Source organism: Heptranchias perlo, chromosome 9, assembly GCF_035084215.1.
Source record: "Heptranchias perlo isolate sHepPer1 chromosome 9, sHepPer1.hap1, whole genome shotgun sequence".
Taxonomy (NCBI): domain Eukaryota; kingdom Metazoa; phylum Chordata; class Chondrichthyes; order Hexanchiformes; family Hexanchidae; genus Heptranchias; species Heptranchias perlo.
In genome coordinates this window covers 48,521,197-48,799,963 of record NC_090333.1, presented here as the reverse complement: position 1 = coordinate 48,799,963, position 278,767 = coordinate 48,521,197, and the positions used below count along the sequence as shown (strand labels likewise).

Genomic DNA, 278,767 nt, shown 5'->3' with positions numbered 1-278,767 from the left:
CAATATAAGCCACTTCTGAATATTTAAAGACAGTTTCATCCCAAAAATCAATCACCATAAAGTATTGCAATTAACATTAGCATCCCTTCTTTGCAGGACAAGGGCAATGCCAGTCCTAGATATGGTTTGGAGATCTTTTTTCAGGATGCAATACAGATCTGCTACTCCCTGATGAACAATAACCTCCTGAGACACAGCTCATTAGAGATTTCTAGGAAACTGTGTCTTAGTCTGTAAACAAGTATCCTGGGTTAGGGCTGTGTTCATTGCAACCCCCTGTGAAGCAGCCACAACTGCCTCTGGTCCTGCTGGAAGAATTCTTCCTCTTCTTCCATCTCTTGACGAGACAGTGGAATACCCCATGGATTCCCCATGATCTGGTCCGGTCTGGGCGAAACTAACTGTGCTAAGCAAGGTGGTTGGATTGTTTCCCATCTTGTAAAATGGAGAAAAGAGAAACAAGATCGATGCTCCACTTCAAATAAAGCAGAAGTAGATAAATTTAACAGACTATCACCAGGAAAAAAAAAGCTAAATGGAGAAAAATCAATCCCTGTGAATTTGGAACCAAGGTCAAGGTTTGTACCTTTAAATGTTTCTGGTGGCTGTGTGCTGGCAGGCTTTCCCTCTGCTCCAAGTTGTTATGGCACACTATTATCACGTGGTGCCAATGGTACAACACATCAGAATTCTGAAGTACAAAGGACCCACCTGCAACCCGACCCCAAATACATACATTTATGAGGCTTGTGCCAAGGAGCAGCAAAGTTTCTTCTATCCCCAACACAGGCCCAGTGGAAAACTCAGGGCCAGCACAAGGCTACTGCCCCTGGTTTTCCACCAACTCAGATGGTGCCTGTGTACAGGAGTGGAATTTCAGCCCCGAAATGAATAGGAATTTACTTTAAGAAAGAGGATTCATTTATAAAACATGAGCAATAGATAAAATGAAAAAGAAAACTTGCTTGCATAAATGGGAAAAAGAACATGGCTGCTGGAGTTAGTAGACAGTCACGAGAATTGTGCAGCAGTGCTGGAGTCTGTAACTACATTGTAACAGACTGGATACATGCAGATTGTCATTATGAATGTTAACATGGATTTCCATTAAAAACGTTGATAGAGGTAGTTTCAATGTTTGTAAACAGGATGTGCACAGGGATACAAGACTTTTAGTAATATACTAGTCAATCTCTCTTGGTGCTGTATAGAAATACATGGAAGTTACAACTTGGAAACAGGCCATTCAGCCCAACCAGTCTATATTGGCATTTACTCTCCTCGCAAGTAAATAGTCCTAATCACACCCTGTTCCCATATCCCTTCAACCCCTTTTCCTTCTTTGATCTACGCGATCTAATCTTGAATGTTGACATTGTTTCTGCCTCAACCACTATTCCTGGAAGTGAATTCCACAGCCTCTGTGTATAGAAGTTTCTCCTGCCAGCTGTTCTATTTCTTGACATTTGCTTGTATTCCATTGTGGGGCTTTTCTACTTAGACAATTTCAAAATGCTTCTGAACTCTTAAGGGGCTTCTGGCAAAGCACTTTTTTTCCAGCATGATAGAAAGGAGCAAACAGAACTAGTTGCAGTGATCCCTCACAGTGGGAAATGAGGGTCACCCTTCACGCCTCGAATAAAATCCCACTCTTTGGTCCAGCCAGGCTTAAAGTTTAATTTATTTTTGTGCTCACGTAACAGACTGAGTGATAATTATCCAACTTCTTTGGAGCAGAGTCATTGGGAACCATCATAATGCTGAATATTGGTTAGCCTTTTCTCTGCTTCTTGTTTTTATTCTCTCTCTTTCAACATCTACTGCAGGTTCATTTTTTCCTCTCTTTACCTTTTCTTGTTTCCTTACTTTATCACTTTACTATTTTCTTGTCTTTCCTCTGCAGCCCCAGTCTCATCCCTTCGACATTCAACTTCTTCAACCCCACACAGCCCATGTGACCATAGTTAGTCAATCAGAATTGACCTACAAGTCACGGCAGCCAAGCAAGCGCAACTTGAAAGAACGTGAGACTAGTAGCCCTAGTCACTGGAGTGAACCAGTCCAGTGCTCAGTTTAAGAGTATAATACTAGATTTCCTAGCAATGCAAATTATTTGTTACATCAACGCTTCATACCAAATATTTTTTTCAAATCAGTGCCTCGAAATCCTGGAGGAGCCAACAATTCCTGCTATATTCCGCCTACCAAGATAGAGTTGGGCTGTGTCCCAGAGTTTGAAAACCTTGCCATAGAAGGTACATTGGGTGTAGAGTTTCTGCTTTGGGCGCAATCAGGACATTGCACCCAAAATGCACTCGAAATTGTGCTGGTTAGGTTACAGTTCAAGTTTCTGATAAAAGTCATTTGCATAATCACAAACGTAAAATCTTCCATAATAGAATGTAATCGTTTATTTTTCTTTCCATTAAAACATATTCATTGATGTGTTTAAGAGTGGTAATCTGGTCCAGCTGAAAATGGGTGTGTAACAAAAAATAAGCATTTTTAATAAGGGTATCCAGTCCTCCACCTGCGAGTAACCTGATTTAAAATCGCTGAAAATGGCTTTAAAAAACAATACTGAACCATTTAATAGTTTCATTAGTGTACACTAGTCAGTCTCTTAGTAAATTAAAAACTTTGAAAACATGCCCTCTAGTGCCTGTGCACCTAAGAAAATGAGCACAATTCGAAGAGCCTTCCCTAACCAGTGCAATCGGCGTAAACTCGCAATGTCGACCTGGGGGCCTGATTTGGCTGAACTAATCTTGAACCAACATGAAAGATTGCGGAAACTCGAGTGTGAATGGTTTTAGGCGTAACTCCCTTACGTTTAAAATTTCCTGATCTTTTGCGCTGGTTCGACTGATTCCGCCCAGATTGCACTGATATTATTGGCGTAAAGGAGCAGAAACTCTACCCCATTAAGCTCAAGTCCTCTGCCTTCGTGCAGTTTTATCTGTGCAAATCTGGAACCTATTTACTTCCACGGATGTTCTCCCGATCAGTTCACCATGATTTTGGCGGAAGATCTGAGGAAACCCCAGAGAAATGATGTAAACATTACCGTGGACGATCAGGAGAACCCCGCAGAAATTCTGCTCCTTCATTTATTATTTATGATGCATTATTTATCAGTTGCATAACTCTTCTAATTACTTAGACTAATTTTTCACCATCTCAAATTTAAAAAAGATCTGATTCCACTGTCCCCACAACTAGAAGTTACAAACGTTTTGTATAAATTCTATGTAATGTAATTCTATGTAAATTCATCATTACTTCTTTACTCTTGTATTCTATGCCCCTATTTATAAAACCTAAAATTTTATTGGCCTTTTTATGGCTTTATCTGTGTGCATTTGTACTTGCAGAGAATAAGCCCTGATTTTAACTGAAGTCAATCGAGCATAAAATTGGGCGGGTGTAAAACGGGCGCCCCCACCTGAACCTGCCCAGTTCAACTCGCAGTTACAACAGGAGAACCGGGTTAAACCCCTCAGAACTTCAAGGCCTCTTTTTTTATTAACTGAAACTTCCTGGCTGTCACTGGCCTACCTGGCCCCAGTAAAAATACTGTACGGCTGCAGTGCAATTCTCTTGTTATAGCATAATGATACAACACTATGACATTAGCGTGCAGATGCACATAGCCAGCTGACATAATGACAGCAGCCCTTTACAATGCACACTGGACAAACAGTCACAGCCAGTCTGCGTTGTACTGCATGCTGGGATCAAATTTGCAATTGGTTTGCATGAAGCTGCATTATACAGCGTTAATGTGGGAGAGTAATGCATTTAGGTCACTCTCCTGATACCTGGTTAGCAAAACAAAAGTATTTAAAGAATGGGCAACTGTCTGAGATATCTCCAGATGGCTAGCAGCATGTATCTCATCTTCAGCACAAGTCAGTATGTACAGGATAGGAGGGAGAAAAAGGGAAAGCAAACCAGAAAATTGCTTAGTCGATTTAAACGTTGAGAAATACCAAATTAGATATCATCTTGCAAATAAAAGTATGTCATATATTATACCACGTTATATGTTATACCACATGAAGTCTTTATTGTCACAACAAAAGTAAAGCGCTATTAAGCATAGTACATGGAACAACAGTGGATGAAACAGCAACAATCAAAGTGTTTGGAGAGTGTGCTAAGTAGGTCATTTCCCAATGAGGAACAAGAGCAATCAGGGCACAGAGTCAGTGGCGACTGTACCTGTAACAGAGTGAAGGAGTGGCAGGTTAAACATTGGCGGAGATCCTATCACACGCCTAATACTATTTGCACTTTAACACTTTATATAATTTTTTTTTAGGAAAAGTTACCCCCAATTCTTCAAGTCTATCTGATTGCTGCTGGGACAGTGGGCACATGGACCGTTTGCAGGCCAGCACTAATACCTCCTGTGGCCAGTTGCCAAGAGGCACTAGTACTGCTGAGTAATGACTATTTCTCCAATTTTCTCTTCCCTTCTTTCAGGGAGAACCCACAACCCTCTTTGCCCCTGGCCCTGCCCTGGGCTGACTCAGCTCATTTCAGGAACTGATTGGACTTGGGACCAAACCAATAATGATCCTACTCTATGGCACTTTACATCCGTGCTCTAATACATGATGCCAGTGGACCGTCCTACCCGCCCGGTACTTAGTAAAATGCACCTGCAGTCTTGCTGGAGAAGATGGCTGAATAAGTTGTATTTTATGAGCACATTCCAAAATCATCTCTTTGATAACATCAGGAAAGGAATTAAAATGAGCATCGGGGATGATAAGGCTGACGGCTTATCTGAGCAGGGACTCTACATATTACTTGTAACCCTTCATTCACCTCAGAAGATATTCGGCAAGCTTCACAACTTCAATCTACATTCTGAAAACTGTCGCCTGCTACGTCCAGCCTCTCAGTGTCATAAGTAACTCTTGTCCCTTTTTGGTTTCCTTTAGGTCCTTCCCTGCACCGGGACCCTTCCGAAGAACACACCTTGGAGGACAATCCTCCTGGGAATGCAACATGAAGTGCTTTATTTCTCCCAAGCACCAGCACAGATATTGGCATTCCATGTGGGTTAGATGGTGAGCCAGAGGGATCTGCACAAGGTCAAACACCCAGCACTGTCGAGCAGCAGCAGGTTCTGGTGGCAGGGACAGTGAGGAGACAGCGCATCGGTAGGTGACGTACTCTCCCAGCTCTGCTGGTCTCACACATGTAGTTATACCAGGCATTGAAAGGCCTGCCAAGAAGTTTCATCACTATGGCTGAAAGTATGGAGGAGTCCTCTTCCAGCTTACCTGGTGTCATCTCACATGGCATCAGCACTCTGTAGTCTACCTTGTAGAGGGTGGCCACCTCCAGGGACACTGCAGCTGGGCCCTCACAAAAAGAATTGGTGTCACCAGCCATTGCTGCTTTGGTGGAAGCTCATATGTCCGCCATATAGACTCCGCACTCAAACCTGTGCTCCGCCTTGGAGAGGCAGTTGTCTGTCATGTCCGCCTTGGAGAGTTGGTGGAGCAAATGGATAGGGGCTTTCAAGGTGTTGCTTCTTCCCCGTGGGTGCATTTGCAACTTGAGTCAACTCGACAGTAAAAATGGTGGTCGTTAGGTTTCCGGCAGAACGGGGCAGTAAGTCAATTTTCGTGATTTTAACTGCTCACCCACCCCATTCCTGCCTGAGGGGTTCGATTTAAATTGGGGCCAATATGACAGTCTGAAGTGCAGCTCAGTACTTCCCCAAAGCAAAAAAAATCCCAAAATATTCAGGAAATTCTGAGATATGGGCAAATGTTGTCTAGGCAGTAAGCTTGAGTATCAGCAGGCTATTTGAATAGGGAGAGGAAATCACAACCAAGATTGTCCTCAACATTCACTTACACTGCTTTCATACAGGTGTCACTGGATGATGTTCATGAGTGGGAATCCTGGCTGATGATTCTCTGCCTTGGCCCAGGGTCTTCAAGCGAATTGTAGTGCTCTTACCACTGTCTAGATGAGATCAGCTAATTCTGCACTGAACCTGGGACCTTTCTGTTCTGTATGGCTCAGTACTACACCATGTGGTACATTTACCTACTGAACTAAAGTAAAATATTAAAAACGCTACTTAAGGTGTCAGCCGTGGCTCAGTGGTAGCACTCTCGCCTCTGAGTCAGGAGGTTGTGGGTTTGAGTCCCACACCAAGACTCGAGCACAAAATCTAGGCTGACTCTCCAGTGCAGTGCTGAGGGAGTGCTGCACTGTCTGAGGTGCCATCTTTCTGATAAGATATTAATTCGAGGTCACGTCTGCCCTCTCAGGTGGACATAAAAGATTCCATGGTACTATTTTGAAAAAGAGCAGGGGAGTTCTCCCTGGTGCCCTGGCCAATATTTATCCCTCAACCATCACACTGAAACAGATAATATGGTCATTATCACATTTTGAGAGACTTTGTGAGACCTTGCTGTGTGCAAATTGGCTGCCACTGCTGCTTTTCCTACATTACAACAGCAACTACACTCCAAAAGGTACTTCATTGGCTGTAAAGTGCTTTGAGACGTCGTAAGGTCATGAAAAATGCTACAAAAATGCAAGTTCTTTCTGTCTTTACTTTTGAGCTGCAACTCAAATAACAAAAAAAACATAAAAGTTTAGTAATATCCTCATAGAGGATATCTAGTTGGTTTATTTTTAAGTATACCCTAGCTGAAATAATATTTAATATCTCAGAAATACTTCTTGTTACCTGCATCAGCATTATCAGCCTTTGGTATGTTGGATGATTCGGATCCGATTCTTTCAAGAGGTGCTATTGCGTCTGGTGACAATTGTTCATCTAACTCTAGATTTTCTTCTCCAGAAGTACTGAGGTTATCATTCTGAACAGATGGTATATTAATAACATGGTACTGAGTGGTATCAGCTGATGTGATGACAGGCCCAGGCTCCACAGGTTCTTCCACCTGTTTGTCTTCTATTGGTTGACTAACATCTGCATTTTCCTCTGCGTTTTCAATGTTCAACAAAGGGGGAGGAGATGTTCTGAAGCTTGAAGAAGGCAAAGAGTTTTCGGGAACCTGTGCAGGTGAAGGTTCAGGTGCAGGTTCAGGTGTAGGCGATGGTGTAGGTGCAGGTTCAGGTGTAAGCGATGGTGTAGGTGCAGGTTCAGGTGTAAGCGATGGTGCAGGTTCAGGTGTAGGCGATGGTGTAGGTGCAGGTTCAGGTGTAGGCGATGGTGTAGGTGCAGGTTCAGGTGTCGGCGATGGTGTAGGTGCAGGTTCAGGTGTAGGCGATGGTGTAGGTGCAGGTTCAGGTGTAGGCGATGGTGTAGGTGCAGGTTCAGGTGTAGTCGATGGTGTAGGTGCAGGTTCAGGTGTAGGCGATGGTGTAGGTGCAAGTGTAGGTGTTGCTTGGGCATCAGGATCTTGGAGAGAGGGTTTCAGAAAATTGCCATCTGGTTGTTCCTCTGAGTCTATGATTGGGGAATGTTTAGATTCATGGTGCATGCAGACAACGGGACTTGTAGTAGGTCTGTTCCTGCCGGACAAGGATAAAGCTACCCCTGGAATTGTAATCGAAGATTCCAGATTTTGTCCATTTGCAGGACCTCTCTCATTTATAATATTATCTTTTTCTGAAGACTGCAATGCCTTAGCGGTTATACCTAACAACACCTTATTACTTATCTGATTTTTGGGTGGTTTTGTGATATATGCAGGTTTATGCTTCAGTTCTTGTTCTTGAGTCAGGTTCTTGCTGCTTAAAGGTTCTTTCATTTTTTTGTGGCAAAATGAAACTCTTAGGACAGTGGAAAAAGGCCTACTCGGGCATACTAACTCTGCATTTGGTTTAGGATTTAAACCATTTGTGACAACTCCGTCCTCCATGATGCTTAGAGGTATGAGAGAGGTGTCATTGTTTAGCATTTTACCGATTTGGGCTTTCATTCCATGGGTCTGCCCAGTTACATTCTTTGTTGGAAGATTTTTCTCGTGCTGTATAATCTCTAAGGGTCTGGTTGTCCCGTCAGCTGACAAAATGTATACTTGTTGATTCTGTGGTCTTGTAGTTTTTCTCCCTGTTTTTTCTGACAGTTTCAAAGGCAAAGGCTTTGATTTTGCGCTGCGTTTGAAGTTCATCCGGCCTGTGGCACCACTCTGAGTTTTTAAACAATGGATGGCACCGGCTTTACTTTCATCGCTTAGCTCCATCATTGCCCACTTGTCTAAATTGTCATATGAATGAAGACCCCCTGCCTTTTTGATTTCTTCGACTTCTCGATTCCAAGCGTTAAGATCAAAAGGGCACGGCTCACTTTCAACCTGTGAGAAAGAATATGCAAGGATTTCAGCTGTTATTAAAACATATCATTTTAAAATAAAAATACATTTATTTTTAGTTCACATACATTTTTTCATTTGCTCTTAAATCCTGTACTGACTTTCTTTATGTAAATGAGGCAGAGCTTACAAGCTAAACAGTTTAGAAATAATGGCCTAGAAATTTGATGGTGCCATGCCCATTTCTCGGGCACTTAACGAGCACCTACGCCTCCAATATGGCAGGCAGGAAGTGCGCGCTCATTAGGAACCTGAAGTGCGTTGCCCACCATATTGGTATAGGCAAAAAAAACATATGTCCAGGGCCCGCGTCTGAAACAGACATTAGGCCCTTTGCATATGCAAATAAGGGGTGTAATGCCTGTTTGAGGCCTGATATGTTTGGCATTAAATTAATCGCCTTTATTATATTTGGTACTTTGGTCTGCAGTGTGGTTTTTTAGCAGCTTCTGAGTCTGCATTGTTAGAATATCATTAATATAGAAGTTGCCTGAATAGTTTGAATGTTCTTCAATGCAGATTGAAAGGAGTGGTGAAGAATGTAACAAGGATTGTTATGCAGAGGAGCTCTGTCTAAGTTCTCATGGCAGGGGTGTGAGAAGCTCAGCGGAATTGCTGAACTATGAGCTGATCCCTGACATCTCTGGCTGCAAGGTGCAGATGGTGCCCTCCTTCCTCTGCTCCTTCTCCCAGGTCTTCCTCGTCTGATGCCAACTGTTGCTGCTTTGCCTCCTCCAACTGCAGGTTTCTCTGCAATGCAATGTTGTCCAATGTGCAGCAGATCACGATGATGCATGACACTCTATTTGGGGCATTTTTTGTCCTTGTAACCCACGAGGACTAAAAACTTGAATACTCCTGGACTAACCCTTGTTGCTCTCGTTGTCTTTCTATGAGTGTCTCCAAAGAGTCCACCACTGATGCCAAAGAACCCATTACCTCATAGCTGCCTGCATTCTCTGTAGCAAGCACCAGCACAGTTGTATCCACTTCAGGGTTAATCAGACTGAGGAGAGAGCAATGAGTGAGGAGGTACAAGTGGAAGTGACATCACAGGTACAGGAACCTGCTGGTTGGAGGTCCAGCTTAAGTTCTTCCTTAACTGTCAAGCTCAGGGATTGGTACCTGCATACAAAAGAATGCTGGCATCTGAGCACCAATGGTATCAGCAATAATGCAATCATCTGAGCATATGAAAAGCACCCTTCAACATAGGTGGCAAATGTGAATGAGTCCTCTAGCCGCACATGGTGCATTACATTTAAATAAACTGCAGTGCACAATGCAACACTTTGCAACTCTATGACTTTCCACGGCAAGGCCCCATGAGAGGTTCTAAATTCAATCACAATTTCACTGACTGGAGTTACTGAAACCTTGGGTTTCAGTGTATTGTCCAGATTCATCATAATGGGGATTGGATTGAGAGAGCCATTGTTCATAGCTTCCCAAATCTCAATGCTGTGAAGAGATATACTCCTATGCACATCACTGCACATTTTGAGAGAGTGCACAGCAGCAGGAGCATGGCAAAAGTAGGCATGGAGGAAGGGGCCATCTCTCAGGACTCTCTTTCTTACCTGACCCAACACTAACCCCACTTCACTGTCCCACTCTACCATGAACCAGCTTCCCTGCTGTATCAAATCTATGATGTGGAGATGCCGGTGATGGACTGGGGTTGACAATTGTAAACAATTTTACAACACCAAGTTATAGTCCAGCAATTTTATTTTAAATTCACAAGCTTTCGGAGGCTTCCTCCTTCCCCATCCCATTTCCACATCGTTCACCGCCCGATCTGGCTCTCCCCAATGCCAATTATCATTGAACAATATCATGGGAGATCTACTCGTTCTTTATGATTTTATGAAATGCACATCTTCTAAGCTTATACAACAAATCCAATGCTAACTATACTTTCAACCCTCTATTATTGTTAACAACTTCTATAAAGTGCCAAAGGCTTTGCTGTAATCCCCAATCCCTCCGCTATTTAGTACTGAGCACTGAACTCATGTTCTTACAGCACTTACTTGTGGTGGGATCTTTTCTTGTTGTGGACATAGGTTAATGATCTTTACATTACGTTTCTTCATTTGTTCCTCAATGCTGAGAGGTATTATAAGGTTTGAATCCAGGTCTATTTTTTCATCTTCCATCTTTTGCATACTTTCTGAATATTTTCTGCCTTCTTTTGTGTTGTCAATCGGTCCCTCTCTGTAAAATAGCAAACAATAGGTTAAGTAGGTGAAACTTTTTTTTTCATTTTTCTCTCCTTTTCCTGCCCTTTGCTTCTGATGGTGCTTGCTTGTGCTGGGTATACTTCCACAAGGGCTGGCCATTTTCTGTACCTTGCTCAAATAGTAATTCTTCATATGTGAGTCTAAACGGTGAGGCCTGGATTTAACGCATCAGAGGGCTTCTCGTGAGAAGTGGGCAGGATTGGGACTTCTACCCATCGGGCCAACTCTCCTCTGACCCCATCCCATTTTTCTGGGTTGGGGTCAATTAGATATTCATGGAGTCTGCCACTGCAGGGGAGGGAAGGAGGGCACCAACTTTGGAAGCAGCAACATTAAACTGACAGAGGCACAGCAAGCAAGTCTGAGGGGGCAACAGTAGGGCTTAGAGTCCCCAAGTTTAATGGTTCCTCCGTGGAAATTCTACTATGGGAAATAAGGGCAAGAAGGGACCAGTTTGGCAGCAAGGCAAGGAGGTCTAGCGAATCAATTGACAGGGCACAATGGAAGGAGGTGGACATGTCAGTCAGTACCACCTCCACAACCCCTTGCACGGTGACCCACTGCTGGAAGAAGTTCAATGACCTCATTATGACAGCTAAGATAAGAGGAGACAATCATACCATGTAAAATTCAATTTAAGCAGCATGTTTCACAGTGACAGCCACCTGGCCCTCATTGTCTTGACCACTGTATGCAACATAATACAAATGTGCATGAGGTATTACAAACGTCCTCACACCCCATTTTTCCCTTTCCAAGTGTGTGCTCACTCCTACCCTAAGCTAAAGGGTAGCAATAGAAGTCTTACATGTAAAGTAATCGCTCCTTTCTTGTACTTGTTATCAGCCCCATTAAAGAATGTCTAATAATATCTGGATGAGATTCCATATAAGAGGCCTTTCACACCATGCACTTTCTTTGTGAAAGAGAAAGTGATCATTGCCTGTAACAGAGAACAACTACTGGGGATAGGGGTGGGACCCCTGCCTTCTGGCCCCTAATACCGTATGTGGAGGAACTTCTAGGCAGGCATACAGAAGTAGCAGTTGGAGATGGAGAAGCAAAAGTGGAGATGCCAGTTGCAATTTTGATCACAACATCTACCTTCTCTGTCCCTTCAGCTCCGGCATCACACTAAAATCTGATTATTAGGGTGGGAATTTTTTAGATCATACCTTATAGAGAAGTTATATTAAACTAATAAGAGAAGATAGGCTATAAATTGGGCTGCATAGCGCCCGTAGTATAAGCGCTACGTGGCCTCCTAAGGACCCAAAATGGCATCTGGAATGCACGCGCACACTTCTAGCGTGATGTGCGCCAGACGCCATCTTGGTAAAGACATTTCCGCACGCACAGATAACGAAAACCAGCAGCATGTAAAGTAGGGAGAATATGCACCAGATCAGTGTGCAATGCTGATTTAAAGGGACAGACGTGATTTTGGAACTCAATGCTCCAGCCAACGCACTGTCTTAACCACGCTTAGCTCAACAGGTCGTAAATGGCCTGGAGGACCAGCGCTATTTAAAGGTATCATGCAGGTTAGTTGCTGGATTATTGCTTCTGGCTGCTGGTACAATTGTATGTGTTTGTTGAAACTTTCTATACTTGGAGAAAGTTGCAATATTATATAGAGTGTGGTCTGGCAGGTCCAGCATTACTGTTGATGGCATTTCAAACAGTGTACTGAACAAGGTTTCTGCCAACCATGGGTGGCCTGCTAGGGCTCCCACTGGGCACTGAACACGACTGGGAGCATGCAGAGGCTATGCAGAGCAGGTCAAGCTGCGAGGAGAGGGAGGAGGAGGAGGAGGAGGAGAAGCAGAAGGCCATATCCAATGAGGGCCTTCAGGGACCAATTCTCTTACGTCAACCTGAGCGAAGATCAGTGCATCCGACGGCTGCAGTTCATGAAAGAGGTCGCGATGGAGATATGTCAACTGCTGCAGCCTTAGAGCAGGTCAAGGACAGCATTGCCTGTGGCTATCAAGGTAACCGTGGTGCTGAACTTTTATGCCGCTGGATCCTTTCAGGTTGCTGCTGGCAACATCTCGCAGTTTGCAGTGCACCGCTGCATAAGGGAGGCACTGAGGCTCTGTACGAGCTGCACAACATATTCATAACATTCCTCTTGACAGGGAGAAGCAGAATGAGTGAGCACGAGGGTTTGCTTGAATTGCAGGCTTCCCCATGATGCAGGGTGCCATTGACTACTCGCATATTGCCATGTGTGCTCCACATCTCAACTCGGCCATCTTTATGAACAGAAAGGGGCTCCACTCCCTCAATGTGCAGCTGGTGTGCAGGTCAATGCCTGCTACCTTGGCAGCAGTCATGATTCCGTCATTCTGCGGCAGTCCAACGTCCCACCTATCTTTCAACCAGCACGGCAAGTCAAAGGCTGGCTACTGGGCGACAGGGGTTATCCCCTCATGAGGTGGCTCATGACTCTGGTCAGGAAGGCACGCACACGTGCACTGCAGGCCTACAACGAGAGCCATGCGACCACACAAAATCTGATTGAGCACACCATAGTCGTCCTAAAGCAATGCTTCTGCTGTCTGGAACGTTCTGGAGGAGCCCTGCAGTACTCAGCTGAGCGGCTGTCAAGATTCGTCGTTGTATGCTGCAGCTGCACAACCTGGCCCTTATGAGAGGACAGCCCTTGACACTACCTATCTGGCAAGACCCTCAGCCAGGGGAAGAGGAAGAGGAAGAGGCAGAGGAGGAGGAAGTGGAAGAAGAGGCAAGGAGGCAGCAAAGTGCACAGGCCCTGTCTGTCAGGGCTCTGCATGCTCACCTTGTTAATGAGCGATATCAGTAACCTCAATGACACCTCCCAAGTCACCAACAGTCCTACAACTCCTCACATTTCCTCTCCCCCATGACCATCCATCGTCCTCCTTATGATTATATATTGCTTCCTCCTGCAGCTCATCACACAAATAAAAACCACCACCAACTGCGACTTCAAATACAAATTTATAAACTAACACCTGAAATCGTGTATACATCATTACACTATTCACCCTTATGCATTCCCTTAGTGCCTGTCGTTCGTGTGCCTTTTCCTTTCCTAGTGCTCCTGTGAGGTGCATCCCCAGTGACTGGAGCATCTGTTATAGAAGGCGGCTGACCAATTGAGGAGTGTGCAGATGGCCTTGGAGGACGACCTTGAGCAACTCTGGGCCAGGAGGGCCCGGCTTCAGACTGCATCATCTCAGCCTGGGCTGCAGCAGTCTGGCCTGGCTGGCTGACAGGCAACAGCAAGGGCACTGGCGGAGTGGCAGGGGTGGGAGCAGGAATGCTGTCATCCTGAGAGGGGACAGCAGGTTTGACTGCCATGGTGCCACCGCCACTCACACAGAACAGCGCCTCAGCAATCCTGGTGGTCTGCTGGAGAACAGATTGCAGGACTGCTGTGACGACCTGGAAGTCCCATTCCACAGTGGAATCCAGAGCCATGATAGCAGCAGTCTGAGCTTCCAAGGCAGCAGTCTCAGCTCCAAAAGCAGCAGTCAGACCTTGGATGGCAGATGTTTGTGCTGCAATGGAAGCTGTGACATCAGTCATCAGATGCTGCCTCATGGTGGGTTCCATAGGTGTGCTGATGGAGGTGACCACCCATTCCATGTGGGAAAGGATGGGCTCCGAGATCTGCGCAAAGCCCTTTGCCAAGTTGGAGCTGGACTCCTTCATGCCCCTTCTCATTGTGTGCAGACTTTCTGGCAGGCTTTCCAGTGCTCCAAGCATTTGGTGTTGTACGCCTATTAGCCTTCTTCTGAATCAAAAGCAAAATACTGCGGATGCTGGAAATCTGAAATAAAAACAGAAAATGCTGGAGAAGCTCAGCAAGTCAGGCAGCATCTGTGGAGAAAGAAACAGAGTTAACGTTTCAGGTCGAAGACCTTTCGTCAGAACTTCTTCTGTAGCCTGGTCCATCAAAGTCATCATCTGACTTCTCTGCAGCAGAACCAGTGTTCGATCTCGCCCTCCGGTGAGCTGGCACCTGCGGTATCCGTTCCCCCTGCCCCAGCTCCTGCGCACTTGTACCCGGTACCTCGTCACGTGCAGATCCCTCCTCTAACCTAGCCTCTACACTACACGTACTGTCAATATCTGAGCTTTTGGCTGCGAGTGTCAGATCAAGTGACGGTGTGGCTTCATTATCACTGTCCTCCTCTTCCTCCACCTCGGTCGGTGCCGGCTCCATTTCTTGGGTATCTGCAATGACAAAGGGAGATGGGTTGAATTGTGGAGCAGGAGTGGAGAAAGTAAGACGTGCGTGCTCACACCATCTGCAGCATGTGAGTCAGAAAAGATGTGGGATGAGGGAGATGTGGGAAACGAGAAGGAGGATTAGGTATGCAGAGAGCCTCATTGTTGAGACCTCCAACGCCACCAGTGGCCACGGCCTCAGCGACGGCCCGTCCAATGATCCCCAGCACTGTCTCCTCCATGGGCATGAGGACGTGTAGGCATGCCTGTCCTACCCCAGGTCTTTGCTGCTGCCGGCTGTTATGCACTACCTTCTAATGCAAAACAGAGGGAAGAGTGTCAGTCAGTGTCCTGCAAAGTATTTGGGTGATGTGGCTGTCATGGTAGAATAGCTGCCAGTGTGTGTGACCTGTGGGTGTGCAAGAGCGGTACTATGTGAGGGTGAGATGTAGCATCCGAAGTGCAGCGGTGCATACGGATGGAAAGCGTTTGTTGGTGGGTGGGTGACGGGGGGGTGTCGGGCGTGGAGCAGTGGTCCAGTTGGTAGGATGTGCCACTTGACACTTGAATTCACTCCCTTGACCACTCATGTCAAATCACTGACTTTTTTCCTGCACTGCATCCACGTGCGTGGTGCAATGCTCCTGGCATTCATTTCCAGCGCCACTTCCTCCCACTGCCTCTGACTGCCTCCGCAGCTAGTGTTCGGAGGGCCTCCCACCACCATGTGGATACAGGATGGTCCACCTCGCCCACCAAGGCCTCTAGTGTGCCATCTGAGAACCTTGGTGCCTGCTCTTTCACAGGTCCAGCCATTAGATTTTTCTTTCACCACCGACTGAATTGGCAGTGCACCTCCCCTTTAAGAGGTGCAAGCTGCCTTTAAATAGTGCTGGCCACATCCCATGTCGGGCCCCCTGCTGGTGCATGCAGGTACCGCTGGCTGCTCGCAGCAATCATGCAAATTATCTGGCAGCACGAATCTCACATGCTGCCTGCATCTCAATTAATTACACACCGCAACCCCCACACCCAGTTTCGGGGGTTAACCAATTTAATCCCCATTATGTTAAAGTTATATAGAATCCTAGTTAGACCACACTTAGAATACTGTGAACAGTTCTCCATATTATAAAAAGGATATAGAGGCACTGGAGAAGGTGCAAAAAAAATGTACAAGAATGATACCAAAACTGAGAAGATATAACTATCAGGAAAGACCAAACAGGCTGGGGCACTTTTCTCAGGGGCCGTGTATTTAAAAAGGATACTTCTTGAGAATCAAATGCATGTACAAGTAGTAGAGATGGTGTCCTAAAATATGATGCAGATGGTAGCTTATTCGGAGGTATCTATTAACTGCATCTGCACCAGCATGAATCTTGACTGCATGGTAGCTCTGAATAGATTTGCAGCAGATGCACCCCCCCAACCAAACAGAGGACCTAAGGACATTTATAGTTTCTGGCACAGCAACTGTAACTGCTTCTATTTATGCCTTATGCACCAAGATGGAGACAGCAATCATCCAAGGCTTTAATTGGTACCATTCAATCTACTTTCCTGCTTAGCAGTGGCCAAACAGAGCCAATGCCCAGCATCAGCGGGCTGGCTGCAGTGTGCAAGCATGAAGATTCTGTCTCTCAGGACAGTGACACATGTGTACCCTCCCTACAGACTCCACTGATGCCAGCACATGAGGGATAAACTTGCCAGAGCTATGCTGACCTTGCACAGCACTCAAGATGTAGGTACTGGAAAGCTCCTGCTGGAAAGCACAAGCCATCCATTTCACAACCTTCGGTCACTGAGGGAGTATCAATGAGAAGTAGGAGGCTAGGCTCAAAAGGGAACACAACTGTAGGTACCAAGGGTAGCAGTGGAAAGCAATAATAGGAGCAGATAGATTTTTGGAAGGGTTAAAGAGAGCTTTTAGTGAAGTGATATGTGTAGTTTGAATTTTGTCAACACATGTGAATGTTTGGGAAACATAATAGTAGAATGCATGTGAGATGCCCTCTGTGATGGTTGTGTAGTATACAGAAAGGTCTCAATATAAATGGATGATTGGATGTTACTGGAGGATGCCATAAAGGCAGGATTGTTTTGGCATAGGGTATAGTAAGAGACAGCTTCTGATATGTCATTATGAGCTGTACTTTCAATTGCCTGATAACTGGCAATGGGATCTCCTCAGTAATCTCTTCCTCAGTCAAACATTTGGCTGCTGGCCAAACCTGATCACCTTGGTCACCTTCCTCGTTCTCTGACGCATTAATGACTAGTCCTTTTCAGATGGGAAAAGTATGCTACATACAGCAGACCACTACGATGTGGGAGATCCTGGCTGCAGTGTATTAGCGTGCGCCCCAGAGCTATCCAGAGACCTTAGGTGCGCCTTCATAATCCCAGTAATCTGCTTGATCAATACTCTTGAGGTCCTATAAGCCTTATTGTACCAGTGTTCCTTCGGTATTCTTAGATTCTGAAGCAGGGTCATCAACCATACCTGTAGAGGGTATCCTTGGTCCCCAACCAATCACCTGGATTCACACCTTTGCTCAGAGAACAGTGGTGGGATTATTGACTGTCTTAATATGAACAGTTTGTGGGAGCTCCCAGGACAGCATGTATTCTGCTGTGGTTGGCATCACAAACCAGCTTCACATTCAGGGAATTAAACCTTTTTCTGTTGATAAAATTAAATTGTGTGCACATAAGGAGCTTGTAGAATGACTTGGATCCTGTCGATGTCATCCTGAGTCTGAGGGAATCCAGCCAGTCTGTAAAAGTTCTTTTCAGGAGGCAGTCCTCAGGCAGTAGGAGAGAAGAACAGGGTTGTGGGTTTAACCTTGTCTTCCCGTTGCCATTTGCAGGTGGTGGGCCCGGGCAATGGCAGGTGGTGTGGTCTACCCCCAGTTGGCATTTTTCAGGGATGGGGTGGACAGTTGGCCACCCTGAGATTGCCCGATAATAGGCAGAAACCTGGAGGAAAATTCAGGCCTGAATGTCAGCAGGCTGTTCAAGCATAAGAATATTACAGCCAAGCCTGATTTGTTCTCACCAGACATCCACATAAGTACTTCTCAGCAGGCATCACTGGATAGCAATCAGGAGTGCGGACCCTGGCTGATTTTCTCTTCACTCTTTCCCAGGAGTGAAATAGCAAACAAAGGAAATCTTCCCCCTTTAACTTTCTGAGGTAACATGCGACAATTAGTTGGATTGTTAAATTTTAATCCCCCTCTGCCATCTCTCCCAGGGTGCACCTTTGGAGGTCCTCAGCAGGAAGTGTTTGATATCTATGGTACCTGCATATTGTTAACTGAACACTAGATGGTCCCCTGATGGGAGTCAGCACATTTTAGCAATTACACTCCAAGGTCTCTCTTGTATTGCTTTTGTTATTCTTTGACGGAATATTCTAGAGGGTCTGTAAATAGAAATAGCTGGTCATTACCACACCAATTTGATTGTTCAGACATAAAAATTCTGAAGAGAAGGGTTATTGTTTGTAGAGCAGAGGGGTATCTCCCTTGGAAGAGTAGCATGAGAGCAGCAAAAGAAAGAGTGACAGATCCTGGAAGCAGATAAAGAAAACATTTGCTGGTCTCCAAAAAGTTGTCAAGCTAAGTGTGCTGACACTTTGCTTAATTTTATAATGGTCCCATACAGTGTATCACTGTAAGCTTGGTGCAAAATCACTGAGGGAGAATGAACAGCACTCTGGTAACTGTTCACCAATTTCCAAATGCAGGGGCATGCCCATATTTTAACACTGCTGCCAAATCTATGATACAGTTAGGACCCGAGGCCGTTTTTACTTAAAATAGTGGCATTCCCCCTCAGTACTGGACCAGCCAATAAAACCTGGCCCGGTCGAATTCGGAACCAGAAGGGGCCCAGAAAAGTTAGTATTTTCTTTTTTTTTGTTTCCTTGTGGGCCAGGAGGAACAAGAGTGCTCCACCAGGTCTCACGAGGAAGCTTTGGGCCTCCCCTGCCACCCCAGCCCCTCTCCTAAGCACTTACCTGACTGCTGGGAACCATTCCTTCAGGTCCCCGGCGATGGCCTCCTGCCACCCAAAATGTTCTCCTAAAGACTATTTTAATAATGTCTTAATGAGTAAAAGCACTGCCCAATCTGATACTGATTTCTACAGGCAAAGAAGGCCTCAGATCTAATCCTCAGTTTGTGCTCAGATAGCTGATCTGAGTAGATGTGATGCTCAGTGTGCAACAATTGGCCACAGCATCCCTGGTTTGGGGATGGGAAAAAGATTAGTTAGAGATCCTCTTATCCAATCATTTTTGAGCACAGGTCAGAAGGGCAGAATGGCTTACTCATGTGCTACAAATTCTTTGGCCTCGATTTTAACTCCGGGCAGGTTGTGGGGTAAATTTGAAATTGCCTCAGCAAACAGGGTCCGGGGTATTTTAACTCCCGGCCTCATTAGAATCATACAGGTGGGTTTCCCTCCCAGTTTGCTGTCACAATAGAAAATCCGCCCAAATTGTCTGCGCAATTTCTGGCAGGTCAGCCAGAGGCTTAATGCTAAAGGAATCAAGGGATATGGGGAAAAAGCGGGAACAGGGTACTGAGTTAGACGATCAGCCATGATCATTTTGAATGGCGGAGCAGGCCCAAAGGGCCGAATGGCCTACTTTTGCTCCTATTTTCTATGATTCTATGAGGCCTATTTAAAGCGGGAATGCACTCTTAAAGCGAGGTTACATTCCCTGCTGCAAGATTTCGCTGCTGGAGTAGTGGAGCAAGAAACTGTGAGCAGGAGTCTCTGAGGCCTCCCTTGAGGTTCTGCTAGAAGAGGTCAGGGTGAAGCGGAAAGTTCTCTTCTCAGCCAGTGCCAGGAGGATCTCCAAAAACCAAGTCCACTAGGTATGGAGAGAGATTGACAGTTCCAGGAGCATTCCAAAAGATATTTAAAACCCTCTTATCTTTGGCTCGAGTGACCTCTTGCTCCCACTTGGTACTCCAAGTTTTTGCTGATAATATGGGGTGGTATCTCTGTGGTACAGTTGCAGGCAGGAACATCTACGAACATATGAACACACAAAATTAAAAGCAGGAGGAGTAGGCCATTTGGCCCCTCGAGCCTGCTCTGCCATTTGATAAGATCATGGTTGATCTGATTGTGACCTCAACCCTACTTTCCTGTCTACCTACTATAACCTTTGACTCCCTTGTTAATCATGGATCTATCTAACTCAGCCTTAAAAATATTCAATGACCCTGCCTCCACTGCTCTCTGGGGAAGGGAGTTCCACGTTCTCATGACCCTCTAAGAGAAAAAAATTCTCCTCATCTCCATCTTAAATGGGAGACACCTTATTTTTAAACTGTGGCCCCTAATTATAGTCTCTCCCACAAGGGGAAACATCCTCTCAGCATCTAACCCTTCTAGTCCCCTCAGGATCTTATATGTTTCAATAAGATCACCTCTCGTTCTTCTAAACTCCAGTGTATACAGGCCCAACTTGTCCAACGTTTCCTCATAAGATAACCCCCTCATCCCAGGAATCAGTCGAGTGAACCTTCTCTGAACCGTCTCTAAAGCAATTATGTCCTTTCTTAAATAAGGAGACCAAAACTGCACACAATATTCTAGATGTGGTATCACCAATGTCCTGTACAACTGTAGCAAAACATCTCTACTTTGATATTCCATTCCCCTGGCAATAAATGACAACATTCCATTTGCCTTCCTAATCACTTGCTGTACCTGTATACTAACTTTTTGTGATTCATGTACGAGGACACCCAGATCCCTCTGAACCTCAGAGTTCTGCAATCTCTCTCAATTTAAATAACATACTGCTTTTCTATTCCTCCTGCCAAAGTGGACAAGTTCACATGTTCCCACATTATACTCCATCTGCCAAATGTTTGCCTTATGTCCTCTTCACAATTTACTTTCCTACCTACCTTTGTGTCATCAGCAAATTTAGCAACCATACATTCAGTCCCTTCATCCAAGTCACCGATACAGATTGTAAAATAGTTGAGGCCCAAGCACTGATCCCTGTGGCACTCCACTTGTTAGATCTTGCCAACCTGAAAGTGACCCATTTATGCCTACTCTGTTTCCTGTTAGCTAACCAATCCTTTATCCATGCTAATATGATACCCCCGACACCATGAGCTCTTATTTTGTGTAGTAGCCTTTGATGTGGCACCTTGTCAAATGCCTTCTGGAAATCCAAGTACACCACATCCACAGGATCCCCTTTATCCATGTTGCTCGTTACTTCCTCAAAGAACTCTAATAAATTAGTCAAACACGATTTCTCTTTCACAAAGCCGTGTTGACGCTGTTTGATTGCATCGAGATTTTCTAAGTGCCCTGCTATAACCTCCTTAATTATAGATTCTAGCATCTTCCGTATGACAGATGTTAAGCTAACAGGCCTGTAGTTTCCTGCTTTCTGTCTCCCTCCTTTCTTGAATAGAGGAGTTACATTCGTTATTTTCCAATCTGATGGGACCCTTCCAGAATCTAGGGAATTTTGATGGTGGTGTCAACCATGGCTCAGTGATAGCAATCTTGCCTCTGAGTCAGAAGGTTGTGGGTTCAAGTCCCACTCCAGAGACTTGAGCACAAAATCTAGGCTGACGCTCCAGTGCAGTACTGAGGGAGTGCTGCATTGTCAGGGGTGCCGCCTCTTGGATGAGATGTTAAACCAAGGCCCCATCTGTCCTCTCAGGTTCATGTAAAAGATCCCAAGGCACTATTTTGAAGAAGAGCAGGGGAGTTCTCCCTGGTGTTCTGGCCAATATTTATCTCTCAACTAACATCATTTAAAACAGATTATCTGGTCATTATCACATTGCTGTTTGTGGGACCTTGCTGTGTGCAACTTGGCTGCCGCATTTCCTACATTACAACAGTGAGTACACTTCAAAAGTACATCATTGGCTGTAAAGCATTTTGGGATGTCCTGATATCATGAAAGGCACTATATAATTGCAAGTCTTTCTTTCTTATTATCTAAGTGACCCCCATCCCTGGAACTTTGGATGAGGTCACTGACAGGTGCAACAGTGTTGCGGGATTTCTGGGCTACATAATTATAGGTCTTGCGTTTTTTTCTTTTTTTTTTAAAGAGGTGGACAACACTGATAAGGCTACATTGATTCTCCTAGTTGCCCTGTAAAGGTGGTGCTGGGTCTTCTTCTTGGACCACTTTGTAGTAATTGTTTTTACAGCTGAATGGCTTGCAATGCCACTTCAGAGGGCATTACGAATCAACCATGTAGTGTGGGACTGGCCTCACACGTAGGCCAGACAGGTAGGGGTGACAGATTCCCCTCTGTGAAGGCCATTAATGAATCTGTTGGGTTTTTACAACAATCTAGCAACTTACAATGTCATTTTTTTCTGGTGCCAACCAACAGGTTACCAGATAAATTGAATTTGCCATGGTGGGACTTGATCTTTCAACCTCTGGTTGCTGGTTCAGTACCATAATCACTATACTACCATACCCATATAGTGCATCACCTATTAAATGTGTAGTTGGCATATTGAATCTGTTGAATAGAGAAAGAAATATTATTGTTTTCTCAATTTAAGCATACTGATTTGGTGAAACACAAGTCAAATAAATCCCACAGAAATCAATTGATAGGTTGCAATTTCAACAAATCACAATGAAGCATTTAATTTTTAATATCTATTTCAGGTGCCATTTTTAATTCTGACCAAGCTGAATATATAGCTCTATCAATACCACTTATAGGATAGCAAGTGCATAAAAATGTTTGTAACACTGAAAATCCCCCATTAAACTTACCATGTGCATTTATTATTTACACACTTAGCCTTACCCTGGTACCCGCATTTACTCAGCCCAGTCAGTCCTTCCAGGTCATGTCAAACGAGACCTGTCTTCAGTGCCTCTGCTTCACAAAGGGCAGCCATATAGCTATGCCATTTCTTTAAGCCTGCAGACAACTTGTACCACAGGGATCCCACTTCTCTTCGGCATGCATTAAACTTTAATGCCATTGGAACCTTCCCAGCCATCAGCTGCAGCCAGAGCCGGATTAAAAATTCTAGGGGCCTTGGGCACCAAGAACATTCAGAGCCCCTCTGCATCCCCACATAGCCATCCCATCCCAACCTGCAAAGTCCTCCTCACTAACATCTGGGGACTTGTGCCAAAATTGGGAGAGCTGTCCCACAGACTAGTTAAGCAACAGCCTGACATAGCCATACTCACAGAATCATACCTTTCAGCCAACGTCCGAGACTCTTCCATCACCATCCCTGGGTATATCCTGTCCCACCGGCAGGACAGACCCACCAGAGGTGGTGGTACAGTGATATACAGTCAGGAGGGAGTGGCCCTGGGATCCTCAACGTTGACTCCGGACCCCATGAAATCTCATGGCATCAGGTCAAATATGGGCAAGGAAACCTCCTGCTGATTACCACCTACCGTCCTCCCTCAGCTGATGCATCAATCCTCTTCCATGTTGAGCACCACTTGGAGGAAGCACTGAGGGTAGCAAGGGCACAGAATGTACTCTGGGTGGGGGACTTCAATGTCCATCACCAAGAGTGGCTCGGTAGCACCACTACCGAGCTGGCCAAGTCACCATCGCTGCCAGACTGGGTCTGCGGCAGATGGTGAGCGAACCAACATGAGGGAAAAACCTACTTGACCTTGTCCTCACCAATCTACCTGTCGCAGATGCATCTGTCCATGACGGTATTGGTAGGAGTGACCACCGCACAGTCCTTGTGGAGACGAAGTCCCGGCTTTGCACTGAGGACACTATCCAACGTGTTGTGTGGCACTAACACCGTGCTAAATGGGATAGATTCAGAACAGATCTAGCAGCTCAAAACTGGGCATCCAGGAGGCGCTGTGGGCCACCAGCAGCAGCAGAATTGTATTCCAGCACAATTTGTAACCTCATGGCCCGGCATATTCCTCATTCTACCATTACCAACAAGCCAGGGAATCAACCCTGGTTCAATGAAGAGTGTAGAAGAGCATGCCAGGAGAAGCACCTGGCGTACCTAAAAATGAGGTGCTAACCTGGTGAAGCTACAACTCAGGACTACATGCATGCTAAACAGTGGAAGCAACATGCTATAGACAGAGCTAAGCGATTCCACAACCAATGGATCAGATCAAAGCTCTGCAGTCCTGCCACATCCAGTCATGAACGGTGGTGGACAATTAAACAACTAACGGGAGGAGGAGGCTCTGTAAACATCCCCATCCTCAATGATGGCAGAGTCTAGCACGTGAGTGCAAAAGACAAGGCTGAAGCGTTTGCAACCATCTTCAGACAGAAGTGCCGAGTGGATGATCCATTTTGGCCTCCTCCAGATATCCCCACCATCACAGAAGCCAGTCTTCAGCCAATTCGATTCACTCCACGTGATATCAAGAAACAGCTGAGTGCACTGGACACAGCAAAGGCTATGGGCCCCAACAACATCCCAGCTGTAGTGCTGAAGACTTGTGCTCCAGAACTAGCCGTGCCTCTAGCCAAACTGTTCCAGTACGGCTACAACACTGGATCTACCCAACAATGTGGAAATTTGCCCAGGTATGTCCTGTCCACAAAAAGCAGGACAAATCCAATCCAGCCAATTATCGCCCCATCAGTTTATTCTCAATCATCAGCAAAGCGATGGAAGGTGTCGTCGACAGTGCTATCAAGCGGCACTTACTCACCAATAACCAGCTCACCAATGCTCAGTTTGGGTTCCGCCAGGACCACTCGGCTCCAGACCTCATTACAGCCTTGGTCCAAACATGAACAAAAGAGCTGAATTCCAGAGGTGAGGTGAGAGTGACTGCCCTTGACATCAAGGTAGCATTTGACCAAGTGTGGCACCAAGGAGCTCTAGTAAAATTGAAGTCAATGGGAATCAGGGGGAAATCTCTCCAGTGGCTGGAGTCATACCTAGCACAAAGGAAGATGGTAATGGTTGTTGGAGACCAATCATCTCAGCCCAGGTCACTGCTGCAGGAGTTCCTCAGGGCAGTGTCCTAGGCCCAACCATCTTCAGCTGCTTCATCAATGACCTTCCCTCCATCATAAGGTCAGAAATGGGGATGTTCGCTGATTATTGCACAGTGTTCAGTTCCATTCGCAACCCCTCAGATAATGAAGCAGTCCGTGCCCCCGTGCAGCAAGACCTGGACAACATCCAGGCTTGGGCTCATAAGTGGCAAGTAACATTCGCGCCAGATAAGTATCAGGCAATGACCATCTCCAACAAGAGAGAGTCTAACCACCTCCCCTTGACATTCAACAGCATTACCATCGCCGAATCCCCACCATCACGAATTTGATTGAGTTTTTTGAAGGGGTAACCAAGAAGATAGATGAGGGCTGTGCAGTAGACGTGGTCTACATGGACTTTAGCAAAGCCTTTGACAAGGTACCGCATGGTAGGTTGTTACATAAGGTTAAATCTCATGGGATCCAAGGTGAGGTAGCCAATTGGATACAAAATTGGCTTGACGACAGAAGACAGAGGGTGGTTGTAGAGGGTTGTTTTTCAAACTGGATGCCTGTGTCCAGCGGCGTGCCTCAGGGATCGGTGCTGGGTCCGCTGATATGTGTTATTTATATTAATGATTTGGATGAGAAGTTAGGAGGCATGGTTAGTAAGTTTGCAGATGACACCAAGATTGGTGGCATTGTGGACAGTGAAGAAGGTTATCTAGGATTGCAACGGGATCTTCATAAATTGGGCCAGTGGGCCGATGAATGGCAGATGGAGTTTAATTTAGATAAATGTGAGGTGATGCATTTTGGGAGATCGAATCGGGCCAGGACCTATTCCGTTAATGGTAGGGCGTTGGGGAGAGTTATAGAAGAAAGAGATCTAGGAGTACAGGTTCATAGCTCCTTGAAAGTGGAGTCACAGGTGGATAGGGTGGTGAAGAAGGCATTCGGCATGCTTGGTTTCATTGGTCAGAACATTGAATGCAGGAGTTGGGATGTCTTGTTGAAGTTGTACAGGGCATTGGTGAGGCCACACTTGGAATACTGTGTACAGTTCTGGTCACCCTATTATAGAAAGGATATTATTAAACTAGAAAAAGTGCAGAAAAGATTTACTAGGATGCTACCGGGACTTGATGGTTTGACTTACAGGGAGAGGTTAGACAGACTGGGACTTTTTTCCCTGGAGAGTAGGAGGTTAAGGGGTGATCTTATAGAAGTCTATAAAATAATGAGGGGCATAGATAAGGTAGATAGTCAAAATCTTTTCCCAAAGGTAGGGGAGTCTATAACGAGGGGGCATAGATTTAAGGTGAGAGGGGAGAGATACAAAAGGGTCCAGAGGGGCAATTTTTTCACTCAAAGGGTGGTGAGTGTCTGGAACGAGCTGCCAGAGGCAGTAGTAGAGGCGGGTACAATTTTGTCTTTTAAAAAGCATTTGGACAGTTACATGGGTAAGATGGGTATAGAGGGATATGGGCCAAGTGCAGGAAATTGGGACTAGCTTAGTGGCATAAACTGGGCGACATGGACATGTTGGGCCGAAGGGCCTGTTTCCATGTTGTAACTTCTATGATTCTATGATCAACATCCTGGGGGTCACCATTGACCAGAAACTTAACTGGACCAGCCATATAAATACTTTGGCTACAAGAGCAGGTCAGAGTCTGGGTATTCTGTGGCAAGTGACTCACCTCCTGACTCCCCAAAGCCTTTCCACCATCTGCAAGGCACAAGTCAGGAGTGTGATGGAATACTCTCCACTTGCCTGGATGAGTGCAGCTCCAACAACACTGAAGAAGCTCGACACCATCCAGGACAAAGCAACCCGCTTGATTGGCACCCCATCCACCACCCTAAACATTCACTCCCTTCACCACTGGCGCACTGTGGCTGCAGTGTGTACCATCCACAGGATGCACTGCAGCAACTTGCCAAGGCTTTTTTGACAGCACCTCCCAAACCCGTGACCTCTACCACCTAGAAGGACAAGGGCAGCAGGCACATGGGAACACCACCACCTGCACGTTTCCCTCCAAGTCACACACTATCCCGACTTGGAAATATATCGCCGTTCCTTCATCGTCGCTGGATCAAAATCCTGGAACTCCCTTCCTAACAGCACTGTGGGAGAACCTTCACCACACGGACTGCAGTGGTTCAAGAAGGCGGCTCACCACCACCTTCTTAAGGACAATTAGGGGTGGGCAATAAATGCTGGCCTTGGCAGCGACGCCCACATCCCATGAACGAAAAGAAACACAAACGTGTAGTAAAATGCATGATGAAATAGGCCCATAGAATGTTTACACATTGCATTAAAAATAAAGTAAATCATATCACAATATACTACACTTAAATGAAATCGATCCAGCAGTATGCCCATTGTTTCTGCATTATAGTGAGATTTACTAGAATCGCCCTGGCTGTGCCATTTATAAAATCAGTAAGTCCTTATCCACAGATGCATCAAACAAATGGCAGAGGCCCTGTTTGCAAGAAGCTACATCACATTGTGTTCATCACTTTCCCTGTGGAAAGAAAGCATGAGCCCTACAGGGCAAAGAACGTTTCCTATGTACCAGGGTACCCAAGAGTGCAGGGTGTAGTAGATGGCATCCATGCACTGTACAGACTATTCAGCCTGTCTACCACCTCCTGATAAGCAAAGTGTACTGCTATCTCCTGGGGAGAGTGTAAAAAATTACAAATGTTTAAAATTTATTTTTAAGCTTTATAAAGATTGAAACAATACTTATCACCATATAAAGTAATTTACTTATAAGTATGCATGACCCTTTAAATTTGAGCTGGTGGCATATATCATTTACATCCTCCATTAGGTTACATGCCAGTGCAAGACCAAAGCCATGCTGGGAGATAATGCTAATTATTCAAATGACTTGACACCGCAAGATTGGGCACATGCACCTTAGTGTGCTGTGGGATAGCTTAGGCAAACTATTCACAACACAGATTCTGGCGGTCTCATAAAATCAGAACTCATATCAAACCAGTGGTATATTCAACTGAGCTGGATGTGCTTCATTCTGACACAGATGCCTGAAATGGGATGTATTATAATTTCCAGTATCACCATCTCTCATTTTGATGAGTACAAAAATCACATAAAAAGGTTGTAAAAGGTAAAATAGAAATATTGAAATGGTGAAAATCACTCAAATGTTGAATTCAAGTCACAGTGAAAATACCTACCGTCCACTTTCTGATTGAAGAGGGTCAATGTGTTGATGACCATTTTTCCCAACCCGGATTTTATTTTGCTCTTGTAGCTGCTGTGCGACCAGTTTTCCAACTGCACCATGAATACAGTACATTGTGCCATCGAGATTATCTACAAAACAGAACAAAGCAACAAATTTATATTCGTTTATTTTTTTTTGTACGTGTTCAAATTAGTATTTTGTTTAGCTGCATAGAATAAAAGTAAGTTCACATTAACAATATGGGAGGGGTTAGCATTTCCTTAGTGCCCTCAAAATAAAAGAATGGAGTTTACTATATCCAACAGGAACTGGTTGGTACAATTGAGTACACATAGAAACATAGAAAATAGGAGCAGGAGTAGGCTATTTGACCCTTCGAGCCTGCTGCGCCATTCAATATGATCATGGCTGATCCTCTATCTCAATACCATATTCCCGCTCTCTCCCCATACCCCTTGATGCCTTTTGTGTCTAGAAATCAATCTAGGTCCTTCTTAAATATATTCAGTGACTTGGCCTCCACAGCCTTCTCTGCTAGAGAATTCTACAGGTTCACCACCCTCTGAGTGAAGAAATTTCTCCTCATCTCAGTCCTAAATGTCCTACCCTGTATCACGAGACTGTGACCCCTCGTTCTGGACCCCCCAGCCAGGGGAAACATCCTCCCTGCATCTAGTCTGTCTAGCCCTGTCAGAATTTTATATGTTTCAATGAGATCCCCTCTCATTCTTCTAAACTCAAGTGAACACAGGCCGAGTCGACCCAATCTCTCCTCATACGACAGTCCTACCATCCCAGGAATCAGTCTGGTGAACCTTCGCTGCAGTCTCTCTATGGCAAGTATATCCTTTCCTAGGTAAGGAGACCAAAACTGCACACAATACTCCAGGTGTGGTCTCACCAAGGCACTGTATAACTGCAGTAAGACATTCTTGCTCCTGTACTCAAATCCTCTTGCAATGAAGGCCAACATACCATTTGCCTTCCTAACTGCTTGCTGCACCTGCATGTTTGCTTTCAGTGACTGGTGTACAAGGACATCCAGGTCCCTTTATACATCAACATTTCCCAATCTATCACCATTTAAATAATACTCTGCCTTTCTGTTTTTCCTTCCGAAGTGAATTTATCCACATTATACTGCATCTGCCATGTATTTGCCCACCCACTCAACTTGTCTAAATCACCTTGAAGCATCTTTGCATCCTCCTCACAACTGACAATCCCACCTAGTTTTGTGTCATCAGCAAACTCGGAAATATTACATTTGGTTCCCTCATTGATATATATTGTGAATAGCTGGGGCCCACGCACTGATCCCTGCTGTACCCCATTAGTCACCGCCTGCCACCCCAAAAAAGACCCATTTATTCCTACTCTGTTTCCTGTCTGTCAACCAATTTTCAATCCATGCCAGTACATTACCCCCAATCCCATGTGCTTTAAATTTTGCACACTAACCTCTTATGTGGAACTTTATCAAAGGCCTTCTGAAAATCCAAATAAACCACATCCACTGGTTCTCCCTTATCTATTCTACCAGTTACATCCTCAAAAAACTCCAGTAGATTTGTCAAACATGATTTCCCTTACATAAATCCATGTTGACTTTGTCTAATCCCGTTGATATTTTCTAAGTGTCCTGTTATCACATCCTTTATAATAGGCTCTAGCATTTTCCCTATTACTGATGTTAGGCTGTAGTTCCCTGTTTTCTCTCTCCCTCCTTTTTTAAATAGTGGGGTTACATTTGCCACCCTCCAATCTGCAGGAACTGTTCCATAATCTATGGAATTTTGGAAGATGACAACCAATGCATCCATTATTTCCATGGCTACCTCTTTTTTTACTCTGGGATGCAGATTATCAGGCCCTGGGGACTTATCGGTTTTTAGTCCCATTAATTTCTCCAGCACTATTTTTTTTACTAATACTAATTTCCTTTAATTCCTCCTTCTCCCTAGTCCCTTGGTTCCCTAGCATTTCTGGGAAGTTATATGTGTCCTCTTCTGCAAAGACAGAACCAAAGTATATGTTTAATTGCTCTGCCATTTCCTTGTTCCTCATTATAAATTCTCCCATTTCTGACTGTAAGGGACCTACATTTGTCTTTACTAATCTTTTTCTTTTTACGTACTTGTAGAAGCTTTTACAGTCCACTTTTATGTTCCTTGCAAGTTTACTCTCATACTCTATTTTTCCCCTCTTAATCAATCTCTTGGTCCTTTTTTGCTGAATTCTAAACTGCTCCCAATCCTCAGGCTTGCCACTTTTTCTGGCAACTTTATATGACCCCTCTTTGGATCTAATACTATCCTAAATTTCTTTTGTTAGCCATGGTTGGGCTGCTTTTCCTTTTGTGTTTTTGAGCCAGAAAGGCATGTCTAATTGTTGCAATTCATGCATTCGTTCCTTAAATGTTAGCCATTGCCTATCCACCATCATGCCTTTTAATGAAGCTTCCCAAACTATCATAGCCAACCTCCTCCTTCGTAGTTTCCTTTGTTTAAATTTAGGACCCTAGTTTCGGATTGGATTACTTCACTTTCCATCTTAATGAAGAATTCTATCATGTTATGGTCACACGATAGAATGTGACCATAACTTTTGTCCTTTCGCCTCGGGGACCTGAGTTCAAATCCAGGATTATAAACAAAATGATTAGACAAAAGTCTCCTCTCTGCTGGCTCTACATGAAACGAATTTGGATAATTTAACTCAATCCTTAATGGGCATGAATTCAATAGCAAAAAGAAACCCTACAAGTTTTCTCTCACATAAGCCATATGGATGACTGGTGTGTGAAATGGAAAAATATTGGTGCTCTTCTGAGGTTAGGGTTAAGCTATATAGTTGGGGCACAGTAGGTGGAGCTGATTGTGCTTGATTGATTGTGGAGCCTCAATGATTGATGCTGCAATCTGATGTACTTCGTTAGCCGGCTTAGGCAGCTCCACAGCAGCAGATTTGATATCAGCAGTCACAGGGCCATTTTATAACCCAGTAGAAGGAATGCAAGAATCATCACCATCCCAGGAATCATACAGAGTCATACACCAGCCAGCCACTTCACTTCCTTCCCCCACAAGGGCAACACCTAGAAGGAGCATTAGATTAGGTAGTACAACACACTCTCCATAAACAGTCAGAAAGGAGAAGCACCAGAACAAGAGACGCTGAAAGCATGGTATTGCAATAATAAATATTTGGACTTGGATTTGGATTCTGCAGGAAGTTCATTTGTATGGGGCCACATTTATGCAGCAGGAATGAATGGATGTGCATGCATGGTGGGTGAGGTATGGTACAGTGTCATGGTACCACGTGGATTTGGTACATCAGTCCATCGGGGACATGATGTAGGAATACTTGTACTGGGGGACTTCAGAGTTTTAGTGAAATGGTTTGCCATTAAATGTTATCGGAATGGTCTTCTTTGCATGAGTTCCATTGGAGCTGGCAACACCTCAGCCTTGAGCTTATTCCCATTATCTTCTTCTGACTATTCCAATGCTCTCCTGGCTGGCCTCTCACCTTGCGCCCTCCGTAAACTTGAACTCATCCAAAACTCCTCTGCCCATATCCTAACTCGCACCAAGTCCTGTGCACCCATCACCCCTGTGCTTGCGGACCTACAGTGGCACCCAATCTGATAATGCCTCAACTTTAAAATTCTCATCCTTGTTTTCAAATCCCTCCATGGCCTCACCCCTCCCTGTCTCTGTAACCTCCTCCAGCCCTACAACCCTCCGAGATCTCTGCGCTCCTCCAATTCTGGCCTCTTGCGCCTCCCCGGTTTTCTTTGCTCCACCATTGGTGGCCGTGCCTTCAGCTGCCGAGGACCTAAGCTCTGGAATTCCCTCCTTAAACCTCTCTGCCTCTCTCTCCTCCTTTAAGGTGCTCCTTAAAACCTACCTCTTTGACACAGCTTTTGGTCACCTGTCCTAATATCTCTTTATGTGGCTTGGTGTCAAATTTTGTTTGATAATCGCTCCTGGGAAGCGCCTTGGGATGTTTTATTATGTTAAAGGTGCTATATAAATTCAAGTTGTTGGCCCTTGCTGGGTCGTCTCTTTCACCTGTTGCATGGTGACTTCTCACATGACAGCATAATTGTGCTGCACACAGCACAATACTATCATTTTGCACACCATCAGATCTATCCTAGCAATGAAATCTTTGTTTCAGCATGCCTATCATATGCTCTATTTATCTCCTTGTGGAGACAAGCCTCCTTATATTTTGGTTGTGGCTGGCTGGTGGGTGTCTCTGAATGATTCCTGAGATGGTGGGGGCTTTCTTTCCTTATAAGATGTCACATGTTTACAGAATATCGCACTCAAAAATTTTATGGTTGGAAATAACCCGTGAATTTCATGCAAAGCAATTAAAAAAATGTTTTTGATTTCAGATAGAGGTTCGGATATATTTGGGAAAGATTTCCTCTGTGCACAAATTTTTAAACCTGTTTATAAACAACAAATTTATGGTTTTGTTACACATTGTGCAGAGGAAATCTTCCCCAATTGTTGGGGCAGAGTGGAACAATCGTTACTCTCCATGTAGCTTCTGTATGATCGCATTAGATGCTGAGAGGTTGTTTCACCTGGCTGGAGAGTCTAGAACTAGAGGGCATAGTCACAGGATAAGGGGTCGGGCATTTAAGACTGAGATGAGGAGGGTTCGCTCAGAAGGTCGTGAATCTTTGGAATTCTCTACCCCAGAGGGTTGTGGATGCTGAGTTGTTGAGTATATTCAAGGCTGAGATAGATAGATTTTTGCACTCCAGGGGAATCAAGGGATATGGGGATCGGGCAGGAAATTGGAGTTGAGGTTGAAGATCAGCCATGATCTGATTGAATGGTGGAGCAGGCGCGAGGGGCCATATGGCCTACACCTGCTCCTATTTCTTATGTTTTTATGTTAAAGGAAAATAACAGTTAAATTGCCAAGCATGCATTGATTTTACCTCCTCCGGAAGTGGTCAACTAGCTGCTTAGCCATGAGTTTGGCTATATCAGTGTACTATAAAATGGTCTTATGTCTATATGCAATAAAGCACACAGCTGAAAACTGAGCTGCTGCCAGCCCCAGTTTTCACTTACCAGTAAAGGCACTGATAGGTGTTTGTTCTCTTGGGCTGTTGATTCCTGTAATAGGGTACCAATGTGATTTGTCATTATATGTACGGGTTGCAACAACATTGGCCTGGTTATCACGTAGCAGCATCTGCAGATGAGGAACTGTCTCAACCTGTGAATAGAATTGATATCACATAATTCACTCATGCTTGCTGCTTTTGAAAAATTACATTTAACTATAAGTTCAAATGGCAAAAATTAATAACATCAGGCAATTCATGATTCAAAATATACATAAAAGGCTTTGAATTGTCTGATGGCAGCTCTAGAGAATTCTAAGCTACCTGGGCAGATTTTTAAAAAATATTTCATGTCATATAACACAGTCATAATATAATAATAATAATACAAAAACTAACAATCATTACAAAAAACCTGGCTGTTTTTTCAGCTAATTGAGTCCTAGAAGTTTAAAGTTTGACAGCTCAACTTTTGACATAACTTTTAAGTGTCACAACAGGAAGTGCTGCAGCTCCATGACTTAATGTAAAATTCATTATATTCACATATGCTTTATTTTGCCATGCAAGGCTGCCAGGTATTAATTACACAAATATTTCTCTGGACATTTATGTCCCCCATACAGCACAGACAATCAAGTAGAGCACCTTGTGATTCATAATAAGAGTGTATTAGCACATTTTCAGTACCTACCAGTATAATAGCCAGCCAGGGCTACAATAAAAGTACCATTTTACTATATTGCAGTCAGACAGCACAAAATAATGTTGTGCTTTTTAATGGTAGCAGTAAATAATTACAGTGTTAAAAAATCTATATGCAGGACAAGCAACTCTGTGAAAATAGCTGAAATTATTTTACCATAAAAGTACTGCACTTCTACTATTTCAGCAGAAGGCCCAGCAGCCTAATTATGCCCTGCAATATTAGGTGGCCCAGAGCCTGGGACACTCAGTTTCTGGTTGCAGCCTGCCAGCTGACTATGTGAGGACTACTGAGCAGCCGGCCTACGTGTTCTGCTGGCCAGCCACCCAGATACAGCTCCGGGGGGAAATCCATCCCCATATGGATAGAGTTAAGAAATAAGGAGGAAAATGGTACAATTCTTGGTGACTATTATAGGCCACCGAACAATATAGATGAGTTAGAGGTGGAGATAGTTCAGAGAGATATGTAAGAACAACAGGGCAATAATATTGTGCAATTTTAACTATCCCAAGGTAGATTGGAATAAAGGTAATGCATGTTGTCAAGGTGGGGACACACATTTTAGAATTTTAGAATGTTAAATGTTTCTAGTCCAACAAGCAAAGAGGCATTGCTTGACTTAGTTCTGGAAAATGAAGTGGGGCAAATAACTGATGTGAAAGTTGGAGAACAATTGGCAAACAGTGACCACAATATAGTTAGGTTCAACGTAAGAACAGAAAAGGATAATGAAGAGTCAAAGATAAGGATGTTGAACTGGAAAAAGGGGATCTGGCCCAAATTAACTAGGCAGAAGAGTTAGCAAAGAGGTTAACAGATCAGCAGCGAGAAAAGTTCAAAATTGAGATGCATAGAGTACAAAATGAATACATTCCTTAAGGTGAAAAGAGTATGCATTGACTAATAGAGCTTTCTAGATAAATAGATTAAAACTAAACTGAAACTTAAAAGGGAAACATATCATAAAATTAGGGCTAACAATACTAAAGATAATAATGAGAATAAAAAACTGTAGGGGGGGGTGAAAGGAAAATTAGAAGAGCTAAAAAGGATTATGAAAAAAGACTAGCAGATAATATATGAAAAAATAATAAGGGTTATTATAAGCCTATAAAAAAAGAAAAAGTATAATTAAAGAGAGGATAAGCTTACTCGGGTGAAGGAGAGAGTCTAATATTGGAGGATAAAGTTATGGCAAAGATATTAAATAAATATTTGCATTATTTTTTACAAATGACTGTGGAAGTCAGGACATGGGAGTTTATGGAACTATTGATAAGGCTAATTGTAGAAAATGAATTGGTTCTAAAACAAATTAGCAGAATTCAAGGTGGATAAATCACCAGGACATGATGGTATGAATCCTAGGCTGTTGAAAGAAGTCAGAGGGGAAATAGCAAAGGTCTAGCCATACTTTTTCAATCGTCCTCAAATATGCAAATTATGTCACTGAATAGTAACTAATTCTACTGGTATGCTTTCTCCCCATAGCCTTGAATCTACCTCGTCTTCAACTATTTATCCAATTTTCCATTACGAGATGTCTTGGTCTCTGTCTCAACCGTTACCTGTGGCAACAGATTCCTCTATGTAAAGAAGTTTCTCCTAACCTCTTTCCTTAATCTTTTAGAGATAATTTTAAATTGATAACCTGTCATCACTGAATCCTCAACCAGAAGAAATAGTTTTACTTTTTACTCACTCCATGAAAGCTTTTACTAAGTTTAAAAACCTCAATTAAATCTCTCCTTAGTCTTCTCTGCTCCAATGAAAATAGCCCCAGTATTTCAAGTCTTTCAGCATGACTCTCGATTCCTAACCCTGGCATCATCCTGGCAATGCTAGGCTCTTTTGGCTCTTTTCACTGTACAAGCACTTTTTCATGAAGGCACAGTTCATCTTTAAAAAGTGGCAAAATTCATTAATTTACTCACAAAACAGAAAATTTGAGAAATTGGTTAGTCAACGTAGGAACAAAAAGATAGGCTATCATTATGGCTGGTACCCTTCATCTGCCTGACAGCATCTCCCTCAAAGTGTTAAACTAACTTTCTCTTTCAGACATTGATTTGACTTTGCTAGGGGAGAAATTGGACATTGTGTGCCTGTTCTTCAGGTTGCGATCTCTGGGGCCCGATCTCTCCCATAAGTCAAATCAATGTCTGAAAGAGAAAGTCAGTTTAACACTTTGAGGGAGATGCTGTCAGGCAGATGAAGGGTACCAGCCATAATGATAGCCTATCTTTTTGTTCCTACGTTGACTGCCTAACTGGCAAACTGAAACAGGCGTTAGGCGCATGCTCCACCCAGTTGCCCCGGGTCTTCAGCGGCCTAACCAGCTGTCTTTAAAGGGACCGCTGGAGGCCGCTGACATAAAGGTACATAAAAATGTTTACAGTTTCATTACTGTGGTGCCAGGAGGACCTGGAATGCTCCTCCTGGCTTGACAGAAATACTGCAGGCTGTTCACCTACTCTCCCAAGGAACTCCCTGCGGAGCCAGATGTAATTTCTAAGGCCCCGATTTCCGCAGCTCGCCGGTTTCATGCAGATGAGACCTGAGGCCCAATTTCAATCGAGCCTTGGGCCGACATCTTTGGACACGCATTCAAATTACGTCACCCATCTTGCACCAGAAGCCAGCATTATTCGAATATACTCCCCTGCTTTGTATTTCCAGTATCTTATGATTTTATTTCAGATTTCCAGAATTTTAATTTTTCTTTTTGTTTCTACTATTGTAGGCTTTTTCTTTTGCTCCCCATGGGAGGAGGATATTTTTCTTCTTGCTTATTTTGACTACCTTGCTGGTTCCAAATATCTTGGTACACAATGCTGGAATAAATATGTAACCTACTTTTTGTTTCAACTATGTTTTTGTTTTTGTATGATGTGGTGCCACAGGTATACAGCTCTCAGATGTAAATCTTACACTTAGGATAGAAACAATTTTGAGTAATAGTACTAGACATTCTACAAGCAATGTTACCCTTAAGTGTTTGCAATAGCTTTGAATGACTTTAAGGAAAAACTGTTTGTAAGCAAGAGTAAGCGAAAGCCATATGTTGGGTCACCTCTACGCTCCACTTAGATGGTTTACATGGTGCTGCTATTGGAGTTGAAGATTGTAGCCTTGCTTTATATCCATGGTTGATGAAGCCAGCAGCCATATTCTGGATCCTCTCTGTAGCAAGAATGAGATATCCCATAAACACCTAGTCAAACAAATTAAACATTCTACTTGACACAATATTTATGAACAAAAAAATCCATCCTGCAGATGAGACATTAAACCGAGGCCCCGTCTGCCCTCTCAGTTTGACGTCAAAGATCCCATGGTACTGGTCGAAGAAGAGCAGGGGAGTTCGGTCAGTGTCCTGGCCAATATTATTTCCACCATTATCTAAGAGATTATCTAATCATTTAACTCATTGCTGTGTGTGGGTCCTTGCTGTGTGCAAATTGGCTGCTGCATTTCCCTCCATTACAACAGTGATTACACTTCAAAAGTACTTCATTGGTTGTAAAGCGCTTTGAGACATCCTGAGGTCGTGAAAGGTGCTATATAAATGCAAGTAGTGTCTTTCTTTTTCAAAAGCCTGAGCAAGTTTTAAAAGCATCAGGTTCAAGAACTTTTTTGGGGGTGCTTTTGTACTTATAAAGGTAAGAATGTCAGCCTTGAGTAATAGAACACTTTCCCATTTCAGACAGCTAGTGTCAGCATCAAATACTCCCAGGTCAGGTAAAGTACAACTAATTACAGAATATCCTGGCCCTAACTATAAAAAAAAGAATTTGGGGACAGTTTTAAATTGTGGGCCAGTGACCAATAGGAAGTCAGTTAAGATTGTCCCAAATTGATTTTATGTCAGGATATGCCTAGTGAATGCTGGAATTCAGAACTAAAAACAGAAAATAGTGGAAATACAGTGCGGGTCATTTTAAATTAAGTCGCCCAGCGGGAAATTGATGGATTGGATCGGCCGCCCTTTTTGCACCCCGTCTGATTTTACTTTCCATTGACCTTCCCTGTGTCTGTCAGCAGCCGAAATAGAAAGATAGTTAACATTTTGGGTGTGACACTTCATCATCATTGTGAAACATTCATCTCTCTTTCTCTTTCTGATACTGACTGATCTGGTGTGCATTTCCAGCGTTTTCTGTTTTGAGTTAATTTTATGTCAGACCTTGACTGTATGGAAAATCTGGGCTGGATATGAACCCGACCCCTAGAGATGAAAGGGCAGTGTGCTAACCTACTACATCACCACAACTCCTGGATTGTTATCAGAATATCTTTCATAAACATAACTGCAGCAGAGTGCAAATTGCTTGTGTTACCTAAAATTGAGACTTTGCCTTTCGATCAAAAGTATTTGATTAATATTAGCATATCTTTAATGTTGCTCTATTGCATAGAGTTGTGCGATTGACTTTAAATTGTGAAGTGGTCTGCATCTATCACAATCTGCATAATTGTTCAGTGTCATCTGTTTCTTCATTGTCAGCTATAGAATTGCATGAAGTGAGATTTTCCAGACATATTCCGTAGACTGTGTCTGAAAAACCTCACTTCAAAGAAAGTTAGAGAAGATGACTGCAGGAGGATTAGAAGGATAGGCAGTCGTAGAAAAACACAAAGTAATACGTTACTTCACACAAGAGTAGGAAAAGGAAATGCACCTTTAAATGGTAAGATTTTAAATGGAGTAAAAGGGCAGACTGACCTTGGTGTGCAGATATATAGGTTATTAAATGTAAATAAAGTCATAACAAAGGCAAATGAAATCCTTGGTTTTATATCTAAAGGCATAGAACACAAAAGCAAGGAGGTATTGTTGAATTTGCACATTAGGCTGCAGTTGGAGTATTGTGTACAATTTCAGGCATCCATTATAGAAAGTATATAAAAGCAATGCAAGAGATGCAACATAGATTCACTAGGATGTTACCAGAGATGAATGGCTACAGTTATGAAGAGACACTTGGGAAGTTATGGCTTTTTCACTATAGCTGAGCTGGTTAGGAGGTAACCTGATAGAAGTCTTCAAGATGATAAAGTAAATAGTGATAGATTGTTTCCACTGGTTGGTGAGATGGTAACAGAGGGCACAAATTTAAGATAATCACAAAAACAAGAGAAGTTTAGAAAATAAGTCTTTACAGAGGGTTGTTAGAATGTATAATTCTCTGCTACTAACCATTGTTGTAGCAGAGTCCATAAATTCTTTTAAAAGGGAATTAGATAGTTGCTTCAAAAAAGGAAATATTAAAGAGAATGGGAAGCAAGCAGGAGAATGGGATCAGACTAGTTGACTCATGTGGAGAAAAATACCAGTGCAGACTTAATGGACATAATGACCTGTATCTGCGCTGTAACATTTTATAATTCAATGTGCGGGTTTGACATCACAGAGGTTATAATGCTGATGTTTGAAACAAGGCTGGAGTTCTTCCAAATTCTGGTTATTGAACAGGCAAAGAGCTCAGTTTGAACTCCCCGCTTGAGGAATATGGCACGACATGCTGTGTTTATACAGATATATGCTATTGTAGGAAGTTTTACAAGAGGAAACTGATTGAACTTATGATGTCAGAAACCAGGACTTTGTTTATCAAATTTACTGAGAGTTTTATAATCCATCTGAAGTACTTCTTATGAAGGTTAATAGACTTATTTGAGATTTTTTCATTGCATGTATGTTTCTATATAAGGGGTGATTTCCTGACTTTGCGTTCCTGGCAGGAAGCCTTACCCTCGGACTGCATATCAGAACTTCGTGAGATTGCTGTGTATGATTTTCCAACCATTAAAATTAATGGCTGGAAAAATCACTTGCAGCACATACCCAGATTTACAATATGCACTCCTGGCAGACAAGGCTACCTGACAGGAGCATGAGGTCAAGAGATTATCCCTATATATTGTATTTTTAGGATTTTCCAAGATTTATGCTTTTTATTATATTTATTCACAATTAAATAGTTGTTTTACTCTAATCCTCAAAAGCCTCTTCTGCAACCCCCCCCCACAAAGTTCCTCTCCCCCACCCCCACACCACTTCTCCTTGCCACCAAGCCAGACTTCCCCCCAGGCTCCCCTGTGCCCTAGCCATGAAACTGCATCTCTCTCTAGTTTCTCCCCCAGCTCCTTTCATTCTCTCTCTCGGATCATCTCATTCATGAAACCCACCTCCTGCTCCCTTGACCCCATTCCCACTAAATGCCTGACCACCCAACTTCCCTTTCTGGTCCCTATGTCACCTGATATTATAAATAGTTCCCTCTCCTCAGGTACTGTACCCCTCCCTTTCAAAAGCACTGTCATCACCCCCTTCAAAAAAAAATGCTTGACCCCTTTGTCCTTGTTAAGCTAGTGCCCCATCTCCAGTGTTCCTTTCCTCTCCAAACATGTTGTCATCTCCCAAATCTGTGCCCATCTTTCCTGCAATTCCCTGTTTTAATCTCAGGTTTCCGCCCCTGCCACAACACCGAAACAGCCTTAACCAAAATCATATGTGACATCCTCAGTAACTATGACCATGGTGCATTATCTTTCCTTGTTCTCCTCAACCTCTCTGCAGCTTTTGACATAGTCAACCACATCATCCTCCTCCATTGTCCAGCTCAGAGGGATTGCCCTTGCTTGGTTCCACTCTTTCCTAGCCATCATAGCCAGAGCATTTCCACCAATGGCTTCTCTACCTGCATCCAACCCGCCTCCAACCATTACCTCTGGAGCCTCCAAAGAAACTATCATTGGCCCCCTCCTCTTCCTCATCCACATGCTGCCCCTTGGAGACATGATCTGCATATGTGGGGTCCGCTTTCACATGTATGCCGACGATACCCATCTCCAACTCTCGACCCTCCACTGCTTCTGTGTTGTCAGATTGCTTATTCAATATTCATTAATTAAATAAAATCTGGAATTAAAATACTAGTTTCAGTAATGGTGGCCATGAAAGTACCGGATTGTAGTAAAAACCCATTTGGTTCACTAATGTCCTTTAGGGAAGGAAACCTGCTGTCCTTACCCGGTCTGGCCTATATGTGACTCCAGACCCACAGCAATGTGGTTGATTCTTAATTGCCCTCTGAAATGGCCTAGCAAGCCACTCAGTTATACAATCTCGCTAAAAAAAGTCGTAATAAGAACAAAACCAGATGGACCACCCGGCATCGGACCACTAGGCACCGGACACGACAATGGCAAACCAAGCCCAGTCGACCCTGCAAAGTCCTCCTCACTAACATCTGGGGACTTGTGCCAAAATTAGGAGAGCTGTCCCACAGACGAGTCAAGCAACAGCCTGACATAGCCATACTCACAGAATCATACCTTTCAGCCAACGTCCCAGACTCTTCCATCACCATCCCTGGGTATATTCTGTCCCACCGGCAGGACAGACCCACCAGAGGTGGTGGTACAGTGATATACAGTCAGGAGGGAGTGGCCCTGGGAGTCCTCAACATTGACTCTGGACCCCATGAAGTCTCATGGCATCAGGTCAAACATGGGCAAGGAAACCTCCTGCTGATTACCACCTACTGCCCTCCCTCAGCTGATGAATCAGTTCTCCTCCATGTTGAGCACCACTTGGAGGAAGCACTGAGGGTAGCAAGGGCACAGAATGTACTCTGGGTGGGGGACTTCAATGTCCATCACCAAGAGTGACTCGGTAGCACCACTACTGACCGAGCTGGCCGAGTCCTGACGGACATAGCTGCCAGACTGGGCCTGCGGCAGGTGGTGAGCGAACCAACACGAGGGAAAAACTTACTTGACCTCGTCCGCACCAATCTACCTGTCGCAAATGCATCTGTCCATGACAGTATTGGTAGGAGTGACCATCACACGGTCCTCGTGGAGACAAAGTCCCATCTTCAAACTGAGGACACCATCCAACGTGTTGTGTGGCACTATCACCGTTCTAAATGGGATAGATTCAGAACAGATCTAGCAGCTCAAAACTGGGCATCCAGGAGGCGCTGTGGGCCATCAGCAGCAGTAGCAGAATTGTATTCCAGCACAATCTGTAACATCATGGCCTGGCATATTCCTCACTCTACCATTATCAACAAGCCAGGGGATCAACCCTGGTTCAATGAGAAGTGTAGAAGAGCATGCTAGGAGCAGCACCAGGTGTACCTAAAAATGAGGTGCCAAACTGGTGAAGCTACAACTCAGGATTACTTGCATGCTAAACAGCGGAAGCAACATGGTATAGACAGAGCTAAATGATTCCACAACCAACGGATCAGATCAAAGCTCTGCAGTCCTGCCACATCCAGTCATGAACGGTGGTGGACAATTAAACAACTAACTGGAGGAGGAGGCTCTGTAAACATCCCCATCCTCAATGATGGCAGAGTCCAGCATGCAAGTGCAAAAGACAAGGCTGAAGCGTTTGCAAACATCTTCAGCCAGAAGTGCCGAGTGGATGATCCATCTCGGCCTCCTCCCGATATCCCCACCATCACAGAAGCCAGTCTTCAGCCAAATCGATTCACTCCACGTGATAGCAAGAAACAGCTGAGTGCACTGGATACTGCAAAGGCTATGGGCTCCGACAACATCCCGGCTGTAGTGCTGAAGGCTTGTGCTCCAGAACTAGCTGCGCCTCTAGCCAAACTGTTTCAGTACAGCTACAACACTGGCATCTACCCGACAATGTGGAAAATTGCCCAGGTATGTCCTGTGCACAAAAAGCAGGACAAATCCAATCCTGCCAACTACCACCCCATCAGTCTACTCTCAATCATCACCAAAGTGATGGAAGGTGTCGCTGACAGTGCTATCAAGTGGCACTTACTCACCAATAACCTGCTCACCGATGCTCAGTTTGGGTTCCGCCAGGACCACTCGGCTCCAGACGTCATTACAGCCTTGGCCCAAACATGGACAAAAGAGCTGAATTCCAGAGGTGAGGCGAGAGTGACTGCCCTTGACATCAAGGCAGCATTTGACCGAGTGTGGCACCAAGGAGCCCTAGTAAAATTGAAGTCAATGGGAATCGGGGGAAAACTCTCCAGTGGCTGGAGTCATACCTAGCACAAAGGAAGATGGTAGTGGTTGTTGAAGGCCAATCATCTCAGCCCCAGGACATTGCTGCAGGAGTTCCTCAGGGCATTGTCCTTGGCTCAACCATCTTCAGCTGCTTCATCAATGACCTTCCCTCCATCATAAGGTCAGAAATGGGGATGTTCGTTGATGATTGCACGGTGTTCAGTTCCATTCGCAGCCCCTCAGATAATGAAGCAGTCCGTGCCCGCATTCAGCAAGACTTGGACAACATCCAGGCTTGGGCTCATAAGTGGCAAGTAACATTCGCGCCGGAGAAATGCCAGGCAATGACCATCTCCCCTTGACATTCAACGGTATTACCATCACCAAATCCCCCACCATCAACATCCTGGGGGTCACCATTTACCAGAAACTTAACTGGACCAGCCATATAAATACTGTGGCTACAAGAGCAGGTCAGAGGCTGGGTATTCTGTGGCGAGTGACTCACCTCCTGACTCTCCAAAGCCTTTCCACCATCTACAAGGCACAAGTCAGGAGTGTGATGGAATACTCTCCACTTGCCTGGATGAGTGCAGCTCCAAGAGCACTCAAGAAGCTCGACACCATCCAGGACAAAGCAGCCTGCTTGATTGGCACCCCATCCACCACCCTAAACATTCACTCCCTTCACCACTGGCACACTGTACCATCCACAGGATGCACTGCAGCAACTCGCCAAGGCTTCTTCGACAGCACTTCCCAAACCCGCGACCTCTACCACCTAGAAGGACAAGAGCAGCAGGACATGGGAACACCACCTGCACATTCCCCTCCAAGTCACATACCATCCCGACTTGGAAATATATCGCCGTTCCTTCATTGTCACTGGTTCAAAATCATGGAACCCCCTTCCTAACAGCACTGTGGGAGAACCTTCACCACACAGACTGCAGCGGTTCAAGAAGGCGGCTCACCACCACCTTCTCAAGGGCAATAAATGCTGGCCTCACCAACGACGCCCACATCCCATGAATGAATTAAATAAATAAATAAATAAATTCAGCCTTGGATGAACCTACATTCACTCAGCACTTGTAAATTGTGCTATTTATTCCTGTTTGCTGACCTTTTTTAAAAGAAGTCCTTGAGGTGACTTCTGTCTTTGCTGTTCATATGAGTCTGTGATCGTCTGCTCTGCTCATCCTTGTATTACTCTGGAGGTTTTCCTCAAGAGCCCTATGCATAATTTATTTCCCTCAAATTTCTGCCCTTTTGAAGTTGGTAATTCATGTTGGGGTGCAGTTCAATGAGCTAAGACAGCCATTTTGTACTTCAACCAAACGCTCATTCCTCATGTTTGAGCCTCGGTAGTGAGTGTTGATTGCTAGGATATTTGTTAGGGGGCCGGGGGGGGCATCATAAACAAACCCAATCCTGTCCTCATCCAACAGCTACTTACATGCACTTTCCAGGAAACATTACGAGGCAATGATAGGATGCTTACAGGAGCTGGTGAAAAACATGTAAATGGCAATGCTAATAGATGTCTCACAAATGGATAATCTCCAGGTCCTGTCATTCTCCTTCATGAAACCCAGCATATAGTACTGTAGTCTGAACAATAACTTGTGTAGCTTTCACCTTACTGCTTTGTGGTATGAATCATTGCTGTAATTATGAGTCGGAAAGTGCACTGAGCGGCAAATACATGTCGGCCGCTGCTGGTAAGTAACTAACTCACCCACAAACTTTTCGCAGTCTTCTGTATGTTAACTTGCTTTAATTGAGACCTGCAAGAAGTGCAGAGTCCTTTCCTGGGCTTCTCTGAGCTGTGAGAGGAGGAAAGGAGCTCTGTCCCCTCCACCAATCAGCTTGAAGCAAGTTTGAGAACCAGGAAGTGAATCTCATTCACAAACCACGCAGAGTAAGAACTGGAAAGTGTCAGGTAAGATTAGTAAATGTACTACAAAATCAAATAGAGAAAGTGCAATAAAAAGGGGGTAAGATTAAAAGACTGAGCTAAAAGAGACAGAAAGAAAAAGTAAAAAAATAAAGATTTTAAATTTTAACTTTTAAAAAAATTTATAATTTAATTCTCAGTGTCAGAGAGGTTGTTTGGCAGTCATTAATACTTACCACGCTGTTGAAAGTTAGTTTAGACCTGATATAACTCAGCGTACCTTTTCTCTGGCACGATTAGTTCGTTTCCAACTGGCAGGATGGCAAGTTTGGGCTGGTCCATTGATTCCTGCCCGTGATATCTCTAACGCGAAGCTGTCAGATCAGCAGGGAATCAGGAAGAGCAAGTTCCACATTTCCGCATTTGATTGCGTATGTGCGGTCGCCGAAAATTGCTCTTCGATTTGTCCATTAGGCTCACTGTTATTTTATGAGCAATTTCCAGCCCTATATTGTGACTATCTCTATTTATAAAAGTCCCAACAAAATTAAAACAATCTTCAGACAAATCAATAAGCACTTCATGAGCATTACAATTGTGACTCAACTTTTTGATTGTGTGTGTGTAGTGTTTGGTTTTGTCAGAATAGGTAAATCTATTTTGCTGATACATTCACAAATTTAAAAGGTGAATCAGAGAAGTGGAATCATTGCTTGGACTGTGCATTGCTTCCTCACCAGTGATTTGTTTAAATGAGCTTGGGTCAAAATTTTTGCATGAATGCATAGTTTAAACAGCAGTAACTCCAGAGATGGTGCAGTGATGTTCTGGGATACATGTTTGCACCTAGGTATGAATTTAGTCAACCTGTGACTTCAAAGGACTCCAGTGCATAATTTCTGGATCCAATTTTCTCTCCTTCTGTTGGGAATGTGATACTTTACACTGGAGTAGGGGTCCATGCCCACAGGATCTCACTCAAATGACCATTCTTTGTCCGTGAATTCACACAGTGAGGGTCAATAGGCTATTCGATTGCAAAGGACATCACAGCCTAGCCTGATCCCATACTCGCTCAATGTCCATACATGGGTAATTTCCAGCAGGGGCCACTAGAAGTGGGAGCCCTAGGTGATTTTCTCCAATCCTAGCTAAAGACACTGAAGTCAATTGCAGGCTTCAATAGGCACTTACCCTACTATCCAGCTGAGATCAGTTGGCTTAGTACAGATTAGGGTTCAAACCTGGGATCTTTCTGGTCTGTATGAACCATATAGCTTGTCATGTATATATTGAGCTGCCTTCCAGCCCGGCACTTTTTTTTTTAAACAGGGAGGAAGGAAACAAAATTGAACAGGGAGTCATTTCAGCAGCCAGTTTCAAAGCAATGTTAATGACAGCTTGGGAGTAGATTGCCCAGTTACCACCTCAGCCATAAATGTTGTGGGGCAGCAGAGAATAGGAAACAATAGGAAGAAACTACTTTTAAAAAGCAGGCTCATGTCACTGGCGGGAGTGGTAAGGTGCTATCAATTGGTCTTGATGCTTCTGAACTTTGGAAGGGAAAAATCAGCCAGGGATACTGCTCTGAGTCACTTTCCAGCGACCCCTGCTGGAAAGCATGTTAAGTGAGAACAGGTTAGGGCTTGGCAGTGGTGCCACCACATCATTGAATAGCCTTCTGGACTAAACGTTGCCTCCTTATACCGATCTTCTCTTGATATCGGGGAAGATCCATGGCCAGAAATAAAGTTGTCAATGTGACTTGAATGCAGTTACATATGCACAAGGTTGAGTGTGCAAGTTTGCTTTAAAATTACAAGTGGGTCTTTTGAATATCATGTATGCTTTAGTGTTGCCTCTGGTGCCCTGAAATCCATCCCACAATATAAACGGAATGAATTCAGAGCACCAACTACTTTAATACAATGCAGAAGAGCTTCCAGTGGCTAAATGTCCAGACAACCCCTTAATAACATTTACAATTATGTGACTTCCTCTTTAGATGCCTATTTTTGATTTTCTATGCGGTGCTGTTAATCACAAACAAATTTCAGTCAACTCAAAGTTGTTATCCTCTTAGTCTTAGCAATACTCATCTGATGTGTAGAATTACTTTTTTTATCTTCAATGTCAGAGAAAAGTGTTAAAGCAAATTTACTGCAAGATCTACAAGGTGTTTCTAAAGATGATGTCGCCAGTTCTGGTCCTGCAGACCTGAAAATAGGGGAATAATTATGTTAAAAAAAAGCATTTTTCCCTCAAGCCATTAAACATTCTGAAAAAAATATTAACAGACTAAGCTAGTCTTCCGTTCCCCAAATGTGTGACCTTAAGACAGTGTGCATCAGCAGGCTAAACATTATAGCCAACCCCAATCTTATCTGTTCGCAACATACATACATCTACACATTTTCAGTTCAAATCACGGATAGCTGGCTGATTTTTATCCTTTCTAGCCTATGGGCAGTAATGACCTTTGTTTCCCCACTTCCGTCTAGGCTGATATTGACAAACTCAACACATGATGTGGAGATGCCGGTGATGGACTGGGGTTGACAATTGTAAACAATTTTACAACACCAAGTTATAGTCCAGCAATTTTATTTTAAATTCACAAGCTTTCGGAGATTTTCCGAAAGGAGAAAATCTCCGAAAGCTTGTGAATTTAAAATAAAATTGCTGGACTATAACTTGGTGTTGTAAAATTGTTTACAAAACTCAACACAGATTGTGGTCCGAGGATCAAGTTTGGAATCTATCTGGTCTGTTTGATTCAAAGTCACAGTGGATAGTGCATTTACCTAGTAAATCGCTGGGGAGCACATCGGCTGTTTTTAATTGCAAACAATCCCAGCTTTTGTAAAGACATATGTAAATCAATATATAATATATATTTAAAAATCGATTGATGTGCATTTGAGCGATCTCACTGGCCAATAGTGATCATATGACCCTTTGAATTCAAAGACACTTTGTAGCAACCTCATTGGCCAATAGTGATCATATGATTTCTCTATTGTTGCTTTTTGCAACCTTGCTGGTTGGCGTTAATTGAGCCCCTGAGCTAATTTTTGTGTTTGGTTAACAAGAGTCTGGTTCAATGCCTTAAAAGCAGACCAAGTAGGGAGATATTCAGCAGGTTAATTATACAATAATGTATTATTGGTCCTTGGTAACCAACACGTGAGGGTAACACAAAATGTTGTTACAATGACAAAGTGACATCGTAGATCAGTTTAAGCAGATTTTTCTTAAGAAAATAGAGAATTATAGTACAGGACAGTGTTCAGTGGAATGAAGTATCTAAATATATTGGTCCTGCAATTCCTCAGGGTCATTTACATGGGGGGAATTTCCGCCCACCAGTGACGTGCCACTGACCTACTCGGAATTTGTGCGGTTAGCTTATTTACATATTGAATGTCAGGCTGAGAGCAACTGCCACGTAAAATGAGAATGAAACACTTGGGGAAGGAAACATTGCTGCAGGATTTAAAAGGCTGCAGTAACTTAAAGTGGCAGCAGCTTCCTCGAAGGACAGCAGGAAAATAGTGGTTTCTCCTGCACCTTTTGTGAGAATATAAAATTGAAGAGATTTCTTACAAGAGATTTCTGTGCTTTTCAAGACAGGAAGGATGGCTTCAGTATCCAGCACTAAATGGTGTTGCCGAAATCCTTCACTGCAGCTTAGAAAGACCCAGTGGCGTAAAAGTTGAGGGCTGTACTGACCTACTGACAGGCAATGACCATCTCCAACAACGGCATTACCATCACCAAATCCCCCACCATCAACATCCTGGGGGTCACCATTGACCAGAAACTAAACTGGACTAGCCATATAAATACTGTGGCTACAAGAGCAGGTCAGAGGCTGGGTATTCTGCGGCGAGTGACTCACCTCCTGACTCCCCAAAGCCTTTCCACCATCTACAAGGCACAAGTCAGGATTGCGATGGAATACTCTCCACTGGCCTGGATGAGTGCAGCTCCAACAACACTCAAGAAGCTCGACGCCATCCAGGACAAAGCAGCCCGCTTGATTGGCACCCCATCCACCACCCTAAACATTCACTCCCTTCACCACCGGCGCACTGTGCTGCGGTGTGTACCATCCACAGGATGCACTGCAGCAACTCGCCATGGCTTCGACAGCACCTCCCAAACCCGCGACCTCGACCACCTAGAAGGACAAGAGCAGCAGGCACATGGGAACAACACCACCTACACGTTCCCCTCCAAGTCACACACCATCCCGACTTGGAAATATATCGCCGTTCCTTCATCATTGCTGGGTCAAAATCCTGGAACTCCCTTCCTAACTGCACTGTGGGAGAACCTTCACCACACGGACTGCAGCAGTTCAAGAAGGCGGCTCACCACCACCTTCTCAAGGGCAATTAAGGATGGGCAATAAATGCTGGCCTCGCCAGTGATGCCCACATCCCATGAACGAATAAAAAAAAATCCATTATCAGAGCTGTTTGGGCAGTTGAGTCAGTGTGCAGAAGCTGGCATAGGTTTTCCAAGGCTTCCTTAGTGAATCAAAAACTGTGACGCAAAGTTCCTCACTCCTCCACTCATAAGATCTTACTGATGCCTATAGGCTTGCAGGGAGTTATTAGTCTCATCCTTCAGTGATGCTGCCACACTCTACTTTGTTCCCTTCCGTTATCTTTCTCCTCAATCAAGATTGCATCTAGAATAATCCCCACAGGAAAACGCATGCTGCTCTGCACTTTCCTCCACTGTGGATGGGGGACATAAGTTTGTGCATGACCAGGTCCCTCACGTTGTCAGTTTAAAATTCCCCTCAGTAGCTCTCCAAAGCAGAAAAAATCTTGAAAGATGCAATCAAACCAGAGATACAGGCAAAGGTTCTCTTGAATGCAGGCAGCTTTAAATATAACACTTCTGCTAGGAACTGCTGATCCTGGCAAGTCACTACATCTGTTTTTCTAACCACAAATTATAATGAACATAATGGGGACAGAAATTATAGGAATTCTAACATGTTATGTCTTCCTGTCATTTCCATCTCGTTTGCATGTGGGTGATGATGAAGAGGCAGACGGAGGAATCATTCCTTCCCCACCAGCTAGACTGGAATTTTCAGCAGATGTAAAACAGGGTGGAAACCCGGCAGAAACAAGTTTTGCCCCAAAATCTGATGCTAAAAATTGAGATGTATCCCTATTGCACTCCTTTTTGCTAAAAATAGTGCAAATTTTTGGGGTCATGGTATGACATGTTAAAAAATACTGTTAAAAAATATTTTTTAATTGTCCATAGCAATGTTATATATAAGCTACTTTAAATGTAATGTTTTTATGATCTAAGTCAGGAAAAAAAACTGAAGGGCTGAAGTTAGTCTTGGGCGATGGAAAATCGAACCATGTGTAAAGCGGGCGGCCGATTCGCTGGTGCCTATTTTGCGTTACTGTCCAAGACCAATTTCACCCTAAATAGAGGAGGAATAGAAAATTCACACTGGGAAGCAATTCTGCATATCTGGTGAAATTAGTGAGATCATTTTTGTAAGAGCTGTCTTTTTCACTTGTACAAAACCGATGTGACTCCATCTGAGCATTCTGGTCACGACTACTTAAAAGAGGATGTTCTGAATTGACTGTGTGGTTCCAGACAGATAGAAAGCAGGGTGTATATATTTAAAGCAGTTCCTGTTTATCTCTGCTGTGGTTAAAAGTAAAAGCATTTTCTGATCCATCTGTTAACACGCCTAAGCAGATTCACACCATGGGAGTACTTCTATCCTGGTAATAGTGAAGTGCATCCAATAAATGCAGACCTATGGAGGAGAACATGAAGGAAACATTAAATTTGAAAGGAAGAGCTGAGGAGGGGGTGGAATTCCTGATAGCTCATTTTGATAAATGCACCATCCATTGTGGAACTGGAAGGTCTTAGATTTGATGTCTGATCTATTCTGAGATTGCTGGTCCCAGCCAGGATGGGATACTACAAATGGCCTCAACATCGACATGGGAGTGGAAAAATCACTCATAGTTCCCACTCCTGATCACCATCCAATGACTCCTGCTGGAAAATTGTGCATATGTGGACATTGTATAAGGACAGGATTAAGTTCAGCTTTGATGCCCCCCCTGAAAAATAGCCAGTTAGCTAGCACTCACTGTCTAAGGTCACACATGAAGAACAGTCACTTAAAGAAACAAAGATCTTGCATCTATATAGTGCCTTACACGACCCAAAGACATCCCAAAGTGCTTCACAGACAATGAAATACTCCGAAGTATAATCACTGTTGTAATGTACAGCATGATCTTACAATGAGATCAGTGAGATAAGTGACCTCTTCCCATGCCCCAGCCAGGGCAGCAAAGGAAAACTAAAGCAGAAGCTAAATAAATATATTAAAAGTTTAATCAGAAACTTCAATAATATTAACCCAGACTGGAGGACCTGTGGACCCAGGGGGAGGTCATTGCTACTGGTGGTCAGTGAGATGAGGTGAAGGTTCCTAGAAAGCAGAAGGGCTCTTTTCTAGCACTCAGCTATAAAAATGTGGAGACAGCTTGGGGTGGGAAATTAGACTCAGTAGAAAGAGGCGAGTGTCAGGACTGTCCAGAAATAAAATTGTGGGGATTGGTAAGTCTATGCTAATTTTGAAATGAAAAATTATGACGTGTTTTTGTTTTCCACAGGTCTGCTCACATTTCAATGTAAGCTTTTATTTTTATAAATGATTTCCATCCCTGGCAAATATGATGCCCTGTATCACAGACCTTTACTGCACAGAGCACAAATGATAGCAAAGGCAGATTTTAAGATAAGAAAAGACAAACTCTTGTGGGAGATACTTCTGGATCTAATTTATGCAAGGAAGAGATTCTTTTCCCTCTCCCTCCTGCTGTTTATAAGTTATGTACTGAGGGCAGCCAGTACTTGAAATTCTTTCGGGAGATGAAAACAGAATGTTAGAGTGAGAAGTGAAGACAGAGATGAGTGGCTTTAAAACAGGCTGGGATTTTAAGTCATAGGAGGTTAAATTGGTTAACCCCCGAAAACGGGCGATGGGATCGGGGCATGTGATTAACCCGCTCCCGGTCGTTGAGATGCAGGCTGCACATAACATGTTCAATGATTGCTGTGTGCAGCCAGCGCTATCTGCGCTGTGGAGTGGCTGCATGCACCAGCAGAGGGCTCAGATGTTAGTAGTGGCTACCACCATTTAAAGGCAGCCTGCACCTCTTAATGGGGAGGTGCACTGTGGCTGCAGGAAGTGGTGGAAGTCAATTGTAAAGTGAATCTGTGCTGCAATATAGTGAAGTATGGTGATGATGGGTACTCTGGAATTTTTAATGAGCAACAACTTGGCTGCTCAAAGTTTGCAGGACTCTTATATTTTCAAAATATGAGATATGGGTCTGAGCGGAGATCAGAAATCACACACGTAAAACACAGATTCAGGTCCCGCCCATGTGTTTAAAACTGTTGATTTATTTTAAAATATTGAATAAAGGTTGCTCACTACTAAATCCCACATCCTCCAATCTGTACGCCAGACCCCACCAATCTGCCGATCTGTGTTTGTACCAGCCCTGCGAGAGAGCGTGCAGCAAAGTTCTCTGATGATGCACTAGAGGTCTTGGTGCAAGAGGTGGACAGAAGGAGGGGCATCCTATATCCTCAGGGGGGCAGGAGGCCCTCCAGACATGTGCTCCCGAGGTAGTGGGAGGCAGTAAGGAATGTGGTCAATGCTGGGAGCATAGCACCACGAACATGGATGCAGTGCAGGACAAAGTTCAATGATTTGACACGAGTGGTCAAGGAGCGTAAGTTCAATTGTCAAGAGGCATATGATACCAACTGCATCACTAGCCTCATCTGCTGCTCCACGCACAACATCCCCCATCACCCAGCTACCAACCATCTCTTTCAATCAGTACTCAACCCTTCAAATCAAATGCTGCACCTCGCCCTCACACAATACCACTGTTGCAAGCCGCACACCCACAACTCACAGGTCACATACGCTGGCAGCTATTCAACCATCACTCAAACATCTTCCAGGACAGTCACTGACACACTTCCTGCTTTCTTGCAGGAGAAGGTGGCGCATAACAGGAGGCAGTAAGTGGCAGTGGCACCATGGAGCATGAACCTGCTGTCCTCTCTCAGGATGACAGCATTCCTGTCCCACCCCTGCCACTCCACCAGAGCCCTTGCTGTTGCCTGTCAGCTAGCCAGCCCACTCCCTGTAGAGTATTAAAACTTTCTTATAGGAACATAGGAAGATAGGACCAGGAGTAGGCCAATTTAGCCCCTTGAGCCTGTTCTGCCATTCAATAAGATCATGGCTGATCTGTGACCCAACTCCATATACTCGCCTTAACCCCATATCCCTCAATACCTTTGGTTAACAAAAATCTATCAATCTCAGATTTAAAAGTAACAATTGAGCTAGCATCAACTGCTGTTTGCGGAAGAGAGTTCCAAACTTCTACCACCCTTTGCGTGTAGAAGTATTTCCTGACTTCACTCCTGAAAGTCCTGGCTCTAATTTTTAGGCTACGTTCCCTGGTCCTAGTATCCAAGTATAGGAAACCTCCAAAAACACGTACAAATGCATCAGCAGCCAGAAGCAATAATCCAGCAACTAACCTGTAACTCCTGCATGATCCCTTTAAATAGCACTGTTGAGGGGTCCTCCATGCCAATTAAGACCTGTTCAGCTGTGTGAGGTTAAGACAGTGTGTTGGCTGGAGCGTGAAGTTCCAATATAGCAACAGTCCCTTTAAACCAGCGTTGCACACTTATCTACATCATAATCTCCCTACATTACATGCTGCCGGTGTTCGTTAGGTGCGCGTGCACAAACGCTTTTACCAAGATGACATCCTGCGCATGTCACGCCAGAAGCGTGTGCACGCATCTTGGAAGCCATTTTCGGGGCTTAGGAGTCCACGTAGCACCTACACAACGGGCGCTACATGGCCCAATTTAGCCCCCATACAGTCATATCTCTCAACCAATAGAACAGAGCTGACTTGGGCACTCCTGAAATCTGTAATGCACAAGGTCCCTCCAAAATCCTAAAGCTAGCTCTGGAATAGTAGAAAAACAGAGGATTTGAAGGGTTTTGAGCCTGACACATTGCAAAACATGGGGGTAATTTTCATTTGACTACCACCCCATTTACGCCTAAAAATGGGTAGCGGAACGAAAATTGCTTTGGGGATTGACCTGAGGATATAGCTGTGTTGTATATCACCATTTCCTCAACCTGCCCACAAATCATGAGTGATACAAGTTGGGAAGCGGTAATTAAAGGCATCCTCATCTGATCTCAGCTAAAATGCTGGAAAGTTTTGGAAGACATTTTGCTTCTATTACTGTGTGGTTTTTTGCTACTTACACTATTTTAAAGTGCTTGTAGTTGCTGTACATTGTTCTGAACACTTAAGGGACTTCTGGCAATGCACTTTTTATTCATGGGGGTCCTTCTAGCAATTCCACTCTGGCTAGAGGAGGAGCAGCAACAGGAGGAAGGAGCAAACAGAGCTGCAGCTCTAGGACGACTAAATAGGAGGTGAGTTAGCAGGAATCCTTACCCTCCCAACAGAGTGAATGGGGGTTATATTGGATAAACCCCAAAAACGGGCACTGGGATCATGGTGCGAACATTCATGCTGCCTGATGATTTAAATGATTGTTGCGTGCAGCCAGCGCTACCTGCGCTGTTGTTTGGCTGCACACATCAACAGGGGGCCCCGCTATCGGGAGTGGCTAGCACAGAAGCCAGGGCAGGAGGGAACAGATCGGAGGGCGAAGTTGCACATTAGTTCTGCTGCCGAGGAGTCAGATGATGACGTCGATGGGCCAGACTAAAGAAGGCTGATGGGCGTACACAACCAAATGCTTGGTGCACTGGAAAGCCTGCCAGAAAGCCTGCGCACAATGTCAAGGAGCATGGAGGAGTCCAGCTCCAACTTGGCACAGGGCTTGGAGCCCATCCTTTCCCACATGTAACGGGTGGTCACTGCATCAGCACACCTGTGGAACCCAGCATGATACAGCATCTGGTGACCGATGTCACAGCTTCCATTGCAGCACAAATATCTGCCATCAAAGGTCTGACTGGTGAATTTGGAGCTCAGACTGCTGCCTTGGAAGCTCAGATTGCTGCTATCGTGGCTCTGGGTACCACTGTTGAAAGGGGCTTCCAGGGTGTCACAGAAGTCCAGCAATCTGTTCTCCGATAGATCACCAGGATTGCTGAGGTGCCGTCCCGGGAGAGTGGCAGTGGCACCATGCAAGATGAACCTGCTTTCCTCTCTCAAGATGACAGCATTCCTGCTCCCATCCCCGCAACTCCGTCAGTGCCCTTGCTGTTGCCTATCAGTTAGTTTGGCCAGACTGCAGCAGCCCAGACTGAGATGGTACAGTCTGAAGCCGGGCCCTCTCGGCCCTCATAATGCCACGGTTGTGCAGCATGCAACAACAAATCTTGATACCCGCTCAGCTGAGTACTGGAGGGCTCCTCCAGAGCAGTCCAGGCAGTGGAAGCGTTGCTTGAGGATGCCTATAGTGTGCTCTGTGATGTCCGGTGTGGCAGCAGGGCTCTCATTGTAGGCCTGCTGTGCACATGTGCATGCGTTCCGGACCGGAGTCATGAGCCAGTTCATGAGGGGATAACCCTTGTCGCCCAGTAGCCAGCCTTTGATTTGCCGTGCTGGTTGAAATATAGGTGGCATGGAGGACTGCTAGAGGATGAAGGAATCATGACTGCTGCCAGGATAGCGAGCATTGACCTGCATGACGCGCTGCGTGTGGTCACACACCAGCTGCACATTGAGGGAGTGGAATCCCTTTCTGTTCATAAATATGGCCGAGTCCAGATGTGGAGCACACATGGCAATATGCGCGCAGTCAATGGCACCCTGCACCATGGGGAAGCCTGCAATGCAAGCAAACCCTCATGCTCACTCCTGCTGCTAGTCTCTGGCAAGATGGAATGAGATGAATCTGTTTGAGTGTGTAGAGAGCCTCAGTGACCTCCCTTATACTGCAGTGCACTCCAAACTGCGAGACGTTGCTTATATCTCTAGCACCAGTCTGAAAGGAGCCAGAGCAGTAAAAATTAAGCACCTCAGTTACCTTAACAATCACAGGCAATGCTGTCCTTGTCTGCTCTGAAGCTGCAGCTGTTGACAAATCTCAGTCACAACCTCTTTAGTGAACCGCAGCTGTCGGATGCACTGGTCATCACTGAAGTTGAGGTAAGAGAATTGGTCCCTGAGGACCCTCCTTGAATATGGCCTCCTGCTGAGTGCCCTGCTCCTCCTCCTCCCTCTTCTAGTAGCTTGTCCTGCTCTGCATGGCCTCTCTTCATTCTCCTAGTCATGTTCAATTCCCAGAGGAAGCCCTAGCAGGCTACCCATGTCTGGAAGCAACTTTTCTCAGCACAATATTTTAAATGCCACTAAAAGTACTGCAAGACAAACCAGACCACTCTCTATAGAATATTGCAACTTTAACCAAGTATAGGAAACTTCCAAAAATGCACACAATTGCACCAGCAGCCAGAATAAATAATCCAGCAACTAACCTGCAACTCCTGCATGATCCCTTTAAATACCGCTGGTGGTGGGGGGGGCCTTCATGCCGTTTAAGTCGTGTTCAGCTGTGCAAGGTTAAGACAGTGCGTTGGCTGGAGCGTGGAATTCCAATTTAGCAGCAATCCTTTTAAATCAGTATTGCACACTTATCTACGTCATAATCTCCCTACTTTACATGCTGCCGGTGTTCGTTAGATGTGTCCATTTGCAAACGCCATTAGCAAGATGGCGTCCTGCGCATTCGCATCGGAAGTGCGGTCGTGCATCTCGGACGCCATTTTTGGGGCTTAGGTGTCCGCGTAACGCCTACAAAACGGATGCTACACTGTCCAATTTCACCCCCTAAAGGTCCAGGGTAAAATACCTGCAATTCTCTGAGGAACAGTGCATAAAGAGGCTGCACATCCCTTTGGAGGCTGTCACAGAGTTGTGTCACCTCCTGCAATGAGATATGCAACCAACTGCCACGACTAGCACAGCATTGCCTATTCTGAGCATCTCCATGGCTGCATCAAATAATCTGGGGTCCCTAGATGAAGTCGTGCTCTCTGCTGCTTCAGAAACTCGTTTTCCACTAATTACAATTAAAAAGTCCACCAACCCTTTAAGGGGCTGTAGACTGCATTTAAGTAGCGGTCGTCTCGCCAAATTTCCGAGTGGTGAACTGTCTTTAAGGAGTGTGATTAGTGCTGGCCACAAAAATTCATCAGGCCTCCCGCTGGCTGCATTGGGTGAGTGGACTCTGTCCACCCCCCGTCCGAATTGAAAATCACCCCAAATAAATCCGGAATGGAACTGGTGGACGGGTAAACCTCCTGATAGAACTCACAATGCAGGACAGGAATGTGGGGAACAAACACCACAAGAATAGAATGTGTTAGGGAGAATTTTTAAAGGAGAAAATAATCAAAGTGTGAATTTGGTACAGATGAAGGGTTAACTGAAAAGGAATCAATACAATCCAATGTGATCAACACTGTTTCACCATCTATTTGGTTAGAGATCAATTACAGTAAAACCTGACTGCTGAATCTGTTTAGTCAAAGCGAACAAGTAATTATTTATTTCCTGTCAATGTTTGATTGATTATTAAAAGGCAGATTCCCCATTGCTGTGCTTGGGGAGCTGAGCCTTGCACCCAGCACAGGTTTACAGTAGAATTGTGCAGCTAAGCCCAAGGGCAGGTGGTGCGAAACTCCTAATTCAAAGAACTGAGAATTGTGCAGCAATTGAGACGCTGTGCTAAGAGTGCCAAAGAACCTCATTGAGCCTTTGTAAATTATATAAATCAATGATCAGGGCAAATTTCCTGTCTTAAGCTGCAGCTCTGCTCTTAATTTGTTTTGCACCTGTTGACAGATGCTGTCTGCACTGCATAAATAAATTTCTACTAACTTTCCTCCTCCCTCTTAATAAAAATTTTAAATTGATGACCCCTCGCCACTAACTCCTCAATCAGAGGAAATTGTTCATTCCCAACATTCCTGTCCAGCAGTACAGGAAAATCTAAAGCAGTGCCGCTCCACACTTGGACTGATTGTGTTTGCAGCTTTTTGGCAGGTAAGCATTATGCTGTTTGCCGGGGAGCTGCCTGGGGATGCCCAGCAGATGTCTGCAGCTCGCTGCCAAAGATCATAGCAACTTCGGGCTGCTGCGTGTCCATCAGCGAGCCTCGGGTAGGTTCTGGGAGAGCGGGGTGGTGATGCGATCGGGAAGGAGGGAGGTGCCCAGGAGAGGGGGGAGGGAGGGAGGGAGGGTCGACTGGGAGTGATCGGGAGAGAGAAAAGGGAGCGACCGGGGGTGGGGGTGGGACCAGGAGAAGGGGGGAGGGGCGGCCGGGAGTGGGAGGGAGAGGGGGGAGGTGGGGGAGGAGGGTGCCGCCGGGAGGGGGAAGGTGGGGGAGGAGGGTGCCACCGGGGTGGGGGTGGGGTGGGGGTGGGGTGGGGTGGGGGAGGAGGGTGCCACCGGGAGGAGGGGGGGGATGGAGGGTGCCACCGGGAGGAGGGGGGGGGTGGATGGAGGGTGCCACCGGGAGGAGGAGGGGGGGGAACAACCGGGAGCGGGGGGTGGGGGAGGAGGGTGCCGCCGGGAAGGGGGGGGGGCGGGGGGAGGTGCGGGCGGAGGGTGCCGCCGGGAGGGGGGGGGCGGGGGGAGGTGGGGGAGGAGGGTGCTGCCGGGGTGGGGGTGGGGTGGGGGAGGAGGGTGCCACCGGGAGGAGGGGGGGTGGGGATGGAGGGTGCCACCGGGAGGAGGGGGGCGGGGGGAGGTGGGGGAGGAGGGTGCTGCCGGGGTGGGGGTGGGGTGGGGGAGGAGGGTGCCACCGGGAGGAGGGGGGGTGGGGATGGAGGGTGCCACCGGGAGGAGGGGGGGTGGGGATGGAGGGTGCCACCGGGAGGAGGGGGGGTGGGGATGGAGGGTGCCACCGGGAGGAGGGGGGGGTGGGGATGGAGGGTGCCACCGGGAGGAGGGGGGGTGGGGATGGAGGGTGCCACCGGGAGGAGGGGGGGGTGGGGATGGAGGGTGCCACCGGGAGGAGGGGGGGGTGGGGATGGAGGGTGCCACCGGGAGGAGGGGGGGTGGGGATGGAGGGTGCCACCGGGAGGAGGGGGGGTGGGGATGGAGGGTGCCACCGGGAGGAGGGGGGGTGGGGATGGAGGGTGCCACCGGGAGGAGGGGGGGTGGGGATGGAGGGTGCCACCGGGAGGAGGGGGGGTGGGGATGGAGGGTGCCACCGGGAGGAGGGGGGGGGGAACGACCGGGAGCGGGGGGGGGGGGGGGGGGGGGAGGGGAACGACCGGGAGCGGGGGGGGGGGGGGGGGGGGGGGGAGGGGAACGACCGGGAGCGGGGGGGGGGGGGGGGGGGGAGGGGAACGACCGGGAGCGGGGGGGGGGGGGGGGGGGGGAGGGGAACGACCGGGAGCGGAGGGGGGGGGGGAGGGGAACGACCGGGAGCGGGGGGGGGGGGGGGGAGGGGGAGGGGAACGAGCGGGGGGGGGGGGAACGAGCGGGGGGGGGGGGGGGGGGGGAGGGGAACGACCGGGAGCCGGGGGGGGGGGAGGGGGGAACAACAGGGGGGCGGGGGAAGACGACCAGGAGAGGGGGAGCGACCGGGAGAGGAAGAGGTGGCCCGACTATTACCGGTAGAGGGGCAGCCACTGGGAGAGCGAAGGGGTGATCGGGAGAGCTTTAGCAATCGTGAGAGGGGCAAGACGGGGGGAGGGAGGGGGGAGATCAGGGGGTGGAGCCGGCAACAGTGTTCGGAGCTGCAGAGGTGCCGGGAGGTGTTCTGCATTCAGGTAAGCATATTTTACAAAACTTAGATTTTTGGTGGCAGCTGGCCGCTTTCAAGTTAGGCCTGTTGGGCTACCTGTCGACCACATTTTACTGAATACAGCTGGCCCGGTTCCAGCTACGTTCTGGGCAAGTCAATTTGGTAAAGGGGGTATTACACGGGACTTGGGCCCATTATTTGCATTTGCAAAGAGCCTAGCGCCTGTTTCAGGCTCGGGCCCTGAATGCCTATTTTTGATGCCTATTTCAATATCACACGTGGCCCACTTTCGGCTCAGAATGTGCATGCACACACTGCTTGCCACATTGGACATTTTTGCACCCATTTTACGCCTGTAAAACAGTGCAGAATCATTGAATTTATAGGCCAAGACCTACTTTAGGGGCAGCTCTCTATGTTGTGGTGAAAGTCATTGCCGCATTGAAATTTCACGCTACCGGTTCCTTTCCAGGCACCGGTGATGACAATTGTCACATCAGCCAGACATTGATCCATAAATGCATGAAGTAGCTCACAGAAGTATATTAGATGTGACTCATTGGTAGCACTATCACCTCTGAGTCAGAAGGCCGTGAAGTCTCACTCCACAGACTTGAGCACAATATCTAGGTTGACACTCCGGTGCAGAACTAAGGGAACTGCACGGTCAGAGGTGCCGTCTTTTGGATGAGACGTTAAAGGTGGATGTAAAAGATCTAATGGCACTATTTTGAAGAAGAGCATGGGAGTTCTCTCCCGTGTCCTGGCCAATATTTTTCCCACAACGCTAAAACAGATTATCTGGTCATTATCACATTGCTGTTTGTGGGACCTTGCTGAGCCAAAATTGGCTGCCGCATTTCCTACAGTACAACAGTGACTCCACCTCAAAAGTACTTCATTCGATGTAAAGCACTTTGGGACGTCCTGAGGTCATGAAAGCGCTATATAAATGCAAGTTCTTTCTTTTTCTTTTATTTCAATGTTCTACCGGAAACAGTGGCAGAAGCAAAATCCATAATAACTTTTAAAAGGGAAATGCATAAATAGTTGGAAAAAAAATTTAAATGATGTATGGGGAAATGACAGGAAAATGTGGCTATTTGAGATCCAGTGCAGACGTGATGGGCCAAGTTCTTCAGGTGATGTGGGGTGGGCGCCTGTCTTATACTACTACAGGCACCCATGATTTAAACGATCCCAACCCCAAGATTTGGGACAGGGTGATCGGTAGGTGAAAGCCATGACCAGAAGTTCCACTCCATTGGACTTCCAGTGGTGTAACGGTACCACAGGATTTGTAGGCTTACCTGCACAGATCACCCCACAATGCAAGATGCAATAATGCAATAAAGTCATACAGCATCCTGTCGCAAGTGAGATACTTTTAATCGGGAATAAAATTGGGAAACAGATCAGATCTTGTACTTGCACTGCAACCAGGTCCCTTTGCAAAATCAGAACAAAACCAACGTGTTCGGTTAGTTTTGCGTGTTCTGTTTTAAGTGAGTTTAGGAGCACACCAAGATAATTATACTTTGGAAACTGATTGATTGCGGCCAATTTCAGGGCCATTCTAGTTGCATTAGAAAAAACATAACCCAGGATTACAGCATTCTGCTATTTCTGAGATCGTGCTTAATTTTATCTGAAAGCACTCAGAACACTTGTGGTATTCATTTGTTTACTTATGAACACAACTTTTTATCTCTGCTTTTTGACTTTCTTTTTCATGAAGGTATATTTTGGGAAATCCCCATGTAATTTTTATCCTTTATATATGTAATTATTATTCCACCTGGCCTGACACCTCTGAGAGGACAGCACGGCTTAATTCTACAGCACTGCCAATGCTCCTTTAGCCAGACAGACGAAGCACCCAGGGTCACCCAGATGTGAATGTCCTTTTCTGATTTTGCTTTCCCTATGCTTGGCACCTCTCTACTATGGCATAGATTGGGAACTAGGCAGAGCAGTCCCCGATCTATGGCACTGAGAAGTAGCACCTTCCCAGTCTGCCAAAGTGATTTTGTATGTCTATTTTATTGGGTCTGTGATCCTGTGGCAATTAAATTCCAAATATTAAAATTGGTAGACAGCTTAATCCAAATGTTTCAAAAGTAGATAATTAAAAATCACCTGGATCGTGAGTCACAAAGATTTGTTTCTTTCTTGGAAGTCTGAGTCTGTAGTTTAGGTACAATGGTCTCTGTTCTTCTGGTGCTGGGCAAGTCTAAATCCAGTTCAAATGCAAATCTTTCTTGGATGCTTAAATCAGATGGTGAATCATCTGTTGAATGTACCCTTTGTAAATCCTCCAGTGGTTTCTATAAATTTAGAACATACACAGATACCATAAGTTATCCTCAAATTAAAGGGTTGCTTCATTTTTGTTATTTTCTTTCCTTTTCCTTTCCCATTGTTATGAGAGCAGCAGCAGCACAAAAAAATGCTTATGTGATGGTCACATCATCATAAACAAGTCAGTGCATATTTTTCCATATAAAATTTTACATTGTTTTCACTGTCCCAATGGTAGGGTGGGTAAATACAGAATATATATTGAGATATACAGACCAGGAATTTGCTAGATTCTATCTCGGGTCTGTGCTAAATTTGTTGATATTAGTCAAGGTGATGGTTGGAGCACTTCAATTGGTTTAATTTTCCCAAGCTGGGGAGAGCAAACAAATAATCAGCCAAGGTTCCACTCTTGATAACTGTCCAATAACTCTTGCTGAAAACTGTGCGTGTGTAGACATCACTTGAGGACAAAGTTAGACTCCAGTAACTCTCCCAACTGGCCGTTTAACACAAAAGTCTACGCAGTGTTGATAAACTATTCAAACTGTAATCAGTTACTCTTACTTTATTAATTTTAGCTGGTATCATTTGGTTGTCTTACCTGAGAATGTTTAGCTAATATCTTCCGGGAATAATCGTTCAAAATCTCTAATGCAGTTACCAGTCTCTCTGTCATTTCTGTTGAATTAGATTCTAGTGAAAAGACAACATAAATTGCATTGAACAACATAATTATTTTACATAAAAAAGACCCAGTAATAAGGATGCAGAGGGAAGGAAAACCACATAGAGCAGAATTAGGTAAGGATTATTATATTAGGTAAAGGTATCAAGGGAAATGGATCAAAGGCAGGTAAAGGACTTGAGGTACAGACTAGTCATTATTTAAAAGAATGGCGGAACAGGCTGGGGGGTGCTGAATGGTCCACTCCTGTTCCTCGGTTCCTAACGAATATGTAATGATTTCCCGTGGCTATGCTCAGAGAAGGTCAGAGATTACATTATTTTATAAAGACGGCAACATGTAATATACAATATACTATTTTGCTGTTAATTAGACCTGTGTGTAACCTGACCTCTCTCCTTAGGGCATTCAAGGTCTAATTGTTGTAAATAGACACATCATGAGGTCAATCAGAAGGTAATTCCTTCTCAGTAGTTTGGCAATTACTTCCCCAAAGTCGCAAAACCCAGCAAGAAATTACTTTGTCTTTTTTTAATATACTTTTGTCACTGAAGTGTGATATCTGAAGTGCTCGGCAAAATACAGCTAAATTAGCGATCACTGCTGGCCACAGCTGAACACGACTTGCAAAATTATAACTGCAAATTCCTCAGCTTCCAACAGAACTGCCAATTGGACTTGCAGAAAAGATTTTGTAGGAAGAAGATTCCATCCCCCCGCCCCCTCCAATACTACCCGGAGGTCAGATGGATCACAACCACACGGCCAGAGAGGCAAAAAATCGTACTCTCAGAGGAGCGGCTATTCCAGAGACCCCGTGAACCAGAAACATAATGGGGTAAATTTTAACCCCCAAGAATGGGTTGGTTGGGGGCGGGTGGGCAGCAGGGCACTCAGCTCTCAGACAAACCTTTGGCTGGGAGTTCTTTGTGTTTGGACTGAGATTTCTTTGTTCACACTCAGAATTCTTGTGTTCAGACATATTTACCTACATTTTGGACCCACTCAAACTGACATCATCAGGATGGGGGTGGACGTAATGGATCTATTCAACTGTACATTTGATTGCACACACGTAGCAATCCGAGGATCTCCACATGAGCCAGGAACCATTCGTCAACCAAAAGGGATATCACTACATCAATGCACAGCAGGAGGAGGCACATCACCATCAGGCATGGTGTGCAGTTCTTGGAGTTGTAGGCGCACAAGACGGAGCTGCACAACAAGGACCTGCAGAAGAGCAGAGAGCGAACCAATGGAGGGGCCAAGGTCGTAGGAGGCACTACCCACGTGGGAGGGTATACAGGCAGAGGCCGAGCTTCCTGGACCTCTCTGAGGAGCAGTGCCTACGCAGGCTCAGATTGAGTCGCTAGGCGGTCGCAGACATCTGCACGATCCTTCATGCAGAGCTGCTCCCGGCTGGGCCTGGTGGCTACGCATTGCTCGTCACAGTTAAAGTCAACACTGCTCTCAATTTCTTTGCTTGAGGAACCTTCCAGGGCGCTACTGGTGACATCTCCAGGGTCTCTCAGTTGTCTGCACTTAAGTGTATATAACAGTTCATGGATGGCTTGTTTGCCAGAGCATCCGACTAAGTCAACTTTCCCTGCAATGACATCAGCCAGATGCTGAGGGCAGTGGGTTTCAACTCTCTGGCTGACTTCCCAAGGGTGCAGGGCACAATTGATTGCACACACGTAGCAATCCGAGGATCTCCACATGAGCCAGGAACCATTCATCAACCAAAAGGGATATCACCACATCAATGCACAGCTGGTTTGCGACCACCGGAGGAGGTTTCTGCAGGTGTGTGCCAAATTCCCTGGCAGCTGCCATGATCCCTTCATTTTGCATGAGTCCAACATCCTGGCCCTCTTCCACGCTCAAGATAGACTTAAGAGATGGCTCCTTCAAGATAAGGGATACCACCTGCAGACATGGCTCATGACACCTGCGAGAAACCACAGCAACGAGGCACATCAGCAGTACAATGACAGTCACATCACCGCTGGGTCTGACATTGAACAAGCCATAGGAATGCTGAGGATGCGCTTCAGTTGCCTGGATTGATCTAGGGGAGGCCTTCAGTACTCATCAGCGAGGGTGTGCCAAATAATAGTGATGCGTTGCAGCCTGCACAATATCGTTCAGCAGAGAGAGTGGAGGCGCTCATGAAGCATCCTCATCTGCTGGCAATATTGAAGAAAATGAAGAGGAGGAGGAGGAGGAGGAGGATAAAGCTGGGGAACCCATCGCCAGAGCAGTGGCGACATGACTGCTTGTGATGCCAGGGATTCATTCATATCTAACAGGTTCTCACAAGGAGATCTGCAAAGTGAAGATAGTGAACTACTCAGACTGCCTGGAACAACCACCACCATCAGCCCCCCCCCACCCCGCCCTCACCGTTTGCACAAAACAGTCCTTCAACCACACATATACCCAATGTACAGGTGCCCAATGGGTGGCAACATGTCTTGGCATTCATGATGAAGCACATGAAAGGGCGCATTCACAAAAAAGACTCAAGAATGGGCAAGATATGGCAGTGGTGATGACAATTATAACATTAATGTGCATTTAACAAAAAACAAATATAAATGAAAAACATGACATTCCGTCAGACTCCCTTGGTAATTACAAAACCTTAGAGTTTCTCTTCCTAGAACTTCTACGTGATGCATTCCCTGTGGCTTCAGCAGAGGTAGTGGCAGGTTACTCAGATTCATGTCCTGACTGCTTAGATGCTTTCGGCCTATGACCTCTGGATTTTGGAGCCTGTGATGGTCCTGTCAAAGACTGCTCCACCTGCACCTGTGCAGGGGCAGACTCGGACATCAGAGAGGAGGCAGCATGTCAGGCACTGTTTTGGGCGGGGGTGGGGGGGGGGGGGGTGGGGGGGGCAACAGGTGAGAGGTGGGAGCGCTTGGAGAGGAGTCCCCACTTCCATGTCCCCTTTCATCGTCATACCTCTCCCGGGCCGGTGCAACATCGCTCCCACCACTCTGCTGGACAGCAGGCTGGTGAGGAGATGTGGCCCTTTCTAAGGCCATGGATGAAGTTTCTGTCTGCTTGTTTAAGGCGGCAGATATGTTGGCATCCATAGTCCGCACAGCCATTGTCATGGCCTGCATGGACTCATTAGTGAGCTGCAACTCTCTCCATCAAAGACATTCCCGCACTTAACTGTGCCACCAATCCACTGGTGATGGAGTTGGACTCCTCCATCCTATCCACTATTGTGTGCATGACACCTTTTCGATTGACTCGCAAAGGTGATGCTGGACCTCCAACATTCTCACTCTCAACGATGTCCCCTGGGATTCATCATCTGGGTCCAGCTGAGCAGAGCTTGGAGTCAAATGCGCCCCCCAACACGGACTCTCCACAGCTGCCCCTGCCACCAGTGTCTGCATATGCACACTTGTGAATCACCAGGTGACAACCCAACTATCTGCCTAACAGGACCCACCGAAGTGCCAGTATCTGTGCTGGTGCGTGGCTGGATGTGATGTGACGGTGCACCCTCAGAGGAATTGAGCTCCTCTGAGGAATCACCTTCTTCCATTGCTCCTACCTTGTCCTCAATCCTTGAAGACCCTGGAAGAGAACATAAAGCAATATTAAAAATCATTACAGAAGTTAGTTTGCAATGAGCATACTGAGGTGTCCAGCGGGTCAATCATTGATAACATCAATTCATGATTTGTGTGAAGGATGTTAAAGTTCTGTCACCAGCCATTTGCGGGATGCCAGTCTCGCCATCTCCGACGACCAGGCAATCAACCGTGTGGCTCAGATCCAAGGCCTCCTCCTCCGATTCTGTCAGGGGCACTATTTGTGGTGGCCCCAGTCCTACTCCTCTCCCATGCATTTTGTGCTCTCTTCTACAAGGAGAGAAAGAACAGACGTGTGAGTGAGTGAAGGTGACATGGTCACTCGATGAACGCATTGCTTTGGGTGAGACTGACAATGAAACAGATGCATCAGAGGATGACGATCAGACAGATTCATGACATTGCATCAGGATTTGGGTGAGTGGGAGTGGTGGGTTCACAAATGGGAAGGTGAGGAAGTGTACGGAAAGTGACGTTAAGTTGATAATGAGACTTAAGTCGGTGTGAGGAGTGATATGATGGAGTAGGCTTGGCAAGACAGTGAGAGGGGGGATAATGTACACCGCACGATGTAGATGAATCAGTAACAGTACTCACTTTTCCCGACCTGGTTAGGTTATTAAAGCGCTTCCTACACTGCACCCATGACCTTGCCACTGTGCTCCTGCTGCTCAGCTCCTTTGCCATCTCCAGCCTTCTTGGTGGCAGAAGCAGGGCACTTCATCCGGTCAGCCGGGTATAGTATGTCCCTCCTGCTCCTGACATCAGCCAATAGCAACTCGAGAGGAGTCGCTAAATCAGGGTGCTGCTTTAATCCTGTGATGCTGCGTCTCTGAAGATTCCTCTTTTCTCCTTCAAAATCCATCCTTGCAATGGTCCTTTAAATACTCCAGTTCACAGCACGTCGTTCGGGTGCACAGTACGCCCACTGCGCAGCTTGGAGACGCAAAACCCAGAAGTAACATTAAGGGCCTTCAAAATAGTCGTCATCACTCGAGCCAACACGCAGAAATTTTTCGCAAATTTCCTACGTGACTATTCACCCACCTGCTGACTTCCCACCACCATGTTAAAATTATGCCCAGTGAATCAGTCCCTGGTCATCAAATGACTCACGAAGACACGAAAACCACACGATTCCCTCCATCCTCACCAGAACAAACTTCTGTCCTCTATTTCTCTTCTCCTCCCATCGCTTCCTTCACTCCCCACCCTTCCTCGTCACCCTCTTTCACTCCCCCTCCGCTCCTCCCTCGCCTCCCCTCCTCTCCCTCTTCCCCTTCCCCTTCATTTTTCCTCCCCTCTTCCTTTCCCCATCCCCTCCTCCTCTCTCCTCTACACTTCCCTCCCCTACTCTCCCCCTTCCTCCTCTTCTCCCTTTCCTCCTCCATTCTACTCCCCTACCCTCCGCTCCTCCTTTTCTTTCCCCTCTCCTTCTCTTCACTCCATCCCCAGTCCCTTTCCCCTCATTTCACCCTCTCCTTTCCACCCTCCCCTTCACTTCACTTCTACATCTTCTCCCTTGCCCTCTCGTCTGCCTCCTCTCTATTCCCCTACTATGATTCAATTATCTCCCCACCCTCTAAACTTGTTTGAGCTGAAAAGTGCCTTTGGTCTTAACTGCCTTTGACAGATTGTCCTCTTTGGGATGGAGATCTGGCAGGACAGATCTTCTGCCTACCCCTCCACGTCCATGCCAACCCTAACACATTTTCCTTGAGAGGCCTGGAGGCTGACCCAGCTGGCAGCAAAATAGGTAGTGGGGGCGCCCAGGGGGCGGCAGCAGCGCACAATATTCTTGTAGCACAGCAGTGCTCCTCCTGGCCCCACAAAAATAATTTTAAACATGCTATTTTTAGTCCTCTTCAGCTGTCTCACCAGGTTAAACTGGGCAGAGTGTGCACAGGGCACGCTCCACATAGTGGTCTCCCAAAATGGCAATCAGGATCCTAAATACGTCAGAGGAGCTGCATATTAAAAAAGCCTACTGCCTGAAACAGGTGGGCACTCCGGCCACCTAGCAGTAGGTCCTTTCCAAGATGGCATCAGCCAGATCGGGAGCAAAAGGAATCCTGTATTGTAGAATTCATCAGGGAATATCAGAAAAACTATGGCAAAAGTAATAATGCATAAACAGCTGTGGGCAACTCCAAAAAAGTAGGAAAAAACAACTTTCCCAAAAACAGTCAGTCTGATCTTTAAAAATGGGTGCTGATGAATTATGGGAAATAATGTACTAAAATGTAGAATTAACATGGAATGTAGAATCAATGTACTGAAGAAATACAGAATTGGAAACAGACTGGTGGTCAACAGATTCACTTGGTTGGATAATAATTAACTGCAGGAAGAAAATGATGTGTGATAACAGGAATAAGAAATTGTACTGATTGTGTTAACTGAACTGTAGATAGATACAGGTTTGCTCGTAATTAGAAATTCAGCTTGTTAACTGAACTATAGATAAGTTATATGTTTGCTCATTAGTTTCTCCTTATATGGAATTGTTTTTAATTCTTTTGGTATAATCATGTAATGCGTAGATATGCCAGTGATCATGTACACTTGGGACTTTAGTGTTTAAAAGGAGAGATTTTGAGCAGTACACCCCCAGGAGCGTGCAAGATTAGAATCATAGAATCATGGAAGGTTACAGCATGGAAGGAGGCCATTCGGCCCATCGAGTCCGCACCAGCTCTATGCATGACCAATCCAGCTAGTCCCACTGCCCCGTCCCATCCCCGTAGCCCTGCACATTTTTTCGTTTCAAGTACTTATCCAGTTCCCTTTTGAAGGCCATGATTGAATCTGCCTCCACCACCCCCTTGGGCAATGTATCCAGATCCTAACCACTCGCTTTGTAAAAAAGTTTTTCCTCATGTCACCTTTGGTTCTGTTGCCAATCACCTTAAATCTATGCCCTCTGATTCTTGACCCTTCCACCAATGGGAACAGTTTCTCTCTATCCACTCTGTCTGGACCCTTCTTGATTTTGAATACCTCTATCAAATCTCCTCGCAATCTTCTCTTTTCCAAGGAAAACAATCCCAGCTTCTCCAATCTATCCACATAATTTAAATCCCTCATCCCTGGAATCCTTCTAGTAAATCTCTTCTGCACCCTCTCTAAGGCCTTCACATTCTTCCTAAAGTGCAGTGCCCAGAACTGGACACAATACTCCAGTTGTGGCCGAACCAGTGTTTTATAAAGGTTCATCATGACTTCCTTGCTTTTGTACACTATGTCTCCATTTATAAAGCCCAGGACCCCATATGCTTTCTTAACCACTTTCTCAACCTGCTGTGTCACCTTCAATGATTTGTGCACATATTCCCCAGATCCCTCTGTTCCTCCATCCCTTTTAGAATTGTGCCCTCTAGTTTATATTGCCTCTCCTCATTTTTCCTACCAAAATGCATCACTTTGCATTTTTCTGCATTAAACTTCATCTGGCACGTGTCCAACCATGCCACCAAAGTTTCCATATCCTCTTGAAGTCTATCACTATCCTCCTCACTGTTCACTACCCTTCCAAGATTTGTGTCATCTGCAAATTTTGAAATTGTGCCCTGTACTCCCAAGTCCAAGTCATTAATATATATCAAGTAAACATTCACTCCCTTCACCACCAGCGCACTGTGGCTGCAGTGTGTACCATCCACAGGCTTTCTTTCTCTGCCTTATCTTCCCCAGAATGCTTCTCGACATCCAGGGGGCTCTAGATTTGACAGCCCCTCCTTTTTTCTTTGTGGAAACATGTTTACCCTGAACCCCTTGAATCACCCCTTTGAATGTCTCCCACTGCTCTGACACTGATTTACCTTCAAGTAGCTGTTTCCAGTTTACTTCTGCTAAATCACTTCTCAGTTTAGTAAAATTGGCCTTTCCCCAATTGAAAACTAACTCCTGCTCTGTCTTTGTCCTTTTCCATAACTATGCTAAAACTAACTATTATGATCACTACCACCAAATGCTCTCCCACTGCCACTTCTTCCACCTGCCCATCTTCATTTCTTAGAATTAAATCCAGAACTGCACCCCCAAGTTGGGCTTGCTATATACTGGCTAAAAAAAATTCTCCTGTATGCAATTTAAGAATGCTGTGCCCTCTATACCATTCACACTGTTTGTATCCCAGTTAATATTAGGGTGTTTGAAATCCCCTACTTTTACTGCCCTATTGTTTTTGCACTTCTCAGAAATTTGCCGACATATTTGCTCCTCTATCTCCCTCTGACTGTTTGGGGGTTTATAGTACACTCCCAGTAGTGTGACTGCCCCTTTTTTGTTCTTTAGCTCAACCCGTAAGGCCTCATTTGATGCTCCTTCTAAAATATCATCCCTCCTCAAAACTGTAATTGTTTCCTTAACCAAAATTGCCACCCCCCCCCCTCCTTTTTTATCCCCCTCTCTATCGTGTCCGAAAACTCTAAACAGGGATGTTGAGCTGCCAGTCCTGCCCCTCTTTAAGCCATGTTTCTGTAATAGTTAAGATATCATACTGCCACGTGTCTATCTGTGCCCTCAGCTCATTCGCCTTATTTCCTATACTCCTTGCATTGAGGTAAATACATTTAAGGACTGCCAAACTCATCTGTTGTTTATTTTCTAACCTTCGCTCCCTTTGCCTTTCAGACTCACTCACTAATTTTCTGCCTTCCATTTCTAGTTCTGACTTTATCCCATCTGAATCCACACTCAGGTTCCCATCCCCCTGCCAAGCTAATTTAAACTCTCCCCTATCATCATATATGGTTGAAAAGCTGAGGTCCCAGCACAGATTCCTGTGGAACATCATTTGTCACATTCCACCAATATGAGTACATTCCCTTTATCCCTATTCTTTGTCTCCTACCTCCCAACAAATTATCAACCCATGTCCCAGGGTTACCTCCAATTCCATGCACTCTCATTTTTGCTAATAATCTCTTGTGCGGAACCTTATCAAATGCCTTCTGAAAGTCCGTATAGGCAGCATCCATAGACACTCCCCTGCCTCCCTTGTTAGTGACCTCCTCAAAGAATTTAATTAGGTTAGTCAGACATGACCTGCCCTTCACAAATCCATGCTGACTCTCTTTAACCAGCTTATGCTTGTTCAAATGCTTAGTCACTCTATCCCTGATAATAGATTCCAGTAACTTCCCCACAACTGACGTTAAACTAACAGGCCTGTAGTTTCCTGGTTTCTCACTACACCCTTTCTTAAAGAATGGAGTGACAGTTGTAATTTTTCAATCCAAAAGGCACAATTCCCAAATCTAGAGACAGTTGGAAAATTATGACAAATGCATCTGAAATTTCCCCACCTTTTTCTTTTAATACCCTGGGGAGAACAGTCATGTCCAGGAGATTTGTCTACCTTAAGTCCCTTTATTTTCTCCATTACCATTTTTTAAAACTTATATTAAATTCACTAAGTTTCTCCTCATGACTTATTTTTAGGCTCCTTTGTACCACTGGTATTTTGTCCAATTTCTCCACTGTGAAATGGATACAAAGTATTCATTTAAGAAGTCTGCCATATTGTTATTGTTCATTATAGTCTCACCTGCATCTGTCTTTAATTGCTTACATTCCCCTTACCACTCTTTCTCTGAATATATTTATAAAAACTTTTACTATTAGTTTTATTATCTCTTGGAAGTCTTTTTCATACTCCCTTTTTGCACTTCCTATTACTTTGTTTTTTTTTATAGCTATCCCGGATTGCTGCATTTCCACTTTTTCTTGTATTTGTGTAAGCCTTTTCTGTTAAATTAATACTCTCTCTCACCTTGTTTGTTGATCATAGAATCATAGAAAGGTTACAGCACAGAAGGAGGCCATTCGGCCCTTCAGGTCCTTGTTGGCTCTATGCAGGAGCAATCCAGCTAGACCCACTCCCCCGCCCTATCCCCTTGGCCTACAAATTTTTTCCTTTCAAGTATTTATCCAGTTCCCTTTTGAAAGCCACGATTGAAACAACCATGGTTGTTTAACTGCACAAGTGGAGCTTTTGCCTTTTAGGGGTATGTATCAAATGCTTTCCACTGTTTGTCCATAGTTTAAGAAAAACAACATTTTAATCACTTTCCTGGAGTAGGCGGCCATGGGGCTGCTGAGGAGTCCTCAGTTGGGCACGCCCAACGTCTACCCCGTTCATTGCCGACGAATTTCTCAATGGGGCCCAACAGGTGTTAGGCCCCTAATTCACATTTTTAGAGGGCCTAACATCTGTTTTAGGCGTCCAACCGAGACACCTAAAAAAAAGTCCCCACTAATTTAGCAGTGGAACCAGCGGCTGCGCAGTTTGGGCACAGGCCATTCCACTGCTATATTGGTATGCTTTACACTTGTTTTATGCCCGAAAAGGGAGCCAGCAGTCTGCATGGAGTATGCTGATGAAGCCTGAGGGCCTATTTCAATTGATCCTCAGACCTTTCGGTTCGGGCATGTGCTGTTCAAGCAGTGTCGAGTCAGGGCCCAATAACAGGCCCTGACTAATTTCTAGGCCATTGACTATCAGGAAGTTATCATGGTTCTGTTGGTTGAGATGACACTGTGTTACCAGTGTTACTATTGTTACTACTGCAATTTCAGTGAGTTACTATTAGCTATTGGTGGAATCAAAGTTTCTCCCATCTCTGTTTTCTCTCCTATGACTCCCTCCCCCACCTTCAGATTCCCCTCTTCCTCACCCTCAGTTTCCTTTCTTTGCCTGCTCATGGGTGGCCTCTCAGAACTTCTCAAGCAACAGATACTGGCACGAAACCACAAGCAAAGATTCTTAACTACAGGGGACCCAACCTTTATAAGGTAAATCCAATAACATTTGCAGACATCATGTGATTAGATGTCACGTGATCAGATGTCACATGGCCAGATGTCATGTGATCAACCCTCCCAGAATTCCTCCAACCAGAGTTGGCAACCCTATGTAGTCATCCCACTAAATTTCTTTTTGCAGTCTGCTGCCTCCTTTCATTCTACCTCCTCTACTTCATCACTTGTGACTCACACTGTGCTACCTCATGTAAATCACTAAATAATGGATGAGAGGCAGCTACATCTGGGCTCCTGCTTACTACCAATGCAGGTGATGATGCTTTTTTTTTAGTAATTGGTGCTGTTTGGAATACTACTCAAATCATTTGGTTCACCAAGGACTGTGGAGAGAACAAAGGGGACATTATTAGTATCTTAACACACTTATCAATTTGGTTATTATTCTTTCTGTATGAAACACTTGGGCACAATCAGATTGTAAGGAAGTGTTGCTGCCACATATGGTACACAGAATTCCCAACCTCCTCTCAACCAGCACATTGCAGTACCTCTATGCCTATGAGCTCCACAATTCTGTGTTCATGTAGCAATTAAAGGTTTTTCATAGTACATTTCACCATCTGTTTCTCTCCTTGTCTTGTTGATCCATATAAGTTTGGCTTAAAATCTTTAAGAGCAGTGTGAATTAATAAAACAGGCTAATTTGCCACTCTAGAATGGGAATTATTCATTTGTGTATTTAATTTATTATATTGGTTTTTTTTTCCAAATATAACAGTTGGAACTTCATCTGCCAAATGTGTTTATTTGTGTCCTTATTAAGAAAGCCTTACCTTGGTCAATTTTTCAAGTTGTGGAACTTTTTGTAAACACTCCTCCCAAGCTACATGATGATGGACCCTGAGTTTACTCTGTTGATAGTTTCCTCACTATAATCATTGGATAACATCCCAGATCAAAAAGAGCAGCAGTATCTGAATTAGTCAATGAAGATGTCCAGGTCCCAATCAAAACCTTATTTTATGGAATTTTCATTCAGCTATACCCTGTAGAGTTTGTAAACATCAGAGATGTATGAAAAATGCTGCACCATATATACCAATTAAATGATACTTTATTTGCAGGTTCACTTCTGCTAACATTAGCAGATTTGCAAATCATTATCGAGATGCAAGAAAATATGGTGTGCAGCAGCCATTTTAAAATTGCTCCTTTACATTCTACAAATGGGCTATTCACACAGAATCTGCTAAAAGAGGAAAATATAACCAAGTGTATTAGAGTCTTTTAAAAGTATGCAACAGAAAGCATTTTCAACATATTTTTACACTGAATTTTTCATAAATCAATACTCTCTAACAATGAATAAAATATTGCCCCAAAATGGGAACTGACTACCCTGAATAAACATATGAATCCCCTTTACTTTAGAAGCCCTTTGGATGGGCAGAAAATCTATTACTTAGAAGACAAAGCAATGGTGAAAAGTTTAATGAGGAGTTCTGTAATAGTACTGTAACAGTCATGATAAATTCTCACATAAGCAACATAGTAACATTTTCTTTCTGTAATTGTATTTTTGTGTCATCATATAGCACTACTTTGAAAATAAACAAATAAGTTTGCCAAACTATTTTAATTTGTTTTTTAGTTTAATACTCATTATCATGAAGTTCATATGATATTTGGTATGTTGATATCTAACCAGGCACCTTTCAAGATTAGGGGGTAAATTTTCATCTTCATTGTTCACACCTGATTTCCCAATATCCGAGTCATGGCATAACTTGTTCTGGGGTTGTTTTCCTTGGAACAGAGGAGGCTGAGGGGTGATTTAATTGAGGAATACAAAATTATGAGGGGCCTAGATAGAGTGGATAGGAAGGACCTATTTCCCTTAGCAGAGAGGTCAATTACCAGGGGGCATAGATTTAAAGTGATTGGTAGAAGGATTAGAGGGGAGCTGAGGAAAAAGAAAATTCATCCAGAGAGCTGTGGGGGTCTGGAACTCACTGCCTGAAAGGGTGGTAGAGGCAGAAACCCTCAACTCATTTAAAAAGTACCTGGATGTGCACCTGAAGTGCTGTGACCTACAGGGCTATGGACTAAGTGCTGGAAAGTGGGATTAGGCTGGGTGGCTCATTTTCGGCCAGCGTGGATACGATATGGCCTTATTCTGTGCCGTAAATTTTCTATGATTTTATGTGCTATAAGTTCTTGAAGCTCTGTGCGGGGAGTGCTGAAATTAAAATTTACCCTAAAGCTCTTTTGATTTTACAAACAAAGTGAGCTTCATCAATTCTATTGATACCTACAGGTGAGAACAGTTTCAAATGAGATTTGGTAGATTGATTCAAAACTGTCTAGGAGAGGGAGAATTAAAGAGATGATAGGGATTTTACAGGAGCCAGAAAAGCTGATTTAAATGTCCTTTTGGGGATAAATATGTTTATTCAGGGCGGTCAGTTCCCATGAAGCCGATAAAAGACCACAATCAAATCACTGAACAAACATGAGAATAGAAATTGGGATAGGGATAGAAGAGCAGGTGTGAGAACTCATTTGAAAGAACACACAAGATTTCTGCCCATCTAAAGCTCATTCAAGAAAAGGTGATTTACACACGCATGCAGTCTAACTAAATGAGTTAGACATTGCAGGAGTAATACCAGGTCGGGGAAAGAAATGGAAAGAGCAATGGTAAGACATAGAAACATAGAAACATAGAAAATAGGAGCAGGAGTAGGCCATTCAGCCCTTCGAGCCTGCTCCTCCCTCCAATATGATTATGGCTGATCCTCTATCTCAATACCATATTCCCGCTCTCTCAGCTTGATGCCTTTTGTGTCAAGAAATCTATCTAGCTCCATCTTAAATATATTCAGTGACTTGGCCTCCACTGCCTTCCGTGGTAGAGAATTCCATAGGTTCACCGCCCTCTGAGTGAAGAAATTTCTCCTCATCTCAAACCTAAATGTCCTACCCTGTATCCTGAGACTGTGACTCGTTCTGGACCCCCCCAGCCAGGGGAAACAGCCTCCCTGCATCCAGTCTGTCTAGCCCTGTCAGAATTTTATATGTTTCAATGAGATCCCCTCTCATTCTTCTAAATTCGAGTGAATACAGGCTGAGTCGACCCAATCTCTTCTCATACGACAGTCCTGCCATCCCAGGAATCAGTCTGGTGAACCTTCGCTGCACTCCCTCTATGGCAAGTTTATCCTTTCTTTGGTAAGGAGACCAAAACTGCACATAATACTCCAGGTGTGGTCTCACCAAGGCCCTGTATAACTGCAGTAAGACATCCTTGCTCCTGTACTCAAATCCTCTTGCAATGAAGGCCAACTTACCATTTGTCTTCCTAACTGCTTCCTGCACCTGCATATTTGCTTTCAGTGACTGGTGTACAAGGACACCCAGGTCCCTTTGTACATTAACATTCCCCAATCTATCACTATTTAAATAATACACTGCCTTTCTGTTTTTCCTTCCGAAGTGGATAACTTCACATTTATCCACATTATACTGCGACGTTTTTGCCCACTCATTCAACTTGTCTAAATCGCCTTGAAGCCTCTTTGCATCCTCCTCACAACTCACGGTCTCACCTAGCTTTGTGTCATCAGCAAACTTGGAAATATTACATTTGGTTCACTCATCCAAATCATTGATATAGATTGTGAATAGCTGGGGCCCAAGCACTGATCCCTGCTGTACCCCACTAGTCACCGCCTGCCACCCCGAAAAAGACCCATTTATTCCTATTCTCTGTTTCCTGTCTGTTAACCAATTTTCAATCCATGCCAGTATATTACCACCAATCCCATGTGCTTTTGCGCACTAACCTCTTATGTGGGACTTTATCAAAGGCCTTCTGAAATTCCAAATAAACCACTTATCTATTCTACCAGTTACATCCTCAAAAAACTCCAGTAGGTTTGTCAAACATTTTTCATAAATCCACGTTGACTTTGTCTAATCCCATTGATACTTTCTAAATGTCCTGTTATCACATCCTTTATAATAGACCCTACTACTAATGTTAGGCTAACCGGTCTGTAGTTCCTTGTTTTCTCTCTCCCTCCTTTTTTAAAATAGTGGGGTTACATTTTCCACCCTCCAATCTTCAGGAACTGTTCCATAATCTATAGAATTTTGGAAGATGACAACTAATGCATCCACTATTTCCATGGCTACTACTCAGAAGACATTAAAAAGCACACAGAAGAAGGCAAAGCTTTGAGCATGTTAAACCCATTCCTGTTACAGACCATTTACAATCTACTCTACCAATTTGTTTGATTTCTTGAGCTAAATTTCTGCATAATTTCTCTTTCACTTCAAGGTAATCAAAACAGCTCCGAAACAGCTCTCCGTTCCCTTATATTCACTATTCGACCCTTGCTGGTTGCTTTCCACAGATGACATTTCCTTCATCTAGCAGCAAATAAACATGATGTTGCATGGAATACTTGATTATCTGTATCCAATTTATCCCTATCGTTATTCAATCCTATTCCCAAACAGATATTCATCCGACTTTTTTTTAAAAAGATATTAAAGAATAATTTTTTTTTAGTTGGGAGTTTACTTCACATATCATCAATGCTGGGAGAAAAAAATCTTTCTAATCTCAAATTTTTTAAGGCTTCCTAATTTCACACCTATATCCACTTGTTCTGTGCTCACAATTCAAATTAAATAACCTCCTTACATTTATGCTTTCCATTCCTCCTGGCATTTTAAAACCTAGATCTTGCTGTTCTCAATTTTCTTTTCTTTAATTAAAACAAGTTTGTGTCTGTGAGTCAATCTTCATAAGTCAGACCTTTATATCTCAGAATCACTTGGTTACTCTCTGACGCATCTTCTCCATACAATATTTCAAATGTGACTTTACCAATGAGCTATACAAGTTAAAATATCCAAGGCATTTACTAAGTAATGGAAAAAAAGAAATTAGTGGAAAGTATGATTAAAGGTTTGTTTGAAATGCTCTACCCATTCTATTCAGTGGCAGGTGTCACAGCCAACCTCGACAGTCAGGATGTTTCTTTTAATTGATGGATGATTATGCCTTCACTGAAAGATTCAATTTGTGACATAATCATTCCAAGATTAGTAGTATTTAACCCGTAGTGGATTACTGGGAAATAATAACATTGCTCTACATCATATAACAATGCTCATTATGTTACTAATGTAAGCAATGTGTACAAACTAATACTTTTTAAAATTAATAGTTTTTAACAAAAACAAATAAAACTTGTATTTTGATAACACCTTTAACATAGGAAAACGTCCCAAGGCGCTTCACAGAAGTGTTAAAATTGACACCAATCTAAAGAAGGAGACATTAGAAGGGGTAATTAAAACCTTGGTCAAAGAGGTAGGTTTTAATGAAGGTCTTAAAGAAGGAGAAAGAGGTTGAGAGATGGAGAGGTTTAAGGAGGGAATCCCAGAGCTTCAGTAAATGGTTTAGAGCTGAAGGTGCTATGGTAAAGCATCTTGCCTTATATTACCAAGGACAGAAAAAAGATTGTGAAACACTTTTCATAAAGATAGTGCTACCTTAAAGTGTAAAAGAAAAACTTTTTTAAAAAAAAAGAGATCTTAAAAGTTATTGCCGTTCTGATTATTTCTTTAAGTCTGCAGAACTGACATTTAACAGCAAAACCTGCCACAAATAAAGAAATACTTATTTCAGTTTTCTCCCAAAAGTTGCCATAAAGAAAACCCTCAAGAATATAATAAATAACTTACAGCTACACCTTAAATATCACTGTAATTACAACCTGGGTCCAAAAGCATTATTGTCCTCCTCTTCTTAGGCTTAACTCATTGTGGGTTCTATATTTTTCTTTAAATAATAAACAGTTGCATTGAATAAATTTCCATATTCACGAGTAACTTATTCTTTGCCTTGTCACCACTTATCCATTAACCAGGAAGAATGTATGGTAGCTGACGACTGACAGTTGCCTTGACAAGCAATACCAATTGTTTAGGCTGTACATCATGGGATTTTGAAATCTCCAACACATAAGAATCCAGCTGATGGGCTCATTTAGAAAATGTAAGAATTGTATCCAGTACCTGCATAAATGCCACTCAACTGCCCAGCGGGCAAAAACAGCGGGCAAGCAGTGCTTTTATTGTCTAAATATGTCACCGACTATGACACCAGTAGGTAAGAAATGACTACAGCAAATATATCCACTTGTCCAAGGTGAAATATCTGCCAAGCTTAATATTACCAAGATTATTATTCAGCTATATTTGCTTATCAACTTCATCTTCTGATTGCGTTCTTTCAAACGTTTAGAAATTGTCTCTTACTACATCAGTAGCTATTCCCAAAAGTAATCACTGACAACCTTTTCCATAAGAGGTAACATTTATTTCAGTACCTCTGAAAGGATGAAATGTTAGCGCTACAATAACTCTACAGTGCCAAAAACGAATTAAAGTCTGGCATCTCCGAATTTAACATTTATTTCAAATTAATTTTCTGTAGGAATTAAACCGTTGCCTGCTGCATCATTCCTCCTGCGCTTTCGAAAAGATTTTCAAAAAGAAAAGCGTGGTAATTGCTGAGCGTATGATCCGACGCTGCAATAAAACAGCGGTGCTAAAGAACACTCTCCAGCAAGGGATGAAATGCAGAAGTTCTTTAAAATGGATCTAATTTGAAGTTATTTTTATTACATGCTATCTCAATGGAGCTGCTAAGTTGCCCGCGTGCCGCTCCTTTGGTCTCACTTGATTCTCGTGCACGGAGCGTCCGGTCGCCATGGAGACAAACCCTTTCTATTCTTTAATAAAGGATGGAGGCAACGGAATAAGGCGCTTTCTTGGTGCATTTTTGCATCCGTCCGCTGGTCTGTATTAAAATGCAAGATTAAAACTAATCTTCCATGTGTGACTTTCCGTTAATTTAAGATTATATTGTCTGGAAGATCAAAGTCTGTTCTTCCTGTCGCCCCTCGAGTCAAGACTCGCCCTCCTTTCCTCGCGCTCGCGTCTTGCATGAGGTAAAATAGTATTAGTTTAGAAGTCATTTTATTACAAGGTTTCTGTTCGAAGCACGAAACAAACAAGTTAACGATGTTTTGTCAATACAATTTTCCTTCCATTTTTGATTATTTCTTCCATCCCTCCAGAGCTGCTGACTCATTTCTGGATATGCTTCCTGAGCTCCTGACTGGAAGTCCCTGATGGAGGAATCATCCCACCGGTTCCAGAAATGCTGGTTGTAGGGACCACAATATAACACATATGGCCTCACCCAGTAATTTATGCAAAGCTGGGATAATTTGTTTTTAGAGTAGTGATAATGGGGGTCATCAATTATCCCAATATAGACTGGGACAGTAACAGTGTAAAGGGCAAAGAGGGGGAGGAATTCCTGAAGTGTGTTCAAGAGAACTTTCTGGAACAGTGTGTTTCCAGCCCAACCAGGAAGGAAACAGTGCTGGATCTAGTTCTGGGGAATGAAGTGGGGCAGGTGGACTGTGTTTCAGTGGAGGAGAATTTGGGGACAAGTGATCATAATATCATTAGGTTTAGAATAGTTATACAAAAGGACAAGAAACAATCAAATGTGAAAATGCTTAACTGGAGGAGTGTAAATTTCAGAGAGTTAAAAAGGGATTTTGCCCAGGTGGATTGGAATCAAAATTCGATAGGAAAAATAGCAATTGAACAATGGGAGACCTTCAAGGAGGAGTTGGTTCAAGTACAGAGTAAACACTTCCCATGAGAGGGAAAGGTAGGGCTCCCTGGATGACTAAAGATATAGAGATTAAAATGAAACAGAAAAAGGAGGCTTATGATGAATGTAAGGTTCATAATACAGTAGAGAACCAGGCTGAATACAGCAAGTACAGAGGAGATCTAAAAAAGGGAATAAGAGGGGCAAAGAGGGGGTACTCGAGTTCAAAGGGCAGGCCTAGTAGTTGATTGATTAACCCTATAAACCAATGATGTATCAATATTACCATGTATACACCCCCATTAGTGATCATAATATCAGTTTATTGGGTGTTGTCCAATAAACTGTATAAACTAAGTTGTATTGCCACTTTTCCTTTGAGAACGAGGTCTCCAGCTGGGGTGGCTGCGATTGTTCTCCCGTGTGCACTCGTAATAAACTATTGATCTGGGTAACACCTGAGTCTGTTAGTTCTGTTTTACCTTCCAGATTTTCCTTGCTTACACCCAACAAATACAGGCCAGTAAGCCTAGCGTCAGTGGTTGGGAAACTTTTAGAGACAACAATCTGGGACAAAATTAATTGGCATTTGGAAAAGTATGGGCTAATAAATGAAAGTCAGCATGGATTTGTTAAAGGAAAATCGTATTTGACTAACTTGATTGAGTTCTTTGATGAAGTAACAGGGTTGATGAGGGTAGTGCGGTTGATGTTGTGTAAATGGACTTTCAAAAGGCATTTGATAAAGTACCACATAATAAGAACATAGGAACATAAGAAATAGGAGCAGGAGTAGGCCATCCAGCCCCTCAAGCCTGCTCCACCATTCAACATGATCATGGCTGATCTATCTCAATGCCATTTTCCTGCACCATCCCCATATCCCTTGATGCCTTTAATATCTAGAAATCTATTGATCTCTTTTTTGAATGTACTCAATGACTGAGCCTCAACAGCCCTCTGGGGTAGAGAATTCCAAAGATTCACACCCTCTGAGTGAAGAAATTTCTCCTCATCTCAGTCCTAAATGGCCTACCCTTTCTTCTGAGACTGTGACCCCTGGTTCTAGATTCCCCAGCAAGGGGAAACATCCTCCTTGCATCTACCATGTCAAGCCCTGTAAGAATTTTGTATGTTTCAATGAGGTCACCTCTCATTCTTCTAAACTCTAGAGAATACAGGCCTCCTCATACGACAATCCCGCCATCCCAGGAATCAGTCTGGTGAACCTTTGTTGCACTCCCTCTATGGCAAGTTTATCCTTTCTTAGGTAAGGAGACCAAAATTGTACACAATACTCCAGATGTGGTCTCACCAAGGCCCTGTATAATTGCAGTAAGACATCTTTACTCCTATCCTCAAATCCTCTTGTAATAAAGGCCAATATACCATTTGCTTTCCTAATTGCTTGTTGCACCTGCATGTTAGCTTTCAGTGACTCGTGTACAAGGACACCTAGGTCCCTTTGAACGTCAACATTTCCCAATCTTTTACCATTTAAAAAATACTCTGCATTTCTGTTTTTCCTACCAAATTGGATAACTTCACATTTTTCCACATTATATTCCATCTGCCATGTTCTTGCCCACTCACTTAGCCTGTCTATATCCCTTTGAAGCCTCTTTGCATCCTCCTCACAACTCACACTCCCACCTAGTTTTGTGTCATCAGCAAACTTGGAAATATTACATTTGGTCCCCTCATCCCAATCATTGATATATATTGTGAATAGCTGGGGCCCAAGCTGCGATCCCTGCGGTACTCCACTAGTCACAGTCTGCCAACCTGAAAACGACCGATTTATTCCTACTCTCTGTTTCCTGTCTGTTAACCAATTCTCAATCCATGCCAGTATATTACCCTCTAACTTTGTTCACCGACCTGTGTGGGACCTTATCGAAAGCCTTCTGAAAATCCAAATACACCACATCCACTGGTTCCCCTTTATCTATTCTACTGGTTACATCCTCAAAGAACTCCAATAGGTTTGTCAAACATGATTTCCCTTTCATAAATCCATGTTGACTCTGCCAAATCCTAACATTATTTTCTAAGTGTCCTGTTTTCACATCTTTTTTAATAGATTCTAGCATTTTTTTACTACTGATGTCAGGCTAACATGTCTGTAGTTCCCTGTTTTCTCTCTCCCTCCTTTCTTAAATAGTGGGGTTACGTTTGCTACCCTCCAATCTGCAGATAAACTTGTTAGCAAAAGTAAAGCCCAAGGGATTAAAGGGACAGTGGCAGCATGAATACAAAATTGGCTAGGGGACAGAAAGCAGAGAGTAGTGGTGAACGGTTGCTTTTCAGACTGGAAGGAAGTATACAGTGGTGTTCCCCAGGGCTCAGTATTAGGATCACTGCTCTTCTTGATATATATTAATGACCTGGATTTGGTATAGAGGGTATAATTTCAAAGTTTGCAGGTGACATGAAACTTGGAAATGTAGTAAACAATGTGGCAGATAGTAACGGACTTCAGGAGGACATAGGCAGACTAGTGAAATGGGCAGACACATGGCAGATGAAATGTAATGCAGAGAAGTGTGAAGTGATTCATTTTAGTAGGAAGCATAAGGAGAGGCAATATAAACTAAATGGTACAATTTTAAAGGGGGTGCAGGAACAGAGAAACCTTGGGGTTCACATATACAAATCTTTGAATGTGGCAGGACAAGTTGAGAAGATGGGATCCTGGGTTTTCCAAGGAAGTTATGCTAAACCTTTATAAAACACTGGTTAGGCCTCAACTGGAGTATTGTGTTCAATTCTGAGTACCACACTTTAGGAAGGATGTCAAGTCCTTAGAGAGGGTCCAGAAAAGATTTCCATGGATGAGGGACTTCAGTTATGTGGAGAGACTGGAGAAGCTGGGGTTGTCCTCCTTAGAACAGAGAAGGTTAAAGGGAGATTTGATAGATGAAACTCATGAACGGTTTTGACAGAGTAAATAAGGAGAAACTGTTTCCAGTGGCAGAAGGGTGAGTAACCAGAGGACACAGATTTAAGGTGATCGGCAAAAGAGCCAGAGGCGACGTGAGGAAGCATTTTTTTAAGTGGCGAGTTGTAATGATCTGGAATGCACTGCCTGAAAGGCAGACTCAATGGTAACTTTCAAAAGGGAATTGGATAAGTACTTGAAGGGAAAAAATTACAGGGCTATGGGGAAAGAGCTGGGGAATGGGATTAATTGGATAGCTCCTTCAAAGAGCCAGCACAGGCACAATGGGTTGAATGACCTCCTCCTGTGCTGTACCATACTATGATACTATGAAGTAGCCAAATGCCCTCAAAATCCTACAGCATGATGCATAAATAGTGTATCTGCTGTGAAACCATAAGAACATAAGAAATTAGAGCAGGAGTAGGTCACATGACCTCTTGAGCCTGCTCCGCCATTCAGTAAGATCATGGCTGATCTTCGACCTCAACTCCACTTTCCTGTCTGATCCCCATATCCCTTGATACCCCAAGAGTGCAGAAATCTGTCTGTCTCAGCCTTGAATATATTCAATGACTCAGCATCCTCTGGGAGAGAGAATTCCAAAGATTCACAACCTTCTGAGTGAAGAAATTCCTCCTCATCTCAGTCTTAAATGGCTGACCCCTTATCCTGCGACTATGCCCCCTAGTTCTAGACTCTCCAGCTATGGGAAACAAACTCTCAGCATCTACCCTGTCATAATCTTATATGTTTCAATGAGATCACCTCTCATTCTTCTAAACTCCAGAGAGTATAGGCCCATTCTACTCAGCCTCGCCTCATAGGACAATCCTCTCATCCCAGGAATTAATCTAGTGAACCTTCACTACACCGCCTCTAAGGCAAGTATATCCTTCCTTAGATAAGACCAAAATTGTACACAGTACTCCAGGTGAGGTCTCACCAAAGCCCTGTACATTTGTAGTAAGACTTCCTTACTTTTGTGCTCTAACCCCCTTGCAATAAAGGCCAACATTCCATTTGCTTTCCTAATTGCTTGCTGTTACCCGCATGCTAACTTTTTGTGTTTCTTGTACGAGGACACCCAAGTCTCTCTGAACACCAACATTTGATAGTTTCTCACCATTTAAAAAATATTCTGTTTTTCTATTCTTTCTACCAAAGTGAATAACCTCACATTTCCCCACATTATACTCCATCTGCCACCTTCTTGCTCACTCACTTAACCTGTCTATATCTCTTTGCAGACTCTTTGTGTCCTCCTCACAGCTTACTTTCGCACCTCGCTTTGTATTATCAACAAACTTGGATACATTACACTCGGTCCCTTCATCTAAGTCATTAATATAATTTGTAAATAGCTGAGGCCCAAGCACCGATTCTTGCAGCACCCCACTAGTTACAGCCTGCCAGCCTGAAAATGACTTTTCTATCCATGCTAATATGTTACCCCAACCCCATGAGCCCTTATCTTGTGTAAGAACCTTTTGTGTTGCACCTTATCGAATGCCTTTAGAAAATCCATATATAAGACATCCACTGGATCCCCTGTTAGTTACATCCTCAAAAAACTCTAATAAGTTTGTCAAACACGATTTCCCTTTCATAAAACCATGCTGACTCTGCTTAATCAGATTATGATTTTCTAAGTGCCCTGTTACCACTTCCTTAATAATGGATTCCAGCATTTTCCCGACGACTGATGTCAAGCTAACTGGCCTGTAGTTCCCTGTTTTCTCTCTCCCTCCTTTCTTGAATAGCGGGGTCATATTTTCTACCTTCCAATCCGCTAGGACTGTTCTAGAATCTAGGGAATTTTGGATCTACAAATCAAACCTATATGGCACTGCTCCAAATGTTTGATGCCCATCTTGTCTTAAGTGGAAAAGTAAGAGGTGTGCCTGAGGAGTTATGTGGTTATATGGAGCTGTAATGGTGCTTGGAAATGGTCATGACTGTGATGCAGGTGAAGTGTGGGCTTGTTTACATACACTGGCTGTGGCTTCATTCTGTTCCTCCATTTCTGTGAAAAGAGAAGAAAAAAAGCGTTAAAATATTGATAGTACATACAGCACTGACAATAGCCGCTTTTACACTGGTATTCGTTTAGCTTGGATTCTGGGAGCCAGCATGCATGGGCCAGCTCCAGGATTTGCATTATTAAACCCGGCTCCATTTTCCATGGGAGTTAGATTTGGTGTTGTAGGGGCCAGTTCCCACACACAGGTGCCCAGAAACCGAGTTAAACAAACGGCTATTGTCAGCACTACATGTACATTCAATATACTAATAATATTTTTCCACATAGGAAAGAAAGACTTGTATTTATATAGTGCCTTTCATGACCTCCGGTGTCCCCAGCTTTACAGCCAATGAAGTACTTTTTGAAGCGTAGTCGCTGTTGTAACGTAGATAACACAGCAGCCAATTTGCGCATAGCAAGGTTCCACAAACAGCAATGAGATAATGACCAGATAATCTGTTTTAGTGATGTTGGTTGAGGGGTAATATTGGCCAGGACACCGGGCAGAACTCCCCTGCTCTTCCTCGAATAGTGCCATGGGATCTTTTGCGTCCACCTGAGAGGGAAGGCAAGGTCTCGGTTTAACGTCTCATCAAAAAGGCGGCATCTCCGACAGTGCAGCAATCCTTCAGTGCTGTACTGGAGTGTCAGCCTAGATTATGTGCTCAAGTCTTTGGAGCGGTACTTGAACCCACAACCTTTTGACTTAGAAGCAAGAGTGCTACCACTGAGCCAGGGCTGAATAAGATAGGCTTCAAACATCATGAGCAGTGCTGCACATGTGGTGGAATAGACCCAGGAAATACAAACTCCTGTCCCCATTCAAGGAGGCTGCATTTGAAATAATTGGCAGAGAGAGTGGAGGATAGGAAAGCTGGAGGGTTCCCCCGAGGCCCTAACTAGTACCATAATTTTCATGTCATGTAATATTTTTCCTACTAAATACCTGTCAGACCTGTGCTGCTGTGCTGTGATTAACTGGCACTTTATCTTCTCTTTACTCAGAAATGGAGGAACAGAATGAAGCCGCAGCCAATGTCTGTATACAAGTCCACACTTCACAACACCTGCATCACAGTCATCACCATCATTTCCAAGCACCATTACAGCTACATATACCACATAACTTCCTAAGGCACTCCAATGTCAGTCCCAGGTAGCTCCAGGTATGTGAAGTGCAAGGTTGGGAGTGGTATTCAAGGGTACCTTCAAATGACAATAGTGCGGACTGTTGGGTCGAATGGCTTGGTTCCATGTTGTAATTTTATGTAAACGTCTGTTATAACACTGGCTTCCCACAGGGAGCAATTTGGCAAGCCAGCAAAAAAAGTGGAAAAAAATCAATGTTACACCTTATTACTGAAATGTCTCTATTGTAACACACAATACAGGCAATACACTTAACAACCAGGCTTATTTCTTGACTTAAATTTTATATCAGTTTATACTTCGTTTAAAGTAACCCATTGAAAAAAATATCCAATTGGCCTATTTTAGATCTCAAAAAGATTGTCTAGGTGTGCAGTTTCATCTTACTCTGAACTCAACAGCTTTAACCACAGAGCCAGGAAATGACAAGAAGTAACATGAAGAAACCAAAGTATACCACACAACGACTAAGGTATAAGAAACAAATTATTAATATTTTAATGATTAAATATCACTGATATAAACATTTATCAGTAACATTTTATTCAACAAGTCAAATATAATTTCTAAAAGTTATTAAATAAAAGTGAAACAGTGTATTTACTTGTGGGCAGTAAGTAATATATAGGACAAATTGCAGCACTATGAATACTGACCTAAATTCTATTAGACCAGCTATTGTGAAATTTTTAAACTTCTGTTTATTGTACCTTTCAAGTGCTTGTATGTACTTTTATTCGTACTTGGGTAGTGTGTATAAAATGCAATATATTTAAAAGTCATCTGTGTGCTGTATAGAATATCCAGATTTATTGGGCTCCATGTTTCCTTCATTGGGTGGACAAGTTGCTTTTCAAACATTTTAGTAAGGTTGGATTTGTGAGTTGCCAGACAAGAAGCTTTTATATATAAATATATAAACCTGGATGGCCTAGATTTTCCACTTAGTCGTAATGCTGATGGAAGTGTGATGGGGTGGAACTTCCACCCGCCCCTTATGTTCGCCACTGACCCCAATTGATTTAAATATTGTTGAGTGGGCTAACACCTAAATTGAAGGTTTGTCCTTGGGGTGGGGGTTGGAGGGGGTGGGGGCAGAAAATCTCCTGCTATTGCAGGATTTAAACTCCTGCAGCAATTTAAAGGGTCAGGCTGTGCAGGAGGATGTAATGATGAAGGAAGGGGTTCTTTATGGGTATAAGTCAGCTTAGTGAGCCAGAGATCCTCATGCAGGAGACAATAGCGAGGAGAGATGGCTTGTTTGGGATGCAAGCAGGAGGCCATCGAGCCCAGTGGAGGGAGGCGGCATTGGTGCTAAATGTTATCTTCACGACCCCTCAAGACAGGTGTGCAATGCCAAAAAAGTTTACTGACCTCACGAGAATGGATGAGATATTGAGAAGTCAAACAAGATTCCCAGAATACACAGTAGCACCATATGTGTCACTCCATCGTCGCTTACCATCACTCTTCAACAAATTCCTTAGTGTTTTCCTCTGTCCATGACTACCTTTACATTCCCATTCTAAATCTGCAAATACACCTTATTTCACAACCTAAACTGTGTGCTCCCACTTGAAAGGCACATCTTGGATTTCATGCTGTCATAGCAGCAGCTGTCAGCACCTTTTACATGGTCTGCCTGATGACACCTGGCTGCACTGCGTATCCTGCTAAAACAAGTTTCATATGTTGTCTGCATTCTTGTTTCAGGAGAAGATAACCCATAATTTAACGATGAGACAGGCTACAGTGGGTAGGCTACCCAACATCAGACCTCTCATCCCCTTTGAGGAAAAAGCCTTTCTACTGCTGAGGAGGTCAATGGAGGTAGAGGTTTGAAAAGTTGGAGGGCAAGAGCCAGCTGTAGCTTCATCATGATATTCTGCTACTCTTCCATCTCTAGCAGCAGGAGGAACACTGAAACTCGCTGCAAATAGCCTCATTTTATTGCTTTTACTGAAAATAACTAGAGATCTCAGATCCTCCACCATTCATTCTAATCTCTCTTCCCCTTCTCCTCCTGCAGATGAAACACAGTACCAAGACGCAGAGGAGGAGGAAGATCTGAGAGGACATCACTGAGAGGATGCAGGACATTTTGACGGGGGAAGGGGAACAGCCAGAAGCCGTGGTCCATGTGGAAACCAATAACATAGGAAGGAAAAGGGTCGAGGTCCTGCAGTCAGAGTTTCAGGAGCAAAGGAGGAAGTTAAAAAACAGGACCTCAAAAGGTATTAATCTCTGGATTACTCCCGGTGCCACTGTGCTCATGAGTAAAGGAATAGTAGGATAAGACAGATAAATGAGTAGCTGGAGAAATGGTGCAGGAGGGAGGGCTTCACATTCCTGGGGCATTGGAACTAGTTCTGGGGCAGGAGGGATCTGTTCAAGATAAACAGGTTGCACCTCAATAGAACTGGGATCAATGTCCTTGCGCTTCCCTAGTGCTGGGGGGAGAGATTTTAAACAAATTTGGCAGGGAGATGGGCACCAGATAGGAGAAACAAAATTCACCGAGGATTGGGAGGCACAAGTAGCACTAGTGTAAAGAATAGTTGAGAAATAGGAGGGTCCAGACAGGTGGCAAATGTGAGGCAGTCTAAGATGAGATTGGAATGCATGTGCGTAAATGTACGTGGCCTGGTAAATGAAGTTGGTGACCTGCAGGCTCAAGTAGCCACATGGAATTATGATATAGTGGCAATAGCAGAAACATGGCTCAAAGAAGGGGAGGATTGGGTAATTAATATTTCTGGCTACAAGTTACTCAGGAAAGATGGCAAAGGAAAGAAAGAGGGTTGGGGAGTGGCAGTATTGATCAAAGAAACCATTATAGCACTGGAAAGGGATGATGTAGTTGAGGGGTCAAAGACAGAATCTATTTGGTTAGAATTAAGGAACAATAAAGGAGCTATGACGCTACTGGGTGTATACTATAGGCCACCAAATAGTGAGAAGGAGATAGAGGAGCAAATTTGCAGGCAAATTACAGAAAGATGCAAGGACTATAGACTAATGATAATGGGGGACTTCAATTATCCCATTATAGACTGGGACAGTAACAGTGTAAAGGGCAAAGAGGGGGAGGAATTCCTGAAATGTGTTCAAGAGAACTTTCTGGAACAGTGTGTTTCCAGCCCAACCAGGAAGGAAACAGTGCTGGATCTAATTCTGGGGAATGAAGAGGGGCAGGTGGAGCATGTTTCAGTGGAGGAGAATTTGGGGACAAGTGATCCTAATATCATTAGGTTTAGAATAGTTATGAAAATGGACAAGGAACAATCAAATGTGAAAATGCTTAACTGGAGCAGAGCAAATTTCAATGAGTTAAAAAGGGATGTTGCCCAGGCAGATTGGAATCAAAAATGGGTAGGCAAAACAATAATTGAACAATGGGAGGCCTTCAAGGAGGAGTTGGTTCAGGTACAGAGTAGACACATCCCTACAAGGGGGAAAGGCATCAAAAGCAAGAGCTCCCTGAATGACTAAAGATATAGAGATTAAAATGAAACAGAAAAAGGAGGCTTATGACGAATGTAAGGTTCATAATACTGTAGAGAACCAGGCTGAATACAGAAAGTACAGAGGAGATCTAAAAAAGAGATTAAGAGGGGCAAAGAGAGAGTATAAGAATAGATTAGTGGCTAACATAAAAGGGAACCCAAAAGTATTTTATAAACATCTAAATAGTAAAAGGGTAATCAAAGGAAGCATGGGATCGATTAGGGACAAAAAAGGAGATCTTCTTGTGCAGGCAGAGGGCATGGCTGAGGCACTAAATGAATACTTCACATCCGTCTTCACTAGAGAAGAGGATGCTGCCATTGTACCAGTAAAGGAGGAGGTAGTAGTGATATTGGATAGGATAAAAATAGATAACGAGGAGGTAGTTAAAAGATTGGCAGTACTCAAAGTAGAAAAGTCACCCGGTCCAGATGGGATGCATCCTAGGTTACTGAGAGAAGTAAAGGTGGAAATTGCAGAGGCACTGGTCACAATCTGCCAATCCTCTTTAGATAAGGGGATGGTGCCAGAGGATTGGAGGATTGCAAATGTTATACCCCTGTTCAAAAAAGGGGAGAGGGATAAACCCGGAAATTACAGGCCAGCCAGCCTAACGTTCATGGTGAGGAAACTTTTAGAGACAATAGTCCGAGACAAAGAAAGAAATGAAAGTCAGCACGGATTTATTAAAGGAAAATCATGTTTGACTAACTTGATTGAGTTCTTTGCTAAAGTAACGGAGAAGGTTGATGAGGGTAGTGCGGTTGATGTTGTGTATATGGACTTTCAAAAGGCATTTGATAAAGTACCACATAATAGACTTGTTAGCAAAATTAAAGCCAATGGGATTAAAGGGACAGTGGCAGCATGGATACCAAATTGGTTAGGGGACAGAAAGCAGAGGGTAGTGGTGAACAGATGTTTTTCAGACTGGAGGGAAGTATACAGTGGTGTTCCCCAAGGCTCAGTATTAAGACCACTGTTCTTTTTGATACATATTAATGACCTGGACTTAGGTATAGAGGGTATAATTTCAAATTTTGCAGAAGACACAAAACTCAGAAATGTAGTAGATGTGGCAGATAGTAACAGACTTCAGGAGAACATAGACTGGTGAAATGGGCAGACACATAGCAGATGAAATATAATGCAGAGAAGTGTGAAGTGATTCATTTTGGTAGGAAGCATGAGGAGAGGCAATATAAACTAAATGGTACAATTTTAAAGGGGGTGCAGGAACAGAGAGACTTGGGGGTTCACATACACAAATCTTTGAAGGTGGCAGGACAAGTTGAGAAGGCTGTTAAAAAAGCATATGGGATCCTGGGCTTTATTAATAGAGGCATATAATACAAAAGCAAAGAAGTTGTGCTAAACCTTTATAAAACATTGGTTAGGCCTCAACTGGAGTATTGTGTTCAATTCTGGGCACCACACTTTAGGAAGGATGTCAAGGCCTTAGAGAGGGTGCAGAAGAGATTTACTAGAATGGTGCCAGGGATGAAGAACTTCAGTTATGTGGAGAGACTGGAGAAGCTGGAGTTGTTTTCCTTAGAACAGAGAAGGTTAAGGGGAGATTTGAGAGAGGTGTTCAAAATCATGAATGGTTTTGCCAGAGTAAATAAGGAGAAACTGTTTCCAGTGGCAGAAGGATTGGTAACCAGAGGACACAGATTTAAGGTGATCGGCAAAAGAACCAGAGGCAACATGAGGAAACATTTTTTTACACAGCAACTTTTAATGATCCGGAGTGCACTGCCTGAAAGGGTGGTGGAAGCAGATTCAATAGTAACTTTCAAAAGGGAATTGGATAAATACTTGAAGAAAAAAATTACAGGAATTTGGGGAAATAGCAGGGGAGTGGGATTAATTGGATAGCTCTTTCAAAGAGCCGGCACAGTCATGATGGGCCGAATGGCCTCCTCGTGTGCTGTACCTACAATGATACTATGACACTGTGAGCTAACCTGTCCAATCCTTTAATCATCTAAAACACCTCAATTAGGTTACTCTTAATGTTCTATATTCAAGGGAATACCAACCTAGTCTACGCAATCTGTCCTCATAATTTAAGCCTTTTAGCCCCAGTATCATTCTGGTTAATCTGCGCTGCACCTCCTCCAGTGCCCAGAACTGAATGCAGATGCAGTCTACCCAGAGCTTTATAAAACTGCAGCATAACTTCCACCCCTTTGTATTCCAGCCCCTTGAGATAAAGGCTAACATTCCATTAGCCTTTTTAATTATCTTTTGTACATATCAACGAGTTTTTAGTGATTTCTGTACATGGATGCCTAAACCTCTCTGCTCCTCCACAGTTCCTAGTTTCTTACCATTTAGAAAATACTCTGATCTATCTTTCTTAGGTTCAAAGTGGATGACCTCATACCTTCCCACATTGAATCCCATCTGCATAGGTTTACCCACTCACTTAATCTATCATTGTCCCTTTGCAACTTTCTGCTCCCATCTACACTACTTACTGTGCCACCTAACTTAGTATCGTCACCAATTGCCTGCACTTGGCCCATATCCCTCTATACCCATCTTACCCATGTAACTGTCCAAATGCTTTTTAAAAGACAAAATTGTACCCGCCTCTACTACTGCCTCTGGCAGCTTGTTCCAGACACTCACCACCCTTTGAGTGAAAATATTGCCCCTCTGGACCCTTTTGTATCTCTCCCCTCTCACCTTAAATCTATGCCCCCTCGTTATAGACTCCCCTACCTTTGGGAAAAGATTTTGACTATCTACCTTATCTATGCCCCTCATTATTTTATAGACTTCTATAAGATCACCCCTAAACTTCCTACTCTCCAGGGAAAAAAGTCCCAGTCTATCTAACCTCTCCCTATAAGTCAAACCATCAAGTCCCGGTAGCATCCTAGTAAATCTTTTCAGCACTCTTTCTAGTTTAATAATATCCTTTCTATAATAGGGTGACCAGAACTGTACACAGTATTCCAAGTGTGGCCTTACTAATGTCTTGTACAACTTCAACAAGACATCCCAACTCCTGTATTCAATGTTCTGACCAATGAAACCAAGCATGCCAAATGCCTTCTTCACCACCCTATCCACCTGTGACTCCACTTTCAAGGAGCTATGAACCTGTACTCCTAGATCTCTTTCTTCTATAACTCTCCCCAACGCCCTACCATTAACGGAATAGGTCCTGGCCCGATTCGATCTACCAAAATGCATCACCTCACATTTATCTAAATTAAACTCCATCTGCCATTCATCAGCCCACTGGCCCAATTTATCAAGATCCCGTTGCAATCCTAGATCACCTTCTTCACTGTCCACAATGCCACCAATCTTGGTGTCATCTGCAAACTTACTAACCATGCCTCCTAAATTCTCATCCAAATCATTAATATAAATAACAAATAACAGCGGACCCAGCACCGATCCCTGAGGCACACCGCTGGACACAGGCCTCCAGTTTGAAAAACAACCCTCGACAACCACCCTCTGTCTTCTGTCGTCAAGCCAATTTTGTATCCAATTGGCTACCTCACCTTGGATCCCGTGAGATTTAACCTTATGTAACAACCTACCATGCGGTACCTTGTCAAAGGCTTTGCTGAAGTCCATGTAGACCACGTCTACTGCACAGCCCTCATCTATCTTCTTGGTTACCCCTTCAAAAAACTCAATCAAATTCGTGAGACATGATTTTCCTCTCACAAAACCATGCTGACTGTTCCTAATCAGTCCCTGCCTCTCCAAATGCCTGTAGATCCTGTCCCTCAGAATACCCTCTAACAACTTACCCACTACAGATGTCAGGCTCACCGGTCTGTAGTTCCCAGGCTTTTCCCTGCCGCCCTTCTTAAACAAAGGCACAACATTTGCTACCCTCCAATCTTCAGGCACCTCACCTGTAGCGGTGGATGATTCAAATATCTCTGCTAGGGGACCCGCAATTTCCTCCCTAACCTCCCATAACGTCCTGGGATACATTTCATCAGGTCCCGGAGATTTATCTACCTTGATGCGCGTTAAGACTTCCAGCACCTCCCTCTCTTTAATATGTACACTCCTCAAGACATCACTATTTATTTCCCCAAGTTCCCTAACATCCATGCCTTTCTCAACCGTAAATACCGATGTGAAATATTCATTCAGGATCTCACCCATCTCTTGTGGTTCCGCACATAGATGACCTTGTTGATCCTTAAGAGGCCCTACTCTCTCCCTAGTTACTCTTTTGCCCTTTATGTATTTGTAGAAGCTCTTTGGATTCTCCTTTGCCTTATCTGCCAAAGCGATCTCATGTCCCCTTTTTGCCCTCCTGATTTCTCTCTTAACTCTACTCCGGCAATCTCTATACTCTTCAAGGGATCCACTTGATCCCAGCTGCCTATGCATGTCATATGCCTCCTTCTTCTTTTTGACTAGGGCCTCAATCTCCCCAGTCATCCAAGGTTCCCTATTTCTACCAGCCTTGCCCTTCACTTTATAAGGAATGTGCTTACCCTGAACCCTGGTTAACACACTTTTGAAAGCCTCCCACTTACCAGACGTCCCTTTGCCTGCCAACAGACTCTCCCAATCAACTTCTGAAAGTTCCTGTCTAATACCATCAAAATTGGCCTTTCCCCAACTTAGAATTTTAACTTTTGGGCCAGACCTATCATTCTCCATAGCTATCTTAAAACTAATGGAATTATGATCACTGGTCCCAAAGTGATCCCACTTCTGTCACCTGCCCTTCCTTATTTCCCAAGAGGAGGTCAAGTTTTGCCCCCTCTCTAGTCGGGCCATCCACATACTGAATGAGAAATTCCTCCTGAATACACTCAACAAATTTCTCTCCATCCAAGCCCCTAATGCTATGGCTGTCCCAGTCAATGTTGGGAAAGTTAAAGTCCCCTACTATTACCACCCTATTTTTCTTGCAGCTGTCTGTAATCTCCTTACATATTTGCTCCTCAATTTCCCGTTGACTATTTGGGGGTCTGTAGTACAATCCTATCAAAGTGATCTCTCCCTTCTTATTTTTCAGTTCTACCCATATAGACTCAGTGGGCGAACCCTCGGATATATCCCCTCTCACTACTGCCGTGATGTTCTCCCTAATCAAGAACGCAACTCCTCCTCCTCTCTTATCTCCTGCTCTATCTTTCCTATAGCATCTGTACCCTGGAACATTGAGCTGCCAGTCCTGCCCCTCCCTTAGCCATGTTTCAGTAATAGCTATAACATCCCAGTCCCATGTACCCATCCATGCCCTGAGTTCATCTGCCTTGCCCATCAGACTTCTTGCATTGAAATAAATGCAGTTTAATCTAGCCTTCCCTTGGTCTTTGCCCTGCTTTCTCAGACCATCTGTCCGGTCATGTTCTGTACACTCTCCCTTACTGCCTTTTGTTTCTGTCACCACTTTACTTCCCACTGACTTCCTGCATCGATTCCCATCCCCCTGCCACATTAGTTTAAACCCTCCCCAACAGCACTAGCAAACACTCCCCCTAGGACATTGGTTCCAGTCCTGCCCAGATGCAGACCATCCAATTTGTACTGGTCCCACCTCCCCCAGAACCGGTTCCAATGGCCCAGGAATTTGAATCCCTCCCTCTTGCACCATCTCTCAAGCCACGTATTCATCCTAGCTATCCTGTCATTCCTACTCTGGCTAGCCCGTGGCACTGGTAGCAATCCTGAGATTACTACCTTTGAGGTCCTACTCTTTAGTTTAACTCCTAACTCCCTAAATTCAGCTTGTAGGACCTCATCCTGTTTTTTACCTATATCGTTGGTGCCTATATGCACCACGACAACTGGCTGTTCACCCTCCCCCTCCAGAATGTCCTGCAGCCGCTCCGAGACATCCCTGACCCTTGCACCAGGGAGGCAACATACCATCCTGGAGTCTCGGTTGCGTCAGCAGAAACGCCTGTCTATTCCCCTTACAATCGAGTCCCCTATCACTATAGCTCTGCCACTCTTTTTCCTGCCCTCCTGTGCAGCAGAGCCAGCCACGGTGCCATGAACCTGGCCACTGCCACCTTCCCCTGGTGAGCCATCTCCCCCAACAGTATCCAAAACGGTATACCTGTTTTGGAGGGAGATGACCGCAGGGGACCCCTGCACTGCCTCCCTACTCTTCCTCTGTCTGTTGGTCACCCATTCACTATCTCCCTCAGTAATTTTTATCTGTGGTGTGACCAACTCACTGAACGTGCTATCCATGACTTTCTCAGCATCGTAGATGCTCCAAAGTGAGTCAATCCGTAGCTCCAGAGCCGTCAAGCGGTCAAACAGTAGCTGCAGCTGGACACACTTCCCGCAGGTGAAGGAATCAGGGACACAGGAAGGATCCCTGAATTCCCACATCCCACAAGAGGAACATGACACGGCCCTGGGATCTCCTGCCATGACTTAACCCTTAAGTTAGCTTAACAACAACTACAATGTCAAGAGAAAAAAAAGGAAAGAAAAACTACTTACCACTCCCTTTAAGGAGTTTACTCCTTTAAATTATTCTTAATTTAGAGAATGTTAACTACACTAGGGACCTTGATTCACTAAAAAAAAACGCTACTTGCTATAAGACCTGCAGACCTTACCTTTCTTTTTACTTTAGTTACTGTAGATAAGTAGAAATACTCACCTGAACCTACTCACCAATCAGGTGCCTCCCCTGTGTCGCGTCCCTTTCTGATTCCTGACATCACTTCGAACTCCGTCGCAGCTCCCTCTGAAATCCCGCCTTTTTATGGGATGCTCCCTCTGCTCCGATCCGCTCCTCTCAGCTGTTCACAGCTCCCTCTGAAATCCCGCCTTTTTATGCGATGCTCCCTCTGCTCCGATCCGCTCCTCTCAGCTGTTCACAGCTCCCTCTGAAATCCCGCCTTTTTATGGGATGCTCCCTCTGCTCCGATCCGCTCCTCTCAGCTGTTCACAGCTCCCTCTGAAATCCCGCCTTTTTATGGGATGCTCCCTCTGCTCCGATCCGCTCCTCTCAGCGCTCTGAAATCCCGCCTTTTTATGCGATGCTCCCTCTGCTCCGATCCGCTCCTCTCAGCTGTTCGTGCTTCTATGAAGGAGCAGGCACTGACAGGTCCATAGGTTGGGGGGGAGGTGGGGGCAGGGCTGCTGCAGGTTCCAATGAAGTTGCCACACACTCCACCGATGCTTGTAACAGAGAAAACGTTTCCTTCAACTAAGTCATTGATAAATATAGTGAAAAGCTGAGGCTCCTGTACAGATCCCTAGGAGACACCACTAGTTATATCCTGCCAATTTGAGTACATACCCATTATCTCCACTCTCTGTCTCTTACCTCCTGACCAATTCCTTACCCATGTCAATAGCTCACGTTGTAATTTAAAATCTTGAACAACCTGAAATACAGTAGCTTACATCCCTGCCTTCAGGATCCGAAAGGCATTAGCAGGGTGCTGTCTAATCTCTCCTCTACTGCCACCAGAGCTGCATCCGTGCTTCTATGAAGGAGCAGGCACTGACAGGTCCTTAGGTTGGGGGCGAGGGGGGGGTGCAGGGCTGCTGCAGGTTGCAATGAAGTTGCCACACACTCCACCGATGCTTGCAACAGAGAAAACGTTTCCTTGATGTTGCCGCAAATGAGGCCCGATCCTGGTAATGTGTGAACTCCTTAATTTCAGGGGTGCTCTAACTGGACCTCTGCCTCTCACAGACATTGTGTGCAAGTTTTTCCTGCAACAAAATTGCGTGAATTAGGTGGAGTAGCAATTGAGGGCTATCTTCTAGAAGGCCTCGGACAGCTGATGTGAGAAATCTGGTGGTATCACCCTGATAAAGTGGAGAAAGGGGTTTAAAAGTGCTGTTAGGGGAGATGGCAACAAATACTGTAAGATCCCGAGTTAGTGCCCGCGTTAACCAGAATGTGATGTTAATGGTTAGTTCTACAGTTCTTAATTTTAAAGGGTGAAGAGTGTGCTGGTGCACAAGGAATTAAAGGGAGATTGGCCAGCGTGTTACCTTTGCTTGATCAGGCCATTGATCCTCTTGCAGCTTTTATTTGCAGTTCTGAGGGTGAGAATTGGCACTCAATGCCAGCGCCATCTCCCTCAACATGGCTTGAGAGACGTTTTTTTTGTGGCTTCTTCCCATAGAAATCCAACAGTCTTTCTCTCTCTCTCTCTTCTGCTCAATCTCTTCAAGGAGGTTTTGGAGGTTGATCTCCTTGAAATTGTGAGCACTTCTTTTGTTAAAAAGTGGGACAAAATCACACATCCAGTGCAGCGACCTGACACTGAACTCAGTGAGCCAAAAACTTTGCTTTTTACCTGCTACTCTCCAGTTTACTGCTACAATCTTCAGCCAGACATGGCTTCTTAAAGACTGCACACTAATTTCCAAGCACACTTCTGCACAGTATTCGGGTTTTACACGAGAGTTGCGCCAGAAAGCCACCAATGGATATTCAAAGAACTGATCCAACAAATTTTAACAGTTTCAGCTCTGCAGAGTATTGGTGGGCACAATTCCAGACTCAGTGGTGCAAATTGCATACCACACCATGGTGATTTCTGATAAGGCATATACATGTTGTATAATGACACACTGATGCAAAGTAACGAAAGTGTCATTACCATTTTGCCATTTCCTTAACAGTTGACATACTAACCATGAAGTTATATTGTACATGAAAAGTCACAGTTCACATGCCTATTGTGGTCACTGTGTCACAGAATGAGGTTAACACTCAGCACACAACTAATACCGCTCAGAGAAAAAAGTAAAATGTTAAGCTTTCTGGTTGTAGATTACTGTAAAGATGAATCTTAATAGAATAGTAGTAAATTCCCATAATATTTTGAAAGTATTCAAAAATGTTTAAATTTCGGTATTTATATTAAAGTCCATATTTTGACAATTATCCAAGAGTTATCATAAGAGAATTGAGATCCCTTAAGGATGTAAACATAATTGAAACTGAAGATGAATTAAAAATAGTTAACATATATTAAATGATTCTTGGAAGTATTCATCAGAGAAGAACTAGTAGCCTGCAACACACATCATCTGAGGTTCTATAACTAAACTTAATGGGATCTAAATTCAACATTGTTGCGCCCATTTTACAAGTGTGAAATGGGTGCAAAGACAATCAACATAGCATGGCAGAGGTCTGCATCTGATCAGCATGGGCATTCAGGCCGCTGCTAAAGTTTCTGCGCCCTTTCTGCACTGGTTAGGCAGCTCAAGGCGCAGAAATACTAGTCGGAGCTTGTGCAGAAGCTTCGACATTCAAAATAAGGCCCCAAAATTAATTTTTTTTATGGTGAGTCGGAAGGAGCAGGAGTACTCCTTCTGGCTCCACAAACAACTCTGGGCCGCTTCCAGCCCGTCCTCAACGCCCTCTCGTGATTGCATCCCTCCCCCCCCCCCCCCCCCCCGTAACACTGGACTTGCCTGTGCGACTTGGCGCCGGCCGAAATTTATTCGACCGCGACAGGCAAAGCTGCGTCCAGATGCCCCATATGGCACCCACAGCTTTGCCTAAATTATGATGATGAGGCCCAAGAATAAATTTAATTCGATCCTTGGGCCTCTCTGTTTTGGCATGCTATCGCTGCATGCTGCCAGAATTGCACCTGGTTTGGGGTGCTAATTTATGAAGACATGGGTGATAGATAGGGTACAGGCAACAGAACTTTGGATGAGTTGAAGTTTACAGAGGGTGGAGGATGGGAGACCGGCCAGGAGAGCATTGGAATAGTCAAGTCTGGAAGTGACAAAGACATGGATGATGGTTTCAGCGACAGATGGATGGAGGTGGGTGATGTTATGGAAGCAGAAATAGACAGTCTATGTGATGGAGAGTATATGGGGTTGGAATATTAGCTCAGGGTTGACTAGGACGCTGAGATTGTGAACAGACTTGCTCAGTCTGAGACATCGGAGGAAAGGCATTGGAGGAGGATGAGGTGGAATAATGCACATGGTGTCAGTCACAGAGGATGTCATTCGTGACTTTGGTTAGGGCTATTTCAATACAAATGCAGGAATGGAAAACTGATTGGATAGATTCAAACATGGAGTTACATAGAAACAAAGAAAATAGGAGCAGGAGTAGGCCATTCGGCACTTTGAGCCTGCACTGCCATTCAATATGATCATGGCTGATCCTCTATCTCAATAACATATTCCCACTCTCTCCCTATACCCCTTGATGCCTCCTGTATCTAGAAATCTATCTATCTCCTTCTTAAATATATTCAGTGACTTGGCCTCCACAGCCTTCTGAGGTAGAGAATTCCACAAGTTCACCACCCTCTGAGTGAAGAAATTTCTCCTCATCTCAGTCCTAAATGTCCTACCCTGTATCCTGAGACTGTGACCCCTCGTTCTAGACCCCCCAGGAAGGGGAAACATCCTCCCTGCATCCAGTCAGAATTTTATATGTTTCAATGAGATCCCCTCTCATTCTTCTAAACTCGAGTGAATACAGGCCTAGTCTACTCAATCTCTCCTCATACGACAGTCCTACCATCCCAGGAATCAGTCTGGTGAACCTTTGCTGCACTCCCTCTATGGCAAGTATATCCTTCCTTAGATAAAGAGACCAAAACTGCACACAATACTCCAGGTGTGGTCTCACCAAGGCCCTGTATAATTGCAGTAAGACATCCCTGCTCCTGTACTCAAATCCTCTTGCAATGAAGGCCAACATACCATTTGCCTGCCTAACTGCTTGCTGCACCTGCATGTTTGCTTACAGGAGAGATGGGCATGGATTTGGGATGTGACAAAGTGTTCAAGAACTTTGGAGACAAAAGGGAGGTTGGAACTAGGGTTGTAGTTTGCTAGGACCGATTCAATGAGGGTGGGTTTTTGAGTGGGTATCCTAGATCAAACTTAAAGTATAGGGGTTATTGTTGAATACACAGCGAATTGTTATGATCTGGAATGCACTGCCTGAAAGGGTGGTGGAAGCAGATTCAATAATAACTTTCAAAAGGGAATTAGATAAATACTTCAAGGGAAAGAATTTACAGGGCTATTGGGAAAGAGCAGGGGAATGGGACTAATTGGATAGCTCTTCTAAAGAGCCGGCACAGGCACGATGGGCCGAATGGCCTCCTCCTGTGCTGTACCTACTATGATTAAAAGTGGATAAGGAATTGGCCGAAAGGGAGGAAGTAGCAGACGCTACTTAGGGGTGTGATATCAGGCTGGGAAGATGTACTGAAGCGAATGCCCCAGATGTCAGTGTTGGGCCCCTTCTATTTTTAATTAATGTAAACTAACTGGACTGAGAAACACAATGCAGGTTTGTCAGATTTGCAGGTGCTACTAACCTAGGAGCACAGTCAATTTTGGCAAAGCAAAGAACTACAGAAGGACCCAGATTAAATTTGCGTATTGGCTAAACTATGGCAGATGAAATTCAATACAGATAAAAGGGATGTGTTACATACTGGAAGAAACAATGAAGAATATACTTAATGAATGCTCTCAACAAGCTAGGGGAGCAATCTGGGAGTGGTGAGTAGGATCAACACCTACTGGCCTAGATTTTCTTCAACAGCAGCTTTGCCACTGGAACTATGACAGAGCAGCCTTTTTGTCTGTCTAATCAAACTAGTGATGACCCCACCAAATTTACCACAGATGGCCTGATCTGTATGGGAATTTCCGCTGCATCGGGAAACCTGCCCTCCAGGAGGAGTGCAAAATGGCTGCTGCAGACCTCAGTAGGTTTGCCAACACTCCAGGTTTGCCCTGGGGTCTTCAGGAATTAAAGACTTATCTCCAGGATACTGCCGTGAGCAACCCAGGAGAAAAATCATAGCAGCAATAAAAAAATTGATTTTTAAAAATTTTCTTTGAACACTTTTGTCTATTAATTATAAAGATATCGGGCATGGGAATAAAGGCTGTTTGAATGACAGTGAAGAATCATTCATTCGTGTAATTAAGAATCCATTCACTTTCCGATTGACGTAGGATACCATGGGGAGGGACATGTTGGGCGACCAATGGCGAGAGTGTGGAGGCGGGGTGGTTGGAGGCAAGAGATCATGTGATGAAACCTCCAGGAATATGTCTAATCAGAGTTGGCAACCCTAAGCCTCAGGCACAAAATTACAACATTAATAAACACTGTATGTGAGGTCATACCAATGGTGCAGGGCTGTGGAAAATTCCACTCACCATGTGTAACATAAAGGTCTAATATAATTTACACAGTGATATGAATGTCCCAGTAAACCTATGCTTAATACAAAATAAAAACAGAAAATGCTCTAAAAACATAGCAAGTCAGTTATCACTTGAAAAAGAAAATTAGGTTAATTTTCCAGGCATGACAACGGTTTAAGGTTTTAGTCTACTGTTGGAGTTCATTTTTTAAATGTGAAACCACTGTGAAGGGCTGTTACGAATTTAGGTCACCCAAATACCGTGGCCATTTCCAGTGAAGAATGGAAACTTGTTGTAGCTTGACTATTCGTAACCAACATATCATACTGAGTGAATTGAATCGAGCCACCTTTAGCAGCAAGGTGTCATAAAGTATTTCTGAGGAACAATGCATCTGAAGTGACCTCCTATTTCTCATCCTATTTCTCATCTACATGCTACCCCTTGGCTACATCATCCAAAAACAAAACATCAGGTTCCAGTTGTAGGCTGAAGACACCCAGCTCTACCTCACCACCACCTCTCTCAACCCCTCCACTGCCTCTGATTTGCCATGCTGCTTGTCCGAGCAGAAAGTTCCTCCAATTAAGTATTGGGGAGACTGAAGCCATTGTCTTTGGTCCCTGCCACAAACTCTATTCTCTAGCCACCGACTCCCTCCCTCTCCCTGGCCACTGTCTAAGGCTGAACCAGACCGTTTGCACCCTTGGGGTCCTATTTGACCCTGAGATGAGCTTCCGACCACATATCCGCTCCACCACCAAGACCGCCTACTTTATCTCTGTAAAGGCGCCTGTCTCCATCCCTGTCTCAGCTCATCTGCTGCTGAAACTCTCACCCATGCCTTTATTACCTCTAGACTTGATTATTCCAATGCTCTCCTGGCCGGCCTCTCACCTTCCACCTTCCATAAACTTGAGCTCATCCAAAACTTTGCTGCCCGTATCCTAACTCGCACCAAGTCCCGTTCACCCATCTCCCCTGTGCTCGCTTACCTACACTGGCTCCTGGTTTGGCAACGTCTCAATTTTAAAATTCTCATCCTTGTTTTCAAATCCCTCCATGGCCTCATCCCTCCCTATCTCTGTAACCTTCTCCAGCCCTACAACCCTCCGAGATCTCTGTGCTCCTCCAATTCTGGCCTCTTGTGCATCCACGATTTTCATCACCTTCAGCTGCCTAGTCCCTAAGCTCTGGAATTCCCTCCCTAAACCTTTCCACCTATCTACCTCTCTCTCTTCTCCTTTAAGACGCTCCTTAAAACCTACCTCTTTCACCAAGCTTTCGGTCACCTGTCCTAATATCTCTTTATGTGGCTTGGTGTCAAATTTTGTTTGATAATGTTCCTGTGAAGTGCCTTGGGACATTTTGCTATGTTAAAGGTGCTATATAAATGCAAGTTGTTGTTGTTTAGCAACAACAATGACAATAACTTGCATTTATACAGTACTTTTAATGCAGATGTTACATAGGTGGAATTAATGATGGAGAGGATATGGGGTCAGAAGTATAGCTTGGAATCAAATAGAATATTGAGGTTGCAAATAGTGTAGTTCAACCTGACACAGTTGCTTGGGAGGAGGTTGGTGTCGGTGGTGAGGGTCTGGAGTTTGTGGCGGGGGCTACAGATGATGGATTTGGTCTTCCCAATGTTTAGCTTGAGGAAATTGTGGCTCATCTGAGACTGGATGTTGGACAAGCAATCTGACTGCACAGAGGCAGTGAAGGGGTTGAGAGAGGTGGTGAAGAAATAGAGCTGAGTATCATCAGCACACATGTGAAGCTTACCTCATGCCTGGAATGATCTCAAAAGTTTCAGCATGTAGATGAGGAAAAGGAAGGGGCTAAGGATGGATCTTTGGGGGAAATCCCAAGTGACAGTGTGGGCTGCGAAGAGAAGCCATTGCTACTGATGCATAGATTATGAAGGGATAGGTAAGACCAAGTGAATTAAGTCCCACCAAGTTGCACAAAGGAGGAGAGACACTGGAAGAGGATGGTGTGGTTGACCCATTCAAAGGTTGCAAAGAGGTCAAAGAGGATCAATGCATTATGGTTACAGTCACAGAGAATGTCATTTGTGACTTTGCTTAAGGCTGTTTCAGTGTAATGAGAGAGACAGATACCTGATTGGAGGATTTGAATAGGGAGTAGGGGAAAGATGGACACAATCTGGGACTTTAGAGAGGAAAAGAAGTTTGGAGATGGGGCAATTGGTTACAAGGAATATATAGTTACATAATTAGAATATGTAATTGTAAATTACCTCCATCTTGCAGAGAATAAATAGTCCTGACTAATCTTACCCAAAGGTGTATCGAAGAGGGAATCACCAACCCGCCCCTCCCCCACCGGTGGTGTACTGAAGAGGGATCACCAACCCGCCCCTCCCCCACCGGTGGTGTACTGAAGAGGGATCACCAACCCGCCCCTCCCCCACCGGTGGTGTACTGAAGAGGGATCACCAACCCGCCCCTCCCCCACCGGTGGTGTACTGAAGAGGGATCACCAACCTGCCCCTCCCCCACCGGTGGTGTACTGAAGAGGGATCACCAACCTGCCCCTCCCCCACCGGTGGTGTACTGAAGAGGGATCACCAACCCGCCCCTCCCCCACCGGTGGTGTACTGAAGAGGGATCACCAACCCGCCCCTCCCCCACCGGTGGTGTACTGAAGAGGGATCACCAACCCGCCCCTCCCCCACCGGTGGTGTACTGAAGAGGGATCACCAACCCGCCCCTCCCCCACCGGTGGTGTACTGAAGAGGGATCACCAACCCGCCCCTCCCCCACCGGTGGTGTACTGAAGAGGGATCACCAACCCGCCCCTCCCCCACCGGTGGTGTACTGAAGAGGGATCACCAACCTGCCCCTCCCCCACCGGTGGTGTACTGAAGAGGGATCACCAACCTGCCCCTCCCCCACCGGTGGTGTACTGAAGAGGGATCACCAACCCGCCCCTCCCCCACCGGTGGTGTACTGAAGAGGGATCACCAACCCGCCCCTCCCCCACCGGTGGTGTACTGAAGAGGGATCACCAACCCGCCCCTCCCCCACCGGTGGTGTACTGAAGAGGGATCACCAACCCGCCCCTCCCCCACCGGTGGTGTACTGAAGAGGGATCACCAACCCGCCCCTCCCCCACCGGTGGTGTACTGAAGAGGGATCACCAACCCGCCCCTCCCCCACCGGTGGTGTACTGAAGAGGGATCACCAACCCGCCCCTCCCCCACCAGTGGTCTACTGAAGAGGGATCACCAACCCGCCCCTCCCCCACCAGTGGTCTACTGAAGAGGGATCACCAATCTGCCCCTCCCCCACCAGTGGTCTACTGAAGAGGGATCACCAACCCGCCCCTCCCCCACCAGTGGTCTACTGAAGAGGGATCACCAATCTGTCCCTCCCCCACCAGTGGTCTACTGAAGAGGGATCACCAATCCGCCCCTCCCCCACCTGATGCGAAGTGCGCCTTTAACAGATGGAAGGGAAGTTTTTTGGCCAACGTCTATTGTAAAGGAATGGCTAATGGGTGTGGAGCTGGATCAACCAACTATAAGTACTTTGAAAGATGCCCTTAAACTGGGAATGGAAACTGATTTCCTTCTCCTCTGTATGTGTTGGGAGGGCAGTTGTTTAAGGAGAGCTACTCCATAAATCTCCCCAGGATGTGGCTCCCCCGCTCAGCCAGTTGGTGAGTTGGTCGGTGCCTCTTGGTGTTTGTGGCCCGATGATGTCCGACCTGTTGACTGTTCTCAATCAACATCCTGGGGGTCACCATTGACCAGAAACTTAACTGGACCAGCCATATAAATACTGTGGCTACGAGAGCAGGTCAGAGGCTGGGTATTCTGCGGCGAGTGACTCACCTCCTGACTCCCCAAAGCCTTTCCACCATCTACAAGGCACAAGTCAGGAGTGTGATGGAATACTCTCCACTTGCCTGGATGAGTGCAGCTCCAACAACACTCAAGAAGCTCGACACCATCCAAGATAAAGCAGCCCGCTTGATTGGCACCCCATCCACCACCCTAAACATTCACTCCCTTCACCACCGGCGCACTGTGGCTGCAGTGTGCACCATCCACAGGATGCACTGCAGCAACTCGCCAAGGCTTCTTCGACAGCACCTCCCAAACCCGCGACCTCTACCACCTAGAAGGACAAGGGCAGCAGGCGCATGGGAACAACACCACCTGCACGTTCCCCTCCAAGTCACACACCATCCCGACTTGGAAATATATCGCCGTTCCTTCATTGTCGCTGGGTCAAAATCCTGGAACTCCCTTCCTAACAGCACTGTGGGAGAACCGTCACCACACGGACTGCAGCGGTTCAAGAAGGCGGCTCACCACCACCTTCTCGAGGGCAATTAGGGATGGGCAATAAATGCCGGCCTTGCCAGCGACGCCCGCATCCCGTGAACGAATAAAAAATAAAAAAAAATAAAAACTTAATCAGCATGTTGTCTTAAGTCAAGAGGCTGGTGGGACTAATGTCAATCAGTCTAACGTCAGTGGTGGAAAAACTACTAGAGACCTATGTCAAGGGCAAAATTAATTCTCAATTGGAGAAGCATGGGTAGCCAGCATGGATTTGTTAAAGGCAAATCGTACCTGACTAATCTGATTAAGTTCTTTGATGAAGTAACAAAGAGGGTTGATGAAGGTCGTACAATAGATGTATATATGGACTTTCAAAAGGCATTTAATAAAGTACCACATAACAGACTTATTTGGAAAATAGAAGCACATGGGATTAAAGGGATGGTAGCATTTGACTAAGGGATAGGAGGCAGAGAGTAGTGGTGAACGGATGTTTTTCTGATTGGAGAGAAGTATGCAGTGGGGTCCCCAGGGGTCGGTATTAGGACTGTTCTTTTCTAGTTATATATGAATGACCTGGCCTTGGGTATAGGGAGTACAATTTTGAAGTTTGTGGATGATACAAAACTTGGCAACATAGTAAATAATGAGCAGGATAGCAGCCGACTTCAGGAGGACGTATAAACAGGCTGGTGAAATAGGTAGACACATGGCAGATGCAATTTAATGCAGATAAGTGTGAAGTGATGCACTTTAGGAGTTACGACATGGAGATTCAGTATAATCTAAATGGTACTATTTTGAGGGAGGTGCAAGAGCAGCGGGACCTGGGGATGCATACTTAACAATTCTTTGAAGGTGGTTGGGCAAGTTCATAGGGCGGTTAAGAAAGCATATGGGATACTTGGTTTTGTAAATAGGGGCATTGAATACAAAAACAAGGAAGTCATGCTAAACCTTTACTAATCATTGGTTCGGCCTCAGCTGGAGTATTGTGTCAATTCTGGGCACCACACTTTAGGAAGGATGTCAAGGCCTTGTAGAGGGTACAGAGGAGTCTACCAGGGATAATACCTGGGATGAGTGACTTCAGTTATGTGGCGAGATTGGTGAAGCTGGGAATGTTCTCCTTAGAGCAGAGAAAATTATGGGGAGACGTAATAGAGGTATTTAAAATTATGAGGGGTTTTGATAGAGCATAAGAACATAAAAAATAGGAGCAGGAGTAGGCCAATCGGCCCCTCGAGCCTGCTCCGCCATTCAATAAGATCATGGCTGATCTGATCCTAACCTCAAATCTAAATTCATGTCCAATTTCCTGCCCGCTCCCCGTAACCCCTAATTCCCTTTACTTCTAGGAAACTGTCTATTTCTGTTTTAAATGTATTTAATGATGTAGCTTCCACAGCTTCCTGGGGCAGCAAATTCCACAGACCTACTATCCTCTGAGTGAAGAAGTTTCTCCTCATCTCAGTTTTGAAAGAGCAGCCCCTTATTCTAAGATTATGCCCCCTAGTTCTAGTTTCACCCATCCTTGGGAACATCCTTACCGCATCCACCTGATCAAGCCCCTTCACAATCTTATATGTTTCAATAAGATCGTCTCTCATTCTTCTGAACTCCAATGAGCAGAGTCCCAATCTACTCAACCTCTCCTCATATGTCCACCCCCTCATCCCCAGGATTAACCGAGTAAACCTTCTTTGTACTGCCTCGACAGCAAGTATGTCTTTTCTTAAGTAGGGAGAAACTATTTCCTCTGGCAAGTGGGTCGGTAACCAAAGGTCATAGATTTGAAATAATTGGCAAAGAACTAGAGAGGAAATGAGGAGAAATTTTTTCACACAGAGGGTTATTAAGATCTGGCACACACTACCTGAAAGGGGGTGGAAACAGATTCCATAGGAACTATCAAAAGACAATTGGAGATGTACTTGAAGAGGACTAATTTGCAGGGTTATGACGATGATGAACCTGTTCTTTGCTCTTACTTAAAATTGAAGACAATGTTTTGATCCTTTGTAGCACATTGTCCTTCTCTCTTCCTGTAGGGGTGTCCCAAGAGGAGTTGCCAGGAGCAAGGGGGACTATGGTTTCATACACAACATAACACCTTGCAGCCATCACTCCCCAGCACCAGCTGAGCTAGGACCCTCCTGGGGCAGCCAATGAGTGAGTTTGGGGATGGGGCACCAGATGAAGCATTACCTAGATAAAGGAGGAACAAGTTGAGGGGGTAAGCCAGGCACAGGAAACATCTAGCAAGCTTGTGAGCTTGTGCTATGTCCTTACTACATGGATTGGTATCCTACAGGGCCTGCTTCAAAAGCCAGGTGATGAAGGAATTAGCATTAGTCCTCCATGAGAAGCATGCAACAATAGTCCAAAAATGTGCAGCACAGCGTCCTAGACGCCACTGCAGTGCTATGGTAAATGATTTGCGCAAATGTAGAGTATCAAGTGCCATCTCATGACTATCTGCAGGAACCCCCAAAGCAATGAGGGACCAAATGCTGACCTGTGTTGTCTCAATAACATTGCGACTGAAGCCATAGAGACCTTGGGCACCCAGTTGCAGGAATCACTTACCGCAGGCTTGGAAAGAATAGATTATTTGGAAAGATTTGATTGCCGTTCTTACCTGCATTGGAGGCATTCTGTGGACTGCTATCATTCAGTCCACTGTGCCTGCAGCTGCAGGGCCCAGCACCAGTACGCAGCTGCAGAGCGGTTAGATGAGATGTCTTCTAGTCAAGGTGGCTGCACATCCTCTCACTCCAGCCACACCACCATAAAGATAGAGCAAAGCCTAGAATGGGTAAACATTGGCAGCCACAGTGTTGCCATATGTGTCTGCAACAGTTGCAGGGAGATCTGGGGCACCTAGAGGCACACAGCTACAAGCATGTTAGGGGGCGTGCGGCACCTCACCTCTACCTGCCACCATAGTTGCTCGTCTCACTTCAGGAACAGTTCTGAACAATTCAAGCAGATCTTACAGTCACCAAGGGGATGCGCTGTTGTAGGAAATAGAGAGTTGAAGGCGGAATATTCACAGAAACTTTATTTTCTGTTCCATTTTGTGGTTCTATGTTATTTGAGGGTGCAGAAGACAATAAGTGACAGCTACCCTCAGTAACCAGATGGTCAGCATGTAGAATTTGTGATGTAGGATGATAGATCAGTGTCATTCACTGGAAATAGCTTTCTCTCACAGAGTTTCATGTCACTCTCCCTACCTGAATATCTTGGCTCGCCATCTCTCACCATATCCATTTCCTCCTTCTCTTTGTTTTGGGCCTGTAGCCTTATTGTCCTCTCACTGTCCAGCTGCACGCTCATTCATCTTTGAATGGCAAATCGTGCAACACACAGTAGTGATTTTGTACACGGCGCTTGAGAGTTCCAGGCAATGGAATTGATGTTTCAGCATTCCAATAATGTGCTCTACAGTAACAGAGGTGGTGGTTTGGGCCTCTGCAGTATGGGAGTCAGAAGCCATGAGTGCAATAGTCTCCCAAGAGCTATCTATTCATTCCCTTGACTCCTTGAAATGTGGACCACTGTAGAATAAAAGCACCATGGTTCCTGTCCAGATAATGGGCATTAAGGGTGAAGAATTAATTTTTTTGTGCTCAGAAACCACATGCACATTAATGGAGTGGTATCCCTTCGGTTTCTTTTATGCAATATAATTGTCATGAAGAGCCCTGATGGCCTCATGAGTTCCATCTGTAATGTCCTGCAGTGTTGAGAAGTCTTCGAGGCAATAAAGGCTCTGTGTCCTCTCCATTTGCTGTGTCCTTTTCACTGGTAAATTGATAAAGGTGCCCCTGGCAAACATGGCATCAATTCCTTGATTCAAGAATGAACTAAAAATTGGTTTATTTGGCAGATGTCCCCTCCAGCGGCCCAGATGGGTACTTAGAAGCTTAATACTGTGGTGTTTTTGATTGAAAAAGGAAAAGCTATCTCATTCTTTAAGGTCATCTGTAAATTGGGCTGCAAAAGATGGCATAGCTTGGTTGTTGCTTCTGCACTGAAGCAGAGGCGACGAACACAAGTGTTTTTGAACATGTCCAGGTAGGAATAGAGTATCTGTAAACACAGGTCCTGGGGTAGTGGTGGGAGAGTGCATAGTGCTTGAGGTGACTTTGCACCTCCAGGTGGTGTCCCATCATGATATGGCTGCCCTCATCCAGATCATAATAAAAAATGGGACTTGACATACCGAGTCCCATCCCCCCAACCTTCTTAAATGCCACTTGAACTACTTGTCAGGTTAAATGCAAGTGCAACACAACAAATGTATTAATTATGAAAAAATGCAGTATCAGGGAGCCAAAAATATCTTTGCAAAATGTCCAATGTATGGTCTTTCCCATTCTGAGACCAATGACAGTTCTTGAATTCACTATGTTCAACCCCTGTTCCCAATCTACTCGTCGCCCAAAAACAAAAGAAATATTTATATATCGTATTTAATATTTAAATCTACACTTGTTTAGATTTTATTAAGTAATTTTAAAAATACATATCTGGGCAGGAAGGGGGAGAGATAGAGTAATGTAACTTCACAAAGACCAAGCAGAAAAGGACTGCGGTTTAATTTCTGCTGATCAGCCAGCTGTGATGATTTATCAGGTCAGGGATCAGATGGTGTGTTGAACTTTTGGAACATTCTGTCATGATATTCTTTGCTTCAGTTTTCCTCACTCAGACCACTTTGTAGCTAGACTCAGGATAGTTTTGCCATTTTTGCCAGTTAGCCACCTTGTTAACTGCCTGGAAAGTAAGAAAACAACATAATGACAAAATAGGTACCAGCAGCAATTTTTCTTTATTGATTTTACTCATAAAGAGCAAAACACATCTCCCAATGTTCTAATCACAACTAGCAATCATCAAATATTTCAGTCAACACCATAGTTATCACAAAAAGCAAGCAATACTTGTTTAGATTTTTACGAGTAGAATACTTTAAAAAAAAACTCAAAGCACAACAGATAGAGCGAGAAAGATAAAGCGGGATGATTATGCTCCAATAGCATGATTTGCATCTGTTTTTAGCAGAACTTGTCACTTCCTTAAAGTCTTTATTTAGAGCCACCAACTAGCCTGAACTTAACTCCAGCTTCTTTCTCCTCACTAAGGTACAACATTCACTGTATTGAACATTCATGTAACACTAGACATCATAGAGAGGTTGTAGACAAAAACTAAAGGAGAGATTGTAAGAGATGGCATGCTTGGTACTTCAAAGATCCCAGCACCTGTTCATTGATGAAGAACCTTGCTTGCCAGTTGTTTATCTTGTCCTTCTAGTGAGATTATGGAACTACTCCTTACATTGTTGCCAGGTGTAGCATTCAGCTCTGTTTGGCCAACTCCTGCCACACTTTGCGACCCATTGCTTTAGTCACTTTTCTTCCCATTTCAGGGAACGACACATATTGTCTGTAAGAACTGGTCGATACTGCCATCATCAAAACTAATATCCTGCTTCGCCATTGGGGTGATATAGCTTTGTAAGGCAATAGGAACACAGCCACAAATGAAGGCACATTAAAAGCAAAAAAAGAACACAGCAAATGGTAAAGCTTCATGCATCCAGCACTGGAAGTAAACAATTTTAAACATGCAGACATTGCTAAAATAATGTACTAGCTGATTCCAAGTCCAAACAAGTCCAAAGAAAACACTTTTCTAATGATTTCTGCAATCAGCAACAACTTGCATTTATGTAGCACCTCTAATGTAGAAAAATGCCCCAAGGGACATCACAAAGATGTAATTAAACAAAAATGGGTGGCGAGCGAAAGAAGGAGACATTTCAGTCAAAGCCAGGAAGTCAATGTAATGATCTCCAATAAGATTGTGGTAGCAGGGGCGTTGTTCGCAAGTGAATGGATTTGGATGGAAGTGCAGAGAGGGGAGGTGATTGTTAGTCTGCTGGCAGAGTCCAAGATGTCAATGGTGGGTGGGATGAATGGAATGGAAAAGAGATTGGCAAGATTAGCTCTCAGCTGGCGCACTGTTCATCAAAATAGGAGGATGGGGCACCTTGGATTTCAGCTTGTAAGGAAGCAGCAATGATGTCTTGATGAGACCTTGAGAGAATGCCAAGAGAGGCACAGAGGGTAGCTGTGAGCTTATTCAAGAGGGATTCAAGCCTGGAATGGTGGCAGGAGAGTAGGAAGGCAGAGGAGTAATGATGGGTTGGAGTAGAAATTGGGGGGGAAGAACCCGAGTTCGGGGGGGGAGGGGAATGACTGGGTGACGGGAAGGGGAGGAGATAAGAGAGAAGAGTCAATGAAGGTCCATGAAAGGTTACAAAAAAAGAGAGATGGAAGCAATGGGTTTGGGTGCAGAGCAGCAGCCAAAATGTGCATGCGAATGGACACAGAGGGAATTCAGGTCACATTGGCATTAGAAAAGATATGTCCTGGTCGTAAACAGAGGACTTCCCGCCTTACTTCAGCTGCCTCGTATTGAATAGATCAAAACATTGTTAACCTTGGTACACTCGGTACCTTATTGTTGCAATAAAATGTTACAATATCTAGGTAACCAACCGTCAACCCACAGGTGAAAAACTTCACTGTTTCAACAACTTCACCAAACACTAAAGCACCCTGCAAAGCAAGGCTTATAAATTCAACAGAAGTTGTGCATTTCTTAAAGCCGACAGGGGCTACTAATGCATCTGCCCCTTTAACTCAGTTGCTGCCTTTAAGGTCCCGGAAGTGGCTGGATTTCCTTCCCCTTATTGACATGTGTCAAAGAGTATGTCACTGTGTCTGCTTGATGCACGTGCACACTAAGCAAATGAGTCCCAATGGTAATTGGGATGCAATGGTCAACATTGCAGTGAAGTGCACTTTTGGTGTGCTGCGCATATACTATATGCAGGGAGTGCCATACAGGAACTTCTACCCTACAACGCAGTGCATATACCAAATGTAATTGAAAAAATAACATCCATGATCATAGATTAAGTTGGTTGGCAGATGTATGAGATTTGTAAAACTGAAAAATGTTGGAGTATCTGTAGTGAATGGAAAGGTTTATATGTACAACAGATTTTGCTACACCATGTTATGTTTGTTAGGAATAATGCTGCTTTCATAATAGAGAACTGCTTCTCCGAGCGTTTCTGTAATATAGTGTCCCATGACAACATTATAACACAAAATGACCTTTACATCATACTACGACTTCTGATATTGTTTCTGGTTGTTCAGTCTTTCCCAAGGTATGCACATACCAATGAGGGAATACTGCAAAACTGGGTTGTACAACATCTGAAAGAAACAAAGCAACAGTATATTTCCAGCATTATCTATCTTTCCAGTTTGTGTTTTTTTTTGTGTGCACTATGTAAATCCAGACTAATCAGATGAAAGTCTGTTCTTCATTGCCCATTATCGCTCTGTGTGAAGTTAATTTCAGCATTGTGAATCATTTCCTAGTGGGCACTAATCCATAGAAACAAACTCTTAAGGTCGGAAAAAAGCATTGGACAGATTTTCTTCTATTGCGCTTGGACGTAAATAATTGCCTGGATAGATTACAGATCCCTAACAGAGCCTGTCCGATTTTCTATCCATTTACATGATTTATTTGCAAATGCAACAGAGGACAATCTGCCCTCATAGATCCATCCACTTTGCCTTCTTGCTATCCTAACAGTTGTAACCGTTGGTGTATTTCTCCTCAAGATACTTGTCCTATTTGACCTTGAAGACATCTAAGTTGCTTGCCTCTGCAACCTCCCTGAAAAGCTATACTAAAAACCAATCAATCTTTCAGTGAAGTGAAGTAATGCTTTCTTATATCCTGCCCAAATGTATCCCTTTTCAACATATATTCCTGTCCTCTTCTGTTATCCTGCACCAAATAGCCCTGATCCTGTACATCCCTGAGCCTTTACGACAGGGTTCTGCTTGGATATGATGTCTCCTGTGGTTGTAGAGCATGCAAGCACACTGTTGGGACTGGGATGTGATTAATAGCTGCTTGAGTGTCAGCAGAACCAAACCCTATCAGGGAGTTGAAAGAGGATGAAACATATTTCTACAGTGCAGTCCCCTTGAAATGTCTTTTAGATACAAGTTCCTTGATGCTAGTACAGGGGTTTGGTTATAAATTTGAAATCTAGTAACAGTCACTAGATAAAGGTTTGTGGGAGGAAGCTGCCGTGCTGTTGATCTCCTGTTTCTATGAGAATTTCTTACCCCCCCTCCTCCTCTCAAGTAATCTTTTGAAGACTGAAGTGTGTCCTTTATCCTCCTCTTGCTCTTGCATTGAATCTGCAACAGTTGTTGAGACTTAAAAAGTAGCACATCACATAGGTGTCAGACTTGGCTCATATGAGATGTTAATCTGAGGCTCTGTCCGCCCTCTCAAGTGGACATACAAGATCCCGTGACACTTTTCACAGAAGAGCTGGGGTGTTCTCTCAGTGACCTGGCTAACATTTATCCTTCAACCATCACCACTTAAACAGATTATTTATCTCACTGATGTTTGTGTACAGATTGGTTGCTGTGTTTCCCTACATTACAATAGTGACTACACATCAAAAGTACTTCATTGGCTGTGAAGCATTTTGGGATGTCCTAAGGTTGTGAAAAGTGCTATATAAATACAAGCTTCTTCATTTACGTGTGAGTTTAGCCAGTGAATGCCAGCAGGCCATTTGTTCACTAGTGGCATCGGAACCCAATCCTCACAGGCACATTCCAAGTAAAATTGTAAAATTGTTTACAATTGTCAACCCCAGTCCATCACCGGCATCTCCACATCATCACATTCCAAGTAGGGTGTGCCATCGGGTAGCAATTAGGCGGCGTATTTCTCGCTGCTTTTCCCCCTTCATTATCCACAGATGCGGAAGCTCATTCAAGCACCCCAGCTAATATTTACCTAACATCAGTGGAGATCAAGGGTTGAATCTGGAACCTTTTTAATCTGTAGACTCAGCATGTGATGCATTTAACTACTTTGTCATTGGGCAGTTTATAAAAAAAAATCTAATATGCTACATTTTTAATGGAATAAATGTATGACTTTATTTGCCTGTTATTGCTGAATGGAATTTCCTAACCATACCAAGCTAATGACCACATAAAGGTAATAATTATAGTGTATATATATGTAAGTGACCTTCAGCTCTGTCAGAATTAAAGCTAAGGTTTTTGTATTTAAGTTTTTCAGAAATGAGGTGTGGGTGTACAAAATGGGTCAGGTTCATATGACAGAAAAGATATCATCAACATACTTAAATAATTTAACTGAAGTATATACTGGTTTTGAAATTACAATATTTTCTAGAAGGAAGAAAAATGAGTCAATTAATACTCATGTCTTTTTTGATCATTATTTCTTTAACATGCACAAAATGTATGGGTTTTTATAAAGATCATAATCCATTTAAACAGGAAATAGATGAAAAGTTAAATGCTTCCGTATCTTTTTCAGTGCAGTGTTATTTCATGTGATTTTTTTTTTCTGCATTTATGTTTTTCAAATTTTGAGATAACTGCCCTCTCCTGAAAAATGTAAGAACTGTTATGGATACTTGTGACAATTTAAAAAATATCTGACATACTATTCATGAATTTTTAAACAGCAAAAAAAACTCATAGAAATGTAAGCACTCTTTCTAAATGTCAATCGTTATTGTGTTTTTTTTATTGCACAAGGGTAGGGCTTTTGAGCATAGAGAAAGTATGCTGTTGAATGTCGGCAAGAGCCCAGAGGGCCATAAAGTTCAGCCCCTGAAGGGGTTGTCCCAATGAGTCATGTGATCCATTTCGTACTCAAATGGAAAGTATAGGGCTCTGCTTAAATTAGTGTCAGCGTGAATGCTCATTCATCACCTCTTTTACCATAAGCTGTGTGAAAATAAGACTCCTTTAAGAAAACAAGCAGGTAGGAAGGCTGCAGCAGAAACAGTGACTAAGAAAGGAACACAATACAATCAGTGGAAAGAAAAGGCACCTTAATGGAGAGCAAGGTAATACAAACTGAATATTGTGTCTTTATCATTATAGCAGTTTGTGTGACAGAATTTAGAATAATTACTTTTATCATTTAAATTAAAAGAATAAGTAACTTTTACAACTGTTAAAGACAGTTCTAGCTTTATATAAAGTTTTATTCTTTAGAAATACCTACCCTGTTTTGGAGAAAAATCCGCACCGTAAATCCTGCATGCTGCATAAAGTAAATCAGGAAATATTATTTCCATTGGTCGATGAATTGGTAATTGGAAGGCACAATTTTAAGATCATCACCAAAAGAACAAAGGGAGAGGTTAGGGGGATTTTGTTTTCATGCCGAGGTTGTTAGAGCATAGAGTGCCCTACCAGAAACAGTGGTGGAAGCAGAATCCATAATAACTTTTAAAAGAGAAGTGGATAAACATTTCAAAAAGAAAAAGTTAAAAGGGTATGGGGAAAGGGCAGGGGAATGGAACTAACTGGATAGCTCTCTCAGATAGCTGACACAGGGGTGATGGTCTGAATATCCTTCTATGTTGTAAAATTCTGAGATTCTATACAAAGCCAATAAATGGAATTCATTTTTAGTGCATTTTTAAGTTCATCGAAGAGAAGTATAGGCGAATCAATTATTTTTCCCACTTTTGGCAACCAGTGTTGGGTGTAGCACAGCCGATCGCTGGGTATGTTACTAATTACTCTGCCCAGCTACGTGCCTTAATCTCAGAACAGCACTCATGCTGCACCAGTTTACACATCAGCCACCCATATGGGCTGTCTGAGCAAGATTGGAAATTTGGTCTGAATTTAGTACCAAAGTGTGCTTAGTGTTCACTGGGTTGATTACCAAGTTCATTTTGTGCAGGGCCCTTATTTTGTGCAAGGCAGTCAGAGGAACCCCACGTCCCATATGTCAGGCTCCATATAGTGTGCTAGCCCACTACCACCAACAAAATGGAATATTGTATTTGGACCACCATTAGTGCAATAGTATTGTGAAGCTGCAGACAGTGTGTTGAGATTTTTTTGAAAGCTCTGTTTTCAAGGGGACAAGTTAGAGCATGGAGTTAGAAATGGAGGTTTAATTCCCCCAAAGTTGTTTCGGGGATCATATTGGTGAGGGATGTTAGTGCTGGGGAATGGAACTCTTCCCATTTCAGATACCCTTTGCAACATCGAGCATTCCAGAACTTGGGGATAATTTTAAACTAACCTGTCTGGCGAAAAACTAATGGGATTGGATGGGCTGCACGTTTTACTTTCTGACTCCATAGCCTATTCATCACAGAAGACCACCTACTTCCAGCTCCTTAATATTATTCGTCTCTGCCCCTGCCTCAGCCCAACTGCTGCTGAAACCCTCATCCATACTTTTGTTACTTCCAGACGAATATTCCAATGCTCTCCTGGCCGCCTCCCATCTTACACCCTCCATAAACTTGAGATCATCCAAAACTCTGCTACTCGTATCCTAACTCGCACAAAGTCCTGTTCACCCATCATCACGAGAGGGGTCAACCTGGGCCACTCCATTGCATCACTGCTACTCCCATGGGCCTGCAGCACCACACTCCCACTGATCTGTGTGAGAACTAACTGTAGGAGATCAATGATGCATTTGAAGCCCCTATACATTCGGTTCCCCAGCCTGCCCAAGGCAGAGGCGATGGTGCAGCCCAGAGCCTACATGGTGCAGTATGAGCCTTTGAATGTGGTTTGCAGGAACAGATCTGATGATCTGGATGGCCTTTTCTCATCAAAAGAAAAATATAGTTGACAAAAGTCTGATCATGATGTGAAAGTACTGAGCAACATTTAATTTTGAACATTTTTATTTGATGAGTAATAGTTAATTTTCATTATGAATAGATCTGTGGTGAGTTACCTGTTAATATAATTCTTTATTCTGAACATCTTTCAAAGAGTCAGTGAAATCTACAACGCTATATCCTATCCAACACTAAGATAGCATACTTCCATCTCTGCAACATTTCCCACCATCTCTACTACGTCGCCCCCTCCACCGCTGAGACAATTATCCATGCTTTCATTACCTCAAGACTTGACTTCTTGAATGCCCTCCTCACAAGCCTTCAAACCTTCTTCCTATACAAACTCCAACTGGTCCAAAACCCCACACATTTCCTATCCAGTGCTAAATCTCATTCACCCATCACCTCCATCCTTGCTCATCTCCACTAGCTCCCTAACTAGTTTATTTTATTGGTAAGTGTTTTTAGTGGTTATTGTGTTTAGTGGTTGGTGTCTTTAGTGGTGGTTAGTGTTTTTGGTGGTTAGTCTGTTCGTGTTAATTAAAAAGCCTTAAAGCTAAATAAACAGTTAGAAAGAGTGGGAACCCAGAGCAGTTAAACAAACACAGGGAAAAATCTCAAAAGGTGACATTCGAACATACGAATATGAATTAAGAGCAGGAGAAGGCCATTAGGCCCCTCGAGCCTGCTCTGCCATTTGATAAGATCATAGCTGATCTGATTGTGACCTCAATCCCACTTTGCCGTCTACCTACTATAACCTTTGACTCCCTTGTTAATCAGGAATCTATCTAACTCAGCTTTAAAAACATTCAATGACTCTGCCTCTGCCGCTCTCTGGGGAAGGGAGTTCCACAGACTCACGACCTTCTGAGAAAAAAAAATTCCTCATCTCTATCTTAAATGGAAGACCCCTTATTTTTAAACTGTAGCCCCTAGTTCTAATCTCTCCCACAAGGGGAAACATCCTCTCAGTATGTACCCCTTCAAGTCCCCTCAGGATCTTATATGTTTCAATAAGATCACCTCTCATTCTTCTAAACTCCAGTGTATACAGGCCCAACTTGTCCAACCTTTCCTCATAAGATAACCCCCTCATCCTAGGAATCAGTCGAGTGAACCTTCTTTGAACCACCTCTAAAGCAATTATGTCCTTCCTTAAATAAGGAGACCAAAACTGCAACTGCATATTCTCGATTTGGTCTCACCAATGTCCTGTACAACTGTAGCAAAACATCTCTACTTTTATATTCCATTCTCCTTGCAATAAATGACAACATTCCATTTGCCTTCCTAATCACTTGCATACTAACCTTTTGTGATTCATGTACTAGGACACCCAGAGTTCTGCAATCTCTCTCCATTTAAATAATATACTGCTTTTCTATTCCTCCTGCCAAAGTGGACAAGTTCATATTTTACCACATTATAGTCCATCTGCCAAATTTTTGCCCACTCACTTAACCTATCGATATCCCTTTGCTGACGTGATAGTCAGCGCAGAAGGGGGAGTGATGAAACCCAAGGAAATTAAACTAAGTCTTTAATTTACTATACACACTCTATCTTTAACTATAAACTATAAATATATAGTTAAATAAATAATTATCCAGAATAATTAATTACTAATTAATTTAAAATCAAGCTAAAATCCATCTACAGGGTATAATCTAAACTGCAAGTGTTTCTATTAGTTCTAGAATTAAATTAATACGAACAAATAAATAAATAAATACTAGAAATGGCTGTCCAAGTTGTGTGCCGGAGCTGTGGTATGTGGGAGTCTGTGGACAGCAAGACTGATTCAGATTTCCACATCTGCAGGAAATGTCTCTGCCTTGAGTCACTCAAGCTCAGAGTCCTTGGGCTGGAGTGCAAGTTAGAGACACTCCGATGCATAGCTCAGCAGGGTAAGGGGAACCTAAGGGAGGTAGAGAAGGAGGTCCCGCAGACACTGGTCCTGTCCAACAGATACAGTGTACTTTCTACCTGTGAGGATAAGGATGTAGGCTGTTGGGAGGACAGCCAGAATGCTAACGATGGCACCCTGGATCAGGAGGCAGTCCAAGGCGGGGAGAAGCGGAATAGAAAGGTTGTAGTCGTATGGAATTTGATAATTAAGGGGACAGATAGCATCCTCTGCAGTCGCGACCGAGAATCTAGGAGGTTGTATTGCCTACCTGTTGCAAGGGTTAAAGATATCTCGGAGCAACTGGAGAGGAACTTGGAAAGGGAAGGGGAAGATTCAGTTGTCGTGGTCCAATGACATTGGAAGAAAAGGGAGGAGGTCTTGCTAAGAGAATATCAGAAGTTAGGAACTAAATTAAAAAGCAGGACCTCAAGGGTGGTAATCTCAGGATTACTACCCGAGCCATGTGCTAATTGGCATAGGGATAGACAGGTCAGGAAGGTGAACATGTGGCTGAAAGTCTGGTGTGGGAAGGAGAGGTTCAATTTCATGGGACACTGGCACCAGTACTAGGACAGGAAGGAGTTGTGCCGCTGGGACGGGCTCCAACTGAACCGGAATGGGACCAGTATCCCACGGAAAAGATAAATAGGGCTGTGGATAGGACTTTAAATTAGTAAGACGGTGGCGGGGGGATCTGGGGAAGATAACATAAATCTGAAGAAAAAGAAATAGGAAATGAGTATAAAGGCCAGACCAAGTTAAGGAATAAGGCCTAAACAGCCAGGGAACAAATACAGTTATAGAACATAAGTTCAAAATGACTGTTAAAAACAATGGGGGAGGAACAATTACTAAAAACAAATTAAATTGCCTGTACAGCAACGTGCACAGCATCTGAAACAAAACGGGGGAACTGGAGGCAGTAATTTACAGCGAGGAGCCAGATGTGGCAGGAATAACTGAAACATAAGGAACCGGACTGGCAGTTAGATATTGCAGGATATAATGGGGGGGGGGGGGGAGAAAAATTGGATAAGGGCCGTTTTTGGGCGCGGATAGCGTGATGCGCTATTACCCCGCACCCAATGACCCCAGCACAGGCAGGATGCGAGTTTTGGCCAGCCTGAGTACTAGCCTGCAATCAGCATTCCATTCCGGGCCTTGCACGTGGAATCAATGCAGTTCGCACTTTCCACCAGCAGGGGAGGCTAATCTCTTAAAGGGAGGATGTTTCTTAGAAATCTCTTAAAGGTAACTGGTACCTGTTATTTGCTGAAAATAACAGTCTACTGCCTGCACCAAGTCTGAACGGAGATCAGACATCGCACGTGTAAAGCACAGATGCAGGTCCCATCCCTATGTTTATACACTGATGAGTTATGTTAAAACATTGAATAAAGGTTGCGCACTACTAAATCCCACATCCTCCAATCTGCACGCCAGACCTCACCAATCTGCTGATCTGAGTTGATACCAGGCCTGCGAGAGTGCATGCACCAAGGTTCTCTGCTGATGCATTAGAGGCCTTACTGCAAGAGGTGGACAGGAGGAGGGACATCCTATATCCGCAGTGGGGTGGGGGGGGGGAGTGGCGGCAAGAGGCCCTCCAGACAAACACTGAAAAGGCAGTGGGAGGCAGCGGGGGATGAAGTCAATACCAGGCGCACAGCATCATGAACATGGATGCAGTGCAGGAAGAAGTTCAATGCTTTGACATAAGTGGTCAAGGTAAGTGAGGTCAACTGTCAAGTGGCATCTCCTACCAACTGCACCACGCACTACACCCACCATCATCCACATATCAACAAACTCTTTCCATCAGTACTCAACTCTTCCAACCGGATGCGTCCTCTCACCCCTACACATTACCACTGTTGTAAGCCACCCACCCACAACTCACAGACCACACACACTGGCAGCTATTCAACCATGACAGGCACATCACCCAAACACACGTCCCGCTTTCTTGCAGGAGAAGGTGGTGCATATCAGGAGGCAGCAAGTGGCCGTGGCATTTAGTCCCTCGAGCCTGTTCCGCCATTCAATGAGATCATGGTGGACCTGCGACCTAACTCCATATACCCGCCTTAGCCCCATATCCCTTAATACCCTTGGTTCACAGAAACCTATTAATCTCAGATTTAGAATTCACAAGCGAGCTAGCATTAACTGCCGTTTGCAGAAGAGCGTTCCAAACTTCTCCCACCCTTTGAGTGTAGAAGCATTTCCTAACTTCACTCCTGCACATCCTGGCTCAAAATATTGGGCTATGTCCCCTGGACCTAATATTCAAGTATGGGAGACCTCCAAAAACAGTTACAAATGTCTCAGCAGCCAATAGCAATAATTCAGCCACTAACCTGAAAATCCTGCATGGTCCATGTAAATAGCATTGGTGGGGGTCTTCCAGGCTCTCTTAGACACGTTCAGATGGTCGGGGTTAAGACTGTGCATTGAGTTGAGCGTTAGGTCCCAAAATGGTGTCCATCACTTTAAATCAGCATTGCACACTGTAGCCATTTTCTTCCTACTTTGCATGCTTCCAGTGTTCCTTATCTGCACCTGCGCTAACTCCTATACCAAGATGGCGTCAGGCGCACGTCATGCTGGAAACGTGCGTGCACAGCCAAGAAGCCATCTTGGATGTTCGAGAGGCCATGTAATGCTGAAACAAAGGGTGCTACACGGCCCAATTTAGCGCCCAATGTATTTAGAAAGGATAGGGAAGGAAGAAGGGGGGATGAGGTAGCTGTACTAATTAAAAACAACATAACGGCAATAGAAAAAAGAGATATAAGTAACATTAAGATAGAAACAGAATTCATATGGATTGAGACAAAGGATAAGAAGGGATCAATCATGTTAATAGGTATATTCTACAGACCAACTAATAGAAGATGGGAAGTGGGGGATGAAATATGTAGACAAATCTATGAAATGAGTAAAATACATCGAATAATAATCATGGGAGATTTCAACTACCCTCAAATAAACTGGCAAGAAGAGGTAGGGAAGGGGAATAGGGAATGGAGCTTTTACAGAGTGTACCTTTTTTACTCCTTTTTACCCAGTATATGAGAAGCCCAACAAGAGAGGAATCACTGATGGATCTAGTAATGGGAAATGAACCAGAGCAGATAAGAGAAGTAAGCATTGGGGAACATCTAGGCAATAGTGATCATAACATAATAAGATTTAAAATAATGATTGAGAAAGACATAAGTAAGACAAAGGCCAAAGTAATAAATTGGAAAAAAAGTTAATTTTGAAGGAGTGAGAATGGAATTAAGAAAGGTAAACTGGAAAAAAATGTTGACAGACAAAGAGATAGAACAGCAGTGGGAAATATTTAAAATGGTGACCAATAGAGTTCAGGAGAAAAATAATCCTTTAAGAAACAAGGACAAACTAGCCAATAATGAAACACCATAGATGAATATAGAGATAAGGGTAAAACTGAAACTAAAGAAAAAGGCATACTCTTAAGTATATAAACAATAAAGGAGAGGATGACAAAAGGGAATATGAAGAGGTTAGGAAAGAAGTCACAAAAACAATTAGGAAAGCAAAGAGGAAGTACGAGATTAAATTATCAAGGAATATAAAAAGAAATAGTAAATTATTCTACGGACACATAAATAACAAAAGAAAAACCAGAAAAGGGATAGGGCCACTAAGGGATGCACACGATGAACTCAAAGTTAACAACAGCAAAATGGCAGAAATATTGAATAGTTACTTTGCCTCCGTATTTACCAGGGAGACTAACAACGTGCACAGGACATTAGAAGAAGAGGTTGAAAAAGATATTCAAACATTTAAGATAGAAAGGGGGGAGATAATTGATAAACTAATCAAACTTAGGGAAAATAAGACCCCTAGTATGGATGGATTGCATCTGCGAATATTAAAAGAAGTTAGGGAGGAGAAAGCAGAGGCACTATTACATATACATAAAAATTCACTAGAAAAGGGAATAGTGCCAGATGACTGGCGGACAACTAATGTTATTCCTATATTTAAAAAAAGGAAATAGAACGCGTCCAGGGAACTATAGACTAGTTAGCTTAATGTCGGTGGTAGGAAAGATAATGGAATCTTTACTCAAAGATGTAATAGAAAAACATCTAGAGAATGAAAATATAATAAAGAATAGTCAGCACAAATTTCAGAAGAGAAAGTCATGCTTGACCAACCTTATTCAATTCTTTGACAAAATTACCGAAAGAGGGTAATGTGGTAGATGTAATATATTTGGATTTTGAGTATGTGGAGTCGGGGACAGGTAGCAGAATGGATAGCAAGCTGGCTACAAAACAGAAAACAGAGAGTAGGGATTAAGGGTAGCTACTCAGATTGGCAAAAGGTGAGAAGTGGCATTCTACAGGGATCGGTGCTGGGACCACTGTTGTTCACAATTTATATTAACGATTTGGATTCAGGAATCGGAAGTACAATTTCAAAATTTGCGGATAACATCAAATTGGGGGGTGTAGTTAATGCAAAGGAAGAATGCGTCAAATCACTAAAAGTAGCAACGCAGGTTAATAAGGCCGGAGAAAAGGCAAATCAAGCACTAGATTTCATTTCTAGAGGGATAGAATTGAAAAGCAAAGAAGTTATGTTAATCTTGTATAGAACCTTGGTTAGACCACACTTGGAGTATTGTGCACAGTTCTGGTCTCCATATTGGTTTCATTGGTCAGAACATTGAATGCAGGAGTTGGGATGTCTTGTTGAAGTTGTACAGGGCATTGGTGAGGCCACACTTGGAGTACTGTGTACAGTTCTGGTCACCCTATTATAGAAAGGATATTATTAAACTAGAAAGAGTGCAGAAAAGATTTACTAGGATGCTACCGGGACTTGATGGTTTGACTTACAGGGAGAGGTTAGACAGACTGGGACTTTATTCCCTGGAGAGTAGGAGGTTAAGGGGTGATCTTATAGAAGTCTATAAAATAATGAGGGGCATAGATAAGGTCGATAGTCAAAATCTTTTCCCAAAGGTAGGGGAGTCTATAACGAGGGGGCACAGATTTAAGGTGAGAGGGGAGAGATACAAAAGGATCCAGAAGGGCAATTTTTTCACTCAAAGGGTGGTGAGTGTCTGGAACGAGCTGCCAGAGGCAGTAGTAGAGGCGGGTACAATTTTGTCTTTTAAAAAGCATTTGGACAGTTACATGGGGAAGATGGGTATCGAGGGATATGGGCCAAGTGCAGGCAATTGGGACTAGCTTAGTGGCATAAACTGGGCGACATGGACATGTTGGGCCGAAGGGCCTGTTTCCATGTTGTAAACTTCGATGATTCTATGATTCTATGATTATAGAAAGGCTATAGAGGCATTGGAGAGGGTACAAAAAAGATTCATAAGGATGCTACCAGAATTGAAAGGATATTCTTATCACTGGATAAGGCTGAACAAGCTGGGGCTCTTTTCCCTAGAAAAAAGAAGGCTGAGGGGTGACCTGAATGAGATCTTTAAGATAATGAATGAGATTGATAGGGTAGATGTATAGAAAATGTTTCCACTTGTAGGGGAGTCCAAAACTAGAGGCCATAAAAATAAAATCGTCGTTAATATATCCAATAGGGTATACAGGAGAAACTTCTTTGTCCAAAGAGTGGTAAGAATGTGGAATGCGTTACCAGAAGGAGTAGTTGAGGCAAATAGCATAGATGCATTTAAGGGGAAGCTAGATAAGCACATAAGGGAGAAAGGAATAGAAGGGTATCCTGATAAGGAGGCTCGTGTGGAGCATAAACGCTGGCATAGACGTAGTTTTGATGTAACTCGATGTAACTCCCAATGCACTTAAAATCCTCCTCATCATTTATAAATCCTTCCGCAGCCTTACCCCACCACATCTCTTGGCATTTTCCAATCTTCTCTGGCTACAGGTATGGTGCCGGAGGATTGGAGGTCTGTTAACGTTGTACTGTTGTTTAGAAAAGGAGAAAGGGATAGACTGAGTAATTACAGGCCAGTCAGCCTAACCTCGGTGGTGGGCAAATTATTGGAAAAAATTCTGAGGGACAGTATTAATCCTCATTTAGAAAGGCATGGATTAATCAAGGACAGTCAGCATGGGTTTGTTAAGGGAAGGTCGTGTCTGACTAACCTGATGGAATTTTTTGAGGAGGTAACAAGGAGGGTAGATGAGGGTAACGCGCTTGATGTAGTCTACATGCATTTTAACAGGGCTTTTGACAAGGTCCCACATGGCAGACTGGTCAGAAAAGTAAAAGCCCACGGGAACCAAGGGAAATTGGCAAGTTGGATCCAGAATTGGCTCAGTAGCAGGAAGCAAAGGGTAATGGCCGACGGGTTTTTTTGTGACTGGAGGGTTATTTCCAGTGGGGTTCCGCAGGGCTCAGCACTAGGTCCATTGCTTTTTGTAGTATATATCAGTGATTTAGACTTAAATGTATGGGGCATGATTAAGAAGTTTGCAGCTGATACAAAATTTGGCCCTGAGGTTGATAGTGAGGAGGAAAGCTGTAGGCTGCAGGAGCATATCAATGGACTGGTCAAGTGGGCAGAAAAGTGGCAAATGGAATTCAATCTGGAGAAGTGTGAGGTAATGCATTTGGGGAGGGCAAACAAGGCAAGGGAGTACACAATATATGGTAGGATACTGAGAAGTATAGAGGAACAGAGGGACCCTGGAGTGCATGCCCACAGATCCCTGAAGGTAGCAGGACAGGTATGGTAGTTAAGAGAGTATACGGGACACTTTCCTTTATTAGCCAAGACATAGAATATAAGAGCACGGAGGTTATGCTAGAACTATATAAAGCTCTAGTTAGGCCATAGCCAGAGTACTGCGTACAGTTCCGATCACCATTTTACAGGAAAGATATGATTGCACTAGAGAGGGTACAAAGGAAATTTACGAGGATGTTGCCAGGACTGGAGAACTTTATGAGGAAAGATTGGATAGGCTGGGGTTATTTTCTTTGGAACAGAGGAGGCTGAGGGGAGATTTAAATGAGGTGTATAAAATTATGAGGGGCCTAGATGGAGTAGATAGGAAGGATCTGTTTCCCTTAGCCGAGAGGTCAAAAACCAGGGGGCATAGGTTTAAAGTAATTGGTAGAAAGATTAGAGGGGAACTGAGGAGAAATTTTTTAACCTAGAGAGTGGTGGGGGTCTGGAACTCACTGCCTGAAAGGGTGGTAGAGGCAGAAACCCTCATCACATTTAAAAAGTACTTGGATACGCACTTGAAGTGTCGCAACCTACAAGGCTACGGACCAAGAGCTGGAACGTGGTATTAGGCCTGATGGCTCTTTTTCGGCCGGCACAGACACGATGGGCAAACAAGGCAAGGGAGTACACAATATATGGTAGGATACTGAGAAGTATAGAGGAACAGAGGGACCCTGGAGTGCCTTCTTCGTGCCGTAAGTTTCTATGATTCCATGATTCTAAGATCTCTGAAACTTCCTCCAGTCCTCCGTCCGAGGCACACCTTAGGGTTCACCATATCAGGGGTCCAATGCAAATCCCTTCCCACCCTTCAGTATTCATACTTCATAGCAGATCTTTCAGCTGGTCTAAGTCCTACCCTCTGGAACATCCTCCCCGAACTTCTTTGGTTCGTTAGTTGTCTCTTTTTGACCACGCATTTTGGCAATCTCTCCTAATTCTTTCACTACTACTCGATCCATTCACATTGGGACATTTTACTATGTTAAATGCACTATATAAATACAAGTTGTTGTAGTAAAGAACACACAATGATCCACATTTTCTACACCCTTAATTCCTTTGAAGATCGAAGCAAAAATTGTACTTTGACAGTTGACAATAGCATAAATTCGCTTGAAATGCCTGTAAAATTGGACAATAATATAATGAAGAAGTCTGTATGGTATGCTAGTGAGGAGGTAAATGCACATTGGGGCAGATTTTAACATTTGGGTGGTGGATTGGCGGAGCGTACTGGCCACCTGCCTGTTCAGGCCATCTGCCCTTTCTGACCGCCTGCCCATTCCAGCCACCTGTCCGATCCGGCCACTTGTCCATTCCAGCCACCTGCCAGTTCCGGCCACCTGTCCATTCCAACAACAAAGAGGACTTCTTTCTCTCCATCTTTTGTAATTCACTTTCTACAGACATCTATTACAAGCACACTGACTCCCATAACTATATTAATTATGCTTCTTCCTATCCTACTCGCTGTAAGGACTCCATCCCTTTCTCCTGGTTTATCTACTCTGCCACATTTGCTCTAATGACTCCCCTTTCCACAGCAGAGCTTCTGAAATGTCTTCCTTTCTCTTCAGCCAAAGTTTCCCCTCCACAGTAGTCAACAAAACCCTTGACTATGTCTGTCCCATTTCCCAAGCCTTTGCTCCTGTCTCGTCCCCCACTTCTCACAACAACAGGCTCCATTTGTCCCTTCTACCCAACCATTTCTATTGCTTACAACATGATCCCACTACCAAACATATTTTTTCCTCCCTTTTCTGCTTTCTGGAGGGACCAGTTCCACTATGATACCTTTGTTTTCTCTTTCACCACCCTAACTTCCATCTGACATTTTCCCATGCAACCACAGGAGATGCAACACCTCCTGTCCCAGGCCCCAAACAGTTCTTTACATAGATTTGCTTAGAATGTACAGCACAGAAACAGGCCATTCAGCCCAACTGGTCAATGCTGGTGTTTATGCTCCACGCGAACCTCCTCCCACCTGTCTTCATCTAACCCTATCAGCATAGTCTTCTATTCCTTTCTCCCTCATGTGTTTATCTAGCCTCCCCTTAAATGCATCTATGCTAGTCGCCTCAGCTACTCCTTGTGGTAGCGAGTTCCACATTCTAACCATTCTCTGGGTAAAGAAAATTCTCCTGAATTCCCTATCAGATTTATTAGTGACTATCTTATACTTATGGCCCCTAGTTTTGGTCTTACCCACAAATGGAAACATCTTCTCTACGTCTAACCCATCAAACCGTTTCATAGTCTTAAAGACCTCTATCAGGTCACCCCTTAGCCTTCTCTTTTCCAGAGAAAAAAAGCCCCAGCCTGTTCAATCTTTCCTAATAGGTATAACCTCTCAGTTCTGGTATCATCCTTGTAAATCTTTTTTGCACCTTCTCCAGTGCCTCTATATTATTTTTATAATATGGAGACCAGAACTGTTCACAGTACTCCAAGTGTGGTCTAACCAACATTCTATACAAGTTTTACATAACATCTCTGTTTTTCAATTCTATCCGTCTTGAAATGAACCCCAGTGCTTGGTTTTTTTTTATGGCCTTATTAACCTGTGTCGCTACTTTTAGTGATTTGTGTTTCTGTACCCCTGGATCCCTTTGCTCTTCTACCCCATTTAGACTCTTATTTTCCAAGCAGTATGTGGTCTTCTTATTCTTCCTATCAAAATGCACCACTTCATATTTATCTGTATTGAAATTCATTTGCCATTTACACGCCCATTCTGCAAGTTTATTAATATCTTGAATTTTGTCGCAGTTCTCTTCCGTATTAACTACACCCACCAATTTGGAATCGTCCGCAAATTTTGAAATTGTGCTTCCGATTCACAAATCCAAATCGTTTATTTAAATGGTGAACAACACTGGTCCCAGCACCGATCCTTGTGGAACACCACTTCCCACCTTTTGCCAGTCTGAGTAACTTAACCCCAACTCTCTGTTTTGTGTTTTGTAGCCAGCTTGCTATCCATTCTGCTACTTGTCCCCTGACTCCACATGCTCTATCCTTTGTCATGAGTCTATTATGCGGTACCTTATCATCGAAGGCCTTTTGAGAATCCAAATAAAAGGCTGCTGTGCTGACATACCAGAAGGCTTTCAATGCCCCTGGAAAGGTCTGTACATTTGGAGGGGGAAAGGCTAGTAATTTTTCTTGTTTGATATTTAATCCCAGTTCAGGATTCCCTTCACCATTCCACCCAGGTCAGTTTTACGGTAAAGGAACGTTCCACTGATATTTGATTGTAACATTTAAGCAGTGAATGGGGAACATGGATGGTGCAGTGACCTTGCAACTCTAACCTAAAGTCATGGATGCATTTAAGGGGAAGCTACATAAGTACATGAGGGAGAAAGGAATAAAACGATATGTTGATAGGGTGAGATGAAGTACAACGACAAAAACTATATAGCAACAATATTTTTTTTAATTCATTCATGGGATGTGGGCGAGGCCGGCATTTATTGCCCATCCCTAATTGCCCTTGAGAAGGTGGTGGTGAGCCACCTTCTTGAACCGCTGCAGTCCGTGTGGTGAAGGTTCTCCCACAGTGCTGTGGGAGTTCCAGGATTTTGACCCAGCAACGATGAAGGGACGGCGATATATTTCCAAGTCGGGATGGTGTGTGACTTGGAGAGGAACGTGCAGGTGGTGTTGTTCCCATATACCTGCTGCTCTTGTCCTTCTAGGTGGTAGAGGTCGCGGGTTTGGGAGGTGCTGTCGAAGAAGCCTTGGCGAGTTGCTGCAGTGCATCCTGTAGATGGCACACACTGCAGCCACGGTGGGCCGGTGGTGAAGGGAGTGAATGTTTAGGGTGGTGGATGGGGTGCCAATCAAGTGGGCTGCTTTGTCCTGGATGGTGTCGAGCTTGTTGAGTGTTGTTGGAGATGCACTCATCCAGACAAGTGGAGAGTATTCCATCACACTGCTGACTTGTGCCTTGTAGATGGTGGAAAGGCTTTGGGGAGTCAGGAGGTGAGTCACTCGCCGCAGAATACCCAGCCTCTGACCTGCTCTTGTAGCCACAGTGTTTATATGGCTGGTCCAGTTAAGTTTCTGGTCAATGGTGACCCCCAGGATATTGATGGTGGGGGATTCGGCGATGGTAATGCCGTTGAATGTCAAGGAGAGGTGGTTAGACTCTCTTTTGTTGGAGATGGTCATTGCCTGGCACTTATCTGGCACGAATGTTACTTGCCACTTATGAGCCCAAGCTTGGATGTTGTCCAGGTCTTGCTGCATGCGGGCAGGGACTACTTCAATATTTGAGGGGTTGCGAATGGAACTGAACACTGTGGAATCATCAGCGAACATCCCCATTTCTGACCTTATGATGGAGGGAAGGTCATTGATGAAGCAGCTGAAGATGGTTGGGCCTAGGACACTGCCCTGAGGAACACTTGCAGAAATGCCTTGGGGCTGAGATGATTGGCCTCCAACAACCACTACCATCTTCCTTTGTGCTAGGTATGACTCCAGCCACTGGAGAGTTTTCCCCCTGATTCCCATTGACTTCAATTTTACTAGGACTCCTTGGTGCCACACTCGTTCAAATGCTGCCTTGATGTCAAGGGCAGTCACTCTCACCTCACCTCTGGAATTCAGCTCTTTTGTCCATGTTTGGACCCAGGCTGTAATGAGGTCTGGAGCCGAGTGGTCCTGGCGGAACCCAAACTGAGCATCGGTGAGCAGGTTATTGGTGAGTAAGTGCCGCTTGATAGCACTGTCGACGACACCTTCCATCACTTTGTTGATGATTGAGAGTAGACTGATGGGGCGGTAATTGGCCGGATTGGATTTGTCCTGCTTTTTGTGGACAGGACATACCTGGGCAATTTTCAACATTGTCGGGTAGATGCCAGTGTTGTAGCTGTACTGGAACAGCTTGGCTAGAGGCCCGGCTGGTTCTGGAGCACAAGTCTTCAGCACTACAGCCGGGATGTTGTCGGGGCCTATAGCCTTTGCTGTATCCACTGCACTCAGCCGTTTCTTGATATCACGTGGAGTGAATCGAATTGGCTGAAGACTGACTTCTGTGATGGTGGGGATATCGGGAGGAGGCCGAGATGGATCATCCACTTGGCACTTCTGGCTGAAGATGGTTGCAAACGCTTCAGACTTGTCTTTTGCACTCACGTGCTGGACTCCGCCATCATTGAGGATGGGGATGTTTACAGAACCTCCTCCTCCCGTTAGTTGTTTAATTGTCCACCACCATTCATGACTGGATGTGGCAGGACTGCAGAGCTTTGATCTGATCCGTTGGTTGTGGAATCGCTGAGCTCTGTCTATACCATGTTGCTTCCGCTGTTTAGCATGCATGTAGTCCTGAGTTGTAGCTTCACTGGGTTGGCACCTCATTTTTAGGTACGCCTGGTGCTGCTCCTGGCATACTCTTCTACACTCCTCATTGAACCAGGGTTGATCTCCTGGCTTGTTGGTAATGGTAGAGTGAAGAATATGCCGGGCCATGAGGTTACAGATTGTGCTGGAATACAATTCTGCTGCTGCTGATGGCCCACAGCACCTCATGGATGCCCAGTTTTGAGCTGCTAGATCTGTTCTGAATCTATCCCATTTAGCACGGTGATAGTGCCACACAACACGTTCGATGGTGTCCTCAGTGCGAAGACGGGACTTCGTCTCCACGAGGACTGTGCGGTTGTCACTCCTACCAATACTGTCGTGGACAGATGCATTTGCACAGGTAGATTCGTGATGACGAGGTCAAGTAAGTTTTTCCCTCGTGTTGGTTCACTCACCACCTGCCGCAGGCCCAGTCCAGCAGCTATGTCCTTCAGGACTCGGCCAGCTCGGTCAGTAGTGGTGTTGCTGAGCCACTCTTGGTGATGGACATTGAAGTCCCCCACCCAGAGTACATTCTGTGCCCTTGCTACCCTCAGTGCTTCCTCCAAGTGGTGTTCAACATGGAGGAGGACTGATTCATCAGCTGAGGGAGGGCGGTAGGTGGTAATCAGCAGGAGGTTTCCTTGCCCATGTTTGACCTGATTCCATGAGATTTCATGGGGTCCAGAGTCAATGTTGAGGACTCCCAGGGACACTCCCTCCTGACTGTATATCACTGTACCACCACCTCTGATGGGTCTGTCCTGCCGGTGGGACAGGACATACTCAGGGATGGTGATGGAAGAGTCTGGGACATTGGCTGAGAGGTATGACTCTGTGAGTAGGGCGAATAGAAAAAATAGAATAAAATTAAGATAGAAAGGGGGAGAGAATTAATAATCCTGTGATTATTAATTATCTCCCCCCTTTCTATCTTAATTTCTATCTGATTCAGCTATTCACATGTACTTCCTCCAATCTAATATACCAAATTTGCTGATATCCACCCCTACCAGCTCACAATAATCTAAAATGCAGATTTCAATTCACACCTAGATCAAATGGTTAAGCAACTATAAGACATAGCAAGGGTCCCATTTTGTGTTGAAGAAACCAAGATTGGGGTTACCGTGCCTTCTCTCTCTCTTTAGTTTTCCTTACTTTCTCAGATTTTTGCTGATGTGGACCTCTACTGTGTCCATCCACACCCACACCCACCTATTGTTTGCACATTCTTATGTCCTTTTTACATCTCTGCATCATGTCACTGATGATCTTGTATATTATTAAACTGCCTTCTGTGAAGCAGTTTGTAGGTATTTTAACTTATTAACTCCTTCTCTGAGATCGGTGCATCAGTTAGTTCTCTCTCCCTTCCCCTTCCCCCTCCCTTTTTCTTTCTATTTTTTCCAACCTTACTAAAATGCCTGTTTATCTCTCAGCCTTCATTTCTGTTGACGGGGACACACCCAAAATGTTATAACCAGCTTTTTCTTTTTACAGATGCTGACTGGCCTGCAATGTACATCCAGCACTTTTTGTTTTCATTTCAGATTTACGGCATTTGCAATTTTTCCTTTTACTTTAGGGACAAATGTAACAAGACAAAATTTCTGTTTTTGTCATTCATCTGTCTAATGTAAAACTAGAACAAACTTCTTATTACAAACAAAACCCCAGACACACAACTTTTTAGTTGATACAAGATTTCACGCTGACGGGGACAATTTGTTGCTTTCAAAAAGAATTAATTAATGATGGTAATTACATTCAAAAGGAGGCAAGTGAGGCCTTTTGAAGTATATAAATATATTTAGTTTGACCACTGCAATAATTTGAATACTCAAAATAAAATGTTTTCTTAATTAAACCTTAAATTTTAATAAATAAAAACAAAACAGCACAAACTCTACAGTTTGTGACACGTGCTCAGTTGAAGTTTCCTTTCCAGTGCCTTATTACTGATGTCTGTTGTTTAAAAAAACTCTTTACAGGAAAAGTTCATGAATTCACCATGGGTCTAGCCAATATAGTAGGGACATTAACTGCCATGATGTTATGCCTCAAATCTAGCGGTGAGTCTTGTTTTCTACTGTGCATTGTTTATTTATTTATAACATTGTTTTTTTTAAAATTATGTTAAAAAAGAACTTGCATAAATATTGCACCTTTTATGACCTCAGGGTAGCCCAGAACACTTAACAACCAATGAGTATTTTTAAAGTGTAGTCACTGTTGAATGTAGGGAAATGTAGTAACAAATTTGCACACAAAGGTCCCACAAACAGTAATGAGATAAGCAGCCACATAATCTGTTTTTGTGTTGTTGATTGAGAGGTAAATATTGTCCAGGACACCTCCCCTACTCGCTTTGAATAGTTGTAAGGAGCCGTACCACACCAAGCCTCCGAAAGCTTGTGATTTCAAATAAAGCTGTTGGACTATAACCTGGTGTTGTACGACTCCTTACATTTGTCCACCCCAGTCCATCACCGGCATCTCCACATCATGGCTACTCTTTGAATAGTGCCATGGGATCTTTTACATCCACCTGATACATCAGTTTAACAACTTATCTGAAAGATGGCACCATCAATAGTGCAGCACTCCTTCATTACTGCACTGGAGTGTCAACCTAGATTATGTGTTCAAGCCACTGGAGTGGGGCTTGAACCCACAACTTCCTGACTCAGAGGCGGGTGTGTTGCCACTGAGTGGCAGCTGACACCTGTGATATGTCGCAGGCCAGTGATGTAAAATGATAAATGATATCTCTACAGTGAGGCTAGCCTGACAAGTGACAAAAATTAAACTGCAATCATTTTTGAACCAGCTAGTTCAGCAATCTCTCTCTCTCTGAGACTAGAAATAGAAAACACACACTGGTGCAGTGAAGGGCATTTGTCCTAAAAATGGATTAAGATCATTTAGTGGGAGAGCTCTGTATCACATATGCCCTAAACTATGCACCTAGTGGTCTGATTGCAAAGTTGAAAAATCTTCCCTTCCATAATGCTATAATTTTGTGCTTTGATGAGCTGAAGCACACACAGAAAAGAAAAACTGCAATGATCTTGGCAGATCCATAGTTTGTATTCAGAAAGGCCAAACCTTGTGTGTTTTCATTTGTTGTCATTTCTTTTAGTTTCAGGTATTTCTGTTGTACAGTATACTGGTAAAGTCCTGGTAAAGCCAGCTTCTGTTTTCCTGGTGGGCTCAAACATTTCGATCACCTGTATGTCTACATTGAGACAGAACTGCAACATCAATGAATTTGAACTGTGTAGGAATGGAAAACGAATACAAATGGAACGCATTAATAACACAGCAGCGCACCATTGGGTGACTAAAGTTACAACTCAAGACTCCCGAATATTCTGCTTTTTTGAGTGCGAAGCTGGGAGCAAAGAGTTAGTGGGTATGGCAAATCTTCAACCTGGCTGTAAGTATCTGCTTCAAAGAATACTATTGCCTAATGTGACCTCATAGTAGTGCACAAGATAATTCTCCCTCTAAATTTATTTTTCTGTCTGGGATGAAGTGCCCAGCTTCAACCAGGCAATGCCCCATAGTAGCATAACAGTGATTGGTAATTTTAACTCATAGGACCCTGATATGAATGCAGTAATGGCTTGCACCTGATTCAGGCAGACGCTTGGGCCCGGGAAATATGGCGGTGGGAAGGATCCGAGCGGGAACAGGACAGTAAATGCAGCACAAGCGGTAGATTTTAACTCTAGGAATGGAAGGGGTGGGCAGCAGGCAGAATGCGGTCCGCTCCTGCCAGCGGAAGGGGCGATTCATTCCGAGGGCTGGGCCTCATTGCCATGCCGTCGACAAGCTGCACACCTCAAACGGGCGTTCCACTGCAGCTCACCGGCACCGGGCTGGTGTAATATCAGACTGCACGGATCCCGACCTGGTTGGCAGATAATTAGGTCTGGGGGGAGGGCAATTGCGGAGGGTGGGGGGCGGGAGGAGCCCATGGCAGCAGCAGCTCACATTATTCTTGTGGTGCTCAGAGAAGCACTCCTGCTCCTCCACGAAAATAATTATTTACTTACATTTTTGGGTCCTCTTCCTCTTTTTTTCTCTTTTTTCAACTGAGTGGAGCACGTACCCACGCTCTGCCCAGTTGTCCGTCAAAATGCATGGAGGTCCTATGTACATCAAAGAACCCCGATTTTTGTGCAGTAATGAGGCTCCAGCCTGACTCAGGCAGAAGGTCCCAGTAAATTTGGTGGCGTAGCAGTAACGGGGCACTAAATGATACACAACAAATTTAACTCCGCTACTATCCCATTTCCACTAGATGGGTTGAGTTAAAATCGGCATAGCACTAAATCACCAAATCCTGTTGATTTATTCCTTTTTTTCATGAACTGTTTGAAAGTAACTGTTAAAGTAAAATTTAGGCTGTTGGTTTAAAGTAAAATCTAAGCTGTTGGTTTAAAGTAAAATTTAAGCTGTTGGGTTAAAGGCAAAGATGACCTTAGGCGACTAGTGTGTGCGTGGCTGCGGTCACTGCCCCGAGACCACACTGAAATGCACCTTGCGCGGACCAGACTAACCATAATTAAAAGCTTAAACATAACATATGATAATTAACAAATTAGTATACTGCTAAACAAAATGGACTCTGCTAAACAAGATGGACCCTGTGAAAAGACATTAAAAAATGCTGACTGAGCTCAACGAATTGATAAAAACTACAGAACCAGACATTGGCTAATGTGTAACTAAGCAAGGCTAATAATGTAATAACTGCTGGATGTCTGTACTTGTAACATATAAAAGAAGCTGAACGACCATTTTAAAATTGAGAAGGTGTCTGCGTACACTGCGGAGTGTCAAGTCCTTCTCCCAAAGCTTTGTCCAATAAACTGCATGTTGAATCTTTAAGTCTGACTTCGAGTGGTGATTTTCCCACAACATAACAAATTCAGTTACTATTAAATCATTGATATGAGAAATGCAGATCTATAGTTTTTGATTAAAACATTGGCAATTACATTTTGCCTCCTTTATATTGCACAAAGTAGAAAGAGTTGTGCAATGTGTTGGGACTTCTGATTATAGCTTTTGTTTTCTGGTTGTGGATCTTTCCAATGTTGGGTCAATTTCATAAAGACCAGCAATATCAAAACTGTAGCACCTCTGCTTCATTTATATTACAGCACTGCAACTGAAATAGGGGCTGTCATAGTCACTAGAAAAGATGCCACACCTCAAATTATGCGAGGACTTTAACATTGCTGTGATCTTCATTGTTAGATCCACCAGACCAGCCAAACGATCTGATCTGTACATGGAGACATAACGACTTGACATGCTCATGGATAGCCGGAAAAAAGACATTGCTGGAAACATATTACACCCTCCATGTCCAAAGGTGAGTGAGAATTTAGACATTCTATACCTGAAAATGTGTGGGTCAGCGATCCTAGGAGGGATGCATCTCGGGCACCGGCCTGCCCCGGGAGGATGCAAAATATGGTGTCGGTGGTCGGGCTGGGATGGGGGGTGTCTGGGACCGCCCCCCCCCCCTCTGGAAACTTCCTCACTGTGCCTTTAGTGGCCATTTGCCAAGGGACCTGCTCTAAATATTTTTCACAATCCTCCTCTTTTTGGACTCCAGGCCACAACCAAGGCATACTGGCTGCCAGTCCCTTGACATACATTTCCCGAGCAGGATCAGCGGGAACTTCCGAGTTTGGGAGTCCCCGCCCCTTCCACATTAATAAACTTGTTTGGGGTGAATGGAGGCTGTGCCCCAAACATGGGCCAAAGGAAACTCCCAGACCAAGCAGGCCCAGCCTAGCTTGTGGCCCTTCCAGCATACTCCTGGTGGAAGAGCACCAATAGCCCAATGCCAAGAGTGCAAGTAAATTGCTCCCAAAAGTTGTTGGAATTTGTCAGCTAAGCTTAACCAATTCTCTGCTTAGACTGTATCTCAAGTGTGGGTGGATCTGGGATGAATTTGTCTAATGCCAATGATTCCAGGCCTGAAAGTCCACTTTTGAAAAGTCGAGAGTGTTTACATTATTATGTGCTGTATTGATTTTCATCAAAAATTGGAAGTGCTGTGTTCCAAATTGCTGCGTTAGAGAATTGTTCCTTAAACAACACAGTTGGAAACGATGGCCAGTTACTTACTTACTTAAAAGATCTTTGACAACCTTTGTGGAAAAGCCCTGGTCACAATTTATCCCTCAACCAACACAATCAAAAAAAAAATGAACTGGTCACTTACCTCATTGCTGTTTATGGGATCCTGGTGTGTCCTATTTGGCTGCCGTGCTTGTCTACAAAACGGTGACTACACTTTAAAAGTAATTCATTGGCTTTGAAGCACTTTGGGACATCCCGAGGAAGTGAAACGTGCTATATAAATGCAAGTTATTTTCTTTTGTTTTTTTGCTTTTTATTTTCTTTCTTTGTTTCCCTGTAACTCCCAAAAAGGCCAAAATGAAATAAAACAGCTTTGAGGACATCAGGATAAAGGGAAAGGATTGAAATTTAACCTGCAATATCAGAATATTCCTATTAAATAGAAATAGTTGCGAGATATGAGAGGTAATTTTAACCCCCCAGGATGGGCGGGAGGGTTAAAAATTTTAAAATGCCAAACCTAGCCCCCAACCTGCCTCCAACGTGCCCATTTCCAGTTTTAACAGAGGCGGGCTGAGGGCCGGGCGGCTAACCTGCTTTCCGGAGGAGGGTCCGTCCTTAAAATATTTTAATGCTTGCCTCAAATGTAACATGTGCTTCCCATTTAATCGCTGGGGGCCAGGTTAACCACCCCACGATTGGACCCCCATCCCCCTGCTATCAGACCCGATGTACTCCCGGCATTCAACACCCTCCACCCCCCCCCCCCACTGAAGTCCTCCATGGCCCACGATCTCTCCCTCCCACCATCCCTCCTCTCCACTCCTCAGCTGCGGCCTGGTGCCGCAGGCATTCCCCAGCCAGCCTCTCAAGCTGTGGCCGGGAAACCGATCAAATTCGGCAGGACCCCTGGAAAATCCGTATTTCTGGGTCTCCCTGCCGTTATTCCTCCTTCCTGCTACCTTCTCGCCTCCCCATAAATATCGGGGCCTTTGGATCCATGCAATCAGGGAGCCCGCCTACATTTTCTATAAATACTGACCCATGAAGAATGGTTAATTCAGCAAAATGGTGAGGGAATCCAAGATGCTCTGGCTATGATTGGATTGGAGTGAGCCAAGGATGTATCCTTGGGAGACTCCAGACATAATGATACAGGGGTGGGAAGAAAATCTCTATTGCTAGAGATGCTCTGCCTTTGATCGGATAAGGAAGAGTAGAACCAAGCAAGGGCAGCCTCACTGAACTGGACAGTGGAGGAGAGGTCTTCCAGTGGGGCAATCGGAGCTTTCAGGGCAAAGAAAAAAATATAATTATTTTTAAAGTAAAATGAGACCCAAAAACTAGCAATAAAGAAGAACTACCTTGTTACAAACAATTTTTCTAGCACAGCAGGTAAAGCAGCTGCTACAGCAGCAACATTCCCCAGTAGCCAACATGGTGTTCTGGTAGAGTTTCTGCAGCAAGCTGTTCTCCAGCCTGATCTTCGAGATAATAATGTCCTTTAAAGATTATGCAGAGTGCAAAAATTGTTGTTTTGAGACGAGAAGGTAGAGGTTGTACAATCTTATGAGTGCATTTAAGGTATAATTCTGGTGGTGGGGGTGAAAACCGGACAAGTCCTGGTATTTGTGGATTTCCACCCTACTTCAATGTAGGCAAGTACGAGGTCATCCACTTTGGACCTAAAAAGGATAGATTTCTAAATGGTGAAAGCTCGAAACAGTGGAGGTCCAAAGAGACTTAGGGACCCAAGTACATAGATCATTAAAATATCATGGACAGGTACAGAAAATAATCAAAAAGGCTAACAGAATGCTGGCCTTTATATCTAGAGGACTAGAATACAAGGGGGCAGAACTGTCTGCCTTGTACTATTTCTTAGTAGCTAAATTGGGTGGGCGAGAGCCCAGCATTCTTAACAGGTAATTTGACATTTTATATGACATCGTTAAAACACATAGGCCTAGCGATTTGGGCACAGGGTACAGTCCCTAGCAGCGTCCCTCAAATAAGTGAGTAAGGGGAGCGAGTGGGGTGGGGGGGGGGAGGGGAATAGGTTTGCCGGATCGGGAGGATTGGTAGTCTGGGGGAGGGGGAAATGGTAGCCGGAGTGGCTGTGGTCCATGTTCATTTAATGTGGGGTTGGGCGGAGCACTCCTGCTCCTCCCGGCTCCACATACAGGTACAGATATTTTAAAAACTTACCTTGTTGGTTGTGGCCTGCAGCGCTCCCTTTAAGGACCACTTGTTAGGCTGCATGTAAGCCTGGTTTTCCTGAGTGCAGCCGGGACCTCAGGGCAAACCAATCTTGTAATGGGGGCCTGAAATAGGCATTATACCCTTTGCTCTTGCACATAAGGGGCCTAATGCCCTCAGGCGTGGGCACTGCACGCTGATTTTTTTGACCTTTACCAATAGTGTCAGCGGCTCACTTCTGGCCCATAATGAAAGTGGGCGTTCTGCCCGCCATATTGGAGGCTTGCGAGGCCATTTGGCGCCCAAAATATAGGAACAAATAAAAGCCATAAATACACCTTAATCCTCGTAGGTAATCAAACAAAAGTCCAAAGTTGTGTCACATGGAATATTTTTATCATTCCATCCCTATCAGATGTGCTGAGGTAAGGGAGTTGGAAGCTTTTTTTTGTAATGGTGAGGATATGTGGTCAGAAGCCCAGCTCGGGTTGAGTAGAATGCTGAGGTTGCAAATGGTCTGGTTCAGCCTGAGACAGTGACTTGGGAGGGGGATGGAATTGGTGGCAAGAGTGCAGAGTTCCCAAATTGTGGTTTATTTAAGACTGGATGTTGGTCAAGCAGTCTGACAACACAGAGGCAGTGGAGGGGTCGAGAGAGGTGGAGGGGAGGTAGCTCTGGAAATTGTCAGCATAGAATCATAGTATCATAGTATGGTCCAGCACAGAAGGAGGCCATTCAGCCCATTGTGCCTGTGCCGGCTCTTTGAAAGAGCTATCCAATTAGTCCCACTCCCCTGCTCTTTCCCCATAGCCCTGTAAATTTTTTCCCTTCAAGTATTTATCCAATTCCCTTTTGAAAGTTACTATTGAATCTGTTTCCAGTGCATTCCAAATCATAACAACTCGCTGCGTAAAAAAATGTTTCTTCATGTCACCTATGGTTCTTTTGCTAATCACCTTAAATCTGTGTCCTCTGGTTACCAGCCCTTCAGCCACTGGAAACAGTTTCTCCTTATTTACTCTATCAAAACCTCTCATGAATTTGAACACCTCTATCAAATCTCCTCCTAACCTTCTCTGCTCTAAGGAGAACAACCGCTGCTTCTCCATTCTCACCACATAACTGAAGTCCCTCATCTCCGGTACTATTCTAGTGAATCTCTTCAGCACTCTCTGTAAGGCCTTGACATCTTTCCTAAAGTGTGGTGCCCAGAATTGAACACAATACTCCAGCTGAGGCGTAACCAGTGTTTTATGCAGGTTTAGCATAACTTCTTTGCTTTTCTACTCTATGTCTCTATTAATAAAGTCCAAGATCCCAGATGCTTTTTTAACAGCCTTCTCAACATGTCCTGCCACTTTCAAAGATTTGTGTACATACACCCCCAGGTCTCTCTGTTCCTGCACTCCCTTTAAAATTCTACCATTTGGTTTATATTGCTTTTCCTCATTCTTCTTTCCAAAATGCATCACTGCACACTTCTTTGCGTTAAATTTCGTAGCATACATGTGGGAGCTGATACCATGTTTGTGAATGATGTTGCCAAGAGGCAGCATTTGGAGGAGTGAGCCATGGATATATCCTTGGGAGACGCCAGAGGTAATGGTGCAGGGTGGGAAATGAAACTCCCCTGCTAGGAATGTTCTGGCTATGATTGGATAAGGAAGAGTAGAACCAAACGAGGGCAGTCTCACTCAGCTGGACAGTGGAGGAGAGGCATTGGAGGAGGATTATGTGGTCTAGCAGGATTTGCAGCTTGGACTCAGTTAAGTTGTGACATCTTCTCTGCCCTGTGTCATGCCCTGTGGCCTTCTTTGGCTGCCTCTGCCAGGTTGTCCTATGTTAGACATTCTTATAAAGTGGCACAAAAACAGCCATGAGGTATCCAGTAAAGTTAGCTGTCAGTCAATTCACCGAGCTGAGCACTTTTCTCCTTACCTGCTAGTTCTTCCGCCTGCTGCGGCAATCTTTCGCCAGAACTGACTTTTTAAATGCTGCACTCTAATTTCCAAGCACATTACTCCCACTTTACACAGGATTTATGTCAATGAGTGATCCAATGGACATAAATTAGCTGATCCACAAAAGACAGCTCTCCAGATGGACGAAACTCATTTCCCATTGATGTAAAAGTGGCACAACTCACTGGGTGGAATTTCAGGGCCTATAGGCACAGACTTTGTGGAGGAACTATTTTATCTACCCGTCATCAATAAAATTAGCACTGTACACAGAGGCACATATAACTAATCACAAGCAGTGTTCTTAACATTTATTTTTAATTATTTTTCCCCCAATTTTTTGTCTCCCCCCCCCCAACCCTCCCCTGTGCTGAAGGCAGTGATCTGTATGAGGCTAGACAGTGAACCTCAGCAGGCTACTTGACCAGAAAAATCACTGAGCTGAGCCCAATCTTGTCCTTGCCTACCATGTGGATTTGTCAGCAGCAGTCACAGGATAGTACTCAGAAAGGGGAATCCCAAGCTGATTTTACTGCTCCTTAGGCCAGTAACACTGAGGACATTTGTTGCAGCACTGGCTCAGCTAGGATCAGCTAACTCAGCATAGACTAGTGATCGAACATGAGACTTTTCTAGTGGCTATGCTTCAATCTTGTAAAATATGTTCCATTTACCCATTGATCTATTTATTCTGAATTATAATTGAAATCTGCTATTATACTGAGTAACACATTGGGGTCGATTTGAGCACCCACGATCGGGTGCATTCCTGGTGGGGGGGCTCCGAAAATCGAGGATTCCCGGGGCGGGGCGGAAGCCCGGCTCCAACCCGCCCACTTCCGGGTTTCCCACAGACGCGCTGACATGCGCGCGCAGCCCCCGCACGTGGGACTCCCGCAGGCAATTAAAGCCGGCAGGGTGCCACTTAAAGTATTTATTTAGGTATTTCAGGTCGTTTAGAGACCTGATTAAGGAGATATTTCAGGAGGGTTGGGATTTTACAAACAACTGGGACTGTTTCCCGTACTGGGGGAAACAGTCCCAGTTCAAATGGACGTGTTGCAGCTATCAGCCTGTGGCAGCTGTAAAGGTCCATTTGACAGTTGGTGGGGGGAGACCCTCACGCATTGCAGGAGGCCGCTCTGTCACTTTGGACAAAGTTTAGCCTCCACCACCCTCCTCCTAACAATAAAATTCACCAAATTGCACACTTACCCCGGGGTCCAGAGACATGTACCTACCTTGCGGACCCCCTCAGATGTACATCTTCCGGATGGGGGCCGCCGTAGCTGCAGTCATGACCTCCTCGGAGGGCGAACGCCATCACCAGCCTCGCCGGCCATGCCGTCCACCTCTGACACGTGGAGCTCCACAACACAGTGCTGTGACACATCCAACTGCACAGCAGGAGGGAGGGCAACCGCAGAGAGAGATGCGTCGCAGAGGGCACTACCCTCGCCACAGGGTCCACAGACCGAGGCTCAGCTTCCTGGACCTCTCCGAGCAGCAGTGCACACGGAGGCTCAGAGTCACTCGACATGTAGTCGTGGACATTTGCAGCCTCCTTCATGCCGAGCTGCTCCCGGCTGGCCCAAGCACCATCTTCTTACCTGTCGCTGTCAAAGTCACCACTGCCCTCAACAACTTCTCCTCCGCATCCTTCCAGGGTGCCACCGGGGACATCGCCAACGTCTCTCAGTCATCTGCACAAAAGAGCCCTGCAAATACACCTACACCCACTCTGCTGTGACACAATGGGTGGCATCAGTTGTGGGTCTTCATTGTGGTCCCCAGGAAAGGGCATTATTGCACAAACCAGACAAGATTCGCAAAGACGTGACAGTAGTGGTGCCAATATAATATGTATTGTGAGTTGCTCAGAAATTAAATATAAGGAAAAACCATGACAAACCCTCAAACACCCTTGTGCATCCCCTTCATGCTCACGACACGTTTGCCTTACGCTACCTACTGCACATATGTGATGCATGCCCTGTGGCTGCAGCACAGGTAGTGGCAGGTTGAGTGAGGATGACCGTGAAAGAGATGCATGAGAGGGTGAGCATGAGATAGAGCCATGAGATTGTATGAGGATTGGGTTGAGTGGTAGTGGCGGGATGAGTACTAGCGAGGTGAGTAAGTGCAGGTAAGATGAGGATGAGCTTTGAGTGGGTGTGAGGAGTGATGTGACAGAGTAGTGTTGGCAGTGCAGAAGGAGATGTGGGGTGGGGGCGGTGATGTGGCAGACGGAGTGTAGGGGAATGAGTAAGTGTACTCACTTTGGCTGACCTACTTGGGTCATTGCAGCGCCTCCTGCACTGTATGCAGGTGTGCGATATGTTGGTGGTGCAGGTGACCTCCTCTGCCACCTTGAGCCAGGCCTTCTTGGTGGCAGAGGCAGGCGGCTTCCTCCCGCCTACCGGGGGGAAGATCTCTGTCCTCCCCCTCCTCCTCACCCCATCCAATGATACCTGGAGTGAGGCATCATTAAACTGGGAGCAGCCTTCCCCCTGGGCTGCTCCATGCTGTAATTTTTCCTATTTCTTGCAGCATCAGTCAGTGAAGGACTGCCCCTTTAAATAGAGCTCCTCCAGCTGACAGATCTTACTGCGCATGCGCAAACCGCCCCCCGCGCAGCTCAGCAGCGGGGAACCCAGAACAAGAGGTAAGTGGATCCAATCAGCCTGCGATTGCGTTCGGGGCAGACTGATTTCACCGGGCGCGTTACCCACGCGCCCAATCGCCTTCCCCCGCCGCGAACCTGCCACCCTGGTAATATCGGGCCCATTGCGTTCATTATTATGTTTCCGTTTTCTTGGTAGTCTACTGCAATGCCTAAGTTTTATCATCATTTTTCTTTAGGGTGACCAGTAAAGTACATACTTCACATGGAATTGGAATACTTGGTTGCTTAGCTTCTAGTTGTTCTTTTATATTCTGCATATGTCCTTTTTTTTAAATTGAAACTTTCCTTATTACTGGCACCTCAGGTGCTGCTCTGCAGAAATGTTCACTGTGGTCAGAAAAATTGTCCCCACAAAACCCAAATAATATTTTGCCTTCACAGCATCCGAAACGGTGGTAATTTAGTTACTGAGCATTGCACTTTCTCATTGCATTAGATCCATTAATGAATGTATTACTGGCACTTACAAATGTTGTTCTTTTAAAATGTTATTTGTGGCCAGGACAACTCTAGCCACAAAACCAAACTGTCATTGCATGCTGATTGCTTTTGAAGTACTGAATGCAATAAGAACTGATCAAGTGTTAAACAATGAGTTCCTCTGGTAATTAGCCTCAATGTTTCTTTATTCGTTCATGGGATGTGGGCGTTGCTGGCGAGGCCAGCATTTATTGCCCATCCCTAATTGCCCTTGAGAAGGTGGTGGTGAGCCGCCTTCTTGAACCGCTGCATTCCGTGTGGTGAAGGTTCTCCCACAGTGCTATTAGGAAGGGAGTTCCAGGATTTTGACCCAGCGACGATGAAGGAACGGCGATATATTCCCAAGTCGGGATGGTGTGTGACTTGGAGGGGAACGTGAAGGTGGTGTTGTTCCCATATACCTGCTGCTCTTGTCCTTCTAGGTGGTAGAGGTCGCGGATTTGGGAGGTGCTGTCGAAGAAGCCTTGGCGAGTTGCTGCAGTGCATCCTGTGGATGGTACACACTGCAGCCACTGTCCGCCGGTGGTGAAGGGAGTGAATGTTTAGAGTGGTGGATGGGGTGCCAATCAAGCAGGTTGCATTGTCCTGGATGGTGTTGAGCTTGTTGAGTGTTGTTGGAGATGCACTCATCCAGACAAGTGGAGAGTATTCCATCACACTGCTGACTTGTGCCTTGTAGATGGTGGAAAGATTTTGGGGAGTCAGGAGGTGAGTCACTCGCCGCAGAATACCCAGCCTCTGGCCTGCTCTTATAGCCACAGTATTTATATGGCTGGTCCAGTTAAGTTTCTTGTCAATGGTGACCCCCAGGATGTTGATGGTGGGGGATTTGGCAATGGTAATGCCGTTGAATGTCAGGGGGAGGTGGTTAGACTCTCTCTTGTTGAAGATGGTCATTGCCTGGCACTTGCCTGGCGCGAATATTACTTGCCACTTACAAGCCCAAGCCTGGATGTTGTCCAGGTCTTGCTGCATGCGGGCTCGGACTGCTTCATTATTTGAGGGGTTGCGAATGGAACTGAATACTGTGCAATCATCAGCGAACATCCCCATTTCTGATCTTATGATGGAGGGAAGGTCATTGATGAAGCAGCTGAAGATGGTTGGGCCTTTGACACTGCCCTGAGGAACTCCTGCAGCAATGCCCTGGGGCTGAGATGATTAGCCTCCAAAAACCACTACCATCTTCCTTTGTGCTAGGTATGACTCCAGCCACTGGAGAGTTTTCCCCCTGATTCCCATTGACTTCAATTTTACTGGGGCTCCTTGGTGCCACACTTGGTCAAATGCCGTCTTGATGTCAAGGGCAGTCACTCTCACCTCACCTCTGGAATTCAGCTCTTTTGTCCATGTTTGGACCAAGGCTGTAATGAGGTCTGGAGCCGAGTGGTCCTGGCGGAACCCAAACTGAGCATCGGTGAGCAGGTTAGTGGTGAGTAAGTGCCGCTTGATAGCACTATCGACGAAACATTCCATCACTTTGCTGATGATTGAGAGTAGACTGATGGGGTGGTAATTGGCCGGATTGGATTTGTCCTGCTTTTTGTGGACAGGACATACCTGGGCGATTTTCAACATTGTCGGGTCGATGCCAGTATTGTAGCTGTACTGGAACAATTTGGCTAGAGGCGCAGCTAGTTCTGGAGCACAAGCCTTCAGCACTACAGCTGGGATGTTGTTGGGGCCCATAGCCTTTGCTGTATCCAGTGCACTCAGCCGTTTCTTGACATCATGTGGAGTGAATCGAATTGGCTGAAGACTGGCTTCTGTGATGGTGAGGATATTGGGAGGAGGCTGAGATGGATCATCCACTCAGCACTTCTGACTGAAGATGGTTGCAAACGCTTCAGCCTTGTCTTTTGCACTCACGTGCTGGACTCCGCCATCTTTGAGGATGGGGATGTTTGCAGAGCCTCCTCCTCCCGTTAGCTGTTTAATTGTCCACCACCATTCACGACTGGATGCGGCAGGACTGCAGAGCTTTGATCTGATCCTTTGGTTGTGGGATCGCTTAGCTCTGTCTATACCATGTTGCTTCCGCTGTTTAGCATGCATGTAGTCCTGAGTTGTAGCTTCACCAGGTTGGCACCTCATTTTTAGGTACGCCTGGTGCTGCTCCTGGCATGCTCGTCTACACTCCTCATTGAACCAGGGTTGATCCCCTGGCTTGTTGGTAATGGTAGAGTGAGGAATATGCCGGGTCATGAGGTTACAGATTGTGCTGGAATACAATTCTGCTGCTGCTGATGGCCCACAGCACCTCATGGATGCCCGGTTTTGAGCTGCTAGATCTGTTCTGAATCTATCCCATTTAGCACGGTGGTAGTGCCGCACAACACGTTGGATGGTGTCCTCAGTGCGAAGACGAGACTTCGTCTCCACGAGGACTGTGCGGTGGTCACTCCTACCAATACTGTCATGGACAGATGCATCTGCAACAGGTAGATTGGTGAGGATGAGGTCAAGTAAGTTTTTCCCTTGTGTTGGCTCGCTCACCACCTGCCGCAGGCCCAGTCTGGCAGCTATGTCCTTCAGGGTTTGGCCAGCTCGGTCAGTAGTGGTGTTACCAAGCCACTCTTGGTGATGGACATTGAAGTCCCCCACTCAGAGTACATTCTGTGCCCTTTCTACCCTCAGTGCTTCCTCCAAGTGGTGTTCAACATGGAGGAGGACTGATTCATCAGCTGAGGGAGGGCGGTAGGTGGTAATCAGCAGGAGGTTTCCTTGCCCATGTTTGACCTGATTCCATGAGATTTCATGGGGTCCAGAGTCAATGTTGTGGACTCCTAGGGCCACTACCTCCTGACTGTATAGCACTGTACCTGATTACAGGCTCATCAAGCTGAAACAGAAGCTCTCAAAATAGTAACTTTGATTTTTTTTTTAATGTATCAATGTGAACAATAGTGCTGCACTATTTGGTGAACATTTGTGATCAAGACAAAAGACAGGGGGTTGAGGGGGTTGATGCAGATGAACATGCAGATGTACAGACCTGGTTATTTCAATAACATCACAGAAATCCGTCCCCATCTCACACCTCATTCGGGTAAGTTCACCAGTAACTGCCTGTGATATGGGGAAAGTGCAGCCCAAGGCCTGGATGGCAGTTGTAATCATGACTTCTCTGGCAGGAAGCTATGTTGCAGATGACCCGGGTACGGTAGCATAATGGTTACGTTACTGGACGAGTAATCCAGAGGCCTGGACCAATAATCGGGAATTATGAGTTCAAATCCTGCCACATGCAGCTGGGGAAATTTAAATTCAATTAAATAAAGTCTGGAATAAAAAAAACTTGTAACTGTAATGGTGACTATGAAACTACTGGATTGTCGTAAAAACCCATCTGATTCACTAAAGCCCTTTAGGGAAGGAAACCTGCTGTCCTTACCCAGTCTGTCCTATTTGTGACTCTTGACTGCAAAGTGGTTGATTCTTAATCGCCCTCTGAAATGGCCTAGCGAGCCACTCAGTTGTACAATCTCGCTACAGAAAGTCACAATAAGAATAAAACCAGACGGACCACTAGGCCCCGAATACAAGTAAAGGCAAACTAAGCCTAGTAGACCCTGCAAAGTCCTCCTCACTAACATCTGGGGACTTGTGCCAAAATTGGGAGAGCTGTCCCACAGACTTGTTAAGCAACAGCCTGACATAGCCAATGTCCCAGACTCTTCCATTACCATCCTGGGTATGTCCTGTCCCACTGGCAGGACAGGCTCACCAGAGGTGGTAGTACAGTGGTATACAGTCAGGAGGGAGTGGCCGTGGGAGTCCTCAACATTGACACCGGACCCCATGAAGTCTTATGGCATCAGGTCAAACATGGGCAAGGAAACCTCCTGCTGATTACCACCTACCGCCCTCCCTCAGCTGATGAATCAGTCCTCCTCCATGTGGGAATCACTGAGGGTAGCAAGGGCATAGAATGTACTTCTGGGTGGGTGACTTCAATATCCATCACCAAGGGTGACTCGGTAGCACCACTACTGACCGAGCTTGCCGAGTCCTGAAGGACATAGCTGCCAGACTGGGCCTGTGGCAGGTGGTGAGCAAATCAACACAAGGGAAAAACCTACTTGACCTTGTCCTCACCAATCTACCTGTCACAGATGCATCTGTCCATGACAGTATTGGTAGTAATGACGACCGCACAGTCCTTATGGAGGACACCATCCAACGTGTTGTGTGGCACTACCACCGTGCTAAATGGGATAGATTCAGAGCAGATCTAGCAGCTCAAAACTGGGCATCCATGAGGTGCTGTGGGCCGTCAGCAGCAGCAGAACTGTATTCCAGCACAATCTGTAACCTCATGCTCTGGCATATTCCTCAATCTACCATTACTAACAAGCCAGGGGATCAACCCTGGTTCAATGAGGAGTGTAGAAGAGTATGCCAGGAGCAGCACCAGGTGTATCTAAAAATGCGGTGCCAACCTGATGAAGCTACAACACAGGACTACATGCATGCTAAAAGCGGAAGCAACATGCTATCGACAGAGCTAAGCGATTCCACAACCAAAGGATCCGATCAAAGCTCTGCAGTCCTGCCACATCCAGTCGTGAATGGTGGTGGACAATTAAACAACTAACGGGAGGAGGAGGCTCCGTGAACATCCCTATCCTCAATGATGGCAAAGCCCAGCACGTGAGTGCAAAAGACAAGGCTGAAGAGTTTGCAACCATCTTCAGCCAGAAGTGCCGAGTGGATGATCCATCTCGGCCTCCTCCTGATATCCCCACCATCACAGAAGCCAGTCTTCAGCCAATTCGATTCACTCCACATGATGTCAAGAAACGGCTGAGTGCACTGGATACAGCAAAGGCTATGGGCCCCGACAACACCCTGACTGTAGTGCTGAAGACTTGTGCTCCAGAACTAGCCGCGCCTCTAGACAAGCTGTTCCAGTACATCTACAACACTAGCATCTACCCAACAATGTGGAAAATTACCCAGGTATGTCCTGTCCACCAAAAGCAGGACAAATTCAATCTGGCCAATTACCGCCCCATCAGTTGACTCTCAATCATCAGCAAAGTGATGGAATGTGTCATTGACAGTGCTATGAAGCAACACTTACTCACCAATAACCTGCTCACTGATGTTCAGTTTGGGTTCCGTCCGGACCACTTGGCTCTAGACCTCATTACAGCCTTAGTCCAAACATGGACAAAAGAGTTGAATTCTAGAGGTGAGGTGAGAGTGACTGCTCTTGACAGCAAGGCAGCATTTGACCAAGTGTGGCACCAAGGAGCCCTAGTAAAATTGAAGTCAGTGGGAATCAGGGGGAAAACTCTCCAGTGGCTGGAGTCATACCTAGCACAAAGGAAGATGATACTGGTTGTTGGAGGCCAATCATCTCAGCCCCAGGACACTGCTGCAAGAGTTCCCCAGGGCAGTGTCCTAGGCTCAACCATCTTCAGCTGCTTCATCAATGACCTTCCCTCCATCATAAGATCAGAAATGGGGAAGTTCGCTGATGATTGCACAGTGTTCAGTTCCATTCACAACCCCTCAGATAATGAAGCAGTATGTGCCCACATGCAGCAAGACCTGGACAACATCCAGGCTTGGACTGATAAGTGGCAAGTAACATTCGTGCCAGACAAGTGCCAGGCAATGACCATCTCCAACAAGAGAGAGTCTAACCATCTCCCCTTGACATTCAATGGCATTACCATCATCGAATCCCCCACCATCAACATCCTGGGGTCACCATTGACCAGAAACTTAACTGGACCAGCCATATAAATACTGTGGCTACAGGTCAGAGGCTGGGTATTCTGCGGCGAGTGACTCACCTCCTGACTCCCCAAAGCCTTTCCACCATCTACAAGGCACAAGTCAGGAGTGTGATGGAATACTCTCCACTTGCCTGGATGAGTGCAGCTCCAACAATGCTCAAGAAGCTCAACACCATCCAGGACAAAGTAGCCTGCTCGATTGGCACCCCATCCACCACTCTAAACATTCACTCCCTTCACCACCGGCGCACTGTGGCTGCAGTGTGCACCATCCACAGGATGCACTGCAGCAACTCGCCAAGGCTTCTTCGACAGAACCTGCGACCTCTACCACCTACAAGGACAAGGGCAGCAGGCATATGGGAACAACACCACCTGCATGTTCCCCTTCAGGTCACACACCATCCCGACTTGGAAATATATCGCCGTTCCTTCATCGTCGCTGGGTCAAAATCCTGGAACTCCCTTCCTAACAGCACTGTGGGGGAACCTTCACCACACGGACTGCAGCGGTTCAAGAAGGTGGCTCACCACCACCTTCTCAAGGGCAATTAGGGTTGGGCAATAAATGCTGGCCTTACCAGCGACGCCCACATCCCATGAACGAATAAAAAAAATTTGTTACTCCATCTAACAATGCCTTCAGGTTCTGCAAGCCAATCTTCAGCACCTAATTTATGTGACTGCTGGGCTGCTCCATACCAGCTGCCACTTGTTGGAGCTTCTGACAGATCCAAAAATGACTCCAGAATGTGCTCAGAAATTATCCTTCTCTTAAAAGCTGGGCCAGAGTTTTAGTTTGCTGGGGAGGGAGGTAATCGCACCCTCCAGTGAGGGGCTCCTTGCTCCTTTTCCTCCACCTGATCCTGCGGCTGTCCGCTATGCTGTGTGACTCACCACATGGACTGCACTCCTGCTGTCTGTCTAAACCTTCCAGGGTGGATGTATATGATCTGGTGAGTGGGTAGTCTTAAGTACAGTGACGGCTAGTTGCACTGCTACTTCTCCTAGGGCTGTTGTCAAGCAATTGCTGAAAGAGACCAGCTCTGGAAGCCTGAGGAGATCCAGCAAAGACACAAAAAGGACAAAGCGATAAATAGATTCTTAAAAAATAATACGAACATGGCATAGACTAGCACTTCACATGGTTACAATGCAACTGGAAAGTAATCACTGTTCACACTGCACAAATCTAAACAATCTGTAATCCCAAATTGGCAAGATCACAATCCAACAACTGATTTGCTGCCATAAGGGATCTGTCTGGGAAGTTGCTACCACTCTGTTCCTTGATAATCTTCTCACTGTTGATCCTGGCTGCAAGTCCAACCTAATATTGCTGCTTTATTCCAGTAGAAGAACTTATGTTGCAGCCTTCATGTGGGAACTCTTGGTCTTGCAATAGATCGGGAATTCTTGCTTACACACAGTGTCTACTCCTGGAATGAAGCATCAGCATCATAGAAACGTAGAAAATAGGAGCAAGAGCAGGCCATTCGGCCCTTCGGGCCTGCTCCGCCATTCAAAATTATCATGGCTGATTGTCTAACTCAGTACCCTGTTCCGGCTTTTTCCCCATATCCTTTGATCCCTTTAGCATTAAGAAATATAACTATCTCCTTCTTGAATATATTTAATAACTTGGCCTCCGCTGCCTTCTGTGGTAGAGAATTCCACAGGTTCACCACCCTCTGAGTGAAGAAATTTCTCCTCATCTCGGTTCTAAATGGCATACCCCGTATCCTGAGACTGTGATCCCTGGTTCTGGACTCCCCAGCCATTGGGAACATCCTCCCTGCATCTAGTCTGTCTAATTCTGTTTGAATTTCGATGAGATCACCTCTCATTCTTCTAAACTCTAGTGAATATAGGCCTAGTTGACCCATTCTCTCCTCATACGTCAGTCCTGCCATCCCAGGAATCAGTCTGGTAAACCTTCGTTGCACTTCCTCCATGGCAAGGACATCCTTCCTGAGATAAGGAGACCAAAACTGCACGCAATACTCCAGATGTGGTCTCACCAAGGCCCCGTACAACTGCAGTAAGACATCCCTGCTCCTGTGCTCAAATCCTCTTGCAATGAAGGCCAACATACCATTCGCTTTCCTAACTGCTTGCTGCACCTGAATGCTTGCTTTCAGCGACTGGTGTGCAAGAACACCCAGGTCTCATTGCACCTCCCCTTTCCCCAATCTATCACCATTCAGATAATAATCTGCCTTTCTGTTTTTACAACCAAAGTGGATAACCTCACATTTATCCACATTATACTGCATCTGCCATATTCTTGCCCACTCATCCAACACATTGGAGCCTCCTTGCATCATCCTCACAGCTCACATTCCACTCCAGCTTTGTGTCGTCTGCAAACTTGGAAATGTTACATTTAGTTCCCTCATCCAAATCATTGATATATATTGTGAATAGCTGGGGCCCAAGCACTGATCCCTGTTCTACCCCACTAGTCACTGCCTGCCACCCGGAAAAAGGCCCGTTTATTCCTACTCTCTGTTCCCTGTCTGTCAACCAATTTTCAATCCATGCCAGTATATTTCCCCAATCCCATGTACTTTAATTTTGCACACTAGCCTCTTGAGTGGGACCTTATCAAAAGCCTTCTGCAAATCCAAATACACCACATCGACTGGTTCTCTCCTATCTAGTCTACTTGTTACATCCTCAAAAAACTCCAGTCGATTTGTTAAGCATGATTTCCCTTTCATAAACCCATGCTGACTTTGTCCAATCCCGTTAATGCCTTCCAAGTGTTCTGTTATCACATCTTTTATAATAGACTCTAGCATTTTCCCCACTACTGATGTTAGGCTAACTGGTCTGTAATTCCCTGTTTTTTCTCTCCCTCCTTTTTTAAATAGTGGGGTTACATTTGCCACCCTCCAATCTGTAGGAACTGTTCCAGAGTCTATAGAATTTTGGAAGATGACCACCAATGCATCTATTATTTCCAGGGCCACTTCCTTTAGTACTCTGGGATGTAGATTATCAGGCCCTGGGGATTTGTCAGCCTTTAGCCCCATTAATTTCCCTAGCACTATTTTTTTTACTAATACTGGTTTCCATCTACTCTATTTTTCCCCTCTTAATCAATCTCTTTGTCCTCCTTTGCTGAATTCTGAACTGCTCCCAATGCTCAGGCTTGCCACTTTTCCTGACAATTTTGTATGTCTCCTCTTTGGATCTAATACTATCCCTAATTTCTTTTGTAAGCCACGGTTGAGCCACTTTTCCTGTTTTATTTTTGTGCCAGACAGGGATGAATAATTGTTGTAATTCCTGCACACGTTCTTTAAATATTAGCCATTGCCTAACCACTGTCATCCCATTTAGTAAAGTTCCCCAATCTATCATAGCCAACTCGCACCTCATACTTTCGTAATTTCTTTTATTTAGATTCAGGACCCTAGTTTCAGATTCAACTACTTCACTCTCCATCTTAATGAGGAATTCTGTCATGTTATGGTCACTCTTCCCTCAGGGACCCCGCACAACAAGATTGTTAATTAATCCTTTCTCATTGCACAATACCCAGTCTAGGGTCGCCTGTTCTCTAGTTGGTTCCTCAACGTATTGGTCTCGAAAACCATCACATACACACTCCAGGAATTCCTCCCCCACAGTATTATTGCTAATTTGGTTTGACCAATCTATATGTAGATTAAAGTCACCCATGATTATAGTTGCACCCTTCTTGCATGCGTCTCTAATTTCCTGTTTAATGCCCTCCCCTACATCTCCACTACTGTTTGGGGGCCTATAGACAACCCCCACCAACGTTTTCTGCCCCTTGGTGTTTCTTAGCTCCACCCATACAGATTCCACATCGTGATTTTCAGATCCAATATCCTTCCTCACTATTGCATTGATTTCCTCCTTTACTAACAACGCTACCCCACCTCCTTTCCCTTTTTGCCTGTCCTTCCTAAATATTGAATACCCCTGGATGTTCATTTCCCATCCTAGGTCGACCTGCAGCCATGTCTCCATAATCGCAACTATATCATAACCGTTAATATCTATCTGCACTGTTAATTCATCTACCTTATTGCGAATGCTCCGTGCATTAAGACACAATGCCTTTAGACTTGTCTTTTTAAGATTGCTAGTCATCTTATTTTATTTTGCACTATGGCCCTATTTATTTTTTGTCCTTGTTTTCTCTGCCTTCCACTATTGCTTCTTCCCTTTCTGTCTTTTGTTTCTATCCTTGTTTCCCCCTCCTCTGTCTCCCTGCTCAGGTTCCCATCCCCCTGCCATTCTAGTTTAAACCTTCCCCAACACCACTAGCAAACATCCCCCCGAGGACATCGGTCCCGGTCCTGCTCGGGTGTAACCCGTCCCACTTGTACAGGTCCCACCTTCCCCCGGACCAGTCCCAATGTCCCAGGAATCTAAATCCCTCCCTCCTACACCATCCCTGCAGCCACGCATTCATCTGGTCTATTCTCTTGTTCCTATACTCAGTAGCACGTGGCACTGGTAGTAATCCTGAGATCACTACTTTTGAGGTCCTGCTTTTTAATTTATCTCCTAACTCCTTAAATTCACCTTGCAGGACCTCATCCCTTTTTTTACCTATGTCATTGGTACCGATATGGCCCACGACTACTGGCTGTTCACTCTCCCCCTCCAGAATGCCCTGCAACTGCACTGTGACATCCTCAAATCGAAGCTGCAGCCAGGTCCGTCAGTGAGAAGATCATCAATGCTGCTGTGAAGGTGAATGATAGTCCAATTGGCCTGTTAAATATAGATACACACAAATATCACAAGTGTTTCCTATTTTTATAAATTCAAAATCAATTTATTGTAAAGTAAAAATGCATTTAAAATTTATTAGAAATTACTATTTCGAATATAAAAATTCAACCTTTCGCAGGTGAGCTTGGCTCAACATCCAAAACCCTATCACCTCACTGATTTATTGCTGTTTTGCGTTAGGTACCAGTTCGATTTGATGGAACACTTTCAGAAATAATAGAGGGGCAAGAGATAGCTGGAGGTTGACTTGGTTTCAAGGACACCACAAATTCCTTTTACAGAACGAATACCAATATGGTCTGCTCCTCTACTGTTAAATAAATATAAGAATAAGCATCCCAGCTATTTTTTGCGAACTTATGTTTGATGCAGCCAATTTGTACTTTTTCTTTATTTCTCTCTCTACCCTCTTCCCACAAAATACATTGATTTTAGTTCCTGCCTCTTGTAAAGCTACCTTTAAAAAAAAATTGGTGAATGTTGTGCTCCTTAAGCTGGGGGATGTTAAGGTTAAGAAATGTTATACTTTCTTATTTTGGACATGTAAGGGTAAATTTTACAGTCTCACCCCTGAGCACAATGCTTGCCAACTTACCACCAGGCCGACTTTCTGCGCCCTAATCAATATGAGCTCTTGGCTCATATTTCTGGGGCTTACCAAAGGGGACAGGAAAACTACATCGGGGGTTCTTAAAAAACTACTGCTAAATTTTAAAGGGATGCAACTACTAAGGATAAGTGGCCACGTATAGGGGAGCAAAATATCTCAGCCTTTTCTACATATGTAAAAATTGTTCTTTCAGCCATCACAAAGACTGTGTGGAATTTTTTAAAAAGTGGACATCAAAAACCAGTGGCAGCCAAACTAATGGTTGCGACAGGAAATGGAGTCTATGGGCAAACAATGGTGCAGCGCATTATCGGAACTCCCTGTTGGATTGTTGCGGGTTGCCCTGTTTGGCACTCCAGGGTATTTACCCTAGAGGACAGCAGTTCAGCAGACCTGGCAGGATGTGGCACTCAGGCTCATGTGTACTAGTGCAAGTGGAAGTTAAACTGGAAATAAATGTCACCCAAGCTAAACTGTGCAGAAATGACCACACAGTAAAATGAAAGCCTTATGACCCCAAGTTAATGTGAGTTACCCTGAAGATGTGTGCGGCAACATAGAGTAGTTTGCATGATAAGCAGAAGAGTTAACAAATCTGGCTAAGAGGGGAAGTATGAGGGCAGTAACAAGTTTCGTGTGTGCCAGTCCAGGCAGAAGGAGGTTGCAGAAAAGGCATGGGAAGCAGGGGCAGGAAGGACTGGTAATGCTGGGACTAAAGTAGGACGTTGCAGAGTTGTGCAGAGAGTAAGAGAAATGTGAAAGGGAGTCTTAACAGGTCTGGTGAGGTCATTAAATTTCTTCTGGCATTACTGCCAGTTCCTTAGAGCAATGCTTGTGTTCAGCCACCTCTCTCCACTGCTGAGCAATTTGCCTGGCACCCAGCGCCCATCACTAGGGAAGAGGACATCCTTCCTGCTGCTGATTTGCTCTACGAGCTCTTCCGTGGCACTGAGAGCCCAGACTGCAGTCGTCTTTTCAGCAGACTGTGAGAAATAAGTTCCGTTATCCACCATTTACATAATGCACCACTCCTTTATGAGGTACAGGCTTTCTTCAAATAGCGGCAAACCTGTCGATTTCCCACCTCCCCAATGGACAAGCTGTCGGCAGCTAACCTTAAATATTAAAATGAGACCCCACATGAAAATGGATTGGGCCTAGCAGATGTCCCGTTCATCGCACACCCAATTTAAGCTATAATCGAAAATCGCCCCTCCATGATGTGGATCTCATGACGCAGAACTAGAAGAAATATTAAATTTATGGTACAAAACCGTTATATTTTTGGGTTATTTTCACATTCATTACAAGAAAATTTGTTACCTTTTGTTTGTGTTCATAACAGAAGTGCTCCTCATTCTCACACTGCTGCAGTACAGTATGAGATCTGTATTATCTTGTGTTTACATAGTGTGAGAACAAGTAAAGAGAAGATATTTCCTACAAAATCCGGAACTAGCAATATCACTGTCTCTGGGCATGATCTTCCAGAAGCCTCTAAATACAAAGTTTGGATACAAGCTCAGAATGCGCTGGGAAATGCAACATCCAAGGGTTTAACTTTTACGATGAATGATATAGGTACAGTATTACAATTTCTAGCAGTTATTCGACTTTTTTAATCTCAGGGCTCAGACTCCTCTGATGGCTCAGTAGGTAAACATTAACATAGTTTGTTGCTGAGCCACACAGCTTAAGAAATCCCAAAATTTGATCACGAATCTATATTGTCATAATTCCTGCTGGAAAACATATATTTGTGGATGTTGGGTGCGGACTAGATTGGACTCAGTTGTAATAAACCCCAACATTGAACAGGCCAAGGGGCTGAAAATCTGTGATCCTTCCGGCGTACATCTGCTGTAACTTTGGCACAAGTACAACAGAAGGACCAGATATTAGGTTGGGACCCGCATGGAGGTATCCATGATGGCCCGTTGTGGGTGGAGCCTCCTCTCACCCCAAACATGGCTATCAACATAGGAAAGGGGAGGCCTGGTGGTGATTCTCTACATCGGGAGATTCCATGACCTTCGCCCTCGAAGGGATCCAGCATAGTGTTGGCACGGGAATATCTGATGAAACCAGGCACATTGGCCGACACAGTGGCAGTTGTTGGGCCCACCTGGGGAACTAGGATTGAAACCTGGCCCCCTGAACAGAAGGCAAGTTGTGTTTTTTTAAATTTAGAGTGGCCCCCTTGTAGCACTATCAAGAAACTTCCAATCTGGAGCCCCAACAGCTCCCCCGCCCAAACACCTATGTTGAAGTTTTCCAGCTGCTGCACAAGGTGGGTTCGTTGTGTGCCCCTGGTGGCGAGGGCATCTGCTAATTCTCTCCAAGTTAAGGGACCTCCCTCTGGCAGGGTCAGTGGCGGAGGTCACCAGTGGGCGTGATCCTGATGTAAAAGTGCCAAGATCACTGGCCTAAGGGTTTTTGGGACCTAACCACTTGGGCAAAGTAGCGAAAGGCTGCAGGCACCTGCGGAACTATACCCAGCACAGGTCACCCGCTTTACTGTGTGAATTTCCTCAGGGATTCTCCCGATCGACTGGTAACTTCAGCAGAAGATTGTCGAAAAGCCCGGATACACCGCATAAACAGGCTTCTGCCATTCTTCTGCCGAAGTTATGGCAGCCGATCTGGAGAATCCCAAAGGAAATTCCCAGTGACCATCTTTTAGGGAGAAAGCCAGGGGAAATATTGTTCTAATTTTAATGCCAATTTGTAACCCTTTTTTTTGTTAAAATAGTTAAGCCTGATGCTCCAAACATCACTAAAGTTGAATTTGTAAACAATTCAGTAGCCAAGACCATAATTCACTGGAGAAAATCAACATCAAGTGCAAAATGTCAGTTTGAGATGAGATACAGAATAACATCGGATCCTGGTATCACCTGGACTTTGGTAGGTTCCAGATTTGTTGCAGAATGCCGTTTTATCAAGCTTGTTTTGTTTCCTGACTAGGTTATAAGTAACACCCTCACTCTGTTTCTCTTTGTCTTCCTGGCGTTCCCCAGGCATCAATATGACAGACTAATATTCCTTTTATACTGAGGGCCGCACTTGGAGACTGGCTCTGAGCATTTGGAAGCACTGGCCCTAATATTCACAAATTGAAGGCAAGATGTGGCCGCAGTGGGGTTGAAAACATGATTCAAATCAGCCTCCCTTCCTCCAGCAGTGGTCTTGCCTTTTTTGCTGATTTTAACCATTCCTAACCTGTCTTCTCATCGTATTAAAAAAAGTATGTTGCTGCAGACTTTCTGAAAAATCTATTTTCCCCCTTGAATTTAATACAGCCATCAGCCTGATTTAAGATTTTAAAAAGTTCTAAATATGGGACACAGGAGGCTCTTGGTGCCCATTTGGACAGTTACATGGGTAAGATGGGTATAGAGGGATATGGGCCAAGTGCAGGCAATTGGGACTAGCTTAGTGGTATAAACTGGGCGACATGGACATGTTGGGCCGAAGGGCCTGTTTCCATGTTGTAACTTCTATGATTCTATGATTCTATGATTACATTTTGCTTTTGAAAACTTGGTAATAGATCTGGATTTTCCTTGGATCTTCAGTGAATGATGGGCAGGACTTTCATCCACCCATGTAATCCCGCCAGCACCTGATTGCATTTTCTTTGTGGGGGGGGGGGGCCTCATTTAAATCCTGCGGGTCGAGATTTCAGCGAGAATCCCATGCCTGACTGCATCTCCACGCTGAGAGCGAGAGAAACTGGAGCAAGCTGCAGCAGTTAAAGGGCTGCTGCAACTGAAATAGTCAGATGCAGGTGACTCCGAAGAGGGAGAGATAAGAGTTAGAGCTGCACTTGAATGTCGAAAACCGATAGCAGAAAGCGGTGCACCAGCTAGAAGGTCTGCAATGACCAAGGTACCAAGATTCTCAGAAGCTGTGGTGGAGATGATGCTGACAGAGATAAGAGCCAGAAGATAAAAGCCATTTGGCACCCAGGGAATTACGTCCCAGAAAAAGGATGTTCAGGCAGGCTGGAGGGAGTGCCAATTCTATCACCCCATTATCAGCTATTCAATGCCAGAAACAATTTGATGACCTCACCAGCCTGGCCAAGGTAAGTGAATGCACCAGTTCCCACACAGATGCTGAGATACTGCTGGAAGCATGACTCATCTCAACATCATCCAGGACAACATAATATAAAAGAAGAAATGAATGAGACCCTGAGTAGGCACAAAAGCTCTCACTACGCCTCACAGAAACACTTCCACTCCTACCACTCCACTATCCCATATATATCACCTTTCCAGCAATGTTTGACTGCAAAATGAAGAGAATTTCAGGTGCATTGCCTGCATCTGAAAGCATGTTCACAAGGGAATAGCTGCAGACACCTGGGTGTAAAGACATTGTCAATTAATCTCTTCCATGTCTAAGTCTTTGTGTTCTTTGCAAAGGAGAAATATGTGTAGAACCAGAAGCAAAGGACTGTCAAGGATGCAGGAATGGCTCCCATCATGCCCCTCAGAAGGCATAAGGGGGAAGCTCTCCAACACACTGGAGAGGCTGTGGGAGATGGAGAAGTTGGAAGAGGGCTTTAGCTTGGTAATGGGATGGAGCATTTATAGAACTGTGAGTTTTTGCAGTCTGAAGACGTTCTGTTGACTTGGAAGACCTCATGTTATTGCTCAGTCACAATTTCTGATTTACAAGTCAGAGATCCTTTGTATCCCTCACAGGTGATCAACACTTACAGAAAGAGCTACCTGACAAGCAACCTGGCACCCCCAGAAGGATTTTTTCCCAACCCATTTCACCCACTCCGCCATGGTGCTTTACTTACTCAAGCACCAGCCCAGATACACTCACTTGGAACAAGGACACTACTGAGAAAGAGGAGATGTCACTGGGTGAATCATACAGCATGAGTGAGCAGGTGGAGCTGGGAGGGAATGATAATAAAACAGTGATCTCTCCCCAGATGGGACATGAACGGCTGCCCTCAACTGAGCTCAAGGATCATGATCTCAAGAGGCCCAATCTCTAAATGATCTATGTTTCATGTACAGGAAATGGCCACTGCCTCTTCCTCACCTTTTGTGTTTAGAAGGCCCAATCTCTTTGCAATGGTCAAATTACAGGGCATAGAGCAAGCCACTACAATTCTGGAAACCTTTGCTGGACTATACTGTGGGGCTCCCCCTGACTTACCCAGGCACTAGAAATGGGCCTTGAGAATTCTAATGGTCTGTTCCAGAATGATTCTGGTAGTGCCCAAGGCATCATGGACCTACTTTTGTCCTCTGCCCTCGCATTCCAAAAAGGTGTCATCAGCCACAGTTAAACCAGGTATCCCTAGTATCCCATCAGCTATCAGCAGGAGATGTGATACCTGCTGCAGTGTAAACTCTTGTGTTGTGCTTTTCTGGAGATAATTTTAGTATTATTTTTAAAAGCTTCTACCTTTTTGGCACAATCAGTCAGATCATACATGCCACTTATAAACACTTAGTAAAATTACATTTCAGTAATTTTACCTCTTCATGATGCTCCTTTGAATAGATACAAAGATTCATGTGTACGTATGAATAATGTGTACATTTACTATTGTGATAACTACAAAGACACTGTTGTTGTGATGCTGTATCGTGTTGCAAATGCTGTAGTCTGAATGTTTGAAAGTTTTGAAAAAAAAGCTTGAGATAAAAAGAGAAGCAAGAGTTGATATGAAAAAAATATTTCTGATACCAATTTTAGGTAAATAAAAACGCACTTAATATCAGCGGAAATTCGATTCATCTTGACAATTGGGAACCCTTCAAGGAATACGAGTTTCAGATCTGCTGCCGTCATGTAAGAGGCAATAAGTACCGGAGTGACTGGAGCAGGTCATTTATAAACAAAACACCTGAGGCAGGTGAGTGCACATCTGACGTATATGTAAATAGCGGGATACTAGAATTAAACAGTTACGTACTCAGCTACATCAAGTATGTTGAATGTGTATTGCACGCACATGTTTCTTGAGCAAAATTCTGCTGGAAGATGTGTGTATGCATATGTGTGCGTGCACAAGCATGAGCATGTGTGTGTTGGTGGGGAGTAGAAGAGGAAATCAGCAGTGTAGGCAGTAAATTTAAAATTGTAAACTCTTCTTCCAATTAATTCAGAAGGAATTCCTTAATGCGGATGAGGTCACATTCACTACCAAGACCACCCCCTTCTATGGGCCTAGATTAGGTATTTGGGCACCTCATTCCTTCAGGGTCTAAAAGCTAAGTCCTCAGTTCCTCCTGCTACACCCCCCATCCCCCAACCAGTTCATGTGGCGCATTTCACCGCCCCCCCTTTAGTTTCCTGTGGTGCTCTCCTTCCTCCCTCTGCTCCACTTGCAACTCCTGTCCGTTGTTGCTTTGACAGATGCAAAGCGTGTGCAGGAATCTTTCTGATAGTTTTGCAAGATCGGGAATCCTGATCTCTCAAACCTATCCCAAAAATTCCTGCCCACACCAGCATTGCATCCCCTGTAACAGCAAGAGGTCAGAAAGCTACCAACACTGAATGACTGAGGAGGGACCAGCACCCTGCTGGAGGGTCTACCCGTAGTGAGTCACAGGTGCAACTTTCAAAGAGAGAGGTCTGGTAGTAAATCAAGCTGTTCTTGTACTTTAGATTATAAAACTTTTGCTTCCCATGGTTCAGTGGGTAAGTGCACAGTGTGCTACTGAGCCAGGAAGGCCCTAGGCTCAATCTCTGACCTGCGTTAAGTTAGCTGATCTGAGTTTGAATAGTGGTGGCATCTCAGGGCTAGGAAGGGGGGAAAAATCAACCAGTGTCACTGCTCCTGATCAGTACCCAGTGACACCTGCTGGAAGTACAAGCATGTGGATGTTGGTGAAGATTGATTTGGACTTGGATATAATAGCCTTCCAGAACTCACTGGCTAGACTCATACATGAACAGGCTGGGGCTCTTTTCTCTAGAAAAGAGAAGGCTAAGGGGTGACCTGATAGAGGTCTTTAAGATAATGAAAGGGTTTGATAGGGTAGACATAGAGAAAATGTTTCCACTTGTGGGGAAGTCCAAAACTAGAGGCCATCGATATAAGATAGTCACTAATAAATCCAATAGGGAATTCAGGAGAAACTTCTTTACCCAAAGATTGGTAAGAATATGGAACATGCTACCTCAAGAAGTAGTTGAGGCAAATAGTATTGATGCATGAAGAGGAAGCTAGATAAGCACACAAAGAAGAAAGGAAAAGAAGGGCATGCTGATAGGGGTAGATGAAGTAGGGAGGGAGGAGGCTTGTGTGGAGCATAAACGCCGGCATAGACCAGTTGGGCCGAATGGCCTGTTTCTGTGCTGCAGACTCGATGTAACTCAATGTGCCAATGGTCATTTGGGTGAGATACTGGAGGGCTGTTGGTGTTCAAGAGAAAAAGGAAAACAAGGAGGAAATTAGACAAAATTTAATATAAAAGCCAGCAACTCTTGACTAGCCAATTCTATCATACACTTTATGCTGATAATTATCTAACATTTTTCAAGCTCAAATCAGCTGGTAAAACATTTTCAAGGCCCACTTTTTGAGGAATTCCTTCTATTTTTCTCCCTCTCCCTCATACCTTTCTCACAGTGGGACATATACTTCCTGTAACCAACAGGATGAAGGATTATCTGCTCCAAGAGCTCTGTCAATGCTACTCTTCGGCCAGTACCTGCTAGGAGGAGTATGATAGCGGACAGCAAATAACTTCCTCTCTGATTCTTTTTGTCACCTGGCTTCCTTTTGGTACCTCTCTATACCAGAGTGTCTCAGATCAGTAACTCATTTAGGTTGGAAGAACTTTTGTCTATCCATTCTGTGGCACTATGCAATCATGCACTGCTGCACTTCCTTTGAGTGTACCTTCACCTGTGGGAATTGGGTTCAAATCCAGGCTGGACTAATAGAGAATATGTCTCCTGTACCTGCTGAAAGGGCCCTTCTTTAAATATGCAGATCAGGGTTATCATCATGGTCAGACTGCTGTTTTTACCTGAGGCCTGAGCGGTGGAGCAGTAGTGACTTCCCCTCCAGGGCAAATTTTAGGTTTTGGATCCAGGGCCAGAAGAGCCCATGGCAAGGGTAAATTTTAAATTTTTTACATGTTTCCTCTGGGGCTCACAAGGAAATTTTTGGCCTCCCCTGCCTTGGGTTTCCCCTGCCCCCGATTCCCCTCCCTGAGCCATTCAATACAATTACCTTGTGATGGGAACTATTTCCCCGGGTCCCCAGCAGTGGCCTCCAAGCTGGGGAGTTGGCAAGAAGCATGCTAATGAGGCCCAGCCATTAAAATCTTCCGATCCTTCCTACTACTGCTCCTGGATGGGCTCGCCGCTCGCAAGGCTGCATTTTGGCCTGGGTGTAAAAATCAACCTCACTATTTCTGCTGGACAAAATAACCCTAATTGCCATTAATTGATCAGTCTTATTCAAAGAAGCCACAAGATGTCTGGGGTCAGACTTGAAAATTTTACATTGGTGCAATAAAGAGACTCTTCTTAGGTAGGGCTGAGGCATATTATTGCGAAAGAATGATAGGAACTTTACTTTGCATCTACCATGATATATCTGACTGAGCACTTGATATTGTCAAATTGGATTCTGGTTAAGGGCTGAAAAATCTAAACTGTCCAGATTAAACATGAACTGTTGACAGATATGTTTATCCAATATCTGGCATGATATTAGGCTGTCAGTCATTTCCATTTTTGGGACTGGCTGTAATCCTACCCATTTCTGCGTCATTGCAGATTTGAAGAATTAATTGGGATTAGGAGACGTTTCATTGATACACTTAAAGGACCACTCAATATCATCCTTCGACAGTTTTTTAAAAATTTAATTTATTTTTTTTAAAGATGGTAATTCTTTTTTTCAATTTTCCCTCCCTGTGGGGAAGCAACTCCCTTCCATTAAGCCCTTCAACACACCCATCTGACAGAGCAGGAATCGGTTTTAAATAATGTTGGCAGGAATTATGGGCACAAACCTATGTTGTACCATTTCATGGCACAGCTACTGTACCTACGGTAAATACAGGTCTCCCTATAACAGGGTAGCCTGACAGTAAATTGGTCACTTTTTTTTCCCAGAAATCTTTCACTATCTATAGATTGTGACCCTCCCCTACCTCTAGTTCTCAGTACACTATCAGAATATAATCTAGTGTTGTTTTAGGCACTGATATATGTACAACTTCGGGGAAGTAGGACTTGGGTGCAACGCACACATGATTGATGATGCCAGTTGGCGTAGTATTTATTAGTGACTCCCCTTCCTCTTTCAGCAACAATTTGTCTAAGTTAGTGGCAAGTTAATATTGTTTGTTTCCCTCCATGTTAGAATCATGGAAAGGTTACAGCACGGAAGGAGGCCATTCGGCCCATCGAGTCCGCACCGGCTCTATGCAAGAGCAATCCAGCGAGTCCCACTCCCCCGCCCTTTCTCCATAACCCCCGCGATTTTTTTCCTTTCAAGTACTTATCCAATTTCCTTTTAAAGGCCATGATTGAATCTGCCCCCACCACCCCCTCAGGCAGTGCATTCCAGATCCTAACCACTCACTGCGTAAAAAAGTTTTTCCTCATGTCACCTTTGGTTCTTTTGCCAATCACCTTAAATCTATGTCCTCTGGTCCTTGACCCTTCCACCAATGGGAACAGTTTCTCTCTGTCGACTCTGTCTAGACCCTTCACGGTTTTGAATACCTCTATCAAATGTCCTTGCAACCGTCTCTGTCCCAAGGAGAACAACTCCAGCTTCTCCAGTCTATCCACGTAACTAAAGTCCCACATCCCTGGAATAATTCTAGTAATTCTGCACCCTCTCTAAGGCCTTCACGTCTTTCCTATAGTGCGGTGCCCAGAACTGGACACAATACTCCAGTTATGGCCGAACCAGTGTTTTATAAAGGTTCATCATGACTTCCATACTTTTGTAGTCTATGCCTCTATTTATAAAACCCAGGATCCCGAATGCTTTTTAATCACTTTCTCAACCTGCCCTGCCACCTTCAACGATTTGTGCACATAAACCCCCAGATCTCTCTGTTCCTGTACCCTTTTAGAGTTGTGCCCTCTAATTTATATTGCCTCTCCTCATTTTTCCTACCAAAATGTATCACTTCGCATTTTTCTGTGTTAAATTTCATCTGCCACATGTCCACCCAAGCCACCAGCCTGTCTATATCCTCTTGAAGTCTATCACTCTTCTACTCACTGTTTACTACCCTTCCAAGCTTTGTGTCATCTGCAAATTTTGAAATTGTGCCCTGTACACCCAAGTCCAATTCATTAATATGTATCAAGAAAAGCAGTGGTCCCAGTACCGATCCCTGGGGAACACCACTGTACACCTCCCTCCAGTCCAAAAAACAACCTTTCACCACTACTCTCTGTTTCCTGTCACTTAGCCAATTCTGTATCCATGTTGCTACTGCCCCCTTTATTCCATGGGCCGCAATCTTGATGATAAGCCTACCGTGCGGCACTTTATCAAACGCCTTTTGAAAGTCCATATACACCACATCAACTGCATTGCCCTCATCTACCCTCTCTGTTACCTCATCAAAAAACTCTATCAGGTTAGTTAAACATGATTTGCCTTTAACAAATCCGTGCTGGCTTTCCCTAATCAATCCACACTCACCCAAGTGATTGTTAATTCTGTCCCGGATTATCGTTTCTAAAAGTTTCCCCACCACTGAGGTTAAACTGACTGGCCTATAGTTGCTGGGTTTGTCCTTACATCCTTTTTTGAACAAGGGTATAACATTTGCAATTCTCCAGTCCTCTGGCACCACCCCCTATCTACAGATGTTTGGAAGATTATGGCCAGTACCTCTGCAATTTCCACCCTTACTTCCCTCAGCAACATAGGATGCATCCCATCCGGACCGGGTGACGTATCTACTCTTTTACCGTTTACATGCCTGTAGAAGACTTTTGGATTCCCTTTTATGTTTGCCACCAATCTATTCTTTCCTTTTACACTTCCCCGCTGAACTTTCTATATTGAGCCTGGTTCTCACTTGTGTTATCAACCTGACATCTGTCATATGTCCCCTTTTTCCGTTTCATCTTACTCATGTTACCCACTATAAACTTATCTATATACTATTTTGACCAAATATTAAGGCTGCCACCTCATTTTGATTTCCTCATAAAGCCTCCGCTGCCTCTCTAGTCCTCAGCTTCATTAGAGTCTTTCTCCCCTGCATCTTATGATCTCCATGCAAGCGTATGAAGCGTATTCTACTTGTCACGTAACATGTGAAGCGTATTCTACTTGTCACGTGACTTGCAAGATAAAATGTCATGGATAAAATCAACCAGACACCAGCAATCCTTAAATCGACACAGCCACAACATAAAGAAAGAAAACAAAGGAGCCCTGCTTCAACTGCTGACTCCCTCCCACCCAAGATTAGCAATCATCAAGTGAGAGGTTGTGGGTCAAGGTCTGCAAATCCACATACATTGGGGTGCATTTCACCCTCAACATTACTATCGGGGAAGATTTGTGTCCAACCCCCTAAGCCTGCACTTGTAAGTATTGCCTAGGGGAAATGCAATGAAAGTTCACACAGCCAGATTTACTGCCTGATTAACCTGCCACAGGCCAAATGAAACAATATGTATTGAATGATCAATCAAAACCAATCTGAGAACAGTGTTCACTGTGGCAGTGAAAGACATTAGAAAGGTCATATTTCAAATGCTTCAAACAGTTATCAATAAATTATGTTACTGTTAAACACCAACCTCTAGGTTCTAAAGTTCTAGGTCTAAAACATTCTTTTTTCTCCCCTAATGAATGTTTGCAGCGCCAGCTGGAGTTTTAGATGCGTGGAGGTTGTTTGAGCCAGTTGATCCAAACAAACATAGAAGAGTAATCGTCTACTGGAAGGTATGTTGAACAACTTATCATAGTATGTTACAGCACAGAAGGAGGCCATTCGGCCCTTCATGCCTGTGCTGACTCTTTGAAAGAGCTATCCAATTAGTCACACTCCCCTGCTCTATCCCCATAGCCCTGTAAATTTTTTCCCTTCAAGTATTTATCCAATTCCGTTTTGAAAGTTATTTTTGAATCTGCTTGCACCATCCTTTCAGGCAGTGCATTCCAGATCATTACAACTCGCTGTGTAAAAAAATGTTTCCTCATATCGCCTCTGACTCTTTTGCCAATCACCTTACACCTGTCATTTTGTTAATCAGCTGTATACTCCTAGGGACAGAAAGCCATCGGCAGCAATGTTTTTCATATAATAACTGTTGAGCTCAGGGAGCTAAAGTTCTGTTAAGCAATGTGACCTTTCTAACGTGAACAGTTAAAACGAAACATCGATGTGTACTTCCTGCTGGGCTGCTCCTGAAACAAGATCATTTAATGGCTCTTAAAAAAAACAAATCACCTCTCAACAAAATTATCTGACATAATTTAATAATCTTATTGGAAATTTCTCTTAACTGTACCAATCATTAGCAGGCGACTTCAGAAAAATATTGTGCACTTGTTTTAACAATTTTATATTAAAGTAATAAAATTTTCTCCTTTGAACTTTCCTCCTTGTTCCCCCTAAGCTGAAAATTTGCCGTAGAACATACACTTTTTCCTCCCTGTTTCCTTACCTTATCGAAATCAAAACTCATTGCATTGTTCCATACTTAACTTCTTTTTTCCTAGTATGTCCAAAGTGTGGAACTCCTTACCTCCCTCAATCTTGCCTTCCTTCTGCAACATACAGGCTTTTAAAACCCAAATCTAGCATCATGTAATCATTACTTTGTTATTTATCTCACCTTCTCTCCTACTCTTTTTAACCTCGGCAGTGTCCAGTCCTGCACTATATACGCCTTAGCCTTTTATTTTAGTTTCTCAATTCGATTGAAGTGCTAACACCTCCCCCAGATTTGTCTCAGGTAATTAGTTTTGCTAACCAGTCATTTTGAAAATAAATCAAATTTATAAAAACCATCCATAAAAATGGAGGAGGTTGTGGGTGGAGGGGAGATGGCAATCGTGATTTCTGTGGCGTCGCGAGAACACTCCTGGTCCTTCAGCTCTGCAGGAACAGTTTTTTTAAAATAAAAAACTTTTCAAAACCTTTGGTTGGTGGCTGCCAGGGCCGCTGAAGATTCTTGAATGGGACAGGCCCCGATGCCTGTCCCGCTCATTGGAGACAAATTTCTAAAAGGAGTTCTCAACAGGCATTTGGCCCCTCATTTACATATTCAAGGGGCGTAATACCTGTTATAGGCGTCTGGGTACCTAAAAACAGGCCCCATGAATTTAGCAGTGGGTCCGACGCCTGTGGGTGCAGGCCATCCCACTGCTGAATTGGTATGTTTTGTGCCTGCTTTACACCTGAAAAACAGGCGCAAAGCAATCCAATTTCTACTCCTGATCTCTCTGAAAGGCAGAAAAACAACACAGGCTAATCTATGAATTGCTTATTACCAGAAAGAAATATACACAGAAGCAAGTTATCATCAGCTAAGAATACCTTTATAGTAATTAACTTTCGCCAATACATTAAGTTACAAAGTCTTAACATTTTTCTTCAGTAACTTTTGCACATGAGTCTGTGATGAAAGCAACTTTACGTGAGAAATGATTCCTCACAAAATGCTTATTAGCCCTTGAGAGGCATAGCGATGCAGAGAAATAGGCCATGGGGCACGTGTCTGGCTAACTGCCTCTTATCTCTGATGTCCAAGCTACACAATGAAAGATAAAAAGATATCCTTCCTAATTAATCAAAACTGTCTCACGTTCGATTACTTCCTACAATGACAGACCAGAAAAAAAAGAACCTGCAGATGTAAACAATTTCAACCTAGCCAAACAAGTTTTGAATTATATAGACTTGGATCCTAGACAGTTGTTTATGTATTCTCCCCTTATGACTCAGAAACTAAATTATTTCTAGTAAAAAATTTAGTTAACAGAAACCAGTTTAAATTTGTTCTTGATACGTAATGTTCCCAGAGAGTGAAATATATTCACTTTGCTTATAAGCTCTGAAGCTGAGAACAAAATAGATAGCAAATCTATGGCAATGAAAATCGGTGGCTATTGCCCAAGATGATTTCACCTTGTTTGTGTCAGTTGAACCAGCACTGAGTTTTACAAAGCAATTAAACCGTATTTTCTGATGGCAAATATAGTGTAAAGTGCTTTCTAAAGTGAAAAGTCTGTTTCCCAGTTCAGTGTTTACTACTGGGAAAGAGGATGGAAATTTTGAAACTGCGTGGGGTGAAAGAAGGGTTGGGGATTTTCATATTTTGGGATTTTTGACAACACCTCTCCCACCTCATTAACATTTAAATGAACGCCTGAAAAATTTGCATGCAATCCTCCCCACCCGATTTTTCTCTTTGTGTTTTCCCAGGCATTATCCCACGCCCAGAAGCTAAAGAGGAAATCTTAGTGCCCTTACGTCCCCAATAACAATCTATCTCCCATTCAAACACCTCAATTGATTCTACAATTATAGCTTTTTGAGCTAGTGCAATACACGTTCTAACTTCTAACTGATACAAAGATGGGAGGGAAAGTAGAGAGTGAGGAGGACATAAAAAACCTACAAGGGGATATAGACAGGCTGGGTGAGTGGGCGGAGATTTGGCAGATGCAATACAATATTGGAAAATGTGAGGTTATGCACTTTGGCAGGAAAAATCAGAGAGCAAGTTATTGTCTTAATGGCGAGAAACTGGAAAGTACTGCAGTACAAAGGGATCTGGGGGTCCTAGTGCAAGAAAATCTAAAAGTTAGTATGCAGGTGCAGCAGGTGATCAAGAAGGCCAATAGAATGTTGGCTTTTATTGCTAGGGGGATAGAATATAAAAACAGGGAGGTATTGCTGCAGTTATATAAGGTATTGGTGAGACCGCACCTGGAATACTGCATACAGTTTTGGTGTCCATACTTAAGAAAAGACATACTTGCTCTCGAGGCAGTACAAGGAAGGTTCACTCGGTTAATCCCGGGGATGAGGGAGTGGACATATGAGGAGAGGTTGAGTAGATTGGGACTCTACTCATTGGAGTTCAGAAGAATGAGAGGCAATCTTATTGAAACATATAAGATTGTGAAGGGGCTTGAACAGGTGGATGCGGTAAGGATGTTCCCAAGGATGGGTGAAAGTAGAACTGGGGGCATAATCTTAGAATAAGGGGCTGCTCTTTCAAAACTGAGATGAGGAGAAACTTCTTCACTCAGAGGGTAGTAGGTCTGTGGAATTTGCTGCCCCAGGAAGCTGTGGAAGCTACATCATTAAATAAATGTAAAACAGAAATAGACAGTTTCCTAGAAGTAAAGGGAATTAGGGGTTACGGGGAGCGGGCAGGAAACTGGACATGAATTTAGATTTGAGGTTAGGATCAGATCAGCCGTGATCTTATTGAATGGCGGAGCAGGCTTGAGGGGCCGATTGGCCTACTCCTGCTCCTATTTCTTATGTTCTTATGTAACTTTAATTTGCTGTTTTCGGGCGATGCACATTGGAGGGTTGTTCTGGTTCTAATAGTCATGGTTCAGCTCAAGTTCAAAATGATTACCTCAAACCATCCATTTTTATTCATTGACTTGTCTTATTCATGGTAAAATCTACAGATAGGAGAGATGAAAGTTCCCTGTCAATGCTGCTTAAGGTGTCAGCTTTGGCTCAATAGTAGCACTTTTGCCTCTAAGCCAAAAGTTGGTGTTCATGCCCCACTGCAGAGACTTGGGCACATAAACTCAGCTGACACTCCAGTGCAGCACTGAGGAAGTGCTGCACTGTCGGAGGTGTCGACTTTCAGATGAAATGTTAAACCGGGGTCCTATCTGCCCTCTCAGGTGGATGTAAAAGATTACATGGCATTATTTGAAAAAGTGCATGGGAATTCTCCTGGTATTCTGGCCAACAGTCATCCCTCAACCAACATCACTAAAAAACTGTTTAATTGGTCATTTATTTCTCTGCTGTTTGTGGGACCATGCTGTGCACAAATTGGCTGTTACATTTCCCTGTTACAACAATGCCCACACTTCAAAAGAACGTAATTGTCTGTGAAGCACTTTGGGACGTACAGAGGTCATGAAAGGTGCTATGTAAATGCAAGTTCTTTCTTTGTCTGAAAAAGAAATCCCAGTTTGCTTTTAACTGGCTTAAATTTTAACGTTAAGCTTATGTCCCCTTGTTCTGGATTGACTTACTGGAGAGAATCTACCTTGTTGATCCCCTTTATTATTTTGAACACACTAATCAAATCAACCATTAACAACTTCATCTCCAGGGAATATAAGCCAAGTTTACCCAATCTCTCATCATAGCTAAGTCTGTTTAGCCCAGGTATCATCCTGGTGAATCATCACTGGACTCCCTGTAAGGCTATTATGTCCTTCTTAAATTGGGATGCCCAAAACCAAACAGAATACTCCAATTGTGGTCTTGCCAGTGCTCTGTATAGTACATTGATATTCTATGGCCTAATGCCTGTTTGAGGCCCCCACATCAAGATTGGTCTTCCCTGAGGCAGCTGCTCCAGCTGCACACAGGAAACTTGGTCTATATGCGCCTAACAGGCAGTCCTTACAATGAATGCCTGTTATACCACAACCAACAAGGTAAGTTTTTAAAATATACTTACTTGAATGTGAAGTCCGGAGATGCATCAGTGCTCCTCCCAACCCCACATTCAAAGAACGAGGGCAGCTGCATGCCACCACTCCCCTCACCGCCCCCTCCCCCCACCCCTCCACCGATTGCCGTCGCTAACTTGATAGCAGTCATGACTACTTCATGATATGATGACACCATTATTTAAAGAACAGGAAGAATAGATGGCTCCTCAGGTTCTAAGGATATCTTCTTCAGTCCTAGTTCATGAACTGCTTGTGTCAGTCATGAAGATAATGAAGCACACATGGCCACCTGGATCCTGGTTGAACATACCATCAGAATATTGAAACAAAGGTTATGTGCAGTCATTTCCTCTAAACTGATATACATGTGCATATGTTGGAATTTGGAAAAGCAGAGACACTGCTACCCAACTGTCCCATTTACATGCCAACTTTAGTGAGTTCATGAACATGCAGCATTCATGTGTCTTGCGCTGGCATTGTACTTGGAGATCCCTAACTTGTAATTTTATATGCACCATTACAAGTGTAGTTCTATGCCAGCAACATAGTGGACTCTGCAGCAACATGGGCATGCATGTGCATACGTCAACCAGCTGAAAGGTTGTCTGAATGCTTTGCATGCTGATTTGTTGGCATTCCTCCAATACTAAGGCCCGAAAATTCTTGTGGTCCTCTCTGCCTATGTTAGTTCTGGAGAGCACAACCATTGCTTGTGCTAGACCCAGGACAGAGACCCCATCCCAAATCCAGGGTGGGCTGTCAATGACTGTGAGAGCGCCTATACCCGTCTTGCCAACAGTCACTCAACCTGAAATTCCCTAAGGTCAAAGGTGCCAAAGAAAAAATAGAAATATTTTTGAGACTTCGGTTCCAAAAAGAGCCATTTAGCATCCGAACAAGGTAAAAGGTTTGGGGCTTTTCAGAAGGCCTCAAAGGGACTCTTAGCAGGTGTGAGTTCCATTGAGGCCTTTCAAGGATGCAAAGTGTGCAGGGTGCAAATTTCCTAGGAAAGCTCAGGAACTCCCCTAATATGCTCCCTTGACTTAAAGGATGGGTGGATGATTTGTCCATGCCCCCTCCCCCCACCAGAACTTAAGCATAGTCTAAACAGGGCGGAATCTTGGCATTACTGGGATCAGCCCCACATTCTAGGACCTTCTTTGACAGAAATCAGGCTTTCTGTCCTCTCCAGCCCCTGCAATTTCAGGGCCTTGAAGTAATCAATGTGCAAGTATCTTATCTTGCCAATCTTCATGAGTCCAGAAAATGTCTTTCTCATTTGCTCTCAAGATCTGCAGATGTGCAGACATGGGAGACTGCAGTGACTAACTTGGCAATCCCCACATCATTTCAAACAGTGCTCCTGATTGAAGAGTGCCACTCAACTTCAAATAGGTTCCTTTACAGCTCCCTGTGGAGTCAAGAGTTCCAGAGCAGAATCCTCAGAAGAAGCAAACCTGCTCCTGCTCCTGTCCTTTCTTGCTGCCAACTTGAATTATCAGCAACACTTTGAATTTGGCAATGTGCAGCTTTGCTTTATCTATGAACAGCAATCTTTTAAGACCTGATGACTTGCTGGATGTTACTTGCTACTTGACCTGTATGTTTCATGCACACAAGCCGATTTGCTTAGGGAGCCCATGCTAATTATCAAAATGATCTGAAATGATGCAAGATCAGCTCTCCGCAGTACTTGCCCAAAATGTGTGTAGTGCACAGCAACAGGATCACATAATCAGCTCCCCGTGAAATTCTAGTAATAATAATGCAAACTTATCTCTCTTCTATACATCAGACCAAGAAGATGCCAATTGACCACTTCCTAGCACAAATGAGAATAAGCAAGTTATACTCTCAAAAAGAAACCCTTCAGAAATTATTGTTATCTCTTTAAATCTTTTTGAGTTTTGTCTTGAAAACTATATAAAACATTATCATCAACGAGCAGATAAAACAGTTTTGCAGTAAGTTAGAATCTAATTAGCAATTCTCTCCCTTCAAATCATTTGTAGGTACTTTTAATGTAAATTTGTTCATAAATGGGAATCAAAGCATCATAGAATCATAAATGTTACAGCACAGAAACCGGCCATTTAGCTCGATAACCCACCCCTGCCTACCCCATTACTGCCACTGAAGCAGCATAACACCCAGGAAAATCCTGCCTCTTATATCTTATAATTGAGTAAAGAGACTGCCACAAAGGTTAATTTTTGTCACAGACTCCATGGCCTCGACATTAACCTCCCAAACAACGGTCCCCAACCCGCCGTGTACACGCCCTTTGCCATTTTTATGGTGGTGGGTTTCAAGCCGTGCAAGTTTCCGGTCTTGGAGAGGCACAACACTTCATTATCACATTTTAAATCAGGGTCTCATAGTGCAATTGGGAGCCTGGTTCAAATTTAACAGTTGCTGCGTGGGTTTCCCAGAGCTCGGGAAACCTGGCAGTGAAAGGGTGGCGGGAGCTGCCAGTTCTGGAAGGTAAGTGCTTTTTATAGCATTCCTTGTGGGCCTGGATGAGCAGGAGTGCTCTCCCCAGCTCCTCAAGGAAGCTTCGGGCCTCCCTTCTGCCGGTCACGGCCTCTCTCTAGCCCCTGCCGCGATCGCCGACCTCCCACCCTCCAGCTCCGATCTGCAGCCTGCCCCGAGATTGCAATTGCCGGGGACCGGTCTCGTACCGCTAGTTTTCCCGCCCGCCAGCCTATCAATTTGACCAGCTGCCAGGCAGAAAACGGAAGAAAAAAATTATAATGAGGTCCTGCCGTTAAATTCGGCAGGACCTCTGTGTTCCCGGCCTTGCCAGGATTCCCCTGCACCCTCCCCGCCTCCCCGTAAATATCGGGGCCTTTGTCAACAACAGTTTGTGGCTAAAAATTCCCAAGTTCTAATCACGCTCTGTGTAAAGCTATTTTTTCTATGCTTCTCCTTCATTCTTTTTCTAATTATCTTAAATTGTACCCTCTTGCGACGGTCTCACCAACCAGTGGAAACAATACATCATTCCTTACCTTAGCACAACTTTTCATAATCTTGAAGTCTTCTATCACCTTCTCAGTTCTAGTAAAAAAAGGCATTAGCTTCTCAAGACTCCCTTCATAATTAGAACTTCTCATCCATGGTACCACCCTGATGAATTACATTTCACCCTTTTCCGTTGCTATTGTATTCTTTCTATAATGAAATGTCCAAATCTGTACAGAATACTCCAGCTGCGACCTAACTAAGATCTTGTACAAGTTTAACATTATTTCCAAGTTTTGGTATTCTGTGGCTTTAAATACAAAACCATGGATTTTACTTGCCATTTCTATGGCCTTATCTGCTTGCAATGCACACCAAGATCCCTCTACTCCATTTGAAAATAAACCTTAGCACTAAATCAGCATTCTCACTTAGAGAGATTGTACATATGGTTAATGGTGAAATGGAAACATTCACACTGTTGCAGTAGGAGAACCTTTCCTAAGGTTTGGGTTAAGGCATGTTGTTGGGATATAGGAAGTTTTACTTTGCATCTAGCTGGTGCTACACCTGACCCTGGCAGCTCTCAATACCCTTTCAGCAACATCACTCACACACAATAAAAAGCACCAAAAAATATATATTTTTAAAATTCCTTCACGAGTTGTGACAGAGGTAAATTCAGACCACCAAAAGCTTACAATCTGGACTATTTGTGTATACCAGTGTATTTGTGTGAGTGATGATGGTTTTAGTAATGTTTGCTATGAACGGGATGAGCGTAGTTATGTTTGAGTGTGAAAATATTGGTAACTGGTCTGGTATTAGTTTTGCACTATCAATAAGTTTTCTACATCTGGATTGGCATGGGGAGAGGGGGTAACATTTCAATAAGTTATTTAGACAGTAAGTCAAAGGATCCATTGTTTTATTGTACTCAGTGACTCCTGTCTGAGTGTATGAACTCAAAGACTGGATAACCTGTTTGCTGACTATTTTTGCGATAGCTCCCTCTTGTGACAGGCTATGTGATTACATGCAATTAATTTCAATTTTGTTTTGATTTTTGATTTTCCCCTTCCCTTTTCTCCCTTCCTCTCCTGAAGGCCGTAGACTCACTACCTTTTGCCCAGTTCAAAACTGAATTGGCACGGGATAGAGGGTAGGGCTCTGGATGGGGCATGGCTTCCACACAGGGCTGATTTTCATCCTTTCCAGCACGGAGGAACAGTGCAGTAACGTAATCGAAATAGCAGTGCAGGATTTACTGCCCCATTCCCACCTATATCTGAGCCTGTGCCATTTTGGTTGGAGCCTTGAAAATGAGCACTTGCCATAAACATACGGGAGCATCATTAACCCATGCAAATCGGGATCCTACAATGTCAACAGAACCTTGATGCAATTTTGAAATACCAATGGGTAGAGCGTGGGCTGTGCACACTCTGCCCATTAATACTTGGCGTTGAGTAGACTAATTATTGGCCTTTAAAGGGACAGCTACAGGCTGCTCAGAAAAAAGGGAAAGAAAGGTTTGTAAATTATTTTTATGGGGTCAGGAGGACCATTAATGCGGACCCCACAAAAATGGACTCGCTGCGAAGCCCAACCCTCCACAGCTCTCCTTCGGGATCGTATCCCTCCACTCTTTAACTTACCTGGATCAGCTGAGCTCTATGGTGGAGCCACCATGTTTTTCGGCCCCTTCCCACCAGTGAGTTGTTCCAAACGTGCGAGCAGCTTGCAGATGGAATGGCAATGAGGCCCGAGCATGAAAATTGATGGGGCCTCGGACCACATCCTTGGACTTGCTCCACCCGTCTCGCACCCAATGGAAGTGGTCACACAAAAATCCACCCCATTGAGGGCTGAAATTGAAACAAAAAAGCTGCTTATATTCCTGAAGTGTCTCCCCATGCACATGCACACGGTGTAAATTTCAAGTGCGGCAATCAGAAAACTACGTTTAAGCCTCAATGTTTAGTGACTTTATCAAAAGCAGTAAATGGATTTTCCGTCTCTTTTTAAGACCAGAAGTTGGTAATTAGAGAAGAAGCTCTTGGGTTCCCTCACTAATCCAATCCATCAATCTGAATGGCAGTTCTATTGGTGGTGGGAGGAATAATTTCGCAGAGAAACCATAGGAGTTCTGTTGAGGATGCTAAAAGATTATATTCTTCTTTGCTGAGATTTTATCTGTTGTATAATTTTTTATATTTTTTTTCCATTCCTAGCCTCTCTATCCTCAGGAAACCAGGGGCATCATTCTAGGTTATCATATATTCTATCAACAGAATGGACTTGAAAAGACCATCCGAGTGTGTAATGTATCAGAAAATCAATACAGCTGGAGAATGCCCTGGGCACCAGGCACCATCTTTGTTACTGCATTCAACTCCAAGGGAAACTCCACACCTGTAGTCCTCCACGTAGGAGAAGCAAGTAATTCCTATTATTTACAGAAGACCTTTTTTTTTGAGTCTTCACAAAGGGAACTTAAAACAGTTTTGTCTGTAAAAAAAATAAATTATGAGAGCTGCTATTTCCTGGCAGAGGATGGGGCAGACGTAGATTCTACTCCCACTCAATTCTCAGAATGACCCACATGGAACAGGAAGGTGTTGACTGGAGATTGTGCCATCTCACAGTAGGGGAGTGAAAACAAGAGGCGAGAGTCACACCTGGGCAATCTGTAATATCTACTAGCAGGCATGTTACATGAGGCATTGGCAGAGATCAGGCCCTGCACCCACTCCCCGAGCACTAGGCCAAGCAAACTAAGAATTGAGGATGAAAATACAAAAAACAAATGGCCAACTTTCCTTAATGCCCCACAAAAATGATAAATAATCAGTCTGATAGCACAACTGTTGTGGCACAGTAGTTGGGAAGTTTGCTTCATACCTCGGCTATTGAACTTTACATCCCCAGCACATTGACTATGACTCCTTTCTGTTAATCACTTGTGTGACAACTGTCTTTCATTCTCAACCTTTTCGCCAGGCAAAAACAAATACCACACCTATTCATAGTGCAGGAAGGCAATTCCTATGGCACAAAACTGCACCTTGACACACAGCAGAGAGGCCATAGCGTATCTGGGAACTAAATTGTCATACTGATACAAAACAGAGTTCTCCTTGGGGTCGGGGGTGTAAAGTATGTTGTACATGGTTTGAGAGTATTCTGTTCTAATACTGGGTGCCTCTGCACCAGACTGCTTGACCAATACAGGGAGGAGAGAGTTGATAATGAAAGACTTCTTGTTCATGGGGATTCTGAACTCCTGTACAATATCAGATTGATACTTGTATAATTTTGTATGGATGTAGACTAGTTTCATTGTGTATTAATGTTGTACTATATCTATCACCATACAGATATGATGGCTCCCAGAAATCTTATGGTAGCACCAGCTGGAGACTCTGGAATTTATGTCAAATGGGAACCACCAGATGAAACCAGTGAGCTAGTGCTGGGTTATGTAGTCGACTGGAGAGAAGCTGCTGATAGCAACATGCAGCTACTTGGTTGGAAAAGGCTTCCCAGTGCAAATCACTCTTTGTTTATAGGACAACCCTCTTCACCTCAGGAATATCTAGCAGAAGGAAGTAAGTTTGCAATAAACTGCAGCTGTTATTGCTTGTTCCATCTCAGAGTGAAGTCTTCTATCTCTATGGACCATGGTCACCTTCTTCAGTATATTGCATAACAAACAGGATTAGAGAGTGGAAGATTTTCCCCATAGAGTACAAAAGTAGTTAATGATGTTTCAATTCATGCCTTCAAAATAGATTGTTTAAATACATGGATCAGCATAGGCAGATAAGGATCAAATACTCAATAGAACGCAATTATTTCATATACTGACAGAATCATGGAAATGTCATCTGCACAGAACAAGCTTAAATAATGGAGATGTAAATGTGGATAAATAGTTGCTCAACTATCTTTGTGGATCAGGGAGAAATTTTGTGGGACGTTAAATAAGTGGGGTAGAGTTCCTAACAGGGTAGATTGTACATGCCCTGTTATTGGAATGGACTTGCACTAAATGGTCATTTTATACATTCTTATGTTTTCTGTTTGTCATAAAACAGGTTATGTTAATGTGGTAAATTATTTCTATCATCTTATTTAGGAAGCATTATGCCAAGAAAATGTTACAATATTTCTGTCACTGCATTGTACCAGAAGGGGCAAGGAAGATCTTGTTCAGCACAGGGATATTCAGTAGAAGGAAGTAAGTAATTAGTATGATTGTTATTCTTGCCCCTCTACTTTTTCAATTATCTTCCCTTTTTTCTCCTGAAAGTGGTGATTGATGGTGTTCTGTGAACATTGGGCATACTCCATTACCTTGTACAAGAGGTTATTCTTTATGTGTGAGTGTCAGTAGACTCTTGAAATGAAGTGGACACATCGTAGTGAGCCCAATCTTAGCCTCACCCAACGTCCCCATACTTTTACTCACACTTTCCAGCAGAAGTCACTGAACAGTGATCAAAATCAAGGATCCCAGCTGTTTTTGCTTCCTTTCCGTCTAAGGATACCAAGGCTATCTGTAGCATTCTAGCTGCCATTCTGGCTGAGATCAGTTAACTCAGCACAGATCAGTGCTCAAATACGGAACCTGCCTCTGTATGACTCAATTGCAAACCACGCAGTGCATTTACCTAGTAAGGCATTGAACAAACTCTCCTCCGTGCCCTCGTTTCTCCAATTCACGAATTTTGCATGCATCATACTGTTATCCCTCAGCTGGAACAGCAGGACAGAGCGTGGACTTCTTTACAGCCACTGTTAATACCATCCTTCTCCAGTTATAGGAGGTGCACTTCACAACGTGAAATAATTCTCCCCTCATGGCTTTTAGAATCAGGTCTCCAACTCAGAGCACTGGTTAAAAGCAAATGAGTACATCTCAGCCATCTATAGTGAGCACGTAGCTTCTTCCCAGCTTTTCCGGATGTAATTTGATGTAGAACTATATGAACTGAGAAAATAAACATATTTGAAGTTTTTTTATATTCAGGGGCCCCCTAATGGCTGCCAAGGAAATGAGGATAGTAAGAAAAGTAAGAAAGCTTGTAGGCTACCAAGAGGTTATATTAAACTGATACCAGACACTGGCCATAAATGATGAAGGGATATAGAGGGCACAATTTGAAAAGAAATCTGCAGGTGCGTTGGGGTTGGGGAAGCAAAGAAAATCGGGATTTTTTTGGAGCAGGCAGGAATCCCGGCTCCAACCCACTGAAGAACGCGCACGACCCAGAGTCACCTGGGTGCGCGTGCCGTTCCCGAACCCGAAAGTCCCCGCCGGCAATTAAAGCTGGCAGGACGATATTTAAAGCATTAGATCAAATACTTAAAGTACTTGAAATGTCCATAGATCCAATTAACAATAAAGGCAAGCGATTTTAACGCTGCCTCAACGTGTTTCCTGCGCTGTGTGAAACACGGCATTGGGAAGTAGTCGGGTTTCAGCCGGCAGCCATTTGGACCTTTAAATCCCTGTTTGACAAATGGGGATAAAAGGTAAGTTATTGCAGCAGGGCACTCGGTTCTCTCAGACAAACCTTTGGTTGGGAAATCTTTGTGTTAGACTGAAAATTCTTGGTTTCCACCCAGAATTGTTCTGCTTACACATATTTACCAACTTTTTGGACCTCCTCAAATGGACACCATCAGGATGGGGGGGCGCGATGGCTGCATTCGCCATTACATCCAAGGACGAGGAGCATCACCATCCTTGCCAGGCGTGGCGTGCACTTCCGCCACTTGTAGCTCGACAATACATGCTATGCTACAGGCACCTGCACAAGAGCACAAAGGGCAACAACAGAGGGACCGACGTTGCAGGAGGCACTACCCTCGTCAGAGGGTCTACATACCGAGGCTCAGCTTCCTGGACCTCTCTGAGGAGCAATGCATACAGAGGCTGAGAGTGAGTTGCCAGGTGGTCGCAGACATCTGCAGTTTCCTTCATGCCGAGCTGTTCCCGGCTGGGTCTGGCGGCATCTCATTACCCGTCACTGTTAAAGTGACCATTGCCCTCAACTTCTTCGCCTCCAGATCATTCCAGGATGCCAGCAGTAACATTGCCGGGGTCTCTCGGTCGTCTGCCCACAAGTGCATACGGCAGGTCACCAATCGTTTCTTTCGCAGAGCCTCCCAATACGTCAACTTCCCCATGGACGACCTCAGCCAGACGGAGAGGGCAGTGGGATTCCACTCTGTGTCCTGGCTTACCACATGTACAGGGTGCAATCGATTGCATGCATTTGGCAATCTGAGCACCTCCACACGAGCCAGGACTGTTCATCAACAGGAAGGGTTATCACTCCATCAACACTCAGCTCGTTTGTGACCACCGCAAAAGAATTCTTCACGTGTGTGTGAGATTCCCTGGTAGCTGCCATGACACGTTCATTCTGAGGGAATGCAACATCCCGGACCTCTTCCACGCACCAAACAGCCTTAAGGACTGGCTCCTCGGGGACAAGGGATACCCCCTGCACATGTGGCTGATGACACCTCTGAGGAACCCCATCAGCGAGCAACAGTGTCGATACAACGACAGCCACATCGCCACCAGATCTGTAATTGAACATGCGATAGGACTGCTGAAGATGTGATTTTGGTGCCTCGATCGTTCTGGGGGAGCACTTCAATAAGCACCAGCGAGAGTGGGTCACATTATAGTAGTGTGTTGTGTCCTGCACAACATGGTGCAACAGAGAGGGATACCGGTGTTGAGGCCACAAATGCCCTCATCCAGCATCCACATCTGCAATGAATATTGAGGAGAAGCAGGAGGAGGAGGAGGAGGAGGAGGACGATCCCATTGGCAGAGCAGCGGCTCACCTGGCTGCTCGTGAGGCCAGGGAGTCACTCATATGTGAACGGTTCTCATAAGATCACAAAGTGAGAATAGTCCAGTCTTCACACCACCTGGAAAGAGCAGCGTCAACACCAGCGCCCACCCCCCTGCACAAAACAGTCCTGCAACTACACATATATCCCCTGTGAAGTCACCCACTGGGTGGCATCAAGTGTCACCATTCAGGACAAAACACATGAAACAGCGCTATCACAAAGGCCAGTCAAGAATGGGCAAGATGTGGCAGTATGAGAATGATAACATTTAATGTGACTTTAACAAAAAACAAATATAAATGAAAAACATGACAGTCTGTCAGACACCCTTGTGCATACCCTTCATGATCACAAATCCTCAGCCTTTCTCTTCCGACTACTTTTACGTGGTGCTTCCCCCGTGGTTGCAGCAGCGGTAGTGGCAGGTTGCTTGTGTCCATGCCCGGACTGCTTAGATGCCTTCGGCCTACACCCTCTGGGTTTTGGAGCCTGTGAAGGCCCCGCCAAAGACTGCTCCACCTGCACCTGTACAGGGGCAGACTCGGCAACCTGGAGAGGAGGCAGCATTGTGGGTACTGGTTGAGAGGGGGGCTACGAGTGAGACATAAGAGCGCTTTGAGTGGCGTCCCCACTTCCATGTCCCCTTTCGCCATCATCCCTCTCCTGGACCGGGCCCACACCACTGCTACCACCCTGCTGGAGGATAATTTGGAGGACATGTATGATGCCTTGGAAGCCCAGTTGTAAAGTTTCTGTCTGCCTGTTTAAGGCGGCAGAATGTTGTTCACCATGAGTCCGAATGGACGTTGTCAGGGCCTGAATGGACTCATCTGTGAGCCGTGCTTGAAGCTCAATGGAGGCTAGCCTTCTCTCCAACACAGACATTCCCGCACTTACCAGCGACACTATCTCAGACATTTCCGCAGTTACCTGCGACACTATCTCAGACAGTTCCTCACATCCCTGTGACACTATCTCAGGGATTCCCTCACGTACCTGTGCCACCATTCCATTAATGCAGGAGGTGGACTCCTCCATCCTCACTGGTAATGCGGAGAGTGTGCGTGGCACCTGTTCCAGTACCTCGCAAATGTGCTGGTGTCCCTCGATCATTCTTCTTTTAAAGGATGGCCCCCAGGGTTCAGCATCTGCGTCCAGCTGAGCAGAGCCTGGAGAGGAGTGCTCCCACCGACACAGACTCTCCTCAGCTGCCCCTGCCACCAATGTCTGCTTGTGCTCACTTGTGTGTGGTGACTCACCAGGTGCCAACCCAACTAACTGACTACTGGGACCCACCGAGGTGTGAGTATCTGCGCTGGTGGATGGCTCAATAAGATGTGACCGTGCGCCCTCAGAAGCCGGGAGCTCCTCTGAGGAATCACCCTCTCCCATCACTGTGGTCATTGAAAGGCTTGTAGAAGAACAGAAGGCAATATTAAGCATCATCACAGATGTGTCATGTTGCAATGAGCATACTGAGCTGTTCAACATGCCAATCATTGTTGACATCAATTCATGTTGTGTGTGATGAATGTTAAAGTTTTGTCACCAGACATTTGTGGGGTGACAGTCTTGGTGTCCCCGACGGACAGGCACTCGAGGGTGCGGCTGATCTCCAGGGCCTCCTCCTCTGCCTCTGTGAGGACCACTATTTGTTGTGGCCCCCCTCCAGTCCTCGCCCTGTCGCGTGCATTTTGCGCTCTCTTCTAGAAGGGGAGAAAGTGTGAGTGAGTGATGGTGAAATGGTCAGCCGATGAATGCATTGCTTTGGGTGAGGCTGACCTTAAAAGAGGTGCATCAGAGAGTGAGTATCAGACAGAGACATCACATTGGATCAGGATTGGGGTGAGTGGTAGTGGTGGGGTCACAAATGGGGAGGTCAGGAAGTACTCAGGAAGTGAAGGTAAGTTGAGGATGAGCCTTAAGTGGGTGTGAGGAGTGATGTGATGGAGTAGTGTTGGCAGTGCAGAATGGGGGAGGGGGGGTGATGTGTGACAAGGAATGCAGGAGAATCAGTAAGTGTACTCACTTTTGCTGACCTAGTTAGGTCATTGAAACGCTTCCTGCACTGGACCCAAGTGCGAGATATGTTGCTCCTGCTGGTGACCTCCTCTCTCACCTCGAGCCAGGCCTTCTCGGTGGCAAAGGCAGGGCGCTTCCTCCTGTTGGCTGGGTAAAATAATCCCCTCCTCCTCCTCCTCACCCCGGCCAGCAGCACCTCATTGCTGAGGCATTGCTGAATCTTGGAGCTGCCTTGCCCCTGTGCTGCTCCATTGGGCCTTCTTCCTCTTTGCTCCAGCAAAATCCATTGGAGCAATGGCCCTTTAAATCTAGACCCTCCAGCTGACGGCCTGTCATGCGGGTGCACAGTCCTCCCCGCTATGCATCCTTTGGACGGCAAACCCAGGAAACAAGATTAATAACCACAAATTAAGTTGCAATTGCGTGGGGAACGGTACATTTTTATTATTTGCGTTTGCTGCGCGTCCATTGACCACCCCCCACCCCGCCATTCCGCCGCCTTATTAAAATCGTGCCCAGAGTGTTTAGAAAAGACAGAGTGGATAAAAAAGGGGATGGTTGTAGCTCTATTTGTGAGGAACCTCTAAGAAGTAAATAAAGTTGATCTTGTCAAAGGAAGAAAGCTACAGAATAAACTACTTCGGACTTGACATCTCTAAAGCAATAAAAGCCTAGCTAACACTAGGGGTTTTGCTATAGGCCACCAGGTCAGCTTAAGAAGGAAGACAAATTTTTCAATGAAGAGATAGGAAGGGCATTGAGATTAGGAAAGATGTTTTAATGGGGAATTTTAATTAACCAAAAATAAGCTGCAGGCTTACACAATTTTTCTGGCCAACCGGTTTGTAGGTCTGACTACCTAAGCCTATTTTCCGTGTGTAGGGAGTCTATTCTAAAGAAAAGGAGGGGCTTGTTATGGAAAACTTTGGCGAGGCCAGCACTCTCCACTGTTAGCACAGTTGCACAGCATCACAGTCAATTACAACCCCCATCTTGCTGGAATTGGAAAGCTGGAGCTATTATCTGCAAGGGGACATTTTATATATACAGTAGTTACTCATATTTCAACTTTTAAAAATCAAGCTGAGATCTCCCTGTATTTGCTACATAGAAAGTTACATCTTTCTGCTTTCAGAACCCGTAATAGGACCAAATGTTTCCCTGGTGAAATTTGATGGAGACAACGTGCAACTAAAATGGGGAGAAATTCCACTTGTGAAACAGCAAGGATTTATCACCAACTACACCATATACCTGAGAAAAGGTACTGACGGATCTTACCTTGTTCCACGTAAGTACAATTGGTTTATTAACTTTTTTTTCTAACAAGTAGCTTTGATTTTTCTCCTCTTTCAGTCTTGACAAAAAGAGGTAATAGATCTGTTTTCAGAGATCGACTCATACTGCTCCATAGCTTCTATTTGAGGTTGCAGGAGAGGGAGTATGGCCAAAGTTTTTAACCCGTGCTACCCATGGGAAAGCAACTGGCCTCCGTTTGATACTTTACTCAATGGTGAGGTTGGGAATTCACCACGTGAGCACAGCTCCGTTTTCTACTGCTCTGGCACAGGTACTTTTCTGCTTTAAAGTACGTGAACCTCTTTAACTCCATCTGCCTGCAACTATTTAATGCCAATGTTATATAATCTTATACTTTACTTTGATTACTGGTATGCACTGTATGCCAAGCCTAATAATCAAGGACAACATATCAGCATTATAACCACACTGATCCTGCACAAGCATAGCTGTGACAGGAAATGATCCTCATCAACAATTCCCCAGTGAGAACATAAGAACATAAGAAATAGGAGCAGGAGTAGGCCATAAGGCCCCTCGAGCCTGCTCCGTCATTCAATAAGATCATGGCTGATGGGGGTTGTAATTGACTGTGATGCTGGCACTACTGTGCTAACAGTAGAGAGGGCTGGCCTCGCCAAAGCTTTCACATCAGCGAATAAGGTCAAAACAGGGAAAAATGGTAAAAAGTTAAAATTAAAGGCTCTTTATCTGAATGCATGAAGCATTCGTAACAAGATAGATGACTTAGTGGCACAAAGAGAGATAAATAGGTTTGATCTAAATAGCCATTACAGAGACGTGGTTGCAAGGTGACCAAGGTTGGGATCTAAATATTCCAGGGTACTTGACGTTTCGAAAAGACAGGCAGAGTGGAAAAGGAGGAGGGGTAGCCCTGATAATAAAGGATGACATAAGGACAGTGGTGAGAAAGGATCATGGCTCGGAGGACAAGGAAGTCGAATCATTATGGGTGAAAATAAGAAATAACAAGGGGCAGAAAACATTGGTGGGAGTTAGTTTATAGGCCCCTAACACTGGTCCAAGTGACTGTTAATTCTGACCCGGATTATAGTTTCTAAAACTTCCCCCACCGAGGTTAAACTGACTGGCCTGTAGTTGCTGGATTTATCCTTACACCCTTTTTTGAACAAGGGTGTAACATTTGCAATTCTCCAGTCCTCTGGCACCACCCCTTATTTATGGATGTTTGGAAGATTATGGCCAGTACCTCTGCAATTTCCACCCTTACTTCCCTCAGCAACCTAGGATGCATTCCATCCAGACCGGGTGACTTATCTACTTTAAGTACAGCTAGCCTTTCAAGTACCTCTTACCTATCAATTTTTAGCCCATCTAGTATCTCAACTATATCTTCCTTTACTGAGATTCTGGCAGCATCTTCTTCCTTGGTAAAGACAGATGCAAAATACTCATTTAGTACCTCGGCCATTCCCTCTGCCTCCATGAGTAGATCTCCTTTAAGATCCCTAATTGGCCCCACCCCTCCTCTTACTACCCGTTTACTGTTAATATGCCTGTAGAAGACTTTTGGATTCCTTTTTATGTTGGCCGCCAGTCTATTCCCATACTTGCTCTTTGCCCCTCTTATTTCCTTCTTCACTTCCCCTCTGAACTCTCTATATTCTGCCTGGTTCTCACTTGTGTTATCAACCTGTCATCTGTCATACACCCCTTTTTTCCATTTCATGTTACTCACTATCTCTTTTGTCATCCAGGGAGCTCTGGCTTTAGTTGCCCTACCTCTCTGCCTTGTGGGAATGTGCCTGGACTGTACCCAAACCATCTCCTCTTTAAAAGCCGCCCACTGCTCAATTACAGTTTTGCCTGCCAATCTTTGATTCCATTTTACGCGGGCCAGATCTGTTCTCATCCCATTGAAATTGGCTCTCCTCCAATTGAGTATTTTTACCTTAGAGTGGTCCATGTCCTTTTCCATAGCTATTCTAAACCTTATGATACTATCGCTGCTCCCTAAATGCTCTCCCACTGACACTTGCTCCACTTGGCCCAACTCATTCCCTAGAACCAAGTCCAGCAATGCCTCCTTCCTCGTTGGGCCAGAAACGTACTGGTTAAGAAAGTTACCCGGAACACATTTCAAAAATTCCTCCCCCTCTTTGCCCCTTATATTATTATTGTTATCCCAGTCTATATTAGGATAGTTGAAGTCCCCAGTTATCACTACTCTATAGCTTTTGCACCTCTCTGTAATTTCCCTGCAAATTTGCTCCTGTATATCCTTCCCACTAGTTGGTGGCTTATAGAATACACCCAGTAGTGTAATGGCACCTCTTTTATTTCTTAACTCTAACCAAATAGATTCTGTTCCAGATAACTCTCCCCCTCCCGAATGCATCACAATGTCTGTAGCTCGGACTCCAGCTCAACAGCTCTGAGCCGAAGTTCCTCGAGCTGCAGACATTTACTGCCGATCTGGTTGTTCGGGATTTCACTGCACTCCACAAACTCCCACATGCTGCAGTTATGACACCCTGCCGTCCCTATCTAACCTTGTTTTATATATTTAATTAGTTAAAGATTTTATTCAATCGATTATTTTTAGTTTTATTAATTAGTTAATATGGTTTAAGTTATTAGTTTAATAAAGTAATAGCAGTTATATTTTCCCAACTCTTAATTTAACCCTAAGTTAGAGAGCAAAAAAAACCCATAATACTCACCAACCAATCACTTACCTGCTGTCCTGTGATGTGACTCTTTGAAATTTCTGCCTGTGTGAGCGAAAGAGAAAGAGAAAGACGCTTCACTCTCCTGCTCTCGGGCCTCCTTTTATGCTCCGCTCACCTCTCGCTCTCCCGCTCTCGGGCCTCCTTCTATCCTCTGCTCACCTCTCACTTTCCTGCTCTCGGGCCTCCTTTTATGCTCCACTCACCTCTCATTCTCCTCTCCCAACCTTGGGCCTCCTTTTAGGCTCCGTTCACCTCTTGTTCTCTTCTCCCGCTCTCGGGCCTCCTTTTATGCTCTCTTCTACCTCAACTCCACTCTCCCACCCTATCCATATCATTTGGTTCCCTTAGTGTCCAAAAATTTATCAACATCAGTTTTGAATGTACTCAACGACTGAGCATCCACAGCCCTTTGGGTAGAGAATTCCAAAGATTCACAACCCTCTGAGTGAAGAAATTTTTCCTCATCTCAGTCCTAAATGGCCGACCCCTTATTCTGAGACTATGACCCCAGTTCTAGACTCTCCAGCCAGGGCAAACAGCCTCTCAGCATCTATCCTGTCAATCCCTCTAAACATTTTATACATTCACCTCTCATTCTTCAAAACTCCAGAGAATATAGGTCCATTCTACTCAATCTCTCCTCATAGGACAGCCCTCTCATCCCAGGAATCAATCTAGTGAACCTTTGTTGCACCCCGTCTAAGGCAAGTATATCCTTCCTTAGGTAAGGAGACCAAAACTATACACAGTACTCCAGGTGTGGTCTCACCAAAGCCCAATAGAATCAATGTCAGAGCAGTGGGAGGCATTCAAGGGGGAGATTCAAGGGGTTCAGAGTAAATATGTTCCCACAAAGAAAAAGGGTGAGACTGCCAAATCTAGAGCCCCCTGGATGACAAGGACCATACAGGGTAAGATAAGGCAAAAAAGGGAAGCTTATGTCAGACACTGAGAGCTCAATACTGCAGAAAGCCTACAGGAGTATAGAAAGTGCAGGGGTGAAAATAAAAAGGAAATTAGGAAAGCAAAGAGAGTCCAAGAAAAAGTACTGGCAAGTAAAATTAAGGAAAACCCAAAATGTGTTATAAATACATAAAGAACAAAAGGATAACAAAGGAAAGAGTAGGGCCTATTAGAGACCAAAAAGGTAACCTATGAGGCAGAAGATGTCGGTATGGTTCTTAATGAATACTTTGTGTCTGTCTTTACAAAAGAGAATAGTGATAGAGGAAGTATTAAGGGATTTAGCATCTTTGAAAGTAGATAAATCACTAGGCCTGGATGAAATGTATCCCAGGCTGTTAAAAGAAGCAAGGGAGGAAATAGCAGAGGCTCTGTCCATCATTTTCCAATCCTCCCTAGCTGCATGATTTAGACTTGAATGTAGGGGGCATGATCAAGAAGTTTGCAAACGACACAAAATTTGGCCGTGTGGTTGGTAGTGAGGAGGAAAGCTGTAGACTGCAGGAAGATATCAATGGACTGGTCAGGTGGACAGAGAAGTGGCAAATGGAATTCAATCCGGAGAAGTATGAGGTAATGCATTTGGGGAGGTCAAACATGGCAAGGGAATATACAATAAATGGGAGGATACTGAGAGGTGTAGAGGAAGAGACGGACCTTGGAGTGCATGTCCACAGATCCCTGAAGGTAGCAGGACTGGTAGACGAGATGGTTAAGAGGCATATGGAATACTTTCTTTTATTAGCCAAGGCATAGAGTATAAGAGCAGGGAGGTTATGCTAGAACTGTATGAAACACTAGTTAGGCCACAGCTAGAGTACTGCGTACAGTTCTGGTCACCACATTACAGGAAAGATGTGATTGCACTAGAGAGGTACAGAGGAGATTTACGAGGATGTTGTCAGGACTGGACAATTTTAGCTATGAGGAAAAATTGGATAGGCTGGGGTTGTTCTCTTTGGAACAGAGGAGGCTGAGGGGTGATTTAATTGAGGTGTATAAAATTATGAGAGGCCTATTCAGAGTGGACAGGAAGGACCTATTTCCCTTAGCAGAGAAGTCAATAACCAGGGGGCACAGATTTAAAGTAATTGGTAGAAGGAGTAGAGGGGAGCTGAGGATTTTTTTTTTTTACCCAGAGGGTGGTTGGGGTCTGGAAATCACTGCCTGAAGGGGTGGTAGAGGCAGAAATCCTCATCGCATTTAAAAGGTACTTGGATAAGCACTTGAAGTGCCATAACCTATAAGGCTACGGAACAAATGCTGGAAAGTGGGATTAGGCTGGGTAGCTCTATTTCGACCGGCACAGACACAATGGGCTGAATGGCCTCCTTCTATGCCATAAATTTTCTATGTTTCTATATAATTGCAGCAAGTCTTCCCTACTCTTATACTCTAACCCCCTTGCAATAAAGGCCAACATACCATTTGCTTTCCTAATTGCTTGCTATACCTGCATGATAACTTTCTGTGATTCGTGTATGAGGACACCCAAATCCCTTTGAATAACAACATTTCTTAGTCTCTCACCTTTTAAAAAATATTCTGTTTTTCTATTCTTCCTACCAAAGTGGATAATTTCACATTTCCCCATGTTTTACTCCATCTGCCTATATCCCTTTGTAGTCTCTTTGTGTTCTCCTCACAACTCACTTTCCCACCTAGCTTTGTATCGTCAGCAAATATGGATACATTACCCTTGGTCCCCTCATCTAAGTCATTGGTATAGATTGTAATTGGTTCAGGCCCAAGCAATGATCCTTGCGGTACCCCACTACAATCTGTTACAATCTGCCAACCCGAAAATGATCCGTTCATTCATATTCTCTGTTTTCTGTCCATCAACCAATCCTCAATCCATGCTAATATATTACCCTCAATCTAATGAGCCCTAATCTTGTAAAACAACCTCTTGTGTGGCACCATATCGAATGCCTTTTAAAAATCTAAGTATACTACGTTTACTAGTTCACTCTTATCTACCCTGCTAGTTACACCCTCAAAAAACTCTAATAGACTTGTCAAACACGATTTCCCTTCCATAAAACCATGTTGATTCTGCCTAATCATATTATGATTTTCTATGTGCCTTGTTACTACACCCTTAACAATAGATTCTAGCATTTTCTCTACTATTGATGTCAGGCTAACTGGCCTTTAATTCCCTGCTTTCTCTCTCCCTCCTTTCTTGAATACTGGGGTTACATTTGCTACCTTCCAATCCACATGGACCATTCTAGAATCTGGGCAATTCTGGAAGATCAAAACCAATGCATCCATTATCTCTTCAACCACCTCTTTTAGAACCCTAGGATGTAGGCCATCGGGTCATGGGGATTTGTCGGCTTTTAGTCCCTTAATTTCTCGAGTACTCTTTCTTTACTAATCTTAATTACTTTAAGTTTCTCACTCTCATTAGACCCTTGGTTCCCCACTATTTCCGTTATGTTTTTTGTGTCTTCTACTGCGAAGACAGATACACAATATTTGTTTAACGTCTCTGCCATTTCCTTAGTCCCCATTATTATTTCTCCTGTCTCAGCCTCTAAGGGACCCATGTTTACTTTCGCTAATCTCTTCCATTTTACACACTTGTTAAAGCTCTTACAATCTGATTTTATATTGCTCGCTAGTTTACTCTCATTCAATTTTCTCCCTCTTTATCAATTTCTTGGTCATCCTTTGCTGATTTCTAAAACCCTCCCAATCCTCAGGCTTACTACTCTTTTTGGCAACATTGTAAGCCTCTTCGAATACTATCCTCAACTCCTCTAGTTAGCCACGGTTGAACCACTTTTCCCGTGGAGTTTTTATTCCTCAATGGAATGTATATTCGTTGAGAATTATGAATTATTTCTTTAAGTGTTTGCCATTGTTTATCTACCGTCATATCTTTTAATCTAATTTCCTAATCAACCTTAGCCAACACGCCCCTCAATTGGCCTTGTTTAAATTTAAGACCCTAGTGTCGGATTTAATTACATCACTCTCAAACTCAATATGAAATTCTATCTTATTATGATCACTCTGCCTCAGAGGATCCTTAACTATAAGATTACTAAATAACCCTATCTCATTTTACAATACTAGATCTAAAATAGCCTGTTCTCCAGTTGGTTCCTATTATTCTAGAAAACTGTCTCAAATGCATTCCATGAACTCGTCCTCCAAACTACTTTTGTCAATTTGATTTGCCCAGTCTATATGAAGGTTAGTCCCCCATGATTATTGCATTACCCTTGTTACATGCTCCTCTAATTTCCTGATTTATACCCTGTTCAACACTATATCTACTGTTAGGATTCCTATAGACTACTCCCACCAGTGTTTTCTGCCCCTTGTTATTTCTTAGCTCCACCCATACTGATTCTACATCCTGATTTTCTGAGCCAAGATCCTTTCTCACTACTGTATTTATCTCAGCCTTTATTATCAGGCCGCCCCTCCTTTTCCATTTTGCTTATATTTTCTGCAAGTCAAGTGCCCTGGAATATTTGGTTCCCAACCTTGTTCACCCTGCAACCAAATTAGATCAAACTAATTTATCTCTATTTGTGCCATTAATTCATCTATCTTGTTACGAATGCTTTGTGCGTTCAGATACAGCGCCTTTAATTTTAACTTGTTATTATTTTTCCCTGATGTGACCTTAGTCACTAATGCCCTATTACCTTTGTTAAACACTCTGTCCCTTCCTGACACACTCTGCTTGTTTTTACCCAAATCGCTACTCTGCTGTACAGCCTTGACTTTTCTCTTTAGACTTATAAATTTATCTTACCTGAACCCTTCCCCCCACCCCACCCCCATTATTAGTTTAAAGCCTTAGCTACCGCCCTAGTTATTCGATTCGCCAGGACACTGGTCTCAGCCTGGTTTAAGTGGAGCCCGCCCCAATGGAACAGCTCCCTCTTTCCCCAGTCCTGGTGCCAGTGCCCCATGAATTGAAACCCCTGCCTCCCACACCACTCTTTCAGCCACGCATTTAACCATCTAGTCTGTTTGTCCCTATGCCAATTTGCGTGTGGCTCAGGTAGTAATCCAAAGATTATTACCTTGAGGTTCTGCTTTTTAATTTGGACCCCAGCTCCTGAAACTCCCTCAGCAGAACCTCATTCCTAGTTCTACCTATGTTGTTAGTTCCTACGTGGATCACAACAACTCTATCCTCCCCCTCCTCCTCCAAGTTCTTCTCCAGCCGCGAGGAGATATCCTTAACCCTTGCACCGGGCAGGCGACACAGCCTCCGGGACTCCCGGTCATGGCTGCAAAGAATGGTCTCTATCCCCCTGACTATACTATCCCCTACCACTACCACATTCCTTTTTGCTCCCCCCACTTGAATGGCCTCTTGTACCACGGGTCGTGGTCAATTTTCCCATCCTCCCTGCAGTCATTGCTCTCATCCACACAACGAGCAAGTACCTCGTACCTGTTGGACAAGTGCAAAGGCTGAGACTCTGCCACCACTGCATCTGGGTTCCCTTACCTGCCTGACTCACAGTCACAACCTCCTGTCCCTGACCACTAACCAAATCTAAACCACTACCTAACTTAAGGCATGTGACTGCCTCCTGGGTCAAAGTGTCCAGGTAACTCTCCCCCTCCCTCATGCATCGTAATGCCTGCACCTCGAACTTCAGCTCAACAACTCTGAGCTGAAGTTCCTCGAGTTACAGACACTTACTGTGGTTGCCTGGAAACACGCTGCTTCCCACAAACTCCACATGCTGCAGTTATAGCACACCACCTGCACTGCCATCTCTATCTAACCTTGTTTTATTTATTTAATTAATCAAAGCTTTAATTTTATTAATTCACTTGGTTTATTCTTAATTTTTTTTAAAACTAATTAATTTACCAAGTTTAAATTATTAATTTAATGAAGTATTAGCAAGTTATAAGTTCCTAGTTCCTAATTTAAACCACTCCCCTAGCTTAGAGAGCAAAAAAAATGTATTACTCACCAGTCAATCACCAGCTTCCTGTCCTGCAAGGTATGTATTTCATTGGAGTGGACCATTAGGCCATAAGTGGAGATCTTTTTTAGGCAAGGTTCTCAAGGGGTATGGAACAAAGGTGGATAAATGGAGTTGAGGTACACATTAGCCATGATCTAATAGAATAGTAGAACAGGCTCGATGGGCTGAATGGCCTACTCCTGTTTTGTTGCTTTTTTTGTCTCCACATCTCTCAAATATTTACCACATCAAAATCCATGTTGGCCTTCAGTGACACTGGGTGAAGGACCTAAACTATCTAGTAGGTCAGCTGTATCAAACCTTTCGGAGCAGGGGACTGGATCCATATCCAAATTCAAACCCCTAATTGTCTAAGCAACAAAAAAAAACACTATGAAATACAATGAAAACATCTCCCAAACCTTTCTAGCATTTTACCTGAGAGCAGCTGAGTATCTCTGCAAATACCGCTGGAAATAGCCACCTCCCGACTTGTACTGCTCATGATCTGTGGATGGGATAAGGATCTTGCCGTGGCAATGCAGGCGGAGACAAAAATGGTGTCGGGGGGGAGGGGCATGACTACATCATATAATATGACCCCGATTTGAACATATTAATGAGGCCCCTGCCTGTTTCTGGCGGGGTTCAGGCTGCCTGAATTAAGGTCCATCCAAAAATTGGAACGGGTAGACAAGAAGTGGTAGGTTGATGCTTCAATTCCACTCCTGATCTTGGTTCCACTACCACCCCATTTTTTAAATACAAATGGGATAGTAGGGAAACATAAATCGCCCCCAAGATCTGTAAAGTACACTCTAGATTTATGATATGCAGCAGATTATACATGCAATAGGATGGGGGGTGTAAGTGGCAGCAGAAGCTCTATAACTGGACTCAGCGTTCCTAGGCTAGGGAGAGATAAAATATCAGCCAGGATTCCCACTCTCCATGACTCCTGCCAAATAGTGGGGAAATTCTCACTTTGTTCGGACATTGGGCAGTGCAATCGCGCCTCCAGCCCGATGCCCTTGGCCAGAGGCCCAAGCCATTTTGAAGACCGGGCCTCATTTCCATTTGATTGGCAAGGTGCGATCATTGGGCCAGTGCTCACAGGCAGCTCATCAATGAGGGTGGGCAAGAAGTAATGGGTTAAGGGGGGGAGAAAATTGCGAGTTGGGGGGTGTGCGGTTGGGGGCCAGACAAGCCAGCAGTGGGTGGCAAGATTTTTGTGCGGCCAGCAGGAGCATTTCCTCAATAGAAATGAAAATGAGCAGAGATGTATAATGGGTGGCTGAATTGATATCGCCTGTTTTACATTATCACCCAGAGTCATGCAGAACCGTCACTTGGGTGAGGTACTGGAGCTCTACCAGTGGTTTAGTCTGAGTCGCTGCCTTCAAGAAAGCAAGGGAGAAAATTAGCCGAAGTAAATACTTTATTTACACAGCTGGTGATACACCAGCAAAGACCTATAATTAACTTGTTTTCTAACAGAACAGAACAGGAAGGAAGGAAAGTGTAGAATACTATTTCAGCTGAGTTCCGCTAGCTGCAAGCAAAACCCTTCTTCCGTCACATATTCTGACTTGTGTGCAGGAGGAAACATTAAAATGTTCAGTTGTATACACTAGATTGCAAGAAGCACTGCTGAAGGTAATTCAGATTTTTCTCTTTTCTCAATTGTAAATTAGTGCTTATGGTGGCTAAGGGTTTGCTCTGTAGGTGTAATTTTATCTTTTGCATACTTCAATGGAGGGTTCTGTCAATACAACAATGATCTTCAGTTTTCACACTTTTTGTTTGTAGCTGTTGCAATCTGCAGCACCTTCTATCTGGTGTTAATCATGCAAGCAGTATCAAAGGAAAAGGCAACATAAAGGCAGACTAGGTTTCTGCAGAGCGGTCAAGACCTTTGTGGTGTGTATGTCAGAGACTGAAAGAGATCAAATCCTTTGTTTACATCACTTCAAATATAGTTTCTTGGCCCAAGTTCACTAGGCAGAGATGTCAACATTGAAAAAAGACCAGGTGTGAGATTTCACTAGTGAGCCACATACCAAAGGTATCAACTCACACCAAAAACATAGCCACAATTAAACGCAGCAAGTTGCACCTCTCACTTGGCCGCAGGTGACAGCAAGATGCCATTTAGGGTATTATCCTGTTTACAATATAGACTTCATTTAACCTTTTACACTTTTTTGTTCAAATCTCCTTATTTTCTTGACTTTTCCCAGCTTGGGCATTGCCCATGATTTCCACCATTTTATTTATTTGTTTGGTTCTTTTGTTCTTCTAATGTCTTTTCATTGCCTCACTGAGATAATCTTTTATGTTATCTAGCATTCCTGCTTTCCTATTAAGCAGTTTGAGGTTCATTCCACCCATTAACTTTCTCTCTGTGATTGGACTATCTGTTGTCTCTTTTTCCTCCCTTACGCCTTTTTTTCATCTTCCATCCTAAAAAAAAGCCTTGCTTATCATTCAGTTTTCAGAAGGGTATACAACAACCACAACAACTTGCATTTATATAGCACCTTTAACGTAGTAATGTAATAAAATCGGGGATGCGTAAGAGGCAAGAATTGGAGGAGCGCAGAGATCTCGGAGGGTTGTAGGGCTGGAGAAGGTTACAGAGATAGGGAGGGCCGAGGCCATGGAGGGATTTGGAAACAAGGATGAGAATTTTAAAATCGAGGCGTTCCCGGACCGGGAGCCAATGAAGGTCAGTGAGCACAGGGATGATGGGTGAACAGGAATTGGTGCAAGTTAGGACATGGGCAGCAGAGTTTTGGATGAATACAAATTTATGAAGGATAGAAGATGGGAGGCCGGCTAGGAGAGCATTGGAATAGTCGAGTCTAGAGGTAACAAAAGCATGGTTGAGGGTTTCAGCAGCAGATGAGCTGAGGCAAGGGTGGAGATGGGCAATGTTTTGGAGGTGGAAGTAGGCAGTCTGGGTGATGGAGCGGATATGTAGTCAGAAGCTCATTTCAGGGTCAAATAGGATGCCAAGGTTGTGAACGGTCTGGTTCAGCCTCAGACAGTGTCTAGGGAGAGGGATGGAGTCAATGGCTAGGGAATAGAATTTGTGGTCAGGTCCAAAGTCAATGACTTCGGTCTTCCCAGTACTTAGTTCGAGAAAATTTTTGCTCATCCAGTACTGGATGTCGGACAAGCAGTGTGACAAATGAGAAACAGTGGAGGGGTCAAGGGAGGTGGTGGTGAGGTAGAGCTGGGTGTCGTCAGCGTACATGTGGAATCTGACGTTGTGTTTTCGGACGATGTTGTCAATGGGCAGCATGTAGATGAGAAATAGGAGGGGGCCAAGGATAGATCCTTGGGGGACTCCAGAAGTAACGGTGCAGGAGTGGGAAGGGAAGCCATTGCAGGTGATTCTCTGGCTACGACTGAAACAATAACCCAACTTTCCTTTTTACAGACCTGCTGCGTATTTCCAACATTTTAAGATATTTAATTATCTTTCTTTTTTATGTGGAGACTTAATAGGCACAGCATGAATATCTTTTGTCGAGAGTCTGTTCCACATAGCCACTTCTCTCTAAAGATTTATTTTTCTAATCTGTAGTCTCATTTAAGACTTGTTTATTTTGTAACTCTGTCCCTGGTTCTACACTCACAATCCAAGTTAACTAACTAACTAACTAACAACAACAACTTGCATTTATATAACGCCTTTAATCTGGTAAAACATCCCAAGGCGCCTCACAGGAGCGTTATCAAACAAAATTTGACACCGAGCCACATAAGGAGGTATTAGGACAGGTAGGTTTTAAGGAGCGTCTTAAAGAAGGAAAGAGGTAGAGAGGTGGAGAAGTTTAGGGATGGAATTCCAGTGCTTAGGGCCTCGGCAGCTGAAAACAGGGCCGCCAATGGTGGAGCGATTAAAATCGGGGGTGCGCAAGAGGCAAGAATTGGAGGAGAGCAGAGATCTCAGAGGGTTGTAGAGCTGGAGAAGGTTACAGAGATAGGGAGGAGCAAGGCCATGGAGGGATTTGAAAACAAGGATGAGAATTTTAAAATCGTGGCGTTCACCGACCGGGTGCCAATGTAGGTCAGCGAGCACAGGGGTGATAGAAGAACAGGACTTGGTGCAAGTTAGGATACGGGCAGCAAAGTTTTGGATGATCTCCAGTTTATGGAGGGTGGAAGATGGGAGGCCAGCCAAGAGAGAATAGTCGAGTCTAGAGATCACAAAGGCATGGATGAGGGTTTCAGCAGCTGATGAGCTGAGGCAGGGGCAGAGACGAGCGATGTTACGGAGGTTGAAGTAGGCGGTCTTGGTGATGGAGTGGATATGTGGCTAGAACTCATCTCAGGGTCAAATAGGATGCCAAGGTTGCAAACAGTCTGGTTCAGCCTCAGACAGTGGCTGGGGAAAGGGATGAAGTCGGTGGCGAGGGAATGTAGTTTGAGGTGGGGACCAAAGACAGTGGGCGCTAAATTAGGCCGTGTAGCGCCCATTGTTTCGGCGCTACATGGCCTCTTCAACATCCAAGATAGCGTCTTGGGTGCGCACGCACGTTTCCTGCGTGACATGCGCCAGACATCATCTTGGTATAGGAGTTTGCGCAGGCGCAGATAACGAACGTTGGAATCATGTAAAGTAGGGAGAAAATGGCTTCAATCAGTGTACAACGCTGATTTAAAGTGATAGACGCCATTTTGGGACCTAACGCTCAACTCAATGCACAATCTTAACCCCGACCATCTGAACGTGTCTTAGAGAGCCTGGAGGACCCCCCACTGGTGCTATTTAAAGGGATCATGCAGGATTTACAGGTTAGTGGCTGGATTATTGCCTCTGGCTGCCGAGACATTTGTAACTGTTTTTGGAGGTCTCCTAGACTTCAATACTAGGACGCGGAGACATAGCCTAACATTTAGAGCCAGCAGGTGCAGGAGTGAAGTTAGGAAATGCTTCTACACTCAAAGGGTGGGAGACGTTTGGAAAGCTCTTCTGCAGACGGCAGTTGATGCTAGCTCGCTTGTGAATGTTAAATCTGAAATTGATAGATTTCTGTGAACCAAGGGTATTAAGGGATATGGGGCTAAGATGGGTATATGGAGTTAGGTCACAGGTCCACCATGATCTCATTGAATGGTGGTACATGCTCGAGAGGCTAAATGCCACGGCCACTTGCTGCCTCTTGATGTGCGCCACCTTCTCCTGCAAGAAAGCGGGACATGTGTCTGGGTGATGTGCCTGTCATGGTTGAATAGCTGCCTGTGTGTGCGGCCTGTGAGTTGTGGGTGGGCGGCTTGAAACAGTGATAATGTTTAAGGGTGAGAGGAAGCATCTGATTGGAAGAGTTGAGTACTGATGGAAAGAGTTTATTGGTATATGGGTGATGGTGGGTGTAGTACGTGGTGCAGTTGGTAGGAGACGCCACTTGACAGTTGACCTCACTCACCTTGACCACTCATGTCAAAGTATTGAACTTCTTCCTGCACTGCATCCATGTTCATGATGCTATGCGCCTGGTATTGACTTCGTCCCCCGCTGCCTCCCACTGCCTTTTGAGTATGTGTCTGGAGGGCCTCTTGCCCCTCCCACCTCCCCCGCGGATATAGGATGTTTCCTTCTGTCCAGCGCTTGCACTAAGGCCTCTAGTGCATCAGCAGAGAATCTTGGTGCATGCACTCTCGCAGGCCTGGTACCAACTCAGATCGGCAGATTAGTGAGGTCTGGTGTGCAGATTGGAGGATGTGGGATTTAGTCGTGCGCAACCTTTATTCAATGTTTTAACATAACTCACCTGTGCGTAAATATAGGGATGGGATCTGCATCTGTTTTTACGTGTACAATGTCTGATCTCTGTTCAGACTCCGTGCAGACAGTAAACTGCTATTTTCAGCAAATAACAGGTACCAGCTACCTTTAAGAGATTTCGAAGAAACATGCTCCTTTTAAGAGATTGAGCTCCCTCTGGTGGTGGGATGTGCAAATTGCATTGATTCCACGTGCAAGGCCTGGAAAGGAATGCCGATTGCAGGTAAGTGCTCCCTTGGGTCTTGCCTGCCCAGGGTCCGTCGGGCACGGGGTGGTAGCGCATCGCTACCCAAAACGGACTCTTATCGAATTTTTCCCCAAATGGCTTCGGTCTTCCCAATATTTAGTTGGAGGAAATATTTGCTCATCCAGTACTGGGTGACAAATCGTTTTTAACTAGCTTGATAGAGTTTTTTGATAAGATAACATAGAGAGTAGATGAGGGCAATGCAGTTGATGTGGTGCATATGGACTTTCAAAAGGCGTTTGATAAAGTGCCGCATGATAGGTTTGTCATCAAGATTGAAGCCAATGGAATAAGAGGGGCAGTAGCAGCATGGATACAGAATTGGCTAAGTTACAGGAAGCAGAGTAGTGGTGAATGGTTGTTTTTCGGGCTGGAGGGAGGTGTACAGTGATGTTCCCCAGGGGTCGGTACTAGGACCACTGCTTTTCTTTATATATATTAATGACTTGGACTAGGATGTACAGGGCACAATTTTAAAATTTGCAGATGACACAAAACTTGGAAGGGTAGTAAACAGTGAGGATAGTGATAGATTTCAAGACGATATAGACAGGCTGGTAGGATGGGCGGACACATGGCCGATGAAATTTAACACAGAAAAATGCAAGGTGATACATTTCGGTAGGAAGAATGAGGAGAGGCAATATTAATTAGCGAGCACAACTCTAAAAGGGGTACAGGAACAGAGAGATCTGGGGGTATATGTGCACAAATCGTTGAAGGTGGCAGGGCAGGTTGAGAAAGTGGTTAAAAAAGCATATGGGATCCTGGGCTTTATATATAGAGGCATAGAGTACAAAAGTATAGAAGTAGTGATGAACCTTTATAAAACATTGGTTCAGCCACAGCTGGAATATTGTGTCCAGTTCTGGGCACCATACATTTGGAAAGATGTGAAGCCCTTAGAGAGGGTGCAGAAGAGATTTACTAGAATGATTCCAGGGATGAGGGGCTTTAGTTACGTGAATAAACTGGAGAAGCTGGGGTTGTTCTCCTTGGAACAGAGAAGGTTGCGAGGGGATTTGATAGAAGTATTCAAAATCATGAAGGGTCCAGACAGAGTGGATAGAAAGAAACTGTTCCCATTGGCTAAAGGGTCAAGAACCAGAGGACATAGATTTAAGGTGATTGGCAAAAGAACCAAAGGTGACATGAGGAAAAACTTTTTTACACAGCGAGTGGTTAGGATCTGGAATGCACTGCCTGAGGGGGTGGTGGAGGCAGATTCAATCATGGCTTTCAAAAGGGAATTGGATAAGTACTTGAAGGGAAAAAATTTGCAGGGCTATGGGGATAGGACGTGGGAGTGGGACTAGCTGGATTGCTCTTGCATAGAGCCAGCGTGGACTCGATGGGCCGAATGGCCTCCTTCCATGCTGTAACCTTTCTATGATTCTATGAAATGAGAGACAGTGGAGGGGTTGAGAGAGGTGGTAGTGGAGTAGAGCTGGCTGTCTTCAGGGGACATGTGGAATCTGATGTCGTGTTTTCGAATGTAGATAAGAATTAGGAGGGGACCAAGGATAGATCCAGAGGTAACGGTGCGGAAGCGGGAAGAGAAACCATTGCAGGTGATTCTCTGGCGTGTTTATATCTATATTATGTAATACCTCTCAGCATTTTTATGATCCAGATCATGTCTCATCTCAAGAAATTCAATTTTGTCAATTTCTCCTTATAACTTAGAGGACCAACTAAATCCCGGAATAATCTCATCACACGTTGAACTCTCTCCCAATTCATCAATGTCCTTTTCAAAGTAGAGTGCCCAAAGCCGCACACTGTACTCTATATGTTACCTTAATAGTGATCTGCACACACCCAGAGTGACATATTTTGACTTGTAATCAAATTTCCTTGAGATTCTGATATGGAGCTCATCTTAAATAGGATCTTCTCAGCCCTCTGTTGATGATGTGGTATGTATCTGGTCCAATTTGTTTAATAATATTAGGTTATTGCTTCTCTGGTAATTTAAGCAGGTCACTATATCCGTTTCCCTATGACACAAGAGATCCAGGTGTGAACACAATGACATTTTTATGATGGATATAAAAAGAAAAACTGTAAATGCTGAAAAATCTGAAATAAAACAGAAAATATTGGGAATACACAGAATGCTTGATCAAAGGTCAAAACCACAATGTTAACTTATTTTTCTCTTTCAGATACTGTGCATTTCCAGCATTTTCTACTTTTACTTTATATTTTTATGGTGTAGGATATTGTTTTATCTAAGGTCTGGGCATTATGGTTCCACGCATCTGTTTCTCCACAGAATTGGGAATTTCACTTGGTGAACATACAGGTAGCTTGTGACTTTAAGAAAAAAGTAGCAGAAATGTGGTTACTTCCTGTCATGACTGATTCCATTGTCACTGTTTGGGGGTGGCTGATAGGTGACAGTCATTATGAGCTGAAACCTTGGCTTGTGACTCAACTCCTAAATCCAAAACAGAGTGGTCTACAGGCCTGTGACACTTCTAATAGTGGGTTGAATGCAACATAAACTTCCCACTTTTCTGTCTGAAACACCTGGCTTCATTATCAATGGTTCTTCCTTTTGTTTTGGGTCCCATCTGGGGTGCTAATTTGTTGCATAATATATCTAAATCTGTTACGATAGTAGGACATTACTTAACCAATATTAAGCCGGTATGGATCACCTATCCGTAAAGGTTTCGAAAAAGGGATCCCGTGAATGGAGAAAGTAGAAACATAGAGCAACTTGCCTTTTCTTTTCCTTTATATATGTATTGTTCATTCGATTACAAACTTAGGTATATTCATCTCACAAGTTAATAAACAGAGAATCTCACGATAGTACTGGTTTAGTCAGAAGAGAAGTCTTCTTCTCTCTTCCTTCAGTGTTAGGTGGTCGTCTCCCCTCAGGCTATTGAATCTTTGGATGTCTCTTCCTTCAGTGGGTCTGGAGCTTGGCTGCTCTCCAGTTGGATGATTAGTATATTTATGTCCCATTTGTTCATTACAAAGTTCTGCCAACCTAGACAGTCTTGTCTGCTCTTAGAGCAAGTATTATGTACTAATTTATCAGTTTCAACAATGGGACTCAATTTAACTTGAACTTTTGCAAGTGATCCATCCCTATTCCTCTCCCAGTTCTGATGAAAGGTCATTGACCTGTAACGTTAACTCTGTTTCTCTCTCCACAGATGCTGCCTGACCTACTGAGTGTTTCCAGCATTTTCTGTTTTTACTCCTCTTCTTGTTAGTCTATCTTAATATTACTTTAATTGAATTTACAGCTTTGTCAGTGTCAATTAGTTTTTATTTCCAAGCTTTTTAATTCATTAGGGTTAGCAGTTTTGTGGATTCTTGAGTGACAGTACAAAGAGTACAAACACAACTAGCTTTAAGTAATTCAATAATATTAAGAAAATATAAAATACAACTACATTAGATGATACAAAACACAATTGTGGAACACAACACATGGCTGAGATGGCAGCAGCACCCACACAGCAGACTGGGCACCCCTGCAGTCTGTCTTGCAGGGAGCTGGTGAGAGACCAGCACTGTTGTGTCAAGCAGTAGGTGGAGGAAATGTAGTAGGTATGTAGGTATGAGGACTGATGGTACCGAAAGAAGAGGAGGGTGGTTGAACTGTGAGGCTTCTCGTTTCATTCCAGGTGGGGCATGAAGAAGCAGTTGTATAGTCGGGGGAGGGGGGATTCCTACTCTGTGGTAGGAAAACCGTTGTTAGTGGCTCAGGAGTGGTTCAAGCAAATGACTTCAGCAGCTGTCGAGGGGCTTGTGGTTGATTCCCAGCATCTGTCGGCAAATAAATCATATTGTAAAAGGAGGTGGAGGTGGGGATTGCATAGTACTGAACACAGCCTCCATCAGCAAGTGTGAAAGACTAACAGCATTCTGCAACAAGTACTAAAACAACAAAACCATTTTTTATTCAAAAAAACAAAAACCTCTCTTGACAATACCAACCTGTCCCTTAACAACAACAACAACTTGCACTTATATAGCGCCTTTAACAAAGCAAGACATCCTAAGGTGCTTCACAGGAGAGGTTATCAAACAAAATTTGACATCAAGCCACATAAGGAGAAATTAGGACAGGTGACCAAAAGTTTGGTCAAAAAAGTAGGTTTTAAGGAGCATCTTAAAGGAGGAAAGAGAGGCGGAGAGGTTTAGGGTGGGAATTCCAGAGCCTAGGACCTAGGCAGCTGAAGGCACCAATGGTGGAGTGATTAAAATCGGGGATGCGCAAGAGGCAAGAATCGGAGGAGTGCAGAGATCTCGCAGGGTTGTAGGGCTGGAGGAGGTTACAGAGCTAGGGAGGGGCACAGCCATGGAGGGATTTGAAAACAAGGATGAGAATTTTAAAATCATGGCGTTCACTGACCGGGAGCCAATGTAGGTCAGCAAGCACAGAGGTGATGGGTGAACGGGACTTGGTGTGAATTAGGATACGAGCAGCAGAGTTTTGGATGTGTTCAAGTTTATGGAGGGTGGAAGATGGGAGGCCGGCCAGGAGAGCATTGGAATAGTCAAGTCTAGAGGTAACAAAGGCATGGATGAGGATTTCATCCATTGACAGTTAAGACAGATACCACCGAACCAACAATTCTGGAAGCTGTGGTGCCAGGTTTTACTGGGAGCAGTTTGTACCTGAATTGCATGTTTGTCCCTGAAGTGCACTTAGAAATCTGAGTGCGCAGTTCCTTGACATTTATTTACATTGCAGTTTACATTGCTGCACCCTCTTCATCTGCAGTCAGGTGAAATGGAATCTGTTACATCCATCTAAAAAGGCAGGCAGAGCCTTGGTTTAATATCTCAAAAAATGTAGCACCTCTGACAATACAGTACCCCTTCAGTACAGCACTGAAATGTCAGTTTAGGTTATATACTCAAATTGTGGAGTCAGATTTGAACCCATGACATTCCTGACTCCTGAAGCAAGAATTTTCCCACCTGACCCAAACTAATACTTGATAGTTCTTTTTACACAAATTTGCCCTGATGACGACTAGAACAGAAAAATTTGTGTGAGAGGCTTTCTGTGTGCACGTTTTGAACTAATTCAGAATATGAAGGTGCAGCTGCAGTAGCTTCTGTGTTTCTGGTATAACATTAGAGATCTGGCTTAAGTGCTAGCACATGAGTGCAAAAGACAAGGCTGAAGTATTTGCAATCACCTTCAGCAGAAGTGCCGAGTGGATGATCCATCTCGGCCTCCTCCCGCTATCCCCACCATCACAGAAGCCAGTCTTCAGCCAATTCGATTCACTCTACATGATATTAAGAAACGGCTGAGTGCACTGAATACAGCAAAGGCTATGGGCCCCAACATCCCGGCTGTAGTGCTGAAGACTTGTGCTCCAGAACTAGCTGCGCCTCTAGCCAAGCTGTTCCACTACAGCTACAACACTGGCATCTACCCGACAATGTGGAAAATTGCCCAGGTATGTCCTGTCCACAAAAAGCAGGACAAATCCAATCTGGCCAATTGCCGCCCCATCAGTCTACTCTCAATCATCAGCAAAGTGATGGAAGGTGTCGTCGACAGTGCTATCAAGCGGCACTTACTCACCAATAACCTGCTCACCGATGCTCAGTTTGGGTTCCGCCAGGACCACTGAGCTCCAGACCTCATTACAGTCTTGGTCCAAACATGGACAAAAGAGCTGAATTCCAGAGGTGTAGTGGTTGTTGGAGGCCAATCATCTCAGCCCCAGGACATTGCTGCAGGAGTTCCTCAGGGCAGTGCCCTAGGCCCAACCATCTTCAGCTGCTTCATCAATGACCTTCCCTCCATCATAAGGTCAGAAATGGGGATGTTCGCTGATGATTGCACAGTGTTCAGTTCCATTTGCAACCCCTCAAATAATGAAGCAGTCCTAGCCCGCATGGAGCAAGACCTGGACAACATCCAGGCTTGGGCTGATAAGTGGCAAGTAACATTCGTGCCAGACAAGTGCCAGGCAGTGACCATCTCCAACAAGAGAGAGTCTAACCACCTCCCCTTGACATTCAACGGCATTACCATCGCCGAATCCCCCACCATCAACATCCTGGGGGTCACCATTGACCAGAAACCTAACTGGACCAGCCATATAAATACTGTGGCTACAAGAGCAGGCCAGAGGCTGGGTATTCTGTGGCTCCCTGACTCCCCAAAGCCTTTCCACGATTTACAAGGCACAAGTCAGGAGTGTGATGGAATACTCTCCACTTGCTTGGATGAGTGCAGCTCCAACAACACTCAAGAAGCTCGACACCATCCAGGACAAAGCAGCCCGCTTGATTGGCACCCCATCCACCACCCTAAACATTCACTCCCTTCACCACCGGCGCACAGTGGCTGCAGTGTGTACCATCCACAGGATGCACTGCAGCAACTCGCCAAGGCTTCTTCGACAGCACCTCTCAAACCCGCGACCTCTACTACCTAGAATGACAAGAGCAGCAGGCACATGGGAACAACACCACCTGCACGTTCCCCTCCAAGTCACACACCATCCCGACTTGGAAATATATCGCTGTTCCTTCATCGTCGCTGGGTCAAAATCCTGGAACTCCCTTCTTAACAGCACTGTGGGAGAACCTTCACCACACGGACTGCAGCAGTTCAAGAAGGCGGCTCACCACCACTTTCTCCAGGGCAATTAGGGATGGGCAATAAATGTTGGCCTTACCAGCGATGCCCACATCCCATGAACGAATAAAAAAAAACTCTTGTGGTCATAGCCAACCCATGATTTATAAAGATCGGAAAGTTTTGTCATACCATTCCACTAATGCAGCAATCGACTGTGACTCGGTGTACTGTGCACAATTCTGAAAAGAGTGCAAGAAACATTTAATTGTCGCACAACATGACCTTTGTAATGAAATAAAAGCAAAATACAGCGGGTGCTGGAAACCAGAAAATGCTGGAAACACTCAGCAGGCCGGGCAGCATCTGTGGAGAGAGAAATAAAGTTAACGTTTCAGTTCAATTACCTTTCATCAGAACTGGACCAGCTTTTAAGCAAGTACAGAGCCAGAGAAAGGGGGAGGAAAAGAATGAAAGGGAAAGGTCTGTGATAGAGTGGACGGCAGGAGTAATTAGATGACAAAAGTGATGATGGTGCAAGACAATAGGAGATAGGACAAGTATAGAAACAAAAGATGGGTCCAGAGGAGATGTAAATGGTTACCGCAGAATAGCAGAGGAGGAGGGAAGCATTGAAAATCTGGCAAAGAGGAGAAGGCTCCCGTGGCTCAGGAATGTGCCGGAGAAAGGTGGGTAGACCCCAGAGGTATGGACCACCCTGCCGGCCGTGTACTGATAGGGGATCCCCACCCCAAGCACCAGCCCCACACTGTATTTGCTGCTCACGATGCGGTCTCAAACACAGATTGGGTGATTGCTTTGCTGAACACCTCCATTCAGTCCGCAAGCGTGACCATGAGCTTCTGATTGCTTGCCATTTTAATTCCCTATCCCACTCTGACCTCTCTGTCCTTGGCCGCCTACATGGGTAGAATCATAGAATCATAGAATGATGCAGCACAGAAGGAGGCTATTCTGCCCATCGTGTCTGTGCCGGCTCTTTGAAAGAGTTATCCAATTAGTCCCACTCCCCTGCTCGTTCCCCATAGCCCTGTAAATGTTTTCCATTCAAGTATTTATCCAATTCTCTTTTGAAAGTTACTTTTGAATCTGCTTCCACCACCCTTTCACGCAGTGCATTCCAGATCATAACAACTCGCAGCATAAAAAAATTCCTCATGTCACCTCTGATTCTTTTGCCTCTGGTTACTTACCCTTCTGCCACTGGAAACAGTTCCTCCTTACTTGCTCTATCAAAACCATTCATGATTTTGAACACCTTTATCAAATCTCCTTTTAACCTTCTCTGCTCTGAGAACAACCCCAGCTTCTCCAGTCTATCCACGTAACTGAAGTCCCTCATCCCTGGTAGAATTCTAGTAAATCTCTTCTGCACTCTCTTTAAGGCATTGACATCCTTCCTAAAGTGTGGTGCCCAGAATTAAACACAATACTCCAGCTGAGGCCTAACCAGTGTTTTATAAAGGTTTAGCATAACTTCCTTACTTTTGTACTCTATACTTGTATTTATAAAGCCCAAGAACCCATGTGCTTTTTTAACAGCCTTGTCAACTTGTCCTGCCACCTTCAAAGACTTGTGTACATACATCCCCAAGTCTCTTTGGTTCTGCACCCTCTTTAAAATTGTACCATTTAGTTTATATTGCCTCTCATCATTCTTCCTACCAAAATGTATCACTTCACATTTGTCTGTGTTAAATTTCACCTGTCCTATGTCTGCCCATTTCACCAGTCTGTCCATGTCTCCTGAAATCTGTTACTATCCTCCACATTGTTTACTACATTTCCAAGTTTCGTGTCATCTGCAAACTTTGAAGTTATACCCTTTATACCCAAGTCCGGGTCATTAATATATATCAGAAAGAGCAGTGGTCCTAATACCGACCCCTGGAGAACACCACTATATACTTCCCTCAAGTCTGAAAAACAACCGGTCTGCTTTCTGTCCCTTAGCCAATTTCGTATCCACACTGCCACTGTCCCTTTAATCTCACAGGCTTTAATTTTGCTTACACTGTTCCAATGAAGTTCAACACAAGCTCCAGGAACAGCACCACGGGCTATAAATTGGGCCGCGTAGGGTGATGTGCACCGGATGCCATCATAGTAAAGGCGTTTATGCACATGCTGATAACAAACGCCAGCAGCATGTAAATCAGGGAGAATATGCGGTAGATCAGTGTGCAATGCTGATTTAAAGGGACAGATGCGATTTTGGAACTCAACATTCCAGCCAACGCATTGTCTTAACCTCACACAGCCGAACAGGTCTTAAACAACAAGGAGGACCCCCACCAGCACTATTTAAAGGATCATGCAGGAGTTACAGGTTAGTTGCTGGTTTATTGCTTCTGGCTGCTGATGCATTTGTACCTGTTTTTGGAGGTCTCCTATATTGAATACTAGGATTAGGGGACATAGCCTAAAAATTAGAGCCAGGACTTGCTGGACTGAAGTTAGGAAACACTTCTACATGCAAAGGGTGGTAGAAGTTTGGAAATCTCTTCCGCAAACGGCAGTTGATGCAAGCTCAGTTGTCAATTTTAAATCTGAGATTGATAGATTTTTGTTAACCAAAGGTATTAAGGGATATGGGGCTAAGGTATATGCAGGTCACAGATCAACCATGATCTCATTGAATGGTGGAACAAGCTCGAGGGGCTAAATGGCCTACTCCTGTTCCTATCTTTCTATGTTCCTATAATAAAGTTTCAATACTCTACAGGGAGTGGGCTGGCTAGCTGACAGGTAACAGCAAGGGCTCTGAGAGTGGCAGGGATGGGACAGGAATGCTGTCATCCTGAGAGAAGACAGCAGGTTCATGCTCCATGGTGTCACTGCCACTTGCTGCCTCCTGTTAAACCCCATCTTCTCCTGCAAAAAAACAAGATGTGTGTCGGTGAGTGTCGTGCATGACATTTGGGTGATGGCTGAATGGCTGCCAGTGTGTGTGACCTGTGAATTGTGGGTGTGCGGCTTGCAATAGTTCTAATGAGTGAGGGTGAGAGGAAGCAACTGATGGGAAGAGTTGAATACTGATTGAAAGAGTTTGTTGGTTGCTGTGTGATGGGGGTTCTAGTGCGTGAAGCAGTGAATGAGGCTAGTGGAGCAGTTGGTAGGAGACGCCACTTGACAATTGACCTCACTCACCTTGACCACTCGTGTCAAAGCATTGAACTTCTTCCTGCACTGCATCCGTACTTGTGGTGCAATGCGCCTGGCATTGACTTTGTCTCCTACTGCCTCAGGAGCGTATATCTGGAGGGCCTCTTGCCACCACCCCCTCCCCCCTGCAGATATAGGATGCCCCTTCTTCTGACTACCTTTTGCACCAAGGCCTCTAGTGCATGATCAGAGAACCTTGGGGCATGCTCTCTCGCAGGCCTGGTACAAACTCAGATCGGCAGATTGGTGAGGTCTGGTGTGCAGTTTGGAGGATGTGGGATTTAGTAGTGAACGACCTTTATTCAATATTTTAACATAACTCAACAGTTTGTAAACATAGGGACAGGACCTGTATCTGTGTTTTATGTGTACAATGTCTGATCTCTGTTCAGACTCCATGCGGACCCGTATCTTATATTTGGCAAATATGAGGTGCAGGCTGCCTTTAGGTGGTGCTGGCAAGCAGCCACTCAACAGCGCAGCTAGGCCTGGCTCCTCGCAGCAATAAGATAAATCACCAGGCAGCGCAAATGTTACCTGCTGCCTGCAGCTCAATGACCGGGTGCGGGTTAATTGTGCACTGCGACCCCCGCACCTGGTTTCGGGGGTTATAACTCCCCACATCTCTCTTCTAGGCACTTTACAGATTTCCGGCCTTAACATTCAGTTTAACAACTTTAGACCTTAACCACCGCTCCCATTATCTCTCGGAGAGCAGGTGCTGGTAATGGAGGATGGTTGCACCAGAGCCACTGGGAGTGGAGGAGATGTGGGCCGTTGCTTGGGTCAGCCCCTTCTCCTCTTTGCCAAATTTACCATTTGATCGGGGATCGGGGCAGGAGCAGAGGGAAGATCGGGATCGGGATCGGGGGTCAGGCAGGAGTGGCGGCGATGGGAGGGTTTGGGCTGGGAATGGTGGTGATGGGTGTTCATGTTGGGAGTGGCGGCAATGGGGTGGGTCGGGAGTGGCGGCGATGGGGGAGGGTCTGGAGTGGTGGTGATGGGGTGTCGGGAGTGGCGGCGATGGGGAGGGTCAGGAGTGGCGGTGACGGGGTGTCGGGAGTGGCGGCGATACGGGTTTATGCCAGGAGTGGCGGTGATGGAGGGGTCGGGAATGACGGCGATGGGGGTTTGTGTCGGGAGTGGCAGTGATGGGGGGGGGGTTGTTGGAAGCGGCAATTGGGTCCTTTAATATGGGGTTGGGAGGAGCACTCCTGATCCTCCCAGCTCCACATTCAGGTAAGAGTCTGACCTGCTTTGTTGCAGGTGATCCAGGCTGGTTTCCTTGAGTGCAACCCGCGCTGGCCCATGCAAACCAATCTTACAAAAGGGGGCCTCAAACAGGCGTTATGTCCCTTATTTGCATATGAAGAGGCTTAACTTCTGCTTCAGGCGTGGGTAAAGGAGACGTCTGGTTTGTCCTTTCCCAAAATGGCAGACGGCTCACTTCCAACCGGAAATCTACACATGCTTCCTGCCCACCATATTGAGGCCATCGTGGTCCGAATAGCACCCAAAAAACAGGCAAAGTGCAGACCAATTTCTAGGCCACAGACTTCAGGAGCATTCAAAACACAATTAGTTGTAGGCTGGGAGAGTTGGCATCCTGGACAGATAAGCTTCAATATACCGAATGTCCTTTTCTTGTCCTTAGCTTTTTATCTTTGCCACAAGTCCCAATCACCCATCACCCCTGTGCTCACTGACCTACATTGGCTCCCGGTCCCCCAGTGCCTCACACTTAAAATTCTCATCCTCATGTTCAAATTCATTCGTGGCCTTACCTCTCCGTATCTCTGTAATCTCCTCCAGCCCTTCAACACCCCTCCAAACTTTCCGTTCCTCTGACATTTTTGAGCAACAGACTTATCCTTTGCATTTCCACATACATTGCTGAACTGCACAGAACACTTTTCATTTTTGGTCTTCTTCACCTGTGTAATTGTGTTCATTTTTGCAGCAATTTTGACCCAGTTTGACTGGACCTTTTGTTAGGAATGTTAAAATAAGTTGTATTTTCTAAAAACTGAAGTCAAAGGATTGAATTTTTTGAGGAGGTAACAAGGAGGGCCGATGAGGGTAATGCATTTGATGTAGTCTATATGGATTTTAGCAAGGCTTTTGACAAGATTCCACATGGCAGACTGGCCAAAAAAAGTACAAGCCCATGGGATCCAAGGGAAAGTGGCAAGTTGGATCCAAAATCGGCCCAGTGGCTGGAAGCAAAGGGTAATGGTCGATGGGTATTTTTGTGACTGGAAGGCTGTTTCCAGTGGGGTTCCACAGGGCTCGGTACTAGGTCTCTGGCTTTTTGTGGTAAAAATTAATGATTTGGACTTAAATGTAGGGGACATGATTAAGAAGTTTGCAGATGATACAAAAATTGGCTGTGTGGTTGATGGTGAGGAGGAAAGCTGTAGACTGCAGGAAGATATCAATGGACTGGCCAGATGGGCAGAAAAGTGGTAAATGGAGTTCAATCCGGAGAAGTGTGAGGTAATGCATTTGGGGAGAGCAAACAAGGCAAGGGAATACACAATAAATGTGAGGATACTGAAAGGTGTAGAGGAAGAGAGGGACCTTGGAGTGCATGTCCACAGATCCCGGAAGGTAGCAGGACAGTTAGATAAAGTGGGTTAGAAGGCATATGGGATACTTTCCTTTATTAGCTGAGGCATAGAATATAAGAGCAGGAAGGTTATGCTAGAATTGTATATAACACTAGTTAAGCCACAGCTTGAGTACTGCGTACAGTTCTGCTCACCACATTACAGGAAGGATGTGATTGCACTAGAGAGGGTACAGAGGATGTTGCCAAGACTGGAGAATTTTAGCTATGAGGAAAGATTGGATAGGCTAGGGCTATTTTCTTTAGAACAGAGGAGGCTGAAGGGATAATTGAAAAAACTAACATAGAATTGCATTTTGCACCAATCAAATTGTGCCACATACTACAATAAAAATATTTATCTTTACTTTGTTAGATTATGTCACTGATGCCACAGTGAGAACTTGCTGGTTGAGGCTTAAATACGACACTGTTTACACTGTGCACATGACTGCCACAACAGCTGCAGGAGAAGGGGAAAAGGGAGCAGAGACACCCATCAAACTAAGTAAGTAACTCATTATGTATATAATGTATAAATCAAATAAAGTGAAGTGTTTATTCTGCTAGCTCCTCCAATAGCTCATTTGGTTAATACACTGCCTGGTGCAGAACTGAGCTACATAAACCTAGAAGGTGAGCCACAATTCATGCTCGTGAAGGGTACCCAGTGAGCTTTGCTGGAACATGTACATTGGGTGAGGAAGAGCTGGCTGTAATGTGATGGTCCGATGGTCAAATGAGATCACAGTTTGTGAGGAGTCAAAAGCAAATGCGTGCAGGGACTTTTCGTTAACACCTCAATTTGCATTTGAAGCTGCTTCAGAAGTCATTGTGAGTAGAAGGTAAGAGAAGCTTAGGGATTAGCGAAAGTAAACATGGGTCCCTTAGAGGCAGAGACAGGAGAAATTATAATGGGGAATAAGGAAATGGCAGAGATATTAAACAAATATTGTGTATCGGTCTTCACGGTAGAAGACACAAAAAACTTAACGGAAATAATGTGGAACCAAGGGTCTAATAAGAGTGAGGGACTTAAAGTAATTAAGATTAGTAAAGAAAAAGTACTGGAAAAATTAATGGGACTAAAAACTGACAAATCCCCTGGACCTGATGGCCTACATCCTGGGGTTTCAAAAGAGGTGGCTGCAGAGATAGTGGATCCATTGGTTTTGATCTTCTAGAATTCCCTAGATTCTAGAATGGTCCCCATAGATTGGAAGGTAGCAAATGTAACCCTGCTATTCAAGAAAGCAGGGAGAGAGAAAACAAGGAACTATGGGCCAGTTAGCCTGACATCAGTAATATGGAAAAGGCTAGAATCTATTAAGGACGTAGTAACAGGGCACTTAGAAAATCATAAGATTATTAGGCAGAGTCAACATGGTTTTACGAAAGGGAAATAGTGTTTAACAAATCTATTAACGTTTTTTGAGAGTGTAACTAGCAGGGTAGATATGAGCGAACCAATGGATGTAATATATTTGGATTTTCAAAAGACATTCGATATGGTGCCACACAAGAGGTTGTTACACAAGATTAGGGCTTATGGGATTGAGGGTAATATATTAGCGTGGATTGAGAGTTCGTTAAAGGACAGAAAACAGGGTAGGAATAAACAAAATAAAAACAGAAAATGCTGGAAAAGCTCAGCAAGTGAGGCAGCATCTGTGGAGAAAGAAACAGTTAACATTTCAAGTCTGACAAAAGGCCTTCGACCTGAAACGTTAACTCTTTTTCTTTCTCCACAGATGCTGCCTCACTTGCTGAGCTTTTCCAGCATTTTCTGTTTTTATTTCAGATTTCCAGCATCTGCAGAGTTTTGCTTTTGATTTGGCATAGAAATAAACGGGTCATTTTTGGGTTGGCAGGCTGTAACTAGTGGGGTGCCATAAGGATCAGTGCTTGGGCCTCAGCTGTTTACAATACATATCAATGACTTAGATGAGGTGGCCGAATGAAATGTATTCAAGTTTGCTGACAATACAAAGCTAGGTGGGAAAGTAAGCTGTGAGGAGGATGCAAAGAGGCTGCAAAGGGATATAGACAGGTTAAGTGAGTGGGCGAGAAGGTGGCAGATGGGATATAATGTGAGGAAACCTCAAATTATCCACCTTGATATGAAGGATAGGAAATCAGAATATTTTTTAAAGGTGAGAGACTATGAAATGTTGGTATTCAGAGGGATTTGGGTGTCCTTGTACACGAATCACCGAAAGTTAACATGCAGGTACAGCAAGAAATTAGGAAGGCAAATGGTATGTTAGCCTTTACTGCAAGGGGGTTGGAGTATAAGAGTAAGGAGGTCTTGCTGCAAGTAAATAGGGCTTTCTAAATAAGTAAATAAGGCCACACCTGGAGTACTGTGTACAGTTTTGGTTTCCTTACCTAAGGAAGGATATACTTGCCTTAGAGGGGGTGCAACAAAGGTTCACTAGATTGATTCCTGGGATGAGAGGGCTGTCCTTTGAGAAGAGATTGAGTAGAATGGGCCTATATTCTCTGGAGTTTAGAAGAATGAGAGTTAATCTCACTGAAACATATAACATTCTTAGAGGGCTTGATAGGGTAGATGTTGAGAGGCTGTTCACCTGGCTGGAGAGTCTAGAACTAGAGGTAATAGTCTCAAGATAAGGGGTCGGCCATTTATGAAGGAGATGAGGAAAAATTTCTTCACTCAGAGGGTTATGAATCCTTGGGATTCTCCACCCCAGAGGGCTGTGGATGCTCAGTTGCTGAGTATATTCAAGACTGACAGCGATGATCTTATTGAATGCGGAGCAGGCACGAGGGGCCGTTTGGCCTTCTCCTGTTCCTATTTCTGATGTTGTTATGATCCATTTTTTTCAACAAAATGTTTTTGCACTGAATGACCTAATATTTTCATAACTAAATAATATCAAATGATCCAGTAACTAATTTTTAAAAATACACAAAAATAAGACACTGCTAACAAAAGATGTTTTATCTCTGATGAGATTGATTTCAGGACAGTAGCACACAATATCACACCTTCTGTCATGCACCCAAATAGATCAAAAAATGCAACACTTCACATCCTTTCAACATGTCTAAAAACCTAGCCCTACTGGCCAAGTGCTACAGGGATTTTAAAAAATTCACTCCATTCCTGTTTGAACACCCTGTCTCCTGGATTCCCTGGGGGGAGTTTTAACCCCCAAGAACGGGTGGGAGGGGAAAATCGCTGTTCTTTTGATCGGGATCGCAACCCGGCTCCAACGCGCCCACTTCCGGGTTTAATGTGGTTGCGTTTGGATGCGTCCGCGCCATGTACCAGCTGAGGTTGCGTCCCCAATTAGTGCCGGTGGGTGGGTCGTTAGCGGGGCAATTACCATAGTTAGCAGATGTCGAGTAGCTGTTTTTAATTTGACCTAACTTTAAATCTAACGCCTCCAGCGCGGGTTTCCTGGGGCTCATGAATCTCGCCAGTGGAAAAGAAGTGAGAAGGGCTGGATCATGAGGTAAGTGCCTTTATTGTGGGCCAGGAGGAGCAGGAGTGTTTCCTGCAGGCCCAACAAGCCTACCAGCCACGATCGGACCCCGCGATCAGCCGATGCCTCCGCCATCAGCCGATGCCCCCGTGGCCAAGACCCCCCTCCCCCGATGTCCGCGACACCCCTCCCCCCAATTGTCGACTACTCAACTTCCCCACCCCGCGATCGCCCCCCCATCCAACCCCCAAAGACCCCAATCTCTTCCCAACCTCCTGCAAACACAAAGGACTCTGATCACTCCCCGGCTGCTCTCCCACCCAACACGCAGCCAGCCTGTCAATCTGGCTGGCTGCATGGGCGAGGAACCCGGAAGTAAAATTTTTATCATGCAGTTGAGTTGTGATTGCAGATTCCAACCCACCAACTTCACTTCCAGTTTTGGGATCTGATAAACTCCGCTCCCCCCCCCCCCGCACTCTTCCCAGCTCCAAGTCAAAATCCAGGCCCCTGCCTCTTTGTACTAATGCCTATGGATCAGTCGCCAGTTGCAGCCGGTTGATGGGTCTCACAGAGGCAGGTGATCGCTATCCTCCTCAACCACATCCAGATCTGTGTTTTATTGCAATGAACATAGTTTAGTTTGAAAATGTTATGTGCTTCCTACGGTTGAACAGAAGAAAGTCTTTAATATTTGGTTTCCGTTTTTGATATGCTGCCAATAACAGACAAGCGATCCTAGCAGTTACATCGGGATTGTACCCGCCTTGGAACTCCATTACTGACCTGCTGAAGTTTGCAGGGTCGCGGAAGGGGCCTCCACGGGCAGGCATTCAGAGGTTTGGGGTTGCATCTGCGGCGGCCCCGCTGTTGACCCTGGAAACGCTGACAGAAGCTCGCTGGCCCATGGGAGGTGCTAAGTCCCCTTCCAGAAGAACAAGTTCAGCGAGGATTGGAGTGATGGGCAAGCAGGTCTTAGTGTGGGACAGGATGTGGAGTTTTGAATGATTTGGAGTGGAGGTTGGCAGGCATTAGCGGCGTCAAGTCTAGAGGTGACAGCGATGAAAAAGGGTTTCAGTGGCAGCAGGGGTAAAGTAGGGACAGAGGCAAGCAATGTTTTTTTATTTGCTCTTGGGATGTGGGCACGCCTGGTAAGGTCGCATTTATTCCCATCTCTAGTTACCCTCAGAAAAAAGAGGTGGACCTTCTCCTTGAATCGCTACAGTCATTGTAGTAATGCCGGTAGAAGTCCAAGTCAGGATGGTGTGTGATTCAAAGGGGAACTTGAAGGCAATGGTGTTCCCATGATGTTGCTGTTCTTGTCCTTCTCGGTGGTAGAGGTTGCAGGCCTGGGAGATGCTATCAAAGTAAGCTCGGCAAGTTGCTGTTGTATCCCCTGTACATAGTACATACTGCAGCCACAGTGCACCAGTGATGAAGGGAGTTAATATTGAGCTCAATAGCTGGGATACTAATCAAGCAGATTGCTTATTCTTGGAAGGTGTTGACCTTCTTTAGTGTTGTTGTGGCTGCACTCATCTGTTTTCAAGGGTATCTACTCCTACCTTTTTTCTGGCATTCAGATCTTGTGTCCATCTTTGGATTAAGGTTTTGACAAGATCAGGAGCCAAATTGTTCTGGCATAACCTGAATTGAGTATTGGCAAGCAGGTTAATGGTGAACAGATATTCCTCATATGCCTCGGCTGATGAATCAGTCCTCCTCCACGTTGAGCACCACTTGGAGGAAGCACTGAGGGTAGCAAGGGCACAGAATATACTCTGGGTGGGGGACTTCAATGTCCATCACTAAGAGTGGCTCGGTAGCACCATTACCGACCGAGCTGGCCGAACCCTGAAGGACATAGCTGCCAGACTGGGCCTGCGGCAGGTGGTGAGTGAACGAACACGAGGGAAAAACCTTCTTGACCTCGTCCTCACCAATCTACCTGTCGCAAATGCATCTGGTCCATGACAGTATTGGTAGGAGTGACCAACGCACAGTCCTTGTGGAGACAAAGCCCCGTCTTCACACAGAGGACACCATCCAAAATGTTGTGTGGCACTACCACCATGCTAAATGGGATAGATTCAGAACAGATCGAGCAGCTCAGAACTGGGCATCCAAGAGGCGCTATGGGCCATCAGCAGCAGCAGAATTGTATTCCAGCACAATCTGTAACCTCATGGCCCGGCGTATCCCTCACTCTACCATTATCAACAAGCCAGGGGATCAACCCTGGTTCAATGAGGAGTGTAGAAGACCAAGGAGCCCTGGTAAAATTGAAGTCAATGGGAATCAGGGGGAAAAGTCTCCAGTGGCTGGAGTCATACCTAGCACAAAGGAAGATGGTAGTGGTTGTTGGAGGCCAATCATCTCAGCCCCAGGACATTGCTGCAGGAGTTCCTCAGGGCAGTGTCCTAGGCCCAACCATCTTCAGCTGCTTCATCAATGACTTTCCCTCCATCATAAGGTCAGAAGTGGGGATATTCACTGATGATTGCAGTGTTCAGTTCCATTCGCAACCCCTCAGATAATGAAGCAGTCCGTGCCCACATGCAGCAAGACCTGGACAACATCCAGACTTGGACTGATAAGTGGCAAGTAACATTCGCACCAGACAAGTGCCAGGCAATGACCACCTCCAACAAGAGAGAGTCTAACCACCTCCCCCTGACATTCAACGACATTAGCATCACCGAATCCCCCACCATCAACATCCTGGGGGTCACCATTGACCAGAAAATTAACTGGACCAGCCATATAAATACTGTGGCTGCAAGAGCAGGTCAGAGGCTGGGTATTCTGCGGCGAGTGACTCACCTCCTGACTCCCCAAAGCCTTTCCACCATCTACAAGGCACAAGTCAGGAGTGTGATGGAATAGTCTCCACTTGCCTGGATGAGTGCAGCTCCAACAACACTCAAGAAGCTCGACACCATCCAGGACAAAGCAACCCGCTTGATTGGCACCCCATCCACCACCCTAAACATTCACTCCCTTCACCACCGGCGAAGTGGCTGCAGTGTGTACCATCCACAGGATGCACTGCAGCAACTCGCCAAGGCTCTTCGACAGCACCTCCCAAACCCGCGACCTCTACCACCTAGAAGGACAAGAGCAGCAAGCACATGGGAACAACAGCACCTGCACGTTTCCCTCCAAGTCACACACCATCCCGACTTGGAAATATATCGCCGTCCCTTCATCGTCGCTGGGTCAAAATCCTGGAATTCCCTACCTAACAGCATTGATGAAGCAGCTGAAGATGGTTGGGCCAAGGACACTGCCCTGAGGAACTCCTGCAGCAATGTCCTGTGGCTGAGAGGATTGGCCTCCAACAACCAGCACATTAAAGGGACATCGCACACTGCGATCATAGAAATCATTGAAAAAGTACGAACTTGCTTATCTGCCCAGCTGGAAAGTAACTAATTACGCCATCAAACAGGTACACTTAAAAATACCAGGTCTCAACTAAATTTTAAAAGTGCAGTTAGTCTTAATGACTGCTAAATAATAAAAAATTAACTTTTAAAACTGTGGAATCTCCTATTTAATTTAAAAATTAAAAAATATTTTTTTTACTTTTCCCTTCTTTAATTTAATTCAATTATTTCTTTGGCTTTTTGTAAAAAAAATTAATGTTTTATTTACAATGACATCCTGAATACTAACTTTAAATGAATGAAGTCTGCTTGCCTGCTTGAGCAGTGCAGCCTGAATCTGTGGGCGTGACTCCCCTTCCTGACAGATTTTGTGGGTGTGTCTTCTCCTCACTGACGTTTCCAGCCGCGTGCAATTCAACGCCACAGACCCCGCAGTAAGTATTTTCATTAATTAAATTTGCAGGAGCTGCAGTGAGCATTGCCTCGCTGCTCTGTGCGATTTCTGGCCCAATGTTTTTACAGTACCTAAATATGTACAAGCTAGCCCCTTTAAACTTACTTTAACCTTCAAAGTAGTGCCTAAGAACTCTGGATGCCACTTTTGAATGTTTGTGATCCAGCGTAAATGAGGTGGAAATGGAGGAAAATAGGGCATATGAGTTCATCATATCATTACTGTCTCATCTGCATTTGCCCACCACAAAATGAGTTGCCATCAGTTCACAAGACTGCAGTCCCCTCCCTAACCCAAAGTTTTGAATTGTATTACTGAGGATAAAATTCAAGCTAGCAGGCTGAAATTCTAACAGTTATCAGAGATTAAAAGAAAAGATCAAAAATAAATACAAACAGTACTGGAAATGCACAATGGGTCGATCAACATCCAAAAGAGAAAAGTAAAATAAGGTTTTGGTTGTGGTCATGTTGAAGACTTTCATTCAATATGTTAACCTGTCTTCCTCTTTTAAATGCTGTGGAGATGCCGGTGATGGACTGGGGTTGACAATTGTAAACAATTTTACAACACCAAGTTATAGTCCAGCAATTTTATTTTAAAATTGCAGGTCAGTCAGCATCTTTTAAATGCTGACTGACCTGCTGTGCATCCAACATTTTCTGTTTTTGCCTTTGAGTCTCTTTAATAGTATTGAAATGAATCTTGTGATATTTGATTTTTTTATTCTACTTACATTTTTTTTAATGCAGTAATGATATTTCATGGAGCATGAGAAATGTTTTGTATTTTTAATTGATTTCTTCATTGTTGGCAATTTTAGACTATTACGGCATTGCTCTTCCACTGCAGCTAAGCCTGGGAATAACCATCCCGTCAGCATTACTTTTAACTCTGACATTTGCAAAATCGGTCAGACAAAGGTGAGTTAATTTACTTTGATCAATCAGAATCTTTAACATGAACAAAGTTTGAGAAAGTAATCCAGTATCATTATCCAGCATGCTTTGGGAAATAGGCTAACTGAGGGCGGCAGAGGATCATGGGGTTGATTTAAACTGGAAACTGATAGGACAGCAGTTTGAAAGCTGCCACAGAGCAGCTGGCTGTCTGGTGTGTTATCAGCTTCAAGGTCTGAAACGTCTTGTGATGAAATGGCCTCGTGGGTTGTATGCATAGGTGAGGTCATGGAAGCAGCATTGGATTGGGAGCAGCATCTCTGTAAAAGAATGATGGTGTTGTGGAAGTGCACTAAATAGGATCAAGATGGGGTGGGGATTGTGTAAGACATTCACAAAAACCCAATATAAGGAAAGGCTGAGACTCCAGTTAGTTAGAATTCTCAAGACAATCCGTGACGTGGGTGCTGATAAGAGGAAGACTAATTGCCTCCTGGCACAGCTGTTGAGGTTGTATTGTTTAGGCAAAACTATGTGTGTCTTATATCATTGCTTATAATTGGTAGTATATTTATTTTTAAGTAGGAGGATAAAACTATTTCTTTTGAGTTCAGTGGCCCAGACTATTTTATTTAATCAATACAAAGTGGACAAGTAAGATTAAAAGTATTAAAGAAAGAATTATTCTGTTTAGAAAAATACTTCCTTATAACTCAATTGCTAATGGTGCTGCCCGTGGTGAAACTGAGCGATCTAGAACAAGAAGGTTCTAGGCACCATCCTCAGTCTGTGCTGAGTTAGCTGACCTTAGCTGGGATGGTGTATATCTGCTCAACTGAGTTTGAAATCCAACACCCAAACTCCCGCCAAGAACACCTATTTCTACTCTGCAAAATTGCCCTCCTCCATCCATATTGCACACCTACTGCCACTGAAAGGTAATTTTAACCCAACACGGCCGGCAGGAAACTAATGGGATTGGATTGGCTGCCCATATTACACCCCTCTCAATTTTACTTTCCGTTGACTTTAATCCAATCCCGAACATTTCCCGCTGGGCGGGTTAGGTTAAATTCCACATACTTCCCCCCCTCCCCCCCGTCTTTGTTACTTTAAGAATAAAATGATCCATGCTTTCCGTGCCAGCCTCTCAAGTTCCACCCCTCACAAATTGTGACTTATCCGAGACTCCACTCCTCCACTGTCCTGTCCCACACTCAGTCCTGCTCCCCATGAAGTGGATATGGAGGAAAATGGGGCATAATATGTTCTTATGTTGTATAAGAAGGGGGCCTCAAACAGGCATTATGCCTCTTATTTGCATATGAAAAGGGCTTAACTCCTGCTTCAGGCGTGGGTAAAGGACACATCTTGTTTGTCCTTTCCCAATATGGCGGACGGCCCACTTCCGACTAGAAATGTACACACCACCATATTGAGGTCCAAACAGCACCCGACAAACGGGCAAAGTGCAGACCAATTTCGAGGCCACAGACTTCAGGAGCATTCAAAACACGATTAGATGTAAGCTGAGAGAGATGGCTTCCTGGACAGATAAGCTTCAATATTCCGAATATCCTTTTCTCGTCCTTGGCTTTTTATCTTTGCCCCATGTCCCAATCACCCATCACCCCTGTGCTCACTGACCTACATTGGCTCCCGGTCCCCCAGTGCCTCACACTTAAAATTCTCATCCTCATGTTCAAATCCATTCGTGGCCTTACCTCTCAGTGTCTCTGTAATCTCCTCCAGCCCTACAACAGCCCCTCCAAACTTTCCGTTCCTCTGACATTTTTGAGCAACAGACTTATCCTTTGCATTTCCACATACATTGCTGAACTGCACAGAACACTTTTCATTTTTGGTCTTCTTCACCTGTGTGATTGTGTTCATTTTTGCAGCAATTTTGACCCAGTTTGACTGGACCTTTTGTTAGGAATGTTAAAATAAGTTGTATCTCCTGAAAACTGACATCAAAGGCGATCAATTTTCATGTCATGAAAATGGACCTGTCCTGTCTTTCTAAGCTCCAGCTTAATCAATTCGCCATCTTGGACTGTTGCCAATGTAAGAACATAAGAACGTAAGAAATAGGGCCAAGAGTAGGCCATATGGAACCTCATGCCAGTTCCGCATTCAATTAAATTATGGCTGATTTTCTCCCTCAGCTCCACTTTCCTGTCCTATCCCATATCCCTTGATTCCCTTAGTATCCAAAAATCTATTGATCTCAATCTTGAATGTACTCAACGACTGCGCATCCACCACCTTCTGGGGTAGAAAATTCCAAGGATTCAACCCTCTGAGTGAAGAAATTTTTCCTCATCTCGGTCCTAAATGACTCACCTCTTATCCTAGTTCTAGACTCTCCCGCCAGGGGAAACAGCCTCTCTGCATCTACCCTGTCAAGCCCTCAAAGAATTTTATACGTTTCAATGAGATCACCACTCATTATTCTAAACTCGAGAATATAGGCTCATTTTACTCAATCTCTCCTCATAGGACAACACTCTCATCCCAGAAATCAATCTAGTAAACCTTCATTGCACCCCCTGTAAAGCAAGTATATCTGTCCTTAGGTAAGGAAACCAAAACTGTACACAGTACTCCAGGTGTGGTCTCACCAGAGCCCTATATAATTGCAGCAAGATCTCCTTACTCTTATACTCTAATCCTTTTGCAATATTGGCCAACATACCATTTGCCTTCCTAATTGCTTGCTGTACCTGCATGTTAACTTTCTGTGATTCGTGTACAAGGACACCCAAATCCCTCTGAATACCAACATTTCTTAGTCTCTCACATGTTAAAAAATATTCTGCTTTTCTATTGTTCCTACCAAAGTGGATAATTTCACATTTCCCCACATTATACTCCATTTGCCATCTTCTCACCCACTCACTTAACCTGTCTATATCCCTTTGCAGCCTCTTTGCATCCTCCTCACAGCTTACTTTCCCACCGAGCTTTGTATCATCAGCAAACTTGGATACATTACACTTTGTCCCCTCATCTAAGTCATTGATATATGTTGTAAACAACTGAGGCCCAAGCACTGATCCTTGCGGCACCCCACTAGTTACAACCTGCCAGCCAGAAACTGACCCGTTTATTTCTACTCTCTATTTTCTACCCGTTAACCAATCCTCAATCCGTGCTAATATATTACCCCCAATCCCATGAGCCCTAATCTTGTGTAACAACCTCTCTGTGGCACCTTATTGAATGCCTTTTGAAAATCCAAGTATACTACATTTATTGGTTCCCCCTTAACTACCCTGCTAACTACAGCCTCAAAAAACTCTAATAAATTTGTCAAACATGATTACCCTTTCATAAAACCGTGTTGACTCTGCCTAATCATATTATGATTTTCTAAGTGCCCTGTTACTATGTCCTTAATAATAGATTCTAGCATTTTCCCTACTATTGCTGTCAGGCTAACTGGCCTATAGTTCCCTGTTTTCTCCATCCCTCCTTTCTTGAATAGCAGGTTTACATTTGCTACCTTTCAATCAAAGGGGACCGTTCTAGAATCTATGGAATTCTGGAAAATCAAAACCAATGCATCCACTATCTCCGCAGCCACCTCTTTTAAAACCCTAGGATGTAGGCCATCAGGTTCAGGGGATTTGTCAGCTTTTAGTCCCAGTATTTTTTCTTTACTAATCTTAATTACTTTAAGTTCTTCACTCTCATTAGACCCTTGGTTCCCCATTATTTGTGGTATTTTTTTGTGTCTTCTACTGTGAAAACAGAGACAAAATATTTGTTTAACGTCTCTGCCATTTCCTGATTCCCCATTATACTTTCTCAAGTCTCTGCCTCTAGATGACTCATGTTTACTTTTGCTACTCTCTTCCTTTTTACATACTTGTAGAAGCTCTTACAATCTGTTTTTATATTTCTTGCTAGTTTACTCTCATATTCAGTTTTCTTCCTCTTTAACAATATCTTGGTTGTCCTTTGCTGATTTCTAAAATGCTCCCAATCCTCAGGCTTTCTGCTTGTTTTGGCAACATTGTAAGCCTCTTCTTTTAACCTAATACTATCCTTAACTTCTCTAGTTAGCCATGGTTGGATCACTTTCCCGTGGAATTTTTACTCCTCAAGGGAATGTATATTCGTTGAGAATTATGAATTATTTCTTTATATGTTCACATATCTACCATCATATCCTTTAATCTAATTTCCCAATCTATCTTTGCCAACTCACCCCTCATACCTACATAATTAGTTTAAATTTAAGACCCAAGTTTCGAACTTAACTATATCACTCTCAAACTCAATATGAAATTCTATCATATTATGATCAGTCTGCCCCCAAAGGATCTTTAACTATAAGATTACTAATTAACCCTGTCTCATTACACAAGACTAGATCTAAAATAGCCTGTTCCCCAGTTGGTTCCTTGACATATTGTTCTAGAAAACAGTCTCTAATGCATTCCATGAACTCTCCTCCAAACTATTTTTGCCAATTTGGTTTGCCCAGTTTTTATGAAGATTATAGTCCCCCATGATTATTGATTACCCTTGTTACATGCTCCTCTAATTTCCTGATTTATGCTCTGTCCAACACTATATCTACTGTTAGGGGGCCTATAAACTACTCCCATCAATGTTTTCTGCCCTTGTTATTTCTTAGCTCCACCCATATTGATTCCACGTCCTGATTTTCTGAGCCAAGATCCTTTCTCACTTTTGCCTTTATCTCATCTTTTATTATCAAGGCTACTGCCCCTCCTTTTCCATTTTGCTTATCTTTTCTACAAGTCAAGTGCCCTGGAATATTTAGCTCCCAACCTTGGTCACCCTGCAACCATGTCTCAGTAATGGCTACTAGATCAAACTCATCTAACTCTATTTGTGGCATTAATTCATCTATTTTGTTACAAATTCTTTGAGCATTCAGGTATAGCGCCTTTAATTTTACTTTTTACTATTTTTCCCTAATGTGACCTTAGTCACTAATGCACCTTTGTTAAATTCTCTGCCCCTTCCTGACACACTCTGCTTGTTTTTACCCAAATCACTATTCTGCTCTACAGCCTTGACTTTTCTCTTTAGACTTATAAATTTACCCTTACCTGAGCCCACCCCCCCTCTTATTGGGTTAAAGTCCTATCAACCGCCCTAGTTATTTGATTCACCAGGGCATTGGTCCCAGCCAGTGGAGCCCGTCCCAATGGAACAGCTCCCTCTTTCCCCAGTCCTGGTGCCAGTGCCCCATGAATTGAAACCTCTGCTTCCCACACCACTTTTTCAACCATGCATTTAACTCTCTGATCTGTTTGTCCTTATGCCAATTTGCGCGTGGGTCAGGCAGTAATCTAGGTGGGATCATGAGTTTGGAGGATGCAAAGGGGCTTCAAGGTGATTTAGACAAGTTGAGTGAGTGGGCAACTACATGGCAGATGCAGTATAACGTGGATAAATGTAAAGTTATCCACTTTGGAAGGAAAAACAGAAAGGCAGAGTATTACTTAAATGGTGATAGATTGGGGAATGTTGATGTACAAAGGGACCTGGGTGTCCTTGAACACTTGTCACTGAAAGCAAATATGCAGGTGCAGCAAGCAGTTAGGAAGGCAAATGATATGTTGGCCTTCATTGCAAGAGGATTTGAGTATAGGAGCAAGGATGTCTTACTTCAGTTATACAGAGCCTTGGTGAGACCACATCTAGAGTATTCTGTGCAGTTTTGGTCTCCTTACCTAAGAAAGGATATACTTGCCATAGAGGGAGTGCAGAAAAGGTTCACCAGACTGATTCCTGGGAAGGCAGGACTGTCGTATGAGGAGAGATTGGGTCGACTCGGCCTGTTTTCACTCGAATTTAGAAGAATGAGAGGGGATCTCATTGAAACATATAAAATTCTGACAGGGCTAGACAGACTGGATGTAGGGAAGATGTTTCACCCGGCTGGGGGGTCCAGAACGAGGGGTCACTGTCTCAGGATACGGGGTAGTATATTTAGGACTGAGATGAGGAGAAATTTCTTCACTCAGACGGTGGTGAACCTGTGGAATTCTCTACCACAGAAAGCTGTGGAGGCCAAGTCATTGAATATATTTAAGAAGGAGCTAGATAGATTTCTAGACACAAAAGGCATCAAGGGGCATAGGGACAGAGCAGGAATATGATATTGAGATAAAGGATCAGCCATGATCATATTGAATGGCGGAGCAGGCTTGAAAGGCCGAAAGGCCTACTCCTGCTCCTATTTTCTATGTTTCTGTGTTTCTATGTAATCCAGAGATTATTACCTTTGAGGTTCAGCTTTTTAATTTGGACCCTGGTGCCTCAAACTCCCTCAGTAGAAACTCATTCCCAGTTCTACCTATGTCGTTGGTTCCTATGTGAACCACGACAACTGGATCCTCCCCCTCATGCTGCACATTCTTTTCCAGCTCACTATCCCCCAATGCACGGATTCAAGCTTCTCATCCTCGTTCACAAGCCCTTCCATGGCCTCTCCCCTCCTTGTCAAGCCTCATTAAAATCCATACATTTGATCTTACCTTCAGTAACCACCCCTAAATCTTTTGAAACCACTGCTTGGTGTCCACATAATATTTTTAATTTCTGTGAAGTGCTAAGGGACATTTTATTGTATTAAAGGCACTATAAAAGTGTGAGTTGTTGTTGTTCGTTTTTTTTGTCATTGTTAACTGCCCTAGCCCTGAACTTGCATCTTTCTCTAGTTTCTCTCCTATCTCCCCTCATGCCCTCTCCGAGCTCATCTTGACCATGAGACCCACCTCTTGCTCCCTCGACCCTATTCCCACAAAACTGCTGATCACCCAACTTCCTTTCCTGACCCCATGTTGTAAACAATTTTACAACACCAAGTTATAGTCCAGCAATTTTATTTTAAATTCACAAGCTTTCGGAGGCTACCTCCTTCCTCAGGTGAACGATGTGGAAATGAAATCCACATCATGACCCCATGTTAGCTGAGATTGTTAATGGTTTCCTCTCCTCAGGTACTGTCCCCCTCCCCTTCAAATCTGCTGTCATCACACCCCTCCTCAAAAAACTCACCCTTGACCCCTCTGTCCTTGCAAACTACTGCCCCATCTCTAACCTCCCTTTCCTCTCCAAAGTCCTTGAACGTGTTCTCGCCTCCCAAATCCGTGCCCATCTTTCCCGCAACTCCATGTTTGAATCCCTCCAATCAGGTTTCCGCCCCTGCCACAGTACTGGAACGGCCATTATCAAAGTCTCAAATAACATCCTTTGTGAATGTGACCATGATAAACTATCCCTCTCGTCCTTCTCAACCTGTCTGCAGCCTTTGACACGGTTGACCACACCATCCTCCTCCAACGCCTCTCCTCCTTCATCCAGCTGGGTGGGACTGCGCTCACCTGGTTCCATTCTTATCCATCCAGTCATAGCCAGAGAATCACCTGCAATGGCTTCTCTTCCCACTCCCGCACCGTTACCTCTGGAGTCCCCTATTCTTGGCCCCCTCCTATTTCTCATCTACGTGCTGACCCTCGGCGCCATCATCCAAAAACACAACGTCAGATTCCACATGTACGCTGGCGACACCCAGCTCTACCTCACCACCACCTCCCTCGACCTCTCCACTGTTTCTCATTTGTCACACTGCTCGTCCGACATCCAGTACTGGATGAGCAAAAATTTTCTCTCAATAAATATTGGGAAGACCGAAGTCATTGACTTTGGTCGCCGCTGCAAACTCCTTTCCCTAGCCACCGACTCCATTCCTCTCCCTGGCCACTGTCTGAGGCTGAACCAGACTGTTCGCAACCTTGGTGTCCTATTTGACCATGAGATGAGCTTCCGATCACATATCCGCTCCATCACCCAGACCGCCTACTTCCATCTCCATAACATTGCCTGTCTCCACCCCTGCCTCAGCTCATCTGAAACCCTCATCCACGCCTTTGTTACCTCCATACTGGACTATTCCAATGCTCTCTTGGCTGGCCTCCCATCTTCCACCTTCCAGAAACTTGAGCTCATCCAAAACTCTGCTGCCTGTATCCGAACTTGCACCAAGTCCCATTCTCCTGGTCCGGGAAAGCTTCGATTTTAAAATTCTCATCTTTGTTTTCAAATCCCTCCATGGCCTCGCCCCTCCCTATCTCTGCAACTTCCTACAACCCTACAACCCACCGAGATCTCCACACTCCTCCAATTCTTGCTTCTTGCACATCTCCAATTTTAATCGCTCCACCGTTGGCAGCCGTGCCTTCAGCTGCCTAGGCCCTAAGCTCTGGAATTCCTTCCCTAAACCTCTACTCCTCGCTACCTCTCTCTCCTCCTTTAAGACGCTCCTTAAAACCTGCCTCTTTTTGACCAAGCTTTTGGTCACCTCTCCTAATATCTCCTTATGTGGCTCGGTGTCAAATTTAGTTTGATAATGCTCCTGTGAAGTGCCCTAGGATGTTTTACTACATTAAAGGTGCTATATAAATGCAAGTTGTTGTTGTTGACCCAAGCTGGAAATGTATTTGTGTTTGAAGTCAATGGTAAATAAAATCGAGCAGGGTAAAAAATAGGCGGCCAATCTAATCACAAAGTTTCCTCCTAGATTGGTTAGGTTAAAATTAAACCCTCCCCCCCCCCAATCCTGCATCGTTGTTACTTCCAGAATCACGTTCACATAAGAACATAAGAAATAGGAGCAGGAGTAGGCCAATCGGCCCTTCGAGCCTGCTCCACCATTTAATAAGATCATGGCTGATCTGATCCTAACCTCAAATCTAAATTCATGTCCAATTTCCTGCCCGCTCCCTGTAACCCCTAATTCCCTTTACTTCTAGGAAACTGTCTATTTCTGCTTTGAATTTATTCAATGATGTAGCTTCCACAGCTTCCTGGGGCAGCAAATTCCACAGACCTACCACCCTCTGAGAGAAGAAGTTTCCCCTCATCTCAGTTTTGAAGGAGCAGCCCCTTATTCTAAGATTATGCCCCCTAGATCTAGTTTCACCCAACCTTGGGAACATCCTCACCGCATCCACCCGATCAAGCCCCTTCATAATCGTATATGTTTCAATAAGATCGCCTCTCATTCTTCTGAACTCCAATGAGTAGAGTCCCAATCTACTCAACCTCGCCTCATATGTCCGCCCCCTCATCCCCAGGATTAACCGAGTGAACCTTCTTTGTACTGCCTCGAGAGCAAGTATGTCTTTTCTTAAGTATGGAGACCAAAACTGTACGCAGTATTCCAGGTGCGGTCTCACCAATACCTTATATAACTGCAGCAATACCTCCCTGTTTTTATATTCTATCCCCCTAGCGATAAACGCCAACATTCCGTTGGCCTTCTTGATCACCTGCTGCACCTGCATACCAACCTTTTGATTTTCTTGCACTAGGACCCCCAGATCCCTTTGTACTGCAGTACTTTCCAGTCTCTTGCCATCAAGAAAATAACTTGCTCTCTGGTTTTTCCTGTCAAAGTGCATAACCTCACATTTTCCAATATTCACGTTTTCGTTAACTTTGTTTCTTTCTCCACAGATGCTGCCTGACCTGCTGAGTATTTCCAGCATTTTCTGTTTTTATTTCAGATTTCCAGCATCCGCAGTATTTTGCTTTTGATTTATTAACAAGACTCACCCATTAAGAATGGCCACTCAGGCAAGGAACCACAGGGCATCCAGCACCCATGGAACTGTAGCCCGGCAATGGTTAACACCCTAAAGAGGGGAGAAAATTGGAAGGGAAAACCAAATTTCATGTTAATGTTATTAGGAACATAGGAACAGGAGTAGGCCATTCAGCCCCTCGTGCCTGCTCCGCCATTTGATAAGATCATGGCTGATCTGTGATCTAACTCCATATACCTGCCTTTGGCCCATATCCCTTAATACCTTTGGTTGCCAAAAAGCTATCTATCTCAGATTTAAATTTAGCAATTGAGCTAGTATCAATTGCCGTTTGCGGAAGAGAGTTCCAAACTTCTACCACCCTTTGTGTGTAGAAATGTTTTCTAATCTCACTCCTGAAATTTAATTTAAAAAAGCAAAAATCTCCCTTTTGCACACATGTAAACATACAATTGACACTGCAGGTACAGCAAAGGCCCACAAAGGATCCAATAGCATTTCTCTAGCACATATCTAAACAAAAATTCAAAGATCAATCATCAGTAATTAGAGTGTACATAATATTGATCTACGTATATATTTAGTATTGTGACTGAAAATAATTAATACAACAAAGCATTTGTTTGTTTTCAAGCTAAAGCTGAAACTGTTAAAATGTGCCATAGTTGCCTATGGTTAAAAATTACATTGAAGAATTGAGTCAGTGTTTGACTACTCCAAATACATAACTCTGTCTATTCTATAACTGTTTTTGTATTTTATCAAACACCATTACAATTCAGTAAAACTCAGAATAATGAAACGTGCCATCTTAAATGTTTCTGTTTGTTTATTGTGGGTTCCCCTACTAGTATGCGACAGCACTCCTTCTGGGAACAGGAAGTTCAACAGAAAACAGGAAATTTAAAAAAATATAGCAACAATAAGAGTTAGCAGTCCTGGACTTATGTTTTGGTGAACTTTTTCCTCATCGAGGTGAGAGATGTTAGTAGTAAGAAATGGAAACTTTCCCTATTTCAGGCACTCAGGGACAACAACAAGCACTCTCAGGTCAGGTATAGGGTGGCTAGATGCAGAGTAACGGTCCGTTTACTCTGAGCCTCAGAATATCCATCGTGCACCAGTGCGACAATTCCATTGCCCATGTCAGCTCTCACATTACATGTCTGAGTGAGATTGCCATTTAGATTTAGGATCACTTCTAATGAAGGGTTTCACCCAAATCACTAACCTAATTGACCTGTTTTTTTTTCTTTTTATCTCAACTATGGGACTAATTACTTCACATAAGACATAAGATTGCAGCCAACAGACAGAGAAGACTTCCAATCCATCAGTATGAGCTGATTTGAATCCATCTCCAGAAATAACAAGCCAACATCTAACCCACTAAACCACCCGTCCTTTTTACTGAATTTACACCATAGAAAATCTCTCTACAGCCCAGTGCAGTGCTGGATAGTCCTGGAACATTGCATTATTGTGCTTGGATGGTTGGCTTACTGAAAGTTATAGTGGCTGAAATGCCGTAAATATACCAATATATACTACACATATTCTGCTATTTTCTTGGCACCAATTGGCACTGAATTGTCTATCTTATTCAGAGAAACCACAGGATGGCTGCTGCAGGAATGGAAAATGTCATACCGGTGCCATGAGAATTGCTCTTCCAACTGGTGAGGTTGGAGTATTGGCACATTGTTGGAGTAGTGTAGAGGGAACTGTACACTGAATCTACCTGTACTATATCTGACCTGAGGATGCCTGATGTTGACAGTGGTGCCAGACATGGAGAATGTTCCATTCTCTGGCATTAGCATCTCTCATTTTGATGGCCACAAAAAAAGTTAAAGCAATTTTGTTTTTGTGTTTCATGGGGATAATGTTACTATCAGGAACAGACATCATTGTAAAGAAAGGTTACTTACCGTGATGTCATTATAACCACTCTACAATATCTGCACTGATCTTACTCCCAAGCAGGAATCCTGCCAAAAGCCTGTCGAAGTTATTTAAATGAGACTGACCCTGAAAATTGGCTGGGGTTAGTGGCCCACCCCACTGAAGTTGCATCAGGCTTCCAACCAAGCAGAAAATCCCAAATATCGTGGTGGCAAATCAGATGAGGGCAGTTTCAAGCTTAGTGGCAATGCCATGTATGGTTGAATAGCATGTCAACGCTAACTGTCTAGGTTCACAAAGAGTGACCAATTAGGTGTGGTAATAGAGGGTAACTGTACCCCATAGGACCAGATCTCAAAGTGAGTCAGTATATTCAGGAGAGGAGAGGACAAAAATGGGGGAATAATAACGTATATAAAAACGAAACCTCCTACAATTACACTTTACAATCTGGTTCTGATTACATGGCAAACGCCTTGCATCTACTCAAAGGTCATGACAAAAAAACTCCTTGCAGTTCACAAATAGGCAAAGGAAGCTGAATCTATTCTCATTGAAGAAAAGAAAAAAATTAAAGAGAGCTATAATTCAAGCTTTTTAAATAGCAATCAATACTCTGGATGTAGAGAGATATTTTGAGCACGATGAAATGCATGAAAATGAAAGGACATGATTATGAGCTAAAGAAGCCACAATCTAAACTTCTCTATGTTTCCTGTTGACTTATGGAATCGACAGTCACCTACTGGAGTGGATGCTGTTTCAATATTCAAAAAGAATTTTTGAGGTTTTGGGTAGAAAATTGGATGATGGAGTGAGTTGGATAAACTGAATAGCTTTTCTCTTTCCTATATTATTACAATGTAATTTAGGTCACAACATCCAATTAATGACTATTGAAAAGAAGTTCAGTTTGAAGTATTTTTTTTATTAATGCTTTCTGTTTCATTCGAATTATTTGTTTTCCTTTTAGAATTAAAACAATGTGCAAGATGCTTTTACCTGGCTGGGTTCATGAAGCATTTCCCAATGTGGAAAACAGCAATGTGGCTAAAGGACTACAGGTAAACTGTCCGGGGTTGATTTTCCTCTGTACATTATTTTAACTCCGTAGTTAACTCACTTATTTTACACGAATGCATTAACCTGCTTGGACAGAAATTTAATACTGCACGGAAATGAAATGCTTGGGCCTAGAATTTCCATGCTAGTTCCAGCGTAATTTCAGCATAAAATCAGGACAAATAATTTTTTTTGGCAGAAAAGTGGGGCAAAGGCGATTTACACTGGTTTCCCACCTCAAAATCAATCTTCCTGAATTTCCTCACGCTTTCTGCCCGCCAAAACGCAAGTGACATCATTGAAATAAATTATAGTGAGCGTCAGTGGCGCTACCGCTCCAAGTTTCCTTCTTTAACCTCGCAAAGCACTTAGGGTAATTAGACTGAAAATCATTAGGTGCAGCTGTTGCCACGATCGGCTGAGAGAGGCGGAAGTGAAGCCTTTGCGAGACTGGAGAGTTTCAATAGTGATTTCCTGCAGCTGGGAAGGACTTAATGCAGTGATTTTTTTTTCTTGGCATTCTGCCTTCACAGACCTGGACTTCTCCATGCTTCTGAGAGTGTGAGACCATCAGGAGATTTTCACCCCCTCCTTACCCACAATGAGGGCTTCTCAGGAGCAGGTCTGGTATTCCCCATAGGCATACCCTTGTATAGCATTATCATGGAGGTGAAGAAGGACCTGTACAGGATGGAGCAAGGGAAAGTCAAGTAGCATTTAAGAAAGGTGCAGCCCACCAGATATTTCCTCCCTCCCATAGAATACATAGGCAACACCTATGAGGACCTTAGTAAGATATGCACTACCACCTACTGCATGAGAACCTGCAACCACAGTCATCAGCCCACAGTACTCTCTCTGTAGCTGTAAAGGTGACAACCACACTCAACTTTTATGGCACAGGCGCATTTCAGGCCGCAACTGGGGATCTCTAATATCAGCCCAGCTGCACTACAGGCATGCATTCATCAGGTGACTGACCCACATTACAGGAGAGCTGGGGAATTCATCATCTTTGGCCTCACAGCAAGGCAGCAGTAAGATAGAGCCATCCAGGGGGCAATAAATGGCACCCACGTTGCTTTGCAAACTCCGACAGCAAACCCCCTCAACAACATCCTGAATGTACAAATAACATGTGACAACATTCAAAGGACCTTACATGTCAATGTGAGAAATTGTCACAATGCATTCATCCTTCGAAATTTGTCCCTCCCTAACCTCTTCAGGGATGAAAATCATGTCAATGGATTGCTTGCGAGTCACAAAGCTTACAGCATGTCCTATGGATAATAACCCAACTAAGAGTGGCCTGAGTAGCAGCAGATGATTTCTACAACGAGGCACATGCCTCTGCAAGATTGGTCATCAAGGAGACCATTGAGATCTTAAAGTGTACATGGATTTTAGAAAAACCTTTGATGAGGTACCATACGGTATATTACTAGAAAAGATTAAATGGTATAGAATTCAGTGGAGGATTTGATTTTTTATTACTCCTGCTTTTGTTGTATATGGACCATTCCCAGGTCTTTTCACCCCCCCCCCCCCCCATTATTTGCACATTCTTTTGTCTTTTCACTATCTCAGCATTATCTCACTAATGATCTTTTATATCACCCATTTTTTAAGCAATTTGCAGGCCATTAACTCCCTCTTTTGTGGTTGGTGTACCTGTTGGTTCTTCCCCCCACCCTCCTTTTTTCTTTCTATTTTTCTAACCTTACTAAAGGTTAAAAAAGCCTGTTTATCTCTTGGCCTTCAGTCTGATGCAGAGTAACACACATAAAAAGCTATAACCCATCTTTTCTCTTTACAGATGCTGACTGACCTGCTTTGTGTTTCCAATATATTCTGTTTTTATTTAAAATTTTGGGAATATCTCTATACTCTGTGACTAACACAGTAATAAAGCTATTGTAATATTAATCCTTTACTACAAAAAATAAACTCAAATTACAAAAGTAAACACTCCTGTTTACTCTAAAATCGCTTTTGTATCCCATTCTCTCTCCTTCCCTTTTTAAATTGTAAACAATTTTACAACACCAAGTTATAGTCCAGCAATTTTATTTTAAATTCACAAGCTTTCGGAGATTTTCTCCTTCCTCAGGCAACATTTGCCTGAGGAAGGAGAAAATCTCCGAAAGCTTGTGAATTTAAAATAAAATTGCTGGACTATAACTTGGTGTTGTAAAATTGTTTACAATTGTCAACCCCAGTCCATCACCGGCATCTCCACATCATCCCTTTTTAAACTTTAACTTTACTATTTTTAATTAATATATAATTCTAGGTTTTCCTAGACTACGATGAAGCACCAGGCTTGCCACAAGCACGGACTGGAAAATCATGGACAAAACACATGCAATTTTCCAATCTGTGCTCACAGCGGGCCAAATATCTCACCAGGGACAAGGAGTCAGAAAATCTACTCTATACTTGATTTTATCTATTGTAACTTTTCCCCATTTTTATAAAGTTTAAAACAATTTACTTGTGTTATTTCTTTGGACTCCTTGCCCCCAGTGTCCATTTTGGAGATAACTGCAACTGTTAAAAACATGCTATTTGATTGGCTAAAAAAGGCCAGTGTTTCAGCCAAGTGAATGCTAAAGATTGAAAGAATGACCTGGTCGTGTCTTTGACATGGCTAGGTCAATCTTCAGCATGTTTTTCATTCACCAAACAAGAAAGGTTGCCAATGGATGTCTTTTTTTTTTGTCTGATTATGCTGCTGTGAAGCGCCTTGGGACATTTTAGTATGCTTAAGGCGCTATATAAATACCTCTTGTTGTTGTTGTACTCACTGGCAGCCCCTGGAATAAGAGTGTAATTTGCCTTGACTAAAGAGTTTTTTTTTAAATTGCCATTATTTCTCTTTTCGACAACTTCCACGCTTCATCCTTTTATAGTTAGCAAAGCAAATAAGTGGTATACTGACTCCATTACATGATCTGCCCTAAATGCTGCTCACTACATTAGCTGACAAAAGGCACATATGAACTTTGTTTTTCTCTTGTGATTGAATCCTGCACCAAGTAAACAGAAAACAGAGAGTAGGGGCCCAATTTTGAAATGGTGGCAGATTGGCAGTGGGGGGTGGGGCGGGGGGGGGTGAAGGTGCACCTGGCAAACCCGAATAAAAAAAACACACCTTTTCCGACGTGATTGCGATGTAATTGATGGTGATTAAAGTTCTTTCCGGGTTTTGCGCCCGGCAGCCAGCCTGATTGACAGGGGCTGCAACGCTGACGGAGGTGGGGGGTCGGGTAGAGAAAGAGAGAGAGTAAGACATCATCCAGCGCTGGAACAGAGAGTGGAGGACACTGAAGATCAGGGTGGAGGGGGAGAGTGGAAGGTCGAGGGGGAGATCGGGGCGGAGAGGAGGAGATCGGAGAGGAACATTGGTGGGCGGAGAGGGGGAGATCGGAGAGGGACATCGGGTGGGTGAGAGGGACATTGGAGACGGAGACATCAGGGGGAGCGGGACATCAGAGAGGGAGACATCAGACATCGGAGCAGAGTGGAAAGTTGGTTTATTTTGTTTTTTAAACTTTGTGCAATGGTTTTTTATTTAATTTATTTAGTTTATTTCTGCCTGAACCAGGCGGTGAATCGGAAGTCGTGGGAAAACCTCCCAGGTAAGTTTAAAATCGTTTCAACGATCAGAAATAAAGTACCTTAAGTACCTCAACAAGGTACATTTGGTTCTTTAACTATCATCCCGCCGGCTTTAATTGCTGGCGGGACTTCCGGATTCGTGAAGTGGGCACGCACACAGGCGTGTCTGTGGGGAACTCTGAAGTCGGCGGGTTGGAGCCGGCTTCCGAACCCGCTCAGGATTTTAGCCGTTTTCGCAGACCCCCTGCCCCCAGCGCACCCACAATTTGATTTTAAAATTGAGCCCAAGGGGTTAAGGGTAACTACTCAGACTGGCAAAAGGTGGTAAGTGGTGTTCCACAGGGATCAGTGCTGGGACCACTATTGTTCACAATTTACATTAACGATTTGGACTCGGGAATCGGAAGTACAATTTCAAAATTTGCGGACAACACCAAATTGCGGCATATAGTTAATACAATGGAAGAATGTGTCAAAATGCAAGAAGACATTAATAAACTTGCAGAATGGGTGTGTAATTGGCAAATGAATTTCAATATAGGTAAGTGTGAGGTGGTGCATTTTGATAGGAAGAATAAGGAGGCCACATACTGCTTGGATAATAAGAGTCTAAATGGAGTAGAGGAGCAAAGAGATCTTGGGGTACTGATACACAAATCACTAAAAGTAGCGACCCAGGTTAATAAGGCCATAAAAAAAGCAAACAAAGCACTGGGATTCATTTCTAGAGGGATAGAATTCAAAAGCAGAGAAGTTACGTTAAACTTGTATAGAACCTTGGTTAGACCACACTTGGAGTACTGTGCACAATTTCCATATATTAAAAAGGATATAGAAGCATTGGAGAGGTGCAAAAAAGATTCACAAGGATGATACCAAAAATGAGAGGTTATATCTATGAGGAAAGATTGAACAGGCTGGGGCTCTTTTCTCTAGAAAAGTGAAGGCTGAGGGGTGACGGGATAGAGGACTTTAATATAATGAAAGGCTTTGATAGGGTAGACGTGGAGAAGATGTTTCCATTTGTGGGGGAGTTTAAACTAGAGGTCATAAATATAAGATAGTCACTAATAAATCCAATAGGGAATTCAGGAGAAACTTCTTTACCCAAAGGGTGGTAAGAATGTGGAACGTGCTACCACAAGGAGCAGTTGAGGCAAATAGCAAAGATGCATTTAAGGGGAAGCTAAATAAGCACATGAGGGAAAAAGGAATAGAAGACTATGTTGATAGGTTAGATGAAGAGGGGTGGGAGGATTCTCGTGTGGAGCATAAACGCCGGCATAGACCGATTGGATCGAATAGCCTGTTTCTGTGCTGTAGACTAGATGATGTAAGTAGTGTTGTTTAGAGCTCACAACATTTATCACAGCTATTTGTTTCTGCATTAAAATGTTGGTTGTAGTCAGGTCTTAAAATCCTTGATGCCAGCAGCTTGATGCAAGCACCTTAGCTCCCTATACACAACAGGCACAAAAGATTCACATTTGTTCACACTTCTGACAGAATGAGCAAGTGACAAAGAATGCAATCAAAAACAAAAGAGGAAACAGTGAGGGGTTAATAAAAAGAGAAAATGCAGAAAGTACTCAGTAGGTCAGGCAGCATCTGTGGATAGTGAAACAGTGTTAACGTTTCAAGTCGCTGATCTTTCATCAGAAGTGTTAATGTTCTGTTAGGGGAAAATGAAACTTGGTGTTTCACAAACAATGGGTGCAAAATGCAAAGTTATGTTTATCTTACTATTGTATCAAACAGTACCCTCTAATTAGGTTGAGAAAAGAAACTGAACACAAATCAACTCTTTCACTTAAGAGCAATTCTGTATATTCACTAAATTATGCTTGTATTCTTTACCTCCTTAACAACAGCAGTATGTACAGATTAATGGATTAGACAATGGCTTCTCACCTCTTGTTGCAGTCTGATGAATTTAAATGAATGGACGGAAAATCAGGCAGACCCTGTAATGGGCATATGATCCTTCTCATTCTATTTTCATCTATAAGGAGTCGTACAACACCAGGTTATAGTCCAACAGCTTTATTTGAAATCACAAGCTTTCGGAGCTTTCCTCCTTCGTCACCTGACAAAGGAGGAAAGCTCCAAAAGCTTGTGATTTCAAATAAGCTGTTGGACTATAACCTGGTGTTGTACGACTCCTTACATTTGTCCACCCCAGTCCATCACCAGCATCTCCACATCATATTTTCATCTATGCACTCTGCCCAGGTGATGCTTTACACCTAAGCGCTATTGGAAAATCTGCCCTATTATTCCTAAGAAGCATTTCTTGGCACTTTTCTGCTTAGGTGCTCAGCACCTCCTGCAGGTAGGCTCAACTCGTAGGAGCTCACCATGTAGGGAGTTGCAGGCACAAACCTGTAGCTTAATAATGGTGCAGCATGTTGGTACATGAATAGCCAAGAGAGAGGGGAAACATTTAGCCCATCAGTCTGAGCTAGATTTGAACCCACATTGTAGAGGTAAAATGACAGCTTGCAAATCCACTGCACCACCCAGTCCCCATTGAACCTTTTGTCCCAACCAATCTTAAGGGATTTTGCTACTAGCTAGCATGTTACAGATTTTCAATTGACTTAAAGAAAAAAGTAAAAGTGCAGGATAAGCAACCCCGAGCAGCCTTCCTGTTATGAAATCTTTGATTTTGCTTGAAAGTTGAAATGAAAGTGAAACTACTGAACTTATGATAAACGAGTGGAAAATTGTTGTCAGGTATTCAGTAAATGGAGCTTACCCGCACAGAAGCTATACCGAAGGTTTTTTAAAATCTAATTCAGCAAATCTTTTGAAAGACCTATGATATTTTCATGATATACATCCAGTTTTGCATTTATTTCCATTGTAGGAGAAAGATGAAGTTCCCTTTCTATATTCTGCAGTGCACTTGATGTACAACGATCCGCCAATAACAGAAGTACAGGAAGCTTTGCTGCAAAAAAACAACAAAAGCTCGATCCAGAATGTGCATGGAAATTCTAAACAACAAATAGACCAGGCAGGTTGTGAGAACCCAATTCTGGATGCTCCAGAAGCTCATAATTCAGACCTGTCTCAACCAAATGAAGATACTGAAACCATTGGCTATAAGCCTCAAATCTCCAGCCGGGTAGTAGATTTATCACATAATGTTGACCAATCAACTCAGATGGATGGGAGTAATCAAGCTGAAGAATACAAAGGGTTCTGCACTCCAATTTTTGACAGGATAGCTGCTATTTCCAATATTGGTGTAATCCTGGACTTGAATGCAGGTTTGACGTCTAGCCATAGTGGGGCACAAGAAGATCTAAAGTATGTCCTTAAAAGGGAAGAGGTTGAGTTCCCAGTCAATGAACATCACAGAATATATGTGACAGAGGGGCTGTTTCAAGAGCAAACTCTACTTCCGGATGAACTTGTTGATTGTTTACTACACCTAGAAGAAGACTCCATTGATATAAAGTCTTACTTCCCCCAGATTGTGGCCATTCAGTGACACTGCCTTAGCAGATACCAAAAATCTATTATTTGGCTCTTTAAGTCTCCAGAAGTTGTATTATTTTCCACAAATATGCGCAGGTTATTTAACTCAAGCTGCGCTCACAGAAGTGGAGGGCTTGAGCATAAAATTATCAAGACTCAGAAAGATTAGAAATTGGAAAAATTGATTTTTTTCCCCCACAGAATGAATATGTGGATTGAGCTGCTAGTAAAAGCAATTGATGTTATATTAACCCCTTTTTAAAAAAGTGTAGGAAAAATAACTGATAAAGAACAGAATTGAAGGTTTCAAGATTGAGGAAAGAAATAAGTGGTCAAGTTCTCCAAGGAACATGATGCCTAGTGTGCTTTTGTGTTCATGGATGAGCTACCTGTGGATGCAGCCAGTTAGAATAGTGTTGGTTGTAAGGTTGGATTAGTATCCCTGTAATTTTGCTTAATTACCTGGAATTCAACATTTAATGTACAATATCTCATAACTACTCTCAAACAATTAAAATATGTCTTTAAATTCAATTATCCTTCTGAATCAAAGAAAGCAATGGAAACGTCAGGGTTGTAGATTTGCAGATTGTGACAGACTTATGATATAGTTTCATGCTACTGTATGTGAAAATATTGATTTCTGGAGGGTTACAACACTTTTTCAACACTGCACACAACTATATCAATGCCCTCAATGTGCCATCCTGGAAATGCCATGTTGAGAATAAATATCACTACGGTATCAGTTTGAAAACCAGTTTATGATTTTTTTTCCCTTTAGTAAAAAGTAAGTTTAATTATTGAATGTTTGCCAGTTTTCTAGCTTTAACTTGCAATCTATTTGTAGCATTTAGTGTCTTGAAATTTTAAAAAGTAATACAGTATTATATGCCACTTAATTTGATCGTGACAAATTCTGGACAGCAATTTAGTTAATATCTTTTATATGCTAACTAATATTGCACCAAATCTGCTTTCCGGTTTAAAGAAAAATATCAAAATAGAAGCTACCCTACTCCCCTGTATCATTCACTTAAAGGGGTAGGTAAGCCTGAGGGGGTCATGGTAGCCTAATGGTTATGGTATTGAACTAGCAACCCAGAGGTCATGCTAGGGCAAGTTGTAACATTAAATTCAATAAATCTGGTAATTTGTGGGCTAGTACCAGAAAATGACTATTACAAAAGCTGCTGGATTATTGTAAAAACCCAACTGATTCATTAATCTCCTTCAGGGAAAGGAACCGACCACCCGCACCTGGTCTGGCCTACGTGACTCCAGTTCCACACCACATGGTTGACTCTTAATGCCCGGAGTGCAACTAGAGATGGGCAATAAATACCGCATTGCCAGTGTTGCCCACATCCCAAGAAACAAAACAAACGTACTTAATTTTTAAACAATTATTGGGTGGAAAATGCACTGTGATATGAATAATACTTCTATTAACCCAATTATCACATTTATTGTTGTTATCACACAGCATAGCTTCAACCCACAGTTACACCAGTGGAGAACTGCTATACTATATCTCCTTGCCTTGTCCGATGTTGTCACTGACAGGAGCCTTGTGTGTCCCAGAGCAGCTCCATTCATCTTAATGGGAGCTGCAACATTGTATCAGTCTGGAAGTCGATCCAAAGTTTTCTGATCCTGAGAAAACACTCTACCAATGGGGTGCACTGTATGTTTTCCTTCCCCTTTGAATAAATCCTGATATCACTGTTAATCAAATCATGCGAGTTGATTTCAAAGAGCCTGCTATCCAATATTGCCCACCATTCACCAATAGTGGTTTAAAGGAAAATGCAAAATTGCAAGTTAGTGGAAAATTGTAAGAAATCTTTCAGTGTGTTTGTACATATACTAGTAAAGCGCCCTTTACGTTGTTCATGGGGAATCAGAAAGTAGGGAACGTATGTAAACTGTAATGCACCAAGGTGAGTTTTTCATTCTTATACTGTAATTTGCCCATTGATCCCCATTAACAGCCTATGGCTGTTTAATCAAAGCCTGTGTTGGTCTTAAAGTTTGAGAAGAAGCTACCATCTTCAATAGAGCAAGATGATGGATGATATTGAGGCTGTGGAAAGGGTACAGAGGGCCACTAGATTAAGTTTGAAGCATCTTAGTTATCAAGATAGGCTAAAAGAGCTGGGACTCTACAATGTAGAGAAGCGTAGACTTAAGGGTGATTGATTGAGCTTTATAAGATGATGAAGAGAATAGATAGTAGTTTGAGTAGACAGTTTGTTCCAATTAAATAGATTAGGGAGGACTAGGGCTCACAATTTTAAGTTGTATAAGGCCAGATCTAGGTTAGATGTCAGGAGGTGGTTCTTTTCCCAGAGAACAGTGGACCTCTGGAACAGGCTGCCGGCTCGTGTGGAACATAGGAACCGGAGTAGGCCATTCAGCCCCTCAAGCCTGTTCTGCTATTCAATTAGATAATAGCTGATCTCTATCTCAACTCCATCTACCCATCTTGGTGTGATGGACACTGATTTGTTAGATTCCTTCAAGCGAGAGCTGGACCTGTTTCTGGTTGGGACGGAGATCATCTGCATTCGGCCCAGCAATTCACCGGCACAGGAATGCCCCTTGGGAAAGGCTTGTGCCCAGAAGTGGGGGAGGGGGCAAGTCTACCTCAGCTGCAGGTCTGAGAAGGCATCAGCAGCAACAGCTCTACAGTCCTGCCACGTCCAGTCGTGAATGGTGGTGGACAATTAAACAACTAACGGGAGGAGGAGGCTCTGTAAACATCCCCATCCTCAATGAAGGTGGAGTCCAGCATGTGAGTGCAAAAGACAAGACTGAAGCGTTTGCAACCATCTTCAGCCAGAAGTGCTGAGTGGATGATCCATCTCGGCCTCCTCCCGATATCCCCACCATCACAGAAGCCAGTCTTCAGCCAATTCAATTCACTCCACATGATATCAAGAAATGGCTGAGTGCACTGGATACAGCAAAGGCTATGGGCCCCGACAATATCCCGGCTGTAGTACTGAAGACTTGTGCTCCAGCTCTAGCCAAGCTGTTCCAGTACAGCCACCACAATGTGAAAAATTGCCCAGGTATGTCCTGTCCACAAAAGCAGGACAAATCCAATCCAGCCAATTACCGCCCCATCAGTCTACTCTCAATCATCACCAAAGTGATGGAAGGTGCCGTCGACAGTGCTATCAAGCGGCACTTACTCACCAATAACCTGCTCACCGATGCTCAGTTTGGGTTCCGCCAGGACCACTCGGCTCCAGACCTCATTACAGCTTTGGTCCAAACATGGACAAAAGAGCTGAATTCCAGAGGTGAGGTGAGAGTGACTGCCCTTAACATCAAGGCAGCATTTGACCGAGTGTGGCACCAAGGAGCCCTGGTAAAATTGAAGTCAATGGGAATCAGGGGGAAAACTCTCCAGTGGCTGGAGTCATACCTAGCACAATATGGTAGATGGTAGTAGTTGTTGGAGGCCAATCATCTCAGCCCCAGGACATTGCTGCAGGAGTTCCTCAGGGCAGTGTTCTAGGCTCAACCATCTTCAGCTGCTTCATCAATGACCTTCCCTCCATCATAAGGTCAGAAATGGGGATGTTCGCTGATGATTACAGTGTTCAGTTCCGTTCGCAACCCCTCAAATGATGAAGCAGTCAGAGCCCGCATGCAGCAAGATCTAGACAATATCCAGGCTTGGGCTGATAAGTGACAAGTAACATTCGCACCAGACCAGTGCCAGGCAATGACCATCTTCAACAAGAGAGTCTAACCACTTACCCTTGACATTCAACGGCATTACCATCGCCGAACCCCCTCACCAACATCCTGGGGGGTCACCATTGACCAGCCACATAAATACTGTGGCTACAATAGCAGGTCAGAGGCGGGGTATTGTGCAGGGAGTGACTCGCCTGCTGACTCCCCAAAGCCTTTCCACCATCTACAAGACACAAGTCAGAGTGTGATTGAATACTCTCCACTTGCCTGGATTAGTGCAGCTTCAATAACACTCAAGAAGCTCGACACCCTCAAGGACAAAGCAGCCCGCTTGATTGGCACCCCATCCACCACCCTAAACATTCACTCCCTTCACCACTGGCGCACCACAGAATGCTCTGCAGCAACTCACCAAGGCTTCTTCCAGAGCACCTCCCAAACCCGCGACTTCTACCACCTAGAAGGAAAAGGGCAGAAGGCACATGGGAACAACATCTGTACATTCCCCTCCAAGTCACACACCATTCCGACTTGGAAACATATCTCTGTTCCTTCTTCATCGCTGGGTCAAAATCCTGGAACTCCCTTCCTAACAGCACTGTGGGAGAACCTTCACCATACGGACTGCAGCGGTTCAAGAAGGCAGCGCACCACCACCTGCTCAAGGGCAATTAGGGATGGGCAATAAATGTTGGCCTCGCCAGCGACGCCCACATCCCATGAACTAATAAAAAAAAGCAGCAGCAATGGCCACCAGCTTGGAACTTTCTTCTCGATGTTCAAAAACAGCAGCCAAAAGGCCTCTTGCCCCAAAGATTCTGAGTGCTGCACCTGAAAATAAATTACCTTTTTGGTGGCTCCACGAGCTTGCTACCTGCCCCTTCTCAGGTCCTCCACACTTGCTATGGGTACTGCTCTGCTGCAGAGACCTGGGAAAATGGGATGGGAGGTGTGGTGATGTCACACTACCTCATGAACATTTCATTTAAATTCTTGCACCTGCTCCGGCAGCTAGGGCTCCACCCACCCTCTGGGAGGCCTCTTTTTCCTTTGCTTTTCAACTGGGAACTAAGTGTACACTGTTGCACAAAGTCAAAATTACCCTCAATCTGTGAACTTGACTATAATTATATGTTCCTTTACCTATGTACTCAATTTTTGTCTCTTGCCTTTTTTTAAAGTGAGGGTAAACAGGAAGGTGGTAGGTGAGATGTGCTAACTGGAGTCACCTGCTGCTTTGGAGCACGGGATCTTAATCAGGTTTAGCAGCATTGAAGGTGCCTGGACTTTAGTCATATTGTGTGGTGAGGGGTACCTGAGTCATGGCATCATTGGGAAAGTAGCATTATAGAGTCTGTTGGCACTGGGGAGGGTCCAGAGATCTGGTAGAATTGGTGAGTGGAGACCCAGAATCTGGAAATACTTAAAGGAGGATCCTGGGATTCAACAGCAATGGAAGGAACTCCTGGGCTCTGATACTATTGCAGAGGGTCCTGAGTGAAATTGGAGAGGAGGGTTCCAGTGTCTGACAGTACTAGGCAGCAGTTCTGAGGTCTTGCCTATAGTTTCATTAATTTATTTTTCTGTTGTATTTCAAACTTTGAGAGATCTTAAAGACCACAACTGGCTCTTAACTGATCAGTGGATCAATTAAATCCATTTGTTACATCTGCTGACTGCATCTCACATTTGCTTTAAAAAAAAACATAATTAACAAGGTTTTATTGATGTGAACATGAGAAGAATGTTCCAGCTTCCTCACATTTTGCAAAAAAATCCCCATTTTGTCAAAATTTTCCACTGATTTCTACTGTTTTTGTTTTGCAGTAGAGAAGCCACAGATTGAGAGCTAAGATAGAGGCAAACGTGATGTTTACTGTGCAAAGCAGGAATTGCATCACAGCCACAAAATCACTGAGAAGCTATCTCAAAAAAATCCAGGACTAAACCTTTCAGTTTATGTTTCAAAGATTCTCGTTGTAGGCAGGATATTCATTTAACATATTGGGGTATATTACACTTCAGAAAAGGTCGTGCATAATAGAGGTGTAAGAACGAGTTAGAAGCACAGTAAAGCTTCCTTTAAGACCTTCCTTAAAACCCACCGCTTTGACCAAACATATTGGTCACCACTCCTAATTTCTCCTTCTTTGGCTCGGTGTCCATTTTTTTTCCTTATGCCTATGTGAAGCGCCTTTCGACGTTTATCTACATTAAAGGCTCTATATAGATGCAACTTGTTGGAGACAATTTTCATCCCTGTTTTCAGGGGAATGGGGTAATGGTGGGTCAAAAATCTCAGCACACCTTTGTTCCCACTGACTCCAGCCTGCCATGATTTTGGAGCACCTCAGGATACAGGGGGCAGCCTACTTAAAAAGGCAAATTGGGATCCTACAGTGGTGTTCCGCTGAGTGGCATATGGGCTCTGCCCAGTGGAACTGAACATTGAGCGTCTGAACCAGGAGTCCTTAAAGACCATGGATTTGCTATTGCCCGTTTTGCCCAACTGCCGAAGACCAATTTCACCCTTGTTGTCTTTAACCAAATGCTTACTTACTAAAATCTCAAACTAGCCTGAATTCATTCATTAGGATGACACAAAACACAGCTTCCACCCTAACCACGTCAAAGAGGCCATCCCCTATGGACAGGCCCTGCGAATACACAGGGTCTGCTCAGACGAGGAGGAACGCGATGGACACCTACAGACGCTGAAAGACGCCCTAGTAAGAACGGGATATGACGCTCGACTCATCGATCGACAGTTCCGACGGGCCACAGCAAAAAATCGCATAGACCTCCTCAGGAGACTAACACGGGACGCAACCAACAGAGTACCCTTTGTCGTCCAGTACTTCCCCGGAGCGGAGAAACTACGCCATGTTCTCCGCAGCCTTCAACATGTCATCAATGAGGACAAACACCTCGCTATGGCCATCCCCACACCTCCACTACTCGCCTTTAAACAGCCACCCAACCTCAAACAGACCATCGTTCGCAGCAAACTACCTAGCTTTCAAGAGAACAGCGTCCACGACGCCACACAACCCTGCCACGGTAACCTCTGCAAGACATGCCAGATCATCGACACAGATACCACCATCACACGAGATGACACCACCCACCAGGTGCATGGTTCATACTCCTGTGACTCAGCCAACGTTGTCTACCTCATACGTTGCAGGAAAGGATGCCCCAGAGCATGGTACATTGGCGAGACCATGCAGACGCTGCGACAACGGATGAACGGACACCGCGCAACAATCGCCAAACAGGAGGGTTCCCTCCCAGTCGGGGAACACTTCAGCAGTCATGGACATTCATCCACCGACCTTCGGGTAAGCGTACTCCAAGGCGGCCTTCGAGACACACGACAACGCAAAATCGTCGAGCAGAAATTGATAGCCAAGTTCCGCACCCATGAGGACGGCCTCAACCGGGATCTTGGGTTCATGTCACGCTACACGTTACCCCACCAGCGAACAAATGTTATCTGTTTTTAATATAATGGGTCATTTGCTGGCTCTCTCTGCCTTCCGGATGTTTCTGCCTCTCTCTGTGTTTTTTTTTCTCTGTTTTTTTTTCCCTGTTTGTTTTTTTGTTGAATGTGTATTCGGAGGTTCTGCAGGTAACACCTCTCTGTCTGAACACGGTGATTGCCTTGGCAACGGGCAGTTGCAGGGGCAGTCTGTAAACACCATGTATTATTGTTCAATATGTATAAATGCGTAGGCTTCAAGGAGATCTTGAAACATTTGCCTGAGGAAGGAGAAAATCTCCGAAAGCTTGTGAATTTAAAATAAAATTGCTGGACTATAACTTGGTGTTGTAAAATTGTTTACAACAAAACTTTAAGCCAAAGAGCCTCGCAGTACCTGGATGTGAGACACAGGCACACTCTGACTGCCCTCTGTTTTTACAGAGAACTGCTAATATCAACTTGCTCACTGAGCTGACAAGCAGATGACTCCATCTAACCAAATCACTGTTTTCAAAGGACTCAGAAATAATTAACAATCAAATTCACTATCTCAGATAGGGTCTGCCTTGAGAATTATGAGCAGGGGGTTCTGAACAGACTCTCGACATTAAAGGCTCTATATAAATGCAACTTGTTGGGGACAATTTTCATCCCTGTTTTCAGGGGAATGGGGTAATGGTGGGTCAAAAATCTCAGCACACCTTTGTGGGCAGAACACTGGAAGAATTCCCTTGCTCTTCTTCAAATAGTGCCTTCGGATCTTTCACTGAAAAGGCAGACAACACCTTGGTTTAGTGTCTAATCCAAAAGACAACACCTTTGACAGTTCACCACTCCCTCAGAATTGCACTGGAGTGTCAGCCCAGATTATGTGCTCAAATCTCTGTAATGAAGCGTGACTCCAAACCTTCTGACTCAAAGGCGAGAGTGCTACCAATGAGATAAGGCTGACACCTAAATCTACATTTGCCTGAGGAAGGAGAAAATCTCCGAAAGCTTGTGAATTTAAAATAAAATTGCTGGACTATAACTTGGTGTTGTAAAATTGTTTACAAAAACCTAAATAACATACCAGTCATGATTGAATTAAATAAAAACAACCATTCATCGATATTGAATGGAAGCAATCTCTACTAATGGCCTAAATTGTTTGACAATGAATGTGACCATTCCAGTTGATTGACACCTATGGCTTTCCATTGTTCTCAGTTTAATCAATTTGCATATATGGAGAATGCTACAGTCAGTATGTCCAGAATTAAACTAATTGTCCCGATTTCAGCCCTGTCTGCATGTTGGAAACCCAGGTAGACGGGCAGTTAAAATCAGGGCAGTGACTTGACCCATGCAATCCGGCTGTCTTCCACAGGATGTGATTCAGTTAAAAAATTCAACACAGGCAAATATCCATTTTGCCACACCAATCACATCTGCTACAAATGAATTATTTTTCTCAAAATTCATGTATCTATTGAAAATAAAGAACCGTATTTTTTTCTCCTCTTCATTTTGAGAGTGAAGTTTCACTTGTCAAAGTGAAGTATATCAGTGCTGGAGAGTGGAATACATTTGTCAAGCATTTCCTGTCAGGTATCTCACAACCAGCTTCAGTCTACTCTCAATCATCAGCAAAGTGATGGAAGGTGTCGTCGACAGTGCTATCAAGCGGCACTTACTCACCAATAACCTGCTCACCGATGCTCAGTTTGGGTTCCGCCAGGACCACTCGGCTCCAGACCTCATTACAGCCTTGGTCCAAACATGGACAAAAGAGCTGAATTCCAGAGGTGAGGTGAGAGTGACTGCCCTTGACATCAAGGCAGCATTTGACCGAGTGTGGCACCAAGGAGCCCTAGTAAAATTGAAGTCAATGGGAATCAGGGGGAAAACTCTCCAGTGGCTGGAGTCATACCTAGCACAAAGGAAGATGGTAGTGGTTGTTGGAGACCAATCATCTCAGCCCCAGGGCATTGCTGCAGGAGTTCCTCAGGGCAGTGTCCTAGGCCCAACCATCTTCAGCTGCTTCATCAATGACCTTCCCTCCATCATAAGGTCAGAAATGGGGATGTTCGCTGATGTCTGCACAGTGTTCAGTTCCATTCGCAACCCCTCAGATAATGAAGCAGTCCGAGCCTGCATGCAGCAAGACCTGGACAACATCCAGGCTTGGGCTCATAAGTGGCAAGTAACATTCGCGCCAGATAAGTGCCAGGCAATGACCATCTCCAACAAGAGAGAGTCCAACCACCTCCCCTTGACATTCAACGGCATTACCATCGCCGAATCCCCCACCATCAACATCCTGGGGGTCACCATTGACCAGAAACTTAACTGGACCAGCCATATAAATACTGTGGCTACGAGAGCAGGTCAGAGGCTGGGTATTCTGCGGCGAGTGACTCACCTCCTGACTCCCCAAAGCCTTTCCACCATCTACAAGGCACAAGTCAGGAGTGTGATGGAATACTCTCCACTTGCCTGGATGAGTGCAGCTCCAACAACACTCAAGAAGCTCGACACCATCCAAGATAAAGCAGCCCGCTTGATTGGCACCCCATCCACCACCCTAAACATTCACTCCCTTCACCACCGGCGCACTGTGGCTGCAGTGTGTACCATCCACAGGATGCACTGCAGCAACTCGCCAAGGCTTCTTCGACAGCACCTCCCAAACCCGCGACCTCTACCACCTAGAAGGACAAGGGCAGCAGGCGCATGGGAACAACACCACCTGCACGTTCCCCTCCAAGTCACACACCATCCCGACTTGGAAATATATCGCCGTTCCTTCATTGTCGCTGGGTCAAAATCCTGGAACTCCCTTCCTAACAGCACTGTGGGAGAACCGTCACCACACGGACTGCAGCGGTTCAAGAAGGCGGCTCACCACCACCTTCTCGAGGGCAATTAGGGATGGGCAATAAATGCCGGCCTTGCCAGCGACGCCCACATCCCGTGAACGAATAAAAAAAAAGGCTAAAGTTCCCTCTACTCTGCCTTATGTGCCTTAGACCCAGCCTCAGAATTGCATCCATAATTGCACTCATATGAAACTTTCCACTTCCCATTAGCAGTCATGATGGCCTTTCTGAGTGAACGTAGGTACTGGATTGAGATTGCCCAAAAGCATTTCATAGCACCCTTCAGCCAACAGACAGAAGAGACTCTCAGCCCATCTATCTGGGCTGGATATGAACCTGATTCCAGAAGTGGAAAATCAATGTCAGCCCCATGACACCAGTCAGTCTCTTCTATTTAGTATTTTATGAGGACTCATCACTGGGGAAGTTTGCATTGGACATTGGGAGATATAGATTTTATTGAGTTCCTGTAGAAATTTGCCTCTAAATAGTTATTTTTCCTTACAAGTCATCTGGGAGAATCCCAGATCACTTGCACTGCCTCTGACTCCTAACATTGAAAGCAAACTTCCCCAGAGGGCAGTGGAGTATTCAAGTTCTTTCTCCATCTTTCACCCTCTTTCACCTTCTTTCTCCCTCTTCAATCCACTTTAACCCTCTTTCACCCACTTTCACCCTCTTTCACCCACTTTCACCCCCTTTAACCCTCTTTCACCATCTTTAACGCTCTTTAACTCTCTTTCACCCCCTTTAACCCTCTTTCACCCCCTTTAACCCTCTTTCACCCCCTTTAACCCTCTTTCACCCCCTTTCACCCTCTTTCACCCCCTTTAACCCTCTTTCACCCTCTTTCACCATCTTTAATGCTCTTTCACTCTCTTTTACCCACTTTCAACCACTTTAACCCTCTTTAACCCTCTTTCATTCACTTTCACGATCTTTCACCCACTTTCACCCTCTTTAATGCTATTTCACTCTCTTTCACCCCCTTTAACCCTCTTTCCCCCGCTTGCTCCCTCTTTAACCCACTTTAATCCTCTTTCACCCACTTTCACCCTCTTTCACTGACTTTCACCCTCTTTAACCCCCTTTAATCACCTTTAACCCTCTTTCATCCACTTTCACCCTCTTTCATTCTCCTTAACCCTCTTTCATCCCCTTTAACCGTCTTTCACTCTCTTTTACCCTTTAACCCTCTTTCACCCTCATTCACCCACTTTCACCCTCTTTCAACCACTTTCACCCCCTTTAACCCTCTTTCACCCACTTTCACCCTCTTTAACCCTCTTTAACCAACTTTAACCTTCTTTCACCCACTTTCACCCTCTTTCACTCTTCTTAACCCTCTTTCACCCTCTTTCATCCCCTTTAACCGTCTTTCCCCCTCTTCAATCCACTTTAACCCTCTTTCACCACTTTCACCCTCTTTCACCCACTTTCACCCACTTTAACCCCCTTTAACCATCTTTAACCCTTTTCACCCACTTTCACCCTCTTTCACTCTCCTTAACCCTCTTTCACCCTCTTTCACCCCCTTTAACCCTCTTTCACCATCTTTAACGCTCTTTTCCCATTTTCACCCACTTTAACCCTCTTTAACCCTCTTTCATCCTCTTTCACCCTCATTCACCCTCTTTCAACCACTTTCACCCTCTTTAATGCTATTTCACTCTCTTTCACCCCCTTTAATGCTCTTTCACCCTCTTCAATCCACTTTAACCCTCTTTCACCCTCTTTCACCCACTTTAACCCCCTTTAACCATCTTTAGCCCTCTTTCACCCACTTTCACCCTCTTTCACTCTCAACCCTCTTTCACCCCCTTTAACCCTCTTTCACCATCTTTAACGCTCTTTCACTCTCTTTTACCCTCTTGCAACCACTTTCACCCTCTTTAACACTCTTTCACCCACTTTCACCCACTTTCGCCCTCTTTAATGTTATTTCACTCTCACCCCTTTTAACCCTCCTTCACCCTCTTTCTCCATCTTTAACCCTCTTCCACCTTTCCCCATCTTTCTCCCTCTTTAATCCACTTTAACCCTCTTTTACCCACTTTCACCCTCTTTAAACCTCTTTCATCCTCTTTCACCCTCATTCACCCTCATTCACCCACTTTCACCCTCTTTCAACCACTTCCACCCTCTTTAACCATCTTTAATGCTATTTCACTCTCTTTCTCCCTCTTTAACCCACTTTAATCCTCCTTCACCCACTTTAACCCTCTTTCACCCACTTTAACCTCCTTTCACTTTCTTTAACCCTCTTTCACCCTCTTTCACCCATTTTAACCCCCTTTAACCCTCGTTCACCTTCTTTAACCCTTTCACCCATTTTAAGCCTCTTTAACCCTCTTTCATCCTCTATAACCATCTTTCACCAGCTTTCAACACTTTCACCCTCTTACACCCACTTTCAGCCTCTTTAACACACTTTCACCCTCTTTAATGCTATTTCACTCTCTTTCACCCACTTTCACACTTTTTCACCCACTTTAACCCCTTTTAACCATCTTTAACCCTCTTTCACCCACTTTCACCCTCTTTAACACACTTTCACCCTATTTAATGCTATTTCACTCTCTTCCACCCACTTTCCCCCACTTTCACCCACATTCACCCTCTTTAATCCTCTTTCACCCTCTTTCACCCACTTTAACCCCTTTTAATCATCTTTAACCCCCTTTCACCCACTTTCACCCTTTTTCACCCACCCAAAGCGGACTGTAAAAGCTTCTACAAGTATGTTTCCCCTGGCTGGGGGGTCCAGAACGAGGGGTCACAGTCTCAGGAAAGGGGGTAGGACATTTAGGACTGAGATGAGGAGAAATCTCTTCACTCAGAGGGTGGTGAACCTGTGAAATTCTCTACCACAGAAGGCTGTGGAGGCCAAGTCACTGAATATATTTAAGAAGGAGCTAAATAGATTTCTAGACACAAAAGGCATCAAGGGGTATGGGGAGAGAGCGGGAATATGGTATTGAGATAGAGGATCAGCCATGATCATATTGAATGGCGGAGCAGGCTCGAAGGGCCGAATGGCCTACTCCTGCTCCTATTTTCTATGTTTCTATGATTCTTACCGTCTTTCACCCTCTCTCAATCTCTTTCACCCACTTTAACCCTCTTTTAATCTCCTTAACCGTCTTTCACTCTCTTTTATCCACTTTCACCCCCTTAACCCCCTTTAACCCTCCTTCAACCACTTTTTTTTTATTCGTTCACGGGATGTGGGCGTCGCTGGCGAGGCCAGCATTTATTGCCCATCCCTAATTGCCCTCGAGAAGGTGGTGGTGAGCCGCCTTCTTGAACCGCTGCAGTCCGTGTGGTGATGGTTCTCCCACAGTGCTGTTAGGAAGGGAGTTCCAGGATTTTGACCCAGCGACGATGAAGGAACGGCGATATATTTCCAAGTCGGGATGGTGTGTGATTTGGAGGGGAACGTGCAGGTGGTGTTGTTCCCATGTGCCTGCTGCTCTTGTCCTTCTAGGTGGTAGAGGTCATGGGTTTGGGAGGTGCTGTCGAAGAAGCCTTGGCGAGTTGCTGCAGTGCATCCTGTGGATGGTACACACTGCAGCCACAGTGCGCCCTCTTTAACTCTCTTTCACCCACTTTCGCCCTCTTTCACCTACTTTCACCCTCTTAAACCCACTTTCACCCTCTTTAATGCTCTTTCACTCTCATTCACCTCCTTTAACTCTCTTTCACCCACTTTCACCCTCTTTCACCTACTTTCACCCTCTTCAACCCACTTTCACCCTCTTTAATGCTCTTTCACTCTCATTCACCCTCTTCAATTCTCTTTCACCTAGGAACATAGGAATATAGGAACAGGAGTAGGCCATTCAGCCCCTCGTGCCTGCTCCACCATTTGATAAGATCATGGCTGATCTGTGATCTAACTCCATATACCCACCTTTGGCCCATATCCCTTAACACCTTTGATTGTCAAAAAGCTATCTATCTCAGATTTAAATTTAGCAATTGAGCTAGTATCAATTGCCGTTTGCAGAAGAGAGTTCCAAATTTCTACTACCCTTCGTGTGTAGAAATGTTTTCTAATCTCGATCCTGAAAGGTCTGGCTCTAATTTTTAGACTGTGCCCCCTACTCTTAGAATCCCCAACCAACGGAAATAGTTTCTCTCTATCCACCCTATCTGTTCCCCTTAATATCTTATAAACTTCGATCAGATCACCCCTTAACCTTCGAAACTCTGGAGAATACAACCCCAATTTGTGTAATCTCTCCTCGTAACTTAACCCTTGAAGTCCGGGTATCATTCTAGTAAACCTACGTTGCACTCCCTCCAAGGCCAATATGTCCTTCCAAAGGTGCGGTGCCCAGAACTGCTCACAGTACTCCAGGTGCGGTCTAAACAGGGTTTTGTATAGCTGCAGCATAACTTCTGCCCTCTTGTACTCTAGTTCTCTAGATATAAAGGCCAGCATTCCATTAGCCTTATTGATTATTTTCTGCACCTATTCATGATACTTCAATGATCTATGTACCTGAACCCCTAAGTCCCTTTGGATATCCACTGTTTTTAACTTTTTACCATTTAGAAAGTACCCTGTTCTATCCTTTTTTGATCCAAAGTGGATGACCTCACATTTGTCTACATTGAATTCCATTTGCCCTTCTTTAACTCTCACCCTCTTTCACCCAGATTCACCCTCTTTAACCCTCCTTCACCTTCTTTAAGCCTCTTAAATCGTCTTTCACCCTTTTTATCCTCTCTAAAGGGGACCAAGTGTAATGTAGCCATGTTTGCTGATGATACAAAGCTAGGTGGGAAAGTAAGCTGTGAGGAGGATGCAAAGACACTACAAAGGGATATAGACCGGTTAAGTGATTGGGCAAGAAGGTGGCAGATGGAGTATAATGTGGGGAATGTGAAATTATTCACTTTGGTAGGAAGAATAGAAAAACAGAATATTTTTTAAAAGGTGAGAGACTAGTAAATGTTGGTATTCAGAGGGATTTGGGTGTCCTTGTACACAAATCATAGAAAGTTAACATGCAGGTACAGCAAGCAATTAGAAAAGCAAATAGTATGTTAGCCTTTATTGCAAGGGGGTTGGAGTATAACAGTAAGGAAGACTTGCTGCAATTATATAGGGCTTTGGTGAGACGACACCTGGAGTACTGTGTACAGTTTTAGCCTCCTTTCCCAAGGAAGGATATACTTGCCTTAGAGGGGTTGCAATGAAGGTTCACTAGATTGATTCCTGGGATGAGAGGGCTGTCCTATGAGGAGAGATTGAGTAGAATGGGCCTCTGGAGTTTAGAAGAATAAGAGGTGATCTCATTGAAACGTATAAAATTCTTAGACGGCTTGACAGGGTAGATGTTGAGAAGCTGTTTCCCCTGGCTGGAGAGTCTAAAACGAGAGGTCATAGTCTCAAGATAAGGGGTTGGCCATTTAGTGCTGAGCGGAAGAAAAATTTCTTCACTCAGAGGGTTGTGAATCTTTGGAATTCTCCACCCCAGTGGGCTGTGGATGCTCAGTCGTCGAATATATTCAAAACTGAGATCGATAGATTTTTGGACACGAAGGGGATCAAGGGATCTGGGGATAGGGTGGAAAAGTGGAGTTGAGGTAGAAGATCAGCATAATCTTATTGAATAACAGAGCAGGCTTGAGGGGCTGTGTGGCCTACTCCTGCTCCTATTTCTTATAATCTTATATTCTTAACTTGGGAGAGCTTCCTCCAGCATTCGGAGTCAGAAATTGGCATGGGTTTCTTCTGGGTAGATGGGAGACTTGTGACATTTACTGTTACAAATTGGATAGCCAGGTGGTGAAGAGTAGAATACTAGAGCCTGGTCTTCAGTTGCTGCCAAGCCTTTATTCACACAGCTCAACATTACACACCATCCTATAAATGGATACAAGAGAGTCTCCAATTGATACTCACCTGAATACAATTAATACTAATTGATATAAATCACATAGGTACAATTAACATATACTACGTCCAGGGTGTCAGAGCTATGTGAGAGTGAGGGAAGAGAGAGTGGTCGAGCCATCCTCAATATTTTACTGTTTCTTTGCATTAGCTTAACTAAAGGGAGGGTGAGAAATGTTGGCAATCCACAGAATGATCCATCAATCTCTTCCTTCCTCCAAAATTACAGTGTAATTTGTGCTCTGTGTCATTACACCAGTAGTAATTCTAATACAGCCTGGAGGATCATTTGCAGCCCACTGCCCGTTGTCCCATAGTCCTTGGTACTCCTGCTGCTCCATGTATCTCTGCCTGGCTGCGGGATGTTGACTGAGTTTAGATTCAGTGCAATGCCTTCATTTTTCCCTGCTCTCCAGCAAAAGAATATAAGCAAATATTATTAGGAGACAGCTTCCAGGTGTTTTTTTTTGGTTTCTCTTCCTGCATGGAAATGCATCGGTAACTGTCAATAGTAACATGATTGAAGTTAGAAGTTTACCACATGGGCAATCCCACATTCCCAAGTCCAGACACACTGCAGTGCAGCATTCCAGAGACTACCCCTTGAGCAAAACATTGTTGGGACTTTGGGTCTCAACAAAAAGTCAGTGACTGACACTGGGTTTAGTCATAACAAAGGGAAAAATGTTTTGCTATAGAATCATAGAATCATAGAAATTTATGGCACAGAAGGAAACCATTCGGCCCATTGTGTCTGTGCCAGCTGAAAAAGAGCTATCCGGTCTAATCCCACTTTCCAGCACTTGGTCCGTAGCCTTGTAGGTTACGGCACTTCAAGTGCATATCCAAGTACTTTTTAAATGAGTTGAGGGTTTCTGTCTCTACCACCCTTTCAGCCAGTGAGTTCCAGACCCCCACCATCCTCTGGGTGAAAAAAATTCTCCTCAACTCCCCTCTAATCCTTCTACCAATTACTTTAAATCTATGCCCCCCTGGTTATTGACCTCTCTGCTAAGGGAAATAGGTCCTTCTTATCCACTCTGTCTGGGCCCCTTATAATATTATACACCTCAATTAAATCTCCCCTCAGCCTTCTCTGCTCCAAAGAAAACAACCCCAGCCTATCCAATGTTTTCTCATAGCTAAAATTCTCCAGTCCTGGCAACATCCTCGTAAATCTACTCTCTACCCTCTCTAGTGCAATTACATTCTTCCTGTAATGTGGTGACCAGAACTGTACGCAGTACTCTAGCTGTGGCTTAACTAGTGTTTTATACAGTTCTAGCATAGCCTCCCTGCTCTTATATTCTATGCCTCGGCTAATAAAGGAAAGTATACTGTAAGACATCATAACCACCTTATCTACATGTCCTGCTATTTCAGGGATCTGTGGACATGCACCCCAAGGTCCCTCCCTTCCTCCACACCTCTCAGTATCCTCCCATTTATTGTGTATTCCCTTGCCTTGTTTGCCCTCCCCAAATGCATTACCTCGCACTTCTGTGCATTGAATTCCATTTGCCACTTTTCTGCCCACCTGACCAATCCATTGATATCTTCCTGCAGTCTACAGCTTTCCTCCTCACCATCAGCTACACGGCCAATTTTTGTATCATCTGCAAACTGCTTAATCACGCTCCCTACGTTTAAGTCTAAATCATTAATATATATCACAAAAAGCAAGGGACCTAGGACTGAGCCCTGCGGAACCTCACTGGAAACAGCCTTCCAATCACAAAAATACCCATCGACCATTACACTTTGCTTCCTGCCACTGAGCCAAAATTGGATCCAACTTGCCACTTTCCTTTGGATCCCATGGGCTTTTACTTTCCTCACCAGGCTGCCATGTGGGACCTTGTCGAAAGCCTTGTTAAAATCCATGCATACTACATCAAATGCGCTTCCCTCATCGACCCTCCTCATTACCTCCTCAAAAGATTCAATCAAGTTAGTCTGACACGACCTTCCCTTAATAAATCCACACTGACTGTCCTTGATTAACCTGTTCCTTTCTAAATGATGATTAATTCTGTCCCTCTAATACTGATGATTAATACTGCCTCTATAAATGAAGACTGTTGGTATTTTACTAAAATGTTCTATTAATGTCACAACCACACTGGCTGCAGTGTGTACCATCCACAGGATGCACTTCAGCAACTCGCCAAGGCTTCTTCGACAGCACCTCCCAAACCCGCGACCTCTACCACCTAGAAGGACAAGAGCAGCAGGCACATGGGAACAACACCACCTGCACGTTCCCCTCCAAGTCACACACCATCCCGACTTGGAAATATATCGCCGTTCCTTCATCGTCGCTGGGTCAAAATCCTGGAACTCCCTTCCTAACAGCACTGTGGGAGAACCGTCACCACACAGACTGCAGCAGTTCAAGAAGGCGGCTCACCACCACCTTCTCGAGGGCAATTAGGGATAGGCAATAAATGCTGGCCTCGCCAGCGACGCCCACATCCCGTGAACGAATAAAAAAAAACACACAATTTATTTTATTCGTGCTAGGGATGTGTGCGTCACTGGCAAGGCCAGCAGTTATTGCCCATCCCTAATTGCCCTTGAGAAGGTGGTGGTGAGCCGCTTTCTTGAACCGCTGCAGTCCGTATGGTGAAGGTTCTCCCACAGTGCTGTTAGGAAGAGAGTTCCAGGATTTTGATCCAGCGACGATGAAGGAACGGTGATATATTTTCAAGTCGGGATGGTGTGTGACTTGGAGGGGAACGTGCAGGTGGTGTTGTTCCCTTGTGCCTGGTGCCCTTGTCCTTCTAGGTGGTAGAGGTTGCGGGTTTGGGAGGTGTTGTCGAAGAAGCCTTGGCAAGTTGCTGCAGTGCATCTTGTAGGTGGTACACACTGCAGCCATGGCGCGCCGATGGTGGAGGAAGTGAATGTTTAAGGTGGTGGATGTGGTGCCAATCAAGCGGGCTGCTTTGTCGTGGATAGTGTTGAGCTTCTTGAGTGTTGTTGGAGCTACACTCATCCAGGCAAGTGGAGAGTATTCCATCACATTCCTGACTTGTGCCTTGTAGATGGTGGAAAGGCTTTGGGGAGTCAAGAGGTGAGTCACTCGCCACAGAATACCCAGCCTCTGACCTGCTCTTGTAGCCACAGTATTTATATAGCTGGTCCAATTAAGTTTCTCATCAATGGTGACCCCCAGGATGTTGATGGTGGGGGATTCGGCGATGGTAATGTCATTGAATGTCAAGGGGAGGTGGTTAGACTCTCTCTTGTTGGAGATGGTCATTGCCTGGCACTTATCTGGCGCGAATGTTACTTGCCACTTATCAGCCCAAGCCTGGAAGTTGTCCAGGTCTTGCTGCATGCGGGCACAGACTGCTTCATTATCTGAGGGGTTGTGAATGGAACTGAACACTGTGCAATCATCAGCGAACAACCCCATTTCTGACCTTATGATGGAGGGAAGGTCATTGATGAAGCAGCTGAAGATGGTTGGGCCAAGGACACTGCCCTGAGGAACTCCTGCAGCAATGTCCTGGGGTAGAGATGATTGGCCTCCATCAACCACTACCAACTTCCACTTTTTTTGTTTACTGTCAATTCCTCAAACTAGCTCTGCACTCAGCTACCAAAATAGCATCTGTGCTGACTAGTTCCCTTTTATACTGTGTCACTGTTTAATATTCAGTATACAAGATACACACACTGTAAACACCCACTATAAATAAACTCTCGGGTGTTGAAATTGGTTTGGGCCTGTTTTTAGCTGTGGAGGCAGCACACGCCTGAAGCAAGCTACTCGAGGGTCGATAGAAATTGGTCATTGGGCCACATCTGAATAATTAGGGCGAGCTGCCAGCACTAGTCCCGCATCCACAGGCAGCTCGCCCGATGGGTGATGTCAATTTCAGACCGCCTGCCTCGCCTGCAAAGGCCCTCAGGTAAGTCCCAGGAGAGCGGGTTAAACTGACCTATGGGTATGGGGCCGATCGTGACTCGTATGGAGTCAGGGGAAGCACTCCTGCTCCTCCTGACTCCACAAGAAGATGTTTCATAAAAAAACAAAATTTGAAGTACATACCTTTGGTTGGCAGCCGCAGGGGCAGCTGAAGAATCCTGAGCGAGGCAGGTGTCAAACCAATTGAACTACTATGTATTTCCAACATATTCTTTTTTATCATTGGACTGAACATTAAATGAACAAACTTCTTTCTGATTTCTTAATCACAAATCAGAACGACGATCTGAAGGCAATATGGGGCTGGAGCTTGTGCACTTAAACTCTCTCCCATTCCATTCATGCAAATGTTGCACTTTTGACCTTGTATTAATTGGCAAAATAACAGAAAAACAGTATGTGCACTGGTTAAAAGACAGACTGAGATTTGAAGCTAACAGAGTTTCTATATCTGATGAGAGAATCCTCACCCTCTTCCCCAAAGCAAGCTTTGGCAAAAATATTTTGCGCCCAAAATTTCATTTTTTTCTTTGGTGCAGCAATCCAGAATTTGGGGTATACACCTATTCTAAAATACATGCTAAATTTCAGTAGAATTGGCTGCTGGCAGAAGATGCACCAGCTCCCAAAATGATGCATGTATGCAAATACCAGGATAATAAGGGCAAAAGATATTGTCCCAGAAATTTCATCATTTACACCAGGGTTGCACCTGGCTTAAGCTTAGAGATAACAGAAATGAGTTAACCTGTATGACTTGTCAATCTAGGAAGTAGTAGAGTTCACAGCTTTGAATGTCCACAAATGTTGTCTGAAACATCAACTTTGACTCCATAATCACTCTTTTTAAAAGCAGATACAGTAAATTGAAGATTATAATCTACAGCAGACTAGAATTCTAAAAGCTACATTTAATGCAACTTGCACATTACATGGTGTACTGATGCTAACTATATGAGAAACTAAATTATGGCTTATTATCACTTGTTCATATTCAAATTGCAGAAACAGTATATAGATTTCATTGTATCTTACAGTATGTAGGTTTCACCCTGTTTTCTGATAACTTTCACCCTGTTTTCTTTTACTAAGGCATTTGTAAGATTTTCCCTGAACTGTCAGTCACACTTTTCCTTTGAGAATCTCATACCCTTGTCTAAAGAACAAAATCTGTACCCTCATACATATAGACAACCTTTTGCTGAACAGTAAGCACTTGTTGCAATGCATTCAACTTCAGAAAGGCAGATATTAATCTGAGCACAATGTTCATCCAGGCACACAATTTCATTGCATCAAAGAATCTCAAAACTACGAAACGTCTTCCCTCCCTTAATCGTCCTCTTAAGACCTACTAGCTTTTAAATCCCAGGCTGAGGTCACCTAATCTCTGTTTCTTCATTTACCTAATCTTCCATCCTTGATGGTATCCTATACTCAGGGTCTTGGTCCTTCACCTAGGTTTCTCAATGAAAAAAACTATTTCCATTCACTCCCACTGTGTAATATTCCTAATCTGAGCAGAAGCGAATACCCTAATCCAAGTGCACAAACGGTTTCCCCATTCTTCTGCTTTTTAATATTCAATAGTGTCAAAGATCACATTGTGATCCAATCCCACAGAGACTAGGAAATATCATGTTCTTAACCTTTGTTGTATCATGGTGTCTCTGTTTACCTGTTTGGAGGGAGATTTCCTAGGTTTGCTATGGATGTGTTAGTGGTATTATGAACATAGTAGGAAGAATTCCTATGTTTTGTGTTTCTAGCAAAATCATAAAAGCATTCTAAAAGATCACATTTATAATTTTGCTAGACACAATGATCACAGGATATCTTCCTACTATGTTTATGAAATTACCAACAGATGGTAACCAAGTGAAATCTATCCCCATCAGCAACTATATTCCAGCACATTATAAAAATAAATTCTTCATCAAAAACATATCCTTTGCTTAAAACATTTACTATTTTGAATAGTTAAAAATGGGCGGTGGTCCAAAAGCAAAAGCATTTCATGCTTGCTTATTTAACTTTTCCCAAAAATGAGCTGGATTAGCGTCTGATTTAAGAAGGTTACAGGGAAAAGTACAGAGATAATCAATCCATGGAATAACATGCGCTAACTGTGATGGACAAATGTGATCTGCAGAAAGTAACTACCAGGGTTGAACAGTGAAGCTCCAAGGATGACTAGATAGTTTTTAAATTTCAATTGAAAATCTTTGGTCAAAGAACCTTCCCTCCTGAGATCAATGGGATGGATTGCACAGACTTGAAAAGGTGAAATGCTTTTTCTAGTTCCATTTTAATGTTATTATGTTAAATTGTACATTTTTAAAATGCCTCCTCCTACCCCAAATCAAAGACATATAATTTGATGCATTTAAGGGGAAGTTAGATCAATACATAAGGGAGAAAGGAAAAAAAGGATAAGCTGATAGGATGAGATGAAGTAGGGTGGGAGGAGGATCTGGTGGAGCATAAAAGCGGACATGGACCAGTTGGGCCAAATAGCCTGTGTCTGTGCTCTATGTAATTCTGTGAAACACATAACACTGTAACCTATCTAAAGCCCCACATTACTAATCGACTCCAAAACACGTTTCTTCCAACCCCAGGGGCTGTTCGGAAATCAGGTTTCAATTTCAAATACGCTAAACCAAAAAGACTAGACGAGTTAGAATGCAGCAGCCCACTGCATTCAAACTTTTTTTTTGATGACTGTGTGTGAGAAGGATCACACGTTTGAGAGGTGCGAAAGCGTGTGGTTAGAGCTCGACTTTTAAATAGAATCACAGGAGCACAGCTCTGGGGAACAGAACTCAACTGTGGTTTAAACGTCGGCCACGCAACAGTTTAACATTTGTCAGAAAGATTTTTTTTCTTGAAAGGCAGACAAATAGATGACGAAAAGTGTTTATTTCAACTAATGAATTCCGGGAAAGTTTGCTGGTGACAGGTGGAAAATGAGCTAAAATCCGGGACTGATGTGAATGGTGAGTTATCTCGTTTACCTCTGCAGTGTGATTAATTTTTTTTTAATGTAATGGTTCATTTCGGGCGGAGACACCAGCTCTTGGAGCAGCGTGGTCAGTGTACATGTGGGGAACATCAGTGAAGTGTGACCGTGGGCTGGAGGTCAGCGGAGAAAGATCGCAGTGTTTACGGCGGAGTATAAATTTAAAATCGAGATTCGGGCTCTCCAATGTCTGATATTGAGGGGTTTTTTTTAGATTAACGATCTTCATTGTTTTAGCTATTAGTTCAGAGAGTCCCGTAATACTTTAACCGACTTTGTCATATCAATGCCTAATCGTCAATATCAGTTTGTAGCAAATATAAAAATTAATCGACTATGTACGATTCACACACAAAATCCAAGGACAGAGAGAGGGAGAGAGTATCGGATGGATGAATTCTAATTGGATTAAAAAGTGATGAAACTACAGGTGGGTAAAAAGTTTTCTTTCGTTTTTTTTTCATGTACTCATTCTGCTCAGTGGTAATGGAACACGATTTGTAGACTATCTGTATGGAATACAGACCAGGATGTTAACTAGCTGTAGGCTCATTTATTTCATTCGTTTCCATTAAAACATACCACTCAGATGAGAAAGTGGATGGCGATGTGTACGGTCTATGTGTTGCAGTCTATTGCTTTAATCATCAGTGCCAAGTTTATAAAGGTGCACTTTGTTCTGTTAACACGCTAATGCTGCATAGACATAACGGCTAGGAATGAGAGAAGGTTTAAATCGGGAGCTCAGGCCTATCACTGTGGACAGTGGATGGGGTTGTAATATTGTTGCTTATTAAATGTGTAAGCTGTATGATTTGATGGTTCGTGATGATATCCTTTGAGTATCATCAGGATGAATATCTGGTTAGGAACAGGATTGCAAATGGGCGGATAAATACAGCTAAAAATGATTGACTGCTGTGTGGAATAGTTCCTGAGCATCTGGAACTATGTCGGCACTGAGCCCAGTGAGGAATGGCAGTAAACGTTTCTTACAACACCCAATACTTTTACATTTTTTTGCCTCAAAACGGTTGACCACACCATCCCCCTCCAAAGCCTCTCCTCCGTGGTCCAGCTGAGTGGGACTGCACTCGCTTGGTTCCATTCTTATCTATCCAGTCATAGCCGAGAATCACCTGCAATGGCTTCTCTTCCCACCCCCGCACCATTACCTCTGGAGTCCCCAAGGATCGATCCTTGGCCCCCTCCTATTTCTCATCTACATGCTGCCCCTCAGCGACATCATCTGAAAGCAAAATGTCAGATTCCACATCTACGCTGACGACACCCAGCTCGACCTCACTATCACCTCTCTCGGCCTCTCCACTGTCTCTCATTTGTCACACTGCTTGTCCGACTGCATGAGCAAAATTTTCCTCCAAATAAATATTGGGAAGACCAAAGCCATTGTCTTTGGTCCCCGCCACAAACTCCGTGTCCAAGCCACCGACTCTGTCTCTTTCCCTGGCCACTGTCTGAGGCTGAAACAGACCGTTAGCAACCTTGGCGTCCTGTTTGACCCTGAGATGAGCTTCCGACTACATATTCGCTCCATCACCCAGACCACTTACTTCCACCTTCTTAACATCGTCCATCTCTGCCCCTGCCTCAGCTCATCTGCTGCTGAAACCCTTATCCATGCCTTTGTTACCTCTAGACTTGACTATTCCAATGCTCTCCTGGCCGGCCTCCCATCTTCCACCCTCCATAAAACTGAGCTCATCCAAAACTCTGTTGCCTGTATCTTAACTCACACCAAGTCCCGTTCTCCCATCACCTCTGTGCTTGCTGACCTACATTGGCTCCCAGTCCGGGAACGCCTCGATTTTAAAATTCTCATCCTTGTTTTCAAATCTCTCTATGGCCTCGCCCATCCCTAACTCTGCAACCTCCTCCAGCCCTTCAACCCTTCGAGATCTCTGCGCTCCTCCAATTCTTGCCTCTTACGCAGCCCCAATTTTAATCGCTCTACCATTGGCAGCCGTGCCTTCAGCTGCCTAGGCCCTAAGCTCTGGAATTCCCTCCCTAAACCTCTCAATCTCTCTCCTCCTTTAAGACGCTTCTTAAAATCTACCTCTTTGTCCAAGCTTTTGGTCATCTGTCCTCCTATCTCCTTGTGTGACTCGGTGTCAAATTTTGTTTGATAACTCTCCTGTGAAGCGCTTTCGGACGTTTTACTACATTAAAGGCGCTACATAAATGCAAGTTGTTGTGGTTGTTGAATGGGGCAGTGATAGCACTTTAAGTCGTCCAGATCTGTAAACTCTGTTGTATGTTCCAGATCTGCCTACTGTAATGTAAAGTTAGCTGCAATGTCTGAAAACGTAGAACTTATGAAGTGTAATGTATGTAAACTCCTTGTAAGCACACTTTCAAATTGCATACTGTGCGGTGCACACTTAAGCCATCTGCAAACCCTGCAGCCCCAAGGGCCCCTGATTTGAGAGAGCCCCAGCAAAGCTGAGGTGTGCTGGGTCTCAGAGTTTCAGTCCCAGGGGAAATTGTATTAGGAAATTGAGCTGGTCCTCACTTTAGATGCAGCTCTGGAGAGGAAATGAGGGGAGGATGATCCACCATATTTTTCCATGGGTTGTATTCCTACCATCCAAATGGTTGGGATGGAATTATCTTCCAGTGATTGTTCCTGCTCCTTGAGACTTCTGCTGTGCCAAATGTTGCTGCATTCACACAACTGGCAAAAATGAAAGACATAGGAGTTGAGTTTCTGCTAGTAATATCAACACAATCCGTCTGGAATCAGCCAAACCAGCATAAAAGATCGGAGAATTTTAAATGTAAATGAATTACGCCCAAAACCACTTACCTTCATGTTTTCAGCAATCTTTCATGCTGATTTAAGACTCAATTCACCCGGATCAGGTCCTGCCCATAAAACTGGCCACGCCCCCAGGCCGACATTGCGAGTTTTCATGATTGCGCTGGTTAGGGAAGGCTCTTCAAATTGTGCTCATTTTCTTAGGCGCACAGACACTAGTGGGCATGTTTTCAAAGTTTTTCATATCAAAAAATATTTAATTTACTAAGAGACTGACTAACATACACCAACAAAACTAGTAAATGGTTCAGTATCTTTTTTTTAAGTCATTTTCAGTGATTTTTAAATCAAGTTACTCACAGGTGGAGGACTGGACACCCTTATTAAAAATGCTTATTTTTGCTGATAACCCCATTTTCAGCTGTATTAATAAAACTGTGCCAGGTTACCACTCTTAAATACATCAAGGAATACTTTTTAATGGAAAAAAACAATTACATTCTATTACGCTGCCCGAATGCGCTGGTTCATGGAAGATTTTATGCTTGTGATTTTGCAAATGAATTTTAGCGGAAACTTGAACTATAACCTAACCAGCGCAATTTTGGGCACATTTTGGCCGCAATTTCCCGATTGTGCCCAAAGCGGAAACTCTACCTCCGATTTAAAAGTAAACACTGCTGCACCCAATAGGGTAAACATTAAGGATACATGATTTGAGAGACATGGCATCTGGATTAAGAGCAAGTTGACGTGTAAGATTACTCCCACATCTATTGTAACAACTTTTTTTTTAGTAGGGTACATAAGCATATCAGTAACAGTGCCTTGTTTTTGAAATTTAATTTTGATTGATATGAAAAGCTTACTTTCTCTATATATATATCAATTAATAAAGTACACAGGAACAGTGTCACATAAGGTTCTAGCATAGGGAAAACGAGATGAATAGAAGGCCAGAAACAGAGTAGTGTGGCATTCAGGAAGGCTGTTGAGCTTGAGGAGATTGCAGAGATGGGATGGGACAAGGCCATGGAGGGATTTCTAGACCAGGACTAGGATTTTAAATTTAATACGTTAAGGATGAGGAATCAGTGGAGGTCAGCGAGAATGGGAGATGGATGAATGAGCTTTAGTGTCGGCAGGACACAAGTGGCGGAGTTTTGGGCAGTTGGAATTTATGATGGGAGAAGGATGGGAGGCCAGTGAGAAGGGCATTGGAATAGTTAAGTCTGGAAGTGACAAAGACATGTACAAAGGTTTCAGCAGTGGAGGGGCTGAGGTAGGGAAGGAGACAGACAATGGAAGTAAGTAATTTTGGAGATTGAAAAGAGGCAGGATGTAAAGCTGAGCATTGGGTCAAATGTAACACCACGGTTATGAAAGAATTGTGTAAGACAAATTCAGGCCTGACAACATTTAGTTACAGTGATTGTTCTTTTATTTTGAGCACAAGCAAGGATTAATACATATAAGTATACAAGAGGTAATTTTACAGCGAATAAGAAATTATATTACCCGGTTGTCTTCTGGGTAGGGATCGTAACTTGGTTGTTGCTCAGAGTTCCCGTCTTGTTCCTCTACCAATTCGTTTGGGGACATCTTCTCTAATTTCCTCTTGAATGCCTCTTCCATGTCCCCATGACCATTATATTACTGGTGGTCTTTGGTATAAGTCCCGCACTCCCGACAAGTTGGTTTCCTCCCTTAACAACTGGGGTTGTACTAGTCCAGCCTGTCCTAAGGACCCGTTTATGTTTCAAACTACTGAACCATTGTTTCGTCACTCCTACCTGGCTGACATGCACGTTACCAGCTTGATGTGTGCCAGACGCCATTTGGTATAGGTATTAGTGTCCGAATAAAGGGATTCAGTGGAGATTAACTGGTGTCCCACCAGCAGGAGAGACCCACCAGGTGTGGCGGCACAGTGGTATACAGTCAGGAGGGAATGCCCCGGGACTCCTAAACATTGACCCCAGACCCCATGAAATCTCATGGCACAGGTCAAACATGGGCAAAGAAACCTCCTGCTGATTACCACCTATTGCCCTCCCTCAGCCTGTTGCAGATGCATCTGTCCATGACAGTATTGGTAGGAGTGACCACCGCACAGTCCTTGTGCAGACGAAGTCCCGTCTTCACACTGAGGACACCATCCAACGTGTTGTGTGGCACTATCACCTTGCTAAATGGGATAGATTCAAAACAGATCTAGCAGCTCAAAACTGGTCTTCCATGAGGCACTGTGGGCCATCAGCAGCAGCAGAATTGTATTCCACCACAATCTGTAAACTCATGGTCTGGCATATTCCTCAACCTACCATTACAAACAAGCCAGGGGATCAACCTTGGTTCAATGAGGAGTGTAGAAGAGCATGCCAGGAGCAGCACCAGGATACCTAAAAATGAGGTGCCAACCTGCTGAAGCTACAACTCAGGACTATGTGCATGCTAAACAGCGGAAGCAACATGTTATAGACAGAGCTAAGTGATTCCATAACCAACGGATCAGATCAAAGCTCTGCAGTCCTGCCACATCCAGTCGTGAATGGTGGTGGACAATTAAACCCTCGGGAGGAGGAGGTTCCTTAAATATCCCCATCCTCAATGATGGCAGAGCCCAGCACGTGAGGTGCAAAAGACAAGGCTGAAGCATTTGCAAACATCTTCAGCCAGAAGTGCCGAGTGGATGATCCATCTCGGCCTCCTCCCGATATCCCCACCATCACAGAAGCCAGTCTTCAGCCAATTCAATTCACTCCACGTGATATCAAGAAACGGCTGAGTGCATTGGATACAGCAAAGACTATGGGCCCCGACAGCATCCCGGCTGTAATGCTGAAGACTTGTGCTCCAGAAAAAGCCACGCCTCTAGCCAAGCTGTTCCAGTACAGCTGCAACACTGGCATCTACCCGACAAAGTGGAAAATTGCCCAGGTATGTCCTGTCCACAAAATGCAGGACAAATCCAATCCGGCCAATTACCGCCCCATCAGTCTACTCTCAATCATCACCAAAGTGATGGAAGGTGTCGTCGACAGTGCTATCAAGCGGCACTTACTCACCAATAACCTGCTCACCGATGCTTAGTTTGGGTTCCGCCAGGGCCACCTGGCTCCAGACCTCATTACAACCTTGGTCCAAACATGGACAAAAGAGCTGAATTCCAGAGGTGAGGTGAGAGTGACTGCCCTTGACACCAAGGCAGCATTTGACTGAGTGTGGCACCAAGGAGCCCTGGTAAAATTGAAGTCAATGGGAATCAGGGGGAAAACTCTCCAGTGGCTGGAGTCATACCTAGCACAAAGGAAGATGAAAGTGGTTGTTGGAGGCCAATCATCTCAGCCCCAGGACATTGCTGCAGGAGTTGCTCAGGGCAGTGTCCTTGGCCCAACCATCTTCAGCTGCTTCATCAATGACCTTCCCTCCATCATAAGGTCAGAAGTGGGGATGTTTGCTGATGATTGCACAGTGTTCAGTTCCATTCACAATCCCTCAGGTAATGAAGCAGTCCGTGCCCGCATACAGCAACATCTAGACAACATCCAGGCTTGGGCTGATAAGTGGCTAGTAACATTCGTGCCAGACAAGTGCCAGGCAATGACCAACTCCAACAAGAGAGAGTCTAACCACCTCCCCTTGACGTTCAGCAGCATTACCAACACCGAATTCCCAACCATCAACATTCTAGGGGTCACCATTGATCAGAAACTTAACTGGACCAGCCACATAAATACTGTGGCTACAAGAGCAGGTCAGAGGCTGGGTATTCTGCAGCGAGTGACTCACCTCTTGACTCCCCAAAGCCTTTCCACCAACTACAAGGCACAAGTCAGGAGTGTGATGGAATACTCTCCACTTGCCTGGATGAGTGCAACTCCAACAACACTGAAGAAGCTCGACACCATCCAGGACAAAGCAGCCCGCTTGATTGGCACCACATCCACCATCTTAAACATTCACTTCCTCCACCATCGGCGCACCATGGCTGCAGTGTGTACCATCCACAGGATGCACTGCAGCAACTCGCCAAGGCTTCTTCGACAGCACCTCCCAAACCCGCAACCTCTAACACCTGGAAGGACAAGGACAGCAGGCACAGGGGAACACCACCACCTATACGTTTCCCACCAAGTTACACACCATCCTGACTTGGAAATATATCGCCGTTCCTTCATCGTCGCTGGGTCAAAATCCTGGAACTCCCTTTCTAACAGCACTGTGTGAGAACCTTCACCACACGGACTGCAGTGGTTCAAGTAGGCGGCTCACTTCTCAAGGGCAATTTAGGGATGGGTAATAAATGCTGGCCTTGCCAGCGACACCCACACCCCATGAACGAATAAAAAAAATCTTCTTGATAAGATCACAGTTTTGCTATCAGTCCCAGCTAGTCATTACTTTATGGGGGAGAATTTCCGTGGGGTTCTTCCAATCACCTGATGTAACCTCGGCAGAAGATCAGCAGAATCCCTAGAGAAACGGGATAAACGCTGTTTGAGACCGATTTGACCTTCCGACCCCATATCCTCTCCATCACCAAGAACACCACCTTGCAACTCCGGAACATTGCCCTTTACCAACCTTGCCTCAGCCCATCTGCTGCTGAAACCCTGATCCATGCTTTTGTTACCTCCAGACTCGACTATCCAATACTCTCCTAAAAGCCTCCCATTTTCGACCCTCCATAAACTTGAGCTCATCCAAAACTCTGCTGCCCATATCCTAACTTGCACCACGTTCCGTTCACCCATCACCTCGTGCTTGCTTTGGGTCCCAGTCCACCAACATCTTGAATTTAAAATTCTCATCCTTGTGTTGAAATTCCTCCATGACTTCGCCCCATCCTATCTCTGTGACCTCTTCCAGCCCTGCAATCCTCTGAGGGCTCTGCACTCCTCCAATTCTTACCTTTTGATACTACATTATCCTACTTTGCCACCATTAGCGGCTGTGCCTTCAGCTGTCTAGGCCCTAAGCTCTGGAATTCCCTCCCTAAACCTCTCTGCCTCTCTCTCCTCTCTAAAGACACTCCTTAAAACCTACCTCTTTGACCAAGCTTGTCCTAACGTCTCCTTCTTTGGCTCGGTACCAATTTTTGTCCGATTACACTCCTGTGAAGAGCCTTGGAATGTTTTTTTTTCAAAAAATATACTTTATTCATAAAATTTGCAGCAGTACATACAATACAGTTGTCATATCACTTTCCAAACGTACACAATACAGATTATACAATTTGCAGGTTACGTCAAGTGCAGTACAATGAACACATTGGACATAATTACAGTTCATGACACTCTAGGGTGTCTCATTGCATCATACTCAACACAGATTATTGCTTACAGATTCATTTCTGGTCCATTTCAGATTCATTACAGGTATATTACAGCAATTTGAATTTTACATTCTGCCCGAGGGGGTTTTTCCCTGATTGCAGCCCCTCGGTTTACAATGGCGGGAAGGCTCTAAACGGTTGCCTTTCCCCACAGGGCCTTTGCGGTGGCCGCACCCATCCTCAGTGCGTCCCTCAGCACGTAGTCCTGGACCTTGGAATGTGCCAATCTGCAACACTCGGTCGAGTACAGCTCCTTGTGCTGGAAGACCAGCAAGTTTCGGGCAGACCAAAGAGCGTCTTTCACCGAGTTGATGGTCTTCCAGCAGCAGCCGATGTCCGTCTCAGTGTGCGTCCCCGGGAACAGCCCGTAGAGCACAGAAACCTGTGTTACGGAACTGCTCGGGACGAACCTGGACAGATACCACTGCATCTCTCTCCAGACCTTCTTTGCAAAGGCACATTCCATAAGGAGATGGGTGACGGTCTCGTCTCCACCGCAGCCTCCTCTGGGACAGCGCGCGGTGGTGCTGAGAGTCCGGGAGTGCATGAAGGATCTGACGGGAAGGGCCCTTCTCACCACCAGCCAAGCTAGGTCTTGGTGCTTGTTTGAAAGCTCTGGCGATGAGGCGTTCTGCCAAATGACATTGACAGTCTGCTCGGGGAACCAACCGACAGGATCCACCATCTCCTTTTCCCGCAGGGTCTCGAGGACGTTACGTGCGGACCACTTGCTGATCGCCTTGTGGTCAAAGGTGTTTTCCTGCACAAACCTTTCCACGAAGGACAGGTGGGGCGGAACGGTCCAACTGGACGGAGCGTTCCGTGGCAGCGTGGCCAGGCCCATCCTTCTCAACACCGGGGACAGGTAGAACCTCAGCACGTAGTGACACTTTGTGTTTGCGTACTGAGGGTCTATGCACAGCTTGATGCAGCCGCACACAAAGGTGGCCATCAGGATGAGGGCCACGTTGGGCACGCCTTTCCCCCCTTTCTCTGGAGATTTGTACATCGTGACCCTGCGGACACGGTCCATTTTTGATCTCCAGACAAAGTGGAAGATGGCTCGGGTGACTGTCGCGGCGCAGGAGCGAGGAATGGGCCAGACCTGCGCCACGTACAGCAACACCGAGAGCACCTCGCACCTGATGACCAGGTTCTTGCTCACGATCGAGAGGGATCGTTGATCCCACAGTCCCAGTTTCTGCTTAACCATGGAGATACGCTCCTCCCAGTTTTTGGTGCACGCCCCGGCCCCCCCGAACCAGATCCCCAGCACCTTCAGGTAATCCGACCTGACGGTGAAGGGGACAAAGGATCGGTCGGTCCAGTTCCCAAAGAACATGGCCTCGCTCTTGCTACGATTTACCCTGGCCCCCGAGGCCAGTTCGAACTGGTCGCAGATGCTCATCAATCTGCGGACCGACAGCTGATCCGAGCAAAAGACGGCAACGTCATCCATGTACAGGGAGGCCTTGACCTGAGTGCCTCCGCTGCCTGGGATCGTCACCCCTCTTATGCCCGCATCCCTCCTGATGGACTCGGCAAAGGGTTCGATGCAACACACGAACAAGACGGAGGAGAGAGGACAGCCCTGCCTGACTCCAGATTTGATCGGAAAGCTTTCTGATTCCCACCCGTTGATTGAAACTGCGCTACTGATGTTTGTGTAGAGCAGTTGGATCCAATTGCGGATTCCCTCCCCAAACCCCATTTTGGAGAGCACGTCCATCATGTACGTGTGGGATATTCTGTCAAAGGCCTTCTCCTGGTCCAGGCTGATCAGGCAGGTGTTCACCCCCCTGTCCTGTACGTAGGCAATCGTATCCCTGAGTAGCGCCAGGCTATCAGAGATCTTCCTGCCGGGTACGGTGCAGGTCTGATCGGGGTGGATCACCACCTCCAGGGCTGACTTGACCCGATTGGCGATGACCTTGGACAGAATTTTGTAGTCCACGTTAAGTAGTGAGATGGGTCGCCAATTTTTGATTTCTTCCCTCTCCCCCTTCCGTTTGTAGATGAGGGTGATGATGCCTTTCCTCATGGAGTCTGACATGCTGCCTGCCAGAAGCATACCCCCGTACACTTCCAGCAGGTCTGGGCCTATCCAGTCCCACAGAGCCGAGTACAACTCCATCGGTAAGCCGTCGCTTCCGGGAGTCTTACTCTTCTCGAAGGATCGGACGGCCTTTGTCAGTTCGTCCAGAGTTAGCGGGTGATCCAGACTCTCCCGCTTGCTGTCGTCTAGAACCTCCGTGATAGACGACAAGAAGGAGTGGGAGGCCGCGCTGTCTGTGGGCTTCGCGTCGTACAGTCCGGCATAAAAGGATTTGCAGATCCTCAGTATGTCGGGCTGCGAGGACGTGACCGAGCCGTTCTCTTCCTTCAGGCTGCTGATCACAGAGATCTCTCTGTGCACCTTTTGGAAGAAGAAGCGCAAGCAAGTCTCGTCCTGCTCCACGGAGCGGACTCTGGACCGGAAGATGATCTTGGAGGCCTCGGAGGCAAAGAGCGAGGCTTGCTGGTCCTTCACCTCTCTGAGTTCCTCCCCGACATCGATCCCCATCGACTGCAGCAGGAGAAGATTCTGCATGCTTTTCTGGAGTCGGGACGTTTCCCTCTGCCTCTCTCTCGCCTTCTGAACACCTTTGAGGATGAAGAACCTCTTGATGTTCGCCTTGATGGCTTCCCACCAGTGCACTGGGGAATCAAAGAGGGGCTTTACGGTTCTCCAACCTTTGTAATCCCTCGTCAGTTCCTCAATGTTTCCCGGGGTCAACAGTTTCACGTTCAGCTTCCATGTCCCCCTGCCCACTCTCTGATCGTCCTGTAGGTGACAGTCGGCCAGGAGGAGGCAGTGGTCAGAGAAGAACACCGGTGTGACCTTGGTGGATCTGACCTTGAGCTTCGGGGATACAAACAGGAAGTCTATCCTGGAACGGACGGACCCGTCTGGTCTGGACCAGGTGTATTGACGCGCCGCTCCGTCTGCAGGGTTGCTGAAGACGTCGCACAGCTTGGCGTCTTTCACCGCTTCCATCAGGAGTTTGGACGTGGCGTCCAGTTTGCTGTCGGCTCTGCCGGATCGTCCAGCCGCATCGATGATGCAGTTGAAGTCACCGCCGAGAATGATCGGCTTGGACGTCGCCAGCAGCAGTGGGAGCTGCTGGAAGACGGCCAGCCGCTCGTCCTTCAGAGCCGGGGCGTACACGTTGATCAGCCGGAGCGGAGCGTTTTTGTACATTACGTCTGCTACGAGGAGACGGCCCCCCACCACCTCCTTTACTTCGGTGATGGTGAAGTTGCCCCCCCGCAGCAGAATCCCCAGGCCGGAGGCACAGTTATCGTTGCCTCCCGACCAGATAGACGGCCCGTGGGCCCAGCGCTGCGACCATTGCCTGTAATTGCTGAGATGCGGCAGGCCGCACTCCTGTAAGAACAGCAGGTCGCTCTTGACCTTGGCCAGGTAGTCCAAGGTCGACACACATCGCGTAGTGCTTTTAACGCTACGCACGTTAATGGATGCGACTTTCAGACCCATTTTAACAACTGTTTAAAGTCTCACCCGTCAGTCCGTTTGCTGTTTCCAGCTCTTGGCCGTGTTTCTGCATATAGGTGATCTGTGTAAAGTGTTCCACGATCCCTGAGCTGAGGTACGAGTTCTGTTCTGCCTCAGAGAGGGGGTCGTCGTTCCGCCGGGGTGACATCGGCGGCCTGGTGTCGGGTGAAGAGTCCGTGCGATCCTCGATCGGTTGGGGCTCCTCGTTGTCGCTTCTCCCGGTTTCCCGGAGCTGGTCTTCGCTCTCTGCGGTGCTGCTCCCGGTGTCCCGGAGCTGGTGTGCGCTGGGCACTACGATGCTGCCGGCTTCCCGGAGCTGGAGGGCACTGGAGGCGTTGTCGCTCCCAGTGTTCTCGAGATGGGGGCTGCCGATCGCGTCGGGGTCACCTTGGGTATTTTGCCGCTTTCGGTGGGACGGCTGACCACTTCGCTCCTGTCGTCCCTCCTCGTCAGACTCGGGGTAGTCGTTGCAGTCCGACTGCGACTCGAGTGCTCTTTTAACCCCTGGTGTAGTGTCGGCAGGGGCTTGTTTCCTTTTCTCTGGCTTCTTCTTTTTGGTTTTATTGACCACCAGCTGCCATCCTCCCTCTGCTGCCTCCTCGTCCATGGACTCTGTCGTCTGTTGGGGAGGCTCGGAGCTGGGTGTCGGGGTCTGGCAGTTTTCGGCTTGACCCTTTCCTTGTTCATTGTTTTTCTGGGCTAGGGGCTTCTTGGAGGAGGTCGCGGCCGGGCGCTGACTCTTGGCCTTCTTTGGGGCATCCTTGCTTGTTGCCCCCTCCTCCTCCGCTGTGTTGTTCTTGGCCGCCTGGGCGTAGCTGAGGTTGCGTTCGGGGCAGACCCTGTAGAGATGGCCTTCCAGCCCGCACAGGTTGCAGCGCTTGCTCTCCTTGCAGTCCTTAGTCTGGTGTCCTTCCTGTTTGCAGTTCTTGCAGACGGTTGCAGTGCAGGTGTTCGCCAAATGGCCGGATTTGCCGCAGGTGCGACAGACTCTGGGCTGCCCCACGTACGTGATGTATCCTCGACTTCCTCCGATGGCGAAGCTGGAGGGAGGGTGGACGATGTTGCCGTGGGCGTCCAGTCTCAACGTTGCCGTGACTTCCCTCTTGCTGGTCCAGATCCCAAACTGGTCGGTGACGTCGACGCTGTTCTGCGCCCCGTCGACGTATCTGGCGAGGAACGTCAGCACATCGGCGACCGGGACGTGTGGGTTGTACATGTGTACAATCAGCTTGCGATTCCTCTGCGTTGGGAGGGTGAAGAGCGGCTCCGCAGCGAGCATGGCCAGCAGTCAGACGCTCCCCTTCTCCTTGAAGACTTGAAGAAGCTTCTGGCATCCAGCGACGGTCTTGAAGGTGACGTCAAAATGTCCGCTTCGAGGGAAATCCTGGAGGCAGAAGATGTCCGTCGCTTTGAATCCACAGCAGTCGAGCAGAACGCGTTTGACGAAAAGCTCCCGATCCACCGGCGAAACACATTCGACTGTCGTTACCGTCACCCTGACGGTGTTTGGCACACCATGGCCGACTGCCCGGGTGCCCTTCCCTGCCATTGCAGTGTTGATGTGGTCCTTATGCAAATTTAGGGGCGGAGCCAGCACACAAACGACCAATCACAGCAAAGTCCGCACTTTGCGAGCGCATGAGGTCGTGGCCAGCGTTCCAGTCCGCTCAGATCCAAATAAGCCCGAAAAGGAACACACTTGATCTTAGCCAAAAGGCCGAGAAGAGCCTTGGAATGTTTTACCACATTAAATGCACTATATAAATGCAAATTGTTGTTGTATGCTATGCTGTTTCTCCTGGGTTTCTGCCAAACTTCCAGCACCTTTTACATATTCTATTTGATGGTAAGGGACAAGTTTAATTACGTTCAGGTTAGAAAATCCCAAAGGTAGCAAACTTCATTGACAACATTGCTCTTTCAAATAATTTAGGGTTTCAAGTGATAAGTAAGAATATCCTTTCCATAAGATTTTTGAAAAATTACATAAAACAATACAAAATTAAACATTAAGCTTGGGTTTACAGTGGGTTTCATGTTCCACTGCCTTTGGGCGTGCTAACATCTAGATAAACTCAGCATCAAGTAAATTATTACCAGCAAATTGTGGGTCTTTGCGTTTATTGTACAATTCCCATCTCTCCATTCCTCTTCCTTCCCCTGTCCACCATTTTCTCTCTTGAAAGTGGTAGCTGGTGTATGGTTCTTGGACATTGGCAGCTCTTTGGTATCACATCCAATTAGCCATTCTTCATTGATGGAGTTGGCTATTTCATCATGTAAGTAT

General features: G+C 44.5%; 1 protein-coding gene and 1 long non-coding RNA gene across 3 annotated transcripts; one reads left to right on the top strand and one right to left on the bottom strand.

Moving 5' to 3' along the window:
- Positions 1-88,924: 88,924 nt before the first annotated feature.
- Positions 88,925-242,641, top strand: LOC137325358 (interleukin-12 receptor subunit beta-2-like). 2 transcript variants are annotated; one of them, XM_067990360.1, is made up of 16 exons: positions 88,925-89,047; positions 134,553-134,633; positions 135,704-136,000; positions 137,833-137,950; positions 158,546-158,715; positions 159,887-160,041; positions 162,868-163,027; positions 168,984-169,066; positions 178,996-179,203; positions 180,142-180,372; positions 180,903-181,004; positions 186,801-186,956; positions 214,394-214,525; positions 222,136-222,235; positions 234,686-234,776; positions 241,268-242,641. In XM_067990360.1, exons 2-16 carry the CDS (start codon positions 134,573-134,575, stop codon positions 241,895-241,897), a joined length of 2,694 nt encoding a protein of 897 aa, XP_067846461.1. In that variant the 5' UTR covers positions 88,925-89,047; positions 134,553-134,572; the 3' UTR covers positions 241,898-242,641. The 2 variants fall into 2 exon arrangements, with proteins under 2 accessions (XP_067846461.1, XP_067846460.1); XM_067990359.1 differs by lacking the exon at positions 88,925-89,047 and adding an exon at positions 116,709-116,809.
- On the bottom strand, positions 205,069-208,462 carry LOC137325359 (uncharacterized). The gene is made up of 3 exons (XR_010963870.1): positions 208,416-208,462; positions 206,294-206,428; positions 205,069-205,438 (listed from the first exon to the last, which is right to left on the bottom strand). It is a non-coding gene; the product is annotated as an uncharacterized lncRNA (long non-coding RNA).
- Positions 242,642-278,767: the final 36,126 nt, after the last annotated feature.

Coding starts and splice junctions, on each gene's coding strand:
- LOC137325358 (XM_067990360.1), top strand. CDS start 134,573: ATGGGTCTAGCCAATATAGTAGGGACATTAACTGCCATGATGTTATGC. Junction 186,957..214,393: donor CGGATCTTACCTTGTTCCAC/GTAAGTACAATT, acceptor TTACTTTGTTAG/ATTATGTCACTGATGCCACA. Junction 234,777..241,267: donor ATGTGGCTAAAGGACTACAG/GTAAACTGTCCG, acceptor TTTCCATTGTAG/GAGAAAGATGAAGTTCCCTT.